The 288,358-nt window shown below is 37.1% G+C and overlaps 1 protein-coding gene across 3 annotated transcripts; it reads left to right on the top strand.

Moving 5' to 3' along the window:
- The first annotated feature begins 86,516 nt into the window (after nt 1-86,516).
- LOC131060795 (midasin) lies at nt 86,517-285,160 on the top strand. 3 transcript variants are annotated; one of them, XM_057994197.2, is made up of 78 exons: nt 86,517-86,793; nt 104,323-104,627; nt 123,407-123,491; nt 123,628-123,911; nt 124,034-124,267; nt 124,387-124,553; nt 127,136-127,248; nt 127,389-127,508; nt 154,416-154,494; nt 154,766-154,888; nt 155,078-155,177; nt 155,294-155,390; nt 155,495-155,629; nt 155,731-155,781; nt 155,864-156,043; nt 156,136-156,261; nt 156,378-158,246; nt 161,148-161,215; nt 161,323-161,518; nt 162,749-162,853; nt 162,980-163,309; nt 191,539-191,732; nt 191,845-191,899; nt 192,063-192,213; nt 209,896-209,969; nt 210,146-210,287; nt 210,587-210,685; nt 210,825-210,925; nt 211,337-211,426; nt 211,546-211,611; nt 211,726-211,890; nt 212,062-212,269; nt 212,464-213,386; nt 213,477-215,069; nt 215,168-215,375; nt 215,480-215,545; nt 216,486-216,571; nt 216,724-217,011; nt 217,323-217,464; nt 217,689-217,774; nt 217,880-217,965; nt 231,770-231,911; nt 231,987-232,076; nt 232,272-232,425; nt 232,527-232,681; nt 234,869-234,982; nt 235,081-235,245; nt 237,995-238,174; nt 238,259-238,432; nt 238,629-238,730; nt 238,866-239,102; nt 239,243-239,368; nt 242,370-242,463; nt 242,622-242,743; nt 243,020-243,184; nt 243,313-243,391; nt 243,471-243,583; nt 243,749-243,825; nt 243,926-244,051; nt 246,279-246,347; nt 246,460-246,616; nt 259,235-259,383; nt 259,489-259,556; nt 259,727-259,995; nt 260,090-260,335; nt 260,418-260,544; nt 260,737-260,813; nt 260,927-261,085; nt 261,185-261,406; nt 262,683-262,997; nt 263,131-263,277; nt 263,449-263,655; nt 263,789-265,654; nt 265,770-266,051; nt 266,168-266,347; nt 269,472-269,570; nt 269,667-269,792; nt 284,479-285,160. In XM_057994197.2, the coding sequence occupies exons 1-78, from the start codon at nt 86,683-86,685 to the stop codon at nt 284,509-284,511; spliced, it is 16,914 nt and encodes a 5,637-aa protein (XP_057850180.2). In that variant the 5' UTR covers nt 86,517-86,682; the 3' UTR covers nt 284,512-285,160. The 3 variants fall into 3 exon arrangements, with proteins under 3 accessions (XP_057850180.2, XP_057850181.2, XP_057850178.2); XM_057994198.2 differs by having other exon boundaries at nt 232,524-232,681; nt 242,370-242,451; XM_057994195.2 differs by having other exon boundaries at nt 232,524-232,681.
- Nucleotides 285,161-288,358: the final 3,198 nt, after the last annotated feature.

The following is a 288,358-nucleotide window of genomic DNA, read 5'->3' as shown; positions in this document are numbered from 1 at the left end:
GGTGCCTGTTTACCAGGCTTTCACTAGGGCATTTTCTCTTTTTTTCCTTTTTTTTTTCTTTTTCTTCTTCTTTTTTTTTTAAGACTTTTTTATGATTTTTTTCTGGACATTTTTCACCTGTACAAGTTGCTGGAGCAGAGAATGCTAAGTGAAGAATTTATTCAAGTGGATGGTGTTAATCGGTTCACAAAGTTGTTCTCCTTCTGATGTTGAGCATTGATAGGCACCAGAGCCAAAGACTGTAGTAACAATGTAGGGACCCAGCCAATTGGGTTCAAATTTCCCTTTGTTGTCTCGAAACTATTGATTTTTAGGATTTTCTCTCAGAACTAGGTCACTAGCCTGAAATTATCGTTGTCGAATATTCTTGTTATATCCTCTAGACATTCTCCTTTGATACACTCTGAGATGATCAAACGCCACTTGCCGACGTTCATCCAGCAATGCGAGCTCTTGCAATCTAGCTATTCTATAGTCTTCATCAGTAACAAGACCTTGTAAAGAAACTCTTAGAGATGGTATTTCCACTTCAATAGGTAACATTGCTTAGGACCCATACACCAAAGAAAAAGGTGTAGCCCCAGTAGGTATTCTGATACTTGTTCTGTAAGCCCATAATGCAGGATTGAGTTGCAGATGCCAATCCCTCCCAAATTTGTTCATTGTTCTATGTAAGATAGTCAACAGGTTTTTGTTAGATGCCTCAGCTTGTCCATTACCTTGAGGGTAATATACAGATGACCAGTGTTGTTTAATTTTGAATTTCTCACAGAGCTCATCCAGATCTTTATTCTTGAATTGTCCTCCATTGTCAGTCATGATGGATGAAGGTATCCCAAACCTGTAAATGATATGGTTTAGGATAAACATAGCTACTTGTTTACCGGTTTATTTAATGAGCGGAACCACTTCTACCCAATTAGTGAAGTACGCAGTGGCAGTTATGATAAACTTGTGTTCGTTGGATGATGCAAGATATATCTGACCAATGAGATCAAAGGCCCATTGTTGAAAAGGCCAATGTGTGATGAAGGGTATGAGATCCCTTGCCAAAGCATGTATGAGATTTCCATGTAGCTGACACTTCTCACAAGTTTTAGAAAACTTTATAGCATCCTTATCCATGTCTGGCCAGTAGTATCCAGCCCTTAGTAGTTTCTGAGCTAAAGTAAGACCATTCAAATGAGATCCAAAAATACCTTCATGGACTTCTGATAATGCATGTTTAGACTCTTCAGTTTCTAGACACCTAAGAAATGTACTACCCAAACCTCGCCTAAACAAATCGTTAGCAATGATGACGTACCGTGAAGCATTTTGGGTTAGGTTCCTTTTCTCATTACGAGTAAGATTTTCTAAGATAATTTGGTCATGCAAATAAGAGTAAATAAGGTTGTAGCGAGATGAGTCATGTCCAATAATAGAACAGACTATTTGGGACTCGGGAGAATCATAGGCAAGGTAATGTAACTCTTCCACGAGGAATTCAAAGCAAAAATTAGACTCTTGTAACTCTGGTATGGATGCCAAGGTGGCCATAGCATCTACTGCTCTGTTTGGTGAACTGGGAATTTGCTGGAATGATACAAAAGTAAAATATTTCTTGAGATCATCAACCATTCTCTTATAAGGCATTAGTTTCTCATCTCGAGTCTGATATGTATCATTTATTTGATTGATGATTAGCTGAGAATCTCCATAGATGTGTAATTATGGAACCTTCCATTCGATAGCCAGCTTGATCCCATTTACCAGAGCTTCATACTCTGCAATGTTTTTTGTACAAGGGAAAATAATCTTATAAGCCTTCGAGATTGAATACTTTTGAGGAGTAATAAAAATTATTCCAGCACCGGAACCATTTTGAGTGAAAGACCCATCAAAGAACATCTTCCAGGATTGTTGAGTAAGGTACATTATTGATTCATCTGAAAACTCTATATGCAGCAGTTGAGTGTCTTCAAGTGGAGCCTCAACAAGTTGATCTGCAATCACTTGTCCCTTGATGGCTTTGCATTCCACATATTCAATATCAAACTCTGTAAGAACCATGACCCATTTTGCCAATCTTCCAGTGAGTGTTGTTTTGTTGAGAAGATACTTGAGTGGATCAATCTTAGCTACTAGCTTGATAGAATGTGCTAACATATAGTGTCTCAATTTTTATGATGCAAAGACCAATGCCAAGCATTCTTTTTCTATTATAGTGTAGTTCATTTCATAAGACACCAATGTTCTACTTATGTAACATATAGCTCTCTCTTTTTTATTTTCATCATGTTGTGCCAGAAGTGCCCCCAATGATGAATCAGTGACTGATATGTATAAGATCAATGGTTTACCCTGAATTGGTGGCATCAATATTGGCGGATTGGATAGGTACTCTTTGATCTGCTGAAGGTGTTTTTCACATTCTCGATCCCAGTTGCATATTACTCCTTTCCTCAATACTTTTGTGAAAGGTTGAGCTTTGTCTGCCAGCTGAGAAATAAAGTGTCTGATTGATTAGAGACGTCCCTGTAAATTTCTCATTTGACTGATGTTCTTCCAAGGTGGCATTTCCATTATAGCTTGGACCTTCTCAGGATCAACCTTGATTCCCTTCTTTGAAATGATGTAGCCAAGTAGTTTACCAGATGTCACTCCAAATGCATACTTTTTTGGATTTAGCCGGAGTTTGAATTTTTCCATTTTGTCTAGTATAGGGCCTAGCTCTTGAATATGCGTGAATCTTTGCATAGTCTTCACTAAAGTTTCATCTACATAATCTTCCATATTCTTATGCATCATATCATGAAAGATAGTAGTTACCACTCTTTGGTAAGTTTCTCATGTGTTCTTTAGCCCAAATGACATGACATTCCAACATAAGGTTCCCCATGCACAGATGAAAGTTGTCTTTTCTTGATCCCCGAGAGCTATTTTGATCTGATTATAACCGGATAATCTTTCCATTAGTTGATGAATACTAAGAGGGGGGGATGAATTAGTATGCCAAAAACCTTTGCACTTAAACACTTTGCAAGACTAGCAGTAAACCAGTAAAACAATTTAACAGACAAACTAGTTAACAAACATGCAAACCAAATAGCTAATAATGCACCCACAGAAGCACAAACACCATAACACAAGATATTTTGATGTGGAAACCCAAATGGGAAAAAACACGGTGAGATGGAACTCACAAGTCACTATCTGCAGAATAGGAACCAGACCGGTTAAGGTCAGACCGGTTAAGGTATTACAGTGTTCTTTACCAAAATAGATCCTGTTAAGAATCTCAATCTCTGTTAGGAGACAAGTCCTATTAAAGACTACCTTGCTAGAGGATTTTAGATCCACAGGTGTGAACCACCTTGTTAGAGGATTTACAAGAGGCTTTTGGTCCTACCCGGTTAAGGGCTACAGACTTGTCAAAGATGTGAGTAATCAACAAGTGTTTGATCTAGCTAATAGCACTGACTGCTCGGTTAGATCCTTGATAGCTCATTCTTAATGCACTATTGCATTACTTCAATCTTCTACACATTCATAATCTCTCCAACTCCTCAACCACCTTAAACCCTAGCCGCAATATCAACTATCGCAACAACAATAACAACTACAACCTAAAACCCTAGACATGATGTCCTTATAAAGGAAACTGATTTCATGTCGGTCCAATAGGATTACATCACAATTTCCTAGGTTCAATGAACCTGGACATACTAGGTAATATGTCACAAAAAGCATTGCTACAGTATCGGCACTGTCAAACAATCGGTGGGTGGTAACTCATCACAAGGTATTACCGGTTCATACGAAATGTCGGTTGTCGGTTTGACAAAAATGAAGACTGGTAGAAATGTGTTATGCCGCTTTAAACCCTCGTACCGCTTGAGGTCAACATGTCGCTTCAGACCACGAAACACATTCTGCAAAACATCAATAGTCTAAAGACTATAATACAACATACCAATTGGAACAAATACCGGCTGTGTTTTAACTCATACATATAAAGAGGATCTCAATGCAAGTGTGTGTCCATCAATGACAATCACAACATAAACATCAAAAAATGCCAACAATCTCCCCCTTTGGCATTGATGGCAACACTTAGGAAAATAAAATTTTGACATCTAAGTGTTTTACAACAAAATCATGCCATTAGCAAAATTTCTCCCCCTAAGCATATACACTATCCCTTTGACAATACAATGTATAACAATTTTGCATAAAGAGCATAAAGAGGATAAACATTGAGATCTACAAAGCATATAATCAAAATTTGACTACTAGGTACTTCTCCAAATAGAATTCTTCTCCCCCTTTGCCAACAATGACAAAGTACAGCTGAACAACCCTGTTTCCATTTGATATTAAAAATAATAAAAGTTTATGACAACAAGGAATGATACTTGTCAAATACAGATTTAAAGTCCTGCAAGAATTGTTTCATCGACAAAGACCAGGATTCAAGTAGGGAGGTGGCTACTTCTTGCTCTGTCTGCATCTGGGAGACCTGTTCTTCCATGGCATCAATTGTGCTCATCTCCTATGTAATTGTTAAGGCATCTAGGTTCAGATAGCACTTCTGAAGAATTTGCAATCGTGGGAGTAGAACCAGTTGTAGCTCCTGCAAATCTCTAGACCGAGTGTTGATCTCTTGCTCCATTTTTGCTGACTGGATGTGAAACCGGTGAACGGTTTGTACATAAGTTGTAAAGGAATCATAAGGCGGCTTGAATGTGCTCAAGTAGGACTGCAAGTCCTTTTCAAGTTTTTGCTTCTGAGCAAGCACGTCATCACAGAATAGATGGGGTTGGCAGATTTTGCTGAGTGGCAAATTCCCCTCATCTAGAGCGTCCCTTATATCCTGTTGTCCTTTCTTCAGTTCAGTTCGGAGCTCATTCAACTTCTTCACTAGAGCTATATTAAGAGCTTTTTGATGCTCCTTCTTGACATTAGCCTCTACTGCCTCTTCAAGGCTCTGCATCTGATCATCTACTATTGTGCATAGGAGCTTAAATCTAGCTAGTGATGAATCGGTGTTTGGAAGATTTGTACCGGGTATCAAACCGGTAAGTGTATCCATAGCTGCTTGGATTACATCCTGCTCCTTCTTCTGTCGAATGATTTCAAGGCACTCTTGAGCTACCTTGATTCTTTGCATTAGCTCCGTTTCACTTGCAGACTGCAAATCTATAGGACTGGAGAGATCAGCTGTTTTAGCTTGACTCCCGGTTGCCTTCGGAGTCTCCATCTGGGTGCTCTTCGTCGCTTCTCCTGCCTTGTCCTCTTCCGCTTTCTTCTTCTCTGCTTCTCTCCTCTTCTCTACTTCCTTGTCTTCCTTAGCCTTTTTCTTTTCTGCTTCCTTTTTCTTCTCCTGTTCCTTATCTTCTTCTTCCTTCTTTTTCCTCTCTTCTTCCTTCTTCTTCTTCTCCTCTTCATCCTTTTTCTTTTTCTCCTCTTCATCCTTTTTTGCTTCTCTTCTTCTTCCTTTTTCCACTTCTCTTCTTCTTCCTTTTTTCACTTCTCTTCTTCATCCTTTTTCTGCTTCTCTTTTTCTTCCTTTTTCTGCTTCTCTTCTTCTTCCTTTTTTCACTTCTCTTCTTCATCCTTTCTCCACTTCTCTACCTCTTCCTTCGTCGCTTCCTGTCTATCCTCGGCTTTCTTCTCCTGTTCAGCCTGATGCTCTTGTCCTGTTGCCTCAGATGGTATCTCTTGGGTAACATCCTCAGCATCCAAAGCATCAACATCAATGGTGTCGATTGGTTCAACAACCAGATTTCCTTCATCATCAAGTGCTTCATCTGGTTTGGATATAATCGGTTCTTTCTCAGCTTGTCGGTTGGCTAGACACGCTTTGTGAGTCTGGACAGCGGTTATCATATACTGATGAGTGTCCTTTTTGACATCATCAACTCTTCCTTCTAACAGCCAGAGTCTTCTTCTTCTAGTGAAGAAGAGCCCTTTATTTTGGTCAATAACATCAAATAATTCAGAATTTCACAGGTCGGGAAAGTACTGAGCAAAAACTTTCTCCTTAATTTCTTGTTCCTTTTCTATGGCAATGCGCCATTTATTATCTAATGCCTTATACAAAGGATCTGGTGTCTGAGATTTAATCTCTGATGGTGACCGGTCATTTGTACACAAATAAACAATAATCTCGTGTAGTACTTCTTCTTTCTCCTCATCACTAAAATCATCATAGTAGTCTACTAAACCATGTAATAATTTTCTCCTCATATTCTTTATTGTTCTTTGACAATGTGTCAAAGGTTTATATGAGGAGATATCAATATTTACCGGTGCAGACGTTGTCGGTTCATCCTTTGTCTTCCTCTTTGCTTGACATGTTTTCTTTGGCTTTTCCTCAGACAAGGTTTCTTCTGAGTCTGGAGAGGTGTTCCTTGTCTTCCTCTTTCTCTAGAACACTTTAGCCGGTGCAGCTTCTGGTTTCTTCTTGGCTTGTGACCGCTTGGTCACTTTTGGAGTTCCAGTAGTAACCGGTGTAGATGTTGCAGGCACTGCCTTTGCCTTCTTCTTTGTCGGTTCCTTTTCTTTCATTATTGGTGATTCCTCAACCGGTGCTATCCTTTCTAGGTAGGTGTCGGTTCTCTTTGCCTTAGGATCAAGTGGTGAGGCAATAAGAGTAGAGGCATACCCTTCCAGCATATCGTACATCACCTCATAGCCCATTGGCTCCACTTCTTCCTGTCTAGGCTCAACAGCCTTCATTATGCATTTATCTACTTGGATGGTGAAGCAGATATCGTCTTCATATTTCTTGATGATGTCACCTGATATCCTCACTCTTTGACTCATCTTCCTTCTGAACTCATCAAAATACTTGTTCAAAATAACAGGGTAACCGGTTCCAAGTGCTTCAATGCTTTCCTTGATTTGATTGGTTACCGGTTGGTCACTTGAACATCTCCTACTCCTGGGAAGTAGTCTTGGAAATAGAAGAACAACCCAACTAGTAGTTGTCCAAACTTAAACCTAAGTGCATTATCTTGTGTGATCGCCTTCAGATTCAATAGGAGTTGTCTCTGCATATCGGTGCACAGATCAAATGATACATCCTCCTTTATCATTCGGTAAGCGGCATTTACCGCTGCAGCAGATACAGAGTTAATCCTGCTAGTTGAGAATGTCCGGTATCCAATCACCATACACGCATACTTCACTAGATCATCCTTGATAGGATTTACTGTCATGCCTCATGAGTTGCTCATTGAATCGATGAGCTTGGCCATTTCAGTTTTGCTTACCATTCTTAGGGCTGGCACTTCCCCTGTGTTGTAGAATCTGGTGACTGCATGAATTGCCTGTGGCGTGATGGCATGTGTCCTCTCCAGGTACATCTTATCACCATGGAATCTGCTCAGAATGATCCTTATGTGATCTTCTATGAAATCTTCTAGGAAGTAGACAGCATTGTGGAGCTTTTTCTTCTCCAAAATATTTAACTCCAGTTTGATCTTCTTATCTTTACCGCAAAATAAACCTAACTGGGTGTGGATAGCTAGAGACCCTAGGTCTTCTATTTTGCAATCTATGTAGTCAGAAATTCCCTCTTCTACTATCACACCAGTCGGAACTTGTGATAGGGCATTATACTTGGACTTCCATTGAATAAAACTTGCAGACTCGACAGATGCACTAGAACTGGTATGTGATGCGGAAGCCATGATAGAAATCTTAAGACCTCGAGAAATACCTTTTGAAATACGTGAGATTAGGGCTTGTCGATTCTTCTTCACTTCACACTCCGTTGGTTGCTAAATCACTGCTTTCTATTCTCCACTTGCCCGTTTCCAATTTGAATTTGAATCTCCTTCGCGATTTCTCAATTTCTCAAAATCTCTGCTCAAATCACCTTTTCGTTGCTCTACTCTTTGAAAAAAATTTCTTCGCTCGAAAACTGATAGTGAGAAATGGTTTGTAAAATGCTTTTAAACATATTCCTCACCTACCGTCATTAATGCTCCTTCATTAGGGCGTAAACCCTAATTTGCCCTTTTTACTGTTTCTGGTCTTCTGCCAAACGACAGGTATAACATACCAGTTAAGGTATTTTACCGGTGTAAACCAGGGGTTCGAAACATTTTGTCGTTTGCTCCCCCTAAACTTTTCTGAAGCTTAGTTTGTCGGTTTCGTGATTTCCACACTAGGTGCAGAAACCGGTTCCTCTTGTAACATCGCTGGTTTCTTCTTCCAGGTTTTGTTCATAACTGCTTGAACAGTGTCAACATTAATGTTTCCTTCCGGAGTGACCAGTATATCATCAGATATGTCCTTTCTTGATCTACAGAATCTTGTAATGTGACCCGGTTTGTTGTAGTGATAGCAGACCAATCCAGGTGCTCTCCAAGGTCCAATGTTCATGTTTCCATTCTTCCTTCTGCATGTTGCAGCAGTGTGACCATGACCATGACAGATCATACAATTTTCTCTCCATCCGGTTGCCGCTTGATAACCACCACTTCTTAGCTGATGATTGAAGACATTAAACTGGTTGTGATTCCGATTCACAAAAGGTTCAGGACCAGCTCCTTGGGTCCTCTGAGAATATCTTCCAATGTTATTCATAACAGACCTGCATTCAGACGCTCTATGCCCATACTTATTGCATGCATAACAGTTACCATCAAATCTATAGGGTCTAGGCTTATCATTTAGAAAATAAGGAAAATTGTTGTAAGCCTTACTCCTACACACATTTGCAGTATGTCCTTCTTTAAGATAGTTGAAACAAATAGGTTTAAACTTTTGCTTACCTTTATCCTTTGATGTTAGTTGTTTCTTTGATGTTCCAGCATTTGTACCAGAGGTTTCACCTTCCTCAATACTGGAATAACCAAGTCCATTGGTATTCTTGATTGGTTTGGCAGATTCAAGCTTTTGCTCTAGCTTGACAGTACTCTTGTTGAACTTAGCAAGTATTTCCTTTGACTCGGAGAGTTCTTTGGAAATAGCAGCATTTGTTTCCAATAGGTTTTCATTCTCAGAGATGGCAGTGTTTAGTTCTCCTTGCATGTCTTCCTTTTCCACCTTGCTTGCATGGAGTTGAGCATTTAGGGCACTCATCTCTTATTTCAGCTTGGAGATCTCATGATCTCTTTCTTTCACTAGGTCTTCAGTTTTTCTCCGGTTCTCAAGCTCTTGACACATTCGAATAGTCAGTCCTTCCAACTTCTTTCTCAGGTTGGAGTTTGATTCATTCAACTTATTTACTTCTGCAATTAGGGCTTCCATATTTTCTTCATCTACAGAACTATTTTCAGATAGCTCCATCAGCTTTTCTGCATGTTCTCTCCTTTTCGCTTGAGATGCCTTGTATTTGACCATAAGATCATCATAGGCTTGCTCAAACTGAGTGAGTCATTGAGTAAGTTTCCTCAAGGTGTATTCCCCCATATCTCTTTCCAAGTGGTTAAACTTATAGAACGGTCGGCTCTGATACCAATTGATGAATACTAAGAGGGGGGGTGAATTAGTATGCCAAAAACCTTCACACTTAAACACTTTGCAAGACTAGCAGTAAACCGGTAAAACAGTTTAACAGACAAACTAGTTAACAAACATGCAAACCAAATAACTAATAATGCATTTACCCACAGAAGCACAAACACCATAACACAAGATATTTTGACGTGGAAACCCAAATGGGAAAAACCACGGTGAGATGGAACTCACAAGTCACTATCTGTAGAATAGGAACCAGACCGGTTAAGGTCAGACCGATTAAGGTCTTACAGTGTTCTTTACCAGAATAGATCCTATTAGAAATCTCAATCTCTGTTAGGAGACAAGTCCTATTAAAGACTACCTTGCTAGAGGATTTTAGATCCACAGGTGTGAACCACCTTGTTAGAGGATTTACAAGAGGCTTTTGGGCCTACCCGGTTAAGGGCTACAGACTTGTCAAAGATGTGAGTAATCAACAAGTGTTTGATCTAGCTAATAGCACTGACTGCTCGGTTAGATCCTTGATAGCTCGTTCTTAATGCACTATTGCATTACTTTAGTCTTCTACACATTCATAATCTCTCCAACTCCTCAACCACCTTAAACCCTAGCCGCAATATCAACTATGGCAACAACAATAACAACTACAACCTAAAACCCTAGACATGATGTCCTTATAAAGGAAACTAATTTCATGTCGGTCCAATAGGATTACATCACAATTTCCTAGGTTCAATGAACCTGGACATACTAGGTAATATGTCACAAAAAGCATCGCTACAGTATCGGCACCGTCAAACAATCGATGGATGGTAACTCATCACAAGGTATTACCGGTTCATACGAAATGTCGGTTGTCGGTTTGACAAAAATGAAGACTGGTAGAAATGTGTTATGTTGCTTTAAACCCTCGTACCGCTTGAGGTCAACATGCCGCTTCAGACTGGGAAACACATTCTGCAAAATATCAATAGTCTAAAGACTATAATACAACATACCGGTTGTGTTTTAACTCATACATATAATGAGGATCTCAATGCAAGTGTGTGTCCATCAATGACAATCACAACATAAACATCAAAAAATGCCAACATTAGTGAGTACATCTCATACCCAGCAGTCATATCAACTATCATATCAATGTTTGGTAATGGAAAGTCATCCTTCGGACAAGCTTTGTTGAGATCTCTGAAATCTGTGCAAACCCTAATAGATTTGTCTACCTTTGACACAAGTACTATGTTTGAAATCCATTCCACATAGTCTATAGCTCTGATAAATCCAACTTTTAGCAGTTTTTATAGCTCAACCTTGACTAGCAGTGTCACGTGAGGGTGCATCTTACAAATTTTTTGCTTGACTGGTTTAACTCCTAGTGTGATAGAAAGATGGTGCATGATAAGATCAAGATCCAGGCCTGGTATATTAGAGAATGTCCATGCAAAATTGATCTTCTTTTCTGAAAAGAGATGAGTGAAATCTTTCAATTCTTCTGCTGATAGTGATTGAGCTACATGAATGATGTGTGGTGTCTCTTGACTCCCAATGTTCACTAGCTGAGTTGGCTCGATCAATATAGAAGACCTCTCCTGGAAATGACTTGGCAATATATCAAGTATCTCACCTTCAAGCGCCTCAGAGAGGTTTTCACCCTTAGGTACGTCCTTTATTTTGTCTTTTTTAGATTCTGACACCGCCACAATGTGGTTTTCGCCATCAGATCTTTTATTTTTATTTTTCTGATTTTTGCGACTAAGATACTTGATATTTGTTTCAGTCGTGTTTTCAGTCACTTCGCTGGTGAAAGAGTACATGGGTTCAACTGCGTTTAGGTAATAGGCTAGTGTGTAGTCATTGGAAAAAGTAGGTACATTCATGGGTTGGTCTTGTAGACTATATTCAATTAATTCAGGATGTACCAAGGATAGAGCGCGGACAGGTTTGAGGGAGTTCATGGTATTGTCATCATAACTGCAAATCAAAAAGTTGAGTTCTAGAAGACTAGCTTGTGTAAATGTCTCGAGACCAGGAAGAGTCAAAACATGATTATTAAAGTGCACAAAAATATTTAGTTGACCTAATCCAATAGACCTACTTGTAGCATCGTTCTCTATGCCAGACTAGACTTCATATCGAGGTTCAACAGTAACAAGATTAGTAAACAGATTCTCGCCATTTACATTAGAGGATTCAGAATTTGATGTTGAGTAGATATGTAGACACCTAAAATTAATATTTGATTAATTTAAGCCTATCAACATAATTAATTAACTTAATTGTGTTATCCTTATTCCTCTCATAATCAATTAAATCTAATTTAATTAATCCTGTCACTATAGTCCAATAATTAATTTATCAAATAAATTAATTTCCCCTATTCTTATAAAGTCCTCTCCAATAATTATTTCCTCTAAAACCCACTCAGTTAATTAATTCTAATTAATTAACCTAGTGTGGGGCATTGCACTCCTTTGCAGCATAGTCCTTGGGTCTCCATCACCCTACCCTCCATCCTTTATTCCTTTATTCCTCTATTTCATATCCATATCCATCCACTTGATCCATCTATCCTAATAATAATGCCCTCCTATCCAAAAAAATCCCTCATCCATCTATCCTCTTACCAATCCTTGGTTCTCCCTTGTCATTGGTTCCATTCAATCAAATCCTATCCACCAATCCACCCCATCCAATCCAATTTCCAGTCCAATTTCTAATCCAATCCTATCTCATCCAATCATATTCTCCATCTCTTCAAATTTAATCAATAATCTCATCCCCAACCCAATCCTATTCAACCATCCATCCACCTTTTCATCATATCTAATCATTTATCCTTCTTCTAATCCTATCCAATCCATCAAACTGAGCTTTCCCCATCTAACTGAGCTCGCACTAACTTGTGCCTAATCCAAGCACCCATCCATACTTTGCTAATGAAATCCAAGCAACAATCCTCTCATCTGCAGATCTTGCACATCCAACTTGTCTTTTGTCATCCATCAATCAATCCATCACCCTACCCATCGGGATGCATCCTTCTCTAGTTCAGCAGCTTATCCTAATCCATGTCCTACTCTTGGCAAGAGATATCAATTGGTCATGTGCAGGTTGTTTGCATGCTTAATCTTTTCGCTTTGTTTTCATCTTGTGTCCCAGGACTATACTTGTTCAGGACTGCCTTGATCATCCTATATCTTGGTATGTCTTGGCTAGTGTATAATGGGGCATAGTTTTCATGGCATGGTGTGTTTGAAGGTCTTCCTTGTATGAACTGACAACCCTGCATTAGTGTTTATCAACACTTGCATGATTGTGTGCAAGGCATTCCAGTTTGACTGAGCGTCAATCCACACCTTGGATTTTCATATTATCTTGGTTCTTATAATCAGTGGTGTAGACTATCTATGGCAATATCAAATCTAGGTTTGCTCTCTATACTTGCTCAACAAGAAATCCAATCCATTTATCCTTTCTTTGTCTCATTTCATTCACAACACTCCAACTCATCCTACTTCCCTCTTTCATTATCTTCATCATTTCATCACTTATTCTTCTAATTCCTTTCGAGAGCACACCCATGTTCTTCAAACACACATGTCCTCTCAAGGGGGCATACCGCTGCTTCCTCGTCATCCTTCCTTCTTATCATTATTCCTCATCCCATGACTGGGGCATCATGCTACTAGTCCTTATCCTTTTTCTTCATCTCATGACTGGGGTATCATGCTACTAGTCTTTATCCTTTTCTTCCACTATGTTTTATTCTTCTTTGATATAACATCATTTCACGATGTTATATCAAAGAGGGGCAAAATGTAGACACCTAAAATTAATATTTGATTAATTTAAGCCTATCAGCATAATTAATTAACTTAATTGTGTTATCCTTATTCCTCTCAGAATCAATTAAATCTAATTTAATTAATCTTGTCACTATAGTCCAATAATTAATTTATCAAATAAATTAATTTCCCCTATTCTTCTAAAGTCCCCTCCAATAATTAATTCCTCTAAAACCCACTCAGTGAATTAATTCTAATTAATTAACCTAGTCATGTGATTCCTACAAATCACTTTTCCTAATCCCACTCAACCTAATTAATCCTCCTTGAATCTCTCATAATCATGATTATCATTATTCTCCAATTTTTATTTCCCACTCATGTCACATCAAACTTTGAATCTCTCAAAGAAATTCAAATTTCTTTGAATCCCTCAATGCATCCTTATTTTGGAATTTTTAATTCCTCAAGTTTGAAATTCAAATTTCTCCCCCCTTTTTTCCAAAGGAATTTTATATTCCTGTTTATTTTCCCAAGGCACCCTTGATCGATGCCTTATATCCAAAATCAATCTCAACCCTTCATAATCAAATCAATCTTGGCCCTCCATTGGCCTTCTCCAATCTATAAATTGGAGCCAATCCTCCTCACAAAATAAGATCCAACTTCTCATGCATCCTCATGTTGCTCAATTATCCTCTCATCCTCTTCTAAATCCTCTCTCAAATCCATCCAATTCATAATCCATCACTCAAATCCAATCCAATAATCCTTAATCCATCTTGTTGAGCACAAAGGAGAGAATTCCACATCACAAGCAATCAAAGGAGCACATCAAGTGGAGCATCATCAAGGGGCGCCTTCACTTCATCAAGCTCAATCCGAAGGAGAAGGTAAAATAGCAAGGTGAAATGGTCTCTTTATGTTTTTAGCATTTTCGTGTTTATTTCATTATGTTTTGATCACTTTCCCTTCTAATCTATTTTCCCCTCTTCAGATATTGTCATAAATAGGACTATTCTCAGAGTCATTAGAGTCATCGGATGAAGTTTTTGAGTCTTCTTCAAGTGGTTGAGTGAATATATGTATGGTATCAACACCAACATCTTTAGTGCTGCAAGATCCTTGAATATTTGGCTCATTTATCATTTGTATCTGACACACCTGTTGACATGATTTTGAAGGTTCTATGATTCCTTGTCGTCTACTCCATTCAGCTTCCTTTGGACTAATGACTGGTTTTGCTTCTGTAGCTTCCAATTCTTCTTGTGTAGTCCCATACCTGATTTGTTTTGTTTTATTAGAGGGGTATATAATAGATGAAAAAAATTCTGGTATTCTTCCTTCCTTCAGCCCTTGTTCATAGTTTGCTTGTCTTTTTAGTTTTATTTCCTGTATCTCCTTTTCTAGCTTTAAGCGCATCAGCTCTTGAGTGTCATTTGTGATATCACTGGACTCTTCTAGAGTTTCTGTACTGGATGTATCTGAGAGGTGGTCTGCACCCCATTCATACTCATTTGAGTTAGTTTCTAAATTGTCTACTTGTTGCCTACCAGTGTATGTGACTGGAACTTTAAGTGGTGCAAACAATTCTCTGATTCTTTCTACTTCGTCTCTCATATCTTCTGGAACTTCAACTCCCTGTAGTATTGTAGCTGATACCATTGGAACTTGAGTACTGACTGTTTCTTCTCTCTTGATTGGTATTTCCTCTTGTTATTTTCTACACTCTGCTTTTGTTTGTTGAGCGTCGACTTCCTGTGATGTTGAAGGCGATATCCTTTTCTTCCATTTTGACTTAGAAGCTTGTTTTTGGTCTGATGTGTTTTTTGGATTGTATCTTAGTCCAACCTTATCATTTGTAGATTTTGTTTGCAGCTGAATTGGTTTAGTAATACCCTCTTGATGTTTTCCCAGGGGACCAGTGCCTGAATATCCCATGGGTTGGATTATTTTGTAGTCAGGACCATATTTGGTTGGGGAAATCTCACAATGTCGTACTTCCTCGTTTTGACTATCTTCATTGAAAATCCACTTAAGAACAACATCATCTTATATTTCATCTGCCAGGGATGTAGAAGATTGTACAAAAAGATCATCATATATGATATTCGGAGTTGAAGTCTGTGTTCTCATAGCCTCTGATGGTTTGCCCAACTGTTTCGGTGATGGAGGAAGAGAGACTAATGAAAGTACTAGTTCTATCTTGTATCCATCCATGCCAGTATTTGTAATCTTCAATTTCTTTTCTAAGTCCTTTATCAGAGCTTCTGGACTTTCATTTGTAGAGGTTGCCCTATTATGAGGCACAAAGGTATCAGCACCTTTTGTCAATGCATTACAGGGGATATTTCTATCAGCAGGAATACTGACTTCTACTCTGTTATAGGGAAATTTTAAGCATTGATGGTATGTAGATGGAACTGCCTTCATTTCATGAATCCACAGCCTGCCCAGTAAGATAGTGTATGACAGAGGAAGATCAAGTACCTGGAAAATGACATCTCTTTCTACAGGTCCAACCCTGATTGGTAATGATACCAGACCTTTAGAGGTCCTTTCTTCTTCATCATAGGCTTTAATTGTTATTTTCTTCGCCGAATCAATGACATTTTTCAGAAAATCCTAGTTGTGTAAGCAGACTGTAAGTACAGATATTCAACCCCGCACCTCCATCTATCAAAACACGTTTAACTCTGTGTTTATGGATCATGGCTTCAATATGCAATGGCTGGTTATGTGGATGATTTAGCGAGTTGTCATCTTCTTCAGAGAAGGTCAAATAGTGAGGTGAAGTTAGATGACCCACCATAGACTGAAACTGATTAATGTCTAAATCTTCTAGAACATTAGTGGTGAGCAATTCTTTGTCCAAGATCTCTTTATGAGCAGAAGATATTTTGAGCAATTCGAAGATGGAGATTTGAGCATTTATCCTTTTCAACTGTTCAACAACACTATATCCAGAGGATGATGATGAAGTTAGCTGTTTAAATTTGTCAAATGTTGATTCTTTTTGTTTGTTTGATGAGGTTGGTAGGTTTGTTTGAGCAGGAGTTGAAGAACTAGCTCCTTGGAGAGTGACTTTCTTTTGAGAACGGGTCATAGCTTTTGCATATCGTGATTCATTTTGTTTATCTTTGATTATAATCACATTGCAATATTCAAGTTGGGAAGACTCAATCATGTTGATGACGTTGTCATTGCTGGTATAAGCATAATTTACTTTGGCACCTCCTTTTGTCTTTGAGGAATCACCTTGTTCGTAAACAGGTAAGGGGTCCTTAAAATCTTTATGATCAGCATTTGTCAGGTGATTCCAAACAACAATTTTACCAGCATCTATGAGATCTTGAATCTCATGCTTGAGCTTCATGCATTTGTTTGTGTTATGACCTTTATTTCAATGGTAGTCGTAGTATTCATTTTCTCTCCACCATTTTGGTTTGACTTCTGGATCATATGGCCTAGAATTATCTGGTAACATTATCAGGTTGTTTGCCAATAGAGTTTTGAAAGCGGATTCGTATGATTCTTCCAGAGGACTGATTCATGTCTAAGTTTCGAAAGCCAAGGTTTCTCTTTGAACCACTCTTTTGCTTTCTTCAGAGGATTTTTTGTTGCGGTTTCAGCTGCTTTGAGTGCTTGCATGCCACTAGCCAAGTTGAATATCATGGGCTTTGAGTTGGTTTTAATAGTTTCTACTACTTCATCATTAACAACATTCTTGTTGTTGTCTTTGCCATACTTCCAATACTTATTCTTCTCTTTAGAGCTAGATCCTAGTTGTGTTTCTTTCCAAGGTGAGATATCTCCTTTCTTTATAAGCACATCTTCCATTCGAATAGCATTATCTACCATTTTGTTAAATGATGGGTGCACTTGCATTTGGATACTGTATTTCAACTCAAGGATCAGATTGTTGACGAATATATCCATTTTATCAGAATCTAGGATAAGATGTGAATACCTACATAATATCTTTCTCCAATGTTGGAGGAAAGTGAGAAAAGCCTCCCCTGTTTTCTATTTGGTATTGCAAAGTTTGATCATAGTAACAGGATGTCGAATGTTATAGGAGTATTGTTGTAAAAATAATTGGATTAGTTCTTCAAAAAAAATTATTCCCTTAGGTAGACTTCATAACCCTTCCATAGCTTGTCCTCCCAAACTCCTCAGAAAAAGGTGCATGAGATACATTTGGTCGTGCATGAACTCCATACATAAAGCACAAAATTCTCTGATATGGTCCTGGGGATCTAAGTTACCATCATATTTGTCAAATTTTGGGATCTCAACTCATGAAGGAAATGGAGGCATGTATAGGTTTTTGTCAAAGGGAAATGGGCACATTGTCTCTGGAGAATATTGTTTTGGGGACTTATCCTTATTTTTTAGTTCTGTGATCTCAGTCCGTAAGGCTTGTAATTGTCTGTGTACCATTATTATAGGCGATTCTTCCTTTTTAGTAATGAGATTCTAAACGTCATATCCAGTAGGAAGTTTGGCGCCTTGTTTTGCTAGTTCTAGAAAATAGGATTCTTTTTCTCTAGCCATGATAACCTTCATCATTTTTCAGAAATTTGTATCCTTTTGACATCTATGAATATCTTTTTCAGGAGGTTCAGAGTCTTCAGTTTCACTTGATGAGGAATCATTATCGGTATCATGAATACTGAGGTTTTCTTCGTTATTTTGTTATGTTCTAGGTATAGTGGGAGATAAAGGTTCATCATAAACTGGTATCTCTAATGATGAAGGTTTATTAGTCAGAGGATCCTCTTCATAAAATGGACTATCTTTATATGAAAAGGGTTTCCCTTTGCTTTTGGCATATTTCTTACGAGAACTCCTGGTTTGAATAGGCATTTTTATTGATTGGTGTGACCTAAAGTTGTTTGTGATGCAGAAGTCAAGATCAAATTCAAAGCTAGTTGTTCGGTTAACGTATTGTTTGAGAGAAGCAACTAAGATTTAGTCTGGTTTTAGGAATGATCTATCCTGTATAGGATGTTTATCTAAGTTGATCTGAGAGAAGTGACTAAGACTCAGTCTGGTTTAAGGAATGATCTATCCTGTATAAGACATTATCTAAGTGACTAAGGTTTGATAAGTAATTTATTGGACTAGCTGAAAGATGATCGACCAAATCATGCAACACAAATGGCAGAGGTACATTGTCTTGATCTATTTATGCTCATGATGATGATAGCCAGTTTTATGCTCATTGTAGACTATTTTAGGCAAGTTTGACTATTCTGGACTGACAAAGTCAGAGATTCGTACGACAGGTTTTACAGGACCAGACGACAGTATGCTAGCTTCAGGATAATGACAATACTGTTTCGTATGAGTGGCTGCCTAGTATCATATGACAGATGTGTATGTCTGAAACGATAGACTATTCAGTGCAAAGGTTTATCGTACAACATAAGATCCAGGATGAAACGACAATTCTCAGAACTGGATGACAGACAATCAAGGCTCGTATGACACATAATTCAGGATGAAATAACAATTCTCAGAACCAGATGACAAACAATTAGGGCTCGTACGACACAAGATGGATGCTTAAACGATAGACTGTTAGGACTGATGTAATTTTGTATGAGACAGAATATGAAGCAGGACGATAAATCAGAGGACTCACACGACAGTGTCTGGACAAGGGTTAAATTATGAGTTTTCAATGACTGAGTATGACAACTGAGTTTGACCAGTTTTGAGATGGACTAAGTTTTGACTAGGATAGACTAGTTTTGGACAAAGTTTTGACTTAGGATAGACTAATTTTGGATAGAGTTTTGACTTAGGATAGACCAGTTTTGACACGGATAGAGTTTTTTATCACTGAGTTGTTTCTTGTTTTCTCCAATTTTGGTATTGCAGTTTTAGTTTGAGGGATGAAAACACAGAAAACACGTAATATGAATAATAACTCCAATCACAACATGAAAACCCTATGAAATTTGGTGAGAGAAGAAAACCTTTGCTTGTAGACTCGGGTACACACCCAATAGCTAATCAAAATACGGTCGCTGAGTCTCACGTAATGGATTCTCAACGCCATATTAGCCGACTCCAAATGCTAATGGGGGCACGAAATGACAAGTATCTTGGGAGAGTTACTATCTCTCTTGCACAAAGATTATCCCCCCTTTCGGAGGTGAACCGCATAGCTTCTAATTTGAATTGGAACTAGTAAGGGGTTCGTTCAGCGTGTCGAGGTATAAACTCAATTAAGAGGTCTCCTAGCCTTGAAAACCAAGGTTTAATATACTCGAAGGTACTGAGGAGAGATATTCCCGAGCACTATCATTGACTTGATTTTCATCAAATCATGTTTATTTTATAGTGGGTTGGAGTACTTGGCATTTAGTCATTCCCACTTGGGTCGTTCCCCTCTCACTGGTTGTAATGGCTATAGAGTTATTAGCTCCTTGGGAGGGCAGGCCCGCTAAAGATGTACAAATCTCAAACTTAAAGAAAACGCCTCAAGGATCTGGATTTCTGATTGTTTGTAAAGGCAAGAGCATACTCTCCTACCTCTCAGAATTTTCTTAAAATACAAAATACAGATTTGTTCTTTAACCAGCTAGCAAGTTAGGTACCTAAAAAAAAATGAATTTAATGAATACACAATGTTTGCTCGAATCTCCTCAGGCAACCTACAAAGACAATGAATCAGTAGTCATATTGTCTTTGTGCGCCAAGCATAGTCTTCGACAAGCATTCTGCAAAAAACTGATTAGGCTGTGAAAATTCTTCAAATAAATAGATAACCAGCCAGGATCAGAATCAGTGTAATCAAAATTGAACAGAAAACCTGAAGAATGAAACTTGCTTTTTAACCAAAAAAATACATAATCATACGACAATTCTCACCGACTTGTACGATAATTCATATAGGATCGTACAATAATTTAAGTTTGTCATTCTGGCATATAGGAAATGTCGTACAATAATATGCAGAAACTGTACGGAAAAAATCCGAAAAGTCTAGAATCTAAAGAAAATAAATAAATAGTTAGTCTTGGAGGCTGAAAAAAAGTAGTCTTCTGCCCCACGGTGGGCGCTAAAAATGTCTGTGAAAAAAAGCGAAATAAGTCTGTAAGCTGCAAGACACAACACTTCAATTAAGTCATTACATGTATAGTTAGACAGATATAAGCATGAATAATAAAACCATAACAAATCGACCAATTGCCTTCTAAAAGATGTGAGTATAAGATTGCTCTCAGATTTGTATAAGCAATACCAGTGACTAGACTACACCAAGACAAAGGATTTAATCTATATGGGTATGATATTAAGCTAAATAGATGCAAGATTGATGAAAGATTAAAGCAATATGGATTCAAGCAATCATAATTGAAATAAATATGCAAAAAGCTAAACTAAGATGCAATAATCTCAAAAAGAAATCACAATATATTCAATGACTCCAAAGCGAAAAGTGTATAATAATAAATCTCCAAGGTGTTTTGAATGAGAGCGGAAGGCTGAATTTATAGAGAATTACAAGAGAAATCAAGGAAAAAACACAATTAAGGATTATTGAAATAATTGAGAAATCAGATTCAATTAACCTTGAGATAGATTCCAATTATAGTTTAATTGAAATGCATTTAAATAAGAAGCTCAAGTTGCATTAGAAATAAGATTTAATTAATTCCATGCATTTGTGATAAAAATAGATAATTCTTTGATTTATTCAAGAAAAGAGTCTTTTCAATGCAACTGAAGTTCTTTTTCTCAAAAGCTTTGAGTTCCAATTTTAGAGAATGATTAAATTCCTTTTATTTGCTTTTCTGATTTCAAGTTAATCTCAATTTAGAAAAAGAAATAATATCGCAAGTTTTATTCCTCTTAATTCAATTCTTTTATTTTATTTTCAATTTAACTCTTGCTTTGTGATTAATTCCTCTTTTGTAATAAATTAATTCCTTTTTTGCATGATTAAATGATAAATTTATTAATTAATTAAATATGCAAGGATATTTAATAAATTAAACGGGATAATTGATCAAAATGATATTCTTGGAATGATTCAATTAATTAAATAAATATTTAATTAATATTGAGTTACTAATTTTCCATGTGACATTTGATGATTAAAGAATTAATTAATTGTGTGCTCAAGATTGATTTAATTGCCTTTGGTTAGGACCTTGATGATGTTGTCGAGATTAGGGGCCCATGGTTTAGGTGACCAATTTTAGGGTATTACAATTGCTACATGTGCGACCATGCCTCTCTGAATAAGTCCTAATCACTCCACATGCAGGCATGCCTTCTCAAAAAAACCTTGGCCTCATGGTAGCACTCAAGGTGTGATTGGGGTATCCATTATCCTATTAGGTTTAATTCGCAACCCAAAGTTTTAATTAATGTTTTCACTTGATTATAGAAATGTCTGATAAGTTACCTTAGTGGCCACTTTGTGTCACTGCCCCCATTGGACACCAATCCCATCATTGACCCTATTACCTACCCTATACTCAATAAATCCAAACATGAAGCCAAATGATAAAGTTACCAATATGAAAGACCAAATACTCCATCGATTGAGCCCAGCAATTCTCAATGCACATCAAAATATCATATTTACATTGCCATATTCACATACAATTCACAATATACTCAATTGGCCATAATGCCAAGACAATGAATCCAAATCAACCCAATAATAAAAGTTACTTGTATAATATCATACCTCCACAAAATATAATTGTTGTCACGAAGGATTGCACCTGTGAAGCTAAGTATGAAAACCCAACAATCATGTGAAACATGGGAGTACTTTTAGGCCTATGGGTTGCCTATATTGAAAGCAGACCTCAGATTATAGGTCAGCTTCTTGTATGATGAATCTCCTATAACTAACTTTTTATGCTAAGAAAAAGGATAGAAAGTTTGCTAAAAACTGAAAAATCCTAAAGTTACAGGAGGTGATTGCACCAAAATTGTGTATTTCTACTTCTTGCCCTGAAACTATAATCAGCTACAATAAAGATCTTAATTTATCTCAAAAATCAAATAAGATCATGAAATTAATCAATATTTCATGTGAAGGTTCAAAGATTTTCAATGTTGTATGAAGGAAACCCAAGATGTATTCTTTATGGGAAAAATGATGTTTCCTTGGATCAACTTGTTCAATTATGTTTTCATGAGATGCTCGAGTTTTGGATTTAGAGGCCTTTGTTTCTACCTTGCAGGTTTTGCATTATCTACCAACTCTATTATGTGCAAGGATAATTTAGGATCACACCCGTTTAAGTCTTCATGAATTGTCTGCAAATATATCACTGAATTCTTGACAAAGCAAAATAAAAGCATGCTTTTCTTTAGGTGTACATACCTTGCCAATTTTCAAAAGCTTATCCTTGAAGATTTCAATAGGCTCGTAATGTTCCTCCTTTACAAATAGGTTGCCTTTCTCTTTTTTGACCTAATCATATGTGTTAAAAATTGACTCAAGAGTTACCAAACCCTTGGGCAGCTTGTTAGTTTTTAATTGAAGAATCTAATTTTCATATTGTTCAACAAAATTACGCTAATTTCTAGCAGAACACTTAGCCTCTTCAATGAGAAAATTAGCAATCTATTCATTTGAATCAAAAACTTGCCAATTAACACTGTTATCTGGAATTAAAGACCTAACAACAACCTTAACATATTGTTGTACCATAAAATAGGGGACTTGTGGAGCAGCCTAGCAGCAGTTCTACATCAGCAAAGAGTTCCTCATGCATGCTCAGCAATCAAGGAGGCATTTTGGGCCCATAAGTAATCAGTTTGAGGCAATTTTGCATGCGTTTTTGCATGTTTTGGGGGCAATTTTGACCCAAAAGGATTATTCATGCGGATTTTGAAGATTAAAAGTGAAATAAATTATAAATAAAAAGCTCAGCTATCTTTAGCTCTCTTTCCTCAAGACTTTTTCTATAAAGTCTTTTCTTCTCTTCTATTCTTTTTTAATTCTTTCTTTTCTGCCTACACATAGCAAAAAAAGTATTGTAGCTTACATATTTTATGCATTGTAATAGATTCATTTTCAGTAATCAATAGAGAATTCAGATTTCCTTGTCAATTATTCTTATGTTTTCATTGTCAGATGAATGATCTGATAGAAGTATTTGTTACAAGTGTGGTTGCCATTACACCAAAAGATCGACCTGTTAATGCCTGATACAACCACTAGACTTATAGAATCCAACAGGAGGCAGTTAAGCCATGTCACAAACCCAAGCGTTGCGCTGCATTGCATAAGGAGACCAAGGGCGCACACCTTGCAATAATCCCCCCCCCCAGCGCAAGCGAGGGGTTTGAACCTGTGACCAAGCTCTGATACCACTTGTTACATGTGTGGTTGTCATTGCACCAAAAGATCGACATGTTAATGCCTGATACAACCACTTAGACTTATAGAATCCAACAGGAGGCGGTTAAGCCATGTCACAAACCCAAGCGTTGCACTGCATCGCACAAGGAGACCAAGGGCGCACACCTTGCAATAGTATTGTGATTTAATTTTGAATCCTTTACTTTGTATCATTTATGCTTTGCATAAATAAGAGATTTCATAGCAAATTCAGGTTGTGGGTTGTGTTCATCTGATTTTTAATTAGTTGCATGTTGTGAAAATTTCACTTTTCCTTCATACAACATTGAAAAGATTAGAACCTTAACATGAAATACTGATGAATTTCATGATCTTATTTGATTTGTGAGATAAATTTAGATCTTTATTGTAGTTGATTATAGTTTCAAAACAACACGTAGAAATACACAATTTTGGTGCAATCACCTCCTGTAACTTTAGGATTTTTAGTTTTTAACAAGCTTTCTATCCTTTTTGTTAGCAAAAAAAGTTAGTTTTAGGAGATTCATCATACAGGAAGCTGGTCTATAATCTAGAGGTCTACTTTCAATATAGGCAACCCACAAGCTTGAAAGCATTCCCATGTTTCACAAGATTGTTGGGTTTTCATACTTAGCTTCACAGGTGCAATCCTTCGTGACAACAATAATCATATTCATAACCACAGATTCCAACTTTTATAAAATCACATTTTGGACTAAAACTATTCGTGGAGGCTATCCACCATCGATGGACCTCTAAAAATATTTAAAATTCAAACTCAACCAATTGAAAATCCAAAAAACTCCAATGATCTATAATTACACAACACTCCAAAAATGCAATAAAATTTACATCTCATCCATCCATAAAAATTTGGGCAGAATCTCCCCATATCAACCAAAGTTTTCAAATTTTAAACAATAAATTCAAATAACATATTAAAATGTCAAATTCAAATTGTAGAATTTTTCTAAATCCATTCACAAATCATTTGTAATAAGAATCAAACATTCAAATTAAGAATCAATGGAGAAAATCAAGAAACATACCTTCAACTTGATGAAATTTTCAAAATTAAATTGAAAGCCAAACACAGTGAGAGATGCCACAAAAATCAAACAACTTGTAGAGTCCACCAACACAAATATTTTGAGCCCCTACCCACAAGAATCCATCTATCCAATCTCCCACAATCAACAATTCAACTTTCACATGTAGGATTGAGAGCAAAATCATGAAAAATAGACTGTGTGTCAAAAATCAACTTTTTTCCCATATAAAACCCAATTGGCCTTTTGAAATCAAAATGGTAAAATAATTAAATAAAACTTTAATTCTCACATTTATAAACTCGCCCCAATAAATTGCATAATAAAATGAGCACAAATAAGCCCTATCAAAATATTCCAAAAACACTAAATAACCATTAAACAATAAAAAGTCATATCAGCATAAAATAAATAAAAACTTAAATTAAAATTATTTGGAAGTCCAAATTTAATCCCAAAAGTCACCTACATGCTCAATTGGACAAATTCCAATAAAAGTGAATACTTAGAAGGCATATATTAGAATAAAACATTATATAAACTCTACAATATTAAAATACCATTAATATATGCACATTTAATGATGACAAATCATATATGACCGACTATACACAAATAGTCTTTATTGGTCATTCACAAATATGCATTAGGGTAACTAGACATTAGAAAATTGGTAATTAGAGGTATAATCACATGAATTAAGGAAAAATTGTCCAAATTAGGAATGATGGTTATGGTTGGGTAACATTAATGGCCAATGTGCTATCTCTTATAACCATCGTCAGGGATATGGGCATGCTCAGACCTATGGAGCCAGGTGGAATCGATTACATGTTCTTGTAGCCACTGAAAATTTGCACAACAAGTGTACCTACTCATACATATACATATATATATATATATTAAAATAATCAAAGTAATTAAAATCATCAAAAGGGGTTTTAACATTGCATGCATTATAATGTATTTGAATGATGCAACATTATCCCTTTCATATCTAATCATCAATTAAATATCATTGATAATACTCTCATCTAATTTACTACATTAATTAACAACTTCAATATTACTTCATTGCAACAATAAGCATACAATTATTCCCGAACGATCAACATTATAACATCATCTTTATCATAACCATCCATTGAATATAATATCAATGTAATTGATTATATCAAGAAGCATTTAATCTTCTTAACGAAATAAAATAACATAAACATAATTTACTATCTCTAATTCAACCAATCAAATCAACATCACTTGTCACATTCCAATCATTAATCAAATTGACATTTCACACGTGGTATTTTCAAATCGTTACATCAATCCATCATAATCATCAAAGACACAATGGATCATCACACATCTTAATGAAACTCCATAACCATAAATCACCATAAGGAAAACCAACACATCATGTGTCCAAAACAATCATAGAGCATATACCAAATATACCATAAGATAAGCACCCAAGGTCATATGTTGCAACAAATGAAGCGCCCAAAATAAGATCAAAGCACCACATAAATATTTACATCCAAATAGCAAATGGCACAACCACAAGCACATAACCTAATCCACATTAGGAAGCAAGAATGTAAAAAATCAAATTAGAGAGGGCATTACACCCATTGAGTTTGAGCATAAAACATTGAAAATATTCATATACATTGGTATTGATTTGATATAGACCTAACAAGACAAAATTGGCCATCTTAATGCTCTTGATGAATTTTAAAAAGAAGCACTAAAAATAATGGAATTGGTGCAGGCTTAAAGGGTCAAATTGTTGGCATTATGTGAAAGGGTATGAGGACATAATGACATAATGACATTGTATATGTGAACCGATATGAGGACGTAATGACATTGTGTGTTGTCATTGATGTCAATATGCTGAAGAGAAGAGAACCAGTATAATACTGTGAATCAGCATTTGTGCCAAAGTGAAGCGGTGTGTTTGTTCAAGGTGAACCAGCATGTGGTTATGGGAACCGGCACATGGAAGCTTTGTATGACTACTAGTTGGTAGTCTCAACTTCAGGGTTTCCGGTTGAAGTGCTTCAAGCTTGTGTGGCTCAACCAGTGACTTTGTGTGATGAGTTAGCATTGTAACGAAGAACAGATCATGTTGCCACATCAGCCTTGTGGGCGTGAAGGATCTTGCATGAAGGAGATTGTTCCTATCTACCTCGGGAATGTGCGAAGCCTGTAAATGGTGATAACACATGATGGGTTATCAGCCGCCATGAAATCGGTGGAAAATGAACGATGGAGAATGTCTTGAGATTGGATCAAGACTGTTGCATTTAATGCAATATGCTCAACGATCAGGATTGAACTATTTGAATTCCTTAACCTAACAGGTTTAGGGTTTAGGGTTTATGCTACCAACCTATCTGTTTCCTATAAGGTCAATGTTGTGTTTCTTTTTGAGGTGGCTGGCAAAAATTATGTGTGTGTATCCAAGAGAAGAGATGCGTGATTCTTGCCAGACCAGAGGAGAGAAGTGATACATGCAGAGTGTAAGTGCAGAAGGTGAAGAGGAGCTAAAGCGGATCTACATTGGCATTGAGCGTTGTTACCAAATCATTGTAATACCTGTTGATCTCTAACCACCTCAAAAGTTGGGAAATCCCTTAACAGGGTAGCTTTAACTGGCTTGTTGTAAATCCTTTAACAGGGTGACTCAAAACCATTGAGTTCTTGAAATCCTCTAACAAGGTAACCTTTAACAGGGTTTAACCCTTAACCGGGTGATCCCTAATAGGATCGGTTCCTAACAGAACCTATTGTATCAGTCTTTAATTGAACAAGGCTCCTAACAGAGCGGACTTCTAAAGATTTCAAAAACAAGCTTGTGGATATTCATCCCCACCGTGGTTTTTCCCAGTTGGGTTTCCACGTGAAAAATATGTGTGTCATATGTGATGTCTTTTTCATGTGATGATATGTTGTTTTCTGTCAACTGGTGAATCATGTTGATCTAGTTGTTTATATATATATCTTTGATGGTAGATTACCTGTTCATACACTAGGGTGAAATGAAAATGAAGTATTAGATTGTATGAGAAGATAAGTGTCAACCGGTTTATTCTTGTCTCAGTTACTCTGGGTTTTGTCGGTTGTACTCTGTTCAAGACCGATGTTACTGTTTGTCTGCCTAAGCATAGTGTCTGCTGACAAACCGGTTTAGGATTGTGTTTTGTCTGTACTAATTCACCCCCCCCCTCCCCTCTCAATACCAGTTTGGTACTATCCATTCATCATTGAGTTATCAATTGGTATCAGAGCGTCCTCTAGGTCCTCTGTGCTATAAGCTTAACCGCTTGAGGTAAAGATCTCAGTCTAATGATGAAGAGGGAAGGTCCAAAGTTCAACAGAGAAAATTTTAGTATATGGAAAGATAGAACGAAGATATACATCAGAACCATGGGTGCTCAACACTGGAGTTATGTTGAGAATGCCTATGTTGCTCCTACCGATACTCTTACCGATGACCAAAAGAGAGAGATGCAGGAGAATGGGCAAGTCATGGAAGCCCTAATTAGTAGTTTATTTGACATTGAGTTTATTGATGTCCAAGATAAGGTAAATCCCAAAGAGTTATGGGATGCTCTTGAAAATATCTATGGCGGTGATGAGCATGTAAAACAAGCTAAGGAAGAAAGCCTTAGAGGGAAGTTTTAAGACATGCGGATGGTTGAAGGTGAGACCATTCAACAATATGGAATAAGAATCAAAACCGTTGTTGGAGATATCAAGAGTGTAGGTGGTAAAATGGAAGATTCCACTGTGGTAAGCAAAGTCCTGAGATCCTTATTACCGGTCTATGCAATAAGGGTTGTTGCTATTCAGGAGTTGAGATCAATAGACAAGATTAAGGTATCCCTAGACTCCATCATTGCAAAGTTGACAGCCTATGAACTAAATACTTTTGAAGGCAGTGTTCAAAAGACTGAATCAGCTTTTAAAGCTTCTATTGTACCATCCAAAAAAGGAAAAGAAGCTAGCACTAGTGGTGAACCAAGACAGAGCAGAGAAATTGATGATGAGGAGGTTCTGATGGCATTTGAGGCTCTTCTTGCCAGGAAACTTCCTAAAGGAACCGGCAAATACAAAGGTAAGCTCCCTTTGAAATGCTTTTCTTGTAACTGGATAGGACATATTACTATAAACTGTCCTAATGGTGACAACAAGGACAAACCGGAAAGGTTCAAGAAATTCAAAGCAGGAAACCAGAGAAACTGTTTTGTGGCAGTTGATGAAGGTGTCACAGATGAGGAATCAGAAGTTGAAGAAAATGAAGATATTGTGTTTGTTGTTGTCAAGGAAGATGTGTCAGACAAGAAGGCTCTTGTCTCCTGGTTTGATAATTCCAATGAGTGGATTATCGATAGTGGTTGTTCTCACCATATGACTGGTGACCGGAGCAAGTTTCTATCCTTGGAAGAGTATGATGGTGGTGTGGTTCACTTTGGTAATGATGCACCATGTATGGTCAAAGCTAGAGGGTCCATCTCTCTGAATGGAAAGAGTAGTGCTGACAATGTGTATTGGGTTGATGGTCTTAGACACAACCTTCTGAGTGTTGCCCAGCTAAATGACAGTGGTCTCACTCTGGAATTCAAGAATAGAGTGTGCTAAATCAAAGGAAATAATGGTGATTTGGTGGCCACCGGCATGCAGACCAAAGGTAACCTATTTCAGCTAAATGCAAATATAAGTACATGTCTTATGGATAAATTTGATGATAGCTGGATATAACATAGGAGACTCTGCCATGTAAACTTTGATAACATTGTGAAGGCCAGTAAGATCAAGGCAGTTAGAGGGTTGCCGGTGCTAAGCAAACCGGATAATACCTTGTGCGGAGAGTGTCAATTGGGGAAAATGTCTTCCTCAACCTTTAAAGGTAAACCTTTCACTGCTGACAATTTGCTTGATCTTGTGCATACTAATTTGTGTGGTCCTATGAAAACTAGGAGTGTGCAGGGTGATAGGTACTTCATGATTCTCACTGATGACTCCTCAAGAATGATGTGGGTCACATTCTTGAAAGATAAGTCTGAAGCTTTTATAAAGTTCAAAGCTTTCAGAGCATTAGTGGAGAAGGAAAGCGGTAAAAGGATCAAGTGCTTGAGAACTGATCAAGGAGGGGAATTCACTTCCGGTGAATTAAACAAGTACTGTGAAGAACATGGCATCAAGAGGCAACTGTCTACCCCCCAGACTCCATAGCAGAATGGCCTAGCAGAGAGGAATAATCGGACTATGGTTGAAGCAGCTAGAACTATGTTGATTCAAGGAAAGGTAGCCCACACCTTTTGGAGAAAAGTGGTGAGCACTGCAGTCTACACAATGAACCAGGTACTCATCAAGAAAGGTAAGGATAAAACTCCTTATGAGTATTGGACCGGTAAGACACCTGTGGTTAGATACTTTAGAGTGTTTGGTAGCAAATGTTACATCAAGAGGAGCGAACACCAGAGCAAATTTGATGCGAAATGTGATGAGGGAATATTCCTAGGTTATTCCACCAAGAGCAAAGCTCTCAAGTGTTTCAATAATAGGACTCAGAGAATTATGGAAATCATCAATGTAAGAGTTGATGAAACCTCTAAGAAAACTGAGGAAATCGACAGTGAGCAAGCGATAAATGAACCGGTTGTAACCTTCTGGGAACTCGTTGTCAGTCAACCAAGTACCAGTAATAGTGTTCCTACACCAGTAGATGCAGATGCTAATACTGATGGAGATGAGGATGAAGAAGAAAAGCAAGAGGAATCTATCAAGACCATTCCTTGGTATGTCAAGCTGAATCATGATCCTAAGCAGATCATAGGAGATAAGGATGCAGGAATCCTTACAAGAAGAAAGGTTGGAGAAAACTCATGTATGATCTCTGAATTTGAGCCTAAATCATTCAAAGAGGCACCTAAAGATGAAGACTGGATCAAGGGAATGGAAGAGGAACTTGACCAGATAGAGAAAAATGGTACATGGTCTTTGGTACCCAGATCGGAGCATAAAAATGTCATTGGTACCAAATGGGTTTTCAGAAATAAGTTGAATGAGGATGGCACAGTGATTAGAAACAAAGTCAGACTGATGTGCAAAGGATATGCCCAAGAAGAAGGAGAAGTCTATGGAGAAACCTTTGCTCCTATAGCCAGATTGGAAGGAGTTTGTATGCTTCTTGCATATGCAGCCTTTAAAGGATTCAAAGTATATCAAATGGATGTAAAATCTACATTCCTAAATGGTGTACTTGAAGAGGAAGTGTATATAGAGCAACCAGATGGGTTTGCCCTATCTGAAGATAGTGACATGGTGTGTAGGCTACATAAAGCCTTATATGGTCTAAAGCAGGCACCTAGAGCATGGTATGAACGCCCGCACTCCCATCTTGTGAAGATTGGATTTGAGAGAACAAGAAAAGATAGCAATATCTACTTGAAGTCTGAAGGAGATCAGATCCTGATCTGTGGGGTATTTGTTGATGACATTATCTTTGGTGGAGATGACAAGATCAGTCATGAGTTTGCAGATGAGATGAAGAAAGAGTTTGAGATGTCACTCATAGGGGAGATTAAGTTCTTCATTGGACTGTAGATCCAGCAGATGAAAGATGGAATCTTTATCACTTAGTCCAAGTATGTCAAAGAGGTGTTGAAGACCTTTGGCATGGAAGATAGCAAATCGATTGGTACACCGATGGTGGCCGGTTGTAAATTATCCAAAGAGGATGACTCAATATTAGTTGATGAGAAGGAATACCAATCAATGATTGGTAAGCTGCATTATGTAGTGCATAGCAGACCAGATATTGCACATATAGTTGGCATTACTGCAAGGTTCCAGAAAAGCCCAAGAGAATCCCACTTGGTTGCAGTCAAGCAGATTCTTAGGTATCTGAAGGGAACTATTGATTATGGATTGTGGTATCCATATAGCAAGGATTTCAACTTGAAAGTATTCACACATGCTGATTGGGCAGGTAATGTAGATGACTGGAAGAGCACAACTGGTGGTACATTCTTTCTCGGTGGTAGACTGGTCTCATGGATGAGTAAAAAGTAAAGTTGTATCTCTCAGTCTACAATGAAAGCAGAGTATGTTGTAGCTTTCATGAACTGCAATTAGACAATTTGGATGAAGCATGTATTAAATGGCTTCAAAGATCCTGTATCTGAACCGGTAAGTATATTTTGTGACAATACTAGTGCAATTAACATCTCCAAGAATCCGGTTTTACTTTCTAGAACCAGGCACTTTGAGCTTAAGTACCATTTCTTGAGGGAAAAGGTTCAGAACAAAGAGATTGCACTGGAACATGTTTCCAGTAAGGAGCAGTTAGCAGACATATTCACCAAGCCTCTCCCTGTAGCATCCTAAAATTGTGACACTTGCAATTTCGACTGCATTTGGGTCTTCACGATGGTGACGCAACGTTGAACCTGAATGGAGACCCCAAAACCTGTTTACAACACCAAAAATTGCATTTTTCTGCACCCTGGCCTGATCCCTCCTTGCACCCTGCTGTCCCGGGAGGTGGGACCATGGCGCCCAGCGCCCTGGTCCCTGGCCCTATTTTGGGCCCGGTCTCCTTTTGGGCATCGGGTCTTTAAGTTTGCAATTTGGGAAATAATGTTTCCTGGTCGGCCTAAGGTCGGGAAAATCAATCTATCAGCCCTAATTGACAAGTATATAAACTACTTTTCCTCTCCTAGAAAGGGAAGAAAAAGAGGAAGGAAAAAAGCAAGACGCGGAAGCAATATTCAAACATTCAAACATTCAAGCATTCAAGCATTCCTTCAAGCAATTGAGCATTCTAAGTCTCCATTCAAGGCTAGGTGTTGCATTCAAGACAAGGATTCAACCATTGAAGAGGAGATCACATACAACATACTACATACATTACACCTTCGCATGTAAGAATACAAACATTCTTACAACAAGGTATCAGTACTTGTTTACATTACAAACATTTACATTTACAGCATTCTCATTTCTTGGTTAATTCCAAAACTGGGGTTTGACCTAAAGGCAAACCCCTAATCCCTAACCCCCCAATTGTCCTCTCTTTTCTGTGTGTAGGTTGCAAGTACGCGGCTGTAATTGAAGATCTGGAATCCTTGTGCAGAGACGAATAGATCCACCTTCGTTTTGCGGATTTTTCGGAGGACCGTGTGCAGGCCGGGCGCCATCGTCCCGTCAACTTTTGCTCAAATTTGCAGAACAGCACCGTCTCGACATTTTACTGCTAATTCCAGGTCCGCAGCTTCATCCCATATCCCTATCTCTGTTTACAAGTGATTTTTTCTTGCTTCTACATACATTCCTAGTTCAATCATTCTATCTATATTCTTTACAAAAGAGGGTATCCTTGATGTCTTAACCCTTGAAACTCATTTAGAATCCAATCCTGCATTGTGTGGGATTGGATCTTGTGGGTTTCAGCCCCTCTTTTGAATGTAAAGTCTCTCCTAAGTGAAAACCATCAACCCTAGTGACCTCCCTTCTCTCTCCTTGGAGTTGGGGAGGGGAGAAGAACTAGGGTTCGATTTTTTCCGCTTTACATTTTGGTGAACCCGACATGAACATCCTCATTCTGATTATTCATGGTTAGATCTGAAAAATTTGCTTCCTTAATTACATTTCCATGTTTGATCTTTTGCAAATTTTAGAGGTTAAATTCATAAAAAAAACCCTAAATTTTCTTTTTAGTAATTAAGCTTGTGAAATGTTTAATTGTTAATGCTTGTTTCAGATCTACCCTTCTATTGCAAATTGTCAATTCATATTTGTGCTTTAATTCTAAAAATTAAGTGGTTAAGTGTCAAAACCCTAATTTTTAAAACCATCTTGATTCAACCTTTGACTGATAATTTCACTAATCAAAACACCTCCAAATCGGCTGTAACTTTGGATTCCGCAATAAAATCACAATATCTTTCATCCCTGAAAATTTGGAAAAAAGTTGCGAGGACCGTGTGCACCCCGAGCGCCATCGTCCCCGACATTTTTTCTGAAATTTCGGGAGCTAGATCTTACTGTATTTTTCTCCTAAAATCCAGAATTTTGGCTGATTTTATCAATTCTAACACTTTCAAAATTAAAGTCAAAGTTGGTCTAGTGATTGCTTGGATTAAGGCTTCTAATCATTCAAAAATTGTTGAAATTAAAATTCATGTCAAAATTGTGTTTCTTACTATCCTAAATCTGAAAAGTGTGTTGGCATTCATTCGAAATTTCAGTGCTTTATTCAAATTTTTGCAATTTGTGACTTTTGAAATTAAATGTTTAATTGCAACAACCTTGATTTCCACTTTCAAAATTGAATTTTGCGTGAAATTGAGTCAATTTTTAAATTTCAAAACTTGCATTGCTTTTAGTATCCCCTCTAAAATCATAAAATTCAAAATTTCAGTTTCCCTCTCTTTTTCAAAATTCAAATTTTGCATTTTTCAACAATCTTGGTAGGGTTCAATTTTGAGATTGCAACTTTGATTTGGCCTAGCTATAGATCATAAAATCACTCAATTTTTTCAAATTAGCTTTAAAATAATCATAACTTTCATCCCTGAAAATTTTGAAAAAAGTTGCGAGGACCGTGTGCACTCCGTTCGCCACGGTCCCGGACATTTTTTCCGAAATTTCGGGAGATTGTCCTGATTGCATTTAACAGCTTAAATCTAGGAGATTGGCTGATTTTATTGAAATTTGCTACCTATAAAATTCAAAATCTTCTCTCTCTCTTTAGTGCATGAGTTTTACAACAATAAGCCCTACTTACACTATTCCCGTTAGACGAAGCCTTAGAATTAAGTCTTTCCAAGGTTTAATTACTGAGGAGATGGAACCTAATTTGAATAGCCTTTTTAACGAGGACACGGGTAATTCCTCTAATCCTCTTAATGATGAAGAAGATCTCCATGAAGTTTCTATAGAACAACTTTCGAAATTGGATAACCAATTTGATGATTTTCGACAATGGATGTCTCAAGAATACCCCGATAGTGAAGCTCTTTCATTAATTGAGGGTCTAAAACGTATGGTTCAAAGTGATAAGAATGGAATTGATATTTTGCGTGGTATTGCACACATTGTGGATTCGAATGTGATGCCTATGAAGAGTTGTGCTGAAACTTTAGGTTATACACAACCTCCTACTCAAGTTAATCATTCTATTCCTTTGACAACTCCTATTGCTAGTGTACCTACTTTTACATCAAACATAATGACTACTTCAATACAAGACATTCCACCTATGATCACCAGTCATGGGGGCAATCCCTCTTCTTCAATCGACCCTCTTCCTTCATTCAATCCAACTTCTTCATTCATTCCTTCAATGAGTGTTCCTATTACATCTCCACAAATGAACATGATGCAAGGGGGCAATTCGTTTAACCATTCCATTCCTCCTTGTAGTGTTCCTCCTTTCCAATCATCTCTTATGACTAACTATCATAGTGTCCCGCCACCTTACTCTCAATCATTACCTTCTTTCAATAACATAATACCTCCATCACAATCTAACATGTCTAATATGAACTCTTCGACTGAAGCGACCATTAACAATCTTGCACAAACTGTCTCTTCTTTCCAGCAACAAATTGCCTCTATGAACCAATCTAAGTTTAGTGTGCCCACATTTGATGTTGCGAGCCCACTTTCTCTTGACATTGTTAGAACTATCCCCCCTAAACATGTTGAAATCCCGCAGTTGGAGCTTTATAATGGTAAAGGTGATCCTCTAACACATGTTAAGACCTTTCAAACAATATGTACCGATTTTGCTCATGACCAAAGGTTGCTTGCAAAACTGTTTACTAGAACATTAAGAGATAAGGCTCTACAATGGTATTGCTCGTTGCCTTCCTATTCTATTACTTCTTTCCAACAACTTGCAAATGCTTTTATTCAACAATTTCAAAACAATATAGGTCCTAAAGTTACTTTGATTGATTTAATGCATTGTAAACAAGGTGTTAAAGAAAAAGTGACTGATTTCATTGGTAGATATAAGCATTTGTGTGCTCAAATTTCTTTTCCAGTACCTGACAATGATATTCAAAGAATTTTTATTTCTAATTTACAAAAAGATATTAGAGAAAAACTTCTATTTTCTGAGTTTACTTCTTTCCAACAGTTGTGCGCAACTCTTCACAATTATCAACTAACTGTGAGTCAAATGGAACAAGCAAATCCTATGGCTCCGAGTGATAAGGGTGATAGTAGTCAACAACCATTTGGGAAGTTTAAACTGAACAGAGAGTTCATTAAGTTCAATGAAAACATCATCAACAACAATGTGAATGCAGCATCAGGTGTGCCTCCTATTTCTAAGTTTTTCAAGAAAGAAAGGAAGTTTACTCCTTTGAATGAATCATTGCATAGTATTATGAATAAGTTATTGGAACAAAATGTGCTTACTCTCCCTCCTATAAAGCAAATAGATCCTGCAAAGATTAATTCACCCTACTTTGATAACAAATCTTTTTGTCAATTTCATCATCAACCTGGGCATGATACTGAAAAATGTTTTGCTTTAAAGGGTAAAATTCAAGATTTGATTGATAATAATACTATCTCTGTTTCAGGTGTGAATGATAAAGGCAACACATATGTAGCTCCTCCTAACCAAAATCTTAAGGTTTTTACTGATCCATTACCTTCTCACACCTCTAATGTGATTGAGACTAATGATTCCTCTTTCTCACCTGATGGTCTTGTGTCTATGACTCCGAATGTGATTAACTTTGTAGAGTAGCAGAAAATCCCTAAAGAACCTTCCATCACATTTGATTCCAGTGAAACTATCAGGGCACCTGATGGTCCTTTATATATAGTTGCAAAAGTCAAGAATACACCTTGCCGTGGAGTGCTTATTGATCCTTCTTGTATGGTTAATGTCATTACTGAAGAATTTCTTTTTACTTTGCAATTGAATCAAGTGATCTATGACAAAACAAATGTGGTGGTGAAATTATTTGATGCATTTTCTTCTCCTGCAATTGGTTCTATTACATTACCTATTGAGGTCCATAACAAACCCCTTGATGTGGACTTTGCTATTATTTCGTCATCCGAACAATTTCGTGTGAAGCTAGGCTATCCTTGGCTATCTTCCATGAAAGCTATTGCTTCTCCTATTCACAAGTGTTTGAAATTTCCCCATAATGGTGAAGTTGTTACTATCAATCATAGTCTCTTTAAACCAGCTGAAAGAACTAGCATTCCTATTGATTGTTTTTGGCCTAAACAATTCCAATCTCTTCCTCCGCAAAGTGATAATCTTTTCAAATCTTATCAAAGGTGGAAAAAAGATATGATCCTATCTCTAAGTGAACCTAGAACACCCAAACTTGATATTCCTATCATTCTTGAGAAGGAAGTTCTTCCTTTGAAAGATAAAACTAATGTCTTTCCTCAAGAAAATTCCCAACCCATCCCTATGAATGTGATTATGCCCATATCTAATAAACTTTCTAAAAGTAGACCTATACCTCCTCGTCATGATGGACTTGGTCTTCTTCCTAAACCAAATATTCCTCCCTTATATGGAGCAGTTCCTCCTCCTTCCTCTTATGGAGAGAAGAGACCTTCCTCTTCTCCTATTATTCAACCTAAGAGACCACAACCTAAACACCCAAGTGATAAGGATGAGAACATTCCTCCTCCTCACTCTTCTCAACTCCCTACTAAGACTAGACGAAATCGTTCTGCACGTGAACGCTGACGAAAGCGTCATCTTAGAGCTCAGGCAGCTGCTTCTCAAACTTTGCAATCTCCAAAAACACCTTCAGCTAGTATTATTCCATTTTCTCCTCAGCCGAAAATTGAGCCAAAATCTCCTAAACATAAGATGCATGATGGTCTTGATCCCGTGTTAGTTAAAGATCCTATTTTTATAAATCTTGATGATGATATAGATGAAAATGTTATTCATGATGAAAATGTTACTCCTGTTCATTCTGATAGTGAAGATGAATATGTTGATGTTGATAACCATTTATCTAACGCATTTTCTAAAGCACTTATCCTAGCTCCTAGACAAGAACAACGTGGCTTGGAACATGAACATAGCCCTTGTTTGGATCTTGTGATAGCTCCATCTGCTGTGTTGGATGTTCCTCCTCTAGCGTGTTTCCTACCTTCCCAAAATATTGATCAGCAAGATCGGGGGGTAGATGACGTGCTAGACTAGTTTCATTAGCATAGCAGACTCTCTCCTCCTCTCTTGATCTCTTTTGTTACTTCTTCTATGTGTTACTCTCATTCTTCTATTTGTTGTCCTTAGTGTTGTCTACTTGAGGACGATGCAAAACATTGAGATCTCTTTTGGTCTCTCTCATGTTGACTCAAAGGACACATGTGTTCCCTTCTTCTAGGTGACTTTCCTTGATTGGGGAATGAAGAACAATTATGCATACATACATATGATTATCATACAGCATACTGACCCCGAGGAAAGCGAAGTCACCTCATGCTTTGTGTTTTGTGTCTATTATCCTTGGGCTTATCTCACACTTGGGGGCTAAATCCTTGTGATAACGCGCTCCTTTCCCTTCTCATTTCTTATATGTATCACTACCTTAAAGCAATCACCCCCGATGAGGCATGTGCGATTGCCTTAACGTAGGGGGGCATACATCCCGTTCATATCTTTTCAAGATACTTGAAAATTTCTTGACAAATTTAGTTTTGCCTTGAAAATTTTTGATATCTTTCTTGCATGACTCATAGTGAGGGAGCCTTACTACTGACAGTCATGGTTCTCCCTCGTGATCTTCCCTTTTAATTTGTCAATCGAAGTCATAAGATCCTTAGTCCACTGGGGGCTTGGTGTATCTTGCCTCCTTGACATGGTGAAAGTCTCTCAATGTTGTTTCCTTGTACTTTACCGAAAGTATGAGCGTACGCTTATACTCCCGCTAAAGTGGGGGCTAAATGTAGCATCCTAAAATTGTGACACTTGCAATTTCGACTGCATTTGGGTCTTCACGATGGCGACGCAACGTTGAACCTGAATGGAGACCCCGAAACCTGTTTACAACACCAAAAACTGCATTTTTCTGCACCCTGGCCTGATCCCTCCTTGCACCCTGCTGTCCCGGGAGGTGGGACCATGGCGCCCAGCGCCCTGGTCCCTGGCCCTATTTTGGGCCTGGTCTCCTTTTGGGCATCGGGTCTTTAAGTTTGCAATTTGGGAAATAATGTTTCCTGGTCGGCCTAAGGTCGGGAAAATCAGTCTATCAGCCCTAATTGACAAGTATATAAACTACTTTTCCTCTCCTAGAAAGGGAAGAAAAAGAGGAAGGAAAAAAGCAAGACGCGGAAGCAATATTCAAACATTCAAACATTCAAGCATTCAAGCATTCCTTCAAGCAATTGAGCATTCTAAGTCTCCATTCAAGGCTAGGTGTTGCATTCAAGACAAGGATTCAACCATTGAAGAGGAGATCACATACAACATACAACATACTACATACATTACACCTTCGCATGTAAGAATACAAACATTCTTACAACAAGGTATCAGTACTTGTTTACATTACAAACATTTACATTTACAGCATTCTCATTTCTTGGTTAATTCCAAAACCGGGGTTTAACCTAAAGGCAAACCCCTAATCCCTAACCCCCCAATCGTCCTCTCTTTTCTGTGTGTAGGTTGCAGGTACACGGCTGTAATTGAAGATCTGGAATCCTTGTGCAGAGACGAACAGATCCACCTTCGTTTCGCGGATTTTTCGGAGGACCGTGTGCACGTCGGGCACCATCGTCCCGTCAACTTTTGCTCAAATTTGCAGAACAGCACCGTCTCGACATTTTACTGCTAATTCCAGGTCCGAAACTTCATCCCATATCCCTATCTCTATTTACAAGCGAATTTTTATTGCTTCTACATACATTCCTAGTTCAATCATTCTATCTATATTCTTTACAAAAGAGGGTATCCTTGATGTCTTAACCCTTGAAACTCATTTAGAATCCAATCCTGCATTGTGTGGGATTGGATCTTGTGGGTTTCAGCCCCTCTTTTGAATGTAAAGTCTCTCCTAAGTGAAAGCCATCAACCCTAGTGACCTCCCTTCTCTCTCCTTGGAGTTGGGGAGGGGAGAAGAACTAGGGTTCGATTTTTTCCGCTTTACACTCCCAAAGGCTACATGCATGTACTTAAGAGGTGAATTAGGGGCGTTGCCCCTTTAGGAAGTAAACTAAAGGTATATGCTCCACATCAATCAAGTATTGCATAGTTAAATTTTTCTTCAGGATTGATGTGTTGAAGGATGCTACTCCTCAGGGGGAGCAGCATAATGGAACAGGGAAGCTTGTGCCTCCACTTTGGCATTGTTGTCAAAGGGGGAGAAGAAGAGAAGGGGAGAAGATATCTGCAGAAATTGGAGAAGAAGACGTGAAGCGGAGAGATATCCTTGTATATTGCCATCAATGCCAAAGGGGGAGATTGTTGGCATTATGTGAACCGGTATGAGGACATAATGACATTGTGTGTTGTCATTGATATTAATATGCTGAAGAGAAGAGAACCGGTATAACACTATGAACCGGCATTTGTGCCAAAGTGAAGTAGTGTGTTTGTTCAAGGTAAACCGACATGTGGTTATGGGAACCGGCACATGGATTTTTTGTATGACTATCGATTGGTAGTCTCAACTTCAGGGTTTCTGGTTGAAGTGCTTCAAGCCTGTGTGGCTCAACCGGTGACTTTGTGTGATGAGTTAGCATTGTAATGAAGAATTGATTGTGTTGCCACATCAACCTTGTGCACGTGAAGGATCTTGCATGAAGGAGATTGTTCCCATCTACCTCGAGAATGTGCGAAGCTTGTAAACGGTGATAACACGTGATGGGTTATCAGCCGCCATGAAATCGGTGGAAAATGAACGATGGAGAATGTCTTGAGATTGGATCAAGACTGTTGCATTTAATGCAATATGCTCAACAATCAAGATTGAACTATTTGAATTCCTTAACCTAACAGGTTTAGGGTTTAGGGTTTATGCTACCGACCTATCTGTTTCCTATAAGGTCGATATTGTGTTTCTTTATGAGGTGGCTGGAAAAAGTTGTGTGTGTGTATCCAAGAGAAGAGATACGTGATTCTTGCCAGACCAGAGGAGAGAAGTGATACCTGCAGAGTGTAAGTGCAGAAGGTGAAGAGGAGATAAAATGGATCTACATTGGCATTGAGTGTTGTTACTAGATCATTGTAATACCTGTTGATCTCTAACCACCTCAACAGTTTGGAAATCCCTTAACAGGGTAGCTTTAACTGGCTTGCTGTAAATCCTTTAATAGGGTGACTCAAAACCATTGAGTTCTTGAAATCCTCTAACAAGGTAACCTTTAACAGGGTTTAACCCTTAACCGGGTATTCTAGCCATCCCTTAACCGGGTGATCCCTAATAGGATCGGTTCCTAACAGAACCTATTGTATCAGTCTTTAACCGGACAAGGCTCCTAACAGAGCGGACTTCTAAAGAGTTCAAAAACAAGCTTGTGGGTATTCATCCCCACCATGGTTTTTCCCGGTTGGGTTTCCACGTGAAAAATATGTGTGGCATATGTGATGTCTTTTTCATGTGATGATATGTTGTTTTCTGTCAAGTAGTGAATCATGTTGGTCTAGCTGTTTATATATATCTTTGATGGCAGATTACCTGTTCATACACTAGGGTGAAATGAAAATGAAGTATTAGATTGTATGAGAAGATAAGTGTCAACCAGTTTATTCTTGTCTCAGTTACTCTGGGTTTTGTCGGTTGTACTTTGTTCAAGATTGGTGTTACTATTTGTCTGCCTAAGCACAGTGTCTGCTGACAAACCGGTTTAGGATTGTGTTTTGTTTGTACTGATTCACCCCCCCCCCCCTCTTAGTACTAGTTTGGTACTATCCGTTCATCATTGAGTTATCACAAATGGCATGACGGCTCATCAAAACAAGGAAATTTCACTAGGGAGATTAGGCTCTACTTTATGACTCGTGTTATAAGGACCACCAAGGCAATTTTCAAACTCAATGGTTGGGGCCTTATGAAATTGTTGAGGTATTTCCCAACAAAGTAATCAAGTTATAGACCATTGAATTAGTGAAATTTTCATTGTTGGTCAATGGTCATCAACTCACATTGTATCGCAATCCTATAAGAAAGGAATAGTTCCTCTATCAACATAAGAATTCAATATCACCATCTTTCACTCCTAATATTTCATAGTTAGAACTACTTGATGTTTAAGCATAGTTTTAATGATGGAAAGCATAATAAAGTTCTCCTTCTTATGATAACATTTCACAGTCATGATAAAACAAATCATTCACCATTGTTCACCAATCTATTGGTACCATAAATATGTTAGAGGGCATTGTTTCCTATAGTCAAGCAGTTGGGACCTATATTGCAATCAATCATCATCCATGTGTCATACTATTGCACCTTTCTGCAATTCTGCCACAATGACCTCTTCAACTCAAGTCATACTCAACCTTTTTAATTATTCTATTGCATGTTATCTTTTTCCTATCAAAAGATTTCAAACACAATTTTTTCTACTAGCTCATCATCATTCACTATTATTTTGGATGATTTATGCATGCATTTTATAGCCTTCGCGTCCTTTCAAATCATTCACCATAGATACTATACTCAATATTCCGTATATGCACCATTGTTTAATCTAGAAATTCTTTTGTTTTTGCATGTAGTTCACATTTTTTTATAAAAATAATAATATTATTTCATGATTCATTACTACATATTTTACATCCTCTTCCCAATTCAAACTAATCAACCATTCTATTCGGCACTTGTAGACACTTAGCTTATCTTTAGTTGGGGGGAGGGAGAATCTTGTCTCAAGCCTTTTCATACCAATCATTACTTTTCATGCCAATTTTTTTTAATCATTGTTCAATTTATTTTAAATAATGAATGGCAATCTTTTTAGTTGTGAAAATGCAACAAGATACACAAATCTTCCCACATAATTATTCCTCCCTCCTCATTAATATTGTAGTATTATTTTTTATTTCCATCATGTTAATAACCTTTCGCAAATTTTGCTACTTTCTTTTCTCTACCTTAGTTGAGTGTTTCAAAAGAACTAGCAGTGAACACTAGATATAAGAGTCAAATAAGGGTTGAAGTTTGACAGAAATAGAAGGAAGAAATGGGTAAGGAAGTGTCCAATGGAAGGAATTTTAGAGGGGATTGATTAAAAGAAGCTATCCCATTTAAAGCATTTGTAGTTTAAAAGATGGGTGGAGATCCTATAAGAAAACAACTGTCAGTTCACACCCTGGTTGACAATATCTGCCACTACAGTGATGAGTTAGTAAATGTACGATGGCTAGACTATTTTCAAAAATTGAGATAGTATATACGTAGATAGAACTTGAGTTTGCATGAACTCTATAGGATAATGTAGCCACTGTTAAAGGGTTGTGTGTAGATGCCAATATGTTAGTCATTGCATAAGTGATTGGACTTTCAACTAATGGAGAGAATTATCCTAATCACCATGATGCAATTTTAGTTAGAGCAAAGTTTAGAAGACCTAGTAGTCTGCCTTTGGATAACTCTTAACAAGGCACTAAGAGGGTTTCTTTTCCATAAAAATGGGCAGAAGCAACTAATAATTGGATATTTTTTTTGCAAAGGAAGAATGTCATTACTCTATTTGCATCCCTTCTAGCTACTCAATCATATGCGCCATGGTCAATTGGTAAATGCCCCTGATTATTTGCTCATTTTCTTACCAAGATGGTGGCATAGGTACAAAAAGGTAAGGATACCTTATTCTCTCATCATTGTTTAATAATATTCTCTTAAAAAGAAGATCGGGCATTTACTTTTTTGAAATGAGTTGGGAAGAAATCTTTAAAGTCCTGAAAGTAAAATACTTGAATTAGGGTATAGGAGGTAAGAAACTAAGACTTGGAGGGTTGTAAAAAGGAGAAAATAGTAAGAAACCGATAGAATTGCGAACAAGAAGAATCAATTTCTTCTTAGGAAAAAGATACCTCCACCTTTGAAACCCTTGTATCTAATTCATCTTAAGAGGTGGCTAAGGAACCTCAAATGACTCCTCTGGCAACCAAAACTTAGAGCCTAAAATTATCCCAAAAAGCTTTAGCTAAACCAAAACCTAAGGGCATTGAGAAGTGATCTAAATAGAAAAAGAGCTAAGAAAAAACTCCATCTGTTGCTTCCCTAGTTACTCAATAGGTATTGTTTGCATCTAGAAAGACGAGCAAGAAAAAGGAGAAATAGAGAATGGATACTAAAGAACAACAAAATTCTCATAGGTTAAAGAAGAGGATAGGAGGTCCTAAAGGAAAAACAAAGTTTGGGACAATCTTGGACATTGATTCAAATACTATTATTAAATGCCGATTTTTGTTTAGACAAAGGTCTCCAATTGTATAGGAGAGAGAGGTATCCTCTTAGACCAATCCAGAATCATTTGATAGACCTCACCTAGATTAGCCAGAGGAAGGAAATGCTAACATTTCCATGGAGATGCCAAAAACTGTAGGGGGTATGTTATTGAAGAAACTAGAGAACAAAATGTGGTTGATCAAATAGAAGATGTAGCAAATAAAACAAAAGATGAAGAAGAAATTGAAATACATGGTGTGGAAGAGACACGGGTTGAATTTGAAGAGACTATAGCATCAGAGAATGTTAATTTGGATAGATTGAAAGAAATGTTTGCCAAGGAAATAGAAGATGTCATTGAGACTATTATAAGGCAAGATTTTTCCACAGTAATAGAGCAAGTAATGGGAGCCATAGTCAACACTCAGGTGCCCCATATTTCTCATTCAATATCTTGGCCTTTAGTCACATTGAAATTATGGAAACTGTTGGAATCAAGGAACACTAAGAGGGGGGATGAATTAGTGTTATGCAATCTTTTACTTTATTTAACTATTCATTCAACCACTTAATGCATATGAACAAAAGAAAAATGCAAGAACATAAAGCAAATAACCACAACACCATAACACCAAGATTTTTGTACATGGAAACCTAGTTAAGGGAAAAACCACGGTGGGGATGAACCCACTGTATACACCTAAAAATGGTCTAAAGATATTAATTAAATAAGAAATTATTTAATTAATCCCCCTTCCTAATTTAATTGAATTCATTAGGCGATTTGATTAAATTTATCCCTTTCATCTACTTATTAATAAATCTAAGGATTTATTTAATAGGTTCATCTCCATAGTCCCCTTTTGTTAATTAATCCAAATTAATTAATCTTCCCCCCCATTTTAATCAATTCTTCTAAACCTCTAATTAATTAAAATAAATCAATCTATGAGTTGTTGAGAATTAATTAGTCTTTTCCTATTATTTGAATTTTTAAATTCAAATTACCCACATGCCTCCTAACATTCTAACCTCCTTATCCTAACCTGCTATGGTGTGGATATTTTCTTCTTGAGACACATGGCACTTTGGCCACATGTCTCCTCTCTTGGACACTTGCCCTTTTATGAGAAAGGCTCCTTGACACTTGTCACCATAGAGATGACAAGTGTCTCTTCCTCCAACCTCTTCTCCAACCTCCTCCAATTTCACCCTTGATATCTTCAGACTCAATCTTGACCGTTGATTCCTGCCACCTCACCCTTGGCCTTGGAAATCCTATAAATATCCCCCATTTTGGAGCAATAAGGATCCCATCTCTTATTCATCTTATGCATTGTTACTATAAGCATATCATTTGAGCATTGTTGTTTTAAGCAATTGCATCTTAGATTTAGTTTAATTTGATCATTTTCTAGCATAATTGTTGAATTATGTAGCTTAATCATGCATATCCTTAGCTTAATTAGTCTCTTGGATCAATCTGCCATAATCAATCTCATATGTGCATTTCATTATCATTTCAAATCCTCCATCTAGGTGTAGTCAAGTCACTGAGATTGCTTATCTAGATTTGAGAGCAAATTCATACTTGCATCTCTTAGGAGGCGATAGGTCACTTTGTCATGGTTCATCTTTGTTTGCTTATTATTTGCTAACCATGCTTGTAATGATCTATTGAGTGTTTTGTGGTGCAACTGCAGGTATCACAATTCACAGGCATGACATTTTGGCATCCACCATGGGGCCAAAAATCTCATTTTTGGCCTCTCAAGCATCATCAAATCTTCATTTATGGCCGGGTCTAAATTAGAATCTCATATGAGTCCCTTTTTAGTCTCATACGAGCTCCTTTGTGCACTGATACGATAATTATTTCTTACTCATACGAGCTTTTAAGGATACTGAATTGTCGTACGAGCTCCATTTTTCACTCGTACGATCCTGGAAGGATACTCGTATGGTCAAGTAAATAGTGTCGTACGAAATTCTGCTTTTGTGTTTTCAAAGCAGTTTGCATTTTAGGGTTTTCATGCTTCAATTTGATTATTACTAATGCTAACCCTAGTCTGTTTGTGAGTTTTTTGGCAGCCTAACTGGTTTTTGCAGGACGATTGTCAAAGCTTCATTTCAGCAAAACGCAACATGACTACTAATGCATCTATTTTGCATGTTGTCTAGGAGGACTCAACCAAACTTTGTGTCTTCTTTAAATTTTCTAGGCACACTTATTTTACTAATGGAAATGAACAATCATATATTATGTGTTTTGATGATAGGTGAATATTCTCTCACCTTTCTTAGGTGATCAGAAATCTAGACTCATCCTTTACTTTCATTAGTGCATATCTTTAGCAGGTCTGCCCTCCCGAGGAGCTAATAACTCTAAACCATTAAGGTCGGTGAGAGGGGAATGACCCAAGTGGGAACGACTAATGCCAAGTACTCCAACCCACTATAAAATAAATGTGATTTAATGAAAATCAAGTCAAAGGAAGTGCTCGTGAATAGCTCTCCTTTGTACCTTCGGGTATATCAAACCTTGGTTTTCAAGGCTAGGAGACCTCTTAATTGAGTTTATACCCCGACGCGCCGAACGGATCCCTTACTAGTTCCAGTTAAATTAGAAGCTACTCAATTCACCTCCGAAAGGGTGATAATATTTGTGCAAGAGAGATAGTAACTCTCCCAAGACACTTGCCATATCGTGTCCCATTAGCATTTGGAGTCGGATAATACGGCGTTAAGAATCCATTGCGTAAGACTCAGCGGTCGTATTCTGATTAGCTATTGGGTGTATACTTAAGCTTGCAAGAAAAGGTTTTCTCTCTCAGACAACTTCCTTAGGTAGCGTAATGTGCTTGAGGTCACTTATCATATCTCGTGTTTGATGTGTCTTCATCCCTCAAACATAAAATCAGACATTTAAAACTGGAAAACGGAAGCAAAACATCAAACTTCAATGATCTAAAATTTGTCCAAACAACATTTTTAACTTTTGTTCTATCTTGAGTCATATGAGCTTGTGTTTTATCGTATGAGCCTTCTTTTTTGTCTATGGTTTAGCAAGTTTTGTCATACGAGCCTTCTTGTTTGTCGTATGGTTTAGAAAGTTTTATCGTACGAGGCCTCTGTTTTATGATTTTGTTCAATGGGAATTGTCGTACGAGCATGTGCTTTGTCATATGAGATTCTTGATTTGTCGTATGGGTCTGTATGTATTATCGTCTAAAGTTGCTTAAATTGTCGTACGAATTTATGTCTCTGTTGGTCCAGAGTTGTCTTCTTGCACATATTTTTCAGGTCTGTCATATTTGCTTGGTCAATTTACAGTGATCATAAACACCTGTTTATCTATCATTTTATGCTTGGATTGTCTTCTTGGTTAGCTTGGTCAAGTTATCATCTGTCAAATCGGACTCTATAAATAGACACCTCGAGATTTTCAAGTATTCACATTCAACAAGTTCAAGATCTAAACATCTCAAAGTGCATCATCACCCTCTTTGATAAACTGATCACTCAAAACATAGTTTCTCATCAGGATCTATCATCCTTTATCACGAAACTACAACATTTGGTCAGGACAACCTTGTCCCACATCGTAGGATATATCGTTCCTATTGGACTTGGTTTTTATCAAAATCATCATCATTGCACTGCGAAACCGAAGATCAAAAAACTTGCAAACTTTTAAACACTTGAACCATCTTTTCGTGTCATATCGCTCTATCACATTTACATTGATAGTTGATCACTTATCAAAACAACTTTTGGACAATCGAATCCTAGCACAATATCTAACACACGTGTATGCCCGTTTTAACTAGAGCTCAGAGATGGAAATCGAAACATTGGAAATAACTGAAGATTATAGAACCATGGAACACGAAGATGAAATACAAGTTGAATAAGAAATAATAGAACAACATGTCAGAGACATCAAAAAAGATCCTCAATTCGATAAATTTATGCATACATTATTGGAGGGAGAAAAAGAAAAATATTTCCTAATGTTAGCAAAATCTGGTGCTACACTCCCCCAAGATTTTGATGTGAACAAATTGACACAAAAGAAAAGTGACCCTACCCCTAATAATGAACAATATGAGGACATTTTTTGTCTCAAAATGAATGACACGTCGATTCCTAGTTACACCAGAACTAATGAGGAAACTTACATGCCCAAAAGAGATGAAGTACAAATTCTGAATAACGTTCAATCCAATGAAGATACAAGAAGGGGTAGAGATGATACAAGAAGAGATCCAGATCCTCCTAGAATGCAAAATCATGGTTATGCAAGAACAAATCATGTTGATAATCCTATCACAACTCTCACGCAACAAATAAAAACACTACAAACACAAATTCAAGATATGCAGAGAGGAAATGTTAGAAGATACTCACTTCAAGAAATATGTCCTTATCCATTCGACAGAAATATAAACATGATACAATTTCTTATAGGATGTGAAACTCCTAGATATGAAAAATATGATAGAAGCACTGACCCTCAAGATCATATACGAGAATTTTGCACAATGAGTATGGAGTTTGCACATGAGGATACCTACTTGATGAGATTATTTCTGAAAAGCTTAACTGGACTAGCTATGGAATGGTTCTCCAAACTTCCACCTGGAATCAGATCATTCTCAGAATTGGTGGATAAGTTTGTTTCACAATACTCTTACAACATATAACATGAAGTAACAATGCTAGACCTATGTAATGCCAAACAAAAGAGTGGAGAACCTTTCATGATATTTTTACAACGATGGAGACGGTTAGCTTTACGATATCCTCGTACAGTGCCAGAGTATGAAAAAATGGACATATTCATCGACAACCTAAATGATCAAATGAGTTATCACCTAAAAATGCAAGGAAATCAAAGTTTTGGAAAGATGATTGATAATGGAATCAGAATGGAGGAAGCCATGATAAAGAAAGGTGAGTTGAAAATATACAAAGACGGAGTTAACCCTCCTAACAACACTAATAAGAACAACCACAATGATAAGCCAAAGTTTTGGAATAGAAATCGTAATGTCATCAACGATGGAATAGTGGATAACAACAATGTGAAACCAAAACAACCGATTTTTAATTTATCCCACCACTCAGCAGTAGCTCAGCAAAACAATCATCACCAAAAAGCAACTATCAAAAATTTCTTTCGAAGACAATTTACAAACATTGGTGAACCCCTTGGAACAAAACTAAAGACACTTCTCGCAAACAAATTGATTACTTTACCAGAAGAAAGGAACTACGAACCTCAAGTAAAACCACCTTGGTGGAATGATAACCATTATTGCGATTTCCATCGAAACAAGGTACATCACACAGATAATTGTCAGCGGTTGAAACATGTCATCCAAGATTTGATTGATAATGAAGTAATAAATGTGGATGGACATACAAAAAACTAATCTCATACTACTTTTAAAACTTTGCTTCCAAACTATGAGAAGGGTGAATCATCAACAACAAATAATGGTAAGGGTAAAGTGAAGGTAAACTACGCTCATACATATGATAATGTGGTAAATGTGACTGTAGTTAAAGAAAAGAAAAATCAAGAACCTGCTCATGCTATCACAAGAGGCAAAGCTAAGGTTGTTTTGTCGGGTCCTACAACAAACACGTCATCCACTACAAAACAATATAATCTAGTGGATCAATTACAGAAAATGCCCGCCCAAATATCCATCTTATAACTTTTAAAGCTTTCACCTGCACACAAAGAAATTCTTGAACGAGCATTGGTAGATACAACAGTGTCTAAAGATCTGGATACAGATCAATTCCAAACCATGGTGGGATACCTCACGACCCCTCACTACTTATCATTCACCAAAGAAGACGATATGTCCTTGCAACATCCCCATAATGCTCCCTTGCATATCGAAGTCATCATTCATAAGACGCGAATTAAACGTGTCCTAATAGATGAAGGAGTTGGCTTAAATATTTGCTCTTTGAGTCTTGTCCGTGCTCTAGGTTATTCAGAAGATACAGTTGATCCTCGAAAAAAGATCACCATTAAAGCCTATGATGAAGAAGAACGTTCCTCTAAAGGAATTGTGATGTTACCCATCAGAGTGGGACCTTTACAAAAAGACACAGCATGCCAAGTTCTAGACTTGGACTTATCATACAACATACTCTTGGGAAGACCCTGTATACATGACATACAAGTTGTTCCATCAACATATCATCAGTTCTTAAAGTTTCCCTACAATGGGCAGGAAATCACGATCTCAACAGATTCAAATCCCTTTCAGTATTGTAGTAATCTCAAACCAGCTCAAGAAGTCATTGTTCCTCATAATAGGGAGGCATCATCTTCAAACACACAATCTAAAGAAAAATCATTTGCTTCAATTTTGTCAAGTATGGAAAAACAAATGCAGCTAAGAGATCGAGGGAATGAAGAATATTCAATATCACAATTACCCCTTTCCCCTAAATCCTTTGGAAAACCATCAAACTCTAAACAATAACCAATTGTGAAACATCTTCCGATATTTGATGGAGCATTTGTTAGTGTTGGGACCTTATCAGAGGAAACATAAGACAAAGATGTGCTACAGTGGCTATACAAGGATGAAGAAGTTCAACAAAAGATCAACAATGTCCGCATACCTACAGAAAAGTATGGAAAAGGATTTAACATTCTCAGAAAAATGGGATACACTGGAACAGGTCCTATAGGGAAAAGAAAAGAAGGTATATCAAAACCTATCCAACCTTACACTCAACAGGCTATAGACAAAATAGGCTTAAGGTATGGACAAGTTACTCTACCAGAAGACACATCTTTTAGCCAACAACAAGAGGAATATGAAAATAAACAAGAACAACTGGCAATTGAAAGAGAAGAAACATCATCTAAGCAATGAACACAAGCAAACATGAAATGGGAAAAGAAGCAAGCTTCAAATCAACAAGAAAAACAAACTAAAAGCACCTCTCAAGCAGCCTTAAATCTTAATCAAAAAAAGCATGAACCTAGTACTAACCAAGGAGAGCTCATAGCAATATTGACAGAACTCAATCTCAGTCCCGAAGAGGTTGAATATGAAAGAAGAAAATATATAACAAGAAAAGTTGAAGAAACAAATCAAATACTATATGAGAAAATTTGTAGATTGCAGGTTGCAAGTGATACTGATTCTAATGAATGGGAATGGGATTCCTATCACTCTGAAGAATCATCTGAAGAAAATTGCTTTGAAGAAGATGTAGGAGTCGATGTAGTTCACACGTATGCAGAGAAAACATTAGGAACTAGTTCACTTGAATCAGAATCACATTCAGCTGACTTGGACTTAATCAAGGATGATCAGGAGCTCCCGGTGCAAAGTCATTTTGATGAGAGTATCATTCTAGACATCGACATACATATTGAAAACTTTGATACATCCATCATGACCCTTCATACTCTCAAAACATCTCAACCTAAGGATCCCCTACCTCTAATACACCCTGAACTTATTGATTGGGAAAATGAAGGACATACTACCATTGATACCTTTCCAAATGGCCATGCCATATCTATATATCTTAATGCAATCAAACCCGCAACAACTCTCGCCAAGAATTTCAACAACGCATCTTCCAGTCAAGTGGGTGCCAAATCTCCTAGTCGCAAAAAGGAAAGTAAAGAAAACAATATGAGGTCTAATGTTGAAAACTGTTTCTTGGCAACACTAGATCAGGAAAAAGTAAAAAGAAAGGACGCATCTAATGGTGAAAACCTCCTCAAGGCGCCGAAAGATGGGAGATTTGACACTTTACCTGAGCACTATCAAGAAAGGTCATCCATTTTGATCGAACCAACAGAGGCAGATAACATTGGGACAATAGAGCAACCAAAGATCCTACATCCAACAACTTCTCTGTCAGAAGAAGAAATGCAACAATATATGAAATTCTTCAAACGAAGGCAAATCAATTTCGCCTAGTCATATGCAGACATGTCGGGGTTAGATCCAGAGCTTATTATGCATCACTCAAATGTCAATCCAGGAGCCAAACCAGTCAAACAGAAATTAAGGAAAATGCATTTGCATATCGTTCTCTTGGTCAAAGCAGAACTAAAGAAATTATTGGATGTAGGATTCATCAGACCTGTAGCATATCCTCAATGGGTATCCAAAATCGTTCCTATTTCAAAACCAGATAAAAACATCAGAATATGCACAAATTTCAGAGATCTTAATAACGCATGTTCAAAGGATGACTACCCTTTGCCTAACATTGACATCATTGTAGATTTAACTGGTGGACACTCCATGTTTTCTCTAATGGATGGTTTCTCCGGATACAATCAAATTAAAATAGCACTTGAATATCAAGAAAAGACATCCTTCACATGCCCCTAGGGTACTTTTTGTTGGAATGTCATGCCTTTTGGACTAAAGAATGCAGGTGATACATATCAGAGAGCTATGACAATGATATCCCATGACATGATGCATACATTCATGGAAGACTAAGTAGATGAAATCTTGGCAAAATCATACAATAGAGAAGACCATATAGGAATACTAGAAAAGATCTTTGAAAGGTTAGAACAATACAAGCTACGACTCAATCCTAAGAAATGTGCCTTTGGCGTCACTTCAGGCAAGCTATTGGGATACATTGTTTCAGCTAGAGGTATCGAAGTAGATCCGGCTAAGGTCAAAGCAATCATGGAAATGGCATCTCCCAAGAATATAAGTCAACTCAGATCACTCCAAGGAAGACTCCAGTCAATCAGAAGATTTGTTGCTCAACTAGCAGATAAATGTCAACTATTTACTCATTTGTTGCACAAAAATGTTCATTTCAAGTGGGACCATCAACGTGAGGACGCATTCAACAAGATCAAGATATATCTCATGCAACCACCTGTCCTGATGTCACCAATTCCAGGAAAGTCGTTGTTACTCTATGTATCAACCACTGGAGTATCATTAGGGGTTATGCTCGCACAACAAGATAATGAAGAAAAAGAATGAGCCATCTACTACATCAGCAAAACATTAGTGGGATACGAGCTCAACTATTCTCCAAGAGAAAAAGCATGCTTGGCGGTAGTTTTTGCTTCTCAAAAATTAAAACACTATCTACTATCTCACTCCATCAAGTTGATAGCTAAAATCGATCTATTGAAGTATTTACTCAGCAAGGCAACATTAACAGGACGATTAGCGAAATGGATCATGATCCTGCGTGAGTTTGATATTGAATATGTAGACAGAAAAGCTATCAAGGGACAATTCATTGCAGACCAACTAGCCGAGGCACCACTTCAAGATAATCGTCCTTTGCAGATTGAATTTCTCGATGCTAATATCCCAATGGTCACCACAAAAACATGGCAATTATACTTTGATGGTTCATATACACAACATGGATCAGGAGCAGGTATTCTATTCACCACAACACAAGGTCATACAATTCCAAAAGCATACAAATTAAGCTTTCCATGCACCAACAATACAACATAATATGAAGCTTTGGTTATAGGTATTAAAATGGCTATAGAATGGAACATTACACAACTTCAAGTCTTTGGAGACTCTCACCTTGTCATCAATCAAATCAATGACAATTATCAAACAAAGGATGAAAAGTTAATAATTTATAAAAAGATGGTTGATGATATCAAGAAATACTTTGTAGAAATAAATTTTCAGCAGATTCCAAGGAATGACAACAAAGCAGCAGATGCCATGGCTACACTTGCTTCTCTCCTTCAGACATAGGAAAATCAACAGCGTTATGAATTCCTAGTGGAAGAGTTGTTTTACCCTGCTCATAATTGTCCTAATTCCCAAACTATCTGTCACCTTGTTGGGCATGATTCCTCCCGCTATGGCCAAACTTACACATACCTGAAAGATAACACCTTACCTCCTGACTTATCAAAAAATCAAAAGAGAAACTTTATTCGCCAATCCTCCCATTTTACTATTGTCATGGATACCTTGTTTAAACGAGGTCTAGACGGTACTCTTTTAAGATGTCTCAAACAAGAAGAATTTGAGAAGGCCTTACATGAAGTCCATAACGACATTTGTGGCACTCATTCAAGTAGTCTTACCCTTTTGAAAAAACTCATACGCTTGGGCTATTATTGGCCAACTATAGAACGAGATTCTTTTCAAATAGCTAGAACATGCAAACAATGTCAGATTCATGGGAATTTGATTCATGCACCAGCACAAGAACTTCATGCTTTGGCAACATCTTGGTCTTTCTGTCAATGGGGTATTGATCTAGTAGGAAAGATAAATCCTCCTTCATCTAATGGTCACAAATTCATCCTTGTAGCTACATAATATTTTACAAAATGGATTGAGGTAGTACCTCTCACAAATATCACAAGAAAACAAATTGTTGCCTTTATCTTGAACTACATCATCTATCGCTTGGAATACCCATGACCATTATCACTGATAATGGGCAACCATTCAAGAATCGGGATGTATAAGAACTATGTGAGAAATTCAAGATCCAACACAGATTTTCCACACCCTACTATCCACAAGGGAATGGGAAAGCAGAAGCATCAAACAAAATAATTCTGAAAAATCCTCAAAAAGACACTGAATGATGCTAGAAGAGATTGGCATATTCAATTGAACATTGCTCTATGGGCCTACTGTACTAGTATCCACACACCAACAGGTGCCACACATTTCTCTCTTGTTTATGGATCAAAAGCAATACTGCCGATAGAAGTAGAGATACCTTCTCTATGAGTATCATTAAAAGGTCTTATCCCAGATGAAGAACAACGAGTATCTAGATTGCAGGAGTTAGAATTGATCCATGAACGAACAAAATGCCTTTGATCATTTAAAGGTATATCAACAAAGAATGTGTCAAAGTTATAATCACAGGGTCAAACCACGAGTCTTTCAAGTTGGAGAACTAGTACTAAAGGAGAATCCGTGCAACCAAGCAGATCGAGAAAAGAAAGGAAAGTTTGAACCAAACTGGTTAGGTTCATTTGTGGTCACAATAGTATCCGGATCAGGAGCATATCAACTATCAACACAGGACGAAGATCAGCTCAATGAACCCATCAATAACATGCATCTGAAGAAATTTTATGTTTGAAAAAGCCAGAATTTTTTTAAAAAAACAGTAAAAAAGCAGAAAAAAAAAAAAAAAAGTGAAAAAGTGGAAAAATAAAAAAACAGTGAAAAAGCAGAAAAATTCAAAACAGTGAAAAAGCAAAAAAATCAAAATAAAAGTGAAAAAGCAGAAAAATCAAAAAACAGTGAAAAAGAAGAAAAATAAAAATAAAAGTGAAAAAACAGAAAATCCAAAAAAAAATCAAATATGAGAAAAATTGCAATAAAAATAGATGGTGAAAACTTGGCAAACAGACGCTATCTGTCCGCTAGCTCTTCCATCTATTAGTTCATGCATCCTTCTGCTTGCATTCATTTAGCATTGTTCATATCCATAATAAAGCCTTGTACATACGCAGGCATCCTGGGTGGCTTCTTGCCATGGTTTAGATCATTGGGTATATCATACTGAATTTGTTTCTAGGCTTGGGGCAAAATCCTACACCTAGTTGGGGGCAAAAATTTTGATCATTTTGAGCCTAATCAAACAGGTAGAACAACAATTAAGCAACCCTTATCAAGCGAAAACTAAGACACATCCAACGTTGGACACGAGATCAAATTATCAACCATCAAGCTATCACAAAGTCAGTCTAAGCACATTTACACACTTTTCAATGGATGATATCTTTTGGATAATGATTTTAACATGCTTGTTCAACCTTTTCTATCTTGATTTTTGCTATCATGATTTCTGAGTAACTCCAGGATGTCTTTGACTAGAGGAACAAGGAAGGAACGTGATATTTTTCTTGTCTGTTGTCTATAAATTAATCATTAAAGTGCAAATTTGTCTCGGGACATGATCATCGGAGTATCATCGAAGACATTTCCGATTTGCGTACTGAAATGGTTAATACTGCCTGTTTTACGCAAGCAACACTCAGGTCATCTCGGTTCAATTATACCTCGATGCTTGTTATAACTTGCCATATCATAATCCAATAAAGTCGTGCTCAGGTCATCGTGGTTTAATTATACCATTGATGTTTTCACTTACTTCCCAAATTTAAAAAAGCTCAATGATGACAAAACGCAATAACACAGTGACTAGTCCGGTCGTAGCTTTGCATTTACCTTGCATTTCATTCTTGCATGGGATCCCGCATGCTCATTTTATCCAAGGTTAAATCTATCGCAAGAATCATCAAGGCATCATCATAAGTGTATATGTAATCAAAGCAATGGCTCATCTCTCTCTAGATATTGTCAACTCAGTGAAAATCTTATATTTCCCCCCTCAACAGAACCAACATCAACATATCTGAATCTTCCTGCAACTTGATATCAATAAACTGTCAGTTCTTTATACAATCAACCTTATCAATTCTATCAATCGATCGCATCTAAATTGATCCTATCATGTCTTATACATGATGTATCTTTCTTGAAACTAGACGTTTTGATCATGTCTTATACATGATATATCATTCCTGAAACCAAACGCTTTGATCATCTTTGTCTTATACAGGAGGTGTCATTCTTGAAACCATCAATCTAATCAATCAAGCTTTATTAATAATCAAAAACCACATCACCGTGATCATAGATCTCGCATTCTCATCAACCACAGTTGCAGACATCAAATCATTTCTAATCGGGATATCAATTTCGCAAAGATCCAAAAACTCCAAAGATCAATTATCTCAATTGATCTCTCGAGGGGACATCATCATATCGCAATTTATCAATCAATGTCTAGGGCATCCCATCGAACCAATATCATCAACTAAAATGAGATTATTCTTTGAATCAATGTGTCATCACACCTCGCTTCAAAGAGGGGCAAAATGTATGCACCTAAAAATGGTTTGAAGATATTAATTAAATAAGCAATTATTTAATTAATCCCCCTTCCTAATCAAATTGAATTCATTAGGCAATTCGATTAAATTTATCCCTTTCATCTACTTATTAATAAATCTAAGGATTTATTTAATAGGTTTACTTAATAGGTTCATTTCCATAGTCCCCTTTTATTAATTAATTCAAATTAATTAATCTTCCCCCCCCCCCCCCCCACCCCTATTTTAATCAATTCTTCTAATCCTCTAATTAATTAAAATAAATCAATTTATGAGTTGTTGAGAATTAATTAGTCTTTTCCTATTATTTAAAATTTTTAAATTCAAATTACCCACATGCCTCCTAACATTCTAACCTCCTTATCCTAATCTCCTATGGTGTGGATATTTTATTCTTGAGACATATGGCACTTTGGCCACATGACTCCTCTCTTGGACACTTGCCCTTTTATTAGCAAGGCTCCTTGACACTTGTCACCATAGAGATGACAAGTGTCTCTTTCTCCAACCTCCTCCAATTTCACCCTTGATATCTTCAGACTCAATCTTGACCTTTGATTCTTGCCACCTCACCCTTGGCCTTGGAAATCCTATAAATATCCCCCATTTTGGAGCAATAAGGATCCCATCTCATTTTCATCTTATGCATTGTTACTATAGGCATATCATTTGAGCATTGTTTTTTTAAGCAATTGTATCTTAGATTTAGTTTAATTTGATCATTTTCTAGCATAATTGTTGAATCATGTAGCTTAATCATGCATATCAATAGCTTAATTAGTCTCTTGGATCAATCTAGCATAATCAATCTCATCTTTGCATATCATTATTATTTCAAATCCTCCGTCTAGGTGTAGTCAAGTCACTGAGATTGCTTATCCAGATCTGAGAGAAAATTAATACTCGCATCTCTTAGGAGGCGATAAGTCGCTTTGGAATGGTTCATCTTTGTTTGCTTATTATTTGCTAACCATGCTTGTAATGATCTATTGAGTGTTTTGTGTTGCAGCTACAGGTATCACACTTCACAGGCACGACACCCACAATATAGGTATACTCTGCAAAAGCATAAAAATATTACAATGGGAAATGCACATGCATTCAGGCACACTGCGTAGAGCTCATTATTCAAACAAAGAAGGCTCATTGCCTAAAAATCTATTACAATAGATTAGTGAAGTATATGAACTAAAAAATAGCATCTACAAATGTTTGATAGTAGTTTTGGTTAAGCTAAATAATCACACTTATCTCATTCTTCTTTGTTTCACTATTTTGTCACAAATCCAGAGCATAGATCTTTGCCCAGCGCATGTGAAACTATGCATAGTCAATCGCTAACACTTCTTTTATACACAAAATGATCAACTAAATCGATCTTATATATCCACAACATGTAATCATATTCATCGCTAGCCAACTCATCAAGACAACACATTTTCCAAATGTGTACACCCAGTCGACAAAATCCGATCTCAAATACTAATGCGGACCAAAAAGGATTGTCCAAATACTTTCCAAATGTCAACTAAACATCCTTGGTCACAAAAATAATCACCAAAACTGCTCCATCAAATCTGCACAATGATCAACTACACAAGTCGGTCATACTTCACTATTCAACCCAAAAAATGATATACCAGATCTTCTAACTTGCACAATAATTATCACCGGATACCAAAATTATGGAAATAAGATGTTCTAGACATCCAACTACCTTCCCTTAGATCTGCAACAAAATATTCAACAGAAATGAAATGCTAACCAAAACGCTGAACTCTGCGAGATACTCTGTTCTAGCTTGTCGAACTTAACCAAATCTTCACTTAGACTTCCAAAATAAGAAAATCATGTAACGCGAATGGGATCAGTGACACGGGTTTCGATCAATGACAACACCAAATGACCTGTGCAGTGTCTCTTGCCAACAATATCCCCCTTTGGCATTGATGGTGACACTTAGTGAAAAATGACTATTTCGGAATCAATACCAACGAAAGTACACACTACAAAACTCAAAAATTCAAAAACTCAAAAACTCCAGAACTCCAGAACTCCCCATAAGATGATTATAAAAAATTTCACTACCCTACACTCCCCTTTTGACATCAATGGCAAAGGTAGGGATCTACAAGCAAAATTTTGCACAAAACTCTATATACAGTAGCATATGTACACACAAACCTTACTAACTTACATGAGCTTGAAGATATCTACAAAAATATTTTTTCAATGATCTCAAATGTTGTCCCTACCTTTTTTGTGACACTCTAAGGCTGAGATGAGACCACTGAAAAGGAATGCATGCATCTCTGCTGATTGAAGATTTGAAGGTTCATTTGTGGCTACGGCATCCTCTGTTTCCTTCAAGGCACTGAGCATTGTGTCCATCTTGGGAGCAGTTAGACTCCAAAGTTCACTAACTTGCTAACAACCTTATCCCTATCATGGCTCAAGTTCTTAATTTTGTCTAGCGATGATATAACCTAACCTTACTGACTAGCCACATAGGCGAATAATGGGTCAAAAGACTAAGAAATCCCTACTAATTTTTTCTTACTTTCCTTTATTTTCTTCTCAATATCTTCAAAAAAAATAGAATATGACAAACAAGACTTTTAGACAATGCCTCCCTCAGATAAGGCATCTTGAATGCTTTTTACACAAGTGTCTAACAAACTTTTGTCATGAGCAATCATTTTCTTCAATTCACTGAATCTCTTGTCATTGAATTCATTATGGACCTTCACTTCAACTGACTTCTCTAAAGATTCAAAATGAGTACTTACAGAGTTAATGAGGCTCTTTAGCTGTCCAAAGGGAGAATCTAATGTATCCTTTAAAAATGTAGGCATTATCTTTTCTAGGATACCAACAATAAGATTTAGCAGTTCACTATCCTCAATGTGAGACTTCAAGATCTCCTCTCTTGTCGTGCAAATGATGCAAGCTTCAATTTATGAATGAGAGAGAGAGAGTATCCAAGTTTATTGGCCCTTGGGATAGTGTCAAATCATCAAAGATCAGTTTGTATTTTTCAATAAATTCCTTTACATCCTCAACAGTGTCTCTTGCCTCAGAGACAACACCAATCATTTCAACCTTTTTGTCCTCTATGTTAGTTTTTGCCTTGACCTCTTTTGAACCTTCATTATCAATCAAAGATTGAGTCTCCACATATGGCATGGTTCCCATTGGCTAATTTTCAGGATTCTGAGTATCCTCAACTGACTATGCTTTTTCGGTCTCTTTTCCACCCTTATTCATCACATCTTCCTTATATTTATGTACACCTTCCTCTTCTGGAACAAAGGATACATTTACTTCAACTTGATCAACTTTTGATTATACTTTTTGCACTTTTGGAACATATGAGACAATATCATATTGGTTCTTTTCCAAAATTGGCTTCAAAATCTTCTCAGTATCTTTAATTACTTCATCTATTTGCCCAACCATGAGCTTATTGATTCTAGTTTTGCTTCTAAAATTCTTTTGGGATTCTTTAAGTATTCTATTTACTTCCTCTATTGTTATTACCGAGCATAGATTGACTATTACATATTCTTTCAACCTATCATCTTCTGCCTTGGCACTACCTCTTCTCAATTCCAAAAGGTTATACAAGCTTTTAGGGATCTCAGACATAACTTCTACAAGTGCCCTATTGAAAATGTTCAAATATTTTATTGTGGCTTCTTCTAGAGTCCTTTTACCAGCATCATCAAATTTGTCATAAAATTCAGAATGTGGTTTTAAGTTACCTTACACTATTATGGCCTCTTCAACCTTTTTAATTGACATGTCAGGCTTGTCTGCATCCAACTTCACTTTCTTTATGGTTTTCTCTTCATCGAAGGGATTGACCTTAGAAAATTTTGATTCTTTAGTGACCTTGGTCTTTATTTCCTTTACTGCCTCATCAGACTCAGTTTCCTCAGCATCCTTAATAGTGACATACACCTTAGAGATTTTATCCTTCTTTCTCTTTTCACCTTTTCCAGATGGCTTGTCCTGTGATTTGATTGTCTTGGTAGAACCAGAGGAGGGTGCAGTGCTTCTATTCTATCTTGGCTGGGAGCGGAGGCTTTCAAACCATTAGATTCAACTTTCACTGGCTTCTCAGCTTGTTGAGTCCTTTTTCTGGCCTCCCAAATCACTTCCTTTGTAATTCCAATAGTCTATGCATACTCCTCCATGTGTTTCCTCACCTTATTCACAATTTTCAACTTCTCAAGTTGAGAATACAGTTGTAAGTCCTTCTCTGCAAATGTGACAAATCTTTCTTCAAAGGGGTCTACAGGCTTTCTCAAGAGATGTTGAGCATACAGTTTAATATTTTTTTCATTAAATTCATACCCCATGGGCATGATCCATATTGTCCTTGGCTCCATTGCTTCCATTGTACATTGATCAGTGTCAACCATGAAGCATATTGTGTCATTATACTTCTCAACTATTGACTTAGGGATTCTCTCCCTATCCTGCATTGCACTTTGAAAGTTCTTGAAGTATCCCCAAAGAGTGGCTTTTTGGGCCTTGTTGTCACCAATGTTGTATAACAGTTCTCTAATTTGAATAGCTACCGGTCTGTCATATGCCCATTGAACCTGACCTATTCTTGAAACCTCATTCATGAAATAGAAAAATAGGCATATGATCAAAGTGTTGTATTTGAATGTATTCTTCTTATCCTGCTTAATCTTCGTCAGATTATTCATAAGCTCACTCAAGAGCGGCTCACATAGATCATATTTCTTGTTTTCTTTGACCATCACATGTGTTGCATAAATTACAGTACCAAATACTAAATTTTCCCCACTGGAGTGGTAGATTTTGTAACCAAACACCATGGAAGAAAATCTCACATCAAGCTCCAGTATGTCATTGATTGTCATTGTCCTCTTGTCAAATTTTGAACCGGTTGTATCTGTGACTATTTGGTTCTTCACATACTTCAATGTGGGCAGATCACCGGATGAGCATAGACTAGTTATAGCCCTAATGGCATTCTTGGTAATCTTGAACGACGTTTTCAACCACATAAATTCATCATGCATTCGACTAAACACATATCGAACCCACTCATTTTCATCAAACGTCAAAAATTTGACAAAATGGACAAAACTCTTTTCTTCCAGCACTTTATATTTTGGCTTAAGCCTGATATTTTCATCTAACATATGCTTGGTGTAGATATTTAATAGATGCAAACTTCCTAATTTCTCAAGATTGGCATGCGTATAAACCCTAATATCTTCAATATGCAAAACACCATATGGAACTGATGAAAATGCACCTTGTGGGTCTACTTCAACATATATGAATGGATGCTTCTTTAAATTTGGACGGGCTCTTTCGGTGATATCAACAACTAGTGGTGTTGCCATTTTAGAAATTTCCAACTTGAAATTTTTTGTAGATAAATACCTTTCTTGTCGGATTAGGGTTTCACACGGGAATCTACTTCATGCTTTGATCTCTCAGAAAATCTTCTTGCAGAGCACTCTCCTTCTCTTTTCTTTGAATGCAAAGTGACAAATGAAGATGCAAAGTTTCTTTTTATCCTTCAAATATCTAACTTTTAGGGTACAATAAATGCGCTTTTCCCTAAACCTTTCGGATACCCTGCTTTTCAGACCGCTCCACAAAATTCATCTACGGATCTTCAATTTCACCCAATAGCTTTCAGAAACTAATCCCAATCATTTGCAATACCCTAATACAATATATGTCAACTTGCCAAATTCAGGTATCATCTGCTATAGGGGGTATAGGATTTTCATGAAAACTCCCCCTAGGTGAGAGGCCTTAAATCAATTCCCGAAGGAATTTCCAGCACCGAATTCAGGTGCGAACGCATTTCCTACATCACTATCACTCTTCTTCACCTATGTTTTCTTCATTTGATTCTTGATTTCATCTACTTTTTCTTTCCCTTTATCATTTATCAGCACATTCTTGTTCTTGTCGCTGGACTATTCCTATTCACATTCTTGCTTTTGTAGAATCTTGCAATGTGACCGGATTTGTTGCAATTGTAGCACACAACATTTCCTTGTCCGAACCTATAATTCCCTTGATTTCCTCTTGATCTGCACTGATTAGAAATGTGTCCAAACCTATTGCATGCATAACATCTAACATTATTTCTATTGAAAGAGTTATTCATCATACTTCTGCATTCATTTGATTTATGTCCATATTTGTTGCATTTGAAACATTGACTGGAGAAAGATGGACCATTATGATTCATTCTATTTATACATTGAATAGCTTTATGACCAAATTTATTGCAAAACAAGCAATTACCATTAAATTTTTGAGAATTAGGTTGTCTTATCAGAGACCTTCTAGGTTTGTTCTTTTGCTTTGCTGACTTAGGATTGCTTTGACCAGATTTGGAGCTTTCACCTTTCTCAAATCCAAGACCTCACTTGTCATTTGCATCCTTCTGGCTTCCAAGCATCGCATCAAGCTTAACTAAGCTAATCGTGAACTTCTCCTTGTACCCATTTGTAGTCACAAGTTCATCCCTAAGAATGATAAGTTGCCTTTCAAGCTCTTCCTTACGATGTTTGGAATCTTGCAGGTCAAGCTTCAGTTGGCCAATCTCACAATCAAGTCTGCAACATTCTTCAGATTTATCTTTCAATAACTGAGTAAGATTCTCTTCACTCTTATTCCTTCCTTCAATCTCCTTGGTCAAACCCATCACAATAGATTCTATCTCATGTTTTAGGGTTTCATTTTCTCTTACAATCTTCTCACATTCTTGTTTTCTCCTTCACGGCTTGAACCAGGTAACCATCTTCCATGCTCTCACTTTCTTTCTCTTTCATCTTTTCATAGAGTTCCTTTCTGTTCTCCCTAGACTTGTTCAGTTGATCATGAAATTTGTAGCATCCTTAAGACTTCCTTGCAATTATCGGACTTCAACTTTGGACCGATCAAGATCATCTAGTGCAACTAGGAGTTGATGTTGAAGACCACCAAAATCCATTGAATCCCCTTCCCGGATCTTCCTCAAGTTGTTAAACTTCCTTCGAGGAACTAAGTGATGAGATAAAATAATATCTCTTTTATTTATATGACTGATAAGTTTTTCTTATGTTTTAAGTTGCATATTGGGATAATGTGAAGGCCATAGGATATATCAGAGTTTTGATTATGTGCATTTTGAATGATAGCTAAACCCGTTGAACCCTGTGTTATTTTGACTAAATGTTCCTATAGCTATGCGTATTATTATGGTAATATCATGCGTGGATGTATAAATGTTGTGATTAATGAAAATGGATATATATATATATATATATATATATATATATATATTGGGGTGGTTGAGAATTTAAAACAATGGAGAAGATGGTGTTCGAGTGAAGTGACAAAGGAATAGAGAGGCAGTACCAGACTCATTTATGGTTGTCTCCAGCAAGCATCGATCTAGTAAAAACTACCATGCTATATTATTGGTTGTGTGTTAGTAAAGTCCCACGTTCTCTATGGATTGACTTCTTCTTCTTGCTGTAGTAAAAGTTTCCGCCTAATTTCATGGGCATGATCTAAGTAGTTGAAAGTTTGTTATAACTTTCTTATAAATAAAGACTTGCACCTCTTCAAAGAGGTTAGACAACGTTTTCCAGAGTTAGAAGCATTTCTCTTATTTTATGCATTGTATCGACTTTTGGAAATAATGAATAAAGGCTATGTTATTCTGAGAATATAGAATCATTTTGAAGTTTGGATACACTCATCCAAGGGGGCCCACTTGGTGAGTACTCCTATGTAATTGTTAGATCAAGTTTTATTTTGCTGCAGTAGATGTTCTAGCAACTGACTGTTCATGTAGCCACTGGAACCAGATACTGTGATTGTTCCTGCAGCCAAAGAAGACAAAGTAATCCCTGTTTGTTAGCTTTGAACTTAGTTAACAGTTATTTAGTTGGAATCATCTGTTAATGTTAATATTTCTTGTAGCCATTCAATTGTCATATTTCTGCTTGTTTATTTTAGATAGACTTAGTTGTTGCAGTAGTACATAGCGACTCTTACCAAAACTTAGTGCATATACAATGTAGGCCCATTTCAATTAATGTGTCCCTAGGTTGACAAGTAAATGAACCTCATTCATGGAAATGATAGCTACTCAGAATGGATGGCCAATCCTTGAATTAAGACTATAATTCTAGTTATTGTTCTAATTGGCTAGGCAAACACCAGGCTCTGATACCAATTGTTGGAATCAGTGTTCTACAATCTTATACTTTATTTAACTATTCATTCAACCACTTAATATGTATGAATAAAAGAAAAATGCAACACCAAGATTTTTGTACGTGGAAACCTAGTTAAGGGAAAAACCACGGTGGGGATGAACCCACAATATAGGTATACTCTACAAAAGTATAGAAGTATTGCAATGGGGAATACACATGCATTCAGGCACACTGCCTAGAGCTCACTGCTCAAACAAAGAAGGCTCACTGCCTAAAAATATATTATAGTAGAATCTTGAAGTGTATGAACTAAAAAATAACATCTATAAATGCTTGATAGTAGTTTTGGTTAAGTCCAATAATCACACTTATCTCATTTTTCTATGCTTCACTATTCTGTCATAAATCGAGAGCATAGATCTCTGCCCTGCGCACATGAAACTGCGCACAATCTATCGCTAACACTTTTTTCATATTCAAAATGATTCATTAATCAATCTTATATATCCACAACATGAAATCATATCCATCGCTAGTCAGCTCATCAAGACTTAACACATTTTCTAAATGTGTACACCATGTCGACAAAATCTGATCTCAAATACTAATGCAGACAAAACAAAATTGTCCACACACTTTCCAAATGTTGAATAAACATCCTCGATCACAAAAATAATCACCAAAATTGCTCCATTAAATCTGCGCAACGACCAACGATACAAGTCAGTCATACTTCACTATTCAACATAAAAAATGGTACACCAGATCTTCTAACTTGCACAATAATTATCACTGGATACCAAAACTATTGAAATAAGATGTTCTAGACATCAACCTACCTTGCCTTAGATCTGCAACACAAAATATTCAACAGAAATGAAATGATAACCAAAACACTGAACTTTGCCAGATACTTTGTTCTAGTTTATCTGACTTAACCAAATCTTCACTCAAACTTTCAGAATAAGAAAATCATATATTGTGGATGGGATCACTGACTGGGGTTACCATCAATGACAACATCAAATGACCTGTGCAATGTCTCTTGCCAATAGAAACAAGCTAAATAACTATAATTACATGAGAAATAATTGATGAAGAAAAAAGAGTAGATGCAAGAAGCAATGGAGAAGAAGTTGCAGGAAAAGGAAACAAAAATTGCAAGATTGAGAAATGAGGTAGATATAATGGCTGCCAAGGTTCCATAGATTATCAGTTGCAAACCACCAACTTGGGTATACACATTATTCCTTAGGGAGTAGTTACTTAGTTTTCAGTTTATACATATTTACATGGATTTTCCTTTTTCAGTCATTTCTCCTTAAGAATTCTTTCATGTTTTTAAGTCATATATCCCAGAGTTACAAAATACCTTGTGTGAGTTCTTATGCATAATATTGTTGTGCCATACAATAGTAGTTGGAATCCCCCTTTTATATGTGGGAGATATTTGGTTAAGAGCATTTTGTTCTTGTTTGAAGCATGAAGAGAACATAGGTAGTCAAATGATCACATATAGGGAGGTTGAGAGAACAACCACATTGTCCCTTAGAGTTGAATCTACTAAACTTATTTATGGAGTCTCATATCATAGATTAGGACACACTTGAGGAGGTTTCTCTCCTCTCTGGTGATAATTTCAACATAGTTCTTTAATCCCATCTTAATTATCTTTGGAGATTGATCTTCATGAGTTTTCATAATCACTTGATTTGCTATCTTCATTTATTGGGATTGCACCTAATTCTATTGTGGCACATTCAAGCTCAAAGACACCTCATTAATTTTTAGAGACACACAACATGAGAAGTATTCCTTTATATATCCACTTGGAGACAAAGTTGCTTCCACATCAACCATTGGGCTTGTTTCATCCCCAAGGACGACATGTTGCTTACAAGCATTGTATTATCTTTTGTCTTCAAGCATTCTTCATTAGCATATAATCTAATTCATTATATATTGTCTCTGATTTTTTATCTTATGGGAGTGTCATTAAATTTATATTTATGATGGATGTGTTACAAGTGTGGTTGTCGTTGCACCAAAAGATCGACCTGTTAATGCCCAATATAACCACTAGACTTATAGAATCCATGGGAGGTGGTTAAGCCATGTCACAAACACAAGCGTTACGTTGAACAACACAAGATGACCAAGGGTGCACACCTTACAACAATCCCCCCCCAACGCAAGCGAGGGGTTTGAACCTGTGACCAAGCTTTGATACCACTTGTTACAAGTGTGGTTGTCATTGCACTAAAATATCGACCTATTAATGCCCAATACAACCACTAGACTTATAGAATCCACAAGATGTGGTTAAGCCATGTCACAAACTCGAGTGCTATGTTGCACAGCACAAGGAGACCAAGGGCGCACACCTTGCAATTGGATGTCCTTGCGTGGTCTTGAGTTCTCCATTCACCACTCTTAATCACTTGCATAAGTTTCTTTGTATTTTTCCTTTCTTTTGGAGAAGACTTTTGCCTTATTGGATTTTCTCCCTTTCTATGTTTGTGAGAGATTACATATGTAAATGGGTACCTAACATAGCCTAATAGTTGGGATCCATAATCATCATCATGTTTATACCATTTATTTTGTCTACATTATCTCTAAGTTACACTAAAGGGAGGTGTTGGTGTAAACATGGGTATTTTCTAACCGGTTTCCCACTTTTTAGTGTGAACAAGGTATATTATCTAACTATTCATTAGTTAAGACCTTTCACACATGTTCACGTGTTAAATTTACTTAACGATCTAAGAATCATTCTAGAAAGTCTTAGTTGTCATCTTATCCTATCTTTAGTTATCTCATGTCATAGGATTAACACTTGTCATGATCTTGTCTACTCCTACTAATCAACCTTTCCTATATAAGAAAGACATAATATGTACATTTGTATTCAATATTTTGCATCCATAATTGAGTAAGCTATTCTTGCCATACTCTCTTGTAGAAGGCTTATTTTCTTTTGTAATTGATCTTGGCTTGTGGGGAGTTCACTATCAACCCCTACAAAAGTCAAAATGCCTAAATCCATAGTAAACACTTCAAAATTAATCTTCCTAAATATTTTAATATAAAAAATCTTACTTTTTTCTATTAATTTCAAAGGTATGTAATTCTAACAAAATAAATTATATGATTTTATTTTTAAGTACATATTATCAAGAGATAATAAAAAATTCAAAGTAAATCTTTGGCTACTATTATATAGATTGAGTTTAAATTTCTAGTGAACAAATCAATAATAAATCACTATGCAAATGTCTAACTATAAGCTAGGCGTCTTTTATAATAAGTAGGCTCGTTGATTGATATTTTGCAATGAGCATATCCTACAATCTATGATTGACATTAAAAGTTACACATTCTATTGCGTAAAGTATATATTTAGATAAGATAAGAAGAACTTTAAACTATAACATGAACTAATTGAGATCTATATAAATCTAAAATATATTAATTTTAAGTTGTCAAAATACATAGATTTGGGTGGATTAATTTGACAAAAAGAATCTTGAAACAAATTGTACATCTAATCTAAGATGAGATAAAATAATAGAGCTGAGTGATTAGACTCTTTAATGTTTATACATTTAATGTTCATAAATAACATTCTTTACTTTCTTCTTTGATATGTTTCTTATTAGATATAATTATAACATCCAAAAGAATAAACTTTAAATACTCAAAAAAAATTATAAGTTACCACAAGCATACCTCTACCATTTTCCCAGTCTCTTAGATCAATAAAGTCCATAAAGTAAAATTTGTGGAGCTTGCTCTTACAATACACCACAATTGTTCTTGTTCTAGTGAAATTAGCTAAAATTTTAAACATTGATTTTTTTTAACTCTAAATTCATTAGGTACCACTAAATATATCATACTAAGCCCAGATCTTACATTCTCTTCCATTCTCTTCCATTTTTTAATATAAATGCAGGTAAATTGAATTGTTAATCTCTTTTTTTAAATAATCTAAAATTCTTAGATTTCAACCAAAAAAATAATGAAACATAAAACACAAACCAATTTTTATAAAAATTTATTGTGTGATCAAATTAAATTTTTAAACAAATTTTAAATTAGTTAAAAATGTGTTAATATTTTTAAGTGAGCCTTTATTTAACTACACCCCTAAGGCAATGCAATGTTTTTAATGTTTTTATTGTTTGAAGGAAAATATATAAAAATAGTTGCATACCTTTAGAGCTTATATTTCTCTCAATTTAGCAAATTGAACAAGGCATTTTTGAACAATTCCACAAGTCTACTTTAGTTCAAGCCAATGTTTATGATAGACTTGAATGGGGACAATTGATGTCTATAATTCTTTTGAAAATGGTTTAACATGGAATGAAATCATTGATATGCAAAGAACAAACATAAAGAAGAAATAATTGCAATTGAGTTCCAAAGCTAGTCTATAAGACAAACTTGAATAAATAAAAAATCTATGGACCCTTCACATTACATTTGTTTATCTTTCATGTTTTCCTATAATTGCAACACTATTATTCTTGTATGTTGACTTTATGGAAATCGAGTAGTAGAGTTTAGTGGACTAAGTGCTTCATATACTACGTATTTGTATTAAGTGATAGGAATGAGATAAATTAAGGCAAAATTTATATTTTAAGTGAATATAAGTTGAAAAAATACTAATAATAGATAGGTTGAGAGTGGCTATACCCATTTCTTGTCAAACATCAAGTAGGTGACACTATACATGCACTCAAAATTCAAGAAACAATTTTCACTATCATATTCTAACATATCTATGTTGGCAATTTGGAGGAATTGATTATGTGTTGCATTGATGTTTTGTCATTGATGTCAACACTAGTTGTTTTGCTATCTACCGACTTCCGGTAGAGTAGTTGGATTATGATATTGATCTGGAGACCATCTCCGATATTCTCCGATTTGGTTCGGCTTGTGGTATTGGCTTGGATTGGTTATTCATGTGTTTTTGATGTGTATCACATTCAGTTGGTTAGGGATTTGATGATTTGGATGGCATCATTTGTTCTAGTAAGCCTTTTGGTCACCAGTAAGGGTTTTACCGACAACGCTTTGATGAAGATATTTTGATGAATCCAATAAGTGGTGTTGGTGTGACTTCTAGAAGGTTATTAGGATGTTGATAGTTATCTTGTTCATGTTCCAGTTGAACAGTGGTGTTTCATTTGGCTTAAGGCGACCTTTTCTAGGTCCGGTCTTATTCTGCTAGGTTATGGACTGGTTTGTGTAACGTGTTGGTTGATGCTCCCGATGTGTCACCGGTTGGATTTATTGTTTGGATTATGTTGTTTCGGTCTTAGGTCGACTTGGTTTATCATTGGTTTGTGAGATTATGTAATGGATCTATTGTATTATCTTTTAGGTGGTCGACCTAATTGTTTAGGTCTCGGGTTGGTATAAATATGATGTAAGATCTCTTTGTAGATCGTGGGTTTATGGGATATAGGACTATCTATGTGTGAATATTGTTGTAATCATATGCAAAGGTTTTGGTCAATCATAGGTGATCGGATTGGGTTTGTAAAAGAGGTTTAAGACCTCCGGTATTGAGATTAACCAGAACTGTACTCAAGCATAGGAGATGCTATTCTTGCAATTCACTCATCTTTCTGGATTGTAGTTTGGATTTTTTTGTAGTCAGTGAGGCTCCTTTTGTGATGAGCAATGTGCTCTAGGTAGTGTGCCTTCTTGCATGTGCAGGCCCCTCTTATTGTCATCACATACTTACTGTAGAAGTATTATCTTACTGTGGGTAGGCTTCCCACCATGATTTTTTTGGTAGAAGGTTTTGTGAGCTTACAGTTTTATAATTTGTTGACAATTGATTCACCCATCCCCCCTCTCAGATGTCCACCAGTTATCCTAACAATTGGTATCAGAGCTTGGTCCTCTTTTGCAGAAGTTTAACCGCTTGAGGAAGATCCTATGGCAACTAATAATTCAACTGTATTTGTTTTTTAGGGAGAAACCCCTAAGCTTGATTCGACAAATTACAGAATATTGAAGATTCAGATGGAGACTCATTTGAGATGTATTGGGAAAAAATTTGGGAGATCACGGAGAAAGGCTATACTCCTCATAATTTGACATCTGGCAATCCTCCTCCGACAAGCTTGGATAAGGACATTGAAAATGATTGTAGAGCTAGAGAAGCACTATTGAGCGCACTATCTAATCAGCAAATTATGGGATTAACTGACTAATATAATGCGAAGGCTATATGGGATAAGTTGCAAGCTTTGAATGAAGGTGACCCTACTGTTAAAATTGCTAAACTTGATGGTTATCGGGTAAGGTATGAGAACCTGAAGATGGAAGAAGAGGAAAGGATTACTGCTTTCATGGAAAGAGAGAATGAACTTGTTATGGGAATTAAGTGTTGTGGTGGATCTCTGAGTGAAGATGAGATTGTTTCTAAAGTTTTGAGAGCTTTGCCACCAGCTTACAAGATGAAGGCTACTGCAATTAATGAGCTGAGAACAATGGCTAACACTTCTGTTAACCGAGATACTTTGATTGTAAAATTGTCTGCTTTTGAGCTTGAAGAATTTAGTCCTCAAGGCGTTGCAAAGATTAAATTTGTTTTTCATGCACCTACATCGTCAACCGACAAGAGTGATTGGAAAGCTTTATATGCGAAGGAATTGGATGAAATAAAGAAAGAAGATGAAGAGTTTGAGCAACTGGAAGCCCTATTTTCTAGAAGAGTACCTAAAGATCCTACTGGAAGTAAGTATGAAGGAAAATCACCTTTTAAATGTTTTGCATGTAATAAGATAGGTCATTTTGCATCTAGATGTCCTGAGAGGAATTCAAAATTTGAAGAGAGAGCTAGAAGATCTTTTAGGTCTAACCATGATTATTAGAACAAGCATAATTACAGGAGAAACAAAGACAAATTATGTTACTATGTGGATGAGGAAGGTGTAACTGATTCTGATGATGAACCGACACAAGATTCAGCTAGTGGATCTAGTAGTGGTAAGGAATGGGTATTTTTGGCTATTAAGGAAGATGCTCCAGTACCTGTTATTAAAAAATGAGGAAAAGGCCCTTGCAAATAAAATTGAAGACAAGGATGAATGGGTGATAGACAGTGGTTGTTCACATCATGTGACTGGAGATAAAATGAAGTTTTTATCTTTGCAATAATTTGATGGTGGACTAGTTAGATTTGGAGATGACAAAGCATGCATGATCAGAGGAAGAAGAACTATATATCATTGGATGGTAAGCATATAACTGATCATGTTTATTATGTTGAAGGTTTAAGGCATAATATTTTGAGTGTGGGATAATTAGTGGATAAGGGATTTCAATTACAGTTCAAGGATGGAAAATGAAAAATCATTAACAGATCTGGTTTGGAGATTGCAACCGGTACACAGACTAAAGGTAACATCTTTCATTTGAACTTTGGTGAGAAGACATGTTTGATTGCACAAATTGATGAGAGTTGGCTATGGAATAAGAGGTTGTGTCATGTGAATTTTGATTGCATTGTAAAGATCAGTTCAACTAAGGCTGTTAGAGATATACCTAAGATTGTGAAGCCCTATAATCTGTTATGTAAGGAATGTCAATTGGGAAAGCAGGCCAGCACTTCTTTTAAGAGTATTCAAGATAAATCTAATGATGTTCTTGATCTTATTCATACTGATTTGTGTGGTCCTGCTAGAATAAAGAGTTTTTTCAGGGCGATAGATATTTTATGCTAATCATTGATCACTGTTCTAGAATGATGTGAGTTACTTTTCTGAAGGAAAAATCTAAAGCTTTTGAAAATTTTAAAATCTTTAAAGCTAAAGTTGAGACAGAGACAAGGTTGAATATTAAATTCTTAAGGTCAGATCAAGGTGGTGAATTCAAATCTGGTGAATTTAACAGTTATTGTGAGAAGCATGGGATAAGGAAACAGTTGTCTGCCCCCCGGACACCTCAGCGGAATGGTGTTGTGGAAAGAAAGAACAAAACTATCTTGGATGTGGCTAGAACTATGATGATGGAAGCTAATCTGCCTCATATCTATAGGAGAGAAGATGTGAGCACGACGGTATACACATTCAACAGAGTTCATATCAAACGAGACACTGGTAAGACACCTTCAGTTCAGTATTTCAGAATCTTCGATAGTAAATGCTATATCAAAATAGATGATTCCATTGGAAAGTGATCCTAGATGTGATGAAGGGATATTTCTTGGTTATTCTAATGAAAACAAAGCATATAGATGTTATAATAAGAGATTGCATAGAATTGTGGAGAGAGCTAATGTCAAGGTGGATGAGTTGTACAAAGGTCAAATCAGAACTTATGAGAGAGAACCGGAAGTGGAGATGATCATAATTGAATCGGTAGCACCTGTACAGGAACAAAATGTTGAACTAGTTACTCTGACAGTATTAAAAAATTGAACAGTGACTGAAGATCAGAGTAGGGAAACAGAAAGTCAGAAGACTCCTTGGTATGTAAGGTTAAATCATTCAGAAGATTAGATCATTGGAGACAAGAACAAAGGAGTAATGACAAGAATAAGGTTGGAAACTGATGGGATATGTTTAATTTCTCAAGTTGAACCGCCATCGGTCATTGAAGCTTGTAAAAATGAATGTTTGATGAAAGCTATGGAAGAGGAATTAGATCTGATTGAAAAGAACAACACATGGACTTTAGTTCCCCGGCCTAAAAATAAGAATATTATTGGAACTAAATGGGTTTTTAGGAACAAATTGAATGAGGATGTACAAGTTGTGAGGAATAAGGCTAGATTGGTATGTAAAGGATATTCTCAAAAGGAAGGAATTGTTTATGATGAGACTTTTGCTTCGGTAGCTAGGATTGAAGCTGTGAGATAATTTATTGCTTATGTCGCCCATAAGAAATACAAGGATTATCAAATGGATGTTAAATATGCATTTTTTTATGGAGATCTTGAAGAGGAAGTTTATATTGAGCAACCTGATGGTTTTTCACTTTCAGATGATAAAAACATGGTTTGCAAGTTAAGGAAAGCGTTATATGGATTGAAACAAGCCCCTAGAGCTTGGTATGCGAGATTGGACAAATATCTTTTGAAGCCTGGTTTCACTAAAGGTAATGCTGACAGTAACTTATATTATAAGATCGTTGATGATGACATGTTGATTGTTGAAGTATTTGTTGATGATATCATTTTTGGAGGTGAGGATAAATTATGTATGAAATTCTCTGAAAATATGAAGAATGAACTTGAGATGTTTATGATTGGGGAGATGAAATTTTTCTTAGGTTTGTAGATTACTCAGAATGATAAAGGTATTTTCATCTGTCAAACTAAGTATGCTAGAGAGTTGTTGAAGAAATTTTATATGAAAAATTCTAAATCAGTTGGTACCCCTATGGTTACAAGTGAGAAATTGACAAAGAAAGATGTATCGGCTCCGGTAAATCCTACAAGGTACAAATCTATGATTGGAGGTTTCTTATATCTGACTCAGACTAGACCGAATATAATGAATGTTGTTTGTATTGTATCAAGATATCAGAGTGATCCTAAAGAGAATCATGAGTGTGTGGTGAAAAGGATTTTCAGGTATTTACAAGGAATAACTGAGTATGGTTTGTGGTATCCTAAAGATGATGACTTTACACTATGTGCATATACAGATGTTGATTGGGATGGAGATGTTGATGATCAAAAGAGCACATCTAGTGGAGCTTTATTTCTTGGAAAGAAACTTGTTTCATGGATCAACAAGAAGCAATCACGTACTTCTTTATCTATTGTTGAATCCGAGTATGTTGCTGCTGCTACTAACTGTACACAAGTTTTATGGATGGAGCAAATGTTGAAGGATATAAGGGTTGATTGCAATGAACCGATAGTTATTCATTGTGATAACTCTGCTACTATTGATATATCAAAGAATCTAATATTTCATTCTAAGACTAAGCACATTTCTATCAAGTATAATTTTCTGAAGGAGAAGGTGGAAGCAAATGAAGTCAGACTGGTTTATGTGAACACTAAAGAGCAGATTGCAGATATCTTCACTAAACCTTTGCCCAAGGAATAATTTGAGTAATTCAAAGACAGATTGGGAGTTTCTGCCCCTCCGATGGAGACTTGAGTGATGTTGATTGGCATCAGTCCGATATACATTTATCAGTTCTATCATTCATTCTAGATTGATGTGTTGATGCTACTACTCAGGGGGAGTAGTCAGTTGTGTGGTTCAGAGGTTTTATGATTTTTCTTTGATGTTTATGTCAGATTTCTGGCATTCATGTCAAAGGGGGAGAGATATATGTGAAAAATAGAGCTTTAGTATGATATCATTCTCAGGGGGAATTTGGTTTTTGATTCAAAACTTCATTGTCATATCTTCTTGGAGTGTTTGTTGGATGTCTTCCATTGAGGGAGACTTGTTTGGAATTCTCTTGGCACGTATATTTTTTTCACATCTAGTGTTGTCATCAATGCCAAAGGGGGCGATTGTTGGCATTTGGAGGAATTGATTATGTGTTGCATTGATGTTTTGTCATTGATGTCAACACTAGTTGTTTTGTTGTCTATCGGCTTTCGGTAGAGTGGTTGGACTATGATATTGATCTGGAGACGATCTCTGGTATTCTCCGATTTGCTCTGGCTTGTGGTATTGGCTTGGATTGGTTATTCATGTGTTTCTGGTATGTATCACATTCAGTTGGTTTGGGATTTGATGATTTGGATGCTACCATTTGTTCTAGTAAATCTTTTGGTCACCGGTAAGGGTTTTAATGACAACGCTTTGATGAAGATATTTTGATGAATTTGATAAGTGGTGTTGGTGTGACTTCTAGAAGGTTATCAGGATGCTGATGGCTATCTTGTCCATGTTTTAGTTGATCGGTGGTGTTTCATTTGGCTTATGGCGACCTTTTATAGGCCCGGTCTTATTCTGCTAGGTTATGGACCAATTTATGTAATGTGTTGTTTGATGCTCCCGATGCATCACCGATTGGATTTATTGTTTGGATTATGTTATTTCGATCTTAGGCTGACTTGGTTTATCATTGGTTTGTGGGATTATGTAACAAATCTATTGTATTATCTTTCAGGTGGGTCACCTAATTGTTTAGGTCTCGGGTTGGTATAAATATGATGTAAGATCTCTTTATAGATCGTGGATTTATGGGATATAGGACTATCTGTGTGCAAATAATGTTATAATCATATGTAGAGGTTTTGGTCAATCATAGGTGATCGAATTGGGTTTATGAAAGAGGTTTAAGACCTTTGGTATTGAGCTTAACTGGAACTGTACTCAGGCATAAGAGATGTTATACTTGCAGTTCACTAATCTTTCTAGATTGTAGTCTGAATTTCTTTGTAGTCAGTGAGGCTCCTTTTGTGATGAGCAGTGTGCCTTCCTGCATGTACAAGCCCCTCTTATTGTAATCACATACTTAGTGCATAAGTATTATCTAACTGTGGGTAGGCTTCCCACCATGGTTTTTCCATTTATCGGGTTTTCCACATACAAATCTTGGTGTCATGTGTTATGGATGGTTGGTTAATTATTCTGTAATTTCTATTTATGCTTAACTGTTACATCTTCTATTCCGGTATTTGGTTTATGCATTCCGTTAGAAGGTTTTGTGAGTTTAAAGTTTTATAATCTATTGACAACTAATTCACCCCCCCTCTCAATTGTCCATCGGTTATCCTAACAATCTAGACCTTCCATGTTTAATAAATGCATCCACCTGACCACACCATTCCCATTTCAACAAGACATGATTGTTAATAGAGTTGAAATTTGAGTCCACGTCATTTATTGCAAATATTTAAACTTTTTTTTTGCTAGGTAAAAGGTCGTAGCCAAAGTATTTTATTAAATATAAAACTAAGTACATCTTCGTTCAGTGCGGGCACTGGTAGGAAAGAATGAAGTCGAGAAAACCTTCGGTCTTGCCCAGGACCCACAGGGTCCAGAAATTTAGAAGTAAGTACAAGATGATCACAAAGTCGAACCTTACAACTAATTTCCCCCATTATGCAAATAGCCTGATACAATTAAGCCTTACAAATCATAATATACAAATCCCGATACTAAACCTAGAATACAGTAATCCCATCTGTATGAACCAAATTTGCTTTCATCAAGTTCTCCTCTTCAGTGTTGCTTAACTGCACCTACAACAAACAAACATAACAACCTTTCTCGACCACACTATTAATATAGTTCATCTTCATATAATTCAATCATCAGTAATCTATCTTAAATGAATTTCACAATGCTGATAGTAGATCCTCATAAAAAACATTATGTGAGTCTATCTCCAGTCCAAAAAAACTTTCAAAAATAATTATCTACTGTAGATTAACTAACCATCCATCATAAAAAGCTGAGACATTTTTAACTAATTGTTCTTGCTAATTCATCAAAGGCAGATAATTAAAATTCATTGTTAGAGTTAAACATTCTAAGAAGGCCAGAAAATCAATCTAGTCAGTCCTAGAAGGTGCTATAACCATAAACCCAAAAGCAAAGATCATAGAGGCCTCTAAAAGCTCCTCATTTTGTATATCTATGTCTATGACTAGGATTGTTCCCTTACTAGGTGCAACAAAGACTCCTCTACCTGCATTTAGTCATGAAACAATCTACTCCTAGCCATAGATATCCAAGTATCACATGAGATTCATATCTAACACAACAAAGAGTTCCTTCATTATCTGATATTGACTCAAAGTAAATAAACTTAAACCCAACATCCTGTATATGTCTAAATGTATTTATCGGTATGACTAATATAATCAATTCAAGCAATAGAAATTACCTGTTAGACTGCAATATAACCCATTAGTCAAATATATCGAATATTAAGAAACGAAGACCAAAGCCATAATCTACTCAAACAGTCACAACCATGAAATTAACTGGCTACTAAACATAATACTTACTATATTAAAACCCAAATACTGCAAGTACCTACTTAATTAACAACCCAGTTTTTGTCAGGTCAAAAAATATTCGAAGTCAGGTTTGGAGAAAGCATAAACAAACTAGTGTTTACTATATCATTAATATATATGTTGTCCTAATAGCACAAAAGTCTACAAGCTATACTCAAACCTATATATCAAAAGGTATTGCATAAGTCTATTCCCATTATTCTTCCATATCTGTGAGGTCAACGACAGAGGGCAATGCCTTATCCGTAGGCATTCTCTCGGGCTGATTGCATGAGGTATCTTTAGCTTTTGAATTCCCTTTGACTCACGAAACCTTGATTATCATTGGGGGAATTACTTGGATCCTATCCATTGGTATGTTTGACATGTTTTCTGGAACTGCAAACCCTTCCTCCTTTAGATACTCCACCCACCAATTTCTATGAGGAGGATCCTTGATATGTTTCCATACCAGCAGAAACTCCGCATTCCTCGTATAATGGGAATTCTCTCTGCAAATTTTGATTCATCCTTCACTACAAGGATAGGCCTCTTACATATATTTGTCCCCTTGTCACCATAATCCTCTGAATATGGAACCTCAAGGGTTTCATCCACACTACCCACTACTATCTCAAAGAGTCTTAAGAATTCTTCCTTGAATACTAACAGACCCAACAAAATTACTTCGCTTTTTCTGAAATCCTACCCTTAGCAATATTGTCAAAAATATGATCAAGATATCATAGTTAACTCGATACATGAATTCATAACTGAAGAAATCCTCCCCCATAATCTTCTGCACTGCTCGAAACGTGAAATCATCTGCCACATTCAGGATTCTACACCACCTTTCTGGTTTAATCTCACCTCTGAAGGCCATAAGGCGATTAGCACTTGCAGAAAAAACTTTAATTCTAGACTCCATGGCTTTGAATTACTATTTGCATTCCAATCCTAAATAAAATTTAACTTTTGGATCCTTCTGCACAATATAATTTCCTATCTGCATTGGCATGTGTGGATCGGGCCTCAAACCGGCTAAGAGGCGTCTCTTTCCCATAATGTAGCAGTCATTTCTTATAATGATTATCCTATCACTACACCCTCGAGATACTTTCTATCCTTAATGTCTATTTTAAATAGATATACTATCCGAGACCATCTAAAATCATGATTGTCGTTGTTAGTTGCCAAATTACCTTCATACCACATATATCTAAAAGGATGACTTAACTTGTACAAAATTACTAAACCCAAAGAAATCCCTAGTAACTTCTTGCCCTTCGAATCTGTGAGGAAAGGCAAGTCATCAAACAAAATTAACTCTTATTTTTGGGAAGTATATATATATATGCTTTCTATTCATCTCCTATTTTGGCAAACCAATGACCATCCACTCCTAAATTAGCTAGAGAGTCAGCATCAGAATTGCCCTCTCTATAAATATGATTTGATCATATAGTATTTAAATTTTCTTATTAATGTAAGTGCTCTATCTAGAAGAGGTTTGAGATGCCAACTAACTATATTCCATGTTCTTATATAATTAATTACAATCCGTGAGTCCCCTTCAATAGCCAATTTTTTAATACCCAATACTGAGCTAAATATCAAACCTTTTATAAGGGCTTCGAGTTCTGCAATATTGTTAGATGACTTTCTAATTGGTTTAGCTATTTTGGCGCATGTAGCACCACTCCAATGTTGAATAATACATCCAATCCCAACAGCACTCGGGTTTCCCCTGGATGCTCCATCAAAGTTCAATTTAAACCATCCATATTCAGGCTTTTCCCATTTGCATTGAGCCCTGAGTTCCTTGGTAGTATTACCCCCAATTTTGAATTGGATCGGGATAATTAAGTCGAACCAATTCTTCCTCATATTGCTGTCCCATATAGAGAATTCTTCCCCCTTAAGATTATCCTTCCACAACCTATTGTTTGTGACTTCCACTATACTTGCTTCCACCTTATTGTTTAACTGTTGTGGATTCATCCTCTTATTTTTAAAAATTTTTCTATTGCGTTCCTTCCATAGTTCCCAGGCAAGGATTAAAGGGGAGATCTTCCACAAATCTCTAAACAAACGTGTCTTATGCATAGTAGGCCATCTCTTAATAAGAGAGAAAAAGTTGTCAGGTATGGTCATAGTCAATTGCAACTTGCCTATTAATTCTTTCCAACATTCAGCCGCATATGGATAACTAAGTAGTAAATGCTCCACCATTTCCTCATTAGCTTCACATAAGGAGCATTTAGATGGAATGCTAAACCTAATCTTCTGAAACCAGTCTGTTGTCATAATTTTTTTTCTGTAGAGCTGCCCATAAAAACATCTCAACTTTGGGCAAGCATGCTTTGCCCCAATATAGATGAGTAGGAATGTGCATTTTTTTGCCAATTGAGTGATTCTATAATACTAGCATAACCATCCTTAACCTTATATGATCCTATGTTGGAGCCTGCCCAAATTAGCCTATCTTCTCCTTCTCTAATCATGATTTTCCTATTAGCGAGTAATTAAGCGAACTCATTTTGTTCATCTGCAGATAATGGGGTACCAGACGTACTTCTCCATTCCCATCCCCAAGCAAGTCCCTCACTAGAAATCTTGATATAATCTTTAATTTGAGTTCCCCATAGATTTTTCAATACTTCCTTAATTTTGGGACTAAAATTCATCTTGTCTAAGGCTACATAACCTTCCCAAGAATCACCCCAAAATATCGCCTTGTTTCCATTAGCAACATCCCAAGTTAACCTATCCAAAATAAGTTGTTTGTAATTCATCATGAAGTTCCAGATCCTAGATCCCTGAAGCGAGCAAGGGGTCCTGAAGATACAACTTGGATCCCCATTCGAGAGATACTTATGTTGCAAAATCCTAGCCCATTTCTTCTCAGGGTTTTGATACAATCTTTGCTCATAAAGCCTTACCTTACCAGTCCATATTTTTTTATTCCCACTCCACCCATTTCTCTAGGTTTGCATATTTTATCCCAGCTTCTTCTGATCATTTGGACCCTGCCAGTAAAATTTCTTTAAAATCTTTTCTATTTTATCTTTTGCTCCTTGAGCCAATGGTAAACATGATAGTTGGTAAATTGGAATACTACTCAATACCGCCTTGATCATAGTTGCTCTACCTGCATTTGAGAGCCATTTGCCTTTCCATGAGCTCATCCTTTGTTCAATTTTCTCCTTGATCGGTTCCTATAGCCAATTTACTCTAACTCCTCTATCCACCGACATACCTAAATATTTGGAGGGGAACATCCCTTTTTTAAATCTTAATAATCTACATATCTTTTCTACTTCAGCCTCGCCTATATTTATGAAGTATATCTTTGAGTTGTGCTCATTGACTTCTTGCCTTGATGCCCTAGTATAATTTATCATAATCTCCTTGAATTGTTTTGCTTCTGCTAGAGAGCTTTTCCCAAATAACATTGTGTTGTTTGCAAACTGCTGGTGAGTCACATTCTCAATTCCTTCAGTGACTTTAATACCTTTAATCAAACCATCATTAAGTGCAGGCTAGACTGATATGCCAAATGCTTCCACCATTATTATAAATAAGAAAGGAGATAGAGGATCCCCTTGCCTTAAGCCTCTAGAAATTCCAAAGTATCCTTTAGGGGAACCATTAACTAATATAGACATCCTTGGGATGGATATACAACTAAAAATAACGTTAATGATGGATTTAGCAAAGCCAAATGACTCCAAACATTTACACAGGAACCTCCATTCTACCTTATCATATGCCTTTCTAATATCTAACTTAACCAACATACTAGGTACTTTATTTTTTGGGGCTAAGTGGACTACCTCCTATGCCATGATGACACCATCTAGTATAGATCTTCCAAGAACAAAACCTATTTGTTCCTCAACAATGATATTAGGCAAGATTGTTTTAATTATGTTGGCCAAAGATTTGGACATAATTTTATATAGGGTATTACACAGAGAGATTGGTCTAAACTCATCCAACTCTTCTGCATTTTCTTTTTTAGGAATTAGAGCTATAAAGGTATTATTAATCTCATTCAAAATTTTACCTGAATTCCGCATACTTTCTACCGCCTCCCAAATTTCCTCACCCATGAAGGGCCAACATAATTTGAAGAAACCAGCTGGAAATCCATCGAGACCTAGAGCCTTTTCTGGATGTAGCTGAAAAGTTGCATTTTTTATTTCTTCTATGGTGAACTTACTTTTAATCATCTTATTATCCGCCTCTGTTATCAAATGGGGGATATGTCTCAACATTCAGAGCTGAGCTCCTAAATCTGAATACCCCCAATTATTTAGAATATTTCAAAAATAATCTACAACTCCCTCTTTAATGCCTGATGGATCCTCAATAATGTTCCCATTACCTGATTTGATTTTATAGATTCTGTTAATGTTCCATCTCATTTTAGTGCTATTATGAATTTTTTTTGTATTATTATCTCCATCACTTAACCATTGTTCTCTAGAATTTTGCTTCCAAAATATCTTCTCTTTTGTTAAGATGTCTGCGTATTTATTTCTCAACTCTTTCTTCTTGAGATATGTCAAATCGTCCATTCCTCTATTAATAATTACCTCTTGAACTTTCTCTAATTCTTCTTCTAATAATTATTTTTCTTGAAAGATGTTTTTAAAATGTTCTTTGTTCCATTTTAATATCCTCTGTTGATCCTTTTTAGCTTCGTTATTAAACAATAAGCTTTGGACCCACTAACCCGTTCCTCCTTCCACTATTCTTCTAAAAGACCTAGAAAATTGGGATCCTGTAACCACATTCTTTCAAACTTGAATGGGCATCGTTTAGTTTTCTCCTCTTCTTGAATATGTAATGTAATTGGATATTGGTCTGATCCAGTTCTATATATTATAATTTAGTTGAATGTAAAGTTAAAACTTGCCATATCTCCTTTATAGAGGAACCTATCCAATCTCTCTGCTATATTGTTACTTCCCATCCTCATATTACTCCAAGTATAGTTTCCATCCATCATGTTAACCTCAATCAATCTGCACTTAAATATCCATGAGTTGAACTCTCTTTGAGCTATAGACTCTATCTAAACCCCTCCCCTCTTTTATGAGGCATCCCTTATCACATTGAAGTCTCCTCCAAGGAAAATAGAATCCTCATCATACCCTATAATAAATTCCTCAATTTCCCTCCAAGTTTCTCTTTTACTTGTAGTGCTGATTGGGCCATGGATATTAATCAAAATGAAACTAATGGAGCTATGTAGCCCCTTGACTCACCCCACCTACCATCTATCCTTTTGTAAGATTTCCACATACCTAACCTTCCTAGGATCCCATAAGATTGCTAAGCCCCAAGTAGCTCCCATGACATATACTGGAGCAACCTTCCAAACACCCAATCTCTTTTTAAGACTTTCCCAGTCCTCTTCCATCAATTTAGTTTCCTGTAGCATAATTATTTCAGATTCCATACTTACAAGATTGCATTTAAGCAATCTTTGCTTGTCATGGGCATTAAGACCCCTGACGTTCCATGATGAGATCTTCATTTATCAGTGGGAAGGCACTTCCCCTTCCCACCATATATCATATCAGTGATCTTTGTTTGATTTACTGCATCCCCATCTTGAGCTCTCAGCTCCTTCAAGGACTTCTTGCCTCTACCCCTACCCGCTTTCCCACACTCTCAGGATTCTTTATTGAGGAAATCCTATTCCAATCCCAATCGATCCTTAGTCTCCTACATATTCATGGAAGGAGGCTCTGCATCCTCCCTCCTCATCGGTGCATCTTGATTATCCATTTGCATAATTATCTCGATAAGCTTCTTTTTCTCCTCCCTAACCTCCTCATTCTCCTCTTCCTCAGAGTCATTCTCCTCTTTAAAACCAATTAGGAACTGTTCCACCTCCTTTTTCATGTGGGGATTGAATCCCCATATTTCCCACATCCTCACCATCCTCCATTTCCTTAACTCCGAGTACCTTAGAGGAAGAAAAAATAGGGGAACCTCTATATTCCCGTCGATCATCCTCGTTCAAGGTGTTATCAGGCAATTTGTTATATTCTAAATAGAAACCCCCCTGATTTTGGTTGAATGAAAAATTTAGATTCCTCTCCTCCTGTGTAGGGAAGACCAGATCTGATTCTCCCCTGTATGCATCATTACCTTCTTAGGCACTTGTCCCTTAAAAAAAATGGCTTCAATGTTGTAGGCTTGTAGAGCAGTGATTAATTCTAACAACTTTGGTTTTTTCAAGCTAGGATCCATATCTATTAACATCTTTACATTGGCTGAATGTAGGAAGTTTTCCTCTACACCAATAAATTTACCCATAGCATTGCCTATTTCTAAAATGATTTCAAAGTTTAAGAGGTCTATTGGAAAATAGGGAATATTAATCCATCTAGGGTTTCCTTTTTGTTTGAAAGAATAAGGATCAAAGTTCATTTGCCAATCTAAAAATTCATAATTATACTTTTTAAAAGTAACAACATGTCCACACAACAATTCTTTATTCAAATGTTCATCTTTGCAGCAGAAAAAAAGGATGTTGTTAGGAAGAAGTGAGATACTTACCTGGCTCGAATATATATCTTTAAACCAGGACACTATGTCAGATATCATTTGACTGTGCCCTAACCATTTTGCAAAAAGTCCAAACCTTTGGCATCAGTTGATTTGATCCTCCTTCTGTTTCTTGTTAATGACAAAAGTCGTAGCATTAGGGTTTCTCCTAGCCCATCTCTTCAACGAGCTCTATTTGTCACCATTCTTCTTGCTATTAGATTTGTCTAAATTTTGTTGGACCTTCAATTCCGATGCCTCCCTGTGGATATATGTAAATTGTTTATTCCTTAGTGCAGGCACCTGACGAATGGGCTGATGGAAGCGAGAATTTTCTCCTCCCTGCCTTCTTGTGATATATTTAGGATTGATTCGGGGTTTTACATAGTGAGCATTATGCCATGACTCCCGAATCCTATTCATTCGCCGTTTATGCTTTTTTGAAATTACCTGCTGCCAACCATCTAGGTTTGAGGTTACATTTGGTCTTGTTTGGGCCGAATTTTGGATGGGTGCCTTATCTACCCACCTTCCATTCTGAAACACCCATTGTGGACGATGAGTGCCATTGTTGCCCGTAAATTGAGGTTTGTGATTTGAGATTGGTATACGGTTTGCCCTTGTTGTAGGATAGGGGGGAGATACAATATTACAGATCCCCCTTCTGGTAGCAGAGGAATTTGTTTTTGCATTTTGCATTTTCGCTGAGAATATATTCCAAATTTAAAAATGCAAATATTTAAACTTTAGTGAAAAGAAAAGCAATGAAAAAATACATTCCTTTCACTCGTCTTTACAAGAACATATTTAAAATTCAACTTTAAATTAAAATTAGATTTTATAAATAATTTTTGGTAATCAAATTTTATATTATACAAGCTTTGCCAACTTTCTCATAAAATGACTAAATATAAAAAATGAATGATATTATAAATTTTTGTATCGATTGGAACAAAAATGCAATATAAATCAAAGAAAAATTTGATTTGTATACTAATTAAACTCACAACAATAATTTAATAACAAAATAAATTAATAAATTTTATAAAATTAATAGAAAAAATTAAATATGAACTAATACATTGTTAAATATCAAGAATTACATCAAATAATAGATATTAAAAATATACTACTTGTAGACACCTGCACTACCAATACATAAAGTCTAGCCCTTACATTACCAAAAAAAAAAAAAAAAAAGATCCATTGTCCTATAATTATAATTATCTTTGCCATCCTATAGATTATCGTTGCCCTCATGATAGTTCAAAATTTTCTCTTCTATTCAACCGATTGAAACAAAAATGCAATATAAATCAAAGAAAAATTTGATTTGTATACTAATTAAACTCACAACAATAATTTAATAACAAAATAAATTAATAAATTCTGTAAAATTAATAGAAAAAATTAAATATGAACTAATACATTGTTAAATATCAAGAATTACATCAAATGATAGATATTAAAAATATACTACCAATACATAAAGTCTAACCCTTGCATTACCCCAAAAAAATAAAAAATAAAAATAAAAATAAAAATAAAATAAAAATAAAATAAAATATCCACTGTCCTATAATTATAATTATCGTTGCCCTCATGATAGTTCAAAATTTTCTCTTCTATTCTACTCTACTCTATTCCAATCTAATTCATTTGGCTAAAATATGTTTTATCCTTATTTAAAAAACAACTACTCATAAACCTAATATGCAAATGCTTGTCAGGTCGGCGCCACAAACCTAATAATACAAACGCTGCCACTTTATAGAAGCTGAGAACCACTGAAGGGTTTTAGAGGTTTATGACTGCGTTCCAAAACATCAGGTTTTGGTAGAAGAAGACGGTCTGTTTTGCTATTATCGCTCCTTCAGTAATCTCCATTCAAAGCATTTGGTCAGTTAAGGTTAAGATGGAAGAAAGCGCCTCCGACGAGTTTAGCTGTCTAGCAGCACTGCAAAGAATGGTGGCTCGTTATCCTGATTTGAGAGACAATTCTGCTATACGCACGCTCTTTGCAAAGGTTAACACTATCCTTAAAAATCTAGAAAGAATTCGACTAGTTTAAAATCAATTTCATAACGAATATTTTGGCATCTTACGGCTGATCCAGTAGTCTTCCTTTCTGAAGACTGTTTTCTATTTCACCTTCTTGGCCTTCTCCGAACCCGAATTCTTCTCCATTTGTTCCCGGTTGTGAAGATGCTCCTTGATGAGGTTTCATCCTCCTTGTGCCTCCGCTCGACGCATCTCTTTGTCACTGTTTGCACCCCATATCAACCTCAATGGCTGCACAAACTCTGCATCTTGGACCCATTCCTTACTCTTTGTGATAAAACCTTCACCCGTCCACGCCATTGCCATGAAATTCTCCATCCCAAACTTCCGTTCTTCCTTTGCACGCTCTCGCATAACCCATTTCACGTCTTCCTGGTTCCCCAACTCTATACACCAAGCAAAAAGGATTGAGGCAACATCCACATTTGTGCATATATTCCGAGTTCATGTATTCCTCACCCAAGAACACATCAACAATCCTCAAAAAACATGAGTCTTCGATCTTAAAAATATTCCTTATCGTCTCTTCGAAGATCTTCCCCATGAAAGCAAGCTGTTGCTTGCTCGTCAAGAGTGAAAAATTTGCTTCCATGATTGGTCTGAAAGCACTTGTCAAAACTAAGCTCTCCCTGTGAATATCACCACTCGTTCTATCTGCAGCACCTTTATAAAACAATTGCTTCAAATACCTTGGTTTGTGGGCATTTTAATCAATTTCATCATTGCTTGGATAGTTCACACCGATTCACACTGATATGTCACCTCCATCAGTAAATGCCCTTACATCAATGCCAGATTTCTTTTCAATGATGGCATACTGCATACCGATCGTTTCAACGTGAAGCAACTTTCTTCTCTTTGCCCCTGCACACTTGGAGAAATGCTTGTCCCATCAATCCTTTGTCCACTCTAACATTGCTTCTTAATCAAGTTGCACTTCTCTAAAATCTTACCACCATTCAAGCGTACCTTCTCTATTTACACAACCATAGTTCAATAATTTATCCGCCGCCCTATTGCCTTCTCGCTTGATATGAGAAATTTTAAAATCTTGAAAGTTATTTAATTTGGACTTAAAAATCTTAATAAACTTGTTTAATTTCTAATTTTGTGCTTTTGCCTTCACAATTGAGTTTACTATTACTTGAGAATCATCCTCAAGTTGAAGTTTGAATATTGAAAGCCGAAAAGCTAGATTAATTGCAAGATGTGACATTTGAGTTTCTGCCTCATTGTTAGTTCCTTCTTCCAATTTTTGGGCACTAATTGCTGATATGTTTCCAACTTCATCCTTGGGTACACAACCCACCCCTGAGGGGCTAGGATATCCTTTTGACCCTTCATCGAAATTAATTTTAATCCATCCTTTCTTTGGTCTTTGTCATACAACTTCTTTTGATTGCTGAAGTGGATCAACCCAATGAGGCCCATTTAGCGGGCGTGAAATATTACACTCTTAGCCCAATGAAACTATTTGCACATAATTGTTGGGACATAACCAGTGTACCTGATTTTTCCAACGTACCCCTCATTTGGGGACGGGAAAGAATGTCTCCTCCATTTCCCCATCCTGCAAAAATAATGGGAACATTCCTGGGAGACATTTTCCTAGGATGTCTCCCCTCTATAGCAGGGGCTTTGGGGATGTGGGGAACTTTCTTGGCCACAGTATAAAGAAAAAGACAAAAAGTGAAATAAGAAACATTCGCTATTCCACACACAAAGATGGCATGAGCCATGAAGGTCCCCTATGGCTAGGCACTTCACGCTCAACCTCTACCCTGATTTTTAAAAACAAAAAATGAAATTTGCTTTATGCTGTGCTGGATGGAAAAACATCTTTTGCCAATCAAATTCTGAGTAATTGAATTTCATTAATGCTGAGAGGCATTTTACAATGGCAGCAGGGAGTGAAGTGTAATGCTGTGAACATGTTAACAAAATCTCTTTAGCGTTTGATAGCCATTTATATGTTAAAATATCGATATTTAATAAAAAATTCAGTATTTTCAAAATAAGCAGCACACAAAATTTATGTTTCCATGTATTTAGTAAATAAAATAGCTCCAAAGTAAAATAAAAATAACTTTAAAATAAATGTAATAATTTCAAATTGATATCTCTTGGGATTTTTTTTAGATAGATGTATTTAAGATATCTATATTGGTTTATACTTTTGGTTTGCCAAGTCAATCTGATTCCAAGTAATTCTACTTTATTATAAACCATTTTTATTTATATTTAACATATGATAGACAATTGAGATTTAGTTATCAATTAACAGTTATGTTCTCAATTCTCCATTTAATTATACATCTGACAGAAATTATGGTTATTTTTGCACATAGCAATAAAAATATATTGGGGAAAAAATTGGCAAATAAAAAATATAAGATTTTATTATTTAAAATTGGGATTTAAATGGGAAAAAATCAGATTAAAAAAACATAAAAAATGTAGAAAAAGGGACATTAACTTGTTTATTAAAAATTTAAAGGCATTTCAATGGCATATAGATTTAGAGAGCAAATTAAATTGTGAGTTTAACCCATCGATTGTGGAATACAGATTTCATCATTTATGTTCATATAGCTGATCACATTGCATTGCATAATGCATACTTAATAGTGTATAAATAAGAACTAGATGCTTATAGTTCTTCAAAATTTCAAATCCTTTTGTCCATTTGTTTCTGTTCTTTGTCTAGTGTCTAGAAAGAGTATGGAGATAAGTTTGTAGGAGTGCTTTAAAAATGATTCAACCAAAATGACCAAGTTTGTGTGGGAATCAAATAAAGTGGAAGGGCTTTGAAATGCTCCAAACCATATGTAGATGTCCTTAGAATCAACTTATTTAAATCATTTAGAGACCAAGAGTAGATAGACACTGGCATAAGAGACAACTCTTAAAATCGTAGCAGATAAACAACTTGAGACTAATTGCCCAAACTTATGTTTTGCTTGGAATAGGTTATATCTTAACAAAATTCAAGCAAGCTTTTGTAATGTCTTCCTTTATAAATGCCCTACTTTTTGCCCTAAAATAACAATTCCAAGTAAAACAATGAAAGAAATAGAGTTAGAGATATCATTTACCAATTAATTTGTTGAGCAAGATAGATTTTGGTTGAGACCTTGTAGCCATGTTATATAATCATTGAAGCATAATTCATAAAATAGATTTTCCCTACTAGGGTTGGGAACATTATCTTAATTATATTATATATTAAATTTATTAATGGAGTTCAACCAACAAGGGGTGAGGATAAGGAGACATCATAGGGTGCCCAAAGTGATCATTTACCCTAGGCCCAAGAGTGGATGTACCATCCCACTTGGCCTCGTGTGGCCTTCCGGCATCTCATGTGAGGTGGTGTACCTAGTGAGTTGTCCTACAGCCGTTCCCTTTCATCATACTGCCCTTATTCACTTTCTTGTGATTGGGACTCCTTCACCCAATAGTCAACCATGGGAGAAACTACAATAGGGTGCCCAAAGTATCCTTCCCTTCTAAGCACAAGGGCAAGGCACACCTTACACCCCCTTGGCCTCATGGGACTATCAGTCACATTCCATGAGGTGGTGTACTTAGAAGAGGACCTCATAACAGTTCTCCCTCCTTGTATTATAGGGTGCCCAAAGCAATTCTCTACCTTAGGTCCAAGAGTGGATATCCCATCCGTCTTGGCCTCATGTGGCCTTTCGCCATCTCATAGCCATTCCCCTTCCTTGTATTCCCTTCGTCACCTTGCCATGATTGATTGTTGCTATTTAGAATTCCATATTATTACTCATGATATTATATTATCATAAATTAATATCTAGAGAATTCTGCATTATAGTGCCTCATATACCAGGCATACATATTGAACACATATATTTATCCATGCATACCACAACTGAATGACGATGCTACTGCCTGCAATTTAATTACAACTTTGATCTGAACTGATCGTTGGTGTGAGGTTATTGTTTGATTCGATGCCTTAACCTTTTGCAAATCTGAATCTCTTCTTCTTCTAAGACAATTTTCTGAATATCTACATCTGAACTCATCCTAAGGATGCTGTGGAAAATGTTATTAAGGTGGGGGGTGACAGTCCGCCCTTCCCAAAATTGCTTGTCCTCAAGCAATGCCAATTTTATCCAATCTTTCAACATCTGGATCTCTAAATTGACCCTTGGACATTTGTCATCCTTAGGTAACATCTATAACCTTGATGTTACCTTAAGTTGCAATTTTGAACTAAATTGTAACAACATAATCTAGAGTTGGCGTGGTTTGTAAGTTTCTCTTACTCTTGTTCTGAACCACCTTGTAAATGGTTAGGTTGTCTCAATGTTTGCCCAATATTATAAATATCTCTTAATGTTGAGGCAAGAACTTATATATTAAGACGAGGATTAGAAGCATGACACACATCTATGACCTTAAATGCAATATTCTTTTCTAAACAAATTCATATCTTTTTTGGTTTATTCTCATTATTCTCATATTCTAGATCAACAAAAAATAGAACACATGTTGGAAACACATCAGGTATGAGCCAAACATGGATCATACGCATAAATGTATGCAGACATGCAGAATGCACACGAAATACACGTATTTTTAGTTCCTTCTTATTGACTAGATTGCATTGTTTTAGCTTTAACCTGCAGGCTGGTAGGATCAAGGTTTTGATACCATTTGTAATGTCCCCTTTTATAAATGCCCTAGCTTTTGCTCTAAAATCACAATTCCAAGTAAAACAAGGAAAGAAATAGAGTTAGAGATATCATTTACCAATTAAATTGTTGAGCAAGATAGATTATGGTTGAGGCCTTGCAACCATGTTAGATAATCATTGAAGTGTAATTCATAAGATAGATCTTCCCTACTAGGGTTGGGAACATTATCTTAATCATATTATATACATGTAATTTATTAATGGAGTTCAACCAACAAGGGGTTAGGATAAGGCGACATGATAGGGTGCCCAAAGCGATCCTCTACCCTAGGCACAAGAGAGGATGTACCTTCCCTTGTCATGTCCCCACATTTATAATAGAAATAATTAATATATTTTTGCCCTGCAATATGTTAATCATATTAAAATTATTACATTGTTATTAAAAATGATATCTTGTTATCAATTTACACATTGAATCTATATTTACAATGTACATTAATTATTGGGGCAGCCACTTGTGCAATGAGTGCTCCTATATCATCTCTAGTAATCCTAGAGAACATCTTCACTTTCTTCTTTTCCTTTTCCTTGCCAACCCTGGCTAGGAAGTCATCGATATCTTCTGTGGGCTGTGCCTCTATCACTTTCTTCTTCTCCATGTTGCTCAACAACCAATCAAGAATTGTAGAGAACTCATCCCATCTTCGAGGCGTTGATCTTCATCAAGCCCTCTCAAGACTGAAATAACTTCATCTTCTATTTCTTTCTCCTTAGTCAAATCCACCACATTGTTGCCCAAATGGACCTCAAGCTGAATCGTGGGAGATCCTGGGTGTTCTTCATCATCTTCATGTGGTGCCGATTGTGCTAAGGCATGTACATCCTGATCATTCTCCGGTAGGATCTCCGTGTTGAACCTTGTTCGGACTCATTGTCCTTCTTTGTCATATCACTCTTCGTCACGGATGAGGAACTCATGGCAGATTGAGGAGTGTTAGATTTATGTTTCTTGTGCCTTGACTTTTGGCTAACAATCTCCTTGCCTTTCGCTTGTGATCCTCCAAGCATACCTTTCCTTCTTTTGGGAGCCTGACTCTCCTCATCATTATGTATTCTAACATTGCTTATTGTCCTTTCATCATCATTGAGAGAGGACTCCTCATTTCTCATCTTCTCATAGGTTAGGGTGACCTTTAGTTTTCTCAACTCATTAATGTACTTGTCCACCCGTTCCTTGGAGTAATCATTCACATCTCTTATCAAAATATTCAAATCTACCAACTCAGGTTGTGACCAACTAGGCAACGTGATAGGCTTGTCTTTCTCCTATGCATACTACATATGGATGTGATCCCCATCGTCATGCACCTGTTCTGGAATAGAGAAGTTACACTTCCTCATAAAGTCCACTGACATCCGAGACCACATCTTCCTTCTAATTGTGAACTCATCCATTAGATTAGCCCAATAGTCTTTGATGTCAATCCTGTGTATAAACTTTCCTCCCTTCATTGTTACAATCCTCTGAAATGGATCAAATCGATCCTTGCTTCTATAGATTCCAAGATGATAGAATTCCAATTCTTCATTAACTGTCTCTACTGCTGCTGTGGTGGGGCAAACTTCCATCATCTTTCCAAGCGTGATAGGAAAAGTTATCCCTTGCCTATGCTTTGCCTTCTAGATGAAATCAAATTCCAAGAGTTGCCTCACTATCTCAAGTAACACCATCTTATTTGTCGGATACCTAGGAAGCTTGTATGGTTCTTATGTGAATACATGAATCCTTAGGTATGTGAAGGTAGGAAACTGAATATACCATGAACTGTTCTTCTCGAGTGACATTGCCTCCTTGGATAATTGTTTATACATTCTGCTTTGTAGCAACCTTGTGATGTACATGGTGAAAGCATCATTCACCCTTCTATATTGCTCTATCTCATGCAAGTGGAGTTGTGGATAACACTCATACACTTTGTATTGTTCGGGCTTGTTCCCAACTTCGCCCTTGCATATCAATACTTTGTAAACTATGTCTTGCAAGCATGTAGACTAGGTAGTGTTGATGTGTGTTTTATGCACATACGAACATAGAATAAAATACCAAAGTATTTTACCCTCTTGAACAAAATCACCTCAGATGCTAAATATTTGATCAACTAAGACGATTCCAAGGTTTCTATGGTCAGTTCTTGACATGTGGGTAACTCAATGGCTTCATGTGATAATGCTGTTTTCACTTGGGGACTTACGTAATTGTTCAATTTGGGAATCTTTCATGGATTTGGAATTGGAATAGGCTATGCCGATGACTCAAGATTTTGCACTTTGATTTCTTGATCTAATCTAACGAGGCTTTATAAAAAAAGGACAAAAGGAATAGGGTTGAAGAATTCTATTCTAAAGCCTTGAATGCAAGAAAAGGGTGAATGATTCAATGGATTCCTACTAGGCAAGGTCTCACCATCAAATTGAACAATTTGACACAAGCTCAATGCAATCATCTAAGGTATATTTCAAAGATGTTCAAATCATTACCATCAAACATTGATACCATTCAAAGCAATGCATAACAATTGAAGTTAAGTTCGCATAAAATTCCAGTTGACCACCCAAGGCACACTTACAATCATCAAGAGGCTAGTGGTATGGATTAGATGGATTCCACACAAATGCATTTCAACAAATTCTTTAATTCAATCTAAAATACTTGAAAGTAAATTCTAATCTAACTTGGAGGCAATGAGAACCACAAATGCAGGCAACACTTAAACACAATCACCATCAATGGAATAATGACTTGTATTCAAATCTGCAGCATATTTCTGACAATTCTAAAAAATCTCTCTTACAAATGAGAGGCAATGGGGTTTATATAGAGCCTCAAAATAAATGAATGGCTAAGATTCATTGAAAATCAAGGGCCAAGATCATGCCAACACAGCCCTAAAGTTGCCCTAATTAGGGTTTACATTAAAAATGGAGCCACCAACATGTGATCCAATGGAATAGCGCCTAATTATCAAGTAGGGAGAAGATTCCAGCTTGCATTCCTTTCTCTTATAGCATATTCCTGGAACCTAACCAATACTGAATCTAATTCCTCCATGGTAATGCTGGGCAAAGTATCTTGCTGCACATCAATCACATCTAATGCATCAGAACAAGCATCCAAAGTATTCTCCCGATCTGGCATAAGCTTCTGCAAATTATGGACATGAAACAACAAGGAAACCAAATCATCTATTTGACTCTTCTTCAAAGATTCCAACTGACTGATGTACATGAACTTCATCTTATCTCTCAATTCTTCACTGACATCTACCAATAACAATTCCTCAATAGATGTAAGGATCCTCGATTGCATCTCCTGAATCGATCCTTCCATCTCTGTACAATCCCTCTCTACATGTTCATAAATGGATTTCCGCATGGCCAATGAACAATATCAACCATGGAAATCATATCTATCTCCCGCGTGCACAACCTTCTCCTGAATCAATGTGGACATTGGAATTTTCTTCAACACTCTGAGACGGGGAATAGTCTTCTCCTGAATAGGCTGGAATTCCCAAAGTCCCTCCAAATACTGTATCCTGAATATGAGCACCATTGTCTTGTCAAATGCTTGGACAAATTGAGTAAGGAAATCATCCACTTGCCTCTTTACATCTTCAATCCTGTTTCCCAACTCCGCAAGTGTATATCTTGCTGCCTCATGACCAAAATGAAGTCCACAATCGATTGCAATAGGGGAGACAAAGGCGGGATTCTCATGCTTTATCCCTGCAATATACTCCGTAAGCTTGATATTCTCTTATCTGTACATTTCTTTCTTCTCAATTTCCATGTCTAACCTCGCATTGATCACCCGAATTGTATCACCAAGTTCCTAGAATTCTAGTTCTTTTGTAGTCCATCCAAGGTATAATGTCCCTTTGTTGAAATAGGATTTATTAATAATTAATAATAGATTAAAGTATAAAAGAATAAAAATAAAAATTAATACAATGAAAAGTTAGTTAAGTTTAATGAATGGTCAGAATGCATGAAATGGAAAGTTGTGACTCCCTCAAACATGAGATATAAAAGGTAGAGAAGAGAACTTCATTTGGGGAGAAAAGGTAAAAAGGAAGAAAGAAGGGAGCAAAAGAATTAAGGAAGCATTAATGGGAAGAAGATAAGGAAGTGACTCTTTCAAAGGTGCGGCACTAATGAAAGGTTGTGACTCGTTCGAAAGGTGGTAATTGCGAAAGGTTGTGACCTTTAAGAAGAGGTGCGACTCTCCCTCACATTGGAGGATATAAAGTGGAGAAGTTTTCATTTGAGAAGGAAGCATCCATGGAATAGAACAAAATATCTGAAGCATTAAAAGCAGATTTAGGAGCAGAACTAAATCAGAATTATAAGAAAAGCTGGAAGAATGATATTAACATTTATCAAAGAGATCAGAACACAAATACAAATCTGCAAACAATAATAAAGTAGGCATCAAAGGAAAAGAAGAGGAAACATTAAATCAATAACCAAAGAATCAAACCTGACGGAATAGAAAGGATTCTCACTCTCTCTCTCTCTCACACACACACACACACATATATATATATCTGAGTATAGGCAGTAGATCAGATTGATATAAACAACAGACCTGAATTGAATATGTCCAAACTACCACAACAGATTGAAAATGTGTAACCTGCAATTATTCTACAAGTATATTGGGTAAGATTTAGTGTCCTCCCAAAAGGGGACATTACACAAGGGCAAGTGAAGTGCTCTGGAAATCCATAGGACTAGCATCATCTCGAGTCACATCACCAATTGGGATAGCAACCTGTGCAATCCTCATTCCTATTTCATTTCTAGCTATATTTGAAAGTATGATAGCCCTCTTAAGTTCTTTTTCGTTATTGCTCTTGGCTAAGTAGTCATCAATATCATCAATAGGTTCGACCTCTACCATCTTCTTACTCTTCTCCATGCTCTTCATCAACCAATTGGGAATGGTGGATATTTCCATTCCATCATCAAGACACATTTCCCAATCAAGTTCTCTTGATGCCGAGATAACATCAACATCCTCCTCCTTGTCCTTAGTCAAGACATGAACATCATTACCCAAGCTAACCTCCAATAGGACAGTAGGAGATCTTGATTGCACACCATCTTCATTAGGTGACGTGGACTGTGTTGTAGCATGCAACTCTTGAATGTTCTTTGGTAAAATCATTGTGTTGGAACATTGTTCAAATTCCTTGCTCCGCTCTGGCATGCCGATCTTCTTGATCGATGAGGAATTAAGGGGAGACAAAAGAGCGCTAGGTTTTTGTTTCTTCATCTTTGATGGCTGACTAACTATTTCCTTCCCCTTCGTCTTGGATTCTCCAGGTGTATTCTTCCTACGTTTAGGAGCTTGACTCTTCTCATCTCTAATCCTACATCACTAATTGTTCTCCTCTCATCTTCAAGAGAGGATTCCTTCCGTTTCATCTTCTCGTATTTTAAGACTATGCCCATATCTATCAATCTGTTCATCTGCTTGTCTATCCATTCTCTGGAGAAATCCATGACATCTCTCATAAGCACATTAAAATCTGTTCTCCGGCTCTGACCAACTAGGTAATAGAGTAGATTTCTTCATTTCATTTCAATACTGCGGATGAATATGATCACTATCATCCAATATTTGATTAGGAATGATAAAGAGTTCACCTTTTTTCATGAAGTCTACGCACATCTTGGACCACATTCTCCTCTTCATTGCTTGTTCATCCATTAGGTTAGCCTAGTAATCTTCAATGTCCACCTTGTGTATGAATCTGTCTCGTCTGATCCTTTCAACATTGTTATGCGGATCAAATTTGTCTTTTTTCTTATAGGTTCCAAGGCGATAGAATGCAAGCTCTTCAATCACTGTACTAGCTGCAACGACAGATTGGCACACTTCCAAAGTTTTCCCTATAACAATAGGAAAAGTCATCCCTGTTCTATGCTTCTCCTTCTGGATAAAATGAAATTTCAGTTGTTGTCTCACCACCTCGAGTAGGATCATTTTGCCTGTAGGATACCTAGAAGCTTGTATGGTTCGAATTTGAATCCTTGAATCCTTAAGTATGTGAAGGTGGGAAATTGTACGTACCACGATCCATATTGTTCAATCAATTCCGTGGCCTCCTTGGACAACCTCTTGTGGATTCCGCCTTGCAACATCCTTGTAATATGCATGGTGAACGCATCATTCACCCTCTTGTAGTCCTCAATCTTACGCATGTCCAGTTGTGGATAACATTCATAGCTTCTATATTGTCCTTGTCCATTCCCAACTTCACCTTTGCATATCAATCCTTTATATGTGACAAATCTTGCAAGTATATACACAAGGTAGGAAGTCGTGGCGAATGACTTAGTTCTTTCCACATTTCTCAATTGAAAATTCAGATTGTTGTTGATAATCTTCGACCATTTGATCATTGTTCCTCTTGTACAATCCTGGATAAAATAAAACATCAATCCTTCACATATGGCACCTTGCAGCATCCCCATCACTCGGTTAAGTAGGAATACCAAATCACTATATTCCTCTTTGAAATCTGTGCACATGAGTGTTTTAGGCGCCTTGGAATGATGAGGCCTCGGCTCAATCATCCACTCTTTATTTGCTACAATCTTGCATGCATTCGTCTTCAACTTGCACTTCGCTTCATTTTCATCCTTTGTCCTATCTTTCATGTCTACATTGCGAGGGATCCCGAACACTTCGACAATTGCATCCTCAGCAAGGTAGGCGATGGTTATCCCTTTGGAAGTGTGAATCATCTTGGAGAGAGAGGATCATAATGCCTTGCACATTCCAGAACTAACTCGCCGCATGGTATGGAATGCGGAAATCCAACGACATGATATATGCCACTCATGATACTTGCATAGGTACGAGAGGGAATCTAGTTCCTCATGCCAAACATCCTTTGCCGCATCTGCTCCATATTCAGGAAATTCATGTTTGTATCTATGATCTCTTTCCATCAGGATGACAACTTGGAATCTGGGTAAAATCCCTCCTGGACTGTCTTCAACTGTTTCTTCTGAACTCCAATCCCAGATTTAGACATGGTACTTGTATGAAGCTAGAAGTCAATAATCTTGGAAAAATTAGATTGATAACTATTTTCAGGAATGAATAAGTTCTAATTTATAATGATTTAGACAAAATTAGGAATGGAAATCAGGAATTCTATCTATATTCCTAAAAATTCTGAAAATAGAATGTAAATCGATATGAATAGGTTCCAAAAACCCTCATAAAACCCTCATTTTCAGACTTAGATAAGGTCTGATATGAAAAATTAAGTCTTAAGACACCTTGTATACTCAGAAAATTATTGAAATAAAGTCCAAAAGAGTATACTAGAATCTAGAAATGCCTTGGAAAGGTGTAAAAGTTTGATTTTTTCACTTTTGGATGTCTGAAAACACCCTTCCAAACTCAACAATGGCTGCCAAATGTCTGAAGACAACCTGCAACACTCAAAATCACTCAATTAACAAGGTTGCAGCTTTGTTGGAACACTTGGGCTTGATGGAATTTTACCTCCCAATGTGAAGATTGCCAAATTTGAGTACAAACAAATTGCTGGTAACAAAATCTAAGTCTAAAGACAAATCTGAAAATGAGGTTTCAGATTTAGGTCAGCAGTGGAAGCTCTACCAAATGCTAAAAAAAATGATACCAAAATGAATTTTTCCAAATGGAGAGGTGGCTGGAAATGAAGGATAAGTCTGAAGACAACCTGAAAAAGAGGTTTCAGACTTTACACCAGCAATGGTGTACTCAGAAAATGCCTCCAAACCACCTTAGAATGGCCCCAAAATGTTTAGAATGGCCCCAAAATGTTCTCCAAGCAAAATCGCCTAAGTATGTGCCTGCTGGAACTGAAGAAATGAGCCTAAAAATGAAGTTTGCAGCCAACTAAGGAATAAAATGACTCCCAGCAATGGCGCCCAGCAAGGTCTGAGAACAATGGCAGCCCCTTAGCATTCAATAACATCACCAAAAATTGCTAAGATATGGAGGAATTAACCTCCCCAAGTAAAATTGCCTAACTCCACAAGTGACACCACCTAGCAAAAATCGCCTAAGGTAAAAAAATCGCCCTCCAAGCTTGCTATGATGGCCTCCAATGATGGCGCCCAGGCTTGATTGGGGAGAAAGAACCCTTCAATCTGCAAACTCCAGTTGAAAATGGTGTCAAAATGACACTTCACCAAAATCGCCTAGTTGGAAAAAAACTCTTAATCAGCCACTTATCTGTCTTCAATCAATCACATCAGCAAATATAATAATATTATATTGCTGGGCAAACATACTTATTCATGTTTTCACCTTCTTGTTTCACCACACAAACAATGTGGGATAAAAAAACCTACCTTTATACTTGCCTGGGAAAATCGATTTGCAATAGGAAAATATTTAATCATTAATAGTTGTTGCAAATCATTTGGTAATTAAATAATCGTTGTCCAATGCAAAAACAATTAAATGTGGGCCCATTTGTATTAAATTTAATTCATTTTCACTAATATTGGGCACATGGGGAAAATCGCCCTATATCTGGATTAAAAGTCCAAATGAAAAATCACTCAAAATATCGTTAAAGCTCATTGGGGAAAATCGACCTCCTTTGGAATAAAATTCCCAATAAAAAAAATCATTAAATTTGTCAATAAATACCTTTGGGGGAAAATTGATTTTCATTTGGACCTAGAAAATTCACTTCATTTTCATCACCAAGTCCAAAAATTCACTTTGGGGGAAAATCACTCCCTATTTGGATAATTATCTAGATCAAAATTCATCAAAACTCGCACTTGGGGAAATTTGCCATTCATCAGGACAGTCATTTGCATAAAATCCATTAAATTTGATCACCAAAAAACCCGCCTAGATGTGCATAGGGCAAAGGTATTTTAAAAATCCGCTAGGGTGTTAAGTGGTAAAGGTATTTCAAAAGGTCGATCACATCAATGATGGCAAAGGTGTTGTAAAATTAAAACAAAAGTCAGCCTTCAAAGCATATAAAGCGCCCAGCATAAAGCAAATTTAAAATGTTTTTTTTTGGGAGCAATTCGGCCCAAAGGAAGAAGAGAGGTGAAAGGAGACACCTTTTAGTCTCAATGCCTATATAAGAAGTCTCAGTTCCATTTCAAAGACATCAAATAAAAAATTAGCTCTGCAAATTAAGGAGGCAGCAAATTACATAAGGAGAATTCTCTAATTTTCACGAAGGTCATATAGGAAGAGAAGTCAATTTGAAGATCAATACTCAGATTTTTTATTCTTGAAAGCGAAATTGTCCACAAGCAGCGATTTTGGATATCAGATTTGGTCATTGCATTGATCAAACACTCATCTGCAAGAGGGTGAATTCACCTATAGCAGTGATTTTGGATAGCAGATTTGAATATCTCATCGATCAAACACACATTGACAAGGAGAATGGAATCAATTTGAAGATCATTATTCTGATTTTAAAGGCATTTTCAGATCAGAATCTGTGTGTAATCAACCCTACATTTGCATATAAAAGGTGGAATGAGATCTTCAAACATGTGACTCAGACCTTGGGGCACTTCAAAATCAGATATGGAAATGAAAGATAGAATCACCATCTCGTCTTGAGGATTTACCAAATCGTTTATTTTTGCAGGTAACAAAGGGTGAAGATACGAACTACAAGTCAACATCAAGATCAAGCTTGAGTCATGCAAAGCAAAGATCAAAGCCAAGCCCTTGGAGCATGAAGGAGACAACTTCATGATGAAAGAAAGTTTTACAAATCTTGAATTCCCTCTCGGAATCCAAGAATCGAAGTCAGTACATTGAGGAGGTAAATTCAACCGAGTGTACCATTCATCAAAGCGTATCATGAACAAGGGAGGATCAATCAAGGTCATCACGCAATCTACATCAAGCATGATCAAGGAAACATATAGTTTCAGAATAATTAATTAAAGTTTGCTAGATCATAACAATGCTTCTCATCATCAACACATTGAGCAAACTGAATAATGTTGAGTATCAAGAGATATTGCTCAACACTCTTTCATGATGAATCAAGTCTACAAGCAGATTCAGATGACATCCTAGTCACTATACCAATCGAGGAGTACCACATCAGCATGTCTAGATTCAACGAACCAAGCTCATTCATGGGAGCACAAACTCCAATGAACCTACCCCCACTATTTATTGGTCGAATATTCCAAAGTGGACATGTGTCCAAATGTTGTAATTATTTCATTTGCCAAAATAGAGTTTGTTGTAACAAACCCTAATTAGGGTTTTATTGTAAAATCTCGGCCATTGATCTCAAATCGATTTGAGCTTTTGAATTGTAATCAGCTCTTTATAAAAGGCTCAAATCTCTCATTTGTAAAGGTTAATAGAAGAGATAGAATAGGAGAAATTAGTTAGTAGCCTAGAAATAGCAAGTAGTTGATAGTAAGCAATTAGAGTAGATTAGGAGAAGAAAAAATTGTTGCTAAGGCTTGTAAATGGAAGTACTCTTTTCATTGAAGTTATGGTGAAATGCGTTATTTCTACAAGTCGCATGGTCTTTACTTCTCAATTCATTTGCTTTCATGTTGATTAAATTGAATGGAGGAAATTGTTGAATGCGTTGAATGCCTTGCGTGGTCAACTGGAATGATACGAGCTTAACTTCAAATTGTTATATATCCATTGTTTATGCATTAACTTGAATGATGATCAATGTTTGACGGCAATGATTTGAATATCTTTGAATTATCTCTTAGAAGATTGCACTGAGCTTGTGTCAAATTGTTCAGTTTGATGGTGAGACCTCGCCCAATAGGATTCCATCGAATCATTCACTCTTTTCTTCCACTCTTAGGATTAGAATAGACTCCTCAAACCCTATACCTTTTGCTCTTTCTTTATTCTCCAAGCAAGTAGTTAGGATCTAAGTTCTAGCGATTCAAGCATTCAATAATTCAACATAAATCCCAATGGATTACCGACAATCACATCAACCACTGTGCTTATCCACACACTGTGATTGGACATACAAGAACCTTGGAGTTATCTCAAGTGATCCTTATGCGAATCTTCAACATTTGAGAAACTTTGATCAAGAGAGGATAAGATACTTTTGGGTATTTTATTCTGTGTTCGCATGTGCATGAAAAACACATCAACAGGTCCTACATCCGATACAATTCATTTTCTGGGAATTCTACTTTAACACTCTACCAGCAGGGTATATTGCTACAAGGCATCTACTTTGTCTTCTCAATCCTTTGCCCCTATAGCTTGAATGCTTTCTCCTTCCTACAGGGCAGTTACTTCTTATTCTGCCTCCATCACCTGTGGACTTACCACACCCACACTGAAGTGGGAATATCACTCCAGCATGCTACTGGAATTATTATGTGCTTAAGGAAATTGAACCTCAGTCTCTAACATGGGAACACAGTGGTCTGACTATTTGACCACAACCCCTTTGACAAAACAAATTATACTTTTATTAATTATGGTGATAGAATAATTTGATTTTCTATCTTAGAGCCATGTATACATTTATTTTCTAATTATTATAAATTATTACTTTTGAAATTCACCATCTTGTTTTATTTTTTCAATAGATCATTTTTACCATATTTGAACTGTCATATAAAAGTTAAAACACTTTGTACAAAAGTTGCTACCTTGATTAGAAATATTTAATCAAGCTCAGATATTTTGAACCAACATATGCACATATTTTGTTGAAACTTGAAAGAGAACATACTTTCGGATACAAACTTATGTTTCAAGTTATTCTATATCCTCATGATGGCTCACCAAATATGATCTGAAATGTTGATTTCTTAAATTAAATCTAGAAGCACGTTCTCTTACAATATTAATGGGCTTTTGAAATGTTGATTTCTTTCTTAGTTTTTATCCAGAAGCATATTCTCTTCCAATATTAATGGGCTGTGGAAGCCTGGCATTTTTAAGTTATTCTGTTAAAATTAGATATTCACACCTGACAGTTAGTTGCAAATTAAAATTGAGTTTTTGGTGCTCAGCACCATTGATTAGTAACACTTGATATCAAATCATTGTTTAAATCACAGTAGCATTATACTTCAAAATCTTGTGATTGACCCTGAGTATTCATCACCTGCTTCATTGCCATACCGTTTCTTGATTTTTTCAAAAAGTGGCTCTGATTTTTTGTATGTATTGGTTTCCTTTTTTTCTTAAGATCATTTTCACATTTAAAGATAAAAGCATGGGAAGTTCAAAATTATTTAGTTTAGGGTTAAGGCCAGGGCAGTCTAACTTTCCAAGTTTAACTACGAATAGATTTCAATTTGAGTTAAAATTTTAAATAATAATGAGGGCATGAGGGTTTGTATATTGCGTCGCCCTTATAGTAGGCTATGTTTGATAACAGTAGCTCTTGCATAGTTGTGAAGATAAAATAAATGTTTTTAAAATCCTACTTGTTTTGTTACAATGAAATATTTCAACGTGTCATGTTTATGTTTTATCTGTATGCACTCTGCACTATATTTGACATGAAATAACAAAATCATAATTTTCTCTGATTTTATGAATGTAATATTCAGTTTTAGTTACCTGATGTTTTGTTGTGTTTATCCTGTTTTAAAGCCAGTTAATTGAATTTCATTTACATATTTCATAATTCCCATGCTTGTCAACACTGTGTAAATTGAATGATACTATGATTTGAATTTCTGCCCAGATTGTTTTTATTCTTGATGATGCTTATAAATAATGACTTTTTTGTGCAGGGTTTATGTATTAAGGATGATGATGTCCTGGACGTTTCTGCAGAGCTACTGCTACAGCCAGACCTTACAGTTTCCGTCATTGGGTGTTTTCGACCTCTTTCAATCAGAATCATAAATACTTTAGTGGGGTTGCTTCAGCGGCTGCAAAGCTCAGGAGGATGTGTGAACAAGGATCATGAGAAGCTTGATACACAAGAGTTTTTCCAAATTAAGTTGCACCTTTCAAAATGTTGGAGTTTAAATCTTCATGAACATGCAGTTATTGCGTTCAGTCGCAGTCTAGAACTTGCACCCTTTCTGTTGAGGTTGGTGCCATGAGAACCTTGCAAATTCAATCAGTATATTCTTATTGTTTGCTCTTCATTTTAATGATGTATATTCAGGGAAAAATGTTTATTTCTATTTTTTCGTCAATACAATATCTGCGCTTCTGGAGATTTTCACTTTCTTTGTGTTAAGAGAAAAATGCTTGTAGTTAAGGTATGATTGTGCTAAAGCTATGTCACAGGTTTCAGTGAATATCATACATGAAATTCGAATCTGTCGAATTTATAAAAAACCCAAAAAATCCATTAATATTCACCTTAAAATTCGTACAGAATAGAGGGCTGGAGTTTTTCTAATCAAAATGCATTTTAAAAATGTTTTCGGCAGAATTTTTTCACTGAAAATCATATCATGAGCTTCATTCTGGGCTTTGTTTTTATTCTGTGAACACCTGACGGGATATCTTTGGCCCTGCTGAAAATCGTATCATACTGGAGTTGATGAAAAAAATCGATAGACAAATCCCAGTGCAAGGTATGGCCTCCCGCAAGCAACTTGATTCCGAGTCAACGGGAACACCTGAGCATGAGCCTGTAGAAGAGTATGAAGTCGACTTAATGAAATGCGAATCAACAATCCCGGGCTGTTGTAATGGTTCCCTACTAAGAGGATGTCTGTTTCCCAATAAATTAATACATGTTACTATACATTATTGTGGTTTCAATTCACATTTCTAAACCTAATGCATGAATTATTATTAGCAATACATTTGACATTTATTATATTCAGTCCTATCTTAATTCTCTTTCCTAATCCTAGTGAGGGATAGGGAATCTGCCATAGGGCGCTGACACCACCTACAAGGAGGCTCCCTCAAGGCCCAGGACTATGTCCCTACCCGTTTTGGGCTTACCATCGCTTGTGATTGGGTTTACTCGCCTTTCCCTCCACACCAACCTATCCACTCATAGGACTTAGTAAGGAATTAAGACTAGGCCAATGATATAATAATCTCAAATGTATCATGAATGCATATGAAATTAAGTATGACTGTCATACATATTGTAGTCTATATTAATATTACTACTAAGTTCTGCATAAGAACTTTATCAGGCTTCATATATTAAGCATACATATCCAGCACATCCCCATGCATACCACTAAGAACAAAGATGTAACTGCCTGTAACTTAATAACAGATCTGATTTGATCTGATTGATGGTGATGTTACTGGATGCTTTGATTCCTTTCCTTTATATCTCTCAATGTGGGGGAGAGGTCACACCTCTTCATCATGTATGCCCTTTGGCAAGAGACACCCTTTCACATGGGAACATGGAGAGAAAGCATATTTAGGGGCAGTTATTAAAGGGAAAGTAAGGTTGTTAGTGGCACAATTGAGGACCGGTTCGCATTATCTCAGGTGCGAAACTGGTAGGTGGAAAAGGCCTAAAGAGGTATGGGAAGAGAGAACTTGCTTGTCCTGCAGGATGGGTGCAAATGAAACAGAATGGCACTTTCTCATTGAGTGCACAACGTATGATGATATCTATGCTTAGTATGAGATCATCTTGAAGGCTGACAGCATTCACCGTTTATTTGACGAGGATAAGATCAACCAGACTGCTAGCTTTCTAGTCAAGATACATAGTAGGAGATTAGACATTGAAAGGAATATGCATATTGTTTAGGGCTGCGAATCCTTGGTCACATAGATCGATCAGTCTTGTGGACGTCAGTAAAATCATTCATTCATTAATTTTTTTTTTTTTGGTGTTAGAAATTATCAAGATCACTTTTATTTTAATTTTAGTAGGCTAAAATTAAATACTTTAAAATATGTAATTTAAATTATTAAATATTAAATATATTAAATAAAATTTATTTAATCTTGAAAATTAAAATTTTAATATATTTATATTTTTAAATATTTTTGATTTATATAAGTTGACTTTAATTTCAATTTTTTTTTTAAAGTTTTTCGTCATTGAATTTCATCCATTTTTTTTTGGCGTCAAATTCATTCGAATTCAAACCTTGTGACATAGGTGCTAAGAAGATAGAAAATGGTATGATTGTGCTAAGAAAATAAAACACAGTATTATTTAAGGGGTATTAGTCACACTTTTTCAATAACCCTCCTTCACAAATAATTAATAATTTAATAGTCATTAAATTATATTTGTTTTAAATGGGATATGCTTAATTAAACATAATAAATAAGGTTTTATAATATTATTTTAGAACAATATATAAATGTTACAAGGGTATTGACCCCTAATAACATTCTGTTTTAACTCTCCCCCTTAATGATTTTTTTTGATCGGTAATATTAATATTTATTATTAAGAAGTAAACTGTAGTACATACTAAGCCATCATACATCCACACCACCATCTGAAAACTAAACCACCCTACCAAAACCATACTGTTCATCTCATAGAAACATCAAAAAACCCTTCCCCCAACCCCACTGTAGAAAAAAGTTCCATTACAACATGCTGTAATGACATAAACTGTTTAACAGAGAAAAACACGAAATAGATACTAAGTCAAAAAAATTTATGTACCAAGGGGTACTATTGATCGTCCAAATTCTTCAACCATCTGCAGCATTGTGTGAGCTCGAAGCATCTGCCAACCCGAAAGAGCCACCCACCGCACCACCTTGCTCAATCTGTCTAGCCAACTCTGAAGAGAGCCGTCTGGTGATCAGCCTCCTTCACACCTCGTCCACCAACCTAGCCTCCACGCCCGCCTGTCTAATTATTTCTTCAAGCTCCATTATTTGAACATATACCACTAGGCCCTCCCATCCTCTCCTAGCGTCATCTCTGAATCAAGCTTTGACCTCGCGGCGTCGTAGAAACGAAATTCGTGAGTGTCTAACCCGAAGCTCAACATTGTTCTCTGGAATACCTTCAAATAGATTAAATCCCCAACTTGGAACGGCCTACTCCAACAAAAACTCCAAGTTTAGCAGGTAAGCATGTAGAACAATCATCCTCATCACCCTCCTAACCTCCTCACACCCATGCCCCAAGTCCAGTCCCCAAGCCATGATTAGAGAATAAATATTAGCTCTTGACCGATATCTATGGCCGATTACCGCCACCTCCTCACCTAAAACCAACTGAACCGCTTTCAAGAACAGAGGGTCTTTAGCCAAAAACATATTCTCGAGCTTCTTCATCAGGATGGGACCCCAGAAAGCCGACATCAGCTTTGAAGATTTCAAGGTAAAATTTGCTTCCATTCTGGAGGTCCTCAGAAAACGTCGAACTTTGCAAAAAACCTTCAAGCTTTGCAAAGAACATGTAGCCTTCTCTACCAAACTTACAGAAAATCCACATAGAATACGCGAAAATACCAATATTAGAAATTAAGGAGGCACGCTCCACAACCGCCGCCATTTCAGAAAGCATTTCGCATTAATTGCCGATTAACTCGACCCAGACTTACAACTTTGGATAAAAAGCCGGCCGCAAGTCGCACATATCGAATTTGCAGGAGTACAATTCTTGGCAAGGGTGTCTTAACTCCATCACATGATGCAATCATTACTATCTCGCCGCCTCACCTCCCCTTTGGAAAGCTCACACGCCACGTTTGATAGACTGTCAACAATGACATTCCCACCTCTTTTAACATGGGGAATACAAAAATCTTGGAAGGATTTTAGTTTTTCACAAATAATATGTATGAATTTATTTAGTTTCCAACACGGGGTGTCACCTTTGATCAAGGCATTGATCACTACCTGGGAATCCCCTTCCAAGTGGACTTTCGATGCCTTCATGTTCATTGCCAAGTCAGCCGCTAACAACGCCGCTTGAGCCTCCGCCTCATTATTGGTTCCCTCCTGTAATCTTCTAGCTCCTGTGAATAGGATCTTCCCCTCGTCATCGCAGGCCACACACCCCGCACTTGAAATGCCCAGATTCCCTTTTGAGGCTCCATCAAAGTTAATCTTCACCCAACCCCTCTCAGGTTTTGACCAAGTCACCACATCAGTTTCAAGAGGACTGCTCATTGGATAAACCCTGGGAAACCTAGCTTGTTGGTTCGGGTTCTGGCACCGGTTCGGGTTTGAAGAATCGGCACGACAAAATTTTGAAAAGGGGTTTGGGTTCGTTAGTACAAAAAAATGTAAATTTTATATATATATATATATATATATATATTAATATTTGTGCAGCCTATAAGCATGAATTAAGATTAGTATGTCACATAGCATCGTATAAACAACAAAACAAACATAAACTTGTAATCTTAGCATCATGATCGTACCATAATAGCATCATATACATCAAGTTTAATATCAAAATGACAAAATATTCAAGTATCATTGTTTCAATTTTCAACAATATAAAGTTTAATCATCAAATGGATCAACTAATTCATCCTCCTCCTCATCATTGACATTAGATGAGCCAATGCCTCTTGCACCTGCACTTGCGCTATAAGTTTGCTCGCTCTCCAAGTCATCAAGTGTCAATGCAAGAAGCTGAGAAACGGGAGCATCCAAATCAATATGCTTTGGCTCTATATCCCACATCTTCGTTTCCCCTTCTGTGTAGTCACCTTGTCTATGTGAAAGAAGACGTAGGTTGTAATGCACATATACTAAATTCTTCGCTCTTTTTGATAGCAACCTATTGCACTTTACTGAGTGGATGAAAGAGTATGTGCTCCAATTTCTTTCTGACGTAGATGAACTAGCAACCTATGAAGACAAAGTAAAGAATTAAAGTTATACATTAATAAATTAAAAAATTAAAAATTACTAGCAATATCAGAGCCCATGTTTCAACACTAGGTACTCTAGGATTGTAGTGAGCCCATTCAGCTTGACCTTTTGTGTAGGTCTTAGTGTTTGTGTTTCCCTTGTTTTATCCTTGCCGTAGATCTGAACCGTTTTCTCTTTTGTAGTGTTAGGTCATGGCTAGGAAAGCCAAGGGAGGTGGCCGTGTTGGTGGCCGCAATAGAGCCAGAGGTGGGGGACGGGATTGAGGTTCCGACCGCCATAGTCCTTCGCCACCACCCACTCATGTGAGTGTGGAGCAGGAGCAGTTTGTTCATCAAGATGAGCAACATGCAGGAGAGCAGGTTCCCGAAAGGGAAGAGTTGAGACAGATGTTTCAGGAGGTTCTAGCCAGGCTAGGCCCATCAGCCCATCCATGCTCAGGTTGGGGAGTCGCATCAGCAGGTTTTGGAGAGAGAGAGAGAGAGAGAGAGAGAGAGAGAGAGGTCCCAACTGACCAGGACTCAGCTCCCATGGGTCACATGAGGGACTTGATGAGGTCCAACCCTCCTTTCTTTGACGGTAAAGGTACCGGTCTCGAGGCAGAGACCTGGCTTATTAGTTTAGATCGGTGTTTCGCCATGTTATCATATGGTAGCAACACCAAGGCGAGATGTGCTATCATGCGTCTCGAGAGTTTTGCATCTATCTGGTGGAGATTAGAGGAGGAGAGGATCGGTGTGAGCATTAACACCCTATTATGGGAGATCTTTCTGGAGAGATTTAGGGTACGATTTCTCTCACCCCAATGGAGGCAGTCTCGAGCAAACGAGTTCTACGCTTTGCACCAGTATGGTTTGTTAGTAGATCAGTTTGAGTATCGGTTCTATGAGCTTAAACAATATGTCGGTATTGGCAACAATGAGGTGATGCTTGTTCAACACTTCTTGAGGGGTCTTAATGACTGCATTAGTGGAGGAGTGAGTGTTTGAGTCAGCTTCAGTTGAGGTAGCCGTGGCGAAAGCCAGGCTGGTAGAGCAGAACCTTAGCCATGCACATGGTGGTCAGCCTGGAGTGCAGATAGGGAGTGTACCTTTCAGTGGGCCTAGTGTTCGTGGGAACCAGTCCCAGCGAGCTGCACCGTTTAGGAGTCGTCAAGCACCCGCTAAGGGTGGACAACACCAGCAGCAACAACAACCGCCGAGACCGAAACAGTTCCAAGGCCAACAGGGTGGCAACTCTCAGCATAGGAGGAACAAGAACTGGCAAAGGAGCAGTCAAGGTCTTCCAAGGCAGTCCTCTCAGGTTGCATCTCAGGCCCCTAGCAGGGGAAGCTTCCAGCAGTCCAGTGGGCCGACTGGAGGTAGAGGACTTGGTAGGGGAGCTTGCTTCTCTTGTGGACAGTTTGGTCACATAGCCGCTCAGTGCCCTCAATGTTCGCACCAGACGGGGAGCCAGAGGCCAACATCATCAGAGCCGACAGTAGGGGATGCAGGTAGATCCCATAGAGTATTTTCAGCGGTTGATGACCACCAGGCTGAGAATTAGGGTACAGTTATTGAGGCCGCAGGTGTGTTGTGTGGTATTCCTATCTCTGTGCTTTTTGACTTCGGTGCTTCAGATTCTTGCATTTCTTCGTCCATTGTGGAGCGGTGTGGGCTCGCGTCTGCTAAGCAGGCGGATAGGTGGCAAGTAGAGTTGGCCACCAGAGTGCGTGTGTCCGTAGATGCCCTTGTTCCCAGTTGTGAGTTGGACCTAGGACCCTTTGTTACTTCTGTTGACCTTCGAGTCATTCCTTTAGGGTTCCTAGCGGGGCATTACATTTGGTATCAGGTAGCACTGCTACCAAAATATAAACCTGCCCTTTCTCCTTGTTCGTGCTCGCTGTGTTCACAGCCAGAGAGCTTATGTTTTCGATTTTTATTTTATACAGGTATATATATATATACAGGTATATATATTTTTATATATATATATGGTCTTAAAAAAATAATAATAATATAGTATTGTTTGGGATATGTAGAAATAGTGAATATTGGTGGAATTTGGTTTTTATGTTTTATTATATGTTTTAATATGATATATTTATATGGGTATATATTCGATGAATATATATCTATATACATATATCATATTATTATATATATTTATTTCGGAATTTTATTTTATTTTATTGAAAACATATATTTGGGTTTCTTTTATTAATTAATCATGAATATATGTTAGGGGGTTATTTTTATTTCTTTAAATGTGGTTAATTTTAGCCTTACTGGACAAATGACGACTCTGAATTTCTTTTATCAGCGTAGTTGTATTTTCTATAATTCTTAAATATCGATATTTGCAAGTATTTAATGCTTTTGACTGTTTTAAAAAGATTGGCTGTATTAGGATCTTTAGTGAAAATGGTATCTCTGGTAAGAGCTTATTTGCGTTGCAATTCTTGTTTTGAGTTGTCGTTATGTCGTAATGCTTGTTGTACCGTCTGGATCAGGTGTTGTTTGTGTAACCCTGTTGATGTGAACCGTTGTGTGTTTTGTTCCAAATGGTCGATCTTGGGTTATTGAATTGTGTTTTCTTCACTTGTATTTTTGTCAAGATTAGATATGGCAGTCAGTTTCGCCATAGGGCCTTGTAGAGAGATCGTATTTGTTAGTGTCCTAGGAGAGAGTGGCTTTCGAGCGGGGGCCGCACCCGAAGTGGTTGGCAGGATAACCCCTCGAAAGTCAGTTAATAAGTGATAATCTAATAATTGATTAGGGGGTGGGTAGTTGTAATGCTAATTAATATATTGTACCCCGCACATGGTTGAGTGCTCGTATAGGCTCAAGATGTAGTGGGAAGGCCTGGAATGACAAACCTACTGCCTTGTCTTCACAAAGGGTTGGTAAGGTCTGCATGATACGTAGATGGAGCCGGGGTTTCGGGAAAGGTTACCAGGATAACCCAGGATGGGGGTCGGGACCTATGGAGGCCTACCTAGGGTAACCATCTTAAGCCATGCGATGACACTCTCTCCTTAGGGTCACTGGTGTATTGTGAGTTCGAGTCACATGAGTTTTGTGGAGTCATGTTGTACTATCGTACTTGTTTTGTTTATGCTTACTTGAGGGTCTTCTGCTATCTCCTAGCACGATGGGGTGATTCCATTTTGGGATCACATGGTCGAGTGGTAGTGCCACTTCCCATCGGATATTCTTGTTCATATCTTCATGCGAGGATTGGCTTCGCTGGTGTACTTGTGATTTGTGATTCGTGTATCATCACATGTTCGTGATTATTGTACATTTGAGACCCATGTGGTCATTGTATTAGTAAACTATGTAACCTTGGGATTGTAATTTATGTGATTTCATATGTACTATTGGAAGCCATGTAATTATTGAATATTATAATCTTAATTCAGTTGAATGTATGTTATTTTAGTTATCTTTATTCTTATGTGTAAATGCTTCATTGAAAGTAAATATATTGTATCACCTTAAATCTTTCAATGTGGAATTCAATTTTATGAATATGATTTAATTAGATGTATTTGAGTTCCCTAATTAGATGGATAATTGGATTAACCTTATGATATTGTTTGAGTTACAAATTAATCTTCGTTGGTAACTGTTGACGTGTATTTTGTACACAGCCTAACACAGAATAAAATACCTAAGGGTATCTTATCCTCTCTTGAGAAAATAGTCTCTAACTGCTGAAGATTCGCATAAAGGATCAGTTAGGATGACTCCAAGGTTCCTTTTAGTAGGGTCTCTACATGTGGATAAGCTCGCCGTGGTATGATGTGATTTGCTGGAATCACAAGGGGACTTACATTTGGTGATTGAATTTCCGATCTACTTTGCTAGAACACAAGCTCTCACTAACTTAGATTAAAAAAAGGGAAAAAGGAAGGGGGTGAAGAGAGGATCTAATCCTAATACTAAGAATGTAGGAGCAATGATTTGATTTTTGATGAAACTCCAACTAGGTCTTGTTTTGACATCAATGGAACATCTACACAAGGCTAGTGCGATCTTCTCAGGGAAGCTTTATGATGTTCAAATCATCACCGCAGGCATAGACACCATCAAGTTGATGCATATCAATGAAGAAGCGACAAATTGAAATTGAGCTTAAGCTAAACGATTCCAGTTGACTACACAAGGCAAGTCTGCAATCAACAAACTGCTAGTAGTATGGATATACGAATTCCATCATTAATCAATCACATTTCCTCCATTCATCTAATCATCTACCATCTAAGATTGAAGACTCAACAAGAAACCATGCAAATTGCAAGAAACGACACACTTCACCATTACTTAAATGAAAATGGAGTTTGTTTACAATCTATGGCAACAATTTCTTGCCTTGTCCTCCTATTCTACTCTAATTACTATTCTATCAACTATATTCTAACTCTTCCAACTATTTACATGCTATCTCTAACTTATTGCTAATTAATCTTTACAAATGAAATGCCTGGGCTTATATAGTGCCCACAATACAATTTGATGGCTTAGATCAATTCAAGATCAATGGCCAAGATTCAACAATGAAAACCCTAATTAGGGTTTGTTACAACCATTACATAACATTTAATGCTTGACCAATGACAAAATTGTATTGCTTGGACACATGTCCCTTCTAGAAAAATCGACCAATGGATAGCCGGGGTAGGTACATCGGAGTTTGTGCCACCTTCCATGAGTTAAGTACATTGAATCTGGACATGCTGAGGTGGACCACACTGACTGGAGGAGTGATGACTGGGATGCCACCTCATCTGACACTTGTAACTTGGTAGATATTCAACTTGATGTTGTTGAGAAGCTTGCTTTAATTAATTCATTTGGAACTATTTACTTCTTCAACGAACCTTTGTTCTAACTCCCTGTGTCCTTGATGTGCAAGACGATTGATGTACCTTGCCTTGGAATGCTGGATTTGGAAGAGGTCGCCCTTGTCCTTGCTTGATCGTCCCGGCGAAGACCGTCCTTGATCCGACTTGATTTTCCTTGAAGAGATCTCCATTTGATGCCTACACAACATTTCAAAATTAGTAACATGATTTTGCAATACATAACATAAATTAGAGAGCAAATTTTAGGAAACTTAATGATAAGTCCTTTATTAATCATTTCTTAAAAACGACTGAGCTAAGGGAAAACAAATTTTCAAAATTCAAAATTAAGGCAATGACGAACAAAATTCGAAATTAAAACAAGAGATCTTGCCATACCTTATTTGAGAGCTTAACTCTAAAATGCAAAATAAAGGAATTCGCCTAGGCAAAAATCAAAATTTGATGGCTTCGACGTGATCTTGAAGGATAATAAACGTCCTCTTTGTCCATTCGCCACCCTTGGGGATATCTTTGATGTGTTCCTCAATGTCCTTGGCAAGTTCGCCTAACTTGAAACTCGAACTCCTTTGATAATGCTTGCACCTTCCCTTTGAAATTCGCTCCTCCTCTTGAATGATACTTTCGCACTTCCTTTGTATACTCCAAATCGCATATGAAAGAGGATGCTTGAATAATGATTTAAAAATGAAATAAACACCTCCTTTTATAAGCACTTTCCTCATGCATTACCTTAGGCCGACTTGGTGAAAACAAAGATAATTAAAAGCCATTTTTAATAAGAACCAAGGCCGACTTTTGTAAAATAAACCCAAGCGCTCAATTTGATTTTATAATTAATTAACAAATAATTAATTAAATGCCTTGGTTAACAAATTCGATTTTTTTTCACAAGGCAAAAACAATTAATTAATTAATATCAAGCGCAACATTTAAATGCTAATTTAATAGGATTTTCAAACTTATCGATCTTAGCATTTAAAAAAAATTAAAAAAAATGTTTGTTTGAGCGCCAAATATATTTTGAAAATGAAGTATACGTACCTCATCGCCCTGGTCCCTGACTGAGGGACAGGAGCGATCCATTACTTTGGTCATGATTCTTGCATTTTTGACGTCCAAAGTCTTCATCTCCACGTTCAAAATCGACCATTTTGTCGGGTCCTTCGAGTTTGAGTGTCTTGCTTGTGTGAACAAGTGCCTTTGGATGTATCATCGCCCTGGTCCCTTGGAGAGGGACAGGAGCGATCTTGATGTTTTCACTTGAAATTCTCCATTTTGATATCAACTTTTCCTTGTATGGTGAATAATAACCTTGCTTGTTCATTCCATGCTTGTATCACTTGACTTTTATGAGGCATTTGGATGTTAGAAGGATCATCGCCCTTGTCCCTTGGAGAGGGACAGGAGCGATCCTTGTCTTTTCTCCATTTTAAGCTCAAATTGGTAATATTTAACGTCTATCTCCCTTTGTATCGCCTTCCAAACGATGTTTAAAACCTTGTGCAACCTTGTTTTAACGTGATCTTTAAAGGATATCATGTGTTTTAGTAAATATCGCCCTGGTCCCTTCCTGAGGGACAGGAGCGATCCTAGTGTCCTGGCTCAAATTTGCAAACTTTTGATCTTCGTTCTTCGTTCATTGCCTTCCAAAGGACGTCCTTGACCTTGCCTATCCTTGCCTTGTCTTGGTTTTGACGGGACATGAGTGTTTTGATGAAAATCGCTTTGGTCCTTGTCCAAAGGACAGGAGCGATATAGGCTCTTTATACAAATTGGTGATCGTTTGACGTTTGAAGCCTTTGGTATATCACCCTCGAAGGACACCTTAGACCTTTTACCACCTTGCAAAACCTTGACTTGGCATGAATTTTACATGAATTGGCAAATATAATAGATATCGCTCTGGTCCCTTCCTGAGGGACAGGAGCGAACTTCAAGGTTTTGAGTTTGTCCTTGTTTCGACCAATTTGCCATCACTTTCATTGCGTAGAATGAAGTCCCTTTGAACACCTTGGACGCTTGAAACTTTTGAAATCTATGCCTTTATGGAAATATCGCTCTGGTCCCTTCCCAAGGGACAGGAGCGAATTAGGTGTCTTGATGCAAATCTTTCACTTTGGTGATCTTCGTAACTTTGTGCTTGATTGAGACACCTTAAAACATCTTTGCCACCTTGTACTTCGCCTTGAAGTGTCTTGAATTTGGAGGAAAAGGCAACATAACTAAGATATCGCCCTGGTCCCTTGGAAAGGGACAGGAGCGAATTTGTACTTGTAGTCTCCATCACACTTCGCCAGCTTCCAAATTTATCTTCAACGGTCTCGTAATGTCCCCTTTCATTCATCCATGCCTTGGAATTCATTGTAACTTGGCAAGAAATTTGTCTAAGACAAAAATCGCTCTGGTCCCTGCCTGAGGGACAGGAGCGAACTTGGGCATTTGGGTCCCTTGTTGACGTTTAATAATCTTCAATTTGTCTTCAATGGGTTCATTTCACCTCCTTCCTTGCCTTCAAACATAAACTTGACTTGATCTTTGCCTGAATTTTGTCTTGTGAAGAACTTCGCTCTGGTCCCTTGGAGAGGGACGGGAGCTACAAAGAATTTCGCTCTGGTCCCTGACTGAGGGACAGGAGCGACTTTGACATTCTGGACCATTCTCCTTCACGACGGTACTTCAAGTTATATTCATTTGATAAAATGCATCTCCTTGGACCTCTTCAAATCGTCAAGTCGTCAAAATCCTGCAAGGACAAAGCAATATTTGATTTTAAGCTTCGGTCCTTCACTGAGGGACAGGAGCGAAATTTGCTCTCTAGGCCAAATCGTTACAATTTTCATCAAAAAATGTCTTGGCTAAGGAAGATATCATCTTACTTAATGCTATGAATAAAAGTTAATGTCCAAAAAAGGTCTAAAATTGTGCATATAAAGAAAATCGCTCTGGTCCTTCAGTGAGGGACAGGAGCGAAATTGACCTTCTAGGCAAAAACTTCATCATTTCATTGTTTTTGATCAAGTTTGGATGCTCTATCATGCTCATTTCGTCCTTCACCATGCCTTTGATGTCTCAATTCGTCCAAACACGGTCAGGAATGACTCCACTAAGCTTTTTCGCTCTGGACCCTTGGTGAGGGACACGAGCGATTCGCCTTGGACCCTTGGAGAGGGACAGGAGCTCTTTTCGCTCTGGACCCTTGGAGAAGGACAGGAGCGAAATTTGACTTTTCGAACTCTCTATCAGGATAAATTTTATTTCTTATACTTTAAGTTATATTCCATATATACTTTCAGGATGTTTGAGAGTGGTTTCAGACCTCCAGGAGTTATATTGCAAAATCTAGTTTTTGGAGGTTTTTTCAGTTTCCAGACTTAATCAAATTCAGGATTAGGACATTCCAGACTTAGCCAAATTTCAGGATCAGGACCTCACTCAAGCCGGACTTGCTACCTTATTGATCTCCCCGATAGCACTCAAAATGCAAAGGCTAACTAACAAAACCCTAAAAGACCAAAAAAAAACAAACCCTAAAAAGCAAAAAACATGGGTCCCCATTTGCAATGGGGCGATGTGTGAAATGGTCACAACAGTAACCCTTTAGGAATTCTTGTGTTAGACTTCCGCTTGTGTTATTAAACGTTCAATGTAATAATTAATGCACTTAATCTTTAAAATTTTTTTTTATTTCACCCTTTAGTTGCCTAGTAGTGTTGTTTTCTTTTAGGGTTTCTGGCGGGGCATTACATGCAACCTATGAAGACAAAGTAAACTATAAATAAACTTGTGATAAATTTTAATTAATTAAACTTGTGATAAAACTTTTACAGCGAGGGGTTGTAGCTGTTGGAAGCATGCACCATGGAAGTACCACCAGCTATGAGCATCCTTCTTGGATCTATGACGAAGTGCATCAACACTTAGACCATTCCCATTTGTGAATTCTATGAACTCGTTTGTAACAATATCTCGCAAATCATCATCAGGATATAGTCTAAGAAATGCTGCCTTGTACCCATCAGATACTTCTAGATCTCTCCATGGTGGAATCCTTCCTGGTTTATCAAGAAATTGATTGCTATAGTACTTTGGTGTGAAGGCATAGGCAAGAAGATGCAAAGGAGTGGTCATCTTATTCCACCTTTCTACAATAATTGCTTTCACTTCTTTGAAGAATTTCTCCTCGGGGTCATTCTCTTTTGCATTTATAGTGAACTTTATTTTTTCAAGCATTGAATCAATGCCATCATAAATCTCACCAATGCAAGGCCTATCCATGTCGGTATTGCAAATCATACTCATAATGGCTTAGTGATACTTAGGAGATATGTAACAAGATCCCACCATTTCTCATTCAATATTCTCTCCCTAATTTTTTCTGCCCTCTCATTGCTGCTTTGCTTCCATACAATCCAATTGTTGCTGATCACCATATTGCATAGTGCCACACTAACTTTCACAAGTCATCTTAAGCCGATTGTGTTTGATGCAAAACGGGTCTCAACAACCTATAAAACAAATTAATGCCAAAATGATTAAAAAATAAACCCCAACTTTAAAGAAGAATACACAATATAGCTTACACAATGATATTATGAACATTGAAATTTAAAAAATCAGAAAATCTAAAATTAAATTACTATTTCACTTACCTTCAATAGCTCCAAATTCGAAAAGGATCTAAAAATCCCTTGAGACATGTGGTGGTTTGTGATGAACATCTGGATGTTCTCAGCCTGTGCAACACATCTTTGATCCATTTAATTTTAGTCCCAATCCTTTGTAGCATAAGATTGAGTGAATGGACCGCACAAGGTGTCCAAAAGATGTGATCATAGTGTTCCTCAACCAACAAACCAGAAGCTCTTCAATTTCTTGCATTGTCCGTTATGACTTGGACAACATTGCAGGGTCCCACTGACTCAATGGCTGAGATGAGAATTTCTGCAATAAATTGGCCATCTTTTACTTGGCCTTCACAATCCACAACTTTCAAAAACATTGCCCCTTTAGGGGACACTGCTATGACATTGATCAATGGACGATTTTTAGCATCTTTCCACCCATCTGAAACAATTGTTACACCTGTCTCAACCCATGAATCCCTTATGGGTTTCAATGCATTTTCAACCCTCTTCACCTCTTTTTCCAATAATGTTCCACATACCTTCTCATAACCTGGGCCCTTATACCCTCTTGGAGCTTCATTAACACTCTTCAACATTTGCTTCCAATATGGGGAGCGAACAACATTGAAAGCCAACCCATTTGCATATATGCACCTTGCTACATCTTGGTCAGCAATGTCTCTACTCTCATTATGAAATGCGGTTTTTAAAGGCCCCTTTGTTCTTTTGCGTGTCAAGGGTGGTTCACTTTCAGGTTCATTTGTGGAAAAGAAGGGGTGGTCTTCTACTACAACATCAGGATTAGATGGGGCTTGCATTCCCCTTGTTTTCTTTGGTGCGGTTTGATTCAATCTGTGGGCTTCTCTCTCTTCTGCCTCCTCATGCTCCCTAATATATTTCATCACTGTCTCATCTGGTATAGGTTTACCATCTTTTCCAAGGCATTTTTTGATGCCTCTTCCTTTTATTCCACACAAATGGCCTACCACCCGATAATATGAACTATTACTTTCAATACCACATCCTTGGCATCTCCAATGGAATCCCCCACCTCTTGGAAGTGGGTTTAAAATGTCAACATACTTCCATAAGCGAGAACTTGGATCATTTCTTGATTTGTAATTGTTTGTTCATTGTTAATGGAGCAAGAGGTAGATACCATTCTAGTTCCTATGGCAAGAAATAACATAAACATATTCAAAAACAAAAACAAAATAATGAAAACAATTGATGTTCATGTTTGACAATTTGTGAAACAAAAATAGCTGGAAAAAAATGTTAAAAAACCTACCTCTTGTAGCCAATGGGAGCTTGCAAATGTATGGAAATGATGCTGCAACACTTGTTGAAGCTTAAAAAGTCAGTCTTCAATTCCAACTATTTGATCTTGGAAGCCAAATTTTGTTCACCCTTTCTTCAACCTGCTGTCAAAAAAATTTTGTTTGCAACACAAATGAGGAGAAATGAGCCAAGATTATGTTTTAGAAGTCACTTTTAGGGTATAAAATTAATTCCCTATTCTAGCACTCACTCTAGAAGCAATAGTGTGGCTTTCATCGTTGAGTTATATATTCGTGAAAGCTACCCATACTTATAGAATGGCAAGCTCAGTTCTCTCGTTCAGAACAGCTCTTAAGCATGAATACTTGTGCATTAGAATCTGGGCTATTTAAATTGCTTAGCAATATTTATTGGTTGCTTAAATGGAATGACTGAATGTTGTAACTTTTTAAAGAAATTTTATATTTAGCTATAAGAAATCATAAATGGTAAATCTAATACCACATTGTATCCTACTCTCACAATCTATACCTATTATTTGTATTTACTTGCTTTTTAATTTATTATTCATATTGCTATATTTTAATTTTCTATATAATACAGAAGAATACAAAATAATTATATACTTATGTTTATAATAGTTTTAGCTATTAACTTTATTTAATGTCTAAGTAATTAGCATATAAAAGTATATTGGAAGATATTGTAGTATTTATATATCTAGCAAATTTCTCTTCCTTTCTTTTTGCATGTTGTCTTGGATCATTTGATATATATACCGTTTTAAGTTTTTAAGGAATGGTCTAATTTTCTCATAAATAATGGTTTAAGTATATTGGAAGATATTGTAGTATTTATATATCTAGCAAATTTCTCTTCCTTTCTTTTTGCATGTTGTCTTGGATCATTTGATATATATACCGTTTTAAAGTTTTTAAGGAATGATCTAATTTTCTCATAAATAATGGTTTAAAATTTGTATAGTAAATTCATTGGTTTGAAGATTTATTTATAAAGTTGATTGTATATTGTAAATTCTGCATCTTTCGAAGGATTGATTGATTTTAGTTTTACGTTTGTCTATGAGATTCAAAGGGGCATGTTTACATAAATAAAAAAAGATACAAGGATTTCTAAAATTAGATCTCGAATAGTAATTCGACGGAAATAATGTATTGAATTTTATGAAATATGTGTTGATGTTAATACAATTGTAGATAAATAAAGTTATATCATAATACTTTTTTGATAGAATAACCTTTTAAAAATTGCTACTAAAATTTAGGCAATAATTGAAATATTGATTTACAAATAGTCCTTCAAATTTGTGCTAAAGTTGGACAAGATAACTCAAATTTTAAATTCTTGTTTGCGTTCAATACCATAAATTCTATCAATTCCGTAGATTCTTGAAAATGTTTTATTTAATAAGAATATTGAAAATTCTATCATAATTGACTAATTTTGAATTAATTAGAATATGAACTATAATGCTAAAAAACAAACATCATACATTACCATACTACGTATATACCCTTGAAATTCTCTAGAATGAAAACCATCTTTGTTGAAATGGATCATATGCAAGTAATTCCATATAAACTACCTAAAAAAATGAAAATGAATTTCATGCTTTCTGAATGAATCTACACCCTTCAGAAATCTTATAAACATTGTTAAATTAGTCCAGACATGATGATACAAGTATTTTAGGAAAATAAGTAAATAGATTGAATTTACAAAATATAAAATAAATAAGATGAGAACCATACAAGCATAGATTTTACACATTACACAAAATATACTCAGGGAAAACCCTTTCAGGTTAAAAATCTCATAAAGCATTATCTTATTAAAACACTTAGAAAATATAGTCTATTAAAAATAGACTGAACCTGGGTGCACTTCTCCTTACTTTAACATTGCCAATAATACCTTATGTGTATAGTGACATAACTCACTATGAAAATGCCAAATTCACACCCTCTCAAATGAGAGAGAACCTCCTCAAATATAGGAGGAAGGGTGACAAAATGCCTAAAGGGATATTAACCACACCTTTCCAATAACCCCATTTGTAAATAATTAATAATCTAATAATTATTTGATTATAATTATTTTAAATGGGATATGCTTTAGAAAGCTTATAATATATAAGGTTTTATAGCCTTATATTAGAACTATAAATAAATGCTATAAAGGTATGACCCCTAATAACATTATGTTCTAACACTTATCAATGAGAGAATGTACTTCAAAAGGATGAGAATTATTCCCTTGTTTATCTTTAAAGCATATTTTTATCTCTGATTATTTTGGTTGCATTAGTACCCTTGTTATTATATCTGGGCATCCATCCTACAGTAATCTAGGAAGGCAGAGTGATTCCTATCTACACAACTTCATCTTTTAGTTGGAGCAACACATTGTAATTATTATCATTTATCTTTTTAATTTCATCCTTGTAGGCTCAAATTATACACTAGAGCACTATCATGTAATATAGTTGGTTATTTTTTTATCATGTTTTTGTTTGATACCCTAGGGCTGGGTGGCAAATGGATGCAAAGAAATACCTATTTTCTATACCTGAGCATACACGCATGGGAAGAAATAAAGGTGATGGGTTGGGATTTGAGGATTCATGTTTGGTTGGACATCGACTCTTGAATCCGCATGTAATAGAGCATATTCATTCCCCTCTTGCTTGGGAATGGCTGGGATAAGGAGTTGCACAAATGGATGGGTCGATGAGGAATGAGTAATTGATGTTTGGCCCTTGGTAGGTCAATACCCAAGCTGAAGCAATGGAGATCAACCAAATCAGGAAAAGAGAGAAGTACCTGCGAGTGACCCAATGGTGACTCCAGGTGTTTGTTTCATTGATCAAATGGAAGGACCTATCGTTTTATGTACATTATAGATGTGATCCACCCTATTTGGAAACAAGACTTTTCAGTCCATGTGCAGCAATAATGGTTGTTTGCATCTTTAAATTAGATATAAAGAAAAAGATGATCTTTCAGAATAAAGAGTGCAAATGCAGGCACTCAAAGACATTTCAAATGCATATCACCCTTGTCTATTTTCCAAATTTATCGATACACTACACTTGATAAACTCTTCTTTCAATTATTACAAATACAAACATTTTATGCAACCAATTTCTGACAGAATTCAAGTAATTAAATTAATTTTTCAGTAGAATAGGAGGAATAGGCATGATTATTGTCAATTGAGTGTCTTTTTGATATATTCCAACTCTCTTTTGTTTTAACATATGTTGTAACTTAATATGATTTATTGTTGCAGGTCCATATTGCAGTATTTTTCATTTGCGCCACCACCATTTCAAAGACTATTGCAATTTGATATTTCGATACTTAAGACAGAAGAAGTAAGCTATTTGTAAACTGTGTATATCGATTGGAAAATGCTTGGGGATAGAAGAAGCTGTTAAAACCAGCTGAATTTTTTAATGTTTATTGTATTTATTGGGACAATGAACAATAATAATCTTTATTGATGTGTAGGAAGCTTTTCATTTGTTGGACATTATTCGGGCATCTTATCGATTTCTACATTTAGAGCCCAAAGTATTTTCCAGGCTTTGGGATTGGAGTCCATTCTTGGAATTGTTGCAATGGACATGCAACTCAAATAAAGTGTATATCTCTTCAGAAACAGCTTCTGATATTAGATGGTGTGCTGTTCAAGTGCTATCAGTTGTCTTGAGAATGAGTGATGAGGCAACCCGGTATCTGGGGTATAAGCTGTCTGGTCTTACAGAAGAAATGGCTTTTGCATGTTTGTTACGGTATTCTTGGATTTCTGTACTTTCACCTTAGATCTGGTTATCTTTGTATTCGATTCTATAACTAGGATGGTTTAGTATTGTTATGTCTTTTTTTTGCTAAAGTTAATTGGTAGTGATTTCAGGTGGGAAGGATTTTGCCAAGATGTCTCCTTAGAGAAGGCTGGATGGTATTTAGAATCAAAGAAATTGAGATTTGATGATTTTGTTGATGGTAAAAGAAAATTCCTTGTAAACTGTGATCCAGTTGCAGTTGGCCAACCAACAGGAAGCTTCAAAAGTTACGGCTTGAGCCTTATTTCTCATTTAGAGAAATTTGGTATGGAGTTCCCTGTCAAGAAAAGGATGCAGTGTGAAGGGTAACATTTAGTGTTCTTTGTAATTTACTAGTTTTGGACATTCCTCAGCATAGGATGGACATGAAGTATGCAACTAATGGCAATTATGAAATCTAAGTGATAATCCATATTTTCTACAGATGTGTTTCTACCTCCAGCTCCTTTGTAATGACATCAAACATAGAAAAGAGCTTAGAAGTAGTTATTTTGGCAGTGTGCCAAGGTCAGCCTCTCCTTTTGGAGGGTTCAGTGGGAGTGGGAAAGACGATGCTGATAAATGAGTTGGCCCAGATTACTGGAAATTTCGGTGAGGATACTGGAATATGTGGTATTTATTTTACATTACCATTTAGCATTCTTAGAAGTTATATTTCTGGTAAAGTTTATACTTCTGGGACTCGATAACCAATATCATTGAACTTTTACTTGAAAACTAGCATGATTGCTTGGCCAGTAGCAGGTGTGACCATAGGCTCTTGCAGCCTGTTAAAACTGATTTTATTATTATAGCGACACAAGAAGTTTGCAAGTGCATTGAATTTTCTTTTGGATTTGTAAACTGAACTTCCTATTCTATTTGAAATTGGCGGAATGCTGTAATGTGCTTGCCAGTAGTAGGTGTGCCTGTTGGCTCTTCCAGCCATTTAAAACTAATTGTATTATTACAGGGACACAGGAATTTTTTAAGTGCATTGAATATTCCTTTTGGATTTGTAAACTAAACTTCCTATTTTATTTGAAATTGGCAGAATGCCGTAGTGTGCTTGCTATTACAAGAAAAAAATCACCAGTTGTAATTCCTTAGTTAATTATTGTACTGCTTAATTATTCTTTCATCTTGTAAATCTACGAGAACTTCATAGATACAATCAAGAGATACAATCCAAGATCCTTACATCTATTGAAGAGTTATTGGGGCAGGATGTCCACACTTCTAGTAGTTTGAACTTGGAAGAATTGAAAGAAAAGATGAAGTTTATTTACTTCAAACAGTTGGAATCTTTAATGAAGAATCAGCTATATGATTTGGTTTCTCTCATGATTCACATCAACAAGTTGCAGAAGCTTATGCTAGATTGGGAAAACATTTTTGATGCTTGCTCAAATGCCTTGGATGTGATCGATTTGTAGCAAGAAGGTCTACCCGACGTTACGATGGAGGAACTCAACTCAGTCTTAGCTAGATTCGTTGAGTATGCAGCTAGAGAGAGGGATGCAGGCCGAAATCATCTAGAAGATTTCCTACTTGATGACTAGGCGTCATCCCATTGGACCTTTGTTGATTCCACTTTTTGATGTAAACCCCAATTAGGGTAGTGTTGGCATGATCTGGGCCCTTGATTCCAAAGTGAATCTTGGCCGTTATAATCCCATTTGCCTCCCATTTGTAAGGGAGAGATTTTTGAGAATTGTTGTCTACATGTTGCAAGTTTGAATATAATCATTGAAGTTTCGTGATTTTGTTGAGATTTGAAGCATTTGTGGTTCTCATTTCCTCCAAATTTAGATTAGATTTTGTTTCAATTATTTTAGATTGAATGAAAGAAGTGTTGAATGTATTTGAATGAAATTCGTTTTATCCATACCACTAGCTTCTTGCTGATTGTAAAGTTTGCCTTGTGTGGTCAACTGGAATTTGAATTAAACTTAACTTCAATTATTGCTAGTCCATTAGTATGCATTGCCTTGATGGTATTGATGTTGATGGTAGTAATTTGAACATCTATAAATTTACCTTAGATGATTGCACTAAGCTTGTGTTGAATTGTTCTTTGATGGTGAAACCTGGCCTAGGTGAATTTCATTGAATCATTCACTATGTCTTGCATTCTAGGTTAGATAGAATTAGATTAGTACTCATAAATCCTTATCCTTTTGCATTTTATTTAAAACATTTGTTAGAATAGATTGAGAGCTCAATTGCAAAATCATAAGTCATTTGAAATCATTGGCAAGCCTACTCCATTCACGATTAGTTTGACATCATCAAGAATAGCTGTGTAAGTCCCCAAGTGAAAACAACAGTTCACATCAAGCCATTGAGTTACCCACATGTCAAGAATTGACTGTAGAAACCTTGGAATCGTCTTAGTTGATCGGATATTTAGCATCTGAGGTGATTTTGTTTAAGAGAGGGTAAAATATTTTTACTCTGTGTTCAATCGTGCCTTAAAAACACATCAACAGGACCTTCAATGAATAATTGTTGAGTACCTTGAGTATATCCATCATATTGCTTTTGCTGTAAAGGGTCTAGATGCAGGGGAGTATGCCATTACCCTTTGGAATGCCATTTTTGAGTATGCCAAATAACCAAGTCAAGTTTGAGGATTACAACTTTGGATCTGAAGCAAATGGATACCAGCTAGTTTTTACATTGTGGGCAGTGGTAGTTCCTTTAAACTGTATGCTTTCACTATACGAATTTGGGCTGTTTTGAGGAAATGGAAATGTAAAAAAAATATGATTCCTGGTCTCATAATGAGAATGGAAAGGCTTTGCTATGGATAGTTAAATATTTGTTTTGTATGCCCCAATGTTTATTTGTGGCCCATGATAGAAACGTGGCCTTGATTTACAATTGGGTGTTGAAATTTTAGACTGCTAATTAGATTTAATTATATTTTCTGGCAAGAATTTTATGTTTTGAAACAATATAGTTGATGAATAATGTATTTGCATCATGCTATTTCTCTTTTGGCAATAAGCTTCTTTAGTTTGAAAAGTGTATTATTATCATTTCAAATATGGGCAGCAAATTAGTTATATTTTTGTTCTGTGACTGCTTGGGAAAATTTATAATTGTGTCATGCTTTCAATTTTAGTTGCTATCATATTTGAATGAGGTTATATATATTAATGTTATCTATTAATTGCTTTGGTGTCTAGATATCTTGTTCATTCATTTAGATGAAGAAATGGACAGCAAAACGCTGATTGGCACTTACATTTGTACTGAGATTCCTGGAGAATTCAAGTGGCAGCCTGGTTCTCTTACTCAGGTTGATTTTTTCTATATTCTCGATAAAAATGCATTTTTGTTTTCTGAAATGTCTTATTTCTTAGTTCATGTATCTGTTCAATCTTGCAATTTGAGTATTTTCTCAGCTGTACAGTGCATATGGTTTGTTTTTTGATGCAGGCTGTGGTTAAAGGATTCTGGGTGGTTTTTGAAGATATTGACAAGGCACCATCTGACATTATCTCGGTTCTTGCACCTTTATTGGAGGACAGAAAATTATATGTTCCTGGTCAGGGAGAGGTTGGTATAATAGTGATATTACTATGTTAATTTCTACACTCTACTTTGCAGTTTAAACACAATAAGTTTGCTATAAGTTAAGTGGAGGTGAGTTGCTTATTAAACAGTTGAGCTATTATTGGAACTAGCCAATATTATTTCTGCCAGAAGCTTCATTTACGAAAGATTCAGTCTTTGAATAATAATGAAGTCATGTTATTTATCATGTACTGACAGATTAGAAGTCATAAACAATAGATTGAAATATTCATATTATATTGGTAAATTATAAAAATATGTTTATTATTAATGCTTTGAGGCATAGTCAACCTATCATTTTTGGTAAACTGGCAACAATGAGCTTCATTCATCTCTTAAATGAAACTAGTATTGACGAACTAGGATTCCCAGTTTCTGAAAAAATAATTGCATGGATATATTTACGAATATACAATGTATATATAGAGGATTACAAGACGATGTTCTAAAAAGAACAAACCGTTAAATTGAAGCTTCAACACGAAGCTAAAAAGCTAAAACACTTAACAAAGCTGCAAAGCTAACTACTAATAAAATGTAATGTCCCTTCCTTAGGCATCTCAGACTTTAGAGGAGGTTGGCCTACTATTAGGGTTCCGTAGGTCAGTAGTGTGGTTTGGGGATCCGACTGGGGGATGTGGAGCTCACCAGGGAGCTTTACAAGCCTTTCAGATTGGACTTCTGGGGTTGAAACCATTATTAAAATTGAAATATTAAAGTTGGCCTTAAGGGAATAGTAACAGAGAAACATAAGAGGAATAGTGAAAAGTTTCCCCCATCCTAGTGACTTAAAGTTGTTTTTAAAAGGGGGCCAAGTTCACACTGAGGAATTAGACCCTTAATGTTATTTTATGATTTTTAGGCCAAATAGTAACCCCAAAATGGATCGAACTTTCTTAGAGAGGATAAAAAGGCATTTTGTCTATCATTTGGATTCATTCTTATGACTTCATTTTGGAGAGCAGTGGCAAACTTGAGGGTTTGAAAAACCTGGAGCTTCTAGGAACACAAACTTCTGGGAGAATTTGGAGATTTGGACGAAGACCCATCTCTCTTGATGACGGGTTTCAACATTATCCAGCTTCAGTGTGTAGTTGGCAGCATTATTTGGGGTTCCCATTGACGATTTATCTGCTTGAGGGAAGATCCTCATCAACTAATTGCAGATCAGACCTTCTAGAGGTCACTACAACTCATTTCTAGCATTATCTCAGCCAACCATTCCATCTTGGAAATAAGGGCATCAAACCCTAGGTTGTATTTGGGGTTTTTAGCTAATATTGGAGCCGATCTTCATATTCAATTAGGTGGAAATTTGTATCAGACCTGTATGCTCAGCTAATGGTATGTACATTGGCCATTTAAGTGAAAGAAAGTCATCTTATTTGTTCTTTGTGTATTATGCATTATTTTATTTTGTATCAGCAGTTTCATTCATTTAGCATTCAAAAATCATTCAAAAACACTCAAAAACCAAACAAAAGCAAGAAAATCAGTCAAAACCCTTTTCTTCATATGCTGGTCAAAGACTTTATCAACAAACATACAATTGCAAAAAAAAACAAAAAACATCAAAGTCTGGATCAGATTTGGTAAAGATTGGGTTGGGGATCTTTCAATGGTATTAGAGCCATGACTCTGCCAACCTGGGGGTTTTGTGGCTTATTACATGCATCGTAGACAGTTGGGCCCTTACAGTTAGTTAGCCATTAATATCGGTGTCCTAGCAGGTGCAGACATGGGTGATCATCAAGAGGGTAGTAGGATCCCTAATCACAGACAGAATCGACCAGATCTTGATGAGCTACTTAGATCTCTTGAAGAGTCTCAGCCGTGGATTGTGGAGGCCTTGGATAGGCTACAGGGTACGCTAGACAGATTGGGTTTGGATCGACATGGAGACATGTGTGGTAGACATGACAGGCATGGCAGGTCTGTTTCAGTTGTAGGCAGCCATGGGAGTAGTAGAGCTCCATCATCGTTTCACAATGCTCATGATTCCCATAGATACGACAGGGCTCACACTCGGACAATAGACAAACCCATGCAACCTCATTTCCCTCCTAGAGATGAGCCACCCCCAGTTGACCCACAGGAGGGTGTTGCATTTCAGGATGTGGTGATGGCGGCTAGTGATGAGTGGGCCCGCATACCTGATCATGTGGGAGAGGCATTCCCTCTCCACCAGTACTGTTCATAGCGCAAAGACAGCATGAGATAGGATGATAGGCGCCCTCGTCATTAGTGGAATGGTGACCTACAGAGGGCTACCAACAAGCTCTCTTTGTCTACTTTTGATGGTAGTGGGACGAGTGGATGTGCTTGGGTGCACAAGTTGGATATATACTTGTTGCTTAAGCCTATGCCCAAGGATGAGGCCATACAGTTCACAGTCTACAGGGCATGGCTTACGATTGGTGCCACCATGGTTTGGTCACCCAAAACCATGGACTTATACACGCCTATACTGAGTTTACTAAGCGGTTGATCTCTAGATTTGACTGCAAGGACATGGAGTTGTATTACAGGGATCTAGCACCATTAAGATAGACATGCCACGTTGAAACTTACATCAACGAGTTTCAACGCATTTCAGTGATGGTTCCTCAGATGCCTGCCAGACGTGTGGTGACGTTATTTGTGGAGGGATTACATGATAGACTACCCTACATGAGGCTATACAGATTACCTTGGACCTAGACACCACACCACCACCCACTTCTTATCACTCGGATAGGAAGTTTTCCAGAGGCTCTAAGTCTAAACAGAGGTCTTCTACACAACATAGGGGTACACCTCCTCCTAGAATGGATCAGGAGACGAAATGAGTTGAGGAGGAAGAAGCTTTGCTTCTCCTGTAAGGAACCTTGGGAGCTCGGACACAGATGCCTTGGGAAAGTCAAAGAACATCTCATAGAGGTTTATTCAAATGTAGATGATGAGCACGCACAAGATGCAACATCTGAGGACAGCCATGGTGATGATGAGCAGGAGGTCCCACAGATAGAGCTTGGAGAGGATGAGACTTTGGATACGTCCAAGGTCACTATTGCTACACTTTCGGGAGTCCCTATGATCCATCCCTTTCGGTCGAAGGGAGTGATTAAGGGACAACATGTGTCTTGCCTCGTGGACAGTGGTGCCATGCATAATTTTGTTGACGAGGGTTTGGTTGCTAAGCATGGGGTATAGGCAAAGGATTTCTAGGTTTTAGTGTGATAGTTGCAGATGGGTTTTTTATGCGTTGCACTAGGAGGGTCCCACAATTCTGTATTTAGATGGGTGATTACACTTTGACCGATAACTTCTATGTTGTGGGTCTTGGTGAGATTGACACAGTGCTTGGCATCCAGTGGCTTCAGTCGCTTGGTAGATATGTTCAGGATTTTAGGCGGATGGAGTTGGTGTTCATAGCAGATGGCAAGAAGGTTGTGTTGAAGGCTCTCTGTGATGGTGGACCTATTGTAGTTTCAACACATAGGATGGAGTCTATTTTCAGGCATGGGGATGTTGCTTGGGTGGCGCAGTGTTTCATTTCGTCCAAGTCACCTTTAGATGATAGATCAACATCGCATGTAGATACCCAGACAGTGTTGGACAGGCACAACATAGTGTTTGGAGACGTTCCCTCTGATAGACCTCCTGACCGTGGGTTTGAGCATCTGATAGAGCTAGAGGAGGGTGCCAACTTGTGATTATTGTCCCGTATCGTGATCCTAAGCATTTAAGGATGAGATAGAGAATACCATTTGGGAGTTATTGGACATGGGATTCATCAGGCCTAGTTCTAGCCCCTTCGCTTCTTTTGTGGTGTTGGTGAAGAAAAAGGATGGCACCATGCGCATGTGCATTGACTATCGTGCACTCAATAAGAAAACAATTAAGAACAAGTATCCGATTCTGTGCATAGATGAGTTACTAGATAAGCTCTATGGGGCAGTGTATTTTTCAAAGATTGATCTTCGATCAGGATACCATCAGATCTGTATTCGTGAGGACATCTATAAGACCGCATTCAGATGCCACTATGGACACTGAGAGTTTTTAGTGATGCCATTTGGTCTCACTAATGCACCTGCTACGTTTCAGTCATGCGTGAATCATGTGTTCAATAAAGAGCTGCGTAAGTATGTGCCTGTATTCTTTGATGACATTTTGATATGCAATAGAACTTGTGAGGAACACATGAGGCATTTGGATGAGGTTCTTGGTATTATGGAGGCTTAGTCTCTGTTCGCTAAGATGTCCAAATGTGAATTTGGACTTACAAAGATATTATACTTGGGACATGTGATTTGTGCAGATGGAGTGAAGGTTCACCGAGAGAAGATATAGGCAATGCTAGATTGGCTGCCACTTAGGAATGTTCCAGAGTTGTGTGATTCCCTAGGATTATGTGCATATTATAGGAGGTTTGTGAAGGGGTATTCACAACTAGCAGCCCCTTTGACATAACTTACATGGAAGGGTGCTTTAAGCTAGATAGATGAGGCACAAAGTGTATTTGACAAGCTCAAGCAAGTTATGAGCACTTGCCTTGTCCTAGCTCTTCCAGACTTCTCTCAACCCCTTGTTCTAGAGTGTGATGCATTAAGAGGTGGCATAAGAGCGATACTTATGCAAAACCGCCATCCCATTGCATATAAGAGCAGGAAATTAAGGGACAATGAGAGATTGTACTCCACCTACAATAAGGAGATGCTTGCCATCATGCATGCCGTGGTGAAGTTTTGGTAGTACTTAGTGGGTGGGAAGTTTGTGGTGAGAACTGACCACAAAAAAACTTAATGAGCACCAACAGAAATGGGTCAGCAAGATTTAGGCATATGATTTTGACATTGAGTTTGTCAAGGGGGGGGAAAAATGTTCTTGCTGATGCACTTTCTAGGAGGCCTTCAGTTGCCGTCCTTTGTTCCATGAGTGACATTTCAGCTGATTGGAAGTCTCAATTTTAGTTGAGTATTCCAAAAATCAGTTCGTATGTGAGGTTATGGATGGACAGGTCCAGGATGACGGGTACGCTGTGAATGATGATGTGATATGCTACTAGGATAGAATCTATTTAGTTCCTGGATCAAAGCTGAAGGAAAAGATTCTATGTGCCATTCATGATACACCACTAACAGGACATCCTGGATACTTCAAGACATACAGGCAGGTTCACGAGAGATTTTCATGGAAGGGTTTCAAGGATGACCCCCTACGCTAGGTTTGCAAGTGTGTGACATGTTAGCAGAACAAGTTAGAGCATACTTTCCTAGCTGGACTTTTGCAGCCATTGCCTATTCCAGAGCAAAAGTGGGAAGGTATATCGATGGATTTCATTACAGGTCTTTCGAGAGTTTAGGGGAAGGACTGCATATATGTGGTTGTTGATAGATTGACGTAGTATGCACACTTCTTTCCTATTGCAGTCGATTTCATAGCCTCACAGGTGGCAGCGTTATTCTTTTGTGAGGTATTTCGTCTCCATGGTCTTCCCAAGACCTTTGCCAGTGATCGCGATGGTAGATTCATGAGTATATTTTGGCAGGAGCTATTCCGACTTACAGGTGCAGAGTTGACCCCCAGTACTAGTTGCCACCCTCAGACTGATGGGTAGACAAAGATTGTCAACAAGTGGGTTGAGGGATATTTGCCTAACTATGTTTAGGGTCAACAGAGTGCATGGGTGTGTTGGGTATACTTGGGCGAGTATTGTTATAATACTACACATCATATGTCTATTGGCATGAGTCCCTTTCGAGCTTTATACAGCTATGATGCTTTGTCATTTGTGGATTTGGCGCTAGGTGATAGCTGAGCGCCCATAGCTCGAGAGTGGCTTTAGGACAGTCAAGATATCCTTAAGTGCCATAAGGATAACATTCAGCATGCAGAAAATCAATAGAAGCTTTATGCTGATCGACATAGGATTGAGAGGACCTTTGAGGTTGGTGATATGGCTTTCTTGCGTCTACAACCCTACAGGCAGAGTACACTCAAGAGGAGTGGGGCTGAAAATCTCAGGCCCAGATTTTATGGACCATATAGAGTTCTCCGGAGGGTTGGAGAGGTTGCTTACGAGCTTGAGTTACCTTCAGAGAGCAAAATACATAACGTTTTTCATGTGTCTTGTTTGAAGAAGGCTTTAGGGCAACATGTTACTTCATCACCAAATTTGCCTCCATTGGATGAAGGCGACTGGTTGATATTGATTCCTGCAGAGATTCTTGATATGAGGGATTGGAGGCTGAGGATTAGAGTTATCAGGGAGTATTTGGTACGATGGGAGGACTTGCCGTTGGAGGATACCACGTGGGAAGGTGAGAGGATGCTTCTGCATCCAACTTTGCCGTTCCGGGAAGAGAGGACTGTAATGTCCCTTCCTTAGGCATCTCAGACTTTAGCGGAGGTTGGCCTACTATTAGGGTCTCGTAGGTCATCAGTTTGGTTTGGGGACCCAACCGGGGGTTGTGGAGCTCAGCAGGGAGATTTATGGGCCTTTGAGATTGGAGAACTGGGGTTGAATCCATAATTAAAATTGAAATATTAAAGTTGGCCTTAAGAGAATAGTAACATAGAAAAATAAGAGGAATAGTGAAAAGTTCCCCCCCATTCTAGTAACTTAAATTGTTTTTAAATGGGGGCCAAGTTCACAATGAGAAATTAGACCCTCAATGTTATTTTGTAATTTTTCAGCCAAATAGTAACCCCAAAATGGATAGAACTTTCTTGGAGAGGATAAAAAGGCATTTCGTCTATCATTTGGATTCATTCTTATGACTTCATTTTGGAGAGCAACAACAAACTTGAGGGTTTGAATAGCTTGGAGCTTCCAGGAACGCAAACTTCTGTGAGAATTTGGAGGTTTGGACGAAGACCCATCTCTACTGGTGACAGGTTTTAGCATTATCTAGCTTTAGTGTGTAGTTGGCAGCATTGTTTGGGGTTCTAATTGCAGATTTATCTGCTTGAGGGCAGATCAATGTGAACTAATTGTAGATCAGACCTTCTAGAGGTCACTACAATTCATTTCCAGCATTATCTCAGCCAGCCGTTCCATTTTGGAAATAAGGGCATCAAACCCTAGGTTGTATTTGGGGTTTTTAGCTAATATTGGAGCTGATCTTCATATTCAATCAGTTGGAAATTTGTATCAAACCTATATGCTCAACTAATGGTATGTACATCGGCCATTTAAGTGAAAGAAAGTCATCTTATTTGTTCTTCTTTGTGTGTTATGCATTATTCTATTTTGTATCAACAATTTCTTTCATTTAGCATTTAAAAACAGTCAAAAACCAAAGAAAAACAAGAAAATCAGTCAAAACCCTTTTCATCATATGCTGGTCAAAGACTTTATCAGCAAACAAACAATTGCAAAAAAAATAAAAATCATCAGAATTTGGATCAGATTTGATAAAGATTGGGCTGAGGATCTTTCATAAAAGAACCAATAGTTACACTAAACAAACTAAAAAGACAACTAACATGACCATTAATGAATAGATATAATATTATTTTAATACCCTCCCTAATGGTTATCGTACTCAACACCCTATAAAAGACTCTGCAGGTTTTTTGATCACAAATGCGAAGAATAGTTTGTTGCTATGGAGACACTCCTAGAATCTGTAGAATGTTATGACCAAGAGTGCCAGAAGCTATCCAACTTGATGTAATCTTCACATGCGAATTATAGAATCGTCACACGCGAATTACTGAGCCTGAAACCATGATTTTGAGGAAAAATCAACAAACCCTCCAAAGAGCAACATACATGATTTTGTCAAAAAACCGCAAAAACTTTGCAGAAGAGCACTAAGCATTGTTCGGTCCAATATCTCCGAAATAGACTGCAAGATACCACGGTTGTAGATGTTTGCCCCAAAAAACGCCGGGTGCGACTGAAAATAAATTGCAACCACAATTTTTGTGGAAAAATACCATCAAACCTTGAAACAGGAACCCTCCAAAAGAGAATTCACGATTTTTGAGGAGAAAATAAAAAAACCAATAAATTTGAGGTTACAAATCGTTTTTGTGGGAAAAATGGCAAAACCTAGATAACCAAAAAATCCCACACAAACTTTGTGAATTATATATGCTAATTTTTCCTTAAAAATTAGCAATTCCACAAACAATTTTTGAGGAAAAAATTGTGAAAACCCACAAACAATTTTTGAGGAAGTTTTGAAGATAAAAATTTATAAACCCTAGAAATATAATGAGGAAAAAATTATTAAAACCCTCCCATGATTTTTTATGGCTAAAAATCAGAAAACCCAGAAAATAAATTTTTGTGGAAAAATTATAAAAATCCACAAATAATTTTTTTGGACAAAAATTATGAAAAACCTTAGAAAAATAATTTGTTTTTTTTGGAATTTTTTTTAATGAAAAAACCACCACTATCTGAAGATTTGTAGAAAACTTGTGGAATGTGAGCTTCTGCTTGCACTCAGAAATCACGAAGGGCAAACAAATCACGAATAGAAAACGCGGTCAAAAATGCAGTCCACGCGTGGCAAAAACCTCGTCGCGGGTAGAAAAAAACACTCCATTGTAAAAATAATTGCGCTCATAAAAAAACTACTGTCCCGAAAATTAGTAAACGCCCAAAAAAAATGTTGAAATATAGCTAGGTCATATCCCTTGATTGGGCCGACCTAGCTTGGTAAATGTTTGATGGGCCTTCTTATGTGATTATATTATGTAGCTTGTGAATGTTAAAGGGCAGGCCCCATTTGTGCGCTCAACTTGTGTAACTTGTAATTGGGTCTGGCCCTAAATGGGCATTGTAACTTGTGATTCATGCTGGGCCCTAAATGGGTGATATAATGTAACTTGTTGATGTGATAGGGCTGACCCTATAATATGTAACTTGTAATTATTATGGGTCAAACCCTATTTTGGGCGCCAACTTTAGATGCCTCATAAATTTACTGTAAAGGCCGACTTAAGTCAAATAAGATGTAAAAGCTCATATATATTCAAGGCAATGCAAGCATCAACACAACATACACACTTAGCGAATTACCTCTGCAAGGTTAGCGAACTTCTATTGTATGTGATTTGCAATTTCCTTCATTGATCAACATCCGTGATCAACAAATCTGGAGCTGCACTCTAGGGCAGTGAATGCTTATCAGTCAGTGATTTGTCTACTAGGCTGGGTGAACATCTTCTGGGCTGCCGAATTTGCCTTAGGTCTGTTGGAGCGTGTCAAGGCTGCTCAAAGGCTGTCTAAGTTTGACAACGATCTGCACATCACCCTGACTTCCAGATTAAGATAAGTTTTGCTATAGTTGATTTATGCCCTAGAAGGGTAAAGTTGTATTTGCTTAATCAAATCAGATCTGAGATTATTGTTGTTGGGCTTTTCCTCCAAGAGGGAGGTTTTCCTAGGGTATCACTGTGTTATGTGTGCATTTGTGTTTTCTTGTTCTTTATTGTCAATCTGATTGCTAAGTTTAACATAAAACTAACATGGTATCAGAGCGGGTTCCTTCTAAAGCCTAACAGCTTGAAGGTAGATCCTGTATCTCTTTTTTGCCGACTGAGCAGGTAGCATAGAGAAGTGTTGAAGAAGACTAGCATGAATGCAATTCTATCAGGCTTATCGCTCTTCTCATATAGACTGGGAAATGATTCACAACTATTGATTGCTAATGTCATGCAGTGTCCAGACTTCAAACTAAATTCACACTCCTATGGCGAGGGTATTTATGAAGTGCTTATAGATGAGAATGAATTCTGAGTGATGGCGAGGGCCGAAGGCCACGCAACCATCATTAGATGATTCAGTGTGATCTAAGTGGATGGTTATGTTGAAAACTAACTTATAAGAGAAGTATTTTTTAAAATTTTTCATGCTGTTATCAATTCATTGGATAGTGAATCATGTATGATAGTCTTGAATTATTAGTAACCTCTCTTAAATGCTTTTAGGACGGACTGGTGAGCATAAAGATGATGATTGTATTCAAGAGAGGAAGATTTTGAGACATCCTGTGAGGTAGCATCACAGGCTGAAGACTAAGAGACATAGCTTAGTTGGTGATACTACGATCAGTTCAGCTTTAGAGGGAGCTTGTTGTTTTCAGCTTCAGAGGAAGTCATATCCTTGGTTAAGGCAATCTTTCGGGAGAAGATTGAGGTGAAAGCCCTCGGTTAAGGCAATCTTCCGAGAGAAGGTTGAGGTGAAAGCCCTCGTTCCACCCTCTGCAAGTAGGCATGGTGGTATTGCATTTTTCTCTGGGAGAAGTCTGAGGCTAGAGCCCTCGTTCCACCCTCTGCGGAGTGCAAGGTGGTAGTTTCTTTGAGGTGTAAGACCTCTTCCACCCTTTGCGGGCAATGCAAGGTGGATCCATCCTCTCCGGTTGTGCATGATGGGTATCATGGAAAGAGTCCATGATGTACTTAGGATTCATCCTCTGTGGGTATGCATGATGAATATCATGGAAGGAGTCCATGATGTATATTGAATTCATCCTCTATGAGAATGCATGGTGGATATCATGGAAAGAGTCCATGAAGCATGGTCACAATGTAACTTGATTATTCAAGGGATCCTCCCTAGCTAAGAGGGAGTGCTGAAATATAGCTAGGTCGTATCCCTTGATTGGGCCGACCTAGCTTGGTAAATGTTTGATGGGCCTCCTCATGTGATTATATTATGTAGCTTGTGAATGTTAAAGGGTAGGCTCTATTTGGGCGCTCAACTTGTGTAACTTGTAATTGGGTCTAGCCCTAAATGGGCATCATAACTTGTGATTCATACTGGGCCCTAAATGGGTGATATAATGTAATTTGTTGATGTGATAGGGCTGACCCTATAATATGTAACTTGTAATTATTATGGGTCAGACCCTATTTTGGGTGCCAACTTTAGATGTCTTATAAATTTACCGTAAAGGCCGACCTAAGTCAAATAAGATGCAAAAGCTCATATATTCAAGGCAATGCAAGCATCAACACAACATGCACACTTAGCGAATTACCTCTGCAAGGTTAGCGAACTTCTATTGTATGTGATTTGCAATTTCCTTCATTGATCAACATCCGTGATCAACAAATCTGGAGCTGCACTCTAGGGCAGTGAATACTTATCAGTCAGCGATTTGTCTACTAGGCTGAGCGAAGATCTTCTGGGCTGCCGAATTTGCCTTAGGTTTGCTGGAGCGTGTCAAGGTTGCCCAAAGGCTGTCTAAGTTTGACAGTGATTTGCACATCACCTTGACTTCCAGATTAAGATAAGTTTTGCTATAGTTGATTTATGCCCTAGAAGGGTAAACTTGTAATCTGCTTAATCAAATCAGATATGAGATTATTGTTGCTGGGCTTTTCTTCCAAGAGGGAGGTTTTCCCAGGGTATCACTGTGTTATGTGTGCATTTGTGTTTTCTTGCTCTTAATGTCAATCTGATTGCTAAGTTTAACATAAAACTAACAAAAAATGCAGTTGGAAATCGCATGAAGCAGTAAAATGCGGCCAAAAAGAACGTGCCACCAAAAAATGCATGAAATCCGCAGACGAAAATCCGCGAAACACAGAGAAACGATGTTGGTAAAAATCTCGCTGCCAGAACCCACAGACATCCGCAGCCCAAAACCCTCCACCGGCAGAAAAAAATCGTGACAAATCATGGAAAAGGTGTTGATATGTAGCTAGGTCGGATCCTTCTAGGGCCGACCTAGTACATATGATGGCTCACTGGCTTGTCGGCCTTAGCCATAATGATGGCATAATTTTATATGTAAATTCTGTTAGGGTCTGGCCCTAAGTGGGCGGCAACATATAACAAAATTGTTATTGTAAATACAAATTGCACAAGGCTGACCTAGTGCAATCTGGGTAGTGTAATTACATATATATACAAGTTACAATCAGCAATCATAATCATCATTCACCTCTGTGAATCTGATACAACAACGAATTTGTCCAAGTGTTCCCTTAAGGCAGCGGACTCAAGGATAAAGTCAACAAACTACAATCTTGGAACGAATTCATCTTTACCTCCAGCTAAGGTAGGCGAACTATCATTCAAGGTTGCCGAACCTTGTCTAGAGGTGGCAAACTTTCAACTAGGGTTTGTGAATTCATTCTTAGGGACACCAAGTCATATCGAGGTCAAGCATTCAGATCATTGAAGTATTTACAGCAGAGTATATCCTAGATAAGTCTGCCTAATTTGTGCCCTAATTTGAAGTACGCTTCATGTGTGAAGCAAGATTGTAAATGTTATCTGAGATTTTTGTTGCTGGGTTTTTCACCTCCAAGAGGGAGGTTTTTCACCTCCAAGAGGGAGGTTTTTCACCTCCAAGAGGGAGGTTTTCCCAGGGTACTGCTGTGTTATGTGTGTTTCATTTGTTATTTTCTGCTTAATGTTATCAGTCTGATCCCAAAATTAACATGGTATCAGACCTTGGTTCGAATTGGTTGTGATCAGATTGATAGTAGTTTGTTTCACCTCTCCTTCTACACACAAGATGGTGGCGAGCATGGTAACCATAAAGGCTTATCTGATGACTCTCGTGGTGCCCAGAAATCATGGTGGAGGGGAACAATGTCATCTTGCATGATGCAATATTAATATCACATTGGCTAGTTATCTTTGTTTCCATACTGGACAACCTCATGTGCAGACCTCAGTGATGTTGCTACACCATAGATAGTGATGACTTCATCAAACACAAAGAGTTCTCAAGGCTTGTAGGGTCTCCACTTGAATACATGGCTAGGAAAATCAATAAAGAGATAAGTAGTCCTTTAATGTTCATTTATTGCATATGTAGTCATTAAATATGTGTTATTTACATTGGCAGCGGATAAGCTGCATTTGAATGTACTTACCATGAGAAACTTGCCCCTTGCAGTATATTTCATCACAAGCTGTTGCTCTTCAGGTTATAGGTTTTTGGAATTCTTTTTGCAATGTAGAGATTGACATTCAGGAGGAATATGAAGGGGATTTTAGTGAAGCAATAGGCGCTCTTGCTTATGCTCTATAGGCAGTCTTTGAGATAAAGAAAGGACAGACCAAGAAGCATTCAACAGAGAAAGAACTTGAAGCTTGTAGTCATAGAATTGAGATGATGGTCGGAAGCGTTTCTTCAAGGAAGGAAGATTTTAAGGCATCCTGTGAGGAAGCATCACAGGCTGAAGTCCAGAGACAACTTGCTTACATAAAGCTGAGTTGGTGATACATAACTAGAGGTAACCTTGGACAAGGAGGTCAAAAGATTGATTTCAGCTTCAGAGGAAAAATGACATTTCAGCTTCAGAGGGAGCTACATCGTCATGAAGATTTGGTTAAAGCAGTTTTCTCTATGATGGAGAAATTTGAGGTGAAAGCCCTTGTTAATGAGTTTTTTTCTCTCTGAGGGAGAAGTTCGAGGTGCAATACCTTGTTAATGAGTTCTTCTCTGTGAGGGAGAAGTTCGAGGTGCAATCCCTTGCTAATGAGTTCTTCTTTGTGAGGGAGAAGTTCGAGGTGCAATCCCTTGTTAATGCATTCTTCTCTGCGAGAGAAGTTTGAGGTGAAAGCCCTTGTTCCGCCCTCTGCAAGTAGGCATGGTGGAACCACCCTCTGGAAGTAGGCATGGTGGTAATGCACTCTTTTCTGGGAGAAGTTTGAGGTGAAAGCCCTCGTTCCACCCTTTGCGAGTAGGTATGGTGGATCCACCCTCTGTGAGTAGGCATGTGGATGTCATTCCATGACTTAGCACTTGTGTTTATTCACCCTTTGGGAGCAGCTATGATGAACATCATGTTGAGATGACGTCATCCATGGGAGTAGCCATAGTGGTTGTGTTCATGTGTAATTCCATGCATGGGAGTAGCCATGATGGACCCACCCTTTGGGAGTAGCCATGGTGGTTGTGTTCACTTGCATTTTCATGGGAGTAGCCATGATGGTTGTCACTATGTGACTTGGTTATTGAGAAGGAATCCTCCCTAGCTAAGAGGGAGTGTTGATGTGTAGCTAGGTCGGATCCTTCTAGGGCTGACCTAGTACATATGATGGCTAAGTGGCCTGTCGGCCTTAGCCATAATGATGGCATAATTTTATATGTAAATTCTGTTTGGGTCTAGCCCTAAGTGGGCGGCAACTTATAACTTGTAATTGTAACTTGCTATAAGTATTGGGCAAGACCTAAACCATATAACTTATAATTCATATTGGGCATGTCCTATTTTGGGCGCCAAAATTGTTATTGTAAATACAAATTGCACGAGGCCAATCTAGTGCAATCTGGTTAGTGTAATTGCATATATATACAAGTTACAATCAGCAATCATAATCATCATTCACCTCTGTGAATCTGATACAACAGCGAATTTGTCCAAGCGTTCCCTTAAGGCAGCGGACTCAACGATAAGGTCAGCAAACTACAATCTTGGGCAGCGAATTCATCTTTACCTCCAGCTAAGTCAGGCGAACTATCATTCAAGGTTGGCGAACCTTGTCTAGAGGTGACGAAATTTCAACTAGGGTTTGTGAATTCATTCTCACGGACAGCAAGTCATATCCAGGTCAAGCATTCAGAACATTGAAGTATTTACAACAGAGTATATTCCAGATAAGTCTGCCTGATGTGTGCCCTAATTTGAAGTATACTTCATGTGTGAAGCAAGATTGTAAATCCGCTGCTGAGTTTAATTAATATAATCTGAGATTTTTGTTGCTGGGTTTTTCACCTCCAAGAGGGAGGTTTTCCCAGGGTACTGCTGTGTTATGTGTGTTTCTTTTGTTATTTTCTGCTTAATGTTATCAGTCTGATCCTAAAATTAACAAAAAGGAATCGTGCCGCTGTTGGGAATAGTAGCCCGCGTAAAACCATGATTTGCAAAAACGCGACCTACAAAAAATGAAACCCTAGCCCGCGAACTGTAGAAGACAAATCCGCCCTCAAAACAAAAATCTTCATGAAGAAGAATTGTAGACGAAGAAACCCTCACGAATGGACCCACAAACTCAAAAACCCTCAGCGCTATGAACCAGTAATCAATTTTATTTTCATAAAAAATACGTAAAAAATTTCTAGAAATTATTTCCAGGTAGAAGGGCTTATGAACTTTCAATTAAAAAATCCACTCTGATATCATGAAAAATAATTGGATGAATATATTTATGAATATACAACGTATATATAGAGGTTTACAAGATGGTGTTCTAAAAAGAACAAACTGTTAAATTGAAGCTTCAACACGAAGCTAAAAAGCTAAAACGTGACAACTAAGATGACCATTATAGAATATTATAATATTATTTTAATAGTTTCTAATGGTTGGAACTGGTTCATTGTTTCACATTTTTTATCGTTATTTTCTTAGGTGGAAAGAAAATATTTTGGTTGTGACATTAGAATTTTTCTCTACATGACTGTTGGTTGAAGTGCTATAAAACATGCCAAAATTTTACCGAATTTGTCTGTAGCATCCCTGGACTTATTTTGCTTAGTGTATAGTTTTGCTGACATACTGAATTAAATCCTTTTATTGAATGTTACCGTTTCTTCATGTTGTACTATTATGAAAGATTGGTAGTAGTCATTTAACCATCTCGCTTCAATATTAAAGAACACAAAAGGATTTTTGAAAAGTACGAGGATACAACCAGCAACAGTTCATAAAAATATACATTAAATCTAATGTTAATTTATTACAAGAAGTATAAGATGGGTGAGATTTAGATGATGACGAAGAAGGATCAAGATTACAAAAACGTTTAGCAAAATGATGAAGACAGACCAATAAGGATAATAGCAACACCAGCTCATAAAAATATACTTTAAAAGACCAATATGAGGATAATACCAACACCAGCTCATAAAAATATACTTTAAATCTATTGTTATATTCAGAACAAGTAAAAGATGGGCGAGATTTAGAAGCTGATGAGGAAGGATCAAGGTTACAATTATTTTAGCAAAATGATGAAGCAAGACGAAAAATCAAGAAAAGATAAAACAGATAAAGCAGGAATACAGTGTCTAAAATGTCAGACATAAGGAAATAAAGAGGAATATTTTGTCCAATATAAGAGGCTACCTATTCAATTCAAATACCAAACCAATAGAAGACAAACAATAAATGCTACTGCAAGGAATCAAAGATCACTGAGCAATAATAGTAAGATTGGATCACAAATTCTCATTGCTTGAGATCAATGTAGAAGACCTATTATTCAAAGTTGGAAGTGTGGAAAATGGGACCAGTTTAAATAGAATGACCCATTAGCTTACTTGCAGTGTAAAACATATATTCAGAATGTAGTCTAGGAAACCCTACAGATAAAGAATGTTCAGAACTATATATGTTCTGAATGTGGCCTAGGAGGTCTACTGATAGAGAATGTATAAAAGTAAACAGAAAACATGATAGAAATTGGTGAATAGGACAAGATGATTACATTATGCAATCAAAAAGGAAGTAAAAGAAACAAACTCAAAATGAGTACTGAGAAACAATGAATGCAAACAAGAGTTCAAGCAATCAGAGAAGCGAAATAAACGATGGCACAAAAGAGGAATTGACATTGGACAGTAGTCAAGAATATCAGAAAACTACAAGAAATCATAAAAGTCATCATAGGAAAGAAAATGACTCAAACATTGGATCTGAATGACTTAAAAAGGTTCCAATATGTATAAGAAACAATTGTGGCAGTAATAGCAAAGTAATTATTAGGCCAGGCTAAAAAATTAAACAAATTTAAAAAAACAACTAATGATGAGGACACCTGTTTGTGAAAAAAGAAAATGATATTCTACTATGTCGAAGTATGAAACAAGCACAATTGAAATAATGGGGCTTTAAGCTACACACTAATTGATGGGAGGGCAGGAGTAAACATTCCGTCTAAATGAGTATGGAAACAGTATGATGCAACTTTTGGTTGTCCATAGCGTAAGACACAATTAATACATATTTGACACAAAGAGATGATATCCATCAAAAGTGGAAGCGGTACATTTAAAATAGATACAATCACAACAGATTTGTTTGAAGAAAAAAATTTTCTAGCATAAATGAAAGTTCAAATTCTGAATGGCAGTTTGAGCTAGACAAGGAATGTGTTTTACAGGTATACAGTTGAGAAGTTAGTAGATTCTCTGATAGAGGACTGTTCACTGGCAAATGAGTGATTATGAAATGCTACACTCTGCATTTGTAATTGAAATAAAATATAAATTAGCAAAAAACTAGAATAAAATATGAATAGACTAGGTCATTGTAGCGTCGTAAATTGTACGCACTTGCTAGGGTGGTACAATTTCACACCTAGTTTAGCACCCGCCTTGGCGCATTTTGCATTTTGCATTGCATTTCCCCTTAGCGCTTAATTAATTAAATTAATTAGGTCTAAGGTCCTATTTCATCATCTCCCACATCATAAAGTTGGGCCCTTTCATTAAAGTGTGCCCCTTTCATTTTATTCTTCCAATACATCATTTAATCAAAAACCCTAATTAGGTCCTATTTTGAACTTGGGGGCTTGATTTCGGGGGTCAAAACATCTCGAAATCACCTGTAACTTCGGGATTCTCTCTAAAATCATCATATCCGACGGCCCTGAAAATTTGGTGAAAAGTTGTCGGGACCATGGCGCACATGGTCCCGGACATTTTTCCCGAAATTTTAGGAGCACGACCCAATCATAAAATAAAGCTTAACCCCAAGAAATTGGCGGGATATTCAATCTCTAGGTCGGCCAAAAGTTGAAATTAAGACCTAGGGTTTCATATATAAGAGCTCTCTTTCTTCATTTGAAAGGATCCGGAATTTTGGCTTTTGAGGACCTTCTATGCAGCGAAAGAGCAGAGCTTTGAAGACTTTAATAACATTCAACATCCATCCATCAAGCATTCATCAATTTCATTCATTTAGGGCTTGGGAGACATTGAAGAACAATAGGAGATTACCGACTGAAGATTGGCTTGTACTCCTCCCTTAAGGGTTGGGTATGATTTCATGTTGTTTTCATGTCTTTGCATAAGCTTCAATATATCCTTTATTCATGCTTTAGATCACTTTGCATCTTGATTTAGAGCATTTACATTATCATTTACAAGCAATTAGGGTTTACTTTCTAGGTTGCTCTAGTTTGCTTTCTTGCATTTAAGGACCTTGCACACACACTAGGTCTGCACACACAATGCATTTTACAATACAACTTGGCTATTCGTGGAGGTGGAAATCACCAAAGCGGGGGTTTGACTAAGGCAAAACCCTATATAGCCGCCCATACCCTTTTCAGATATAAGTGCAGGTTTCGGGACTCGGACGACGCCGCAAGTTACAGATTCGGAAGAAGCAGACGGAGACCGAACTTCACACCAAATATCAGAGCAAAAGACCAGGACAGGGGTGTGGGGCGCCCTGGTCCTGCCAGGACAGGGGCGCTGGGTGCCCTGGTCCCTGGGACAGGGGTGCTGGGCGCCCTGGTCCTCCTGACAGACAACAGTTTTCAGCATTTTTGATAGCTTTCCAGGTTGCAAAACAGCAGTTTCCGGAGCAGTTTCAGGGGCAGAATCAGGACAGTGGCGCCCACGCCCCCGTCCCGAACATTTTCACTCAGATTTTGACTCCGGGTACGCATTTGCATTCTTGCCTTGTCCTTGTGTTTACAGCTTTCCATTGTTTAAGTTCAATTCTGCAATCTTGTTATTAGTTCATACTTGCACTTTGGGGTTAGGAATTGAACTTGCATCATTTCATCTTTCTATTACAACAAAGGAATAGAAATCCTAATAGGTAGCCCGTGGCTCTCTCTTCCACAAAAAGAAGTAGCCAATTGTGTGATACCTCTAGGCTCTTTCGTATTCCACAAATGTGTGATTGAAAGTGAGATTAGGGCATGTTTGCTTAGTGTCACTTTTTCCCCCACACAGTCATCAATGATAATTTTCAGAATATTAAATAAAGTTAGAGATGGACATGACATCTGTGTACCATTTTGCAGATCAAAGCACCATTGTTTATGCAAGACTGTGAGATTTTGCCAAGATCTAGAGGCAATGGAAAGCACAAATAAGAGAGAACAAAATAGATGATAGAAATAAACTGTATTCTATCAAGAAAATACTGATCAACTGGATCATTACATGTTGTTCAATAGTTGTTCATACAATGAATATGAGCCTGCTTGTATAGGCAAGGTTATATGGATATGTGAGCACACAAACATGACATGTGGCTCAATAAGAAACAAGGGTAGGTAGGAAATAGGTGTGGTAGGTAGGAGAAACAATAAAATATTCCACTTGAGGTGGATCACCCACCGAAGGTGGAATTATCACTCCATAATAAGTGGATATGATAGAGTAGTAACAAGATCACACCATAAAAGGTGAAAATTCTCCTACACACACTATCATAATGTGGCACAAACACCCAAGTGTCTCATATCCAAACTACTATGAAATGCATTTCCTAAGTAAACTTAAGTAAGGTGTAATAATATCCATGATGAATAATTATTGACACCAACACCCCCCTTAAGTGCAACTTAGGGGAATGCACTTAAGTCTACAATGCAACTAAGCAATGCAAGATGGGTCCCGGCTACAAGGCCATGTTAGGTACCCATGTACAAATGCAAATGCATGCAAACCAATGCAATGAAATCTCTCACAAAGCGGGGAAAGAGAGAAAAACCCAATGGGAAAAAAACCTCCCCCAAAAGAGAGATGGAAGCTAGATACAAGAGAATTATCATAGAAGTATGTGAGGAACAAAACCCCATGCGAGAAAAAAGTCCCCCCCATATGAGAGAAGAAGAGAAGCTAGGAAGCCTCCCCTCAATGTAGAATCTGGTTTAATTTGGTTTAATTGTTAAGGCTATGAATGTTTTTTGAAACCATTTAGGGGAAGAAGTATTTGACAAACAACACTGTTTACTCTTGTTTTTTAGGAAAATTTATGATCAAAGTTAAAGAATATAATGATGGTGGAGAGGCAAAGTTTGGAGATTTATGAACATATTATATGACTTAGGGCAAGAAAGTGATAGAGCAATTATAAAGGCTCAATATTCTTATCTTTGAATTTGATTATTAACATTTATGACGAAGCTCTCTAGTTGCTGACAAGTTGTGTTCAAATCGTAGTAAATTTAGATGGATGTGATTTGGTGCTGTTGATGTGTTTTTCATGCACATGCGAACACAGAATAAAATACCTAAAGGTACCTTATCCTCTCTTGAGCAAAGTTTCTCGACTGTTGAAGATCTCGCCGAAGGATCAGTCGAGGCAACTCCAAGGTTCTTGTATGTAGGTTCTCTACTCGTGGATAAGCTCTCTGTGGTATGATGTGATTTTGGTGGAATCACAAGGGGACTTACACTTGATGACTGAACGTTTGATTTGCTTTGAATATTGTTGGAACACAGGATTTCACTAGTCTAGATTTTGAAAAACAAGGAAAAGGATGAAGGCGAGGAAAGGATCTAATTTTGACACTAAGAGTGTAGGAGCAATGAATAACCTTTGATGAAATTCTTACTAAGTCTTGTTTTGACATCCCAGGACCATCTCCACAAGGTTAGTGCGATCTTCGGAGGAAAACTTTATGATGTTCAGATCATCGCTACAGGCATAGACACCATTAGGCTGATGCATATCAGTGAAGAAATGACAATTGAAGTTAAGCTTAAAGTGAATGATTCCAGTTGACTACACAAGGCAAGTTTGCAATCAACAAACTGCTAGTAGTATGGATATACGAATTTCACCATCAATCAAACACATTTCTTCCACTCATCTAATAACATGAAATCAAATCTGAGAAGTATAGAGACCATGCAAATTGTTGAATCGACCCATAGATTTCACCATTTCTTCAATGAAGTTTTACAAGCCTTTTACAACAACATCTTGGCAACAATCTTTGCCTTCTCTTTCTATTCTACTCTAATTGCTATACTATTAATTGACTTATTCACTATTTCTAACTATTCACCTTCTAACTCCTGACTCACTATTCTCTATTAGCTAACCATTAGCCTTTACAAATGAGGAGCCAGGGCTTATATAGTGCCCTCAATACAATTCAATGGCTCAGATCAACTTGAGATCAATGGTCGAGATTTTACAATGAAAACCCTAATTAGGGTTTGTTACAATAACTCAATTCTGGCCAATGAAATAATTGCATTATTTGGACACGTCTTCTCTGGAATATTCGACCAATGGATAACCGGGGTAGGTACATCAAAGTTTGTGCAATCTCCAATGAGTCAGGTACATTGAATCTGGACACGCTGAGGTGGACCAATCCGACTGGAGGAGTGATGACTGGGATGCCACCTTGTCTGACACTTGTAACTTGGTAGATGCTTAATTTGATGATGCTGAGAAGCTAACTTTAATTAACTCTTCTGAAACTGTCTGCTTCTTCAACGAACCCTTGCTTTAACCTCCTTTGTCTTTGATGTGCAGGATGGATGGTGTACCTTTCCTTCAAATGCTGGACTGGAAGAGGTTGTCCCTGATGACGCTGGACCGGAGGAGGCCGTCCTTGTTGATGCTGGACTGGAGAAGGTCGTCCTTGTTGATGCTGGACTGGGGAAGGTCGTCCTTGTCTTGGCTTGATCTTCTTTCATCTGCAAAAACAAATCAAAAGATGATTAAGGACATAATAAATTCATTTCAACATAGTATTTCACACCTTAAATCATCAACAAAAGATATTAAAATGAAGTTAGTTCAAGACTCTTTCCAGGGACAAGCCCTATAAGAATTTCGCCTTGGATCCTCTAGAAGGGTCAGGAGCAAATTTTGCATTCCTGGCTCATTTAGACCTCCTTTCAACATTACCTCACAATTACTTCCTCGCTTGGCCCCAACAAGGTGAAAAAATAGCAGTTTCAAAGGATTTCGCCCTGGACCCTCTGGAAGGGTTAGGAGTGAATTTTGCATTTTTGGACAAATTCCATCATGTCTCTACTCCAAAATGCCTTCCAAGGCAAGCATACACTATCCTTCTCCTCACCAAAGGCTAGGAATCTACAACTTGACCTTCCTCATGGGCAAACTAGGTGATTTTGGGAATTTCGCTCTAGACCCTTTGGAAGGGTTAGGAGCGAAATCCACTCTTTAGCTCAAAATCCTTACCTCTTGGACTTAAAACCTATTGAAACACATGCATATGGCCATCTTTAGGTCCAATTTGTCTTGATCATCGTCTTGGCTTAGCTCGATCTTGAAGGAAAAAGGACATTTTGTGAATTTCGCCCTGGACCCTTTGGAAGGGTCAGGAGTGAAATTCAAGTTTTAAGCTTGATCCTTCATCTTCTTCACTCCAATCTATCTTGCAAGGCTAAATAACATCCTTCCATCCTCAACCATGCCCTAAGAATCAAAGTCTTGGCCACATACAAAGGAAAAATAGTTGATTTGAAGAATTTCGCTCTGGACCCTTTGGAAGGGTCAGGAGCGAAATTCATTCCTAGCTTGTCTTCCCTCACTCAATTCCTTTCTTTTTCACTTTGTCTCCCCTTGACACCCTCAATTGGATCTATCTCTCAACTTGACAACATTTGCTTGATCCCCGGAAGGCCTAAAAGGAATTCGCTCAAAATCATGGCCAGGGACAGGACCTCTCGAGGATTTCGCTCTAGACCGTTTGGAAGGGTCAGGAGCGAAATCCTTGTCTTAGCTCAAAATATGCATTTTTGGTGGCCAAAATCCATTCAAGGGCAATCTTAAAGGCTTATCTTACCTAGGTCTAGGCTTAGCTTGGCACAAATTTTGGAGAAAATGATGGGTTTTAGGATTTTCGCTCTGTACCCTTTGGAAGGGTCAGGAACGAAAATCTTGTTTTAGGCTCACTCCTCCATCATTTCAACTTGAATTCACCTCCAAGACTAAGGCCACATTGCCTCACTCCTATCTAGGCCATAAAAATCAAAATTTTAACTTGTCTTGCAAAGAAAGTAGGTGATCCTAGGATTTTCGCTCTGGACCCTTTGGAAGGGTCAGGGGCGAAATCCTTGGTTTGGGCTAATTTCCATCATTTTTCAACACCAATTAACTTCAAAAGGCAAGAACATGTCTCCTCACACCCATCCAAGCCATGAAAACCTAACGTTTGACTAGACTTGCAAGGAAAATGGGTGGTTTTAAGATTTTCGCTTTGGACCCTTTGGAAGGGTCAGGAGCGAAATTCACTTTTTGGCTCAATTCCTTCAAATTTGATTATCATTGATAAGTCAAAGTCATTCCTAAGGCCTTCTTTGATCCTGATCCACACTAGATTTGGCATGAAACTAAGGGAAAAGATAGGTTTTGCACAATTTCGCCCTGGACCCTCTTGAAGGGTCAGGAGCGAAATTCACTTTTTAGTCCAAAATCATCATTCTTTCAAACCCAATCTTCATTGCAAGGTAAAATCTCATCTCTCTTCGCCCTAGGAACAAGGTTTTAAATTCAAGCAAGGTTAAAAATATAGGCTTGTAAGGAATTTCGCTCTGGACCCTTTGTAAGGGTCAGGAGCGAAATTTCCTTCCTTGGCTAAAACACTCATTCCTCAACTCTTTCAAACGTCCTTAAGGATTTCAATATGCCCATTCTCCCTTTCAACATGCCTTGGACATCAAAATTTGGCCAAATAAGGAAAGAAATGAGGTCTAGGAGGATTTTCGCTTTGGACCCTTTGGAAGGGTCAGGAGCGAAAATCTCATTCTTGGCTTGATCTTTCATCTTATCCACTCCAATCTTCTCTGGAAGGGAACAAAACATCATTCTTCACCCAAGAGACAAGGTTTGTGGTCTAAGCAAGGTCAAAAAATAGGCTTGCAAGGAATTTCGCTCTGGACCCTTTGGAAGGGTCAGGAGCGAAATTCACCTTCTTGGCTAGAATCCTTCATTTTTTCAAAGCTTTCAAACATTTCCAAAGTCCAAACATGTCCACTCTTCCCTTCAAAATGCCTTGCAAATCAAAATTTGGTCAAATAAGGCAAGAAATGAGTCTTAGGTTGATTTTTGCTCTGGACCCTTTGGAAGGGTCAGGAGCGAAAATTACAATTTGGGCTTGATTGTTCATTTTTCAAACTTCAATTTTCTCCCAGAGGCAAATATAGATCGTTTTCCATCTAAGGAGCAAGGTTTCAAGCTAAAACAAGGGAGCAAATGAAGTTTATAGGGAATTTCGCTCTGGACCCTTTGGAAGGGTTAGGAGCGAAATTCTCTTTTAGGCTAAAACCTTGATCTTCCAAAGCATCCCACTCCCTCTCAAGGCAAAAACATACCCATTCATCCTCCATCAAGCCAACGCCTAGCCAAAATAAGGAAGAAAACAAGAGTTTTAAGGATTTTCGCTCTGGACCCTTTGAAAGGGTCAGGAGCAAAAATCATGTTTTGACCTTGATTCTTGATTTTTCAAACTCTAATCTTCCTTGGGAGGCAAACATATATCCTTATTCATGCATCTCCAGCTTGGTCCTGACTCTTGCTAAAGGAAAAATGAGTGTTTTCAAGAATTTCGCTCTGGACCCTTTGGAAGGGTCAGGAGCGAAATTCACATTCTTGGCTAAAATCTTCACCTCATCCACCTTTACTCACCTCCTAAGGTTAGAACATGTCAAGACACCCCCAAACATGCCTAAGGAACTATGAAATTGGTCTTGACAAGTGATAAATTGAGGTGCACAAGGATTTTCGCTCTGGACCCTTTGGAAGGGTCAGGAGCGAAAATCATGTTTTTGGCCAGCTTCTCACTTAGATTCACTTCATTCTCCACCAAACTTGATCAAATCAACTTCATTCTTTCACTATCAAGATATTCCATCACCCAACTGGGTCCAGGCAAGGTCAGACTAGGTTTTAAGGCCAAAGGAAGGCAAAAGGGAAGATTTCGCTCTGGACCCTTTGGAAGGGTCAGGAGCGAAATCCTCATTTGAGGCTAGCTTTCATCATCTTGAGGTCCAAAAATTCCTCTTCAAGGCAAATATGTATCAAAATTTACCAAACCATGCCTTAGAAGCTCCTAACTTGGTCAAGCTAAGAAGCAAAATAGAGGAAATATGCATTTCGCTTTGGACCCTCTGGAAGGGTCAGGAGCGAAATTCACCTTTTGAGCCAATTCCTCACATACTTTCTCCTCATACCTTGGACAAACTTCATTAGGCCTCCTTTCCTCATGATCATGCAAATTTCTCCTTTAGATTGACATATAGCTCCAGTTTTTGTGGAAAATAGGGTTTTACATGAATTTCGCTTTGGACCCTTTGGATGGGTCAGGAGCGAAATTCCCATTCTAGGCTCAATTCACCCTCAAACTGGCTTGACTTTGTCCTAGGCTAAATCTTGGATTCATTCCTTCCATATCTTAGCCGAATTAGCTCAACCACTCACTGACTTTCAAAAGATAGAATTCCCTCATCACGATTCAATGACCTCCTGACACCATCAGCAACAAGAGCAGAAACTAAGCTCAAGGGAGACTTTGAAAGAAATCCAAATTTTGGAGCATCGCGGACTCACCTTGACTTAAGCAAAGCCTGCTATCCAGTGATCCCCTTGGCGACACTCATCCTGCAAAGGCTAACAGACAAAACCCTAAAAGACCTAGAAAACAAACCCTAGAAGGCAAAAAGTAGGGGTCCCCATTTGCAATGGGGCGATGTGTGAATACGTCACAACAGGTGCCATGTTCAAATTGTGTACCAAAGCTATTGTAAGTATTGCCAGATTTCTTTATGAGTTCTATTGAAGGTATTTTTAGTCATTATTAGAATCATCTTTGGGTTCCGTTAGTAATGTAGCAAACTTTAAATTACCTTCAATGTTGAGTAAAAGTGTCGTTTTAGTAGGAGTTTTTATGATTTAAATTAGTGTTAAAATATGAATTATAAAAATAATGACTCATATATGTTAGAAATTATTGAACATACAACTTATTCTGTGAAATGTGATAACATTAACTTGTTTCAGGGGAGATCAGATGCTCTTTCTTAATATTCAGAGTTTAAACTATTAGATATTAATCATTGTAACAAAATTTATTCCCTTAAATATCTTTAATAGTGCTGCCTCCAAATTGTAGCTATCAAGTCGGTATCATAATAGTAAACTTTATTTCTCTCCTGGTATTAGAAGGGGTATATGGCTTTCTTATGTTTTGGAACATCATTGCTTTAAGATGCATTTTTAGGATATCTCTAATAAGATGTGCCTCTTTGATGCTGTCACAAAACTCCCATTGCTTTGTGGATTTGACATATCTTGGGCAAGCTTTATACATATGAACTGGGCATATACAGAGAGGTTGTCTATCTAGCTCAGTGTATAGCTGGTTGCAAATGGAGATTATCCAATTGCATCGGCCAAGATGAGTTTGCTGCTGCAGCTCTACACTGGGAGAGAGTACTCAGAAATTGTTAATGTTGGTGAGACTAGTCTGCTTCTCCGGTCTACTCTATTTGCAGTATTCATTAAATTCCCCTCGCCTTCTTTCAGAAGGGGTGTGACTAATAAAGTAAGCATGTTATATTCATTTTACCGGATTTGTTGTCTACAACCACTCACCACTAAGATGGCTTTTTATGTTGTACATTTCTGTCATATTGCTGATGATTGTCATCTCTGCTGGCTATATTTAGTGCTTTTGGGCTTGTGGTGTGAGGATTAATTAGGTAGATGAGGGTTTTCTTTCACCATTTGTAGTTTGAGACTCACAACCATATTCCCTAAGGGTATCAGGGCTGTTCCATTTGTATTTTCAAGGAGATGCAAAACATGGCATTATTTTTAAATGGATGCAGTCATTTGCAACTATAACAATATTCAGGATTGGATCTTGTATTTACAAATGTTGGATTTTTGTGTGTAAGCAGTGTCTATGATATATTATACAGCATGCATGACATATGTATTAACAATCCCAAAATAAATTTCCAGGCAATACCTGCTGCAGAGGGATTTCAGTTATTTGCAACTATAACAAAATTTCAAACTGGATCCAGGCATGCAATATCAGGTCTGTATTGCACACAAGAGACATTGTAATCTATTCAAAGATCCTGGATCTGGTTCTGAGTTGTCAACTAAAATTGTGCCTAGATTTTTGGATATATCATAAATGCTTTATTAAGTTATTTGCAAGTTATCCTAGAATTGTCTTCTTGTTATTTGTAATTATTGTGATTATATGAACTGATTTGCTTGTTCATTGGTACTCTATTTATTTTTTGAAATGTCAATAACGCTTAAATTTTTGTTTTTTTGCTCTTTTTTTTCTTGGTCGAAAGGTAAAGAAACATTTAGCAATTTGTGGAGAAAGGTTGTGATCGATGTTGCAAGCAATGAGGATTTGATCCAAATTGTAAAAGTGAACTTTCCGGTTTTAGGACATGTTGCTCCTAAATTGATAGGTCTGGTGTCTGCAGTTGTTTTGCTCTTTCTATACATAGTAATTTTACTGCTAGAGTGATTAGATTTTTAAATGATTATAGTTTCTAATGCTATCTGTAATATTATAATGAGCTGTCTGCTATTTGAAGTAAAATTAATGTTAATCTTGAATTATGTATCCTAACAATGAATGCCATTACAATTCACAGACACCCTAGAAATGGTGAATATGGTTAAAACAGCAACCACCTCAAGTTTCAAGTTTGGTGGTTTTGCTTCAGTCTATGCTGGGAATCGGTTCTCAACAAGGTACTATGAAATTGCTTCAATATCAATTCACAAAATTTGGAAAGATTGATGATTTATGTAGCTGCTTATTTTTTAAAATTAATTTATTAATTTTTAATTCACTATCTGACTGACAGGGATCTCATGAAATTGTGCAAACGAATCACAGATTTAGATTTGGATTTTGATAGGGATGTTTTGTCATGCCGTACGCGTGAGCATATCTTTAATGAGGTCATCAATCAATTTCATTCAGTGTTCTCTGCCTTTTTTGGCTACTTAGATTGTCATTATTATTATCTTATTGAGTGCTTGATATGCTGTCTTCTCTTGTGCAGGCAGTGGATATTTTTGCTGCTTCGGTAGCTTGCAAGGAAAGCAGGCATATTTTAATGAAAAGAATTGCAGAACTTTGGAATATATCTCATTCACAAGCAGAATATCTGGACCAACTAAACAAACCTCAGATTCAGGTTTTGTGTACTTCATGACATATGGTATAGCCTTTATACACCATTATAACATTTCATTATTGCACATTAATTGCTCACTGTTTTTGGCAAATGTGTAACAGCTTCTAAAATCTATGCTTCAAGTTGGACGTGTTTCTTTAGTTCGGCGGCAGGTTGGCTCTCACAAATGTAATGTTTGGTATGTGAATTGTTTTATACATTTCAAGTACTTGATAATTATTTGTGTGCATTCAGAGTAAAACAACTCAGGAACGTGCTTTTGCAAATACTGGGAATGCATTGCGTGTCTTGGAGCGCATAGCATGCGCTGTGAAGCATAACGAGCCTGTTCTTCTAGTTGGTGAGACTGGTACTGGGAAAACTACTCTTGTGCAACATTTAGCTACAAAGCTCAATGTGCCTCTGACAGTTTTGGTATGTTCATCGAGACTTTTTGATCTTCATCTATGTATCTATGCAACGTGAGTTGGAGAGAGGAACTGTTGACACTTCTTTTTTTCTGGCAGAACCTAAGTCAACAGAGTGACAGCACAGACTTTTTGGGTGGATTTAAACCAATAGAAGCTCAATTGATATGCATTCCTCTCATGGATGTCTTCAATCGTTTATTCTATTCAACCTTTTCTTCGGAGGTGGATATTGAGGAATTTTGCCGCTTCTTCTAATAGTAGGATATAGGTAGAATTTTGGATATATTCTTATTTAAGGGTTTTACTTATTTTTTCTTTTGAATTTAACCTGGTTGCAGCAAAATATGCAATTTCTTGGTAGAATTCAGCAATTTGTGGAGAAAAAAAAATGGGATCAGTTGCTAAAAGCATTCCAGATAGCAGTTGATAAAGTAGCAAAACTTGTGGAGTCAGAATCATCTCAATATGTTGGACTGCAACCCACAGTTGGTAATGGTGGAGAAAAGAATACACGAAAAAGGAAGAAGTCAATTGACAGGGAAGTTCTGGAAAAATGGCGTGAGTTTTCTTTTATTCTTCATAGAGCCCAAAGACAAATTGAAGCTTCAAAAAGCTCTTTTGCATTTTCATTTGTGGAAGGAGAATTGGTAAAGGCCATGAGAAATGGTCATTGGATTTTATTAGATGAAGTAAATTTAGCATCTCCTGAGACACTTCAGAGGCTTAGTGGCGTGTTGGAAGGAGACAAAAGTTCTCTTTGCCTGACTGAAAAGGGAGATGTTAAGTATGTTACTCGCCATCCAGACTTTCGAATATTTGCTTGCATGAATCCAGCAACAGATGTTGGCAAGCGTGATTTGCCATTTTCCATAAAAAAAAGGTTTACTGAATTCTTTGTTGATGAGTTGCTAAATGCAGAAGATTTGAGTCTTTTTGTTAATCAGTATCTTGAGGGTATGCTGCCATCTCTTCCTGTTGATGATATTGTCAAGTTTTATAAAGAAGCCAGAAGAGAATCAGAGTCAAGACTGCTTGATGGAGCAAATCAGAAGCCTCAATACAGCTTGCGGTCTCTGGCACGTGCTTTAGAATATGCAAGGGCAGCAACCCCAATGTATGGTTTTCAAAGGGCTCTCTATGATGGAATATGCATGTTGTTTCTGACTATGCTAGATCAATCAAGCTCAGACCTAATGGAAATAATTATTGCTTCAGTGCTTCTTAAGGAATCTGGAGCTATGACAATAAAGGCTTTAAATTCATTACTTAGGGCTCCTCCTTGTCCAAGTTCTGATCATGTACAGTTTGAAGAGTACTGGATTGAAAGAGGAACATCTCAAGTGTCTAAGGCATCTACTGAATTTTGCAAACGATATGTTTTGACAAAGACTATAAAGCAACATCTAAAGAACCTTGCAAGAGCTGTTTTTATTCGTAAATATCCCATTCTTTTACAAGGACCAACCTCTAGTGGCAAAACAAGTTTGATTGAATATCTTGCAACTGTCACCGGTCACCGATTTGTTCGCATTAACAATCATGAGCATACAGACTTGCAAGAATACCTTGGTAGATATGTTACAGATTCTTCTGGTAAGCTAGTTTTTCAAGAAGGAATATTAGTTGAGGCAGTACAGAAGGGATATTGGATTGTTCTAGATGAGCTTAACCTGGCACCTTCAGATGTATTGGAAGCTTTGAATCGTCTGCTGGATGACAACAGAGAACTTTTTGTACCAGAACTTCAGATGACATTTAAACCTCATCCCCATTTTATGTTATTTGCAACTCAGAACCCCCCTGGAACATATGGTGGTCGTAAAGTCCTCTCTCGTGCTTTTCGCAATCGTTTCTTGGAACTCCATGTGGATGATATACCGGCAGAGGAATTGTGCATGATACTTGAAAAACGTTGCGAAGTTCCTCCAAGCTATGCAAGCAAAATGGTTGAAGTTTTGAAAGATTTACAAAGGCATAGGCAAAGTAGCAATGTCTTTGCTGGGAAGCATGGATTCATAACTCCTCGTGATTTATTTAGGTGGGCAGATCGGTTCAGGAGGTGTGGAAAGTCTTACGAAGATTTAGCAATGGATGGCTATATGTTGCTTGCTGAAAGACTGAGAGATGTGAATGAAAAGGCTGTGGTTCAAAGAATATTAGAGAAGCATCTCCGTGTGAAGATTGACATTGGGAAATTATACTCAGAGGTGTGTTACTGATATACAATTCTAAATCTGATGCTAAATTTTAAATCATTTTCCTTAATTTTTTATTGAATGGTAGCTGCTTTACACAGGTTCTTGATGTGTATATGCACTAAAATAGAATCGGTATATTAAGTGAAGATTATATTGTGTCTGGCCAGTTGATTGTCTGTTTACAGGGATTGTATTTCCTAGTATTTTTGGTTGGATGACATTCTTTTCTGGTTTGTTAAAGGTTCCTAGGGTTAAGGGACCCCCTAGAACTGGAGAAAAATGTTTGTGAGATGCTAACTCCTTTTTAGTGTGAAGGGGAAAATAAAAATGAGATGAGTTTCAAAAAGCAAATTCAAACATCTACTTTTCTGCCCAGAGGGCAATCTTCTCTGATCAGCTCCAAGAATATATTATCTGCTAGAAAGGTAGAAAAAATAACAGCTAGTGGCATTCATCATTTATCCATCACGTTTATTTTTCTTTATTTCGTTCAATTACAAAAAGGTGCTACTGAGTGTACATAGAGACAAAATTTTATGTACTTAAATCAATCTTTTTCTTGATCCAATGCTTTGCTATTTTCAATGGAGAGAAAGCTGTTCCTTTTTGGCAGTCTTAAGAAATCAGCTTTATTTCCATGGGGGGGAAAGTAGGAGCATAAACCATCTTGCTCAACTTTTGCACCATTGATTGGATGTTAGATCTACCATTGCATTTCCTCTTCACCTCATAGGTTAGTGCGTGATCTCAAAATTCTTTGTTTCCATCTTAATTGTCTGAATGACATTGTCTTTTTGCCAGTCATTGTACTGCCCCTTTTTACTAAAATTATCATAAAAGATAATTCAGGCTGCCCATCACTTCATCTTTCCAGATCCCTCCCGCTCATTTGTAATGTCCCCTACCTGATCTATTTCAATATATTAAAATTGACTGATATTCTTCAATTAGTTATTATCAAGTGCTTATCTATTTTCCTCATTAGATGATTAATTTCATTATTCATAGTTCTTAGTATAGATATCAGACCTTGCTACTACTTAAGTTTTAAGGGAGAAGGGTTTACGTATGTTACCAAAGCGCTTAGAGACCAACTACAATAGGTTCCCTCAAAGTTTAGAGATCCAAGCCCTTACCTATCTTGGGTCTATACCCTCAAGGCCTATGGGTCGCTGATCCCCACCCTATCTTGGGACTCAACCTATTGCTTGGATTTAGACTGCCCCTCTTTGGAACATCTCATTCCCATCTTCTTAAATACGCACAGTAATAACATGATTTAGACTATAAGTATAAATATTTCTTATGTATTATGAATATATTTATGAAATTACGCATGACTGTCATACATATTGCAGTCCATATTAATATTACTATCAATTCCACATAAGAACATTATTGGGCTTCATATATTAAGCATACTTATTAAACACATCCCATGCATACCACCAAGAACAAGGATGTTACTGCCTGGAACTTAATAACAGTTCTGATCTGATCCATGGTGATGTTACTGGATGCTTTGATTCCTTTTTCTTTATATCTCTCAATGTGAGGGAGAGGTCATACCTCTTCATCTTGTATGTGCTTTGGCAAGAGACACACCCTTTCACCATTAACACCCTTTGAAAGTGTGCAACTCTTCATTATTTCTGCCCTTTGAAAGGGACCCAACCTTTCACAATCAGACCTGCACTTCTTATTTAAATCAGAACTGCACTTCTGATTTCCAAGATATCGCCCTCCCAAATGAGGTTCTCTTCTCCCTTTTATATCTTATTGTTGAGGGAGTCACAACTTTTCCTTCCATATCTTTTAACCATTCATTAACTTAATTAAATTAAAATGGTTGGTCTTGTCATCCAGATAGCGTTTAAAATTTCATTCTGAAACTTCCTTGGGCACACCTATATCCATGTTTTGCACCATCACATCATCTTTCTAGTCCCTCCTGCTAATCCTGGATTTCCTGCATCAAAATTGAGCTTGACCCATTTGCAAGGAGGTTTCTGCCACACAGCCTGAGGTTATCGGTCATCTGGTCAGCTTTCATCTTGTTAAAATTTCCTCATCTTCTTCAAATGTATCATCTGATCCGGGCTTCCAGTTATCGACCAATTTTGATATTGAAGGTTCTATATTCCCTCATCTTTATATTTTTCTTCTCGTTAATTTTTTTTGAGTTTCTTTCAAACCATAGATTCAAATTAAAATGGCTAGACTTGTCACCCAGATAGCATTTAAAATTTCATTCTAAAGCTTCCTTGGGCACACCTATATCCACTTTTTGCTTGCAAGCCAGCCCATCTTACTTCCATTTAATTGAAGAATCTTCCCCAAATCACCCATGCCATCTTATAATGCAGAAATGGACGATCCCCTAAAATTGAATGATTTCTAAACTGATGTAATTGACTTACACTTACGATTGCTGTATAATTCTCAGAGGTTGCAAATTTTCGTTAGTTGAGATTTTAGCTTGGAGTTTGGTAATCTCAGTTGTTTGGTGAGATGGCTAGCAACCACTTATTTTCTATATAGGTGTAAGGCATTTTTGTTGGTTAGATATTGCTCTGCTTCTTGTCTGCATTGCATTTTTCTGTGCAGTAGACATGCATCCTATCCTATTGCTTCTTTAACATATTGTGGCTGTTGTAATAGCTAAGTCCCCTTAATGTTCAAAGTCATTCTTTGGATATAAGCTTTCTTGTCAAAATTAAGTAAAGTGCAAATTTTTTTTTTCTTTTTGTTGTTGGCTTTCCTAATAGCAATTTATCATCTCATCTTTTCTGCAGGAAGTTTATGGCATCACTGACATTGTATGCCTTCAATATTTTAGAGTTGAGTTTAATTTAGTGATGTTATTTTATGACTGATTTTATATAACATTCTATGTTACACCTTCTTCAGGATTCTACAGGATGGCAGGAGATTGTAAACCTGTCTATGTCATGTAACACTTTGGAAGCTCTTGGCAAGTAAGTCCAAATTTTCTACTATTGATTTTGCTAACATTAAGTTATATTCTAATCTTCTCTTACTGTTATTATAATAATTTATTTTGGCTTGACAATGATCTTTGCAGAGTTGTGTGGACCAAAAGCCTGAGAAGATTATTCTATCTTGTGAAGCGTTGCTATGAGCAGCGTGAGCCTGTGCTTCTTGTTGGTGAAACTGGTTGTGGGAAAACAACTGTTTGTCAACTACTGAGCCTTGTTTTGAAATGTTACTTGCACATATTAAACTGTCATCAGCACACTGAGTCATCAGACTTTCTTGGGGTAGGCGACATACACTGACTCATTAGACTTTAATTTTCTTATACAGTGGATTTTTAAACTAAGTTGTATATATTAGTGTATTCTGCTTCTGGCCTTAAATATGTATTCAAAATATGTAATGTCCCCTACTTGATCTATTTCAATATACTAAAATTGATTGATATTCTTCAATAAATTATTAACAAGTTCTTATTTATTTTCCTCATTAGATGATTAATTTCATGATTCATTGTTTCTAATATAGATATCAGACCCTGCTACTACTTCAGTTTAAGGGAGAAGGGTTTATGTATGTTACCAAAGCGCTTAGAGACCAAATACAATAGGTTCCCTCAAAGTTTTGCAGAGCCAAGCCCTTACCTATCTTGGGTCCATACCCTCAAGGCTTATGGGTCGCTGATCCCCACCCTATCATGGGACTTAACCTATTGCTTGGATTTAGATTGCCCCTCTTTGGAACATCTCATTCCCATCTTCTTAAATACTGACAGTAATAACATGATTTAGACTATAAGTATACTAATTTCTTATGTATTATGAATATATATATGAAATTAAGTATGACTGTCATACATATTGCAGTTCATATTAATATTACCATTAATTCTGCATGAAAACATTATCAGGTTTCATATATTAAGCATACATTCTCAGCTCATCCCCATGCATACCACCAAGAACAAAGATGTTACTGCCTGTAACTTAATAACAGTTCTGATCTTATCAATCCATGGTGATGCTATTGGATGCTTTGATTCCTTTCCTATAAATCTCTCGATGTGAGGGAGAGGTCACACCTCTTCATCATGCATGCCCTTTGGCAAGAGACACACCCTTTCACCATTAGCACCTTTTGAAAGAGTGCAACTCTTCATTATTTCTGCCCTTTGGAAGGGACATAACCTTTTATAATCAGATCTGCACTTCTCATTTTTCAAATTCTTCCCCCCCCTCAAATGAGTTTCTCCTCCCTTTTATATCTCACGTTTGAGGAAGTCACAACTTATCATTTCATGCCTTTTGACCTTTCATTAACTTTAATCAAATTTTAATTATATTTAATTATATTCTTTTATATTTTAATTTTAATTTTTGTATTTATTCTTTTGTATTTTAATTTTATTATTATTTATTATTAAATTATATTTCAAAGTAGGGACATTACAAAATAGGTCTTTGATTAAAACTTGTTTGTGATTTGCAATATTATCACACCTTTGCATTTTGCAGGGTTTTCGACCAGTACGTGAACGAAATAATATTGCAGGCAGGTTTCAAGAAAAAATGTGGACGATCAACGCATCAAAAGTGTTTAATCAGTTCCATGAATGCAAAGTATGTGTTTGTCCTCTATATACTGGAGTCTATTTGTAAGATAATTGAAATTTAGGAGGTACCAAAAAAGGCACCCAGGTAGCTGAATATCTGTTAATTTGGCCCACTCTTTCTCGTTTGCTGCAGACCTTGTCTTCTAATGTTGAGGATGCTAGTATCACTTTGGATACTGTCAGACATGTGTTGGATAGCATTAAATCAAGTGTTTTATCGGAAGATAATGGTAAGGGATCAAAGCTTTATGATACAACAAAAGATGAAATAGATACTCTTGAATACACCATACAAGAACTGGTTCAGCTGCATAAAGATTGGCAATCTTTATTTCTGTGGCATGATGGCCCCCTTGTGCAAGCAATGAAGAGTGGGCATTTCTTCTTGGTTGATGAAATTTCTCTTGCTGATGACAGTGTTCTTGAAAGGTTGAATAGTGTTCTTGAACCTAGTCGACTCTTGGTAAGCTATAGTTCAGTTCTTCCTTTTTAATCTCAAAGAAACTGCAAAATTAATCATATCGTTGTTGTTGAAAATGGAAAGCACTAAACCACAGATTATTACATGATGAAGAACAAAAATGTCAATATCAAAACTATATGATGCATTCACGATAATTACGTTGTTTGTATAATGACTTAAAGAGCCTATCAACTTCTCTTGTGCAACAACCACTCAACTACCGTATTCAATCTTGATACAGGAAATTCCCACAACTAACATCTAAGTTCTAACTTCAGATTATTTATTTAAGATGTACATTGTTGTGTACTTGTTCATTTCTGCAATTTAAATTCTCAATGATTTGTGTGATTAATTTAATGTTTTTCAAGTATGAGAGAAATAGTCATTGTGATTGATATTTTCAATATGGTATGAGAGCCTAGGTTTTATAAACCAGAAGGGTAGGAAGAAATTGCTGGCATGGTTTGTATAAAAAATTTCTAGCTTCTATTTGAAAATCGTGTAGGGCTTTTGAGGATCATGTAGGATTTTGGTGAAGAATCACGTAGGTAAAATTTGCAGCCATAAGAGATTATAAATGATGTTTTTTCAAAGAGGTTTTTGCACAAAATTCTTTTTTTGAAGAAGTCGCAGCCAGTCTATTGATAGTTCATGGCTAGGTTTTCATGAAAGTGGCCACTAGTGTTTCTATTGCAGATTTTTTCGTCTGTTCTAGTGCCTAGGGTTTGCTAGGACAACAAATAGTGGCTAGGGCACTATTACCTAGGGTTTCTAAACAATACACCTAAAGTTTTTAAACCAGCAAGTTTTGCAAACTTTAGCTTGGTTTACCAGCGTAAACAAGGCTTTTGAAAAGAGGTAATTTTTAATTTTTTTGAGATTATTTTTTTTAATTTTTAGATTTTAGAGTTTTTCTATTAGAAAAATGTTTTTATGGCATTGCCTAGTCTTTGTTCAAGGATAGGTTGAATGCCGTGTTATATTTTCTCTCTTGGAAAGTTATGATAACTTTGTTACTTGGGGAAAGTGATCTTTGGGAAATCACCAAGGATCAAGTTACTCTACCAACATATCCCCAAGATTTGGCAGTTCACAAAAACAACGAATTTAAAACCAAGTGGATGATCTTGGGTGTTAGTGAAGGATCTTTTAATTCCTTACTTGTCAGAGAACAAAACAACCAAAGAGATGTTTGATATTCTGATTAGTCTTTTCCAAAGTGAAAACATTGCCAGGAAAATGATGTTGAGAAACAAACTTAGATCCATAGAGATGTTTAGTGTGGATATTTCTACCAGTTCTTGATGAAGGTCACTCGGATTTATGACTAGCTTCAAGCAATTGGGGAAATGGTGGAAGATGCATAGCTATTGAATTTAGCTTTAAATCGATTCTCATCTTCATGGCATTTGTGCCAGGGAAAAGCTTTTTTCTTTTGAGATACTATGGGATGATATCATCCAGGAGGAAACTTGGATGTAGTCAAAAGCTAGAAGGGTGGTGTTGATGTGTATTTTGTAAACAGCCAAACACAGAATAAAATACCCAAATGGTACCTTATCCTCTCTTGAATAAAGCCTCTGAATGCTGAAGATATCGCGGAAAAAGGATCAATCAGGATGGCTTCAAGGTTCTTCGTTGTAGGATCTCTATGTGTGGATAAGCACCTGTGGTCGTTGTGTATGCTGTTTCTTCAAGGGGCCTTACGTACTTTCTGAGAAAGCTTGTCCATGTTACTCTCTTTTGACTGCAGGAACAGGATTTTCCTAATACTAACAGATTCTCAAAAAATAGCAAAAGATAAGGGTTTCAAGGGATGAATGCTAATCTAATCCTAAGAATGACTCAATGTAGGCTAGACTTGGTAAGATTCTACCAATTTCAGTATTGCCAAGAAATTACAACTCTACTGGAATTGATGCAATCTTCTAAGGTGATTCAGTGATTTTCAAATCATCAAGGATATAGATACTATCATAGAGATACATATCAATATTTCAACAATGATTGAATTTTCAAGCAATCTTAATATCTCCAGTTGACCACACAAGGCGTCCTTACAATCAGCAAGAAGCTAGTGGTTTGGAACATGAATCTCACCAAAGATCAGGCACAACACTTAGTCCTTCAAACTTAAACTTAAATACTACTTCGACTAAGAATGATTCAAGAAGATAAACAATCATGAAGATAGCCACAAGTATTGCAATAAAACACCATAACTTCAATATTTTATTGATCTCAAAGCCAATTAGACAACAATTGTTCAAAATTCTTTCTTCACTACTCAATCTTGCTACACAATAACTTTCTTCTCTCTAAGCTCTCTCTCTTCTCTAACTTCTAATACTCTCTATTCTCTATTAGCCTTTACAAAATGAAGAGCCGGGGCTTATATAGTGCCCTTAATACAATTCAATGGCTAAGATCAATTTGAGATCAATGGCCAAGATTCTACAATGAAAACCCTAATTAGGGTTTGTTACAACAAACTTAATTTTGACCAATGAAATAATTGTATTAATTGGACACATGTCTTCTCTAGAATATTCGACCAATGGATAGTTGGGGTAGGTACATCGAAGTTTGTGCCACCTTTAATGAGTCAGGTACATTGAATCTGGACATGCTGAGGTGGACCAATCCGACTGGAGGAGTGATGACAAGGATGCCACCTTGTCTAACACTTGGTTGATGCTCAATTTGGTGATGCTTTCCTTCAAATGCTGGATTGGAGGATAGATGGAGAAGGTCGCCCTTAATGATGCTGGACTGGAAGAGGTTATTCCTGATGATGCTTGACCGAAGAAGGCCGTCCTTGTCGATGCTAGACGGGAGGAGGTCGTCCTTGTCCTTGTCCTAACTTGATCTTCTTTGATGAGGGTCCGCCAAGTAATTGATCCTCCGACTCCGGGGCCGCCATTTGATGCCTACACAAAAGATTAAAGTTCGTCTTTGAGCATCAAACCTTAAAGCATAGAATTCAAGACCTTTCAAGGGTATAACTTAAGATATTAATTTGAAAAAGACATGATAAATCAAGAATTATGCATTTTCAAATTAATTATGAATGGAAATTGGATTTTCAAGACTTAGATTTTACAAAATTGCTATGAAATCACAATAAGTCTTGAATAAGAACCTCAAAAAATTCTTCATACCTTCTCCTTTGAAAGCCTAACTATACAACCTTGGAAAATGATAAAAGAAGACCGGATTTTGCTGGACAAGGGTTGTATTGTGGTCTCCCTTTGGACGAATTATGCTTCCATTAGCCTCCAAAAGAGATTCTCCTTCTTTAGCCTCCAACACTTAGCAAAATTTCGCCTCCACTCTGCTGGATTTCGCCCCTCAAATTGCTCCTCAATTTCGCACTTGGAAGGGATGAATGAATGATTTGCATTTGTCCACAATACACCTCCCTTATATAGGGTGCTCACCCTAATTCTTGTTGAGGCCGACTTGACAAAAGGGAAATAAAATGAAATAAAACCCCCTTTTGAAGGATGGCCGACTTGGCAAATAAATGCAAATAACAAATATTGAGCGCTCAACTTAATTTTTTCACTTTCAAGATTAATTTTAATGCCTCCAAGGTGGATTTTTTAATTATTTCAAGGCCTAAAAATTAATTTATTAAATTGCCAAAGCCTTAATAAATGCGAATTTAATTTATCCTCCCAAATGTCTTAATTTGGCAAATTTGGCGAAATTTGGGAATGCTTAGTGAAGTTTCTTCAAGATTTCGCCCTGGACCCTTTGGAAGGGTCAGGAGCGATTTTTCCAATTTAGGCCAAAATTCACCTTAGCTTGATCATTGAACTTCTTCAAGGCGATCTCCAGGGTCCATTTCCTTCCATCACTGGGTTAGCTCATCAAAACTTGAAGGAAAAAATTGCATTTTAGGGAATTTCACCCTAGGCCCTTTGGAAGGGTCAGGTGCGAAATTCTCTCTTGAGCTCAAAATTCTCATTTTTCAAAGTTCACAACCTCACCAAGGCATTCCAAATAGCATTTTTCACCAAGGTCCAGGCTTAGTCTCATTCAAAACTTGGAGAAAAAGGTGGATTTACGGTTTTTCGCCCTGGACCCTCTGGAAGGGTCAGGAGCGACTTTTCAAATTAGGCCTTGAATATCCCATTTTTGCAAGTCCAAAACTTCACCTAGGCATTCTAAATGGCATCCTTTAGTGGAGTTTGGGTTTGATTTCACTTGAATTTTGGAAGATAAGTGCATTTAGGGTTTTTCCGCCCTGGACCCTCAGCAAGGGTCAGGAGCGATTTTTCTTTCCTAGCCCAGGATCATCAAGTTTTGGAAGCAGATCTTTACTCATCATGGTTTTAAAGGCCACTTTTACCCCAATGCATCTTTGCCTTAGCAAAAACTCAAAGGAAATAGGTGGATTTTGCAATTTTCGCCTTGGGCCTACTGAGAGGGTCAGGAGCGAATTTGAGTTTTTTGAGCAAATTCTTTCATTCTTTTAGCTCCAAATTATTTCTAAGGCATAACACACATGTCTTTCTCCCATCCAAGTCATAAAAACCAAAATCCAATCTTGAAATGCAAGGAAAATAGGAGGATTTGGAAATTTCGCCCTGGACCTCTTGAGAGGGGCAGGAGCGAATTTCCCTTTGGGCATCAAAATTTGCATCTTTAGCCATCCAACCCAACTTCAAGGCAATTCAAATGTCATTTCACACCCATGTCTAAGCTTGGCCTTGCTCAAATTTTGGAGGAAAAGATAGGTTTTAGGATTTTCGCCCTGGACCCTCAGCAAGGGTCAGGAGCGAATTTTGCAATCTAGACTCAAAATGTTTCATTTTTCACCTTGAAACCTCTTTGACATTCCAATTCAACCAAGACTAAGCAAAAAAAAAAAATCTCCCACAAGATTTTCGCCCTGGACCCTCAGCAAGGGTCAGGAGCGAATTTTAAGTTTTCAACAAAATCCTTCACTTTTTCAAATTGACACTTTCTCAGGTGAGTAAAGGGAGGTGTCTTTATTTCACTCATGCTTTAAGACTTGTTCTTTTTCACTACAAAATAAGGGAAATTCAAAATTTTGCCCTGGGCCTTCAGCAAGGGTCAGGAGCGAATTTACCTTTGTTGCCCAAAATTCACCATTTTTCATGCTTTCAAACCTCCAAATGCATCAAGTGACATCCAATCTTCCTTCCAGGAGACCTTGCACATAAAAATTTAGCCAAAATTAGTGACAAATAAGCTCAAATAAGATTTTCGCTCTGGACCCTCTGGAGGGGTCAGGAGCAAAATCTTCATCCCAGGCTAAACTGCTCAATGTTCAAGTTTCAAACCACTTCACAAGGCAAAATTAGATGGTTTTCCAAGTTAGCAACAAGTTTTCAAGCTCAAACAAGGTGGCAAATGAAGTTTATAATGAATTTCGCTCTGGACCCTCTGGAAGGGTCAGGAGTGAAATTCCTCTTCCAGGCTAGAATCCATCATTCTTTCAAAGTTTTCAAACATTTCCAAAACATGTCCACTTTTCCCTTCAAAATGCCTTGCAAATCAAAATTTGGTCAAATAAGGCAAGAAATGAATCCTAGGTTGATTTTCGCCCTGGACCCTCTGGAAGGGTCAGTAGCAAAATTCGCTTTGGACCCTCTGGAAGGGTCAGTAGCAAAATTCGCTTTGGACCCTCTTGAAGGGTCAGGAGCGAAATTTGACTTTTTGAACTCTCCGTCAGGATCATTTTATGGAATATAACATTTAAGTATAAGAAAGACATTTCCTTCTTCTTTCTTATACTTTAAGTTATATTCCATATATACTTTCAGGATGTTTGAGAGTGGTTTTAGACCTCCAGGAGCTATATTGCAAAATCTAGTTTTTGGAGGATTTTTAGTTTTCCAGACTTAGTCAAATTTCAGGATCAGGACATTCCAGACTTAGCCAAATTTCAGGATCAGGACATTCCAGACTTCATCACTCACCAACTTGACCTAACTCAAGCAGAACCTGCTATCCAGGTGATCCCCTTGGCGACACTCAAAAGTTAAAGGCTAACAGACAAAACCCTAAAAGACCTAAAAAGACAAACCCTAGAAAGCAAAAAGCAGGGGTCCCCATTTGCAATGGGGCGATGTGTGAAATGGTCACAACAGGGGGTGATGAGAATTCAACTCTCTTTGGACAGAGTAAGGGAATTGAAAGAAAAGGGAACGGAAAGAGTAAGGGAAAGGATGAAGAAGCATCCTCACAGTCAGGGAAGAAGTACTTGAGTCACATCAAGTGCTTTGGTTGTTACAAGTATGGTCATTATGCAACATGGTGTCTAGACAAGAAGAATAACCCAGGTAAGCAACAAGATTAGGAGTTAGCATCTTCTATAGGAACTTAGATGAATTAGTTTGCTGCCAAGTTTGAGGAAAAATTGTCAACTGTTTCTTTTCTTTCTACTAGCACAATTTCAAAGGCTGCTTGGCTTGTGGATAGTGCGGCCTCTAGGCATATGACATCAACTCGACAGTGTTTTACATAATTGGAAGAACACAAGTTTGGAGTTTATGTTGAGCTTGGTAATGATGCCACATATATGGTAACAGGAGCTAGTACAATTCCTTTTCAATTTGCTCGTTATTGGTCTTAGGAAAATTTTGCTTTCGGTTTCGATAATGGAGAATAAGGGCTCTGTAGTTGAATTCAAGGATAAACAAGTTCTTATCAGGTTGAAGAAATCTATCCTAGTTACAACATAGGCATGGGGGTTAGATAATGGAGAATAAGGGCTCTGCAGTTAAATTCAAGGATAAACAAGTTCTTATCAGGTTGAAGAAATCTATCCTAGTTACAACATAGGCATGGGGGTTAGAGAAGGCAAACTTTACAGGTTACAAGGTCAACCAATTTCAGCTTTAGTTCATAACAGTGATAATCTATGTGAGTTATGGCACAAGAGGATGGGGCTTTTGCATCATGTAGCATTACACATTTTGAGGGAGATTGTCACTGGACTTGTTGGATTTTGCCAAGATCAAGAAGTCATTGAAATGTACATGAAAGAGACATAATATGGGATAAGAATAAACTGTATTCTCATCAATAGAAAATGATCAATGATTGTTCTTTACAATGTAGATGAGCCTGCTTATATAGGCAAGGCTAGGGATATGTATGAGCACACAAGTATGACATGTGGCTCAATAAGAAACAAGGGTAGGTAGGAAATAGGTGTGGGTAGGTAGGAGAAATAATATAATATTCCACATGAGGTGGATCACCCACCGAAGGTGGAATTATCACTCCACAATAAGTGGATATGATAGTGTAATAACAAGATCAACACCATAAGAGGTGGAATTTCTCCTACACACACTATCCCAATGTGGCACAAACACCCAAGTGTCTCATATCCAAACTACTATGAAATGCATTATCCTAAGTAAACTTAAGTAAGTGTAATAATATCCATGATGAATAATTATTTACACCAACACCCCCCCTTAAGTGCAACTTAGGGGAATGCACTTAAGTCTACAATGCAACTAAGCAATGCAAGATGGGTCCCGGCTACGAGGCCATGTTAGGTACCCATGCACAAATGCAAATGCATGCAAACCAATGCAATGAAATCTCTCACAAAGTGGGGAAAGAGAGAAAAACCCAATGGGAAAAAACCCTCCCCCAAAAAGAGAGATGAAAGCTATACAAGAGAACTCTCAAAGAAGTATGTGAGGAACAAAACCCCATGTGAGGAAAAAGTCCCCCCCATATGAGAGAAGAAGAGAAGTCAAACTGTGATCATCCCTCAATGAAGAATCTGCACCAATGATAGAAGCTCGATGTATGAAGAAACTGCTCCACGAACGTCGAACAACATTCCTCCCCTTAGGAAGAAACAAAACCAAAGGTGTATCCATGAAGTCTCCCCAATCATGAAGGGAAGATGTATGAAGAAAACTCATGATGAAAGGAATCTCTGAAAACTGCTCAAGTGTCCCCATGTCGATGCTAAAAGATACCCCTTCCAAAGATGGTAAACTGTGCCATACTGCTGAAAAAGGAACTCCAACATCTAGTGAAGATGGATGTAGAACAATGTCCAAAGACTCATGTGTCTCCTCAAAGAATAAAGAGACCTCCTCCAACTGCTGTACATAAGTATCCACAATCATGTCAACCTCGAAAGAATGATCATGTAGAGAATGAACAAGAGGGTCAGAGTGTGCCCTCGCAACAATCGAAGAAGGATCATCTTCATCAAAGAGAAGATGTATGTCATCAATGATGTCTCCCAAATCTGCAATGTAGGATTCCACAAACAAACCTGCAATATCTGTCATGTAATCATCCCATGAATCTGAAGCTGGAAGACAATGTATATCCTGCTGCACTGAATCACATGAAGGCAAAACTGTCGCACTATCTGGATCATTAGGTACAATAGGTGATGTGATATCAATATGAGAAGATGAAGTACAAGACTCAAGAACTGGGTTACATGTGAGAATCCCCATGTTCAAGTGTCCAAAGTTCTCCTCAAAATCTGAATCATCACAATAAGTGTGATCATCATGTGTAGAATCATCAAATGTGAAATCATCATCATCAACAAAATCTGAAAAGGAGTATAACCGAGATGCATGATCAACCACCCTAGTTGCAATGATAGCTCTAGTCTCCATGTCTCTAATAAAAACCGAGTCAGGTGTGAACTCCACAACTCTCTTAGTTGCGCCATGTGTGATTTGATAGATAGAAAGGAGATTGTTTGTCAAGTGGGGTACACACAACACATCATTGAAGGAGTTATCCCCAATGTCAATAGATCCTTTCCCAATCACATCCATGTATGTATGATTGCCCATCAAAATCTGTGGCATGGTGCAAGGCTCAAATGTAGAGAACATAGACTGTGAAGATGCCATATGATGAGAAGCCCCTGAATCTAGAAGCCATCTCTCTGAAGTATGATTTGTTGTAGCACATAGAGCTTTTCCTTTTCTTGTTCCAAAAGAGTGAGTTTTTCCACTTGTAGAAGCCATGAATGCTTGCCCTTTTCCTTTTGAATGTGAGGAAGTGGAAGTTGATGAATCATCCTTCTTATAGACTTTAGGCAAATCAATGTTATGCTTTTTGATGATATGTGTGAGCTCATCAATCTTCTTAGTATGGCAACGATGTTCCTCATGACCAATCTTTTTACAATAAGCACAAGTAGGTCTCTCTCTCTTTGGTGAATTATCTTTCTTGGAAGAAGATGAATCTCCTTGTTGTGGAGAAGATTGTGCTTTATCCTTAGGCTTTGATTGCCATTTCTTCTTGTTTGAGTTGTCCTTTCCTTGATTTCCTTTGTTTCCTTGAGTTGCCACTAATGCTTGAGACTTAGAAGAAGTCTTAAGAATGCCCATGCTTATCAACTTAGTTTGTTCCATCATCAACATTTCATTGAAAGCATCAAATGTAGGCATTTTGTAGCTTGAACCCATTGTCATCCTATGAGTTTGGAAACTAGAAACAAATGCTGCATATTCTTGTGGAAGCTTCCCTATCAAGTTGAATATCAATTGAGTATCCTTTTTATCAATGCCACAATCTTTGAGTTGTGCCCTCAACTCATTTGCCTTAGTGACATAATCTTGTATAGTATCAAAGTTCTTGGGATCTAACATGGTGAGATCACTATCAATTTGATATCCCCTAATCTCATCAACTTGACCATACAAGTCTTGAAACTTTTGCCAAGCATCCTTGATTAGAGTGCATTTCTCAATATGAAAAATGAGATCCTTTGATACATACTTTCTTAAGGTACCAATTGCCATGATATTTTTAGTGAGCCAATCTAAGTGACCAACTGGATCAGCCTTAGGATCAGCTGGAGCAACAATAGTTCCATCAATGTAATGAGTGAGTCCTTTTTCCATAAGTTTACTCCATGCATCAATTTTCCAAGTAGCATAATTATGTGGAGTTAAGAGAGGAAACTTAGAAGAACCCATAGCAGCAAAAAAGAAAGAACACAAGAGCACAAAAGCACAAGAGACACCCCCCAAATTCAATCAATCAAAGTACCCCCCAAAAAGTGATGATTTTGGCACTTTATACTTAGTGCGATTACAATGAGCCACTTGCAAGACAAGGCAAAGTGGGCTTATGATGCAAATTTTACAACTTCTCAAATGAGATACAAGAGACTTCAATCAATAGTGCAATGAATCTAACTGAGATTCAAGCAAATATACAAGTACCAAGAGAGCCAAAAAAGGCCAAGATCTGAAAGTACAATTTCTACTTACAATGACATCAATCTGATAGCATCATGTGAAAGTAGACAAAAAAATACGCACTTTCAAAAAAAACGGCACCTGAAAAGGAGGTCGGATGACCCCAAACGAAGCCTCTGAAGTTGCAAAAACTGGGATTACTCAGGGACAGTCACCAAAAACTGCATTTTCTGAAAAATCCGTGCATCAAAATCAAAAAATTCTTTCACCACTGCGGAGAGCACGAAATTATAGCCCATTTCAAAAAAAATTGCACCAAAAAAGGAGCAAAATTGAGCAAGTTATGGCCATTTGAAGTTGAACTGCAAAATCAAAAATGCAAATGAGAGGGGGTCAAAAAATTTCCAAACCCTGCTGATGTGGCGCTGACGTCAGCAAAACACTGGATTAAATTTGACGGCCGTATGACCGTCAACAAAACTTCGCTGCCTGGTTGACTGGGCGTCCGTACCGTACGGACGGATTACGTGGCAGCTAATGTGGCGTACGGATTGATGACGTGGCGTGCTGACGTGTCTCTGTACGGAGGGCCTATGTGTGATCCGTACTGTACGGAACGGAGACTGGACACGCTGATGTGGCGTGCCGTACGGGTGATGCGTGGCAGTACGGAAATCCACGTGGCACAGTACGGAAGCGGCTGACTTGTCGTACGGAGTGTACGGAGGGTCTGATGTGTCTGTTTGTCCTGTCCGTGTGGCGGTGTATGCGGGCGTACGGAAATCCGCGTGGTGGTTGACTGTGTCCACGTGGCACCTGCCGGTGGGCCGCGGAGGAGAGGTTCTGTCTGCGGTAAGAGGGAGGCGGCGGAGCCGAGAGGAGGAGGCGCTCGTGGCGGAGCTGAGCCCGGGGACGGCGCGGACAGACGGCGCACGCGTGAGCGGTTGCGGTGGACGTGCAGAGTGGGCGGAGCTGCGGCGCTGACAGACGGCTCGCGGCGATCGGGATTCTCTGCGGCTGCACGGACGACGGGACGGCAAGGTCAACGGCGTGGCAGCAGTCAGGTACGATCTCTGCCGAAAAGCCTGCGGTCTGCAAAATACGTGGTACGGCGAGCGCAGGGGGGGGGTCTGCGGACCCCCCAAAAATGATTTTTTCTTTTTTTTTTTTGATTTCTTTTCAAAAAAATTTTTCTGAAAAAATGAAATTTTTTTTTTGAAAAAAATAATTAATATTCGAAAAATCCGTACGATTAGCAAAATTGGGGAAAAAAATTTTCCTCACCAAAATAGGCCAACTTTATAACCAAAATTCATGGAAATGGCCTTCCGGACGCAATGGCGAGGTCGGATCTGGTCTAGGACGCCTCCAAATGACGATGCTCCTCAGATCTGCCTCTTGACGTCACAATAATGCCTCTTCAAGACGAATCAATGAGACTCCAATAGCTCTGATACCATGTTGGATTTTGCCAAGATCAAGAAGTCATTGAAATGTACATGAAAGAGACATAATATGGGATAAGAATAAACTGTATTCTCATCAATAGAAAATGATCAATGATTGTTCTTTACAATGTAGATGAGCCTGCTTATATAGGCAAGGCTAGGGATATGTTTGAGCACACAAGTATGACATGTGGCTCAATAAGAAACAAGGGTAGGTAGGAAATAGGTGTGGGTAGGTAGGAGAAATAATATAATATTCCACATGAGGTGGATCACCCACCGAAGGTGGAATTATCACTCCACAATAAGTGGATATGATAGTGTAATAACAAGATCAACACCATAAGAGGTGGAATTTCTCCTACACACACTATCCCAATGTGGCACAAACACCAAAGTGTCTCATATCCAAACTACTATGAAATGCATTATCCTAAGTAAACTTAAGTAAGTGTAATAATATCCATGATGAATAATTATTTACACCAACAGGACTTCCAAAATTTAGCATTGAACAACAGGGAGTTTGTAGAGGATGCATACTTCAGAAGCATGCCAAGGCTGCTTTCCCAAGCAACAAGCATAGGACTAAGGGTATTTTAGACTCGGTACATTCAGATGCGTGTGGATTGATGTTAGTTGGATCAATTGTAGGAAGCATGTACTATTTTTCTTTGATTGATGATTTCTCTCACAAGACATGGATCTATTTTTTAAAGACCAAGGATGAGGCCTTTAGAAGGTTTTGTGAATTCAAAGCTCTACTTGAGAACCAGATAGGGAAGAAGGTCAAGGTCTTCAGATCGGACAATGGGGGACAGTGTACCTCCAAGGAGTTTGAAGATTTCTGGAAGGAGTTAAGTATGAAGAGGGAGGTGCCAGTTTTGTACAATCCACAACAGAATGGCATTGCACAATGGAAGAATTGGTCAATCATAGGGGCTGCTAAGGCCATGATTCATGACTTGGACTTGTCAATTCTCCTTTGAGTAGAAGTATGTCTTATAGCAGTCTACATGCAAAACATATACCCTCATAGGATTTTGAAGGAAAAGATACCAGAGGAGGCATTTAGTGGTGTCAAGTCAGAGATGAGTCATTTTAACTTCAATGATTGTTCTGTATATATTGAATCTTCCAGCAGGAAGGGTTAATTTGTAGGTTACAATGAGACTTTTAAGGCTTCCAGAGTCTACATTCTAGAGCTAAGGGAAGTTATAATTAGCAGAGATGTCAAGTTTGAGGAAAGACTTTGCATCTAGAAAATCTTAGGAATTGATTCCAATAATAGAGGATTAGGAGGAGGAAGCTCTGATGTTGAATCTACAAAGGTTCTAGTTGTTTCTAGATCAGGACAACAACCTTAAGGTAATGAGGGATAAATCTCAACCCCTTCTTCTATTAGGAGGCCTTGATGGTTTGAATGGGCATTGGAGGTTGCTTAGGAGCATGTTGAGGTTCTTAGGAGCACATTCAGGGAGATTAGAACTCTGAAGAAGTTTCCTAACTACATCGCATCGATGAGTAACATCATTGAGTCTTCTAGCCTCTAAGAAGTAGTGCATCTACCATTAGCTGATATTCTGATGAAGGCTTTATGAAAAGGGAAGTTAGAGGCATGCAATGACAAACATAGATTGGTCTAGACTCCCTTCTTGCTAAGAGGGAGTGTAGCTCAATTTGAAACTTTTGCTCAGGTTTAGTGTGAACATGCAAGTAGTTTTAGTTATTTTTATTTTGTAATTCACTACGTGATAAAGTGAAAATCTTTTATTTAGTTAATTGAGCACTAATAAAGTGCAGGTAAGCACTAATTATTTAGACTTATCTTCAAAGTCATCTATTGCATCAAATAAGAATGCTATTCCTGGAAGATTACTTTTTTTAGTTGAATAGTATAATGACAGATGCAATATAGAAGTTAAATAACTCAGTACAGTGTAATAATTCTGTGCAGCTGTGAGTTATATAAGTTGTGAAGGTTTCCTTGTAATCCGTTGAAGGAATGCAAAGCAGATTTCAAGTTGTAAATTGTTGCATACTTATGTTCATTTCTGCAGTTTAAATTCTCAATGATGTATGTTATTAATTTAATGTTTTTCAAGCATTAGAAAATTAGTCATCATGGTTGAAATTTTCAATAACTAAGAACATGAATGCTACCCAAAAATTCCTTGCTAGTTTCTTCCATGGTTTTGATTTGCAGCTTATGCTAGTGTGGATGTACCTTCCTCAAAGACCAATGCTTGCTCCCTTTCATCTGGAATTATGTATAGTCTTCTTTTAACTTTATTTTTACAGATATGAGAATGATGGTGGCTCTATTGCTTCTATTCAAATAGCACTCCATAGGAACATGCATGTTTTGATACCATGTTGAAAATGGTGAATACCAAACCATGGATTAGTACAACATGTTGCACAGATTTGGCAATATGAAAACAGTATTGTGCATTCAAGATAATTACATTGTTTGTATAATGGCTTATAAAGCCTATCAAGTTTTCCCCTGTACCATTCGCCCAACAACTATTGTATTCAACCTCCATATGGGAAATTACCTCAACTAATTTCCTAACTTAAGATTATTTATTTATTAACTATTACTAACCATTATTAATTGTAAACTACTAACTATACTGATTGTATTATTAAAATCCCAACAGCTGTAGTGTTTCTAAAAGAATGATCTTGCAGTCCTCTAATTAGTTGCTGATATTTTGAGTGTTTTATAGTTTGTACATTTTACTTGTTTGTTTGTTTGTTATGTAATCTAACTTTTTGCACTTCGCATTTATACCATTTTAAACCAGAAACTTGTTATTGTGATGCAAATGCTTTTAAGTCATATGGGAGGCATGAATAGGAAGAATCCAAGGTTGAAATCTGCATGTGGATTTCATTTTCTTTCTGTTTTATGTTATGTTACTCCGAGTTCTGGGACCGGGGGATAGGGAAATGGGTTTTCGGGATGGATTTTTTTTTGCTATTTTAGGGGATGGAGTGGATGACTATATAAATAATAGGGAAAATTTAAAATATATATGGAAATTTCAAATTTCAAATATATTCATAGGATAACATTCATAAATGAAGGTTGAAATTCATAAATTCATATCCATGATGTAACTTAATACTATGTATAAGAATGAAAACACTTCATTTTTCATAGTATTCTAATTAGAAGAATCAATAATATCTTGTCCTGTCAATTGCAAAAAACTAATGTCACATAATTGCACATCAAAAGATCAGATAAATCAAACATAAATTTACGTGGTAAACGACGCCAACACACCCTATCCAAGAAAGCCCTAGTTGCAACTATTAATGTTTTCTGGATTTGATGTTACCTAATGGTGCGAAGAATACAGCTAGGTGATTCAGTTCAAAGCTATACGAGGATAGGAGTCTACTATATAAACTTTAATAATCTCGAGGTTGTGACTTGTTACCTTATGTATGTAATAGCGAATATCATATATTTATAATTAAAGTGCAAAAATTGGGTATAGAGAAGAATATCAAGTGCGACATCCCTTCGATGGGAAACTGACATTAGTAATTCCAATGATGTAGCATTTATATCATACTTTAGTTCTAAAACAAAATATTAATATTCATAAATTCATAAATCATGTTGAAAAGTGGGGAGACGATTGGTCTTCCCCCCATGTTTTCGGTGTCATGCCTGCTCTGTGGATATGTTTTCACCAATTTTCTGCAAATTGGAAATGCCGACAAAACGTTTCCAGCATCCCCTCGTCCCTAGACAAGTACCTGTATATTGCTATATTTGATGAATTAAATACTGAAAATAATAATACAAATAATAGTGCATACCAAATATGGGAGTAAAATATATTTTTATTCGCACCTGAAATTATTATAGAGAAGAAGACTAAAGATGGTCAACCAAGGATTACAATTGATTTGACTCTAACATACTACCTTCCTTGACATACACAATATATTTAAAGGTCCCAACAATTGCCAAGATAAACACAACTGTTAACCAACTGACACCTTAACTACCTGAGAGTGACAACAAACTTAATTTGGACAATTAAAACCTTGTTGGATAACCAATATTACCAAACATAACAATAGGCATTATATGTCGACTATATCATCCCCCCCAAAAGAAAAAGTCGTCTTCTAGATGACAAGTAAACATCAAGTAATATTCGGGAAGACTAATGACAAGAGTGTGGACAATGACTTGGACTAGACAACCACAACTTGTAGTGTACTTGTAAATCAAATGAGGGTCTTGGGGCATTGCCCCCAACAAGGTCAAGGGGCAGCGCCCCTTGCAGGATTGAGGAGTAGCACCCCTTGCCCTTGCGGGGTTGAGGAGTCGCTCCCCTCGTAGGGTTTGGGGCAGATATAGATTTCACAGTGTTTAACTAACATATTGTGTTGAAATTTTGATCAAGTTGTGCCCTTGTCTCGTGCAAGTCCTCCTTGACTGTACGACTTGCCAAGGCATTGCCTCTGAGATTGGCCCCATATGGCCCTTTCTTTGCCCCATGTGGTTACTTGCTTTCGCTGACCTTCCCATATTATCTGACCATGTACGACTCCCCTCACCTCATGTACGACCTGATACACATCGTGCATGGTTTGTGAAATGATCCTTAGATTGAGAACCCACAATTTTTTCAAAGATGTATCATTTCCTCAAATTATTGCTATTCCTCAGTTATGTTTCTTGAAACACAGTTTTAACTATGTAGTTTGATATTGAAATTCATGTGCACTAATAACAAACCAATCTCCAATAGACAAACACATATAACTCAAAATAATATAGATAGGAAATTTAGAAGTTCTCTGGCTATTTTAATAATTGGTCAAATAGCGATACATTAATTAAGAATCAGCTGAATTAAATACACTCACTTGATATAGAGTAGTCCTGTCTACCACACTCAGTCCAGAAGTAAGGAATGATGATATACAACTCAACAAGTTGCTTCAGCATTGAAAGGCGCTTTAGTAACAAGGACTATCTTTCGAACAAGGACTATCTTTCCAACAATTGCTGCTATGCCCAGAAAGCTTTGCCAGTGTAAATATGATGCTCCCAAAAATGTGAATCTTCCAGCCTTAATAAATGAAATGTTCCTCTCAATATGCTTGGCAACTCATCTAAATCTTTATCAAGGAGCCCTTGTGATATTAGGAGTTGTGAGGGCTGATGCCGTCCCTGGTAGAAGTTGTTGTAGGCTCAGAATAAATTCCATGACTATATAATTCGGTAATGTCTCCCTTCAGGTTGGCATAGGTAATGTTCGGTGATATGGTGTTTGGTTGCTGAATTAATATTTCTACTTTGTATTTTCTAATGTTAGTGCATAAATATATGGTGCCAGCACCGCAAGTTAGGATCATAACCTCTGAACTATAATCTTTCATGGCAACCACAATCACTGACGCATCCACATACAAACTTGGCAAAAGTTAATATACCGCCCCTTAAGATACATTGATATGAAATACAAGCACTCGGAAAGCCTTATAAATATTTTACTTTGATATATCGACTAGCTATGAAGAATGTCGACATTCTAGATTAACTTCGATAAATATTAAGCTTTGGGCCAAAACTTAAATAAAACCCTATGATAAATCGGGCCCCCAAAATAACCAATAGAACCTTAGAATAAGATAATAATCGACTCTTTATAAGAAAACTTGCCAATAGTAATGAAGCCATGATTTTACAATGTAAAAGTCCAATATTGAAGAGCTACAGATATCAGAACTCACCTAATATTTTATTTCAGAGATTAAGCCAATTGTCAAAAGATCTATATTTATTTTTTTACAACTTTTTTCCTCCTTACTGAACTTCATCTGAATTTTATCGTCGCCAAACACAAATTTGAACTCAAAAACTTTGTGACAAAGGTTATTAGAGCCTACATGATTATCTCAATAGAGAAGCTAGTGGAAGTAGTTGGGGGCCGTTGTGTATTTATTTTCCATTATAAACTACAAGCTTCCCCCTGCTCAATCTTTTTTGTTTCTGGTCTTGTGTTAAAGGGTGTCCATCCCTGTTTGCTTAATATTGATTTTTTGGTTAGTTTGGAAGTTCCCACCCCAAATTTTTATGTTTACTTCATTTGTTGTTTGGAGGTGGGTATTTTGCATTATATTGGAATCAAGAGAACTATCACAACATAATTGGGATTTTACCCTTGTTTTCTTCTCTTGCTGTAAATGTCGAAGTTGTAATACTTGTCACATTTGACCCTTTTTCACCCCTTTTTGTTTATCCCAATTTGCAAGTGACACAATCTTCTGCTTCCTCTACCTTTGTCTCCATAAGTTGTGTACTGTCATCTCTACTAGCTTGCTGGTTGTCATGTTGTTGTACTGACTAGAAGTGCTTCAATCATGGTTATTATGTTTACTTGCTCATTTTTCATTTCATATGGCAAGGTTGGTATCTTTTGGCATAGTGATAAATTGATAATAGATTAATACATAAATTATCATTCTATACCAAACAAGCAGTTGCCTTGAATCTCTTTAATATTAAGTTGGACTGTATCTCCCTGCCATGATCTTATGTCCCCCCTCAAATGATTTGAGATGGTTCGTTATATGCTGTCCTACTGCACTATGTTCTTCCCAGTTAATCTTCCCATTTACATTTAAGTGCATTGCTACTATGAGTAGTAATGAGCTATAACAAAGTTCATGCTTTCCCCTCTTTATTTTCTTCAAGTTCTCCATAAGTTGTTTATATAAGGCAAGGCAAAGGTTACAGGGTTTTTAAATAATTATTATAACATGCATTGTTCAAAAAATGTCTTGTGGCTGAATCTTTTTGGTTCATGTACCATACCTTCCGTGCAATCATATTTTAAGCATATCAAATCCTTATATAATTTATCTTGCTAATGAAGAGGGCATGCATGTTCTTTGTAGTCTCTATAAGGGCAATTATACCACTCTTATTCCATGTTTGTATGCCCACTCCATAATACTTCAGTCTCATTTTTCACCTAATATTTAGGGTGATCTTGGTATGTGTCCTTGTTGACCTTGCTTAAGATCAATTGGACCCTTGTTGTTGTGGATGATGATAAAATTGATCTTTATTCCTTTTTTCCAAGCAACGATCCAAACATAGGGAACTGGAAGAGCCAAATTCTCACCATGGCCAACAGAACACTCTGGCAGGAGGATCCGACAGAATCCCAAGCTATTGAATACTATGCTTGTATCTTGAATGGGCTCAACTCCATTCTAGGTTCACTTAAGCAAGGATGGGATAATTACTTTTCATTTTAAAGACTTTGTATCCAGACATTCTGAAATATGTATAGAGACCAGTATATATATATATATATGTAAATCACTTGTACATATTTCCCATCCTAGTGATGGATAATGGAATGTGATCCAAAACATTTTGAAAAATGGAACAAAATTTTCATCCAAAAGCTGTATTGTCATTTTGTTTAAATATGTTAATCCATATGCCAACATGAAGGTCAGTCGTGTTATCATAGGGATCACAAAATAACAATTGAATATGAATTACAAAAGCTAACAATCTTTAAATAAAAATGAAGTTAATATAGAAATGCATAAATTCTAATTAAAAAAAATGGGAATTCAATTTCTTTCAAATGTTTTTGAGAAATATTAAACATAAAAGAAGGATTAAATAAATCTACCTAAATTCAAAATTGTCACTTATAATAGGAGGTTGGGGTGCTAGTGAATAAAACAAGAGGGAAATTGGTTACTCAAAATGGTGGGGAGGGGGTTGTGAGAAAGATTAACGCTCCATGAGGAAAGGAAAGACATAAAAGAAAACAAATTAAGATAGAAAAGAGGGAAAGGTGGCGAAAACAATTTAGAGAAAGCCCAAGGAAAGGAAGAAGAAATGATCATGTGAGGGGGGACTCTAATGGAGAACACAATGGTAAGTTACAACTAATAATGGGGATAGAAGGTCAAGGGAAGGTAAAACCATAGTTGAAAAACACAAACTTGACAATTACTCAGCAGATCCAAAATTTTAAAAACTTGGGATTTGGCAAAAACTTAAGGAAAAACTCAGCAAATTTACTGAACATTTGAAAATGTATAAATTTTTATAAGTATTCTTCAAAAATACACATGCTATTGGATTTGTAGAAAATGTTACTAATTTCCATCATGTATAAACTAAGTTACTGGGTTCCTTGCCTGCACCCCTCGGGTCCCGGTCCCCCCCCTGGGTCCTGGGCCGGTTCTTCCTGGGTCTGGACAGGGCTTGCTGAGCCCAGAAGAACCTGAGCAGAATTTTGCCCCTTTTCTCATAACCTAGGAAAAATTTGGTGGAAAAGTGTCTTTTTTTACTTTTTATTTTTAATGCCAAAAAGGCATATTCGAGCCTCCAACCCTACTTTAATGACTTAAAACACTAAAAAGGTAAAAGCTACTTCAATTTCGCACAATAGAATGAAAAACATAATTACTTTGCTCCACTGCTGAACTTCGTTTTTTGCTTGCCATTTTTCAAGAAGAGTTGAAGATTGATTGTTTCTTGTTCCTAGCTGGTTCCTAGCTGGTTCTTGGCTAGTTCTTCTAATCTTCCATGGCATATAGAGGATGATGATGATATTTTTGATGACCCATATGGTATTTGATCAATGATGTCTGATTGTTGTAGTTTGACATTATTATTTTTGAACCAAAACTTTAATGTGGTGGTGTATTTACTGTTTTACTATGTTTTTGATTAGAGTAGGAGCAAAACAGGGGTGCTCTCCCCAAAGTACAAAGGCCCAACTAGTCACTTATAGCACACAGCCCCAAACGGCCATTAACAACTTCAACCTAAAGGTTGCAGAAAGAACACGAGGCCACAAATTAAGACCTGCAACATACGGGCCAAGAAGGCCAAAACCAGCACATAGTCAAGAGACTCCTTGCAGACAAGAACAGTAAGAAAACAACCCACAAGGGTGGGGCAATCTAACAAGGGGGATTTGAGGGGCTCCCCAAGCGAACTAGAAGAAAACAATAACAACACCCCAGCAGATGGTCAACCCCTATCTTCAAAACCCCTTTCCACCTCAATAGAAAAGGAGCCCACCTCAATAGGAGCAAAAAAGGAGAAGACCATTAGAGTAAGGAGCCAACCGTGAATCCAAATAACGACCAAGTAGCTATAGAAGAGAGAAGACCACATAGAGTTACAATCAACTTCTTTTGTGAAGCAAGTCACCACCTCCATAGGGAATATATCCACCTCCATAGGAACTGCGAAAGAAGAAGGGAATTGGAAGAGCCAAATTCTCACCATGGCCAACAGGATACACTGCACCTCAATAGGGGCAGAGTCAAACTCCAAAGTAGTCCCAAAGGGAGGAACTCAGAGACGAGGATTAGAGACCCACTTACGAGAGAAGAGCAACATTCTAGCATCAACAAAGGCAAGCGCCACTCTGAAACCAGCTCCAATCCATAACCAAAAACAATCATAGGCCAGGGCGAGCCCTTGAAAACTAGCAGCAAACGCCTAGCCAACAGAGAAAACAAGACCACTGTCCATACAAACTAAAATGGACAGTCTAACCAAAAAGACAAAATGCAACCCAACAGTGTTGGCAACTTCCACCACGGTCTAGCCCCAAAAGGCATAAATCCTACCACATGAATTTGGTACAGGCACCATCATCGGATTTGCAACAAAGAAGAGAACAATTAACACTTGGGGAACAAGACCCCAACTTCAACGTTCACCAAGAGCCACCAACAAGGCCTTGGAAGTTTCGTGTAGAACATACCCTTGTCGTAGCCCATCATACAAACCCCAACCACCAATAGGAGCTAGATTAACAACCATTGACTACAAGGCAGCTCTCAAGAAGGACATTGGAGGGACCGCCACAAACACCCCACCCCATCCCATCAACTCCAGTAGGGGTCCAAAGAAACCACCGCAACGCCATCAAGTACCACAAGAACACACCCAAGTCGGAGGGACCAAATGGCATGCACCTTAACATAGCCAACACCCCACACATCAATAGGCGAGTCCAACAACAAAACTCAGTCACCGTAACAAGACCTAGACACCTAGGTTGCAGGTACTGTCGATGTGTTTCTTACGCACATGCGAACACAGAATAAAATACCAAGGTATCTTATCCTCTCTTGAACAAAGTTATTCGAATGCTGAAGATTTGCCTAAGGATCAATCGGAATAACTCCAAGGTTCTGGTATGTAGGGTCTCTACGTGTGGACAAGCTCTGTTGGTGTGATGTGATTTTGTTGGATTCACAAGGGGACTTACGTTTGTATGCCTGAAAGTTTGATTTGCTGGAACTCAAGTCCTATCTACTCACCAGGGAGAATAAAGAAATAGTAAAAGGTGTAGGGTTTAGGAAGTCTTCTTTAAGACCTAGAATGCAAGAAGATAGATGAATGACTAGGTGGAGTCCTACTGGGCTAGGTCTCACCATTAGACCGAACAATTCGACACCAACTTAGGGCAATCTTCTAAGGGCTGCTTCAAATATGTTCATCGTTACACTATCAAACACTGATCACCATTCAAGTTAATGCATGAACAATCGACGCATAACAATTCGAGATTAAGCTCATTCAATGCCAGTTGACCACGCAGGGTGCACTTACAATCAGTAAGAGGCTAGTGGTGTGGACTAGGCGGATTCCACATGAGTGCATTCAACAATTTTCTCCATTGAATCTAATTATTTACCATCTAATATGAAGATTCAACAAGAAACCATGCACATTGCAAAGAAACAACATATTTCACCATATCTTCAATAAAAATGGAGTCTTTTACAACCTAGGCAACAATTTATTGCCTTCTCTTCCTACTCTACTCTATTTGCTATTCTATTCACTATTTCTCTTCTACTAGCTATTTACTATTCTAACCACTATTAACCTTTACAAGTGAAGAGCTAGAGCTTTATATAGGGAGCTCTTTACATTTCAATGACTCGGATTGATTTACAATCAATGGCTAGGATTACAAGAAGGAAACCCTAATTAGGGTTTGTTACAACAAACTCCTCTAGCCAATGATAAAATTACATTCAATGCTTGTGAACCAATAAGAAATCGGGGTAGTTACATCGGAGTTTGTGCCTCCATGTGTAAGTGTGGTACATTGAATTTGGACATGCTGATGTGGACCTTCTGATTGAAGGAATAGTGACTGGGAGGCCACCTTGTCCGGCACTTGTTTAATCAAGGAACGTCGTATCTCTTGATATTCAATGTGATGATGATGAGAAGCTAACTTTGATTAACTCTTCTGAAACTACCTGCTTCTTCAACGTACCCTTGCACTGACCTTGGTTGATCCTCCTTCGTCTTTGATGTACCTGATGAATAGCGTAACTCTCCTTGACTCTCTTGTGTTTGATGAAGTCTCCTCTTGATTTTGCATAATGGTGATAGGAAGTCATGGTCAAGTCACCTTCTCTAGTAGCTCATCTTGCCTTGAAATGTTTGTATGATCCCTCCTTTGACATTTTGTGATCTCTTAATGTGATAGAATTAGGTCCTTGAGAATATCTTGCTCTATTGTTTGAACACTTGAAGTCTTTAACACTTTAGTCTTCTCCTTTGCGCTTAAGGTGTCCTTGATGATGATGAGGTTTGAAGAAGTCGTCCTTGTCCTGGCTTGATCTTCCTCCAACTTGATTTTGTTGCTCTGCAAAACAAACAAAAATAGTGCTAAGTACACATGATATATTCATTCTAACATAGTATTTCTCACTTCAAACCATCAACAAGAAGGTACATGAGCGAATTAGGAGTTGTTTCAAGTTTTCTCACTTTTCAAATGAAAGCACTCTCAAATTCATAGTTCTTAGGATTGTTTGAACACTAGAATCACCTTTAAGAAGACCTTCAACACAATTTCATTAGCTAAACCCTCTCTCCCAAGGAATTTCGCTCCTGTACCCTTGGAAGGACATGACCTATAATGAAATTTTCGCTTTGGACCCTCTGCAAGGACATGACCTATAATGAAATTCGCTCTGGACCCTCTCCAAGGACATGACCTATAATGAAATTCGCTCTGGACCCTCTCCAAGGACAGGACCTATAATGAAATTCGCTCTGGACCCTTTCCAAGGACAGGACTTATAATGAAATTCGCCTTTGGACCCTTCGGAAGGGTCAGGAGTGAATTTGTCATTTATGTTCAAATTCCTAACATTTCTCATGATCTTGTCTTAGATTTGAGCTTTGAATCCCTCTCTCCTGAAGACATCATTTATTTGACCCCCCAAAAGGCCTAAAAGAAGGATTTCGCTTTGGACCTTGAGCAAGGTACATGCCTCAAGAAAAATTCACTTTGGACCCTTTAGAAGGGTCAGGAGCGAAATTGGCATTTTGCTCAATTTTCCTTCATAGAAATTCATTTCTCACCCTTTTCTCATAAAAAACAAGTCATTTGCCTTAAAAAATGCTTAAGAATAGGTTTTGCTCAAGGGCCTAGGCAAAGCACAAAACCTCCTAGGAATTTCACTCTGGACCCTTTGGAAGGGTCAGGAGCTTAGGTGAAATTCACTCTGGATCCTTTCAGAGGGTTAGGAGCAAAATTTGCTCCTTTAGGCTCCATTCCCACCCCTTTTCACTTAGCTTTATCTTAGACTTGACTTTTGAATCCATTTCTTGCCATGCATGACCACCATTCAATTCCTTTCAATTTAGGGGCAAGGTATATACCTTAGAAGAATTCTCTCTTGTCCCTTTGGAAGGGTCAGGAGCAAATTTGGTTTATTCACCCAAATTGTCAATTTCTCCCACAAATTTTAATTCCAGATTTGCTCAAATTCATCCCTTACGGAGAGTTCAAGTTAGTCCTTCTCCAATCAACGCCCTAGAGTACATGAACTTCATCATCTATTGACTTGACCAACTCAAACCTTCAATGGGGAAATCCTTGACAACACTTACTCACATATCTTCATTCGCTCCCTTGACTAAATGACATAGGTCTTAAAGGCAAGGCCACCCTTGGATTTTCACTTAGACTCATGGCAAGGTACAAAGATTCCTTTACTATCAATCAAGAATTAACCCCAGAAACAAGTCCCCAGGCCTAACCAAGAGAAGGCTTTCAAAGAGACCCTGACTTGGACCACCTATTGATTCATCTCAACTCAGGGAGACCATTCAATCCCAATGAGCTCTCTGGCAACTTCAATGCAAAGATTAATAGCCAAGAACCTAAAAGACCAAGCCAAGAAAACTAACCCTAGAAAGGCAAAAAGTAGGGGTCCCCATTTGCAATGGGGCGATGTGTGAATACATCACAACAGGTACCCACACTAAAAAACACACTTAGCAACAATCATATTGTTACCGCCAACCTTGACTCCAGATTTGTCCCTGCGTAGATCCGTCGCAAAAGCCTTCAGAGCTAAGCTTCGAACAAAGGCTCAAACCACAACTAGGACCAGAACAGGGATCCGCGAGGCGACACCAAAGGTCACGAGATCAAAATCAAAAGGAGTTGCAACAACATCATCAATAGCCCCAACTAACAGAGCTTGCATCCATAGACCCTTGAGGCTAAATGAAATGAAGGGCTCAAGTGCAAGGCTGGAGAACAAGTTCCCCACAAAGCCAACCTAACCAAAGCATTCAGCCAGAAAGTGCACACCCAAGGAAACATCAGGGCACATCGACTAGTATAGACACAACCAAGTAGTCTCTTGAAGATTGCAGCATTGGGGCCAAGAAAGGCTAGAAACACGCATCGAAGGGCAAGAAATACCTGTGGTGAGGTTGATCTAAGCAAACACTAGTGTATCTCCATCATCCTTTGCCTCTGCTTCTTCGCCATCGCTCTCAGTTTGAAAACCTGAGTTTCTCGCACCTTTGCTCCTTGCACTCATCTTCTAAGTCACATAAATGTTAAAAACTTTATATATTTTGTTGTATTGTTTTGCTATGTTATTTGAACTAAAACTTTAATATATGATGGTGTATTTTGCTATGTTGTTTGACTATCAGCATAGTGGTGTATTTTGAATTTAACTATTGCTGCATATATGTATATATTTTTTATTTTTATATGTTTTTGTACTAACGAACCCAAAACCCCAAATTTTTTTTTGCCGAAGCCGAGCCTGAACCGACAACTTAGTATATAAATCAAAATTAGAGTTTACTACATATCTTAGACCAAAAAACAAATTCAACTTCAAAATGAGTAACAATGCTGTTGTCACAAAAGTTTGCACCGTTGCTGAGCTATCAACTCAGCAACCTTGTGAAACATGGAAACAACCCCGAAGTGTGGGACCTTGCGCAAGGGGGTTGAATCTCCGGAGAAGGCCGACTTCCTTTTCAATCCAAGTGCAGGTGTTGAACCAACTCAACACTCCAAATCTTACTTCTAAACCTATCCTAACAACTTGCAGAGGAAAAGGGAAGAGAAAAAATGCTTAAAATGAAAGGAGGTGATGCACCAAGATAAGAGATGTTTCTCTCCCCACCCGAAATGGCTCAAAGAATCATCTGAAATACCCAGGAGATGCACAAACTTCAGTTGCATGAATGACCTCAATGCACATATGGAGGTTAGAACTTGCTGAATGTCAAGAGGGGAGAAGGTTTCCCACAAGTCACACCCAGAAATAGGTTAACACAACATATATGTGAAAGAAAGCCACAAACATACACTTACAATGAAGGCAAGAACACATACAGAACATACATAAGTTGGAAGTAAGGCAAGAATGATGATTTCAATTCCTTATAAGGCCAATGGCCAAACTTACAGTTGCAGAAATGCAAGATAAATACAAGTCTTTAAGAGAAGTGAAAGAGCATAGAATAGCTCAAGCCAACAGGGAGAGAACCCTTTACAATGAGGCTTAGCAACCTTTATATAGAAAACTGGTCGTAGAGGAGAGACCATTGGTCAAGGAAGAGAAGCCTTGACCCTTGTGTGTGCAGGGAAATGTCAGCCACGGAATGCAGAGAAGTGCATGCACCTGACATTGTGTACATGCAAGCAAACGTGGTCATACCCTGACAACGCAATCCCAAGAAGAAAGGGACTTCTAGAAGGTGGATTGCCTAACATTCCAAAGTCAAAGCATGCAGGCATGACATAAGTAACCACAAATAAGCATGGCCTTGTACTCCACTTGACGGAATCCTGCAAAAAATATCGAATGCGCCCCTGTAGCTCCATGAAAGAAAGTGTACAAGTCTCCAGATTTGCTGGAGCATTAAGAGCTTTGAGTGTTGATCACGTTATTTGGAAGTGTTGCAAGCCGAAAGGAGTTTGGAAGACTTTGGAAACATAGGTTACCGAAGTTTGGAAGACTTCGGAAACATAGGTTACCGAAGTTTGGAAGGGCAAGGACTTGGCGTTTTTGGGATTTCGGGGTCAAGGAAGGGAAGACTTAGGAACTTCGGGGTTCGGGAGTTCTGGGGTCAAGGAAGGGAAGACTTGGGAACTTAGGGGTTCCGGAGTTCCGGGGTCAAGGAAGGGAAGACTTAGGAACTTCCTTCTGACAAGACAACACTTCACACTTCATGATTCCATTGTTTTCTCTTTGATCAACAGAGGCAGCACTGGTCCGTAGAGCATATGTCTGATCGGTTCTCACTGATGGACCAAGGGTGTCATAAAATGACAACAAATGCCACTTACACGAACCATATCATATGTAGAAGTTTTCTCATTTAAAGATATTTTTTGCAAGTTGTGTAATAATAATGTCTAAGTGCATTCAATAGATATATCCTAATTTCTTGTCACCCTCTCACTGTAAACAATTTATGTGACTAGAGATTCCAATAAGTAGTGGAGATTTGGGAGTGAAGATCCCAATAGGATTGCGAGGTACGCCCCTTGTTGGGGTTCAGGGATTACATAGACCTTCATGACGAATGCCATTTTTACAATTTTATCATTAAGAGCAAAATTAGGTATTTGGCACTTTTTTGTTTATAAAAATGTTTTAAATATCATATAAAATAAAAAACATTAGTTGAAATTTGTAAAAAACAAAAGAGTATTTATTAAGGCATTCCCTACTCACTTCTATAGAATTGTGGGCGGAAGAAAAGCGGAAAGTTTCTTTGTGAATGAGAAATACAAGCTCTTCTGGAGCACTGCCCGAGGAACGAAGGTGTGAAAGGGACCTGAGAGCAACAAAGAGGGAGAGTCATGGTTGTGTGCTGCTGTCCAAATGCAAAAATTATGAATTTTTTAAACAGCGGTTGAAAAAGAATTTTTTTTTTTTTAAATTCAAGGGCGAGTAACTTGTTAGAGCTTCAGCCATGTGAGTGCTCACAAGTTTTGTGAGTACTTGGAGTTTTACAATTATGGGTAAAACAAAGCAAGAGTAATATTAAATATAAGCTTCATTTTGCTAGAAAGGCTTTGCAAAAAGTGGTCATCGCATAACTACTGAAGTGACTTCATTATTATGTTTTGGAAGATTTGCAGGCTTTGCCTTGTATGTATACAGTATAACCATTTGTAACTTTTTTCTGGATATATTTTGTATTTGTAAAGATGGTTTTAATCTGTAACTCATACAACTGAATTGTTTTTAGGTACTTGCTGAGAAGGGAGGTCCTTGTTTAGAGGAGTTGATTGCTCACCCACAGTTCTTCCTTATGGCTACTATGAACCCAGGTGGGGATTTTGGAAAGAAAGAACTGTCTCCTGCATTGCGGAATCGATTTACTGAGATATGGGTGCCTGCCATTACTGATTTGGATGACTTGAGAAACATTACTATTAACAGGTTGTTAAAATCCCTGTTTGTGGTAAACTTTCTGTTATTGTCATGGACAGTTTTAAAACACATTCTTAGCTGCTTATAGTTAAAAAGTCTCCACTGTTTCCCTCATTTACAGATTTTCAAAACCTGAGCTCTTGTACCTTGCCGATCCTCTCCTTAATTTCTGGAAAGTATGTTCTTTGCTTATGTTAGTCTGAAATAAGGTCTATATTAATTTTCTTGTGTTTGGAATAGTGTTTGTGTATTCGAACTACAATATCTTTTTCATGGCTTGTGGGGTGTGACACTGCTTTGAGATACTGACAATTTTGTTGAATGGTGTTAACCATGAAGTGGTTTCACAATAAGGAGGTGGGGAGAGTGCTCACAGTGAGGGACCTTTTGTCATGGATAACATTTATGAACACCACGGAGAAATATATTGGCACTGATGCTGCATTTTTACATGGGGCATATCTTGTTCTTCTAGATGGATTCAGCTTAGGTAATCTCCTTATTCACAAATTGCATTCTTTCATTTAACAATATCCTGCTATCATCTTTGCATTTCTACTTTAAGTTATAGTTACTTTAATGATCTCATTCTTTACTTTGTTCCAACTGTTCAGATTTCATATTTTTGATTTATGATTTTGGGGTTTTCTTTTTGTTTACAGCACAACTATTAGTTTTAAATTTTTTGTTGTGTTTGTAGCAATGTAATTTTTTAAATGAAAATGACTTTATCTTTTCTTAGTGTGAAGTTTTCTGTGTGAGATTATGGATGCTTATCTATGTTGTGTAGAGCAGAATGTACATCACAGATAGCAATGTAATTAATTAGTGACTTGTGGTCTCAGTTAATGTTAATTGAAGACTTTTGCGGACCATTTTGAAGGTCAACCTCATTATTTGTTTGATAAATTCACTGTTTTCTTTTTATTTTTATTTATGAAATGCTGTTATTTTTGATGTGATGATGATCCGAACTCTTTTTTAAAATGTTGTGATGTTTGATACGATGCTTATTTGTGAATATAACTATATAAGATGGCATTTGATATTGATGCCTATGATCTTATTATGTTAATTGATTGAAAAATTATACATAATACATCAGGATGATTTGTGCTTCTTTTGTATTCATGATGAATTATGATGAATGCATGGCTGAATGATAACCACAACAAGGACATAAATTTCCTGTTCCAAGGAAATTTTAAGTGTATTTGTGAGGACTATGTAGTGATAAGATGATCTAGCACATGCATGCATGTACACTCCCACAATCACACACACCAAAACGTACAAAATTAAATAACATACCTGCATTGAAGAACAGTCACACAAAATATACAAAATTAAATATAACACCTCCATTGAAGAAATCTTTGCAAACACATCCTGCCTTGCACTCACCTCACAATTACTTACTATACTCTCATATTATATTCACATAATGAATAATTCTTGAAATATTCAGAAATATCCATTTTTGAAATAGATAAGGGGAGGCTGGGAGGCCCTTAAGCAAAAAAAAGTTTCCACCATGTTCAATGATTTTCTCCTTAGGGGCAATGGCTTGGTAGTAATCTCTCTACTTGTAGTGGGAGACTTTTACATATATTCGATGAATACTACAAAGGCCTTGCTTGAAATTCTGCCTTGGTTTTAAATGAAGATATCGTCTATAGTGTTAAGGCATGCAAAAATCTTTACCATGTCGGCCTTGGAGTAGTTGAAAGGAAGGCCATGGGATCCCTTGACATCCCCTTTGATGTTGAGGGGTTACCCAAAAAAAAGAAGCAGTAGGGTGAGGGTGGGGACATTTTTTATTTGCCCCCAAAACATTTCCGTCTCAGGGAACAATAGAGAATTCCCCGGGACACATCCCTATGAAACATTGGTGCATTTCTAGACATGGGAGATGTGTAGACATGTTTAAAATCAATAATAGTCTTGATATATTGGATCTTGAAACAAGACTACTTCAATCATCAATATTTAGGTAGATTAGGGCTTGCTAGAGGCTGGAGAGAGCTGCATAACCCTTGCAAAAATCTGATTGATGTAGGCCTTATATTTAAAGAAATTCTAGTGAGATGTCCCCTTTTTGTTGACATCAGATATTCAATGGGATTAGCCTATTACTGACCCTTGTAGGCTAATAAGATTGAATAGAGGGTCCTTTGAGGGATGCAACTTCTCCAGTGGTCAGAGTTTTCGTTCGGCTTCATTTGGACTCCGTATGCATTACTTACTATTTATAGTAAGTCAGAGATGGACCCCTTTTATTTAAGGGGTATGGGCGTATGCAGCTTCATCATGTCAGCTCCCAGTTCAGACGACGTTCAAAAAGGATGAGTAATAATGGAGATATTAATGTTTATTTAGTTTAAATAAACATTAATGGTTCTGAGCTTATATTATTAAGTTATGATGTAAACTTTATATTATAACTTAAGTGAGGGTCGAGGTATCATAAGTTGCGGCCATTGGAATTAATTAATTAGACTCTCAAATTAAGGTAATTGTTAAATGATAAAGTGCATCTAATTTTATTATCATTTAATATCATTTAATGAGCAAAAGAGAAATCGAACTTGTGAGGGAAATATATATATTGTCTTGAAGAACTCGAACCTCATGGTGAATTATGCATTTTGATACTTGAGAAATTTGAGAGAGGAAGAAACCAGGGTTTCAACCTTTGCACTTTGGAGAGCCTAAATTCTTCAAAGTTAGGGCATCTGAGGTGCTGAAATAATCACTGATATTTGCCATTGGGAGTGACTTCATTCAGGGTCACTATTTATGCACAAATTGAAGAAGAATCCAGGGAATGTTGAGCTGATTAATGAATTTCATCTCCAAGTTGAAAGATCAGATTGGAGGAGTCTTTACCAATGCATTGTCATTATTTATTTTGGAAGCTGCTACAGTACCCGCGTGAACAGTGTCGCGCTACAGTACCTTGCCAATTTTGTGGTCTTTGTGGAGACCAAATTGGAGATGTTTGTTCAGGTTTATGATGAAGATTGAATAAGGAGTCTTTGGCTGCTTCTTCTACATTCTGCAAACCCCATTAGCCGCCTTCATCACCTTCAGATTGGGGTCGATTGATATTCCAGGTCTGCCCTTAAATATACATTTGTTGCCTGTGAAGTACATGTTTTATTTGCAGAAAACTTTTTAGTAATGAGTCTTAAGACTTGCTGTTGTTATTTGAGGCTGCTACGTACGGATCCCAGTCATTGTATGTTCAGAAAAAAACGCATTTCTTATTACTGTTACAGTCCCAATTCATATTTCTGGGTAATATTCAGGTTGCCTCTGTGAGTCTTAGCAACAAAGGGGTATCCAGTAGATGGCTGTCATAGTCTATGATGGATAGAAATGTTCCTTACATGTATTGCTATGTGCATAAATGCCTTGTTGGGTCATCAATGCAAGCTACAGGAATGTTAAGGTCTGATATCAAAATCTGAGACTCACTGTCATTGCAATCAGTCCTAACCTTATTCAGAAATTAGTAGATTTTATGCTAATAAAATCTTGTAGTGTTGCTATGGAAGAATTGTAATAACCATGAGGGGCTAGGCGACTATATTAATGGTCCTAGCTGCTGTAACCACCATATCAATAGAGATTGAAGACATTTCTGAACTTGTGCATTGCTGATGAATAATTCTGAGTACACTAAATTGCAAATCAAAAACCAAATCATTCAAAAACACAAACATTTGCAAGTTGGAGGTTGGATAACCCGTAAGGGTTATTACATGAACGTATTACCCACGTAGCTATAGGGGTATATATAGAAGTTAAATGGGCCATTCTCATTCAATTTGGTCACCTAGCTACTTAACACTGTGAATCATTTATTGCCTGGGTGAGAAAGTTTCCCACATATGACTCAGAGGTCTATATCATGCCTAGGCATATATTCATAAAAAAAACACTGTATATGAGAGAAGATTATCATTAATATGAGTCAGAAGCCGTTGTAAATCTTGCAGATGCAAAATAAGTTGCAAGAGTAGTAACATCGAAAACAGTCTTCATATCTTCAAGACTTCAACAATATAACTTGAACATCAGACATAGTAAGGGAAATGCCAATCTATTGGAAGATTGATTGAGCTTACCCTTGACCCATGTTCTTCTCTCCATGATTGACATGCGGACATGAGACCAACATTTGGCTAGCATTATGAAAATATGATTCAGACTTTTACATATATCTATGAGGCTTTGCATACTGATAAGATCATTTTTAGATAATTACTTTGAGAATGAACTCTTGTACCACTTCGGAGACTCATGAACGCTGCATGAGGGTGACTGGTTCAAGCTGATATGGGAGGTTCACTCTCATAAGGTCATTAAGTTGTTTTGGAGTTCAAAAACTCCTGGATTGTTAAGGAAGTATTTTGCTTGGTCATATCTCAAATTAGATAAATCAAATCTTGTATAATCTTATGCCATAGTAAAGCCAACTAATATGAGGCAACAAATGTACTCTCCTTTGCCGGTATTGAACTAACCTTAGAAAACAGTTTCCATTGATTTCCTTTTGTGTTTGAATACTAATAAGTATGGTAGTTGTTGAATTAGTAGCAGTTGAAAGATTCTCAAAGATGGCAGTTATGACACCATGTAAAAGGACTATGCCAGCTTTAAATTAGTTCAATTGTACTTTTAGAATGTATGGTTTTACTTTGGATTACCCTTTACCATTGCATCTGATAAGGACATGTTTTTTTTTAAAATTTCTGTAAAGCACATTCATTGATGATGGACAAGAAGCTGACAAAATTTTCATTGTTGCATCCTTAAACTAATTAATTGATGGATATGGTTAAGAGGGTGATTTTGCATCTTCTCTGAATATAGAATTTGGGAAGCATTGCATGTGAGACAAAAGTCTTTTCATTTAAAACAGTTAGCTACAATAGAGATCTGCACAACTCTACTTAGTGAAACTCTATCTTAGATTCGTGTGGGTTTCCCATGGTTGGCACCCATTGATGTAGCTTATCCTATGCTACTATCAATGCTAATATGACTCCAACTATTAAAGAAGGTGACAAAGCTGCCAAGTTCATTGGGTTCTTTCAACAGTTGTGTAAACCTTTATGAAGTAGTCTATTTCTAGATACATGCTTAGGATTGGTGAGAAATATGGATTCTTTTGTTGACTAAAAGGATTAGAGTTCTTAATTGCAGGATTTGTATATTTTGGTATGGTCCATACACTATTACCAAGACTCTTGGAGATAATGCCTTAAATCTTATTCTTTATCTTATCTTGGTCTGCACTGATTTTCAATTCAAAACACTTGCACAATTACTTTCCACCTTTTTAGAATACACAAGATATTGTAATACAACTTGAACTAATAGAGATCAATGTCGATTTCACCTTTTTAGTAGGAGGACATGAAGTCATTGATGCTAGGGTCAGACACACCACAGATCTCTCATTATGCGACCATCAAAGCAGGTCAAGATACTTCCAAGGAAAATTGTCCACAAAAATTCAAGTTGCCAACTTTCCTCATCTTTTTCGAACTCCTTTGGCATGTCAAGGGGAGGGATAATGATCTAGGAGGATTTGGTACTTTTCATTGACATCACTTTGCACTATGTGCTGTCTTATAACATATCATACAGGGAAGCCCTAACTCTTTGTTTATGGCACACAACTCCATTACCGTAACCTTGGTTTGTGTAGTTGTTTTATAGTGTTCCTCACTTTGCACTATGTGCTGTCTTCACCACAGGCTTGAAGGGTTTTATAACATATCATACAGGGAAGCCCTAACTCTTTGTTTATGGCACACAACTCCATTACTGTAACCTTGGTTTGTGTAGTTGTTTTATAGTGTTCCTCACTTTGCAATATGTGCTGTCTTCACCATAGGCTTGAAGGCTTTTATAACATATCATACAGGGAAGCCCTAACTCTTTGTTTATGGCACACGACTCCATTACTGTAACCTTGGTTTGTGTAGTTGTTTTATAGTGTTCCTTATAAATGCCAAAACAAAGGACATTGATCAATAGAACATTATGTGTCTTGTAATTGCCACAAAGTTCTCCTTGTATTTCATGTGTATAGTAATAGAATATGGCTATTCATTGCTAGCATAACCGAATAGTGTAGAAAATAGATATTTTGTGGCATTCATCCAACATAGTGTGGTTGGTATAGGAATTTTGCATAATGCAATTGTGCAAATTATAATTAAACTTTTCAAGCATGGTGTCTTATTGCTCTTGAAATATGTATTGGCAAACATCACTCTGATTGGTGTCTGCACTCTATACTCTTTCATTCACTCTGTTTCATAACACAATTGAATTTGCTTGGGCGCATCTGGTGTATGGGAAACCCTTTTGGAAGATAGCTTTTCTCTTTAGCTTAGATATTTTAAAAATTTTGTTCATGTTTTTTTGTTGTTGATAACCTTCAGAATTCGGTTACAACAATGAGCATTATTGATGCTACCAGAGTCTATGCTTTGGAAATGATTGGATAAGTACTTATAATCAGGTGAGTTTGAGATCAATGGAAGAAGTCTGAACATGGTACTCAGAGTAGTATGCAGCAGACAATTTGAGCTTCAGTCAAATCAATCTCATATAGGACAAAAATACATAATTGAAGGGACATTTGGGGAGTTGAAGTGGTTCTTATTTTTTCTCGTCACATGGAAGATGCTCCATTTCCTCTTGGTTAACACTTGTATACTCATCTTCTAGTAGAAATAAACCCACTATATGCACTAATGAATTCTTCCTTAATGAATGGAGTTCTCCCCTCTTGAGAGGGCAAGAAAGGATTGGAGAGAGAATTCAGTTAATAATTTAATTCCAATCATTCTAGTCTTAGGGTTATTGGCTATTAAATGTAGAAGTCGATTGTCATTTTCTTGAGGATTGTGTGATTATACAAAGCAACATTGGAGTTATCACTAAATTGGGTGCAAGTGAGAGGATGCTAGTGAGGTTTTTCTGGAGGCCCTTGAGAATGGAGCAAACATGCATAACTGATTTTGGTAGCGGATTGTTTGCTGAAATTTTTTGCACATTGGGTTTCTCCATGGTAAATCTCATGAGTTATCTTTTGCTTATGTTGTTTACATTTACTTGTTTATGTTTTGTCTTTTAGAAGTTGCTAAAAACCGTTACACAAGTGGATATGGATAATTTGAACCTTGCATGTTAAAATAATACATAGTAGTGGAGAGCGACATTCATATGAATATAATGGTTTCATGTTGGTGATACTTCCAATCTAAGTCACCAGGTTCGAATTCGAATTGGAAGTTCGACAACTTTGAAATTCAAATGAAGTTCGACAAGGAAAAAATTTGAAATGTATAAAATTCGAATTAAATTCGCCTTATGTATTTTTAAATTTTTTTTGAATAAATATATGTAACATATCTTTTTAAATTGTCTAAATAGTTTAACATTGGTAAATAGATTTGAAATCATTACAAAAAGATGACACATTTATAAAATATAAACCATAGGAAACATATGCTTTCACTATTGCAAAGATGTTCTTTTGTCAAAAAGGTACAATAACAGTCAAAGACTTTAGAACTTTAAAATAACTGTCATCAAGAGCACTTGGTTGAGACGCCAAATCATCATCATCTGTATCACTACTCAGTTCATCATCTACAAAGTCAGGCTCTTCTGCATCTGGCATTGCTATGCCTTCCAAGAGTTTGTTCTAAAGAAGTGTTCTTTGCTGATTTGTTCATCAGCAATTTCAAATTGCTGCGAACATAGACAAGATCTCCCAATTTTCCAGTCACCAATTTGTTCCTCTTTTTGGAATGGATGTGGTCAAAGCAACTCCAGTTCCTCTAACAAGTTGATGAACTTGCTTCCTGACTCAAAATTCAAATAGCAAACTCTTGCAGTTCAGGAGCTGATGATCCATAAGCGATCCACCATCTATATCTAGGCATACATGGCAAGTCATATTTGGCTTCTGCTCCCTCCAGACACCCCTTCTCCTCTCTTGTATTGCCAACTTTGTTCCTTGATTAGTGCTGCAATTTTTGGATCTGGTACATACCTGCTAATGGCTTGGTAAAGCCCTGCCATGATTTCATTATCACCCCTTCTATCAATAGCAAACAACTTAGGCTCCAAAAAGCAAGCTGCTGCATGTAAAGGTGTGTGCATCATTTTCCATCTACAATCAACTGTCTCCCATATCTGCATATATTCTGCTTCTTCATTATTTAGTGCTTTTTGAATAGATTCCTTACACCGGTCCATGCTTTCATAAAGCATGCCAAGGCAAGGAGTGTCACCATCAACCATACAAAGCACTTCAACAATTGGTTCACATATAAGCAAAACTTTTGCTGCACTTTACCATAAATTGCTGTTTAGGATGATTTGCTCTATGTTCTTCCCCTTAGGGCCTTTAGAAAGCACTGAAATTCCCCACTAATTGGAACAAATAACAGATCTCAAAGATGCTTTTTCTTCAACCACTCTTTTCAAAGTGATATAAAATGAAGCAAATCTTGTTTCACAAGGCCTCAACAATTCCTTTGATGCATGCTGCCTATAAATACTCAATGTGAGACGATGATTCTGTATGAAATTTGCAATTGCTCTCCCTCTATGATTAGTTTCATTTACCCATGGGAATTTAGCCAAGTCATGAAGCAACAAATTGAGACAATGGGCTGCACATGGGCTCCAATATATCTGTGGGTACTTCTTGTAATGCCCCCATTTTTTCCAGTGAACACTCAGGAGTCATAGATTCATCTGTTAGCCATCTCCACAGGTGAATCTAGTGGATAGAGGATGATTTTGGGTGCAAAAGGTTTATACTTAGCCAAAAATTGGGCTTGAGTGGATTTATATCAAATAAACTTTATAATATCATGTTATAAAGTTATAATATCATGTTATAAAGTTGCTTTTTCTAAAAATAGAAAAAGTTTATTTAAATGGTGTTTTAAAAGTAACTTTATATTATAATAAAGTGGCCCCTTGGTACATTTCCCTAGAAGTTATAACTTAAATATATGGCCACTTTTAATGAGGAATTAGACCCTCAATGGGTCAAACCACTTAGGGGAAGTATTTTTTTAATAAAAAGAAACAATTTAACATGTTTTATGATGCCAAAAGTACAACCCTAACCCCAAATTCGAATTAGGGTTTGAGGCATGTTAAAAAGACACTGGGGGCAGCATTTCAATTATTATTGAAGTTGTTTTTTGGAGAGCATTGGTAATTGCAGGTCTGCAATGTTTCTTGCAGGGTTGGTTTTGGGATTTGGAGACGGAAACCTTCAGATCTTGGGTGAGAGGACGAAATCCCCCTCATTTACACTACATTTATTTGTCTGGGAAGCTCATATCTTGCCAAAAAGGGCCAATTTTCTGAGTTTTGCAACTGCTACAGCAAGGAGACAATCTGATTTTCAGATCACAACAGGTTTAGAAGTCATTTTAGACTCTATTTTATTAATCTGGTTCAGCTATTCATCCTCTAGCTGAATCGTACCATTTGGAGATAACCTGGGACACCAAAGAAATAAATTGGAGGGTTTTAACTAGAATTTTTGTTACAAAAATCATTGTTAGGGGCTAATAAGAAGAATTCCAGTGTTTGTTTGGGAGAATTGATTCATACTGGAGCTATAGGAGCAAATCAATGGGTAAAAGAGCACACCAAATTGGAGCTTCTCTTGGCAAGAAGTTGGAATTCCATCCGGGTCTGCATATTTCTTCGTCAATTGTTTTTGATAATTCATGTTAGGGTCGATAAAACATTTTGGAGCTGTTGTCTCATTGTGGAAGCTCTGGTTTCATCATATTCTTCAGTTCAGGCAGTAGAATAAGCCTTACCAGGCAAGCTCAAGACACTTGGTATGTTAGTTTGGCTTTGAATGATAGCATTTAACTATTCTTTGGAATTATTCATTGCTGATAAATAAATCAGAAGTCTGAAAATATGATTCCAGTCAGTATTTCTTTATGTATTGTATTTGTATTCATTCTACATTGTCAAGTTTCAAGCATTAACCTCAAAAATCCAAAAAAACGCATACGCTGGCCAAAGAACTGAATTAAACAAACAAATCAGCAATCCATTCAGTGGTGGGTATCTTTCACTTCTCTACAATTAACCTCCCAGCTCCCACACAATTTGCTGCACTATTAGTTACCACTTGAACCACATTTTCCACCCCTACTTCAAGAATGGCTTCCTCTAATATTTGAAAAATATACTCAAAAAGTTTTCTTGTGGTTCATGGTGTCAATGACTTTCAAAAACACAACACCATTAGGACAAGATACCAAAACATTAATCAATGGCCTTTGACACATATCTGACCATCCATCAATGGTTACATTTGATGTGAGTTCCATTTCAGGTCACATGCTTCCATGCCTCAGAAGTTGATTTGGGAGGAGCCATTAAATGAAAATCTGCATGTTGGAAAGAAAAATTAAAAAACAAAATAAACACTACATTTATTTCAACCTTTCAAAATAGAAATACTTTTAACAATTTCACAAATGACCTCTTAAAAGCAGAGTATAAAATTTATTCGGCTTGAACCTTTCAAAAACAAAATAAATACTACATTCTTGTTTAATCATAAAAACTAAAATTTAATACATTTTTAGTTTTCAATTAAAAAAAAAAAAAACATATTACATTTATTTCAAAATAAAAATGCTAAATTTTAATAAAACGTTTATTAATAATTTAATATATTCATTTTTTAACAAAAAAAAAAAAAAATACTAGTTTTTTATTTTTGGTTATTTAACTTTATAAAATTACTACACTACCATTTTTTTAAAAAAAGTATAAAAATGTATTGATTTTTTTTTAACTTTACCAAACAAATAAAATACTAAAATTAAAAACTAAAATCAAATAATATAATATTAAACTATATAATAAAAAACTATTAATATAAATTATATAATATTAAACAACATTGTTTTATATTTTGTGTATTAAATTAAAAACTAAAAAATAAACATTATAATATTATATTGTATAATAACATATTATGAAACCTAAAAAAAATAAAAATACATGCACGCAAGCAGAGTAGAAGCCTACCTGTGTAGGTCGGGAGGACGAATTGGCACTAGAGGCAGACGCAGACCAACGATAGAGGTAGAGCTTGGGCTTTTGCGACGGCTTCTGCAACAACCAGCAAGACAACATGTGGCAGCTTCGATGGCAGTCCAAGGTCGGGTTGAAGCTGCAATGGCGGTTGAAGGTCGGGCTGTAGACTAGAACTGATGCGTCCACGCAACCTAAATGCAACAGGTGACCTCAATGCAACTCGTGACTGCAGAAAAAACGACTGCAAATCGAGCAACCAATGTGTGTTGCTATTTTTGCCGCCGCATTAATTTAAAAAACTCGATGAAACCCTAAAAAATGCAAGGAATTTTTTTTTTCTGCAAACACGTCATCCCTATTTTTCCGTTTGAATTTGATGCAAATTTCAGTGAATTTTTGGCGAATATTATAGATTGTTTTAAGTTCGGCAAATTTCGAACTTCAAGGAATAAATTCGGCCGAACTTGGTGACTTAGCTTCCAATAGACTATACATGGAGTTATATGCATTAATCTATTACCATACCGTACATTTAGAACACTAATGGCCTGTGCTAAATGTGGTCATCCCCACAAACAGGGGCACACACACACACACCAACATTGCAATTGACCACTTCACAATAGGTGCCCCAAGTAATTCTTAATAGATGCATCTTTTGGTTTTGTCCTAACGCTGAAGGTCAGAAGTTAACTTGCCAATCCACCTTGCCACTGTAAATTTGCTTTCTGTCAAATAAATTGAATCTATTTGAGTGTGTTGTTACTTGGGCACACTTCGTCTTCAGAACAGAGGCTAAATAGGTCTTAAGAGTCCAAGCTAAGTCCAAGTCTCAATACTATGTTGAATGGTCACTTGCAAATGAAAGAAACTTGGTGTATGAAACCCCAACTTGGAAAGATGAAGGGGATAGTTCTTCCAGCTGCCTTGGATATTATTCAGCTTTTGTACTCAATGTTTTTACTTTTGCGGAATTGTAATGTTCTGATAATAGAATAACTTAGAATGTTGGGACAATTACCTTGCATTCTCCTCCTTACTTTAGCCTGTACTTATGCTTAGATCCAGTAAGGGAAGATATGCCAAATATCTACTATTGTTTTAGATTCAATTCAACAATGTGTATATGCGATATGATATAGGTACTAATATGATTAATAGCAATGTCTATTACCGGAATATGAAGTATGTTATGAATATAATATTCCTATCGCTTATAGTGATAGTCAATGATACTATGTCTGTTATAAACAACATAAGTATGCAATCGGTATGTATTACTGGCAGCAGTGCATTTGCTATGTCTGATAGGACAATGTGATTATGCAAATATGGAATATCCCTTTGAGCGATATGCTGCTGTCGCTGATCTTGGCCTCTAAGCTCACAATTTCAGATATGGATCCTGTGTCTGATTGTTCCTATTAATACATGCAATCATGATATGTATTGCTCCTTGTTGGCGGCTGTCTGGTATGCTGATATGATAAGCAGATTGCAATCTTTATATCACTTGCTGGTGATATGCAACCTTTTCTGATGGTAACTTATATGCTTACAACTTGAAGGGTTTTCTGAGATTGGTGATCGATTTCTTTATGCGCCCGAGATTGTGCCCATGGCATTTCCTTACTAAATGCGATCTAAACTGGATATGAAGAATATCCATTCCTGTCCTTTTGAAGTCTCTTTTATTTTTATGAGAGGACATGGATATGCAGAGTTGCATCCTTTAACTTTTTAGGGGGCATATCTTTCTTAAACACACCGTTTCATAGTAGATCGATTTGTTTACTTAAATCGCACCTTTTCATAACTTGTTAATTTCCTCCAAATTGCTACTGTTTGGTCCTTTTATGATAATCCCTTATTATCATTGGCTATGGGACTTAAGATAAATATAATTCCTTTGACCTTTGACTTCTTTATTTGCTGGCGGTAGTAATTTATTCCATAACCAAATCGGGTCTGTACACATATTATGATCGCTGTCCAACTGATTCTCATTTGCTGCCAAGAGTATTGATTATCCTTGTGTGGTTACTAACCATCTATTAGTCAGATCGATTAATATGATAACTTCTCTTATAATCCTCCCATCGATGCTTGTTTAGTTTTCCTTTATAACAATTATCGATATCAATCCTTCTCACAATGACTTCATCATTCTCATCAATCAATGGGTATGATAATTTTTTAGTTTATAGTTTTAAGGCTGGATGAGAAGGATATGACCGTGATAGATCATTCCTCTCTGCCTTCTTCCTTTAATGACCCTTTTTGATTCACTTTGCAGTTTTCTCTCTTTTAGAGACCTCACACAATTAAAAATGAACTAATGATATAAGGTCCGATTTTGGGGACATTACAGTCTCCCCTCCTTGAAGATGCTTGCCTAGAAGCATTCTTAAATTTTGTCATGAGGGTTCTTGTCTTTGGAACCTTGTACTTAGATGGGTGAAGATTTGGAAGGATAACCTGTAATTACATTATGAACCACACATGCAAATATACATATATACATGTCCCATTGTAAGGATTAAACAACTACATCATACACAATACAATCATGTTAGGTTTGGGAGGAAGAGACGGGATGGGATTGCTTGGAGCCGTTTCTACACTAAGCCCAAGGGAGGTTGCTTCTAACCCCCTTGCTCAACTTGGAGGCTCCTACTAACTGTCCCATCAAGTCCTCATCTCCCTAAAAGCAATTGCCATCTTGTGAAGGTGGGGGGAGAATGTAACCAATTTACTTGACTCTTCAATTGTACGGACTCACTTCAAGGTCACTTACGAGCTCCTCGCAACCTCTCCGCTGCATCTCAAGCCCACAACACAAGATGGGTTTTATACAATCAATCTTTATGCATTCCCTCTTGTAGGATCGGGGGGAAGACGTAAGGGGTTACTTGACTCCTCAATAGTAAGTACCCACTTTTAGGTTACTTACGAGCCCCTCGTGACCAACCTCTTACTCTTCAAGCCCTCTCCCATAAAGAGTATTACAGATATTATTTAGCATGCATGTGAAAACACGAAGTATACATATGAATGCATGAAGGCACCGAGCATACACAAAGTATACACTTGTACAAATACGGAGTATACATTTGGAGAACTACATTGTTAGATTAGGATTAATGCATATTATCCTTAATATGTTAATATCAAAATCCTACCATAAGTTTGCTTAGAATTCTTGAGTAAGTATCTTCCTTTCCTTTTTTTTCAAATAAGAGATACTACAGGATTGGTTCTTCCATGAAGCTCCATCTCGAAGTCTCTTCTTCTTTTGATTGCAGGTTCTTAAGACCTCCCTCTTCATACCTTGCTTTCTTATCTATAATCTCCCTTGCTTCTTCGTCAACAGATGCTTCAATCATATGGACTTGACTTCCCTTTCCACATATGTTTCTACGTTCCCATGGTTACTTGCACTTAAAGCACAAATTCCTCTTTCTTTGATCATCTTGTCGTTTTTGGCCATTTCCATCTTGGCATACATGTCCATGTTCCCATTTCTCATTACAATAAAAGCATGTTTTTCCTTGGAATTCCTTCTTATGTCCGTAATTTTTATGAGGATTTTTGGAGTGTGTATTTGATGTTAAAGTTTTGGACTTATCTTTGGATGGGCGATTATCAAATTTCATAGCCTTTAGGATTGCTTCCTCTAAGCTTGTGGGGTCCATGGCACTTACTATATTGTGGGTTGATTCTTTTGATCTTTCCACAAAGAGGTAAATGAGTCTTTCTTGAGAAATTTCTGGCACCATGACAGCTAATTTTTTGAAATCGGAGGCAAACTTTTCTACTGACCCTTGTTGCCTTAATTGAGTTAGTTCTTTGAAGTACCATTGTGGGTTCTTTTGATCAAATCTCTTGATGAGTTTTTGTGCAAACTCATTGTAAGTGATTATGCGTTGATGACCTTGGGTGATAAGACCATGGTGCCACCATTCGTGGGCTGTTCCCATTAAGTGTAGCACTGCAAATTTGATTGCATTCTCCTTTGTCATGGGACTTAGTGATAGATAAGTATCTAACTTTTGGACCCATGAATGCGCTGTAAATTTTCCAGATCCGTCAAAGCAAGGAAGGGTTATTTTGCTTATTCCATCTTTAAGATCCTTGTCAGATTGTCTTTTTCTTTTCATATTAGGGATGGCCTTCATTTTGCAATCACAATAATCTCTAAAAGATACATTCCCCTTTAATTCGGGGTCAAGTCTAGAATATGCTTCTAGGATTGCATCAACATTATCCACAGGTTGGGTGTTTGCTTCTTCTCCTTCTTCCCCTGGTCCACTCTAGGTAGATAAGAGGGTCTTGTTGGCCTAGGGTTGGACCTTCTTGGGGAGATGTTATCATTATGATTCTCAGAATGGTTGGAAAGTATGTCCCTCCCATTGGCTTGGTTGGATCTAGAATGGTTATTAGTAATTACTTATGTTTTGCAGGGTTTGGAGGAGGAGTTGGTTGGTTTATTCATTTTGTTCTATGAGGGTTTGGTTGGTTTTGGCGGTTTTCTCTATGAAGGTCCTCAAATCATTGCTCAGTTCACTCATCTTGTTTCCCCTTCTCTGCATTAATTTATATTCCACAGGATGGCAGGAAAGTTGTTCTGATACCACTGTAATGTTCTGTTAATAGAATAACTTAGAATGTTGGGACAATTACCTTGAATTCTCCTCCTTACTTTAGCCTGTACTTATGCTTAGATCCAGTAAGGGAAGATATGCCAAATATCTACTATTGTTTCAGATTCAATTTAACAATGTTTATAGGCGATATGATATAGGTACTAATATGATTAATAGCATTGTCTATTACCGGAATATGAAGTATGTTATGAATATAATATTCCTATCGCTTATAGTGATAATCAATGATACTATGTCTGTTATAAACAATATAAGTATGCAATCGGTATGTATCACTGGCAGCAGTGCGTTTGCTATTTCTGATAGGACAACATGATTATGCAAATATGGAATATCCTTTTGAGTGATATGCTGCTGTCTCTGATCTTGACCTCTAAGCTTGCAACTTCAGATATGGATCCTGTGTCTGAATGTTCCTATTAATACATGCAATCACGATATGTATTGCTCCTTGTTGGCGGCTGTGTCTGATATGCTGATATGATAAGCAGATTGGAATCTTTATATCACTCGCTGGTGATATGCAACCTTTTCTGATGGTGACTTATATGCTTGCAACTTGAAGGGTTGTCTGAGATTGGTGATCGATTTCTTTATTTACCCGATATTGTGCCCATGGCATTTTCTTACTAAATGGGATCTAAACTGGATATGAAGAATATCTACTCCTGTCCTTTTTGAAGTCTCTTTTATATGCTGTGAGAGGACATGGATATGGAGAGTTGCATCCTTTAACTTTTTAGGGGGCATATATTTCTTAAACACACCTTTTCATAGTAGATCGATTTGTTTTCTTCAATCGCATGTTTTCATAACTTATTGTTAATTTCCTCCAAATCGCTATTGTTTGTTCCTTTTATGATAATTGCTTATTATTGTTGGCTATGGGACTTTAAGATAAATATAATTCCTTTGACCTCTGACTTCTTTATTTGCTGGTGGTTGTAATTTATTCCATAACCAAATTGGGTCTGTGCACATGTTATGATTGCTGTCCAACTGATTCGCATTCGCTGCCAAGAGTATCAATTATCCTTGTGTGGTTACTAACCATCTATTAGTCAGATCGATTAATATGATAACTTCTCTTATAATCCTCCCATCGATGCTTGTTTAGTTTTCCTTCTTATCAATTATCGATTTCGATCCTTCTCACAATGACTTCATCATTCTCATCGATCGGTGGGTATGATAATTCGTTTGTTTATAGATTGAAGCTGGGACGAGAAGGATATGATCGTGATAGATCATTCCTCTCTGCCTACTTCCTTTAATGATCCTTTTTGATTCACTTTGCAGTTTTGTCTCTTTTAGAGACCTCACAAAATTAAAAAAGAACTAATGATGTAAGGTCCAATTTTGGGGACATTACCGGAATAGCCTTTGGAATTCAATTACAACAAGAAGCATAATTGATGCCATTAAAGTCTATTACAATACAATACATACCCTGTGTTAATTACCCAGGCTGAATGTGGTCAGCTCCACAAGCAGGGGAGACATACTCAGATCAGGTTTGAATACATACAATCCTCCAATCCTGATGTGCATGTGTTTTTCTTTTGATCTAATAACCAAGTTAGAACTTGAGTTTGCCAATCCACCTCTACTCAAACTACAATATGTATAATAATTGATTGAAAATATTTGTGAAGGAAAGTATAGTAGAAAAGTAAATTTAGAGTATGCAGGACTGGGAGCATAAATGTAGGCTTTAATACTTTAAACACAACAGTATGATCCCTTCAGAAGCTATTATCTTCTCTACCAGTTTGCAACTTAAGATTAGATTTATTTAGCCATATCGAAGTTCTTTGGGAAATGAAGGAACTCTCAGACTATATATCAACCAGAATGAATCTGTTAGCCAAGCCTGGTGATTTTGAGAGTTTGTGGTTAGATTATACAACATTTGTACTAAGGTTGAGATACTTTATTATACCTCCCAGAACCAACTGATCTATTGGAAATCTCATAATAATTGGAAGATGATGAAATCGTAGAGTGCAGATCCATATTATGGCACAATTAATTAACTAACTAATGTAATTAGTTTATTTTAGGCACCGGTCTGAGTGGTAAAAAAGATTTGACAGACAAGTGTGTTGTGTAACCAAAGGTAACACTGGTTTATCAGTGCATATATAATATATATTGAATATGTTGTCTTATATTTTCATGTATCTATAACTTTTATGTGAGTTTCTCCTTTGTTTATGCTTTTGTAAATCTATTAGTTTTGTGTGGAGACAGGCATATAGTTTTAGAATAACACTAGGGAAGAGAGATTGTTATGTGATTGGGTATTTGAAGATCTTTACTTTCCACAGAACTAAATTTGGGTTCTTTATATGGCCAATCAATTGTGTTGGCAGGCTTTGGGCTGTCAAATGCTACAGCAGAGGGATTGAAGGATGCATGTCTAAGCTTTTTACTGCAACAGCTTCATGTATGTACTTTGTTGATATGTTTTTCAGTATTTATTTCTTGTGCATTCTCATCATAGCCATTCATTTGCCATAAATGATGGCCTCTATGTGTCTGTATTGTTTATCAGGTAAATATAAGAAACCATATTATCTGGTGTAGGAAATAATTTTTTTGGCATCTTATAATGGTTACCAGGATGAAGGATCACATTCTTGCAAACATCTTGAAGGAGAAAATTTTGTTTCGCGGAACCTACTGGAATCTATTAATAAGCCAGGTCTTGAGAATAACCAGTCAAATGATATGTTTGGTATTCATCCCTTCTATATTATGAAAGGTATTGATATATATTTTATATTCAATTTCATGTAAGTTCAAAATGATGATGATTTGCATACATGCAATATAAAATTTTTCAATAGTTAGGAACTTAGGATATATGTAACTTGTCATATTTTGATAATTGTGTGTGCTCATGGTTTAAGTTACATTGATCTTTATGTTATGCCTGCTGCTGTTTATGAGCTGGGATGCATATAATTGTTGATTGGAAATTATATTTGCAGTCAACAAAGCTGCAGTCCTAATCATATACTTAATATCATATTATTTTGCTGATTATGATACTTTCTTTAGGTGGCCATGTGAATCAAAGGGCCAATTTTGAATTATCAGCACCAACGACCAGCAAGAATGGCTTGCGTATACTACGTGCCATGCAACTTAATAAACCAGGCAATTTTTTTATGTCCACTTTCCTAATTGGATGCATTCTTTTATCCTGTTTTATTTTTGATTTGAAAACCAAATCTACAAGGCATATATTTTGTAAGAATATGAAGCTAAATATTGTACATAATGTATTGCATATCAGTCTTGTTGGAGGGCAGTCCTGGAGTAGGTAAAACAAGCTTGGTTGCTGCACTTGCAAATTCCTCGAAGCACAATCTTGTGAGAATTAATCTTTCTGAACAGGCAAGTATATCCATTTTGAGATCCAGTTAAAAAGGGACACTTGTTTTCTTATTTTGTTTAAGGTGAGAAAATAAAAAATGTGCTTTTGTGTCTAACCAAGCAAGATAAAAGTTTGAAGTTAATAGAACCACAAAGGTTTTCATGAAAGATAAATCTAGAAGTACTGAAATCTGAGCTGTACACAACTGATTGGTACAAGAAAGCAAATGGATTGATTGCTTTCTATATAAGATCCAATAAGTCTATTCTTATATGGATATTGTGTCGCCATTGCAAAGGTGGAAAATAGAGTATAACAACTAAAAGCAACGGCGTCACAAATTGGAATCTTGTGTTGGAAGTATTAAATTTGCTGGTCATTCTGTAGGTTGATACTGTTTCATAATGTGTTATGTATTATCTTCATGGCAGACGGACATTATGGACTTATTAGGTTCTGATTTACCTGTGGAGGGAACCAAGGGAATTGAGTTCCAGTGGTCTGATGGCATTCTTTTGCAGGTTATCATGTTATAGTAATTCATTAATAGTTTGAGGCTATTTCATTATTTCTTATACTTGGATCCTATTGTTCAAAGATGGTGAGAAATCACTCACTACTTGTAACTGTTTGAAAACAGGCATTAAAGGCTGGAAGTTGGGTTGTGCTGGATGAACTGAACCTTGCTCCACAGTCTGTCCTTGAGGTAGTCTAAGTTGTTTCCTATTTTTCTAAGCTGACTATGTTCATTTCATGCAAGGAATAGGTCTCAGCTCTTAAGATTATATTTTATTTGATTTTTTAATCTATGAAACAACAGGGTTTGAATGCAATATTGGATCACCGTGGGGAAGTGTATGTCCCAGAGTTGGGACAAAGTTTTAAGTGTCCACCTTCCTTTCGACTTTTTGCATGCCAGAATCCTTCTCATCAAGGAGGTGGCAGGAAAGGTTTACCTAAGTCCTTTCTTAATCGTTTCACCAAGGTCAGTCACATTAGTATCTTTTCTCAGAAGTATGCATCCTATTTAGGGTTCAGGATGATGTGCATAGATGGCTTTTATCGGTTAGTATTAGAATTGTTGAGCTAGCATAAGGTTTTGACTGAAGTTATAGGTTAAGTGTTATGATGAAGGCATACTGTCTAATGAGTGCAGGTTTTTGTGGATGCATTACATGAAGATGACTTCCTTTTTATATCCAGTGCTTTATATCCATCTATTCCAAGGACACTTCTTACGAAATTGATAGAATTTAATGCGCAAGTTCACATTGACACTATGGTTCAATGCAAATATGGACAAACTGGATCACCATGGGAGTTCAACTTGCGTGATGTATTGCGATCATGCCATCTGATTGAAGGTTGTCTGTTATGAAGCAAATAAATAGTTTATAGTTTCCAACTCTTATGAATAGTAGATTTCTATAAATTGAAAAATCTTCTTTTCCCTATATTCTGCTTGATTATGTTATTTGCAGATTATATTTGCTTTTTATGTTTCATGAACATGCTTAATGGTCATGCCATTTGTTTCTCTTGGTGATTTCACTGTCAGGTTCTCAAGTCCATCCAAAAGAAGATTGTTTTCTCAATATTGTTTATTTACAGAGAATGCGCACATATGAAGATCGTCAACAAGTCCTGAAACTTTATGAAGAAGTTTTTGGTGCTAGTGCATATATAAAATCTTTTCCAAAAATAAGAATTACCCCCAAAACTTTGTTTGTTGGAGAAGCTGCTCTCCCACGTAATACCACTTCCTGTGGTCAAGATATAAGTAGTAAGCTTCATCTTCTTCCTGGGTTTGCTAACTCCATGGAAGCTGTGACACAGTGTGTAAGTCAGGGTTGGATGTGCATTTTGGTTGGCCCATCTTCATCAGGTAAAACTTCGATGATCAGGTTGCTTGCTGAACTGACTGGAAATACTTTACATGAATATAATCTTTCTGATGGAACGGATACTTCAGAATTGCTTGGTTGTTTTGAGCAATATGATGCTTTTCGGCATTGGAATGATACTATTTTAGAGAGTCAGAGGTATCTGGAAGAACTCTGTGCAGCATGTTTGGGGGCTCCTGCAATAGTACTATCAGCAGAGCGCAGTAAAATTGTTGTGAAAGATTTGCTTGATAGATGGGCAGCATTTCAGATGTGTATCAATGCTAAGGGCACTTTGCCAGTTTTCAGTTCAGCAACTGATAAAAACACAGAATGTGGGCCAATTAATCATCTGGCAGTAGGATTATTGATAATGATTTTGGAGTGCTTGAAAAAAAATGTCAGTGAAATTGGGGTATCTGTGTCTTGGTCAGTTGTAGACATTGAAACGTTAATGAAAAAACTCAGACATTTTGAAAAATCTGTGGACAAGAAGGGAATTGCTGGACATTTTGAATGGATCAATGGTGGTTTGATCAGGGCATTGGAGCGTGGTGAATGGGTTTCACTTGAAAATGCAAATCTTTGCAATCCCACGGTGTGTATATATGCCAATCTTTAATTTCTTTTTTGTTTTCATATGATTCATAGCCCTAAGATTGTTTTTACTTATATTATTTTTATACAGGTGCTTGACAGGCTTAATTCATTGTTAGAACCAAGTGGTTCAATTACTGTAAATGAGCGTGGGATTGTTAATGGGGAACCAATGGTGGTTTATGGTCATGCCAAATTCCGATTGTTCCTTACAGTAAATCCAAATAATGGTGAAGTGTCAAGAGCTATGCGTAACAGAGGAATTGAAATATATCTTATGCAACCAAATTGGTTGGTGCCCTCCAAAGATAGTGAAAAAATGAATGCAAGTAGCACACAAGACTTGAAAAAGATTTTAACATTATCTGGTATTCCAATTTCAAATTTAATTGATTCAATGGCAAACATGCATGCTTCTTTGAAGAATGAAGTCTCCTGCTTTGGTATAATTCTTTCTTTGCGTGAGTTTGTTCAGTGGATTCAACTGTTCCAACAGTTGCTAGTTAGAGGGGGAAGTCTCTTTTGGTGCTTGTACAGAAGCTGGGAGCAGATCTATTTGCATTCTCTGTACAACATTGAAGCAAAAAATGCTGCTTTTTATTTAATGAAGCTTCACTTTTCTGATATTGATATTGTTCAGCCAAATAACTGTTTTAAGGTAGGCTTATCTTTGCCAGGAGGATGGCCAACGCCTCTAGAACTAAGAAAATATCTACAATTTTCAAGAGAAGCAATAGTGAAGCGTGACTGTATGTATCTGGAGTTTGTAGGAGCACAATGGACATCCTTGAAGATAAGTCTAGATGGAATGTCCAGCTTCAGTAAGGAAAGAAATGATATGGAAGACAGATTCTTGTTGTGGCTAAAGAGCAAACAACTTTGCCCTTCATTTTCTCCTTCTTATTTTCTCCGTTATATTTTGTTTCCCAGTTCATTAACAATGGTAGACATTGCTGAAATAAATCCTCCACTTTTTGATTCAATGGCAATTGAAAGTATGCTATTTTCTGCTGCAACATGGATGATAGAACAAGCTTCTTCTACTGATTTGGAACTTCGCATATGTTGGCTTTCTTGGTTTGCTTCAAAGGTTGTGTCATACTGTCCTTTTTTCAGTTTCTTTGTGACTATATTAGAGAAAGAAAAGGCTCACCCCATATTGAAATGCCTCGCATCTGTTTGGCAAGAACTGAAATCCCTCTTTCCTGGAAATTTAGCTGTTGAGTCATTACCCTATTTTTCAACCAAGTCAATAAAATCAATTCCTTCAAGTGAGATTACAAATCCAGTCATTAAGAGGTTGCAACAACTCATCAAAAGGGTTTTGATTCTCAGATGCATCATGTGGCAATGGAATACCGAGGATGAATTCAATGGAATTCATAATATTTCTGCAGATAAGAGTTCTGCATCACTTGCTGGAAAAATTTGTGTGTGGTTACCTCCTGTCTTGAAGAGTCTCAGGGAACTTGAAAATGAAGTTCTTATATTCAGTACAGAATTTGTTTGTGATGAAAATTTTGATGAGCTTTTCATGTGGGTGCAAGAATGCCACGTTGCTTTATGGAAGTCAGCTAATAGTCCCATTATTGAGTCTGATTTACTAATGATTTGTTGGCAGAGTGTGAAAAAGTTTGTAGCTCGAATGTTGGATCATGTTCCAAATAAGGAATATGTTTCTCAGGTATATGCATTTTATTTATTACTTTAAACTTTAATGTTTTGAGGTTATTTTTATGGTTCTTATTCTCTCGTTGGTATGCCCTTTTCCTTCTTGATCAGGCATTTGAAAGCTTCAAACATGCAAGTAAAAACTTGGATGGAGTATTATGCACAGGGTCCAATTTATCAAAGCCTTATTTGTGGAAATATGGTGGCCATCCTATGGTGACAGCTTCATCTGAAAATTTTATTCAGCAACAGCATCTTTTAGATTTTTGCCATACGGTATGGCCAGTAGCCTTACAGCAGGGATTGGCATTTGCATCAGGTCTGTTATTTCATTCATGCTTCAAAATTTTAAGAATTTTCTTAACCTTCAGTACCTTTCTAGAGAGGACTTTTAAATTTCCTAATTCTATATTTGCGTGACAGGAAAATTGTCTCTAGAGGAGATTTCTGTTTCTGCCAATTTAGATCTGAGATATCTGACAGTGCAAGGTATGCAATGCTTTGAGATAATCAAATTCCCTTTCCAGTAGAAGGGTGTATGATGCAATGCATTCCCTTCCCCTATGCTCATAGGCTATTGGTATCTTCCGACTTTGTATAGTATGCAATTAGCCAATATCAATATATCTTCTTAAGAAGTGTTTTGTTATTTCTTAGATTGTCATGGTTGACTGTTTATTTGGTGAATGAGAAGAGAACAAAGAAATAGTTTATATTAGTGATGGACAGTCACTGGATAGTTCAATGCGCATTGCAGGTAAAAGGAAAAATTGTAGGAAAGGAGAATACTTCAAGCATTTCCCTCTAAATAATGTGATAAAATAACTAAGGAAGAAAGGGGATTTTAGTAAAATTAAATCCGAAATCCCTTCTAAATTACAAATAATGCATGGCAAAAAGCTGTTAGAGTTTATTTCATGCGACTGTCTTTGGTATATTTCATGGATCTCTTCTCTGTCGTTGTTTGAGGAGGAAAGAATTGTAAAGATGGTTGATTACCTGGTCAAAATTCACGGCAGAAGAAACTTGATCTGCAAGGATTAGGGCCACTTGATGTTTTCTTTCTGGCTTTGTTGGTTTGCAGTTCTTTTGTGATCTTTGTTTTGTCATCAGTTCTGTGTCCCATAGACTGCTTGGTCTCGTGGACATCATTAAAAATCTTCAGTCATTCATTCTGGCCATTGTCGTTTCTAGTATTTGTGGGTTCTTTATGTCATATTATTGTGTTGAGTTCCTTTTTGACCATTTGAAGATGCTCTAGGCGGTCATGTGTTTTGTGGGCATTGTATATTTTATGGTCTATTTGCAGGCCACTTTTGAATATAGGAATTAATTTGAACACCGAAATAAATTACCACTGGAGGTTTAATCTTGAGGGACTAATTATATTGTTATATTTTATTAACATTTGTTTCCTTGTGAATTTCAGGAGTGACCATGGCCTTGTGCATGGTCAACCAGGGCATTAATAATGGTTCTCATGAAGTTGTCAAAGATTGTGAAGAAATATACAAGGCAGGCTATTTCTCTAATTGCTATAAATGGAATTATTGCTAGCTTAATCTGAATCATATTAATGAAATAGTGTGCCAATTAGGATTATTGTTATTAAAACAGTTCCAATTTGAGAGCATTCATTTGTCAATTAACTTTTACACATCTTGCAGATGCTTTCAGAAAAAGTTGAAGGAGAAAAAAATTCACTTGGAAATAAATTTAGCTCAAATATGATATTATATCCAAGGGCTGAGAGATTTGGGATATCGTCAAATTCATGCAAATGTTATAATCATATGGATAATTGCTTTCCCTCTGAGATTTTATGTTCCTCTTCTGCTTATGACTTATGGGTTACACTTCTCCCATTGCCAAACATGAAGAGCTTGCGTCTTGATCTAATGTTGCTAAATGAACTCTCAGAAAGTTGTGTATGCTATGTCACGGATCAGTGTCAGGTAGGTCTTCTGTAATGCAACAGACAAACTGTACTGTATTTTGTCAATTTTGCTTCATATTGATGGTTCTAAGGTGCAAGAATAAGTATTACAGAATTCTTTTTGTACTCCAGGATTGTGCTGGATTATTGGTTTCTTTCTAAACAGTCGTGTCACCCAATTTTATGACTGCTTCTAACCAGTTGGTCTTCAATTTAATTTTTGACAAGTTCTTCTCGTTGGGGAAATTGCAAAGTGTTATGCCAACCTTGTTTTGTTTTAAATTTATCTCTTACTCAGCCTGGAAAACTTATTTTGAATTTATTTAATAGGATCGGGCTGCTTTGAATGTCACTGAATCTCTGATAACTGCGATAAGATTTGGTCTCCAGTCAACATCACGATCACCTCTAGATTTTGTACCACATCAGAAATGCTTATGGATGATAGATGCTAATACTTTGGATGATAATGGTCAGTAAGATGATTTTTTCATTTAATTAATGTATGAAAACAATGCAAATTTAAGTAAAATATGTATTATTCTCTTTGTGCAGATTATGATTTTTCTTTTCCCTTCTGATACCCGTTTCCAATTTTAATTGCATTTGTGATTGAATCAATAGTATGAACATTCTCGCTGTGTATCACTTTATTGATAACCTTAGTTTTGACTTGTTCCTTTTTTTGTTGTTCAGATAGTACAATGTTAAGTTGTACTGTTCATGAAATGTGGTTCAGATGGCACTCGGCATTGTGGACTGTGGCACATGAATATGATATGGTAGGGTGGAATTATTCAATCGGAAAGTGCATGTTTCATTGAAAAAGTGTCTAGCCCTGTTTTTTTGAGAATATTGATGTCATAGTTTTGTTCTCTGTTCCGCAGAAGAACATCAGAGGCAAATGGAACGAAATTCAAGGCCCTCTCGTTCTTTTCAAAGCAACAAGAACGGCAGTTTTGTCTAGCATTCTGTAAGATCAAAATTTGAACTTCATATATTTCCACATTTAAAATGAAGTTGTGTTGATTGCCTGCTTGTTTGGTGTTATTCATTGCAGTGCTGCATTTCTAGGATATTGGAGTAATGTATAATGTTCATTACACTGTCATCTTTGAGATTTTTTATTTTTGACTTGACTGAGATATAACATTTCCACCTGAGCTTGTCTACGAAATTATGAGATCCAGTGTCCCTTGATGCCTGTAATACTAAAGTTTTGGAATTTAGACAATCACATCATCTCAAAACAATATGAAGCAAAAGTTCCTCTGTGAAAGTAGTTCATGTAGGGTAAGTCAATAAACTGGGACGATAACGCTGGTGTTTAAAGTGAATGGATTTCAAATCCAAGGCGAGTCAGGTATTATATTTGTTGATTCAAAGGGGTAAATTTCTTTTTAAAGCAGATATTATTACATAGCAGCAAAAAATCTTTTGGGGAAAAAACTGGCAAACAATAAGTATAAGATTTTTTTTTATAAAATTGGGATTTAAATGTGAAAAATAAGAAAAAAATTGGATTAAAAAAACATAAAAAAATATAGAAAAAGAGACTACAAATTCTTGTTTTTGAAATATAAATGCATTTCAAGAGCATATAGATATAGACAAAATTGAGAATTGAGGCCATGAATTGTTCGTATATAAATTTTTTGTTGTTCATATTCATATCAACTCTTGCTGTTCCATCTATAAGCCCAAGTTATGATCCATGTTCTCAATAGAAAAGGTTCGTAAGCTTAATTTCTGTTTAGAAAAGTTAATCTGAACATGCATGTTACATGTAATATTGCTGTGATACTAAGGTATTTTTTTTCAATATCTAATACCTAAGTTACCGAATTGGAATCGGAATCGGGTACGTGGGTATGATACGTTGGTATGATATATATATATATTATTTTAATATATATGATTTTTTATTTTATATTATTTTTAATTTTTTAATTTATTATATAATTATTAACATGATGTTTAATAAATGATATTATATAATAGTTTAAATTTTAAGACTCTTATAATTTGTTATCAAATATTTTTAAATTATATATTAAATATATTCTAAATTAGAATGTTAAAAAAAAACCCATTAATATAGACGTATTTGTTATTTTTAGTACTTTCAGATTAGATAACACTTAGAAAATTAGAATTGTTGATAACTAGGTTTAATTAGATTTGTTGTTTTCAGATTTAAGCATAGAAACAGAAAATGAATGCATAAAGACAAGACAAAGATACCCTGGGAAAACCTCCTAGGAGGAAAAACCCAGCCTAAAAAGATCCATAGATCTGATTATGGTTTTGAATTCAACTGATAATTACACACTTATCTGGAGTATAGATGTTGCAGTCACAAGGGAGATGACATAGAGGCCTTCACAATTAGTTTGCTAATGGAGGTCATGAATTGCAGTTCTTCTAATCTGACTTGCTGTATGTAACAATGGTAGCAGCAACCCTTCTATGGAGTTCTTTATCTCTTGAAGATGATCTGGTGCCTTGCTTAAGTTCGCTGTCTTCTGTTACTGATCTGCACACCTCTTAGAATAGTTCTCTGTAAATTAATTGACTTGAATATCAATTTCGCTTCCTTAGTATATTTTGCACCTTGTTGCAAAAGACTGAATTGAATTGATGTTGTGTGAAGTGTATGCTTTATATATAGGAGTAGCAATACTTCTTAATCATGTCGGCCTTCTTGCAATTAAACATATTAATTCATTTAATTCCTTTTAACCGAAATGGATAGGGTCGGCCCTATCAAGGAGGCGTGGTGAGTTTGGATGTGGCGTGAAGACTTTTAGGTGGAGCCGAGAGGTATAGGGCCTGGCCCTATATGTAGGAGAAGGAGCTGGCCCCCTTTGGCGGATTCCAATGTTGCCCAAGGCAATAGGAATCCGCTAGGCCCTAATTATAACCAACACTTCCTCTTAATTAGGGCAGAGAGTCATAACCATAATCTTTCGTCTTGCACACAAGCATAGACTGGATCCACCTTGCATTGCCCGCAGAGAGTGGAGAGGATCTTTTATACCATCTTACATTGCCCGTAGAGGATGGTTGACCATCTTACATTGCCCGTAGAGGATGGTTTAACAATTACACTTCTCCCTGAGAAGTTTACAATACCACCTTGCATTGCCCGCAGAGGGTGTTTAACATTTACAATACCATCTTACATTGCTCGCAGACGATGGTTAATAATCTAAGTTGCCGGTTCGGGTTCGGGTTCGAAGAACCCGGAACGCCGGTACGGCAAAATTTTGAAAAGGGGTTTGGGTTCGTTAGTACAAAAACATGTAAATTTTTTATATATATATATATATTTTGATATTTGTGAAGCCTATAAGCATGAATTAAAATATGCATGTCACATAGCATCATATGAACAACAAAACAAACATAAACTTGTAATCATAGCATCATGATCATACCATAATTGATAATAGCATCATATACATCAAGTTTAATATCAAAATGACAAAATATTCAAGTATCATTGTTTCAACTTTCAACAATATAAACTTAAAGTTTAATCATCAAATGGATCATCTAATTCTTCATCCTCCTCCTCCTCCTCCTCCTCCTCATTGACATTGACATTACATGAGCCAATGCCACTTGCACTTGCACTATAAGTTGGCTCAATTTCCGAGTCATCAAGTGTCAATGCAAGAAGCTGAGAAGCAGGAGCATCCAAATCAGTATGCTCTGGCTCTATATCCCACATCTTTGTTTCCCCTTGTGTGTAGTCATGTTGTTTGTGTGAAAGAAGACGTAGGTTGGAATGCACATATACTAAATTCTCCGCTCTTTTTGATAGCAGCCTATTGTGCTTTACTGAGTGGATGAAAGAGTATGTGCTCCAATTTATTTGTGAAGCAGATGAACTAGCAACCTATGAAGACAAAGTAAACAATTAAAGTTATACATTAATAAAAATAAAATTACTAGCAACCCATGAAGACAAAGTAAACTATAAATAAACTAAAACTTGTAAATTTAAAATTTTAATTAATTAAACTTACTTGTGATAAAAATTTTATAGCGAGGGGTTGTAGGTGTTGGAAGCATGTGCCATGGAAGTACCACCAGCTATGAGCATCTTTCTTGGATCTATGACGAAGTGCATCAACACTTAGACCATTCCCATTTGCGAATTCTATGAACTCATTTGTAACAACATCTCGCAAATCATCATCGGGATATAGTCTAAGAAATGCTGCCTTATACCCATCAGATACTTCTAGATCTCTCCATGGTGGAATCCTTCTTGGTTTATCAAGAAACTGATTGCTATAGTACTTAGGTGTCAAGGCATAGGCAAGAAGGTGCAAAGGAGTGGTCATCTTATTCCACCTCTCTACAATAATTACTTCCAGTTCTTTGAAGAATTTCTCCTGAGGATCATTCTCTTTTTCATTTATAGTGACCTTTATTTTTTCAAGCATTGAATCAATGCCATCATAAATCTCACCTATGCAAGGCCTATCCATGTTTGTATAGTGAATCATGCTCATGATGGGCTCAGTGATACTTAGGAGATATGTAACAATATCCCACCATTTCTCATTCAATATTCTATCCCTAATTTTTTCTGCCCTCTCAGTGCTACTTTGCTTCCATACAGTCCAATTGGTGCTGATCACCATATTGCATAGTGCCACTCTAACTTTCACAAGTCATCTTAAGACGATTGTGTTTGATGCAAAACGGGTCTCAGCAACCTATAACACAAATTAATGCCAAATGATTAAAAAATAAAGCCAAACTTTAAAGAAGAATACACAATATAGCTTGCACAATGATATTATTAACATTGAAAATTCAAAAAAATCAGAAAATGTAAAATTAAATTACTATTTCACTTACCTTCAATAGCTCCAAATTCGAATAGGTTCTAAAAATCCCTTGAGACATGTGGTGGTTTGTGATGAACATCTGGATGTCCTCAGCCTCTGCATACACATCTCTGATCCATTTTATTTTTTGCCCAATCCTTTGTAGCATAAGATTGAGTGAATGTACCGCACAAGGTGTCCAAATGATGTGATCATAGCATTGCTCAACCAACAAACCAGCAGCTCTACAATTTTTTGCATTGTCTGTTATGACTTGGACAACATTGCGAGGTCCCACAGACTCAATGGCAGAGATGAGAATTTCTGCAATAAATTGGCCATCTTTTATTTGGCCCTCACAATCCACAGCTCTCAAAAACATTGCCCCTTTAGGGGACACCGCTATGACATTGATCAAGGGACGGTTTTTAGCATCTTTCCACCCATCTGAAACAATTGTTACACCTGTCTCAACCCATGAATCCCTTATGGGTTTCAATGCATCTTCAACCCTCTTCACCTGTTTCTCCAATAATGTTCCACGTACCTTCTCATAAATGGGGCCCTTATACCCTCTTGGTGCCTCATTAACACTTTTTATCATTTGCTTCCAATATGGGGAGCGAACAACATTGAATGACAACCCATTTGCATAAATGCACCTTACTATATCTTGATCAGCATTGTCTCTACTCTCATTTTGGAATGCGGTTTCTAAAGGCCCCTTTGTTCTTTTACGTGTCAATGGTGGTTCACTTTGAGGTTCATTTGTGGCAAAGAAGGGGTGGTCTTCTACTACAATACTGGGATTAGAAGGGCCTTGCATTCCCCTTGTTTTCTTTGATGCGGTTTGGTTCAATCTACGGGCTTCCCTCTCTTCTGCCGCCTCATGCTCCCTAATATATTTCATCACTATCTCATCTAGTATAGGTTTACCATTTTTTCCAGGGCATTTTTTGATGCCTCTTCCTTTTATTCCACACAAATGGCCTACCACCCGATAATATGAACTATTACGTTCAATATCACATCCATGGCATTTCCAATGGAATCCCCCACCTCCCAGAAGTTGTTTTATAATGTCCACATATTTCCATAAGGGAGAATTTGGATCATTTCTTTGTTTTGCAATTATTTGTTCATTGCCAATGGAGGAAGATGTAGATGACTTTCTAGTTCCTATGGCAAGAAATAAAATAAACATATTCAAAAACAAAAACAAAATAATGAAAAAAAATTCAAGTTTCATGTTTGACAATTTGTGAAACAAAAATAGTTGGAAAAAAATGTTTAAAAACCTACCTCTTGCAGCCAATGGAAGCTTGAAAATGTATGGAAATGATGTTGCAACACTTGTTGAAGCTTCTAAAATCAGTCTTCAACTCCTCCTCTTTGATCTTGGAAGCCAAATTTTGTTCAACCTTTCTTCAACCTGCTCTCATAAAAAATTTGTTTGCAACACAAATGAGGTGAAATGTGTCAATAAAGTGTTTTAGAAGTGTTTTTTAGGTTATAATTTTCACTTTTTAAAAGGCGGAACTGAAAAAAAATTAAAAGTTGCTTTGTTTTTTAACTTTATGGGCCGCCCAGCCGCCCGGGTTCGACTGGGTTCGACCAGGGTCAAACCCACCCTGGGTTTTTCGAACCTTGGTCGAACCTAGGTCGAACCGGACCCGTACCACGGACCCGGGCGAACCCGGACCTGTACCAGGGCGTCCCAGGGGCGAACCCGGTAACTTAGTTAATAATTATACTTCTCCCTGAGAAGTTTTCAATACCACCTTACATTGCCCGCAGAGGGTGGTTAACATTTACAATACCATCTTACATTGCCCGCAGAGGATGGCTAATAATTATACTTCTCCCTGAGAAGTTTACAATACCACCTTACATTGCCCGCAGAGGGTGGTTTTATACAATACAAAGTATCACTGAAATTGAGACTCCCTCTCAATTGGAGTTTCATTTTCCACAATACCAAGTCTATCCCTGAAGTACACAAAATTCACTTTGGATAGAGGCTTGGTAAGAATATCTGCAACCTGCTCATCAGTGCTGACATACTTCAGCTGAATAGCACCTCTTTGCACCATATCCCAAATAAAATGATAATGGGTTTCCACATGTTTTGACCTGTTATGAAACACTGGATTGATAGACATTTTAATACAACTCTGGTTATCACAGTGAATAACTGTAGGATCCCATGGCTGACCAAACAGCCTAGCAAGAAGCTTACGAAGCCACACTGCTTCTCTGGAAGCTACACTTGCTGCAATATACTCAGCTTCAGCAGTACTCAATGCCACTGAGGATTGTTTTCTGCAAGCCCAAGAGATCACTGCAGAAGCCAAGCTAAAACAAATACTGGAGGTGCTTTTCCTGTCTTTGACGCTTCCAGCCCAGTCTGCATCAGAATAACCTTCCAAGGTTATTGGTGTGTTAAGTGGATACTTCAGCCCAAAACCAACTGTGCCTCGCAAGTATCTTAGGATATGCTTGGCTGCAATAAGGTGAACATGCTTGGGCAAGCTCATGAATTGGCTGAGAGCATTCACAACAAAACATATGTCTGGTCTAGTGTTAACTAGATACATCAGTGATCCAATCAACTGTCAGTACTCGGATGGATCTGCAAATTCAGAGTTAGCTACAGAAACACTTAACTTCTTTAAGTTAGATTCCATAGGAGTAGACATTGGTTTACAATCCATCATTCTAAATCTTTTCAAAATGTCAATAGTATACTTTCCTTGACTTAGAAAAATTTCGTTAGATCTTTGCCATACTTCTAGACCTAGGAAATAATGCATTAGACCTAAATCTTTCATTTCAAATTCTGAAGCTAGTTCTTTCTTGCATCTAATATTAAGTTCATCTTTACCAGTAAAAAATAAGTCATCCACATAAAGAACTAGAATTAGCATTTCATCATTGGCTACTTTAAAGTAAATGTTAAGAGTCAGCATCATTTTTACAAAAGCCTAGACTTAGCAAATATTTATCAATTTTTTCATACCAAGCACGAGGAGCTTGTTTAAGACCATACAGAGCTTTCTTTAACCTGCACACATGGGTTAATCTATCCTGAATCTCATATCCCTCAGGTTGCTCAATATAGACTTCTTCCTCAATGACACCATTGAGGAAGGCAGTCTTAACATCCATCTGATGTAGTTTCCAACCCTTAGCAGCAGCAATAGCAATTATCGTTCTAATGGAAGTATATCTAGCAACAGGAGCAAATGTTTCTTCATAGTCTATGCCTTCCTTTTGGGAAAAACCACGCGCTACAAATCTAGCCTTATATTTTTCAATACTACCATCGGCATTATGTTTAATTTTAAATAACCATTTAGAGGAAACAACAGATTTACCTTTGGGTCTGGGCACAATGTCCCATACATCGTTCTTGATGATTGACTGATATTCTTCATCCATAGTAAGCTTCCAGGCATGATGACTTAAGGCTTCTTCAACATTGCAAGGTTCAGTTTCAATGAGATTACACATTAAAGAAGCGTAGTTGGAAAATACTTGAGGTCTCTTAGTTTCACGGAAGGTGCCACTTGGAGCAGCAAATCTTTCAGCTTCTTGAATGGTGTTTCTTACCCAAAGTGGCCTCTTTTTGGTAACGACAATGTCACTAGGAATATTAGTGGGATTCATGGATTCTGGAGGATCATCATGATCATCTTGAGGTGGAGGTTCAACTTGCTCCCTCTGAATCTCAGGGTCAACTTGCTCCCTCTGAATCTCAGGGTTAGTATCAATATTTATATTTTGATTATCATTAGATTCATCAATAACACAAGAACCTTTCGATTTCTTAAAAGCAATGTCTTCTTCAAATGTAACATCCCTACTTACCTCAACATACCTTTGACCTGGGATGTAAATCGTGAATGCCTTGGAGGATTCACTGTATCCGACTAGCATGCCTTTCTTTCCGGAGGGCTCCAACTTTGATCGCTTTTCCTTGGGCACATGAACATAGACGGGACTTCCAAAGATTCTGAGGTGACTAATGTCTGGTTTGGATCCCGTGAAGGCTTCTTCCGGGGTCATGTTCTTTAGAGCACGATGAGGACATCTATTCTGGATATACACTGTTGTTGTAGAGGCCTCAACCCATAGAAAGGTCTGCAAGTCTTGATCGTGGATCATAGCCTTTGTAGCCTCTACAATGGTCCTATTCTTCCTTTCAGCAACACCATTTTGTTGAGGATTGTATGGAATACAAAACTCCCTTTTAATTCCTGACTCAACACAAAAATCATAAAAGCTACCGGAGGTGTACTCACCTCCATTGTCAGATCTTAAACATTTAATTCTTTTACCAGATGAGTTTTCAGTTAATGCTTTAAACTCCTTAAATTTACTTAAGACTTCATCAGATTCTTTAGATTTCAAGAAGTAGATCCAAGTTTTCCTAGAGAAATCATCTATGAAGATTACATAATAAAGAAATCCACTAGGAGATGCTATAGACATAGGACCACATAAATCAGAGTGAACAAGTTCTAGTTTGTCTTTAGCTCTATTTTCACTTTTATGAAATGGATTTTTAACATTCTTGCCAATAGCACAACCTTTACAAGTGTTATCATGAACTTGACTGAGTTTAGGCATACCTTTGACTAACCTTTCAAGGGAAGGAAGAGCTTGATAATGTAGATGTCCAAGTCTTCTATGCCATAACTCACAAGATTCCGGAGCCTCATTAATGAGGGCTTGAATAGGGTTAGTAGAGAGCTTATAAAGACTATCATATCTATGACCAATTATACGAGCAGATTTAAAACTAGCTTTCTTAGACCAAGCAAGAACTTTTCCCTCAGAAAATGCAATTTGATAACCTTTATCTTCTAGAGCAGAAATGGAAATTAGGTTTCTTTTAATTCCAGGAACAAACAATATATCATTGAGATGCAAGGAAATACTAGAATCTAAATTTAGAGAAGTAGAGCCAGAACCTCTTACTGAATAACGAGCGTCATCACCAATTACCACGTGAAGGCTGGTATCCTTTTCTACTAGGCCTGAAAGGTGATCACAGTAACCTGTGATGTGTCTGGAGGCACCACTGTCAATCAACCATGTATTGCTATCTGAGGAAACACTGCTAGATAGAGCGGAGATGAATAAGAAGTCATCATTTTGTTCTGAGACTTCATTTAGGTTTGCTTCACTTTGGTTAGGGTTATTTTGACATTCCTTAGCATAGTGACCGAATTTGTCACATCTAAAACATCGCACACGCGAAGTATCTCTTGGTTTCTTCCAAGGGTGTTGGGAACTAAACGGTCTAAATTCCCTATTTCTTTTAGGATAAGGTTGCTTCCAATTTCCCCCTTTCTTGCATTGGGCTGCAAGCATGTGATGATCATCTACATGGGGGCTCTTGGTTTGTCCTCTTGTGATGAGGCGAGACTCTTCTTGGATGCAATCATTCTTAAGGCGATCAAGGGTAGGTAACTCAGACCTGCCACTTATGGTTTGGATAAATGACTCCCATGAGTGAGGTAGACCATTAAGGGCAATCATGACAAGGTCTTTGTCTTCCATGTTATGGCCAATTAAACCTAGCTGATTCTTTAGTTCTGAAATTCTCATAAAGTAGGAAATAACAGAATCTTCTTTAGCCATTTTGATATTAAGTAGTTGTTGTCTTAAAGTAATTGCCCTACTGAGATTGTTAACTTCATATGTACCTTGTAGATGACTGAACATTTCCCTTGCAGTGGTAAATGAGGCAATAGAGGTGACGAGGTGGTCTTTGATTGAATCAATGAGAATTTTCCTGGCCTTGACAGCATCCTTTTTGAATTGTTTTAACTCAGCTGCATCTGTAGGCTCAGTTAGCTCTTTCGCTTCTATGAATTGGAGAAGATCTTCTTCCTCAAGAGCCAACTTGATTCGAACTTTCCATGCAGTAAAATTTAGATTCCCATCAAGCCTATCTTCAACTTTCAGCCCCATTGACCTGACCTGCAAATGCGACAACAATTTGGAAATAAAGGAGTACTGAATTCTAAATCTGAAGTTTGATCTAACCTAAAGCTCTGATACCATGTTATTTTTAGTACTTTCAGATTAGATAACACTTAGAAAATTAGAATTGTTGATAACTAGGTTTAATTAGATTTATTGTTTTCAGATTTAAGCATAGAAACAGAAAATGAATGCATAAAGACAAGACAAAGATACCCTGGGAAAACCTCCTAGGAGGAAAAACCCAGCCTGAAAAGATCCACAGATCTGATTATGGTTTTGAATTCAACTGATAATTACATACTTATCTGGAGTATAGATGTTGCAGTCACAAGGGAGATGACATAGAGGCCTTCGCAATTAGTTTGCTAATGGAGGTCATGAATTGCAGTTCTTCTAATTTGACTTGTTGTATGTAACAATGGTAGCAGCAACCCTTCTATGGAGTTCTTTATCTCTTGAAGATGATCTGCTGCCTTGCTTAAGTTCACTGTCTTCTGTTACTGATCTGCACACCTCTTAGAATAGTTCTCTGTAAATTAATTGACTTGAATATCAATTTCGCTTCCTTAGTATATTTCGCACCTTGTTGCAAAAGACTGAATTGAATTGATGTTGTGTGAAGTGTATGCTTTATTTATAGGAGTAGCAATACTTCTTAATCATGTCGGCCTTCTTGCAATTAAACATATTAATTCATTTAATTCCTTTTAACCGAAATGGATAGGGTCGGCCCTATCAAGGAGGCGTGGTGAGTTTGGATGTGGCGTGAAGACTTTTAGGTGGAGCCGAGAGGTATAGGGCCTGGCCCTATATGTAGGAGAAGGAGTTGGCCCCCTTTGGCGGATTCCAATGTTGCCCAAGGCAGTAGGAATCCGCCAGACCCTAATTATAACCAACAGTATGAAATTAGAAATTTAGAATAATAAAAACAAATTTTGCGGCATACACAGAAGCGACATTAAAAATGACTAAAAAATTTTGGTCTGCTTTGCAAATGGATCCAGACGCATCACTCCTGAGTTGTGACTGGGCGCTGAAATCGCGCATGGATCTCCCTAAACTCCTAGGGATGAATAGGGACATTCTGAATTATCCTTGCTATGTCCGCTCGCGAATTCCAGATTAAGATGATGGCAAACACATCAATGAACAAGAGACCCGTGACCAAGCACAACCTAATCACTAATGCCCTCGTGTCCTAAGCAGATTGCGAGTTTTACAAACATTGTGGTCGTTTATGGAGAAGTATATATATATATATATATATATATATATATATATATATATGTATGTATAAGCATATGTATGTATATATGTGTATATATATGCATATACATACATACATATATATAACATATATAGATACATATACATATGCCCTCGTGTCCTAAGCAGATTGCGAGTTTTACAAACATTGTGGTCGTTTATGGAGAAGTATATATATATATATGTATGTATGTATAAGCATATGTATGTATATATGTATATATATATGCATATACATACATACATATATATAACATATATAGATACATATACAAGTATGTATATGTATGTAGAAGTATATGTATGTATATAAGTATATTTATGTATATATATACATACTGATACATATACATATATATATAAATACATATACATATACATAGATATACATACATATACATATATATATGTAGTATGTATGTATGTATATATATATATATAGAGAGAGAGAGAGAGAGAGAGAGAGAGAGAGAGAGAGTATGTATAAGTATGATCTAGTGTTAGTTGTTGAATTGTAGCCAGTTGCTCGAGTGAGGTTGGACCAGAGCCAGCAGACCAATGAGGGTAGAGCTGGTATGAGAACATGCCTGGCACATGAAAAACAGAAGTTGAGTGGTAATGGATGGAGATAAAAGCCTAGTGCTGGGTGACCCTGCATCAATTCTCTCACTGGGAGGCTGAATCAGTCAGTACCTTCGGGATGGAAACCCTCAGGGTGATTCATAGTGCAGAGTTAAGCAGTAATGTGCATATTAATATCTGGATTATCAGAGCATCAATTTATTTTGTCACATAACTTCATCAGGATCATCTGGATTATCAGAGCATCAATTTATTTTGTCATATAGCTTCATCAGGATCCTCAGAAGCTTTTAAAGATTAGGACTATATATCAGATTAATGTTTTCAGATTTGTTAATTGTATCAGATGGATAGATTTCAAGTTGTATGTATGTTTTTGATATTTTAAATAAAGAAAATTCTAAAAATATTTACTGCTGTAGTCTTGTTGGGTTTGTTTAATTACTTCTGTAGTATTTCTGGTTTTGTTTTTTAGTACATTCTGTATAGGTTATTATAGCTTAAAATCTGTCTAGCCTTTCTGCCATGAAGTCTACCTTAATTTTTCAATTTATGAGGGCATTACTTGATTTTGGCTTGCTTTCTACTAAAGCCAGGGAGTTTATAAATGAACCAAAATATTCAGAAGATTGCAATAAAATGGAAGATCAGGAAGGCTTTTTAATGGGAGACTGTGATATCCCCATCCTAGTCAGGACTTTAGAGTTGATGAGTTAGCTTATTTCTTGGACCCTCGTAGGCTAACAGGGTATGGACAGAGGGTCATGGAGATAGTGGATGGAGGATGTTGTTCTTCAGTTCAGTGTTGGGTTCAGTTTAGGTTTCGTTTGAGCAGTTTCTGACTCTGATTGAGAGATTTGCTATTTATAGATGGGAAATTGGCTTTTTTTAGACAGGTCCCTGGTCACATGGGTTTTGTGAGCTTTATCTCCAGCTTCTGACGGTTCATCTTTTGGAGTCATATTGAGAGAGAGATTAATTTTTCAGTGAATTATAGGATATATTTAATTAATGACGTTTATTATAAAGTCACATTGACTTTTTAATAAAATATTTCACTTAAATTTATTTAAGTGACTTTTTAATTCTCTCTATAGTTGGGCACCCATATTGAAAAGTGTTTTAACACTTAATGAATCTTTACAACCGTAAAAGCAACCCTAAATTGCAAATTGTGGGTTTTGCATAAAGCCGTCCCTTTTGAGAAATCAAACTCATTATTGATTGAATATTTGATATCTCATCTCTCTCTGGGTTTTGGAGTCTGAGGGTTTCAGACTGGATTCTTCATTGGAGAATGTCCACTCTTCAGTGCATGGTGACGGTGAGACTGAAAGATCAGTTGAATTGTTGCAGCTGTGGTTGGCTTCATTCAGAAGTCAAATTGGTGATTATTGCAGGCAGATCTGACTTCTTCAGGCAGATCGGTGATAGGGTTTAATTCTTTGTTATTGCTGTTTCTTTTTGCGAGTTTGGGTATCTCTTTTCCAAGACTCACAATTTGCTCATCTTGGCACCATCTTTCATGCTGTTTGGGGCATCTAGTTTCTTAATAAGAGCAGATCTGATATGTTTCCTGAATAATTGATTTGGGCTTTTTGCTGCTGATTGTAAATAATCAGATTTTAAACAAAAAAGCAAAAGACTCCAGGTATGCTTGTTAATTATTCTTCAATTATTGTTTCAGAATGCTTTGCTTATCTTGTATTTTCAAGCAATTATTGAATCTCTATATATCGAAAGGTTTAAAAAAAAAACAAACAAATACACAAACCCTTCTTCAACTTCTGTCTAGTTCTATTAGATAAAATATAAAATTTAATAAAAATTGCAGCAGCAGAATAGTAGTACCAGCAGGGTTCACCACAGGGACAAAATTGCATTGAAGTACTCCCATATTATGAATTTATTTTCCTGCTTCATGCCCCTAAATGAAATTTAAGCATGTTTTCCTTGTCTTGACAAGGTTGGCTCATATATATATATATTAGTTAACATGAATTTCCTATTTGAGTTCAGGAATTCAAATACATTGTTTGTCAATTCATATGCCTTTTCTTATCTATATATTGGTTTCTGTAACAGAGAGCCATTGCCTTCTGTTAAGGATCATAGCATCAAACTACTTCAGCTTAAGGTGGCTTCAGCTCATGTTTGGAGAGATTTCAAACTTAGGGGCGGTCTATGCAAGTTTGTTTTGTGTACAGCCAGTATCCTTTTACAACAGGTGTTTTTTTACAACTAGGCCCTCACTGGTTATTTCATTTAGCTCTATAACTAATGGTTGTTCTTTCTCCCTCAGATAATACTTGCTCATAATAAGTCTTTTAACAAAGGTCACATGCAAGAGATCCAGTCAATATTCTTTTCTCTACATCAAAATGCTGCCAAGGTGAATGAATCGCTCTTTGGGTTTAGTTTTACTATTAGGCTATTTATCTTCCCAAAATTAAGAGTTAATGTAGCTTTAGATTTGCTATTTATTGTGCTGTTTTTCTGATTCTTAGGGTTTAGGGCAAATTTTTATAGTATTTTACCCTTCTCTTAGAAAGAAATTATGCTAATTTGCATCTACATGTTTTCTCAGGTTAATGAGGGATTTGATCAACAGTTGCTAGAGCGCTTGAAATCGCTTCTCAAAGAATCTAAGCATGAAAGACTAGCTGGATTGAGCAAGTCCTTTATTCAACCATTGATGCAAGAATTATATTCATGTTTTCCAATGACTGGCGAATCTTCTTGTAAGGCTCTAGTGATTGTTTGAGTCTAATACCATATGCCAGCTTCTAATAATATGTTATATTTTATGACTATGATGGGTTTTCATTGTCATTTTTAGCAGATTCTTTGTTCAAGTTGGCTCGGGTATGGTTGCTTCTTGGTGGATTGCGGCTACGGCTATTAGTGTGCCCACATATAGTTGATCCAGTTAAAAAATCAATGCACAAATACAATCAGCTTTTGGAGAAAATATCACAACTTGAAATTGATATTAAGGTAATTTAATGACAACATAAATTTAATAATTTTTGGTTGTTCTACAATTAGTATTTAAGTTGTAAGCTGATTTTAGTTATATGCAAAATATCAAAATATGTTTTTGACACTCGATGGGCAAAATAACATGCTGCAATTCTCATGTGTCTGCCATTCACAGAAATTTCAAATCAATTGTTTTGCTTATTCAGGTCTTCTTTTTCCAATTGAATGTAATTATGTATCTTTTGCATATTTCTTTTATTGAGACCTTTATGCCAGTATAATGCTTGTCATTTCCAACCACATTGTTCCAAATTGTAAATTTCGCGTGTCCTTCAAAGGTAGATTTCTTGCACCCATCATGCTCGTGACTTTCTGTGAGACATAATGTCTCTTCCATCAGTAAGAAGACCTAACTGAGGCTCTCTTCTCCATGTTTAACATCTACAATTCCAACACACTAGTTTTAAGTACTCTCGAGGGGCCCCTACTTGCTATTTGTCTTGGGGCCGAAGGCTCAAGGCAGAGTCTTTAACTTTTTTCACCCATTCTTGTTACATTCTTTGCTGCCATTTCACATTCCTTTTGCTGCTCTCCTGCCATGCCAGTGTGTTTTGGGACAATAAATTGGTGATGAGGGCTTTTCTATGTTACAACCATGACTTTTTACATTTGTCCTTGCTGCTCTTGCTGTGGCCAATTCCACTCTTTTTGCTTATTCTTGAATTGAAGTTAGATCTTCATCCAGATAGAAACATGAGCCCTTCAAAATCTTCTTTCGTCTTAGAAATTGGTATTTGTCTTCCATTCTCATCAAGGCAATTTATGACACCCGCTTCATTTAACTTTCCAACCCTTCTTGCTTGGCAGATTTGCCCCCTCCAATGTAACTTGTCCCGTAGAATATCACTTGTAAGATTAAAAGTACTTTCATTTTTGCCATACTCTTTTACCCGTCAAATAGTTATTTTTTTTCCACTTTCTTGCCTTGTCTTGCCTTGTGCTCTCTTGCTTCTGTTTTATAATCCTTTGCATTTGCCTCTTGTACCTCATGGGTTGGACCTTCAAGTACTTGAATCAATGATTTGACTTCCCTTGTGTTGATTCTCCTATTACTTTATTTTTACTCTAACCTTTGAACTTTTTTTGTTGTAAATTTGTGCTCCACCCTTTTGCCATTTTTGAGTTTACGAAGTGCATTTTTGTTTTTGCTAATTTATACATGAATTTGCCATGCTTGTTTCATGGATTGCCATTCATTCTTCCTTGCTTCTACAGCCATTTACAGCACTTTCGCTTGTTGCTTTGCTACTCTGTTTTTCTTCTACTAAATATTGGTTTGCTGCCATGCTCCCACGAAGCTTGTAATTACTTTCTTGCTTGTTTACTTCCATATGCTTTAGTTTGTTTTCGATATTTAGTAACTCTTGTGGACCAGGTAAGAGAAGTTGAGATGGGGCTATATAAATGTTCATCTTTACCATGGTCCATAAAATCTTGTCCTTAAAATTTTTTTGCCAAATTCATGATTGACTGAGTTTTTGGGCTGTATTCTTGAGACTAAGACAGGGAAGACCAAAAATAGAAGATGTCACTTAGAAAGTTTAAGCAGCAGGGTGTCCACGCTCTAGAACTGCCAAATTCTGTGTACACATTCGAAGTTGAGTGTCCAGCTAAAGAAGATAATACCAAGGGTCCAAAAGAATCAGCTAGCATGTAAAACAGAACCTAAGCCACATGACCACCAATGTATCAAAATGTTTTCTTTAAAATATCTTCTTCTTGATCACCACATAACCAGGTAGATTTCAAAGAAACTGAAAAAAGATAGAGCAGGTAATTACACACTATGTGGGTCCTAACCGACAATAGGAAGCCATTAATAGATTGTAACTGCTCCTGTTTTTTTGTGTTTTTTTTTGAAACTTGAGTGGCCAAGTAAATAAGAGGGATTTCATCCAGCAAGGCCTTATGTAGTCTCCACAAGGTCTACTAAATCTAATGAGCAGCAAATAGAAAAAGATAAGCAGCCATCCAAAAACATACCACGAAATTGAAGTAAAACTAAAATTTGAATGCTTACTGCTTTGGGTGAGCAGGATCACATGTGTTCCGGGATGCCCCTGCATCACTGTGTGTGTGTGTGTGTGTTTGCACTTCTTATTATAGCTTACTTGTGTAGAGACTGATGGTTCAGTTTGGCAGGTGAGGCAAGAATGTGAAATCCTAGCGGGGGGCAATCCAATAGAAAGTGAAGTGCGAGAAAAGCTTATTGTACTTGAAAAGCTGAAAAAGGAGCTGCATAACTTAGCATGCAAGGTTGGTCAAACTTTGTATGTGTAGGGAAAAATATCAACTATCAGCATCTGATTTTTTTCTTTTTCTTTTTTGTAACATGTCAATGGTTTCTTGTACAGGTTGTTTATCGTCCAGATCCTTCTCAATACAAAACTGCCATTAAAGAATCTCTTGACTTCATGGAATCTATGGCATCTTCATCAAAAATCGAAACACTAATGAATCACCTTGAATATCATACATCAGATTTACCAAAAACTACTTCAGAAGTTCAAAACTGGCAGGTATTGATTTTGAAAATTTATGAATTGTATGGCATGTAAATATGACACATCTGGTTATTTGTTTGCCTAACATACCATACCATCCAAGGCACTGTTTCCTTAGGTAATGGTGTATATCCTCATTCACATTTCTGACTGTGCCTGATACGTTTACAATAATGAAAACCATTCTTACATTCTGTGAGTAATTACTTGTGGAACACAATATTTAAATATACTAGCATAAAGCCATAAACTGTGTTCCATGGGAATGTGTCCCTGTTTCTCAAACCCCTGTCCATGTTCCCAATGGTGTTTTGGGTAAGGGGGAATGGCAGGGGCTGTCACCTGGCCATCTCCAAATATCTTCAAATCTTGGAAATGTTCTGAAATGTGTTGCAGAAATAAGAAATGCTGTGAGGACGTTCGGCCATCCCTGAAATGGTTGAGGATGAAAAATTGATTGCTCAAATAATTGGATTATCTATTCAAACGTTTTACAACTGTATATAAAGAATTTTCAAGGCGACGTTCTAAATTAAGAACTAGTTGTTTAAGTGAAAACTAAAAAGCTTAAATGACCATTAATAAATAACTAAATTAAGCTAGTTAAATTATAATTAAATATTCTAATACCCTCCTTTAATGGTCATTCTATCTACTAACTACCCTACATAAGACACTGCAGGTCTTTTGATCACAAACGGAAAGAACACTTTGCTGCGGCGGAGACCCTCCTTGGATCTGCAAAGTGTTAATGACCAGGAATACCGGAATCCATCCAACCTGACGTTGGGTAACCAAACTGAAACCTGAAATCACGATTTTGAGGAAAAATCGGCAAACCCTCTAAAACTAAAGATACAAATCATCATTTTTTGTGGAAAAAAATGGTAAAAACCCTGAAATGTCGTGCGGCAAGACCCCAGACATCACGCGGTAAAACACTAGTCATCACGCGGCAAAACACGAGACATCACATGGTAAAACAGCAAACATCACGTGGCAAAACACCAAACATCACACGTTAAAACCCTGACTTTTGAAGAAAAAATCAAGCAAAACCTCCCATGATTTTTTATGGCGAAAAATCAGAAAACCCAGAGACAATTTTTCAGGACAATATTGTGAAAACCCTAAAAGTTGGATTTCCAAATCATTGTTTTTGTAAAAAAATGGTAAAACCTCCAAAAAAATAATTGTGGTAAAAACTATTAAAACCCAGATTTAAATTTTTTTTTTTAAGGAAAAAAATATAAAAACCCATAAAAATCAGTGAGCCCTCCCGAACTGTGGAAACACAGAAAATGAGCTGGAAAAACGTGAAAACGCATTGCTGGAAAATCTGTAGAAATGCCAACCTTTCCACCGCGAAAAAAAGAACCCCAAAAAACGATCGCTGGAGTCGTTGAAAAAATCGCGACGCAGGGAAAAACCTAGCCTGTATACAGTAAAATCGCGTCTGCAGGTCAAAAAAAAAACGTGAACAGAACCCTCAGACGTCGCAAAAAAAAACACGCTGTTTCTCTGAAAAAAGGGCGAAAATCGTGGGTCGCATCTGTAAAAAAAAGCGTGAAAATTGCCGCCACTGTGCTGAATAATCACGCCGTCAGAAAAAATCACTGCCACTGCACACAAACACTAGAAATCGTGCGATGGTCTGGAAAATCCGCCTCAGACAAAGCTCGCGGCTCAGCAAAAAAAAACTCAGATTGCAAGCCTGCGTGTCTGCAGGAAATAAAATGAAAGGCCGCAAAGAAAAAAACGACCCAGTCCCTCAAAAAAACGGATGCTTGGAAAAATCGAGCAGGCACAAAACATGAACACGACTTGCAGAAAAAAAACTTCTCCTTGACCACGAACCCTAGCATGTCAAAAACTCCAATGAACTTTCCAGGTAGAAAGGCTCGATGAATTTTTATTAAAAAATTCTCCAAACTTTGAAAAAGCGCATCGACCCGCTCTGATACCATGAAAAATTGATTGCTCAAATAATTGGATTATCTATTCAACGTTTTACAACCGTATATAAAGAGTTTTCAAGGCGACCTTCTAAATTAAGAACTAGTCATTTAAGTGAAAACTAAAAAGCTAAAAAGCTTAATTGACCATTAATAAATAACTAAATTAAGCTAATTAAAATATAATTAAATATTCTAATAGAGGAGATCTAGGCCCGGAGATCCCCAGATGTCTTCAACAGTAAGGCAAATTTTCATAGTGTTTAAAAAGAAAATTGTTCATTACATTAAAGACTGTCAAATATATCATGACAGCATTATACGTATAACAGCAGTACAATATGACAGCATTGTAACAGCAGTATAATATATCAGTATTATAACATCAATAAAATTGATCATGATGGAAGTGACATCAGCAACAGTGGTATAACAGCAATAAATAAATCTTGATTCAGCTTCATAGTAAATGATACATAATACATATTATACGTAATATAACAGTTAACAATAACAGCAAATAATTTGGATTTTTGATTTCATTATTTGAAAAAGTCTCGAACTTCAAATTTTTTGATATGGTATTATAGTCAGTTGTGAAAGAGATTACAGGTGCATTGGCCATTGGGCTAGAATGTTAACAGGAAAACAGGGAGTTGTTGGTTCTGTCAATCTTAAGTGCTTACTTACATGCTTCTTTGTTGTGTTTATGTATTGAGTTCTAGATAAGTATTCTTCGATTGACAGTAAGATATTTATCTTTATTTGTGCTCTTTTTTTCACTATTTTGATAGCTATGTTGTTTTCAGGACATTTCCACTGCATTTATTCTCCGACTTTCAAAGGAATACGCTGCATACAAAGACATTGTTCAGCCAATTCAACTTGCTATCTATGAGCTTAAATTTGGATTGTCATTGGCAGTGGGAGCTGCTCTTGAAAAACACTTTTGTAATCTAGTTGGAGCAAGCAATTTTGATAAGATGATTGTAAGGCCCTTTCTTTAATGCTTCTATTATGCTTTCATCATTTTCTTTATATTCCCTTGAAATGCATTTGGTTTTCTTGTTCAGGAGGTTCTTTCTTTGTTAATGGAGTTTCCAAGTCGACCTTTAGCATTATCCTCTATCACATTTAGTCATGGAGAGCCAAAAAATACTTGTAACACTGATTGTCAACAATTGTTGACTGGAGAAGTGTTAAAACTATTATCTCCACCAATCATATCTGGTAGTGCTGGCAAAGAGGTGCAGACTGGGTTCTTTGAATTGGGTCTTTTATATTAGTTTTAGTTTATAATGTGGTTTTATAGTTAAATTACTTGTTAATTGGTAAAGCTGACAATGTCTATTTCATTACTTCATTTTTCTTTTTTCTTTTTTGCTATCTTAGTCTATGTAAGATGGAACCATGGTTTTGAAAAAGTTACAATATTTTGTTCAGGTTGTAGACCCAAAGTCACAGGTAGTAATCCTGCAAATTTGTCTTGTCCGCACAACCAGTAGCATCTTGCAAACTCTTATTATGGACAGTTCTTCAATGCAGGTGAGGCTTTCTATAATTTGCTCATGCTAAAGGCTATCACGTTTGACATAATTACTGAGAACTAGGTAGCACAAGTAGGATTGTTCAGTTTTTGTAAAGGTGATGTTTTTAATATCTGCTTTTAATTGGATTCAGCTGCTGAATACTATATTTAGCTCGCTGACAAGTTTATGGTTGCAATCAAAAGAACTGATGAAAGAAAAAGCTCTCCATGAAGCAGAAGCAGAAGCCTTCCAATTTAAGTCCCGCAGTTGTAAGATTGGAGATGATGCAGAAATTGATGATTTATCTTTTAATAACCTATCCATTAAAGATAATTGGTTTTCTGAATGGGAAGATATCTCGTCAGAAGCAGCTGCTGATCAGGATAAAGTAAGATTTTAATTCTCATAAACACTTCTTCTGGCCAAGGTTTTCTTTTACTTTCTTACCTAGGGATTTAACTGTTTTTTAATCATCATCTCGGCTGGAATACAAAGTGTACTGTTAAGGCTTTTAATTTATGTTTTCAGGTTGAATATCCAAGACAGGAAAATGAAAAACTTGAAGAGACTTGGACATCTATTGAAGAATCGGTTTTACTGGATGTGGTTAAAATGCATGGCCGATTGTTTGGATCTACTAATCTTGTGCAATATGTAAGTAACCCTTAAACTTATTGTGATTGAAGGATTATTTTTTACATAAATATTTTTGTGTTGGAACTGCTGGGAGACACTAGTTTCTTGCAGCAATTTGTTGTCAACTTCGTTACATGGGGATATGGCTCCATTCTGAAACTTCAGGACACCAGAGACATCTATAAGTAAATTCAGGAATGCTCCCATGATGCCATTCAAAAACTCAGAATGCTGCCGACACAGAAGTTAAAACCAGATTCCCACAACACTTTTGATTTTGTAACAAAAAATATAAAACAAGAGTTGTTAGGGGAATGCATTATGGGATGACAGAATGGGAGTAATTTGTTCAGGATGGCGGGTTGTGGCATTATAAAAATATGAGTTTTTGGGATGGCAGTCTGATAGTCATATTTTGGGGATGGTGGTGGCTGTTGCAATATAAAGTATATATAGGAATACTCAAATTTCTTGAAGTTTAACTATACATGTTATTAAAATTAACTGTCACGGCAGTATACAAGCAATAAAAGATTATCAGCATTAAATATATCATGACAGCAGTGACAATAGTCTGTATCATTAAGATGATGACAGTAGCATATTTCTTCTAGCCAAATATTTTGTATGAACTGCCTCCGCAACTGAAATTGTGTACAATTTTGTGGAGTTTATTCCTTTGAATGTTGAATATATGTTTCATCATGATTTCTCCAGCTTTGCATGAATCTGTGTTTTGTGGGTGTAATATGCCTTCTCAACAGAAAGTGTGTGCCATTTTATGAACTTTATTCCAACTTGAAAAGGGAATGTTGCCACTAATTTTCCTTGCCCTATATTTTCATTTGAGCCTCAAGCATGAAGCAAACACTTTTATATCAGGTTTTAATGGTATTATTGAATTTTTATGATAAAGTGTAGTGTTCCATCAAAATAGGCATGACCTAAAAGGTTAACCATGCATATATAATGTTTTCTTGCAGGCAAATTGCAATAGGAGATACTGATTCAGTTCAAGTATTTGCAGCAGTCATCCACTAGAAATGCATGGCCACTTCCAAATAAACACAAATGAACTGAATACACTTGTTGACTAACTACAGGCATAATATAAAGAGAATCACTCAGAGAATTGAAATATTACAGTCATCATCTACTAGACCTGCATGATTGGGATGCCTTTAAAAACTGTTGTTTGTAAATAAATTCAAGTATTTTGTTTTTTTAAAACATGCAAAGCTCCCCTTTCTGTCCAGGACGTTGGATGTTGATGTGATGGCTGATGAACATCTCAAATGTCCCAATTGTCCTTGGGACAGCTAAACATGTCACAGATGTTTTATAACATTCTGCACCATTTTGGAGATGTTCAAAGTTTTGGAAAAACTGGGGGCCCGAGAATGTCTCTTGCTGTCCTGCTGAGTCAGAAATGTATATAAATATATATATATATAGATATACATATATACATACACTGTACAGCCATGCATACATACATACATTTACATACATACATACTAAGTTGCTGAATTGTGGGGTTTTTCGGGCGATTCTGGGTATGAAACATACCAGAATCGAATTCTGAAACGAATCTCTTGTGGGTACATCCAGGGTTCGTGTTTTTAGATGCTGAAATGTTTTAGAAATGTTTAGTGATTGTAGTTTGATCTTTTTGATATTCTTAAGACCTACAGTGCTGATTAGTGAACTCAGAACTTATCTATCATGAGATTCTAGTGTGATCGTTTTGATATTGAAAACTGAATTTTAAATTATTTTGTTAAGTTTCAAAATTTGAAATATGTAATGGTTTTGTTTAGCATATGTATTGGTATATGACATTCTAAACTTAATTTTTTTTTTTAGCTAAAATATATATACATACATACAATAAACGTTCCAAAAACGTACCCAACTGCCAAAACAATTTTAGTCGTATCGGTGTTTCGTACCCACGTACTCGTTCCTATCCCCATACCTAATTCGGCAATGTGTGTGTGTGTGTGTAGTACGATTAATCTGCGGTGTTATAGAATCTGGTTTTTAGTGTTTAGGAATTTACTTCTTCGGGAGAGGTCTCTTTAAGCAGTACTGACCTTTTGATATTCCTGTTTTCAATTATATTTATTATTATCTTAACATCCTCTTGATGTTACATTTGTAGATTACTGAAATCAGTTGAGAGCTGACATGTGTATGATAAATCCAATGTATATATTCTATCACTTGCAGATTTTAAAAGTCACATTTTCTATATCTATCTACCAACCTCTTATTATTCTATTATTCTTTCTTAGCTCCACCTCTGTAAAACATTGATCATCTATGGAATCTGGTATTAACTTCTACAACTGCACTGTTCAAGAAAGAAATCATCCTTTTTCTTTAAAATAGTATGATTCATCTGCGGTGTTATAGAATCTGGTTTTAGGATTTAGGAATTTACTCTCTGGGGAGAGGTCTCATTAAGCAGTACTGACCTCTTGATATGCCTGTTTTTCAATTATATTTATTTGCATCGTAGCATCCTCTTGTTACATTTGTAGATAACTGAAATCATTTGAGAGCTGACATATATATAATAAATCTAATGTATATATTCTATCACTTGCAGATTTTAAAAGTCACATTTTCTATATCTATCTAGCAACCTCTCGTTACGATATTATTGTTTCTTAGCTCTACTTCTCTTATGGCATTGAGCATCTATTAAATTTATCTTCTACTGAGAATCAATAAAGTCTTCAGAGTAGCCTTACAGACATGTCTGAAATTTCTTAGATTTGGCACAAATCAATACTGTCACCATCAACTATTTTAACTTTTAAGTCGTGCTCTGTTAGTTTTCTTTTACATTGTGATAGAGATCTGGTGAAGCAATATCCATTGTGCAATATTGATGTTATGTATCTCAAGATGATGTTTCTCTTGATTATTTTTATTTGAACCTCTTACTTGAAATAACTTGGTTAGTGATTATATTGATAGTGCTAATAGATTTTCTGGTATTTCCTGGCAGTTTGAAAATGTTCAGATCTTAGATGATGAGAGGTTGTATGCCTTTAGCCTTGCATACGAAGCTGGCAAGAAGTTTATTGAAGGTTATGTTAGATGTATTGTGGGTTCCTTGGAACTTGTTAAAGGATTGGCATTTTGTTTGAAGTGCTTGAAAAATAAAGTTTTGCAGATCATATCTCACATATATATAGTGCTCGACTCTATAAGTCTTCTAATCTTTACATGTGGCTTGTCACTGCTTCCAATTTTACAGGTGTGGGATATTCTTTGCCTGCAACATTGGATGATAACATATTATCAGGCCATTTGCTGCATTTGTGTCTAGCTCACCAAAAGCTTTCCCAATCACTTGTTTGGAGATACAATATTTACAAGGTTATTTATCCTTCAATACTCTTGTTACTCATTTGCTTAAAACTATATCTAAATATCAGCATATGTCATATTTGTGAAGGCTATTAACCTTCAATATTTACAAGGTTATTTATCCTTCAATACTCTTGTTACTCTTGTTAATAACCTTCAATATTTATAAGGTTATTTATCCTTCAATACTCTTGTTATTCATTTGCTTAAAACTATATCTAAATATCAGCATATGTCATATTTGTGAAGGCTGTCTTCTTATCATGATTTTTTGGCTATGTGCAGGATTCTAATACATCTGAGATTGCATTAATGGTAGAACCCCTTGTGAAACTTAAAGGGAGGGTAGATTCTCTCCTAATTGAATGGCCTGAACATCCAGGGTTGCAGCAGATTCTACAAATCATTTGTTCACTATTGGACATTCCTCTTACCGCTCCATTAATCAAGGTATTTGTCTTTATCTAAGAAGTCATCTGGCTTTTTTTCCTCTTATATTATTTCTTCAACACTCTATTTGGGAAGCATCATTTTTCCGTTTGCAGTAATTTCCAAAAGTTGACATTATACTTTTGCAGGCACTCACTGGTGTGCAATTTTTACTCCATAGATCACAACTGTGGGAGGAAAATGCTCCAAGAGTTCTTTCTTTGGCAGGTATGCAGCATGGTTTTCTTGTTTGATCCCGTTGGGCTGATTTTTGTTGGATCTGACATGATTTTCTCTCTCTCAACAGATGAACTGCGTCCGCTTTCATCTTTAGTAGGTTGCTGGCGAAAGGTTGAATTTGATTGCTGGCCTGCACTAATGGATGCTGCTGAAAAACATCATGAAGTTAATGCGGAAAAAGTCAGAAATGAAACTCTTTACCTTTTCCTTTCTTGAGGCTTCTCCTTTGGACACTTATGAGGGATAGCTGTTTGCAATGATGACATTGAGTCTTAATTTTCTTTAATCCTGACATTTTGTTTTTTTGCTTTTGTGTCTAATTGTTTATCTATTTGGCATTACCAGCTATGGTATGCATTATATTCAATCCTGTTTCGGACAATGTCAGATTCAGATGTGGAAATTATCTCCACAATTTCCAGGTAGACACTTTGTTGTTGATGATAATATTTGATTGTTGATGCATATGCCTTTGTGTAAAAATTGAGAAATTCTTCACTGACTAGCTTTTGTGTTTTGCAGTCTGGAAGAGTATATGCAGACTGCAACTCTAGGAGAGTTCAGGAAACGCTTGGAGCTCTTGCTTACTTTTCATGGGCATTTATTTTCCCAAGTATGCTTGGAGGCATACCCTACAAATATGGAAAGGTCATATATGTACCTTTTTCAATCTGGCCATAGTTATATTCAATTGCATTTGCTCTGAAGATAATGTTTGCACTTGGATTTCTATATCTTTCAACTAAACATTCAAATAGAAATCTTGGAATGCACAGCGAAATGTAGTCATATTGTACTATGATGTGAATCACATGAAAATTGTCTGATGTTGAATTAGTAAACGTGCATAAGTTATTTTGTATACATAGAAAAATATAAAAAAAGGAGCCTCTTTTGCTCTTACTGTAAGTAGAAAGAAAAGCAATCATTATGCATGGACTGTCTGACAGGCAGACAAAAGAAACAGGTGAAGAAATATCACCGGTTCTTCAGTTTTTTCTACAGTGTTTAAGAATTCAAGGCACTGGATAACCATAATATTAGTCTCCAACAAAATAAAGAAAGCTTGCATGTTTGCTCAGCAATTCTATTCATATGGAATCCATAGAGTAATTTCCATAGACTAGCATTTAGTACTAGTCACTATTAAATCCTGCACAATAACCTCCACTGCTACCATTTTCTTTGCACCTGCATTCTACTACAGCATACAATAGCTTTTCTCATCTTCTGACTGAACTTATAACAAAACAGGACTTGCTATGAGCCAATCTGAAATATGGACATTGGACATTACCGACTGTTGTCATCTTTAGATTATGTCAACAACTATGCCAATTATTGCATCTGTCTCTTGTTTGGTCCCTCATTAGGCTTCATTTAATTTAATACCAAATTCACATGCTTTACGTGCAATTTCAATTTCTTTGACCTTCCATTCCATTGTTGTTCTGTGCCTATATTTTTTCCCGGCATTGCATTTCTTAGGCATTTTCTGTTTATTGCCAGGTCCGGTGGAGTTTGTATATCATATGTTCATGGGCTTATGCTATAACAGATTTTCTGTGTAAGTTCTAATCTTGATATGCTACCCCTATCCCAATGGCAGTGGTCTAAATGTTTGTGTTGTTGGGGATGTCTAAACAAAGTAATTATTAAGAATGCCTTATTACCCACTTGAATTCCCTGAGTGGCCTTATGATGGAGTGGCCTTATGATGCTGTGGTCCTGACCTGCTGCAGAGTCTAAGAGGGATATGCTGGCATAATGGGTAACTTCATAGATGTGAGATTTGGAAATTTTATAATATTGACCTTCCCCCAGCATGCTAATAGCACATGAAGCCATGCAAGCCAGAGCAATAGAACATTTTCAAAGTACTTAACTCATTTGTTCAGCTGTATGAAGGTGTTAATTGATTAGTCAAAAAATCTGGGGTATTCAGTGAGTAATTGTTACTGACTAGCTCCACCCAGGTTGGGATGAACAAAGTTTGCAGACTGATACGTAATTACATCAATTAAGAATTCTTCTTTTGTCAAAACCAGGATGCAGAGGATACTGGTTTGAGAGAGAGAGAGATGAAAGAAAGAGCTGTGAAGCATCATAAGACAATCAAATTTCATACTAAGATCCCTCAAAAATAAATTAGTAATATTATCTATGTAAATAGAAAAAAAAAGGATATGTCTGGCAGTACTAGTAGTAGTCATTTTCAAGAGCTGCCTGCTGGGCCGCTGGCCATCATATAATTTGGGAAATAAAAAACCAAAGATGTCATGTCAGCACATGAAAGGGCCTCCTTGGAAAATTATATAATCTCGCGGAGCTCACATTGTTCAACCTGTTATTGAATTGTTCTGTGACGAGTCCTACTTGTCTGCTTTGATCACTAGTTTCTTCCTTTGATTACTAGTTTTTTCTTGGCCACGGATGTTAAAAGTGTTTGTGTTATAATTTCAACTTTCATTCTATTCCTTTGGCAATGTTTGCCTTGTACAACTACTGAAGCTTGTATTTCGTTATATTAGAGATGCTTTGTGTCTTCGCCCTCAACATTACATTTCTCTATAGTCCCATTAATCACATTTTTTTAATATAAATTAACAATATACTTTATTCTAGTTTGAAGAAATTTATATGTTTTATAATGTGATGATGTTGCAAGAACCCAAGATGGGCTACGGTCATGTTATTTTTATCTGTTTAAGACTCTTAAAGGTTTTTGAGGCATTGCTTTGGTCAATCAGGCAATGTTGTTGGAAATGTCATGGCTTGTAAGCCATTTTGCATATTCTTAAGAATACAATGAGCAACTAATAAGATGGGATACTTCTTTTTTAATTTACTGATTATATTGGTGTTGTATATGCAGTGCTCTTGTCATGAAACTTTCAAGTATTACATACAATTTATATGGGTATTATATGCAGTTCTTACCATTGTAAGTATTAGTTGAAGAGTTATTGGTAAATCTAATGGATTTAAGCTGCTCATATTTATTGTTTGTTCTTTCTTTCCAAGTTAAGAGTGGGTCTTGCTACTGTTTGGTGCAGGATACTTGAATCAATTGAATCCGGCAGGAAAATCATTGAAAAAGAGTTGAAAGAATGTTCAGTTTTTTGTAAGTGGGATGATCATCGCTACTATCCACTGATCGAATCTTCAAAGAAGACACATCAAAAGCTCCGGAAACTGATTCAGAAATTTAATGTATGTGCTTATCTTATATGTCATATTGTATTTGAGTTTTGGTTGCAAGTGTTGTATACTTATTGGGACTATTAGTACTAATCATCCTTAGAGGTCGCAGCTTATCAATATTTGCATCTACTCATATCCAAATATGAATCTTTATGTCATAATTTTTTTTTTGGGAAGAGTGATCCCCTAATAAAATATAAAATAGCAGCGGCTGACCCCTAAAAGCTCAGGTTGCCGAAAGAAAATGTTTGTGCCAAATTGATGCTGATTTCTTTTTGGAAGACCCATGCTTTTCATTTTCAGAGCCCTTGCTTTCTTTGTGATCCACCTGTTTTTTCTCATATTTTTGAACTTTTCAGTTTTACTACCTTCCATTAGTCTGCTGGATCTGATTATTTCTATCTTTTGAATTCTGTTGACAAATAAAATTTATTATGGACTAATTTATATCAGAAAAAACATTTATTTAGTATTTACAACTTATTTTTTGAATTGTAATTAAACTTGTAATTATAATTTCTAATTCTTTATTTGTATTGTAATATTTAAAATTTAATTCTTGTTTGTCTATTATTTAATAAAATTTTGTGCTAATAAACTTAAATTAAATTTAAAAATTCAAATTAAATATAAAAAAATTGTTAGATAATTCAATTTTTGGCCAAGATTATTATTTAGTTGATAAGCCTGATTATTACAAATCTATTTTACAATTTCTAATTGTTTTTAATTTTACTCAATATCTATCTGTAATTTATTACCTTTTTTTAATTGTTATTTTTTCTGTAAGGTAAATAAAGAAGGATCTCTAAGCCCACAAATTAGCATTATTAAAAAAAATAGTACACTTCACAACATGTATTACAGGAGACAGAGCAGACAAAATTAGTAGAAAGTCTCAAGTTGGCTTTGTCATTAATGTCAAATTGCTGCATAAAACTCAAAAGAACATCAACAGCATATTGCTAGAATTTCCATTTTGAGTAAGCTGTAGTTCAAGACTTGCTTCGCATCCGTTCCTGCATTTAATTACAACCCTGCCAATTAGCACATCTAAGTCTTAAGGTAATGATTAAAGAAGCCAAAATGTGGTTGTGAACTGTAAGCTAATGATTAAAGAAGCCAAAATGTGGTTGTGAACTGTAAGGATTAGCAGATTATTTGTGCCTACATAGGAGCACGCATTTCTATCTATCTTTGATAATATCATTCAGATTCAACAAAAAAAATAAAATGAACTTCCTATTACAAGCTATAAGGAACCTGAAACTAGCCTGTCCGTGCTCTACAAGGCTCATCACTAAAGCCCGTGTATCTTACTTTATAAATGATAGTGTTTCATTTGGATGTTTCCCCAGTGTCCGAGATATCTTGAGATACATCTCCTTTTTAGGGCTAGGTCTTTCTTGCATGATTTAGTGCATATGAAGTTATAAAAAGAATTAAACTTTATAGGGAAAAAAATGTTCAAAACCTGTAAAACATTAAAAGGAGGATTGGCATTGCAAATTCAGTACGTTGTATTACTATTTACTTTTTAAAATTTCAGCTTCTTTTAGCTTTCTTAAGTTATTGCAATAGCCATCTCACTGCTATCCCAAAATTTTGGAAATTTTTTTGCCTTTTTAAAATTTGCATCCCTGGATACCTGCATAACCTATCTTGGAATTTAGAGAAACACTGATTCATAGCAGCAGAGGGGAGGTAAGTTAGGCTAGTGTGAAAATCCTCGAGTCCCTAAATAAATAGTAAACTGATACGTGCAAAATGTAAACACCTACCAAGTTTACTAAGTGCACACCTACAAGTGGAGATGTGCACACTCAAACAATGGTATTGGATACAGATTTGGACATTTTTTTTTCCTTGGATATGGGTATGGGCAGGGACACACGCACGCACATGCACACGCACGCACACGCACGCACGCACACGCACGCACACACACACACACCCACACACACCCACACACACACACACACGCACATGCACCCACACACGCATCCCCACACATGCACACATGCACACGCACACCCACACACACCTACACACACACACCCACACACGCCCACACACACCCCCACACACACGCCTGCACACACGCACACACGCACACGCACACACACACACAAGAAGGAAATAAAACACACACACACACACACACACACAAGAAGGAAATAAAACACACACACACACACACACACAAAAGAAGGAAACAAAACAAGATATGTTTAGGGAACCATTTGCAGCCAACGACATTGAAGCTTAAGGAAATTTGAAGAATGGCTGCAAACACAACTCAAATATCTTTGACTTCTGCTTGCTTTTGTCAAAGACAGGTTTGCTGAAGGAGCTAATTTCTTTGAAGCCATTACTGCATCCATTTCCAAGTTGCAAGAAATATTGTATCATGCATGCATGCACATTCAAACTGTTCATGCTTTGAATCATCATGTTGGAGGGAGGCAGAGATCAAAGTTATCAAAATATGGAACCGCAAAATGTAGGAGCCATCTTCATGCTCAAGTGTATAATAACATATACCTGCAAAATCCTTTAGAGCATTAGTACATCCAAACTTGCACATAAACAGCAAGGAGAAAAATGTCTTCTTTAATATATAGCCGAAGAGAATCATGTGCAAGTGCAACCTCAAGCTGGGTTGAGTCACATAATTGCCCTGACTCATCTAAGCCTTGCAATTGAGCGACACCAAAAATGCTGATACAGTTTTCCTTGTTTGAATCACAAGCTTGATTTGAATTCAATTCCAATTGTACTTTCTTAGCATACAATTTAGAAATTTGAGGCACTTTATATGAAGATGCACAAACTTTGAATTGCCTTTGTTATTTGTCCTTTTACATAGCCTGCTATATAGAAATTGTTAGTAAGAAAATGATCAATAATATGTTTGGGTTCTTCACCTTGCAGACCAACAGCTATACATAAATTGAGTTGGGGTTTTGAGGCTTGGATGGGTGGTATGCCAACATGGGAGCGTCTGATGGTTAGAAAGCTTTATTTTAGAGAAATTTTACAAGTGAAAGAATTAGGATGTTAGGATTGGGTGAAAAGGTATTCCAGGAGGATGAAGTTCAACAATCCAATAAGAGTAAAAGGGAAGGCCAAGTTAATCGGATGACATATTACGATAGACAACTCCGAAAGTCTGAAACTCCAACAACATTCAGGTGGTTAAGGAAATGACCCAAACACGCTCCACACTTAGACATTTTTTGAATTGTTTGCAACCTTTGACACCAAAGGGGTGCATAGAGGACAACATTTGGGCAAAATATACAAACAAAAACCTGTACAAATAATTCTCAGATTGGTTATAAACTAAGGGTAGAATGAGGCATAAGTTTACACATAAATTGGGACTCAAGAAAAATATGGCATTGGAATTGAGGCCGGAAAAGGTCTAACATGTGTAGAATGGATAGATGGCACTTGGCTGGCCAAAGAAATTACATAGGAAAAAGAAATTGGCATTGCTAGCAAGAATTAAGGAGATCCAAAGCAAACCTTTCAACATCTAGGTTAGCTCAATGGTATGGTAGTTTATTTACCATGCCTATGATCTGGAAAAAGTTGGCAACTAAACTAATCTCTATTGATCTGTTGTTTGCTACAATCATTTTAAATTGCCAATGCTTAGAATCAGCCTTCAAAACCATGTTGATGATCATAATTGATTTACTCTAGGCTGTGTCTCAGCTGTCCTCTTTCCTTGTCAAGCGATAAACCTCTCTAAGGGGATCCAACTTCTGCAACAGTATCTTTCCATTTTCCCATGTTCCAAGGGGATGTGTTCCAAGCTGTCAGATTCCCGTCCATGTCCCCAATTGTGTTTCAGGTATGGAGGGCATATGAAATGTGGGACGTGTGGTTGTTCCCAAGGTGCATGAGGATGTCTGAGATGTCCCTTGATCTTCCAAGGGATGGCCAGGCATCCCTGATGGAAAGGCAACTTTTAATAATTTTCGTAATCAAATATTCCTTATGACATTTAAAAAATACTGTTTTAAATTTCCTTAATGAATCTGAAGAACTTGTACAACTGTCAACTGTTATATAACTGATATCGTTAAGCATGAGTCTGAATCATGATATATTTATTGCTGTTATACTACTGTCACCGCTGTGTGCTCATGATATATTTATTGCTGCTATACTGCTGTCACTATCTTAATTTTGATGTCATGTTATGCAATATTGGTTAAATTTATAGAAACTTGACTCACTCATACACACACACGTATATATATGTACATAGATATACATATACATTGTGTATATATGGTATATATGTATATATGTGTGTATGTAGATCTAGAACCAGCTAACGTCAAAATAATGGCTTGCTCGCAATTGAATCAGTGATCGAAGACTCTTGAGCATCCTTGCCAGCAGCTTGCTTAACATCCCTTCCATTTATAGAGCCCCTAGGGGGCTATTAGGTACTAGACCAAATTCTATATGTAACATGGATGAGAATAGAAACCCTCAAGGTGCGGGAATTCAGAGGGTATAGATTGGGGCAGCAGGGTGGGAATGTTGAACATAACCACCCTTCTGGGCAGGAGGGCCCCTACTAAATGGTGGGTGGGAAGAAGGGGAATTAAGATGTTAGTGATGGGAACTTAGGAGGATATAGAGCATACCGTTGGTTCTTAAGTGCTTTAATGTATCATGTATATAACTATCCCATGTGAGAGCACTCCAATTGATTGAGAGCACTTGACCCATATATAGATAGGGCCGACGACCTACTATACATATATGTACATAGATATATAATGTACATATACATTGTGTATATATGTACATACGTATACACATATATACATATATGTACATATACATACTGTATGTATGTATATATGTATGCTAAATCACAAGGTTCGAATTCAAATTCGAATTCGAAGACCATGAAATTTGGATAAAATTCGACAAGAGAAAAATTCGAAAAAAAAAAATCGGATAAAATTCGCCTTCTATAATTTTGTTTATTTTTTAAATATGTATACTTATAATAAATTCGACTAGCTGATGAAGTAGTTGCAGAGTGCGACCCAACAACCCAACAATTGCAAAGAATACCCGCGAGTGTGACCCAAGCTCCCAGCAGTTGCAGAGAATACCCGCGAATCGTGACCCAGCAGTGGCAGATACAGAGAATACCCGTGACCCAACAGTTGCAGTCTTGCAGATACAAAGAATAGCAGCGCTTTATAGAGAAAATACGTCGAAAATATTAAAAAAAAACCCTAAGTGCTTTTTAGAAACCTAGAAAAACGCTTTTTAAATTTTAACTTTAATAAAAAAAAATTGACGTCATGGCCGTACGAATTTATGGCCGAATTTGAACGAATTTTTCATAGAAGTTTGGAATATCTATAGTATTTCTTTAGTATTTTTCATATAAGTTTGGAATATCTATAGTATATCTATAGTTTGGAATTGTTTAAAAACCTATTTAAGATCGCAGTACTGCCATCATGGTATACTGCCATCGGGGAATATCTCTCCACCTCCATGTTCCCACAAGGTGTGCCACCGGGAGAACGGAGGAAACTCGTGTTGAGAAGCCACACATTTCAGTTGATTAATGGATTGTTGTATAAAATGGGACCCAACCAAGTGGTGCGTCGGTGTGTGATGGAGGAAGAAGTGCCAAGCGTTCTAAGGGAGGCACATGAGGGGCCCGCGGGAGGCCATATGGGACCAGACACTACGGCAAGAAAGGTGCTGCTAGCGGGCCTGTGGTGGCCCACATTGTATAATGATGCGAGAGAATGGGTAGTAGGTTGTGATACGTGTCAGAGAGCGGGGAGGCCGTTGAAGAGGGATTTCATGCTCCTCAACCCTTCGCATGCTCAGGAACTATTCGAGCGCTGGGGTTTGGATTTTATTGGGCCACTCAAGGCCAGTCGTGCCTGGAAGTGTCACTACATTGTGGTAGCCACAAAATATTTAACCAAGTGGGTTGAAGCGCGGGCCCTGCCTGGTAACTCAGTCGTAAGTACAACAAGATTCATTTATGAGAAAATCATTACACGGTATGGTATCCCTATGCAGTTGACCAGCGATAGGGGTGGACATTTTGTGCACCATGTCATCAAACTCCTCACTATTGAATTTAAAAATTTTCATTCATTATCCAACCCCTATTACCCGCGAGCCAATGGGCAGGTAGAGGCTGCCAACAAGATTCTTGTGGGAGTGATTTACAAGTCTTGCGGTGTCAAGGGAGAAGATTGGGAAGAAAAATTACCTTCGGTCTTGTGGGCCTACCGCGCAACCTACAAGGTGACCGTCGGCCAGACTTCGTTCCAACTGATGTACGGGCAGGAAGCTCTTGTGCCAGCTGAATTCATGGTGCCAAGCCTTAGCATTGCAATCAAGAACAAACTGGGGGACATGGAGAGCTTGAGGGAGAGGCTGTATGTCTTGAACAAGTTGGATGAGAAAAGAATGATGGCCCAGTGGGCTACGGAGGCAGCCCAACAAAGGAGGAAATTGTGGCACGACAAGCACTTAAAACGAATGAGGTTTGCTCCAGGACAACTGGTACTGAAATATAATGGGCGTAATGAGATTAAACCAAGCAAATTCAAGGTAAGATGGCTAGGACCATATAAAGTCTGAGAGGTAGCAGAGAACAGGGCAGTGAAGCTGTGGACACTGGATGGACGGGAGGTTGTAGGCAGCATCAATGGGTCGAAATTAAAACTATATCATGAGCAGAGGAGGCCCGTGCTCACCTTTTGGTGGAGCCATGTGCTCCTGAGCGGTGGAGCCCGCGTGCTCACCGTTCGGTAGAGCCACGTGCTCCCGTACGGTGGAGTGGCAGTGAAGTTGTGGACATTGGATGGACGGGAGGTTGCAGGCACCATCATTGGGTCGAAATTAAAACTATATCATGAGCAGAGGCGATCGACCAACCTTGAATCCTCTCGAAGAAATACTTAGAGGAAAAAAACAAAAACAAAACAAAACCGTACGGCCGTCCCACTGTATAAGAAGAAAAAAAAAAGAAAATTTTTTTTTTGGAAATTTCTTTTGAAAAAAAAACCAAAAAAAAACCGTACCCCGTACAGTGGAGGCCTGTTCTCACCGTACGGTGGAGCTGTGTGCTCTCGAGCGGTGGAGCTCACGTGCTCACCGTTCGGTAGAGCCACGTGCTCCCGTACGGTGGAGCCTGCGTGCTCACTGTGTGGTGGAGCTCATGTTCCCGCACGATGGAGCACCCCGTGCGGTGTCTCCCATGCGGTGGAGCCACTCTCGTGCGGTTGGTGGAATAAAACACCGCCGAGAAATAAAGAGACTTGTAATTTCAGAAGGCGGAAAGAAGGGTCCAAGATTCCTCTCGAGCGGTAGAAAGGAGATCGACACTGCCAGCATAAATAAACAACACTGCTGGAATAAAAGCCTCACACATGCCACAGTAAAATACTAGTGGAGGGATTGACCGTACGACATAAATGAAAGAAGATTGCTAACAGAGGAGACCACGGTACAAAGTAACGACAAAGTATTTAGAGGGAACAAACACTATCGTACGGTTTTCTAACATCACTAACATCACCGTACTGAGAGTGAAGGCATCTAAAAGGCAGCCAGGCAAACATGTACTGTACGGTCAGTATCGCTGCCAAAGGGTCCCACGTGGAGGAGAATAGGCATGTGTAGGAGTTTGTTACCCTAACCCTATTTTTTTAATATTAAAAAGGGCACAAAAGACAAAGGCAAAATTATTTAATGGACGCCAGTGGTGGAAAGAAATGGCAAAAACAGTTGCGGCAGTTACCTGCTACAATGTCGTCAACCTTTGCGAACAAGAAAGTTTTTTGGATTCTGCCTTTTGGTGTGAAAGTTAGGGGTGGCATGGTTGACAACAGCAAAAGCAGAGGTAAAAAAGTGCAACACAAAGTGCAGTAGCAGATAGCAGCGAAGAATGATGTGACCATGGACACCATTACCTTCGAGGGTTTGAGTGGAGCAGATTGTAGGAAATGGTGGAACGAGATCCTGCATGATGACCCTATGAAGGCACAACTACGACATTCACAGGTACAATGGGCCATTCAGATGCCCATCTTTTGCATTAAGGATTTTGAGGTTGTGCCGCGGGCCATGATTGGTGCCTATGACCAACACAGGCGACAGTCGGTATTTGATTACGAGCACCGCCAGGTTACGGTGTCCTTCGCTTTCACAAAATTTACGAGAGTTTTTGGTATTTCAGGAGCGCAGGGGAAGAAAGTAGACAAAGGGCAGAAAATATCCCCAGATTTCAAAGATAAACTTCTTAAGTTGATGTGCCGCGACGACCTCACACAAGCCAAACTAGATAGTCTCCAGCATGCCAGCAAAGGAAGAGGTTTGAAGAAGTCGTTCCTGAGAGAGGGGATATGGCGGTGCCTTCTGGATGTGTTGAAGAGTCGCTTGATGGGAGCGAGTAGGGCTTCAGACATTGCCATGGCGCAGGTGGTGCTGGTGAATGGCATCCGCAATGGCGTGGTCTATGACTGGGCATCAGTACTGGCAGATAGGATGGAGGAATTCATGACCCTTCAGCACAGGACCTTCTACATGCCCTACCATGCGATTGGACTCTTCCTGGATGCGGTACGCCTTCAGGACTTACTAGACACACAACACTTGGCACCACAAGGCTGGGTACACCCGGGGCAACCACCTATATTTTATTGGGTTCACTTGGATATGATGGCACCGAGCGGAGATACACAATTAGGCGAGAAATGAAAGCGACGGGTGGTGGTGTTTGAGGCGGAGACAGAGTCAGAGTCCGCAACTAGTGACCCGAGTGAGGAGGCAGAGGACTCCAGTGATACATCACAGGCCACCGAGAGTAGTTTCAGAATGGTGGGTAGAGGCGAACAACAGGTGGAGGAGACAGGGGTAACATTTTCTGCAGTAGCGCAGACAACTGCACCTCCACCTCTCGTAGTTGTGCCAGCAGCAGCCACACAGTCCTCGGGTGAGTTATCCTAGCAGACGGTCTCAGCAAGTGCCACTCGGCCTCTCTCTGGAGCAACAGTATTGCCAGTGTCGGTTCCTGGTTTTGGGCAGGGCCGGGCACCAGTGATTATGGTTCCCCCACACGCGATCGTGACATTGGTAGCCTTACCAGAGCCTCACGTGGTCGACGACATCAGTAGAGGTTGGGGACAGTGGCATGCAGGTTGGTAGGGAGGTTGTACCAACAGAGCATCATGGAGGGAGTGGTACGCCTTCTTAGATGGATATGAGTGCGTGGCTGAGTCGATACAAAATGACACCAGTAGCACCAGTTGGAGTAGCGGTCCTCTCTCCACGGCGTGAGCCAAGCCCTCACAAGATTGTGGACCTGGTCGTAGATAGTTCACCAGAGACTACACGAATTGTACAGAGAGACCACTCACCCATTCGTGAGTTGGTGCTGAGTCCAAGGCAGGAGGAGGAGTTGATCCAGAGCCCCCCGCATGACGAGCCACTGCAGAGTCTTCACGGGTATGCCCAGGAGCACTGTGTCCTAGCATCTTCGAGAGTGGAGGGCGACAAGGAATTGGAGCAGTTCCTTGCAGATATGGTTGTGGAAGCCCGATGGATGGTAGGCTTTGCGAGGTCTCAGGGAGATGCTCGGATAGATGAAGAGTTGGAGCAACTACTCGGGTTTATGAGGGGTAGGTGCACGACACACTTTGCGCAGTGTTTTGAGTTTGGTGCATGGCCTACTACGGATACCTTATAGATGTTGGAGAATTGGGGCCTCCGTGAGCAGGTTGGCGAGACCAGCAGACAGTTATTGTTGCGGAGAATAGAGCAGGTTTGCCGAGAGACCTACTATGAGTTGCGGAGGATGCAGTATATTGCAGAGAGTATCGAGACCTAGCGTCAGGAGGCTGTGTTGGCACGGGAAGAGTTGGCTGCTCAACTCCAACAGATGGAGGAGTTGCACAGAGAGCAATTGGCTTGGGAGAAGGCCTCATGGGATGCAAAACGCGCTACCTTGGACACAGTGTTAGTCGAGGAGAGGTCGGCGAAGGATGCCTTGGAGGCACAGTTGGAGGAGGCCCGCGAGGACATGGCTATGTTGGAGAGCCACTTGGGTAGTGCCTTAGAGATGGTAGATCAGAAAGATAAAGAGGTCTTGGAGACAGCGATGATGGTGAAAACAGCAATGGAGTGCCAGATGGTTGCGGAGCGGGACCTCAAGCTGCGGACTGAGAGGTTTATGAGTTACGGGCTCGCTTGATAGCCGCACCTCGCGCATCGGCACCCTCCTCACCAGGGACGCTTCCTCCACCCCATTCTCAGTCCTGAATTCTATGTTGTTAATCATCCCATTTTATTTTTCAGTCGTTAGGAGACGACCTTGTTTTTTTGGGGGATGATGTTGGCGGTAATATTGTACAGGAATAAAATAGTAGTTAATTAGGTAGTACTTTACTTTGTTAGTAATGTAATCGAGGGATGGTAGTTACGGGTGCGATGGTTGTCCCTCGCATCCCCTCGGTACCTTTATATACCATGGAAGGTAACTTGTAAAGACACATGATTATAAATGGAAATAGTATCTTCTCTGTTTACTTGATATTCTCATCTGGTATCTATGGCATATTGTTTCTCGTAAGCATTCAGTCTGTATGTTTTAAACTGTTCAACTAGAGGGTAAACAGACATTACAATACATACATACATACATATACATATACATAACATATGTATGTATGTACGTATATATATGTGTGTGTGTGTGTGTATAAATATACATATACATATACATATACATATACACATGCACATGCACATGTGCGTGTGTGTCTATATATGTATATGTATATGTGTATGTATATATATGTACATACATATACACATACATATATAGACATATACATAACATATGTATGTATGTGTGTATGCATGCATGCATGTATATATATATATATATATATATATATATATTCGCGCACACACATATACACAATGTATATGTATATGTACACAGATATACATCTATACATTTATGTATGTGTACATGTATCTACATGCAAATATATATACATATACATAAATATACATACATACATGTGTGCCACCACCCTCCCCATGAAGTGGCCTTTGGATTGCCATTCCTGAAACTTGTCACCAGCTGTCCCGATTCCCAAAATGACATGGAATATAGCAGGAAAAAGGCTAGTGAAAACATGAAAATATCAGTTCTGTCCATTGAAGTGCGTGTCATCCAATTCTTTAAAACTGTCTTCATTCAGTGTTTATTTTCTCAATGCCCAACTGTTCATTAAATTAATTTTGATAAGCCTTACAATAGGGTTAGAGGAGGATGCAATCTTTATAATCAAAGGTGTAAATGCTATCATCTAAAATGCCACCAATAATGACATATTTTCTTGTATATGCTGCTGATTCTCATGTTGCTTGTTTTTCTTGCCTTATTAGCATACTTCATTCAATACTCTGGTTTAATTATGGTTCAGTTAATGTTAATACAAAATTTCAAATAATATTCTATGTTACCCGGGGACGCGTCCCCGGTATTTTTTTCAGGCGTCTCCGTTCCGGGTGACAATGAATTCTATAAGCAATTTGTCTTTGACTCTCAATTTAACACAAATCTGCCATAAGAACTCTGCTGGTTCTTATACGTTAAGGTTCTATAATGTATATGTGCACGTTTTATCCATGTTTTCATATGAATATTATAAATATCCCTATTTTTATATAGCTGTCCCCTAGCCATCCCCAAAATTCACAAAAAAATCACCGTCCCGGAAATGCGTACCCCCGTCCCCTGTCATCGCTGTCCCGGAAACTCGGGGTAACATAGATAATATTCACTTATTTCTCATGACCTGAAAGGAGGTTTGGAGGCTGTGCAGGTTCAAAATACATTGAGAGGGAATTTTCCGAATTTCTTTCCTCAAATCTTATCCTCAAATTTGCTTTCTGTATTCTGTCTGTATATTTAATAATTTTATACACAAATGTTTTGCGGAAACCATATTCTTCAATATATTCAGTTTGAATCTTAAAAGATATTTATATTGCTTGTTGGTAGTGAGGATAACTGATAACTACTGGTAACTGTGGGTATTGTTGTTCATTCTATGTCTTTGTAGAAATTAATGCTTGCAGGTAAACCTCAATTGGTAAGTCTCGTGATTAAAATTAACTAAATTGTATGAAAACTTCAAGTAAACAGCACCTGTTCTGATTGACATCCGTCAATATAGTAACAAATTCATGGTAAAATTCCTTCTGCATAAAATCATTTTAATCTTGCATGCTAACTTGGGTGTAATGAAGGGTGATTTTGGAAACGTGCAATTTAAGAATCTTGGTGAGGGAGTTGCTGTTATCATTACTTTTGTTATTGATCATTTTACAAAGAAACTGGAGTAAATTCTACCAGAAAAATAAGGATGTCCTTTTTTCATGTTGCTTTCTGTTATTGTGTGGTCAATCCTGGAAGATTCTACATACTGCAAATGCAAATAGGTTTCTCATCTGTTTGACGAATTGTTTTATTTTGATAAATCTATTTCAATAATTTTTTTTTTTGCTTTTCATTGAACCTGTTCTTAAATGTAGGAAATATTGAAGCGCCCTGTTATGGAATTGCTGAAACAAGAAAAAATGAAATTCGGTTCGGTAAATCTTGATTCTTCTAATTTTAAAACTTTCGAGGGTGAAGAAATTCAAAGTCAATTTGAAGATTTGGAAAGCAGTACTGCTGGGAGGTTAGCTGTGATTAATTTCAAGATTACATTCTGTTACAGTACTGATTCAACCTTTGAAAGAATTATTTAACGAGGGTTGCTTGTTTTGTGTATATTTTGTTTCAGTAACTGGCATCAGCACATTGCAAATCAACTGCAATCGACAAGTCAGATAGCTTCTGATCTTTATAGAGGTTGGATTCAAGGCCTTCTTATGTGTATATTTTGTTCTGATGTGCAATAGAGCTTTAGGTCTTTTCTTCCCACCCTGTCTTCTCTCTTGCCTTTCTATGAAAGTTGTTTTGATAGGTAATAATATGTAATACCTTTTGATAACATGTCAAAATGTTTTCTGAACATTAAGATGGAATGAGAGTATATCAGCAGAAGACTCCTCTTTCAACCGAGAAAGTAGGAAGGTATTTAAGTGAGGCTATATTTTCAAAAATTGCCTCTGATATGCGCCAAGAAGGATATGAGTCACTCAAGATGGTTTGGAGAAGTGTACTTGATCGTGCATATGATCTCCGCAACACTGAAATCAAGCGTTCTGTCAAAAAGAAGGCTCTCACAGACCTTCTAAAGCTTCTAAGATCTATTGGTTTATCACGATACAAATCCACTGTGCCAGAGGTAAATTTTCATGTTAATATTGCCTCCAGTATACTTCAATTCTACCTTTACATTAATTGTCTTATGCTCATAGATAGAAATTTTGGCATTTTAGGAAGAGCGTGACACACACAGCTATTTTCTGCAACCCTGCTTCAATGTGACACATTTACTTGATCCAAAAATCCATTCGAAACCCATTAAAATGGACTCTGCTACTGATCATTTTGAATCATTACAATTTAAGAAAAATGATTTGAATTGGAGATTGGCAAATGGATACTATTTCAAAAATATGGCACTGATGGTGCACTTGAAGGAAAGCCACTTGAGTTTCCACAAAGACCTCAGTCTACAAGAGGTAATGATCATAGAGTTCTGTACTTAAGACAGTTGTATTTTAGCAGGTAGACCAGGCTGAAGAACTTTTGTACGCAATGCAGGTCAAAATTTCTTCGTCTTTTCTAGAGCATCTTCTTTATCTGCAACGTAAGCAGAGGCGAACTGCTTATGAGTTCTCTTCTAAGCTTGAACAGCTCTCCAAGCTTTCTCTACTGCTGAAAGATTTTGGTACTGAATTCTATTGTAGTTATAATTTGAACATGATGATTGCTATTTCTTTGGGGGAAAATATATTCTATTCATTTACATGAGCAAAGTTTAGCTTTCTTCAATGATTATTCCATGCTCCAGCTTTTAAATGCAGTTTCTAATATTTGGTTTAGTTTCCAATTGCTGAAATATATCTTATCTATTACACAGGAAATGCTGGCGTAGCGGATATGGTGGTGATTCCCTATAGGCAGCATGCTATCCATAGATTAATGTGGGATCAGAAGGTAGATGTCTTAAGAATTTAGATTCTTTTATCTTGTTATCTAGATTTTCCAATCTTCACTCTACTACTGTGCTGTGATTTCTATCAACTAACTTGCTTCCATTGGCTTTGCAGCATATTTTTGATAGTCTATGCTCCGTGTCTTCTGAAATTTCTTTGCTACTAAAAGCAGTGGGAAGTGTCCATGGTTGCCCATTGACTACTCTTGGTGGTGAGGTGAAAAAATTACAAGTCTTCTTTGATAAACATAATCATTCTTTGAAGACTTCAAAGGTATGTTAGAAGCCACCATAAGGAATGCTATATATTATTTAAGAATTAAGATATCCTGTTTTTTGTAACTTTATACTGACATGTGGGTGTGCCTGTTAGGTCTCTTTGGACAAGTATCTTCTTGGAGGTAACTTGATAGCTGTCAACTCTAATCAACAATCATGGCCATTTATTGTTTCTAAAGAAATGGACGAAGTGGTACAGATGAACTTCATGGTCATAAAGAAAATGCAAGAAGACATCTTAACATTATATCAAGATTGCAACATTGAATATGGCTCAATGCCCTCCTTGACATACCTCTCTGACCTCCTTCAGAAGGTGATGTTTATCTCCACTATATTTGCATATTTTTTACAGACACTGTTAATTTTCTTGCTTCTGATCATATTAGATCTTTTGTATTAAACCAACTTCTTTTTAAGGTCTTCCTGAAATGAAGAATAGGATTAAAGGATTATACAATTCATACTAGTATGTCCAATGATATGATATTAATTGCAAACACAAGTGAAGGTTCTGCATAAAGTTAGAAAACATCATGATAATATAAGCAGAGATAACTCCTTTCATAAAGTATCGTAAGGTCCAATTCTATAATGACATCATCAATGTGGATTGAAGGAGCTACTTATATCCTTGTGCAGAAGGTGCTTGTTTGAACAACATTTCACCTCTCTCTTCGGGGAGACCATGGAAAGTGTAAATAATATCCGTTGTTCTTTTCTTGAGCATCTAGCAAGCTTCCGAGTTGAAAATGAGGATGCTTGTAATGGAAAGTGTTCTTGTGAACATTATTCCACCTATACCTGTCCAAGTGAGACTTGGAACATGATGTTTTGGAAAACATAAATGATATTCTTTTAAACTTCCCTCGAGGATAAAAGAAGTATCATAGTTGAAAGAAAACAATTGTTCTCATTATTAGTTAATTCAGATATTTTCATTTTTTACACATTTTTGATTCTATGTTTTATTGAAAGTTGAAATATAATATTTTCCCTTTCTGTCACTTTTGGCTGCCAGAGCTTTTGAACACTGTTTGATGAATCTTAAGGCTAGAAGGGCTAAAGATTTGCATGGATGGCAAGCTTTTCATTTGAATCTGTTAGATTCGCTGACAGGTTAAATTTGTCCTGCAGGACAAAGATTATTGAATAAGATCATTATAAGATGACGCACCAATATGCCTCATGATTTTTAAAACAATCTTAATTTTTGCAATTGGCCAAAAACGTTTTAGTAGCTATATGCTTTTTTATTTCTTCTCTGTATAATGTTCATATAATTCTGCATTCCCTATCTGTGTCAAAACATAGTAGGTTCATACTCTGCTTTCTTGTCTTAGTTTAGGCAGTCAGCTGTGAGAACTTTGAAAGGGCCACTACAGGTATTAGGTATAAAACAATATAGATTTGGTCCGCTAATATTAGAACTTATCAACATGAGTTTTAAATTCATTGGTAGGTTATAAGTGTCGCATGAAGAATTGTGGAGGAGTTTGTTAACTTGTTAGAAAATAATTGCATTTATGTTTATAATGACTAATGAAATTTGTCAAGCAGTTATATTGATTGGCATCAGGATTTTTTTTCAGGGAATGCAATTGTTTCATGAATTCATGAATGATACTGATGGGCTCTCTTCCAACATCAATGAACTGAATACCTTGTTTGTAGAATCTCATGAAAAAACTATTTCAGCAATTATGATTGCAGTGCAAAATATCAAGAAATTCAATGATAGAATGGGGCACCATGGTTCGCCTCATACACAAGTGCCTTCTTTGGCAGAGGAGAATATGGATCTTGGAGGAACTTTGCAAACATGGGAATCCCTGTTTAGCCAACAAATATCAAACCTTCGCTTAGATACTATAGAGGGGACACTTTTTGAAACAATTACAGCTGCTGTAAGATGATTTCCTTATTTGATTTAATAATATTTTTTTATGTTCATATGTTTCCTATGTTATTGGTGTGCAGTTGATTCATTCACTTTATATTCTACAGATTTCTCATTATTCGGATGCTATCTATTTTTAGGTTAAACTCATCAACCATGGAGCCCAGGATAAGACTGAGCTTTATATCTCCACGGGAAAAATGTTAGGAAGTTTATATTTATTTGTGCGTATGATCATAAGTGCTGGAAAGATGGTCCTTTTTGATTATGTAAACATGCATAAGACAGTAAGTGCTTTTTTGTTACCTGATAGGCATTCTATTCAGTTTACTGGTCCTTCATTAGCCAACTCTTTTGAGAATGGATTTTGATTTGACCTTCTAGTTTTTTATTTTATTTTTGTTTTTATGACATTTCCATAATGTCATATATGACACCTCTCATTTGTTTTTGTGTAGGTAGCCAAATTGGATTATATCCTATCAAACATCTTTGTAGCATTGTATACTGATGGTTTTTGTGTAACTAAAGAAGATCCAGAGAATGAGGGAGATAATCTCAAGTTTGAAGATGCTACTGGAACAGGCATGGGAGAGGGTGAAGGTGCAAAGGATGTAAGTGATCAGATCCAAGATGAGGATCAACTTCTTGGGGGTTCTGACAAGGTATTTATTATACACTTCGGTTTGTGGATTTCCATGCTTGAGTTTTTGTTACATTTCTGAGATTTCATTTTTATGCTACATTCATTTTACCTGTAGGCTTTTTAATTACTATCCTTTGCATTTCATGTCTCAGCCAAGTGAGGAACCTTCTGCATCTGCAAAAGGTCCCCGTGAAGATGATAAAGGCATAGAAATGGAGCAGGACTTTTCTACAAGTGATATGCATAATGTCAGCGAGGATTCAGGGGATGACAGTGAGGAGGATGATGGGGATGTAAATCTGGATTCAGCTATGGGGGAGACAGGTGAGGATGAAGAGGTGGTTGATGAACAGCTATGGAACAAAGAGGATGATGCTCAGCCACAAAATAAAAAAGAGAGGTATGAAACAGGGGCTTCTGTGCAGGATACTGGGGCAGATTCCATGGAGCTTAGAGCAAAGCAGGATATGGATGATGGTGAAACAGGTCGACAAAATAAAGATGACAAGGAAGCTGCTGAAAATGATGACATGGAAATTCCTGACAATTCAGGTGCTAGTAATGATGTGAGTGACATTCCTGAGGAGTTAACCATGAACAAGGATGATGCATATTCAGAACCCACAGGGGTGGAACCCAATAAGGAGGAAGAATTCGTGGAACCCAATAAGGAGGAAGAATTCAAAATTAATGATGATATGGAGGTGGATGAGCCTGCAGGTTCAGACGAGGTTAAGGATGAATCTGATTCATGCCTAGATGATATGACCACCGAAAATAATATGCAAGATGGGGAATATTCAGAGAAAGAAGACTCTTACATGGAAGATTGCAAGCAAGTTGAAAATGATTCTATAATGGAGCTACAGCAAGATGAAAAGATTGAAAATAGTGAAATTAAAGAAAATTCATCTGGAGGAGTTGAACGGTCAGTTGAAGCTTATGAAAGTTCTTTGCAATTAGGGACTGATCAGAATCTTCTAGATTTTCAACATATACCAAATATGGCAAAAAGCAATGAAAATCACAATGCAAATCAAGGATTAGAAAACAGCATTAATTCTGAGGTTCAAAATGATAATATTCTTGAAGATAGTCATGCAGATGGGCATAGTTCTATGGGAGGCGTGTTGAATGCAGCTGCTTCTGAGCTGCCATCATCATTTCCTGATAATGGAAAGGAAGGCAGGTCTGATCCTAATGCACCCTCATCATCTGAAAGACATTTGCAATCTTTAGAAAGAATGAGTGCCAATCCTTTTCGTAGTATTGGTGATGCCTTGAAAGACTGGAAGGAGAGGGTAAAAGTATCCGATACTTCATCCCAAGATCCTAATACAGCTGATTCTTCTAAGAAAGTGGAGGATTTGGACATGGATGGGGGAGATGAGTTTCAATTTGTTTGTGAAGAAGAACAAAGTCATGCCCAAGCGCTAGGTGCTGCTACTGCTGATCAACTTGGCCAGAACCCAAATATGAACAATTCAATTATGAAGGAAGAAGATGTCAGTGTAATGGAGAATCCACACTTTACAAATGAGACTGAAGAAATAGAAGCACACGATAACCCTATTTTAGAGCAGAATCTTACAAACATCAAGAATAAAATGAAGACAGAAAATAATACAGTTATTGGAAATGATTCATCTTTTTCAAAAAGTGTGAATGTTGACATGGCTGTAGATTATGAAAATCAAGAAAGGGATCCATTAGGAAGTTTTGTGTCAATTGAAAGACAGCATCAGCATAAAATTCTTTACCCAAATAACGTGTCAACTACTAGTGACTCTGCTTGGACTGAGGAAGATAACAGAAAATTGAGGAGGGAAATTGAGATGATATTCAAGGAACATCACAATGCTTTTGAAAATGCTTCAGTAGTTTGGGCAAAGTATGAACAACTTACTACAAGGCTTTCACAAGACTTGGCAGAGCAGTTAAGATTGATCATGGAACCAACCTTAGCAAACAGACTTGAAGGGGATTACCAAACTGGGAAGCGTATTAATATGAAAAAGGTAGAGAAACTATTCATTCATTCTTTTGTGAGTGATGTGAGATATGATATTTATATAATTTTTCTTTATTGCAAATTAAAGGATTCTGGAATTTTTTATGCATTGCATATTTCAGGTTATTCCTTACATTGCCAGTCAGTTTCGAAAAGATAAGATCTGGCTCCGTCGCACAAAGCCGAATAAACGACAATACCAGGTTGTTTTAGCGCTTGATGATTCTCGAAGCATGTCTGAAAATCATTGTGGTCATATGGCACTTGAAGCTCTCATTACCATATGTAAGGCAATGTCACAATTAGAAGTAGGACAGTTAGCGGTTGCTAGTTTTGGAGCAAAAGGTAATGTCCGTTTACTGCATGATTTTGATCAGCCCTTCTCAAGTGAAGCAGGTCTCCAGGTAAACATGCTAATGTTTTGCTGTTTGAAAGCAAGTATTCTTTTTGTTTTCTTTCTAACTGCTAAATAAAAGCCAACGTTAACCAATTAACATAGCATTATTTTGGATTTATGCAGATGATTTCAAAATTTTCCTTCAAGCAAGATAACACCATAGAAGATGAACCTGTTGTTGACCTCCTCACATACTTAACTCGCATGTTGGACCATGTTGCAATGAATTTATGTGGACCTTCTAGCCGGCCTGAAATTCAACAACTTGTGTTGATCATTGCAGATGGTCGTTTCCATGAAAAGGTATGACATGTTATGTTACGAAGAAATAAAAAGAAAAAACATGACCTGTGACTCTCATTTTGGACATTGTTGCCTTGCATCTATTGCATATATATATACTCTTAGCCAAGTAGATTATCTATGCCATGTTGCTCGTGGCATTTAATTTTTATTGTTTAGCAATTGATCTTGAATAATCTAGGTAGTATTGTAATGATCCATCCTTTGGGATTATTAGATATTAACAGAATGCTCATTGAATTTTTCCTTTTTCTCACCAAAGGTAAAGTGTGAATTACCATGTATGCTTGGTTTTGCTATAACATTTTTTAGATATATATCTGCCTCAATTTGATTATAAGTTTAAAGATACATTCACAAGTTCTCTATTTGACTAGTGATTGTTAGTTTGATATCTGTATTCATTATTACTACTATATATTTATTGGTAGGCACTATGTGTTGATTCTTGATCACATTTTGCTACCAACACACACATTATCAATGATATGTATGTGTTTGTGAGATATCTAGAATCATTTGCTTTACATTTCTGCCCTCTTAATGTTGGATTGTGTCCATATGGACTATGAATGCATGTGTGAGAGAGAGATATAGAATCATTTTCTTTACATTTAATGACCTGTGATTGTTGGATTGCCTCCATATGGACCATGATTGGCTAATGACCATACCATAAAGTGCCTTTCACACCTTCACAAGATATCTAAAGACAATTGTGTTGGATGCAAATCTAGTTTGAGCAACCTATTTGAAAATAAAAAAATAAAAAATAAAAAAACAAAGAAGAGTGCATAATTAATTTTATAAAATTAATTACCAAAGTAAACTATAAAATTAAACAATTGCATTGTTTGAATTACCTTCAATAGCTAGTCACAAGAATGGTTTATAAATAGCTTGCAACATGTAGTGGTTTGTGATTAACCTTTGTATTTCTTTAGGCTCAACATAAATTTGTTTGATCCAATCTATTTTTGTACCCAACTTTTGTAGCATGAGGTTGAGTTGAGTGCACAACACAAGGTGCCCAAAATATATTTGAGAACTGTATTTCAACTAACACACCAGCTGCTCTGCAATTCTTCACTTTGTTTGACTTGGACAACATTTTGAGAACCTACTTCATGAATGCATTGTGTAACATTGTTAGGAATAAATTGTGCAACTTCACCTGCCCCTCACAATCCATGACTTTCATAGACATTGCCCCTTTAGGGTACACAGCAATCACATTGATTAATGGTCTATTTTTTGCATCCTTCTATCCTTTTGAAATAGTAGACACCTCTATTTCTTTCCGCCAGGGTTTAATATGAGCTAATGAAGTTTTTATGTGTTTGACTTCCTTTGACAATAAGATGCTATGCACCTTCTCGTAGCTTGGGCCAATGTACCCTTTTGGAGCTGCATTTTTTTTTCATGATTTCTTGCCAATACGGTGATTGAACAACACTGAAGGACAAACCATTTGCATAGAGTGCATTGTTATACAATGCCCTCTCCATTGGTTCCTTTGGTCTTTTCACATTACTTGGCTTGTCTTCATTCCTATCCAAAAATGGATGGCTTTAAGTATATTTATAAGTATATTTAAAGGAGGTTGACCTGGCGTACATTTATAAGAGGCTGGCCTAAATGAGCACTTAGTGCAAAATTCATTAGAATGTCCATAGAGAAGATTACAAACTCTAACAAGGTTGACTAGGGAGATGGATTGTTGAGACTGTTTTAGATTGTTCCTGCTTGAAGCTTAATGGGGGATGTTGGAGTTTTAAATATTAGGCAAGATTACAAATTCCAACAGATGAATGGCATTATTCTTCTCTAGTGTATCTTTTTTTGACTATCAGTAGATACCCAATTTGGATTATGTGAGCTGTATGAAATTCTTATCCCTTATTGTCTAGTCTGCACCAAATGAGCATAGAGCCGATACATTAATTGGCACCTATGTTACCCTGAGTTTCCGGGATGGGGATGGCAGGGGACAGTGGGACGAGTTTCCGGGACGGCAAATTTATTTACCAATTTTGGGGATGGCGGGGGGACGGCATAGGGGACAGCTATATAAAATATAGGGAAATTTTAAATGTTCATATGAAAAATAGATAAAGCATGTATATATAAATTATATTCATATGAAAACATGGATAAAGCAAGTATATGTACATTATAGAACCTTAACATACCACATTTGTGTTCAAAATTCATTGTCAATACTCAATATGCATTCATAATTCAAAATTCATTGTCAGTACTCAATATGCATTCATAATTGAAAATACATTGTCCATATGCCAACACTTGTTTGCATGTAGTTCATTGTTTCTTTTTGGTTGGAGGATATTTTGAAAGTCTTCCATTTCTATTATGACCTACAACCACTTCTTTATGCACTACAAAATTTTGGGTGTTTGCGAAATTCTATACCAAGCTGTTATTCATAGTTCTGAGTGCTTTTGGCTATGATTCAGACCTGTTTACCTTTCATAATTGTGAAAAGTCCAATATTGCAGACCTGCAACCATTTTTTGATGCACTACCAAGTTCTAAGTGTTTGTGAAATTTATTGCCAGGCTGCTGCTCATTATTTCTAAGTGCTTTTGGAAGTGATTCAGACATGTTTACCCATCATATTAGTGAAAATTCAGTTTTACAGATCTATAATAAAATTAAAAAATGTTTTTTTTGAGCATTTGAGTTTCTTTTTTAAATGTGCTGGGAAAAAGGGGATGGCTGGCCGTCCCCGGGACAGCCCCGTCCCCAAACCATATTGGGGATGGGGGGACGTCCCCTTTGAGAATTACTGCCGTCCCCAAGTTTCCGGGACGTTTCCCACAAATTTTGCAATTTTGGGGACGGCAGGGGGACGTCCCCTAGCCGTCCCCAAGTCCCCGAAACGTCCCGGGTATGGGGACGGGGGATTTTAGCCCGGGGACGCGCCCCTGGGTTACATAGATTGGCACTTGATTTATCTTCTATCTTCAATTTTCCCTTTTCCTGTTTTTGTTGGTAATCATAACTGACAGTTAAGAATAATTTGAAGTTACAAAGAAGGTGTTTAACATAGCATGTTGAGCACAAATTAATACACTAATTTGTCTTACTTTTGATGGTACAGGAGAGTTTAAAGCGCTGTGTAAGGGATGCTTTGAGTAGGAAACAATTGCTGGCCTTCATTGTGTTGGATAATCCAGAGGAATCAATACTGGATGTACAAGTAATGCGTCACTAATTGTGGCTAGATTTTAAATTGTAAATGTTCTTTTAGCAATTTCTTTGGTATCTGATTCTTGTGTGACATTGTTTTCTGCAGTCTGTATCATTTACAGGGGGAGTACCTACATTCTCCAAGTACTTGGATTCATTTCCTTTCCCATATTACATTATCTTGAAGAGCATTGAGGCACTTCCAAGGACATTGGCAGATTTGTTGAGACAGGTATATTTGTTTGGAAATTTTTTGCATCACTTCTTTCTTGGGTTCATCTGTACATTGTATATTCTGCCAAGAGAAACATTTCTGGATTGTTGATACGAGTGTAGTTTATTTGTTTTCGTGCAATGTGATATATGTCTGACAAACCTCCATTAATGGAATACGAGATAAGCTGTGTTACTGAATCAGCTGGAAAATTACCTGGAAATGGGTACAAAATGTTTTGGGTATGGAATTGGATACAAGTACTCTGTGGAATTGCACAGGGTACTGAATTACTGTCCCAAAATTAAATGGGTACCTTCAGCGATTTCAGAGGGTACCTGGGTTTTTTCACCTATTTTTTATTAATTGTTTTGACCCTCAAGTTTGACTTTTGATCTTGGAAACCTAACCCTAACTTTATTCTTTTACAGAATATATGTTGGCACCAATGAAACAACATATGAATGAAGGCAATAAGCTCTGACCTCTTGGTTTAATCACATGCACAAAATAAAATGTTTGCAATGCCTCTGACTCTGCATTTACATGGTAGATTGCTGCCCTCCTTGTAGCAAATATCAGATAAAGTGCTTCACTGGAGAACAGAACATTTCTGTTCTAGAGAAAGCCCCTCCATCTGGGAGGCTTCCCTATTCTTCAAAGAGTATTGTACCCCTTGTCTCAAGGGATTATCTATTCCTTGGTCTTCTCTGAATCCTGACTCACATTTTATTATGTACCACTTGGTAAACTCCTAATTCATAGTAACGTTTTGAATGTCTTGCAGTGGGGCAGTAGAAGGCAGTAGGCTGTTTTTACGACAGTTGAAGTCTACACTGTTTGGATTGATGAAACTCCTAACCATATTTTTTGGTTTGATGAATTGGTCTTCACACCACCCAGTTGCATTTAGTTGAGAAATGGGTTATGAAGTAGATGCTCAAATTCTTGATGCTTATGCACAATTGCTAATTGATGCACGGGTAGACGAAACTGTAAAAACCTTTGGCACTGCTAAGCATAAGACACAAGAGGTTGAAACTGAGTTCAACCAGAAGAAGAGAGAGAAGCAAGAAGGTAAGGCAAGTAAGTTTGTTGAAAAGGTTTCATAGGACATCAAAGCATTGATTGATGCTGTCCTAGAGAAAGGCAGGAAGAGGAAAGAACCAGAAATATTCATTGAGCCTATTGCAGCAGAGTCTGCATTTGATGATGACACCCCTGACATTCAAAAGGGTAATAAGGAAGAAAACTGAAGAAACTAAGGTAGAGGCTAAGAAATAACCGGTTAGGAAAGTTACTATCAGGGTACTGGCACAAGGAAGAGCACCTAAAGAAGAACCTTCAGCCCCATCCGGTACTGGAAGAAGGAAGAAGGAAGAAGGATGACATTGATCTGGCAATTGAATCTGGTAATGTAACTATTCTTCCACCAAAGACTTGTGCAGAGTTAGTTGATGAGATTACTAAAGATGGTATGTTACAGAATGTACAATTTTATTATGAACATTTAGATAATGATAAACAAAGAGAAGTAGAGGAAGCAGTTTTGTTATATTTGGATATTTATAAGAAAGTCCTGTTAGAAATTGAAGACCAAATACCGGCACAGTTGTATGATATGTTAGATGCTAGAAGATTATCAACAATGCAAGAAGACAAGCATATAAAGATTCAAGAGTTGTTATCTGTTTGTGTTTCTATTTCTCAAGAGGAGATGGATAAGACACTTGAAGTTGCAGATAGGAAAATCTTTAACAGCGTGCTTAGAATAATCAATCTTATGTTAGGAAGGGTTAACGAGATAATCAAGGAGACTCACAAGGCATGGGTTAAATTCTTTGAAGAGAACCGTGGTTTTTATACTTCATCGAAATCTAAGATAGATACTGCAGACATCTTGGTTGAAGGGAAGGGTAAAGGTATTATGGGTACTTCACCCTCAATTTTGAAAAACATTAAGATAGTGGAAATTGAGCCCCTGATAGATACAAATGCACAGACAAATGTTGAGATACCGGTAGATGCAGAGTGTAAAGATTGATAATGTATAGGTTACTAATGTTGAGGACAACAGTCCTTCGGATACAAATGTACAGGATGAGGTTACAGTTCTGTTGACGTGTATTTTGTACACTATCAAACACAGAATAAAATACCCAAGGGTACCTTATCCTCTCTTGAGAAAAGCCTCTGAATGTTGAAGATATCGCAAAAAGGATCAATCAGGGTGACTTCAAGGTTCTTTGCTGTAGGATCTCTACGTGTGGATAAGCTCTCTGTGGTATGATGTGATTTTGCTGGAATCACAAGGGGACTTACACTTGATGACCTGAACGTCTGATTTGCTAGAATCACAGGATTTTACTAGCTTAGATTTGAAAAAAAAGGAAAAAGGACGAGGGCGAGGAAAGGATCTAATTCTGATACTAAGAATGTAAGAGCAATGAATGATCTTTGATGAAATTCTAACTAAGTCTTGTTCTGACATCCCTGGACCATCTCCACAAGGTTAGTGCGATCTTCGAAGGAAAGCTTTATGATGTTCAAATCATCATTGCAGGCATAGACACCATCAGGCTGATGCATATCAATGAAGAAGCGACAATTGAAGTTAAGCTTAAGCTGAATGATTCCAGTTGACTACACAAGGCAAGTCTGCAATCAACAAACTGCTAGTAGTATGGATATACGAATTTCACCATCAATCAAGCACATTTCTTCCACTCATCTAATAACATGAAATCAAATATGAGAAGTATAGAGACCATGCAAATTGTTGAATCGACCCATGAATTTCACCATTTCTTCAATGAAGTTTTACAAGTCTTTTACAACAACACCTTGGCAACAATCTTTGCCTTCTCTCTCTACTCTACTCTAATTGCTATTCTATCAACTGACTAATTCACTATTCTAACTATTCACTCCCTACCTTCTAACTGCTTCCAACTCTTCTATATTATATCCTTTCACAAATGAAGAGTCAGGGCTTATATAGTGCCCACAATACGATTCGATGGCTAAGATCAATTTGAGATCAATGGCCAAGATTCAATAATGAAAACCCTAATTAGGGTTTGTTACAACCATTACATAACATTTAATGCTTGACCAATGATAAAATTACATCTTTAGGACACATGTCTTCTAAAAAAAAATCGACCAATGGATAGCTGGGGTAGGTACATAGAAGTTTGTGCCACCTTCCATGAGTTAGGTACATTGAATTTGGACACGCTGAGGTAGACCAATCTAATTGGAGGAGTGATGACTAGGATGCCACCTCGTTTGACACTCGTTGATGCCGGTAGATATCCATTTTGGTGATGCTGAGAAGCAAGCTTTAATTAACTCTTCTGGAACTATCTGCTTCTTCAACGAACCCTTGCTCTGACTTCTCTTGTCTTTGATGTGCAGGATGATTGATGTACCTCACCTTGGAATGCTGGATTGGAAGAATTTATTCCTGATGATGCTTGACCGAAGAAGGCCGTCCTTGTCGATGCTAGACTGGAGGAGGTCGCCCTTATCCTTGCTTGATCGTCTTTGATGAGAACCTGCCGACTTGTAGATCCTCCGGGCTTTGGAGTCGCCATCTTGATACCTACACAACATTTCAAAATTAGTAATATATCTTGAAGTGTAGAAATTAAACTTAAAAGGAAGATTTAAGATTTTAATTAGGAAACTTCATGATAAATCTTGAGTTATCATTTCCTAATTAACCATGCAATACTTAGATTTTCCAAAACAAATGTCCAAAAATCAAACCTTAAACAAGGGTGTCAAGATGATTTTGCCATACCTCCTCTTGAGTATTAAACTCTAAGAAATGATGTAAAAATAGATGAATTTTGCTAGGCAAAGTGTAGATCAAAGCCTTCCCTTGAACGAATTGCGCCTCCTCTAACTTCAAAAAAATAGACTCCACCCTCTTTGATCTTCAACACTTAGTAGAAATTCGCTCCACTCTAGCTAGATTTCGCTCCTCCAATAGCTCTCCAATTTCGCACTTAGGAAAGGATGAATGAATGATTAAACTTGAACAAAGCATCACCCATATATAGAGCGCTCACCTTGATTCCCTCCAAGGCCGACTTGCCAAAAGGGAAATGAAAATGAAATAAAATCCCCCTCAAAAGAAGGCCGACTTGCTTGTAAAAGCAAATAAATGTATTTGAGCGCTCACCTTCATTTAAAATTTGAAAATTAATTTTAATGCCTCCAAAGTGGATTTTTGATTATTTCAAGGCCTAAAAATTAATTTATTAAATTAAAATGCCTTTAATTTAATGCGACTTTGATTTAGCCTTTCCAAAGGCCTCAAAGTTAGCAACTTGGTGAATTTTAAGGAATATCAATGCTCAATAAAAAATGAAGGATATCACCAATTTCGCCCTGGACCTTTGGTGAAGGTCAGGAGCGATTTTTCAATCTTGCTCTTAATCCTTCATCTTTTGGATTCCAAATTGCTTCCAAGACATAAAATATCATCTCTTCTTCCTATCCACACAAGATTTGGTCTCAATTCCTCAAACAAAGGAGAGGATCCTGAAAAATCGCTATGGGCCCTCTCTGAGGGTCAAGAGCGACTTTTTGATTTTAGGCTTGATTCTTCATCATTTTTCATTGAAACTTCATTCGTCATTAAGAAACATCCTTCCTTTATCCACTCCATCCAAATTCGCTTTATTGTTGCAAGGTAAAATGAGGATTTTCAATAATTTCGCTCTGGGCCCTCTCTGAGGGTTAGGAGCGATTTTTCGCTGTGGGTCCTCTCTGAGGGTCAGGAGTGATTTTTCATTTTTTGACCAAAATCCTCAAGTTTCAAAGGCAAAATAATATTCATCATGTTCTCGGAGGTCTCTTCTCCTTGTCCTAACCTTGCCTTAGCACCATTTTGAAGAAAACATGCATTTTTTGAAAATCTCGCTGTGGGCCTTCAGTGAGGGTCCGGAGCGATTTTTTGGTTCTAGGCAAATTCCTTTATCTTTTAATCTTCAAATTATCTCCAAGGCATAACACATCACGTTCTCCTCCTGTCCAAGCAAGTTTTTATCTCAATTCTTCAAACCAAGGAGAGAATCCTGGAAAATCGCTATGGGCCCTCTCTGAGGGTCCGAAGCGATTTTTGTAATTGCCTTCAAAATTTTGTTTCTCAACGATTTCTTTTCACTTCAAGGCTTTTCAAACATCGTTTCAAACCCATGCCTAACCTTAGCTTTCCTCAAACTTGGATGAAAAGTTCCCATTTTAGGTTTCTCGCTATGGGCCCTCTCTGAGGGTTCGGAGCGATTTTTCGCTGTGGGCCTTCAGTGAGGGTCAGGAGCGATTTTTTCATTTTGGGTTGATTTCCTCTTGTGTTGATCCTCCAAATTATATTCAACGGATAGAACATGCTTTCCTTCATCCCTTCCAATCATAAAATCACTTTGATCTTGCAAGAATAATGCATATTTGAAAATCTTGCTGTGGACCCTCTCTGAGGGTCAGGAGCGATTTTTGCTACCTGGACCAAAATGTTTCACTTTTCATCTAAAAATCACTTTGCCAAGGGAGATATCGTCTTGTTCTTTGCTATGAATAAAAATTCATGTCCAAGAAAGGTCCAAAAATGTGCACACAAAGAAAATCACTGTGGGCCCTCTCTGAGGGTCAGGAGCGATTTTACCTTTCCTGGGCAAAACTCCTTCAATTCATCATCTTCAATCAAGTCTGGATACTTTAACATGCTCACTTCATTCTCCCCCATGCCTTTGACATCTCAAATTGACCAAATAAAGGTAGAAATGACCTCTATAAGTTTTTTCGCTATGGGCCCTCTTTGAGGGTCAGGAGTGATTTTTCTGTTTTCAACAAGGTCCTTCATCATTTCAAGTCAAAACTTGTTCAGGTAGCTGGGGAAAGTCATTTATTTTCCATTCATGATCAAAACTTGGTCTCTTTTCATTGCAAAATGAAGGAAATCAAAATCTCGCTGTGGGCCCTCTCTGAGGGTCAGGAGCGATTTTTGACCTTTTGAACTCTCCGTCAGGATAATTTTATGGAATATAACATTTAAGTATACTTTAAGTTATATTCCATATATACTTTCAGGATGTTTGAGAGTGGTTTCAGACCTCCAGGAGCCATATTGCAAAATCTAGTTTTTGGAGGTTTTTCAGTTTTCTAGACTTAGTCAATTTTCAGGATTAGGACATTCCAGACTTAGCCAAATTTCAGGATAAGGACATCACTCCAGCAGGACCTGCTATCCAGGTGATCCCCTTGGTGACACTCAAAATGCGAAGGCTAACAGACAAAACCCTAAAAGACCTAAAAAAACAGACCCTAGAAAGCAAAAAGGCAGGGGTCCCCATTTGCAATGGGGTGATGTGTGAAATGGTCACAACAAGTTCCTAGGGAGGAACTGACAGTTATTGAGATTGCACCAAGTGGCGAAGCCACCGGTGCAAGTGAGGAAGCTATAAAGGTTAAATCATCAGAGGAGAAGAAAGAGGAATCCAGCAGGGAACTGATAGTGAGTCCATCATTGTTGTCAATTGACACCTCGCAGGTTGAAAAGAAAAGCATAACCGAGATGAGTTATGCTGAACTCATGATGATGGTTGCACATAAAATGTTGAAGGAGGGATCTATGGATAAAGGTGTTATTGATCAGTCTATCACTGTTTTGCATAGACTTGTCCCAGAGTGTAAATTTGACAGAGAAGCAAGCCCATCTGGTAAGCTTAAGACAATCACATAGCACATTTCAAAGGATTTCCAATCCTTGCAGTAGATATCAAACCGATAAGCACTGGAGAGGTTCACACAGGCAAAAAGAGCTACATTTGATCAAGTTATTGAGTTTGAAAGAAAGAAGATTAATGAAAGTTGAATTTGACAGATAATGCATTGAGCCAGTGTACTAATATCTACAGAGTATCCTGTAATACAGGTTTGCTCACAACTGAGACAAATAAAAAGATTAAGGATATTGAGGAGGAGATTGCAGGTATAGCCAATTCTTTTGATGGATTGAATTCATTGACTACATCCATTGATGGTCAGATTTTGGTTTTGGAAGCCCAAGTTTTTGCTCAAGAGGGAAAAAGACAAAATCATAAGAAGAGCCAGAAGTCTTAGAGGATTGGTGAGTCCCCGGTTGGATTCACTTAGTGTACATAAGGAGTGTATAGATCTGGTTGGTAAGCCCACACCGACAGAGCTTAATGAGAAAGAGTCATTTGCCCATATGTTAAATGGACTTGTATCTATTTCCGACAGAGCTTAATGAGAAAGAGTCATTTGCCCATATGTTAAATGGACTTGTATCTATTTCCGACACTTACAAATCTGGTTGGGATACCTATCTTGAGCTATTGGAGAAGGCCTATCCGGATTATTTTGGGACATATTCATTGTACAATCTTTCATTTTTCGTCCCGGTTTTTGGCTTTTTGGTAATTTTGATGGCATTGATGTGAAAGGGGGAGTGATATAGATGTGAAAAAGAAAAAGGGAGTTGTATACATTAGGGGGAGTATAGGTGGAAAACTATGGAGGTATGGAGTATTTTGCATTGATGGATATTCAGCTTAGGGGGAGCAGGTTTAGGATGAAACCGATAGTTGGAAACCATGACCATTTTTCACATGAGTGTTGCCGTCAATGCCAAAGGGGGAGATTATTGGCAATTGACACTCAATTGGTTGGTTTCAATATGTTGTCATTGATGGCAACATGGTAATTTATTCTGGCTTCATATTTTGGGTTGTTGTGTACCGACAGGCACTTCACCGACACCGACAGGTTGGAAGGAATTCTTTGGTTATAGGCAATGCAAGCCAACATGGTTTAGAATCAGGTTATCAGTATTGGAGGCCGACATCTTTTGGATCCGGCATCGGCAATTGTTTTTGATATTCATGTATTTATGTTATCTAGTCGACATGTATATTGATATTGTAATTATCTTTGTAAGTCGACATAAAACATGATAAATTGTAAAGGGTATATAGGTCAGTTGGTTAGATCATTTTGATATATCATGTGAATATGTATGAGGAAGATTATGGAATGTGAAGGAGATGCGAAACATATGAGAGAGATCATGTATGTGAGGATATTTATGTATGGGGTATTCCGGTAAAGGGTTTAGGGTTTCAGACCGGAACAGACAAAGCTTAACCGGAACTGTATTCAGGCATAGAAGATGCTATCTTAGCAGTTCAATTGTTTCTCCGGATTGTAGTCTGGATTTGTATGTAGTCAGTGAGGTTCGTTTTGTGGTTGAGCAGTGTGCTCTAGGCTTTAAGCCTTTCTGCAAGTGCAGGCCCCTATATTTTGTAATATCTCTTCATATGGCCAGTGGATTGATATTGTGGGTCACAAATCCCACCGTGGTTTTTCTTTTTTGAGGTTTTCCACGTATAATTCTGTGTGTCATGGTATTCATTTATGTGATTGGCTTATTGGTTGCTTTGCTTCTTTCAATTGTATATGTACTGGTATACCGGTTGGTGTATGCATGTTTTAATAAGTTTAAAATTGATCAATCCGGTAGAACACTGATTCACCCCCCCTCTTAGTGTTCTTGGATTCCAACAATTATCTGATCACTAATATATTATACAGCCTCATAGATTGAAATAAACCAATTTATTAAGAGGTCAGCAAATAGCCCGATTCATTAAAGAGATTTTACAAACTAATAAGTGGTTAATGGAAATAAGAAGATGTGCGATTCATTTGAAAGGCTAAATACCAAGGCAGGGTGCGATTCACTTATTAATAAACCCACAACAACGATTCAATAATGGGGTATGAGTATTGTATGAAGCGTTGGTATTTAAAAGAAAGAACTGTAATAAATAATAAAAAGGAATGCTAAGGCAGCGATTAGGATAAAAGGCAAAGGGTGTGATCAAAGTAATTTGACTAATGTAAAAGAATTAATAAATACAAGGACGCGTCTCTTCATTTTAAGAAGCGTGATCTTTAGAAATAGAGGATATGTATAAGGGATCCATTTTGGTGATTAAAGGGGGAATATATATTATCTGGTAGCCAGCGATCGGTTATTATGGTACAGGCAGTAGCATCCTTGTTCGGGTGGTATGCATAGGGATGTACTTATTACGTATGCTTAATATATGAAGCCTAATATGTTTTTATGCAGAATTTAATAGTAATATTAATATATGAATATTAATAGTAATATTTATAGACTGCAATATGTATGAGAGTCTTATTTAATATCATATATAGTGGCAGGCCAGATCTGATGCATGTCAGATCTGTTTGCCTTTACAGCCACTAGATAGATTAATAATTAGTGTTTAGGTAATGGTAGTGTTAATAATTTTTTCATAATAGGTAAGATTATTTGATTCATTTATTTATGTATATATATATAGATATAATGTTTGATCAGACAAATAACAATATGAGATTGTAAAATTAGTATAATAGTGGAATTACTTAAAAATATTCCTGCCATTACTACCAGTAACTAAGAAGAGGTGATGGACTTGTTTCCGAGAGGGGCAGTCTAAATCCAGTCAATAGGGTGTTTCCAAGAGAGGGTGGGGATCAGCGACCCAAGAACCTTGAGGACAGGGTCCAAAATGGGGTAAGGGCTTGGATCTGTAAACTTTGAGGGAAGCCCTATTGAAATTGGTATCAAAGTGCTTGGCAACATAGTCATTTTCTTTCTCTTAGATTGGAGTAATGCAAGGGCTAAAGGTTATAATTGTTGAAGTTAATCATCTTAAAATTAATTAATGAACAATTTACTTATCAAACAATCAAATCAATAGAATATGGAATGACACACATTTGATTATTTTTGCTGAGCCAGTTAATCTAAGTTCATTGAAATAAGATTAATTATCATTAAACAAAGGACATTACAATCATCTAGGATCAATGTTTTTATATTTTGGGTTCTTTCTATGCTTGACTACCTCCATATAATCCACAGGTTGTTGATGACCATAGAGCTCAAGGTCTCTCGCACCTTCACAAGTCACCTTAAGAGGATTGTGTGAGATGCAAATTGAATTTCAACAACCTAGCATGGCATAAAAAAATACATGTCGAATATAAGTTAAAAGTATATGAATAAAAAAATTAAATTACCTTAAACAACTCTGACTTGTAGAAGGTCCTAAAAATGCCTTGTGACATATAAGTAGTCACAAACATTTGGATTTCCTTACCCTCCGCGTAGTGACCCTCTCAATTTGTGTGCTAGTCTTTTGCAATATCAAATTGATTGAATAGATTGCACATGGTGTCCAAAACGTGTGGCTATTTGTATCCTCCATTATAGACCCAAATACCCAACAATTTTCAGCATTGTCTGATATGACTTGGACTACATTTTCAGAGTCCACCATTTCAATGGATTCTACGAGGACATTGGCAATAAAAATTGCATCTTTTACCTACCTCTCACAATCCACTACCTTAAAAACATTGCCCCTTTAGGGGACACTACTATAACATTGATCAATGGTCTATTTTGGCAATCTTTCCATCCATCAAAAATGATGGACACACTTGTTTAGGGCCATGTATCTTTGATTGCTCTCAATGATGCCTCTACTAAAGCTTTCTCCTTCATGAATAAGGTGGTTCACACCTTTTCATACCTAGGACTAACATAATTAGAAGGTGTATTGTTAAGGGCTGTAACTATATCCCGCCAATAAGGTGATCTAACAAGGTTGAAAGGAAGCCTATTGCCATAAATGCAACCAACAATGCTTTCATTTGCAACCTCCCTCCATTTGCAATCCTTCTTTTTTGGGAGTTTTTTTTTTTTTTTTTTTCAAAAAATTCTTCTTTTATTTTATATGTTTTAAAGCTTTTTAAGGCCCACAGCTGTGGGTATGTTGGGGTTCTCTTGAGTATGCCTCAGGTATCTCTTGGGCACCCGTGGGTGGACTTGGACCTATACTGAACCCACGTGTATGACAAGCAAAATAGAGGGACTCAATAATACAGTTAATAAAAAAATTGTCCAAAAAAATTAGAAATATGTCAAAATGTATGAGTGATGGTTCACATTATAAAATTCAGCTGTTCTAGTTGAATAACATCAATTCTTTTACAAGAGTAGAAGGCTCCATCTGATTTTAGTTGTTTAAACCTTTAGAGGCGAAAGTAAAGAATTTGAAAGGAGAATAACACACTTGATTTTAAGCTATCTTGTCTACATGATTATACAATGTCTAAGGTTTATGAAGTCAAAATACTTATGTAAATTTTTGTCCACTATTTTAAATACTTCTCCTCGATCCATCTTCGGGAAATTTAAGGGACCTCTCCTATTTGTTTGCACTCTTGTCAGGTGTATGAATATAGCAAATCTAGATGTCTTCAAGGTCTTGTAGATATGAAGAGGTGAATGTTATTTTGACATAATTCTAGTATTAGCACAACATTCTACATGTGCATGTGTCTATGGCATTCCCAAGGATGATAGCATCCCTCATATTTAATGGGTGGTGGTATGCAAGACACACCCTAATATCCCTGAAGGCTGAAATGATAGGGATGCTTAAATGTTACTCCGCATATGCGATGAATATAAGTTAAAAGAAAATTGAAGAAATGCAAAGGAAATGCTTCATAATGCCCCTGAAATGTTGTCGAAGGTCCAACAATTCGTTGTCAGTTTTTGGGGAGGAAAGAAGCATAGAGATTTTTTTCCCCTTCATTTAAATCATACCAAGTTTTCCTTTTTTCTCTATTTATTGTAAATTTTGCAATTTTATCAGCTTTAGAAAAACCAATTTGAGTCACATGTTCAATGTGCCAAGCCCTAATTTTTTTTGTGGGGAGGGGTGTCACTAGTCATGCTAAAATCACTCTACTCATTGATACAGGAGCACACGGGCTTATAGGCAATCAACACCAGCAACACAATAAAGACAACATATATAAGAAAGGCAATAATAGAGGAGGCATCGAACAAGGTGTGTGGGCTGCACATTGACAGAGGAAGGTGAGGTGAGAGGCTGTGTAGATAAAGGGAAAAGTGGCTGCACTGTGAGTGGTGGCGACTCTAAGTCAGGTGTATCATTCAAGGTTGGGCAAGAGGAGAGAAGCAGCGATTGGCTGCATGATGGGAAGAAGAAAAAATGCCTAAGATAGGAAAGATATGCAAGGAATATATTGGTATAGCTGCATAGAAGTAGATTGAAGGTGTAATTGACAATTTGTAAGTTCAAGAAATTTGTGGAACAAGAAGGATAGGCTGAAGAGGAGAACTGTGTAGGGAATCAAAGCATAGTGCAAAGTGTTTGTTGAAATTCTATATAGATGTAATTTACAGAGGAAGAGAAAGCCCAATGAAAAGGCCAAAGTTTGTAATTAAATTTATAGCAGATGCAAAGTTTGATTGAATAAAAATGTTTAATAGAGTTGCAATATTTGAGTAATGGTTATTTGAGTTTATTGGCAGGAACTTGTTTGTCGAGTGAATGTGTGTTTTGAATACTTGAGGGTAAGTTGTCTTGCATCATTTGGTATCAGAGTGAGGGGTCTTGAGAGTGGAGAGGATCCACCATGACCTGCAGGTGAAGTTGAAGTGGTGGAAGTTGTCTCAAAGGCTCGAGAGGATTGTTGTAGGAGTCTTGAGCAATCGAGAACTAAGAGGGGCAAACCGTGGAAAGAGATTTGAAGGTGTGAAGTGGTTGTTGGGAGCTCAAAAGGATCATTGCAGGTGTTCGAAATCCTGATTGATTGAGAGCTTGAAGCCACAAAGAAGAGTGATACGTGACAAGTGATTGCAATAGACGAGAGGGTGAGTTCGAAGAAGAGGATGAGGTGGGTCATGAAGAGGCCTATGATGATCTCGTTTTTGGAACGATATTGGGAAGAGAGCTATGGGATATGGAGAACCCCATTGAGAAAGTATGGTTGCAGCCAGGAGTAAGATTTGAGAGCAGCCAACACTAGTGAAAAGAAGAATGAAGAGAGAAGAGTAGAGAAAACGTTACGAAGGACCGTTAGTTGGTGAGTGAATGCAAAGAATACGATGTAGATGAAAATGCCTTGCAAGTTGAGGTAGTGGAATAGGCGAGTGAAGAAAATGAGAAAGAAGATGAGCTACCTGATGAAGTTGCAGCAGAAGAAGTAAATTTATATGAATTTTTTGATATAGAATTTGAGATGGATGTGTATGTTGAAGCGAGTGAGAAAGAGGATTGTGTAGTGACAGAGTGGAATACAGATGTTGCAAATCTGTATGTGGAAGTCGTGAAAAGTTGTGTAGGTGAGACTTGGTGGAGGTGGTCAAGGGAAGGTGGCTGCATTGTGAGTGGTGGCGACCCCAAGTTAGAGGTATCGTATAAGGTTGGGCAAGAGGAGAGAAGCAGCAATTGGCTGCATATTGGGAAAAGAAAAAACACCTGAGAGAAGAGGCATCGAGAATGTGGGTTGTAGGAAACATGTGCAAGGAATATATGTGTATAGCTGCATAGAAGTAGATTGAAGGTGTAACTGAAAATTTGTAAGCTGAAGAAATCTATGGAACAAGAAGGATAGGCTGAAGAGGAGAAATGTTTAGGGTATCGAAGCATAGCACAAAGAGTCTGTTGAAATTCTGTATAGATGTAATTTGCAAAGGAAGAGAAAGGCCAATGAAAAGGCCAAAGTTTGTAATTAAATTAATAGCTGATGTAAAGTTTGATTGAATGAATATGTGTAATCGAGTTGCAATATTTGAGTTTATGGGCATGAACTTGTCTGTCAAGTGAATGTGTGTTTTGAATGCTTGAGGGTAACTTGTCTTGTAAACCCATGATGGTTAAAATATATTAACTTGCTTTCTTGTTATGCTCCATCTAGGGTCACATCCCCTTTTTCTCTTTGCTTCTGAATCCATGTTTTATAAAAGATGTTAGAAATATTAGAGAAACAGATGGTGTTTAATACATTTTGATCCCCATATCTCATTTTGTCCCAGAAACTAGGGGGGGTCTCTATAGGCATCATGGATACATGCTCCTTGTCATGTTGTCAGGTCACCAAAACATTGTGTAACATTGATATGCAACCTGGCTTACATTGGATAGCTCTAGGTTTTGCAGTGGTACCTAAGCAATTGTATCTGACATTCAAATTTCTTGACACTCGTGCAGCTATATTATCTATGCATTTACCTTTGCATCTGCTTTAGAAAATAAAGATAAAAGTTGTCAACAGCCATTTTGATCTTTTGGGAAAATTTTTTATGCAAAAGGAATCTGCTGTTTGCAAGAGAGAACCTTTTCCTATCACTATGTATGTCACCAACATGTTTACCTCTAGGTAATCACAATTTCAGTTTTGCCGCATGGACAATAGAGGTTTGTAGAACTGGCGAGCAATCATAGAACATCAGAAACAATTTGACTGTTGCCCGCACATTTCAAGTGATTAATGCAAATGTAGCTTTCTAATTTTATTCCAATTAATTTCTTCAAATAATCTCTTTGTATGCCTCCGTGAGAATTTTTTTATCTTAGCTTCTTTATGTTTTCTGGGATTAGGAACTATGACAAATCTTCTGATAGGACTGTCATGTTTTCTAGTGTATGTTGATATATTGTTTTTCTATATTTAAATTCACCCTTTGTGTTTTAGTTTGAAATTATTTCATGCTATAAGTAATAATTTGAATCATTAGGATCAAAAGATTTAATATCATATACATGTTTTGCAGTGGTTTGAGTTAATGCAGACTACAAACAGCTGAGTTGAGAACTGGATATTTGATGGTGTGGACCCTCTTATTGAACCATTAATATCCGGAAGTTATGTAAGGTCCATCGTGTTCATTCTGCTACTTTATGGTCAATGTTGCCATTCTGGAGTTCTATCATATGTCTGATGGTTGTGGCTTAATGAAGAGATGGAAGAAATCAGCCTGTGATGTCCCTATTGTTTGGTTATAATTTATTGGCAATGTCACCATTTTGGATTTCTCTCTCATTTCTAAATGGCTGACTTGAAGAAGATTGGACGACAATAGGTTGCTATGCAAAACCATATGCCAGGGCCTCCTTCCAACATGATGTCCACAACAAAAGATGGTTGATAGCGGCCACTCTGGTAAGGTTTGCTTCATGTATAGGAAAAACCTGAACATGACATTTACTGCATGTGAAAGAAATTTTGGAACAATATGAGATTTTTTCCATGTAAAAGAATATTTGACAATATGAGGCTTCCCGTACAAGAAATATTAAATCAATATGAAAACAGAAGGCTTGACAATGCATAGACCTTGAGATGTAGTACAGTTTTATATTTAGTTGCTGTAAATTTTGATGAGGGGCATTATTCAAAGATGGTAACATTCATATTCAGAATGGTTAAATAAAATATCATGGTGATTTTGTTAATTTGTTCTCATGCTACAAGACACATATCGCTTTTAGCTTTCCTTTCTCAATTCACCTTCAGTTTTTCTGACCACATGAATTGAAAACACTGTTGCATTCTACAATCAGACTAGCCAACACCAGTAAATTCCTCTTAATTTCTCATTTGTGCTACTAACTAGCACTTGAGTAAAACCAATATGTACAGTGCAATTCTATTAGTAGTATGTAAAGAATATGTAAAATAGTCATGCGTAATTCTATTTCTATGTAAAGTAATATGTAAAATCGTGATACACAATTTTATTTTGTTGTGTATAGAATGTTATCTTTGTCGCTTTACTTTTTAAAGAATGATGGTACTATTGACATAAGCAAATCTTGTAGATGGAGATATAATTAAAAAATTTCAATGTTTCTTCAACATAAATATCAAATGACATTTGAAGAAGACAAACTCAGAAATTAGCTTGTAATTCAAATTGACAAATCTATTTAGAAGATTAAGAATAAATTTGATTACGTGAAGTATATGACCTAAACCGTTGTTGTTTTAAAAGGGTTTGAAAAGTGAAATAAAAGAAATTATCACTATTTACAGTTGAGTTTCCTTTATGATAGTCACCTCAAACCATTAAAAAATTCAAGTTGAAATTAAATTAAAGGATACATAAAGAATTATAAAAATTAGATCTATAACAGACTGTTCACCTCAGAGTACCCCAAATTGAAGGTACACAAAAGCTAAGCCTTACAAGTGAGTCAACATACCCACACAATACCAATACTATTTATAAGAGAAACAAGCAATGTCTTAAAAAAAATCTCGTAGAATCAGAATCAGCAAGTAAATGATATTTTTAACCATCATGCACATCAAATGGATGAGGGTATTACTGATAGAGTTGTTTGTTCGATTGAGAATGATTTGGGGGGTATAAACTCGACCCTTCCAATTTCTGCATCTACTAGTCCTTTTGCAGTTTTGGCTACAACAGAGTTGGGTTTTGAAGATAATCCATTTATCCTGGCTTCTCCAAAGTCATGTAAGAGTTTACCAATTGTCCAAACAACTCCGGTTTTCTCCTAGGAGAGGTAGGCCTCCAAATAATCTTAAGACTCAAATGGAAATTGATGCTGGAATTCAAAAGACTTTGTCCCTTTCTCCTGTTGGTGGGCAAGGGAGGCCCTCAATCTCTCTTGGTAGGCCTAAGAAAACATGCCTAACTCCAGTAAGTGTAAAAAGAAAGAGGAGTAAAAGATTTGTGACTAGTCCTGTGACAAGATCAGGGGCTGTGAAATGTAATTTGCAAGGTTGCTTTGGGGAAAGCAAAAATTCTCCAATTAATGGGAAGAGGGGAGCTTTGGCCTCCCCTCGAGGAAAATGAGACGTTTAATTAAGTTCTAGTTGGACTTAATTAAGTGTGATATTTTATATTGCAAGAAACAAAGTTGTCAAAGGAGTCTGTTGATTTGGTTTTTTCATCTTGGAGAAGGTGGAATTTTCTTTCTTCTCCAGCTTGTGGTGCTTCAGGAGATTTGGCACTGCTTTGGAATAATTATAATATTGAGGTACAGTTAGTGGCATCTGCTACAAATTGGATGTTGGCTTTAGTTATAAGTAAGATTTCGAAGGTTAAATTCTGGCTTTTTAACATTTATGCTCCGTCAAGTATTCAAGGGAAGAGTAAGTTATGGGGTGAATTAAAGAGGATTTCTTCTCCCTTAAAACATGGTTCCTTTATTATCTTCGGGGGCGATTTTAATGCTATCATTGATTTAGATGAGAAAAGAGGAGGTGTTTTCCCTAATAAAAGGATTATGGAGGACTTTGGGGATTTCATTTCTGATATGAACCTTTTTTATTGTAAGTCTCAGAATGGAGTTTTCACATGGACAAACATGAGAAGAGATTTTTCTCAGATTGTTGAGAGATTAGATTGGTTTTTGTTATCTGAGAATTGGATTGATTCAGATTTTGAATTCTTTTCCTCTATTCTACCGGTCTCGGGTTTTGATCATTTTCCAAATTCCCTTTCAGTTATTGAGGATAAGACTTCTTTTAAGTCTCCATTTAAATTTGAGCCCATGTGGTTTAGGGATTCTTCTTTTTTGCCTCTGCTTATGAAATGGTGGAATTCTGCTCTTTTTTGTTCTGGGTCCCATATGTTTCAGATTGCTAAGAAGTTAAGTTATTTGAAATTGAATATTAGGGAATGGAATATCTCGCATTTTAAGAACATTTTTCAGGAGAAACAAAGGATTCAAGATATGATTGAGTGTCTTAATACTCATGTGCTTCAACATGGTATGGTGCCACAAGTTTTTGATGAATTGAAGTCACTAAAATTACAGCTTGAGGAGGTGTTAGCTAGAGAGGAAATCTATTGGAGACATAAATCTAGAGAGTTATAGCTTTCAGATGGTGATAGGAACACAAATTTTTTCATTCTTCAACTAAGATTAAAAGATGTAAGAATAAAATATCTTGTATTCAGTGTCAGAATGAGAATTTATTGACAGAGCCAGAGGACATTGCTTCAGAGGTAGTTAGGTTTTTTAAGTTATTATTATCTTCGGAAAATGAAAATTTCAGCAATGATATTATATCTAATATTCCTCCTTTAGTATCTTTGGAAGACAATAAGATGTTGATGTCTCCCTTTTCCTTAGAAGAAGTTAAGAGTGCTATCTTTGCCATGAATCCGGATAAAGCTCCGGGACCAGATAGTTTTACTCCTTTATTTTTTCAAAAATGTTGGGATTTTGTAGGAAATGATGTTTTATTGGCTCTCGAGGAAGCTAGGAGAAATAGGTCTATTTTAAAAGAACTTAATACTGCAATGATTGCAATTATTCCTAAAAAGGAGGATACTAAGACTTTTGTTGACTTCTGCCCTATTGCTTTATGTAACACTTTGTATAAGATATTTACAAAGGCAATTTCATTTAGGTTGGCAAAAATTCTACCTAGGATCATTTGATTGGAGCAAGGTGGTTTTGTTCCCGGAAGGGAGACGACATAGGGTGCAATTGTAGCACATGAGGTGTTGCATTCTATTTCCACCCAAAGAACCCCGGCCATGATACTTAAACTAGACATGATGAAGGCTTATGATAGAGTAGAGTGGGGGGCTTTATGTGCTGTTCTTGAGAAGTTAGGTTTTTCCAAGGCCTGGGTCAAATGGATTCGTGCATGTATTTCTTTTGCAAGATTCT

Source organism: Cryptomeria japonica, chromosome 10, assembly GCF_030272615.1.
Source record: "Cryptomeria japonica chromosome 10, Sugi_1.0, whole genome shotgun sequence".
Classification (NCBI taxonomy): domain Eukaryota; kingdom Viridiplantae; phylum Streptophyta; class Pinopsida; order Cupressales; family Cupressaceae; genus Cryptomeria; species Cryptomeria japonica.
The sequence above is the reverse complement of the archived record's forward strand: the minus strand, read 5'-3'. Positions and strand labels throughout refer to the sequence as shown.

Excerpts from the sequence above, each read along its gene's own strand:
- LOC131060795 (XM_057994195.2), top strand. The coding sequence starts at position 86,683 with ATGGAAGAAAGCGCCTCCGACGAGTTTAGCTGTCTAGCAGCACTGCAA. Across the intron at positions 192,214-209,895 it reads TCTAGATGGATTCAGCTTAG|GCTTTGGGCTGTCAAATGCT; the intron begins GTAATCTCCTTA and ends TTGTGTTGGCAG. Across the intron at positions 210,686-210,824 it reads CATGCAACTTAATAAACCAG|TCTTGTTGGAGGGCAGTCCT; the intron begins GCAATTTTTTTA and ends ATTGCATATCAG.